Source organism: Fistularia commersonii, chromosome 23 (genome assembly GCF_037954325.1).
Source record: "Fistularia commersonii isolate RoL2024-O1a breed Wild chromosome 23, RoL_Fcom_v1.0, whole genome shotgun sequence".
Taxonomy (NCBI): Eukaryota; Metazoa; Chordata; class Actinopteri; order Syngnathiformes; family Fistulariidae; genus Fistularia; species Fistularia commersonii.
The window spans coordinates 4,420,269-4,707,531 of record NC_141306.1 but is presented as its reverse complement, the minus strand read 5'-3'; the positions used below and the strand labels follow the sequence as shown (position 1 = coordinate 4,707,531).

Genomic DNA, 287,263 nt, shown 5'->3' with positions numbered 1-287,263 from the left:
ATTAGTCCACTTTGGCCGATGTAGATATTTTCACTTGTGATCAATCGTATCGATCAATCGTAGCTTTCTTGTAGCTTATGTAGCCAGAGGGAACATCTTTGTTTTTATCTTGACATCTATTGGTTCTGTATTGGTGTATACTTTTGACAAGACGTAAATGCTGACAATTATCTTATCTTTTGTTGATTTACTTATTTAGTAATCGTCGCAAAAGTTGCCCCCCAGATCATTTAGTCCTGCCGTTGCTTTCGTTCACATGTCATTTAAAGACATTCACGTCCTCATTCATTCAACATACAGAGCCTTGTGACCATTTTTATCTCGTATAAAGACACACAACCATCCACTCTTTCATTCATAAGTCATATTTCAGGGAAGATTGAAACCATTCACTTGCTCATCTCCATGTCCGGGTGATTTTTGCGTGTCCGATGAACCACTTGCATAGTTTTGGACTGTGGGAGGAAACCTGAAAACCCAACGCTAATTGTACTGTCACTACAAGTAATAAGGAACGATCCCGTGTCGGAGGAAATTATTATTTTATCGTTCTTTCATTACCGTGGCGTTGTACTTGTGTTATCTCCTGACGTTTCTTTCCATTTAATGAGAAACTGTTCATTTCTAACCCCTGGTTCAAGGCCAGGCTGAGGGCAGGGGAGATGTTGCATGGCCTCCGGTAACGTGGACACACACAGAGTAAGTCGCCGCCGGCGTTTTTCTTTTCTTTTTCACCCAAGCGATAATTAATTCCCTGTGTGTGTGTGTGTCCATCTGCAGATATTTGACTTAAACAAAACACTGAAGATGGAGAAAACTGATTTATTTGAAGCTGTAACTTCTGCCGTGGTTCCAGGGTCCAGACAAGATCTCATCATCTCCTCCCACTCCCTGTGACCCAACATCTCCACTAATGAGAAGGGGCAGCTCCTCTCCTCCCCTTTGGACACACTCCGTCTCTTTACACACGCGGTAATTTGTCATAATTTAACAACGCCGCGCTAATTATTCCATTTTGTAAAAGCGTTAAAAATTAAAAAAAAAATAAAAAAAACAGTTGCGTCAAATAGCCTCCTTTAAATCGAAACCGGTGAAGACGGTCGTCACGCCGTTGTATTTTTGGAGACGCTGTCACCATAATCCTCTTTTTCCAACCGGATATGGTTAAATGGTTTGATAACTCTTTGGAGGAAACGTGTCAAATGACTACCGGTGTTAATTAGCGTCACAGGAAACCATCCATCCATCCATCCATCCATCTTCGCCCGCTTATCCGGAGTCGAAGCAATGAGGCCTAGACTTCCCTCTCCGCCGATCCCGTTCTTTCGGTCACTACCCACAGCTCGCGACAAGCGTTGAGGGTGGGAACGTAGATCGACCGGTAAATTGAGAGCTTTGCCTTTTTGGCTCAGCTCTCCCTTCACCACGACAGACAGATACAGAGTCGGCGTCGCCCCAGACGCCGCACCGATCCGCCCGTCGATCTCCCGCTCAATCCTTCCCTCGAACGTGAACAAGACCCAGAGATACTGGAACTCCTCCGCTCGGAGCAGGACCTCTTCCCCGACCCGGAGACGGCATTCCAGCCCTTTCCGGTCTTGGATTTGGAGATGCTGATCCTCATCCCGGCCTGATGAAGCCAACAGGAAACCGATGTGTGAATATTTTCCCCTTATGAAATCCTACTGTTGCTTTTACTTTGTTTTGTTTTTTTTGGACTCAGAACACGATAGTTACGATCAAATTCTCAAGGGATGGACCGGAAATATAATTTGTTGTAAAACACAACTTCGGTTGAGATTACAGAACATTAAACGCAAGGGAGTGAAACATTTTATTTGTTACAAGTCATAACTTTTCTTATTCATTATCTTTACAGCGTTGGTCACCCTGGACCAGTCAGTTGCAGGGCAGCAAATAGAGACGTACAACCAGTCACCCTCTCATTCCCAAATCCTGCAAAGACAAAACTTTCAACTCACTCATTCATGCGCCGTATAATCATACAAATACTCACTCACCCATTCACACTTAGCATTCAGCCATTCATTCATTTATTCACCCACCCATCATAGAGACATGCAGCTATTCACCCTCTCATTCCCAAGTCCTGTGGAGACAAAATATTCACTCACTCGTGCGTCATATAGAGACGTGCAACCATTCGCCCGCTCGTTCCCGAATCCCGGGGAGAAAAAAAGATGAATTTATATGCCGTACAGTCATGCAACCATTCATTCATCATATAGGGCAGGGGTGCCCACACTTCTTCACATTTCAAATGACTATGTGAAAATTATCTACCTCCACTAAAAATGCTGAATCTATATTGTTTGTGGATCTTGCACAACTGCATGAACCCTTATGGCACACTACAACTGAGTACTTTTTTAGTAAAAACCTTATTCTGATGACTTGAATGGAGTCAGCAGTATAGTTGAAGTTAACAGTGAGAAAAGTGACTGCTGTCCTGAGCGACGGGATTTTAGTTCCTTCACCTTTCTCCTTCTCAGCCCACTTTTCGGAGGGAAGTTGGTGTCGTAGTTTTTATGAACGGTCCGAAAATGCCGCTCCACATTTCCCTTTTTCGGTGTGGGGATGGCAGACCGGCAGATGAGGCACTTTGAAAATGACATAGTAAAAGAAAAAGTCCACCTCCCATTCTGAATGGAGGTGAAACATTTTAGTCTGTTTACTTGGTCCAGCTCCCCCGCTCATGTTTATATCTATAAGTTTAGAAGACATGAATTGCAGGCTAGCTCGCTAGCTTGCTAGAACGCGCCGTTATGTGCACGTGCGCAGTGACGCCTCTGTCGGAAAAGGTCAGATTTGACAGACAGACTGTCAGTCAAGTGACAAATTTCACAGTGGGGAGGATCGGCTGACGTCTACGTTTTAATGCCATGCGATCTACACACACTACGTTTGCGATCGACCAGTAGATCACGATCGACGGATCGGGCACACCTGATACAGGGACATGCCTCCTCCATACATCGCCAATTAGCTTTCTGCATGATTTTGGACTTTGGGGGGGACAGTTGAGAATTTATTTCATAACAGAGAGGAAATAAAATGGACAGAATACGGATAGTTGACAACAATGAATAAACCCATAGGAAATAATAGGTTTAAATATGTACACATTTTGACTAAATAGTTTATTTTTCTAAACAGGATACAGTGCACTAATGCTTTTGAGAATCAATGCTAATAAATCCTTGGTTAAAATAAAAAAATTAAAAAAAAATCTGTCCTGTTACCACAGCAACCACACCCCTGCATCACCTGTCTTGTCAAAAGGGGAATATGATTCAGATTGGCTCATATTATTAAACACTGTCAACACGGCACATGCTGGTCAGCGGTCATTAAATGTGCTTTTAACTGGATTATGGAAGCAGGGGCCCCTGCGCCAGCAGCGCCACATCAAAAGCGCCTCGACAGGTGACGTGTGTGTGTGTGCGAAAATATCAGCTAAGAAAGCATTCACACACACACACCAGTGTGGCAGGGCTGCCATGCAAGGCGCTAAACTACAGCGTCTTTGCTACAGTGCGCTGGTGGTCGTTGCCAGGACCGCTGAGGTCAAGGAAAAGTCCGCTCAGTGGCGAGACCGAACCCGGACCGTCTTTAAATCGGTAGCAGTGGAAAGGGTGAAGGACAAACTGGGAGCTATCCTGGACAATCCTTCCCGGCCCCCTGCACGGCGAGCCGCGGCTGATGGGCGGCTCATTCGGCCAACGGCTCCTCCCATCCCAGTGCAGAACTGAACACTTTAAACGCTGTCTTGTGTCCAAAGCCATCAGACTGTTTAACAGCACACAAATCTGTCCGGTCGGAGGTGCATCTGTGCCGCTACAACCTCACTACCCATTCATGCGGCCATTTAAACCTTTTTGGTCTCAGCCCATTCGCATCCTGCCTATTTTCATTTATGTCATTGCTATTGTCACGGTGTTCCCATCCCTGATGTTGTCATTTTGGTTGTCTATTTCACCCTAACTGCCCCCCCCCCCATTCTGTTGTCTATTGTTATCCTTGTTGTTGTTGTTGTTGTCCTCGCTGCTGTTTATTTATTTGTTGACATCTTTTGCTATCTTCTAGTTGTCCTTCTGGGACAAAAGAATTTCCCCTTTGGGGATCAATAAAGTTTATCTTAACTTAAACAGGCTACCGGAAGCAAGGGACGCTCTACCGAACCGCCTATTATTACTATACCTATCAGCCCGGATAAGTCAAATTACATAATGTTAGCATTTAACTTCGACATTAAACATAAACAAAAAAAAAGCTTCTATCCGTGCATTGGAATAATTGTGGTATATTCAGTGTGTAGCATCTATGAGAGCCCAACGTCAAACACCAACTGAACAGTATCGTTTCAACAACGGTTAAATACAGAATCAAAGTGTGCTTTCTAACAATTACTAGATTATATTACCGTATTTTCGGCACCATAAGGAAAATACGGTATATATAATAATACAATAAAGCATGAGATGGTGAGGGCCTCTCGCCCAGTTGGCCGCTGGGGTCGCCTCCGACCCCCACCCTGCCATACCGAGCGCAGGATAAGTTGTATGGATAACAAATGACTATTATATCATCAGATTATGTTATCGTTAGCTTTTTCCTAATCCGTGTAGATGAAGATAAATCGCAATTATATATGTAAAGCAGTTTACGTAAATAAATGGAGTTACATGATTGACTTGGAAAATTACAAATGTGTTTTTTTTCATCTCTCCTCTTTGGGGGCGGACGCCGCTGTCACAAATCATATAAAAAAAGAGAGAATAAATAAACAAAAAAAAAAAAAAAAAGACTGCCTCTTTCCTCTCTCATAGCCATGGTTACTGGGCTAATTGGCTAATTAACTTCCAACGGCATTTTTGTTTTGCGAGCAGTCATCTCCAACAGCACACATGTCGCCTTCCAGCCCACACACACACACACACACACACACACTAACACACACGCACGCTGCGAGACGGCTTTACCTCGAGCACATCGCCTGCAAAGCATTTTCACGGCTCTCCATCTCAGCTAGGAGGACTGTGTCATGCGGGAGTGGGATATCGGATAAACATTGCATTTTATAAGAGCTGACAGTCCTCTCTCTCTCTCTCTCTCTCACACACACACACACATACAAACATACACACTTTTTCCTGGTACACAGACTAACAACATTCACACCGCCATCCTCTGGAAGTGATGGTGACGGGGAGCACAGCTGTGAACCAGAGGCCGCCATAAAGGCTTGCAGAGTTCATTACGCACACCAGCAAATTTACAATGATACGTTGGGGTTCGGTCCGAGGCGTCAAGCCGCTGCGCGAAAGATGCCCTCGGGCCGGATGTGAGAATTTATACGTCGCCTTTTCCGGTGGTCAAAAAAAGGGTGTCTTTTTTTTTTTTTTTTCCACCTTCACCTTCATCTTTTGTGAGGGAAATCCAAGAAAATTGCACGAGAAATGAAAATGACTGAACTGCAGGGAGATTATGTTGAAATTGAAGCAAGAAATTACCACCAAAATAGAGATTCAGAAAAAGTCTATTTGTAAGTTTCAGGAAAGATAAAACTTTTATCGGAAATGACTGACATTATCTGCTTTCAGACACAAAATTTCTGAGAAGAATCCAGAATGATGATCCCTATTATTCTCTGGACCGGCCCTTTCTAGGATGGAGCTAAGCTAGATAAAGTCTATTTTGATCCTTACAAGTGTTTGATGACATTACGTGTGGGAGGAGAAATGCGACAAAAGGAAAAAAAAAAAAAAAGAATCGCCCGATTGTAGCACAAGACTGAAAACGGCACGTTTTTTTTGTTTACACGTCTCAGATTGGTGTCAACACAATGATGCTCAACAAATGGCAAATCTGTCACACACAAGAGCCGGGGCTCTCTGGAGTTGTAACTTATTGGCTACATGGATGAAAAGTCTCCATCTGGACGCCGCATCCTGCAGACTGTTGTGTTTTCCGGAAAACATTTGGTCAAAGAGTGTGTGTGTGTGTGTGTGTGTGTGTGTGGTGGGGGGCGGGGGGGAGGCTGCAAGCAACATAGAGTTTATAGTATAAAACAAATAGTCTGTTGTGAGATTGTTTCATAAGCTTAACAGCTTTTACCGTGTGTGTGCATGGGTGTGCATGGGTGTGCACAAGCATGCGCACGTGATGAATATCCCTCAGAGTATGAATACAGTCTGCGTGTAAATGCAAGGCAGCATGCATATATATATGTATACATGCACATATATATTTGTAAGATGCCTCCCCTAGGGCGTGTTTGTTCGTGCGATAAGAGATAGAAAGTGGATGACAAAGCCATCGCAGGAACCAGGGCAGAGAGAGAGAGTGTGTGTGTGTGTGTGTGAGAAAGACATGAAAGGGAAGAGGGGTGAGCGGGGAGTGCACAGATAATGGACGGACAAAAAGAAAAATAAGTAGGACGGGGGGGATTTAAATTGCAGATAGCGAAGATTACTGTGACAGAGACGGTTTGACGAAGCAGGAAACAGAAGAGGAGGCAGAGAGAATAAGGCCGATTCCACATCGAAGTTCCAGCCTAAATATGGTTCGCGATACAAATATCTTGTTTGCATACATGAAGCGCCCTATTAGGGTTTCATCCGATATGACAGCTCTGATAATCCGTGAAGTCTGTTCCACTCGTTTCAAACACAAGTGTGAGACAAGTCAGCTACAATGGCCCCTTTTTTCTCCGTAGGAACTTTCCAGTAACTAAACCGTTTACGGTGCATTTAGAAAGCAGAGGAACCGGAGGACCCATAGGAACTCAGGCCCATTACCAGATTCTTCTTGCGACAAAATGCACGGATAGATCCGAGCGCTCCTGGATATCCGGGGCGGCACGTGAATATTTTGGCCTAAACAAGTCTGAGGTTAGCTAACGACAGGGTTCTTCGCAGTGCGGGGAGAAGATAGAAACACTTCAATCCATCTGATAGTCTACGTTTAACCCTCATATTATGTTAAGGGTCAATTTGACCCATTGGGTCAAAGGGTGAAATGGGTCAAATTGACCCTTAACAGAATATGAGGGTTAATAGTCTTTATTCTATGCTCTCCATGTTGTCCTTGTCTAATTCTTCTTCTTCCCCGTGCACTTAGGGTGCACGTCGCAGATGCTTGCCATCCTGTCCTTCGCTGCCTGCGCCAATGCAAAACTAAAAAGTTCCCCCTGGTGGAAGGGAGTTCCTGGATCCGAATCTGGGATGGACGGTCCTCAGAACTGTTGAAGTGAACCTTGAATTTATTTGCAAAGACTTTCCAATGGAAAAGAAGATTAAAAATGGATTATATTTACATTGCTTAACTTACTCTAGTATTTGAGAAACGTGAGTATAAGCCAGGTAAGAGCCAATACCCCGTCGGATGGAGGGTTTTGACAATGAGCCGCGATTCGACGATTCCACGTCACGAGCTTTTCCGTGGCCCGAAAAACCTTTCAAGTCAGAAATCCTCAAAACTGAAAGACGTCATTCTCCGTTCCGATCGCACCTTTTTTTCAAAGTGAAAGTTTATATGGCGAGGGATCTGAAGAGCAGATCATAGATTCAGGGATCATCCATCGAGGTGCAAGAAGCCTCGGGGGGATAAAACCAAGCTTTGAACAGTTTTGAACAGTTGGTCGCAGTCTCGTCTGCAAGGAGTTGCAGGGTCGACATTTTTATCTCCATTTAAAACAACTTCAGAAATCCGTTAGCGGGGAATCAAGTCCCATTGGCAAGTGTATTCCGTGTGAAATTAGCAGCCGCAAACAGCAACCGAGAATTAGTTCTGTTAATATTGATCGGTTTAAAGGAGTTCGTTGCTGCTCGATGAGTGTCTGCATTTTCTTAACCTCCAAGCTTCCTGCAACACCGGAAGTACATAAGCACTTTGAAAAACAGGGACATCTTTTAAGACCAGTTTCTGTCGGATAAGAATCAATGGAGAAACGGTGGAATGGGTGATTTCAAGTATCTTGGTATTCATCTATCAGAAGACCTTTGGCGCATCTCCACAGTCTTGCGGACTATAATTATTCTAATTCTGCACGCTGGGTAAAATCCAGATGAGTAAGAAGGTCCATAAACCTTCGCCTGCATGAAGGTTTCGCTCATTTATATGCAGGTTAAATCACCACATTTCACAGAGTTGTCATAATTGATGTTCTCAAGTTCTAATAAACACGGTTAAATATTTTGATATCAGTTGAGAAATTTCCAAATGCTGAACACGGAAAAAATAAAAAAAAGGAGAGAGAGAGAGATAGAGAGATAGAGAGATAGATAGATAGATAGATAGATAGATAGATAGATAGATAGATAGATAGATAGATAGATAGATAGATAGATAGATAGATAGATAGATAGATAGATAGATAGATAGATAGATAGATAGATAGATAGATAGATAGATAGATAGATAGATAGATAGATAGATAGATAGATAGATAGATAGATAGATAGATAGATAGATAGATAGATAGATAGATAGATAGATAGATAGATAGATAGATAGATAGATAGATAGATAGATAGATGTTAATCTCTATTTCTTGGCCCTTCTAAGCAGAGAATTAGAAAATATAGTTTGGTGGGGAAATCTCAATATATGGGGGGCAAAAAGGCAACATTTGCTGAAGAATTTGACGTTTGGGCCATATAGACTGATAAAAGAAGCTGGGTAACAGCTTTTGCCGGCGAGCGATGTGATATTCGATATTTCAAAGCTCGCGAAGGAGAGGATTCAGAGTCAAATATGTTAAGGCAGATTTGCACTGAACCTTTGGAGGACTTTTTTTTTTATTTTGCTTTGAGACACAGGACCACAAATACTTTGTTGAGGGGAGCAAAATGGGAGACATGTGTTTAACAGCCTCTGTGAAGCTCCGGTATAGAGGGGAGGCAATACAACTAACGTGGGAGACGGCTGAGATGGTCAAAGACAAGGACGATTAGACCTGAAACAAAAACCCTATTTTTTCGCAATTATCCAGGAGATTAGGGGCCACAAAATCTCCTTTAGTCGACGGCGGCCGCTGACGGGGAGTGTCATTACACCACGACCTGGATTACCACCCTTTCAATTGTTGAGGGGTCTGGGGATAAATGAAGCCGTCGCCTCAGGAAAGCGGCATCTTACTGCAACTTCAAACCGGATGTTTTGGGCAATGGATTCTCCCTCAGAGTACGACAGGGAGCAGACTTTGGGCCTTTCAAGTGACATTGGGAAGTTCAGTTTTCACGTCGGAGGGTTACGTAAAGAGCCGAGCTGGACGGCCGCCTTGTCCCGGTGAGATCGCTACAGAGAGAGTTGGTTACCCGGGACGATTAACACATTTGGCCGCAGACGGTGAAGGAGAGTGTTCTGGACCCACGCGCAAAACCAAAGGCGAAGGAGATGTGAGTTCCCAGCCCACTGGGAGGAAAATAAAAGTATACTCTAGCTGACTGGGGCATGGACAAAGAGGGTTGGGGAGCCAGCCTGCCCCACTTGTGTCCTATATCCTACCTTTTCAATTCAGAACACTAGTCCACGTGGAAAGCTTGCGGCTTACTTCCCGAAGTACGACATGAACCCGTTCCCAAATGTAGCTCCTTACCAGGCCACGTTGGCAGGGCGGATTCCTCGACTCGACCGACCTCGAACCCCTCGGACGCCTTTTGTTTCCCCCGAGCCCCGGCAGGCGGGCCGGGAAACGTTTGCCAGCCTCTGAACCAATATGCGAGCGTTCCTTCCCCGGGGAGGAAGTGAATTGACAAGAAAACAGAATGATACAAACAAGGTTAATGCTGCCTCTAATGAAGTGAAACACAAATGAAGAAACTGCTGCACGGTGAGTTTCCATCCTTTGGGCTCACATGTCTCTTTGCACATCTCCAGCTACTTTTAACTCCTTCTAATGATGCATATGCATGACTACCAAGAGCACATATCGCCACTGAGCTCCCGCGGCTCACAAAATGAGTTTTAAATCAGCCCGGGTGTGTTTGGACATGCCAGGCTTTGCATAAAATCCAGGTTCTGAAATATCTTTTTTTTTTTGTTCCCTGACTCCAGATAAGCAGAACTGTTATCTTCTTCATTTGGCGGCAGAGATACCCTCTTCGGGTCTCCGGTTGTGTTTCAAGTACACCGCCGGGCACGGTCATCAAACATATCAAGGGTATCGGCGTTGCACCTCGAGCACCTCCTCACTTTGTATTATCCATATCTGGCTTGGAAATAAAGCACCGCCTGTTCAGTGCGTCTGTCTAATGGTCAGTGGGTGTAAAGCAGGAAACCCTCCCCATCACAGTTGGACCTCCCCTGATGGAAGCTGCGAGCGAGGTCTCGGTTGACAGTAAGGACAGAAAATTTCAAAGAACCATTCCAAGAGTTCATCTCAAGCTTAAATTCAGTTCTGGGAACTATCCTCCTCCAGGGGAACCTTTTCGTTTTGCAATGTGAACCTTAAGCGCCACTCTCAAAAACAAACCATCGCGGAGAGAAGAAAAGGAAGACGACACAGACTTCATTGGGAGCGAAATTGCCACAGCGTTGATGTTCTGCATAATAACCGTGGACCGTCAGATGGGTTAAAGTGTTTTCGTTCTCTCCCTGCACGGGGAAAAAACCCCATCGTTGGCTAACTCCGCATTTTATCTTGCTGGAAATGTTTATGTTCTGCCGCGAGTCCTGGAAAGCCCTCTGGCCAGAGAAGGACAGAAGATCTCAGATCTCTTCGTCGGTCAATTTCTTGCCGCTGCCGTGCATTTTGTCTCAAGACGAAAAAAGGCCGACCAGTGATCGCGACGGTTTAAAAAAAAAAAAAACGGCACTCCGAGTTTCACAGAAAGTATCTGGTAACGGCCATGACTTATGAGTTCCGCTAATCGCAAACGTCACATCTGGTCTAGAAAAGACCCTGCCTCGGAGGAGGAGCTAAAATGGATCTAGGAACTACAGTTGAAGGCACAAAGAAATGGCCTAGTTTCCTGAAAACGTCTTGGTACAGCAAATAGTTCCTACAATGAGAAAGCAGCTAGCATCATCAGTCCACGTCAGTCTCAACCACCAAGTATGTTTTTTTTTTTTCATTTTTGCCTTTTTCCTTTTAATATTTGGTCATTTTGAATTTCTGATGTTCGCCAACGCGATATAGCTTGTCCTTTTGGATTGCGCAAACAAAATACACGTCACCCACAGCGGAATTGTTTTGTTGTTGGTCCTTTAATGGTCTTTTGTTGCCTTTAAAATGTAAAAGCACAGTAAGATTTCCATGCGAGTCAATCACAGCCCCCGCTGTGAAACAGCGGACGAGCCTGCGATTTGTCACAAGTTGGGCGGTCGGGGACCGACAGAGGTGTTCAAACCCCGAATCCTCTCTTCTCACCTCCTCATCGTCGGCAGATTACACCTGTGTTTTTTTTCATTATTATTATAATTTTCTCGGACAGGATTTTTTTTTTCATGCTATTTAATTCAAAGAAACAAAGAGAATCAATGCCCGTGTGTGATGAACCTCCCGCTCTGCGCCGTCCATCCGCCCAATCACAAGCTACCTATTATCAGTCAGACTACAGGGTTTTGGACCGACAACATTCTGCCGAGTCTGGAGTCTTGAAGATTACCTCTCTTTCACTCCCATTTTTTTTTCCCCGGCTTCCCTCGTTCTCTGCCAGTTTTCTCCGCAGTGTAAATGTCTGTCTGCTCTTTAGCCTGGCTAAGCTGCAGGGAGCTAAAACATGGCTTCAGCTGATGATATTTGGCCGCGTTTGTTTGAGGTTTGTTTATTTGCGGGTGTGTGTATGTGTGTGTTGCCTCTAGTGAGGCAGAATCTGGCACAGAGCAACCAGCCACCTCAGCAGGACAAAGGAGAAGATGAAAAACTCGGAGGAGAAAGAGGAAGATGAGCGGCGGGGGGGGATGAAGGGCGACATGGAGGGGCTGACGATAAGTGCCGGCGTAGAGAACAAGCGGCGGTGGTGGGAAGGGGAAAAAAAAATAAATGGTTCTGTGTCTTTTCAGGAAATTGCTTTTTATTTTAGCTCCATTTAAGCCAATCCAAGCCCCATTGAGATTTCTAAAAAAAAAAACAAAAAAAATCTGACAAAAAGAACGTTTTTGCGAGAATTCCAGTGATTGATATGATCGTAGTTAATTTTTGGAAACGTGTAGCGAATTCTCTGCCCAAGGTGTATCGCACAAAAATGCATTTTGACCCGATTTACGAGATCTTGAATCATGTCGCTACCAGAGCTTGCAAGTAAAAGGCCACACGGATGAGCAAAGTTTAACCATGATGATCTTCAAACAGAATGCAGCTCTTAGTAGGACTTTGGCATTTGTTATGAAATGAGAAAAAAACTAAATTGCAACAAAGCTCCAGAGAACGGGGGCGCTAGCATACGTCACTGCCGTCATTAAAAAAAACAATGTATGAGAGTGCAAAGACTAGACATCCCCCTCCCTTTTTTTTTTGATATTTAATTTATTTTATTTCCCGAATTAGCACCTTGCTCCTTTCCTCTCACTCACTGTTTGTAAGTATGTCGTACCACATTTCGCCACAGGATGGCGTGAAACTAACTGTGATTAGTTTGCCGAGACCCGGTCACAGCGTTAGCTCAGTGCTGTGTCGACGGCAAAAAGGTCGGACGCCAGTAATGTGGCTAATGTCTGTGTTACAGGAAAAGATTTATAACGACACGTAAATAGGTATAAACGAGCGAAAGAGTCCCGGTGAAGTAACTTGTACGGTTGAGGTCGACAGTAGCTTGGGTGGTGCTAATAGCATGCGATCGCTAGCCGCTAGCTAACTGTAGCCTCGCGGCGGGACTACTGTGTATTGGAGCCGAGTGTCGGTTTGGAATGTGTGTAAATGTACGTGTACAGAGGAGAAATGGGAGCAATTGCTATACTGGTTTTGTAAATAAGAATAACTGTGATTAGTTTGCCGAGACCCGGTCACAGCATTAGCTCAGTGCTGTGTCGGCGGCAAAGAGGTTGGACGCCAGTAATGTGGCTAATGTCTGTGTTACAGCCGACAATAAAACCCACAAAACCGACACACTGAATCACCATCATTCACGTGTGCAACAAATGCCTTATTTCCCCTTGTATGTTCTCCCGAGTCCTTGGGTTCTCGCATTTTTCAGATTTTAAGCTGTCGTGGCTTGATATACTGCTAGGCACCCACTAATATTCATTTTATGAATATTCAACCCATTATTGTATCATGTGAGATAGAATCATGTAACTGTCAGCGCTACTGTAATATTGGGAAGGCTGTTGTCGCCGAGTGTCGGCTCCCGGAGGACTGTTGGGTTTCTGTCAATCATTTTAAAGAGCGCGGTCCGGATACAGCTCGACACGGAAAGTATCACCCGATAACCGCGCTGCGATTTGACGACGCGGAAATAAAATCCGACTTGACTTATTTCCGAAGATTTCCTTCGCTTTGAGTTTACGAGGCTTCAAAAAAAAAACAAAAAAAAAAAAAAAACTGACAGACGCGAGAGCTCGGCGAGGTGAAGAGATGTTAAAATAGAAGATCGGGAAACAAAATGGACACGCTAATTCTGTTTTCGGACGATGTATCAATACGTGGGCTGAGCTCAGGAGCGGCCACAGGCACGACGCCCTCACTTCATTGGCTGTGACAGCGAGGCCGGCTCGTGGGGCGCCATGACTCACGCTTGTGAGGTGTTTCGAACGCAGCTTCCTCTCTTCTACCCGTATGCCCTGGAAAACAGCCCATGACATCAGAGCGAACGTCTGAGCCGACCGGATGACTAACGCGACGGCGCTGCCAAACAGGCTAACTGACCCCGCGGTCCCCGGGGCCACCACGGCAGGTCGTCAACGTCGGCGTGTTCTTCTGATCCTCGCGCATCAGGCCCCGGAAAAATCTCTGTCGGCGGCAAATGGCTGAATCTGACCAAATATTGTGCGAGGGAAGTGTTTTGGATCTTAAGTAGGGCAACAGTCACTTCGGGGTGTCAGATTAGTGCCCTTCTGTCTGCTGTGGTGAGACGGGAGGGGGAGGATGAAGGGGTAACGTCTTAAGTTGAAACGTTTCTTTGATGCGGGGAAGGTCACCAGAAGGCTGGGTTGGGCTCGTGCACGGTTGGCGCTTGAAGTTCTGGAATACTTTAAATCTCGCTCGAAATTTTCGGCGGATGTGTTATGTTTCGCAGCCGACGGCGTCCGCGGGAAACGTGCGGGAATGTGGTACCTACACCTTCCCGTGCAAATTTGGCGTCCGTGGTTTGGCTCGGCCTTAGCCCTACGACTCATTCTCCGACTTGATTCTCATTGGTTCCTGTCAAGTTTTCAATAAAAGCCTCTATCCGACCCATTCTGTGCAACGATGTCATCATGGTGTGTGTTCCATGAATAAACACACCGGTTCCGTACCCGGCGAGGAGACGCGAAAGACCTGACGGCTGATTTTCCATAATGAACAGAGTCCAAATGAGATTACTGAACCCAATCCTCGGCTTCCTCGTTATTACTCATTGTTTGCAATTTGTTCCTCTACTCTTCATAATTCCTGCTCCGCTCAGGACTGAATGCAGACTCCAACCCGTTGTCTTTTCTCCTCCACCGCATTTCCGCAGCTCTTTATAATGTCATTTTCTCGCCATCGGAACAATTTTGAAGCGACCGTTCTCTGTAGCTTGACAAATTGTTGACACCAGCCTGAACGGAATATTTTACAACCGGTGGTCTTTAGCTTAATCTCGCCCTCAACAATGAAATCAACTCAAATAAAGCTAATATTGAGATTTCTAACCGAACGATTGGTTACTTGTGAATGTCAAGTGCTGCGATGGATTTTTTTCAAGGTTATAAAGAACCAGTTGGAGAGCACAACCCAACTCTACCAAGACATCCCATTAATTTTGGATTAAAAATGACCGATTTCTTAGATGCACTAACTTTTGCAGCCACCCTGGTTGATTCAAGTCAACTGACACGACCGGGTTCCGATTTATTGCTTTGAAAAAGGTCATGTAAGGATTCTCGGCGCTGTCTGTGAGGGATGTCTGATTTGTTGACTTTCCGCGATGTTCCTGGCAGTTCCTCCTGTGTCTGCTGAGCCTTACAGCCAAAGAAAACGCTCAAAACCTAATTGTGACGTTGATATTCACAAGGAGGCAAAGAGCAATCGGGCACTCGACATTCTCGGATTCATAAATCATAAACAAAATAGGTGCTTTAAGTTGCTAAAGCTCTGCCTGGTTTCTTCTTCTTCCTCCCCCTGTTTCAGGCGAACATTTTCCTTTTCTCGTCGACGTGCAGTGTTTTTTCCTCCGTGTGACTTTGACACAGCATTCAAAGACGCCGTCCTTCTGGGCTCCATGTCCCAAAAAAAAAAAAAAAAAGGAAGCCGTGACGCTCACAAGGTCGGCTATGGTCGTGGTAGAGGGCATCTCAAGGGCAACCGTGAGATCGCAGCCGTCCGACGTCTAACAAGAGCTCTTCGGCGCATTAGTGAGAAGTCTGACAAAATGTTGAACAACTGACCGTTGGATTTCAAAAACAATCAGTCCATCGCAAAACCGTGCAACACACTGCTAGCGACCAGATTTGGAAGGGGTGATGCTTAGTTAGGCTAAGCAGTGTGTGTGAATGTGTGTGTACGTTTGTGTATGTCAAAAAAAAGAAAAAAACTCACTAACCCAAGCTTACTGTTCTGTATATTTCCTGTGCATCTTGTATTTGCAAGTGTTATTTGCAGTCCTTATGCCCTCTATTGTAAGTCGCTTTGGATAAAAGCGTCTGCCAAATGTAATGTAATGTAATGATGCCTGTGCAAAAGAGACGTCGGACACATATTTGCCATAAATTAGGTTCGACGGTAAAATCCTGAATGTCAGGATGGTAGAACCATGCATTTTGAACAAGCTTCACTGTCTCCAGCCCATGGGGATTGAGTCAAAAAGAACTATCACTCAAAATCAGTCATTGTTTGTTTGACTGCAACCCATTTCAATTAAAATGAGTTTTGAGGGCTTTAGTGAAACGTCGAACTGCAACATCAAGAGAGGGGTTTGTTTTTCATGTTTGTCACTCAGTGGCGATAAGGTTGGACCCAGCGCCGCGTCGCAGCAGAGGCAATTTGAGCAGTTGCCTCGAGGACAAAATGCCAGGAGGCCAGCGCGAGGGGCGTGTTCACGCCTTTCCCATTTTAAATCAAAAAATTTCCATTAAAAAAGACGGCCCGCGTCCGAGCTCGACCGAACCGTTGATTGGAAACGCCGCCGTGTTGTTTTACTTCCGTCAATCAGAGAAGATTCTTTGGGTATTGAAGTCATAATGATCTCAAAACGTGAAATCCAATAAGTACCGAATGGGACCTTGATATCTATTCATTTTCTCCTCCCTTCGGTCTATTCTTTCTGCCTTTCATTTGATGTGATTCGATGTGTATTACAGACTGTTGTCAGTCCTCCTGTGTTTAATTTCTTGTTCATTTCCTCCCTGCTGGCATTATTCAGCCAAGCATTTCTGTTCTTTATTTTCTCACGCTGCCTTTGTGCCCATTTTCTTTCTGTGTGAAGGGTTGGTGGGGGGGTTCAGCGACAGATGGCATGTATGAATGCAGAATATATCCCTCATTGTACAAAATCCTGACAACATGTCCTTAAAGACACAATTAGTAACCAAATATAACAAGCTGCTGCTGCTCATTTCAAATCAATATTTACTGACCACAGAAAATAAGGAGCCACTAAGTTTAGCGCCAGATGAGATTGAGGCAAAATCTCATTTGAAGCAACAAGAGTAGCCTGTAAAGGAAAGAAGAAACCTCAGGAGTTCATAAATTAAACTTTAATAATAAGAGTGCCAAAGTTTACCAACGTAAGCAAGAAGTTATCTACGATCATCTTCAATTTCTATGAATTAATTATCCTGCGCTTAGGGTTACAGGCCTGCAGGAGCCAATCACAAGGCCACATACGGAGAGACGTTCAACCATTCTCTTATTTTAGGGTCTCAAATTAACCCGCAGGATGTTTTAGGGACTGTGGGAGGAAACCCACGCTTCCAATTCCACACTCGAAGGAGCCGTGCAGGAATGGAACCGCCCGCAGAACCATCTTGCTATGGAGGTGGAAGTGCAAACCACTGATTAAGAATCTACCGTATTTTCACGACTATAAGGCGCACATAAAAGTCTTAGATTATCTTCAAAATGTGCGGCGCACTGTATAGTGCTGTGCACCCTGTGTGTGTTGTTGTTGTAAGGCGGACGTAGCAGAGGACACCATGAGAACGTTAAAGGGGGAAGTGTCGGGGTGGATTGTATATAAAACCTGCACTCTATAATCAGTTGCGCCTTATGTGTGTGTTAAATAGAGTAATGGCACACATAACTGAGACTGCAGCTTTTAGTACGGTGCGCCTTATGGTCGTGAAAATACAGTACATGAAACTATCTTGAAAAGATCCAAAAATGATCCAAGGTACATAATTAATGAGCAATAAAAGGGTTCTCTCTATCTCTACGGGCCTCGTTCCGTTCGGACTAACCGGTATAGATCCAACCGGGGCTCTGGCAAATATTCAGACCTTCGATTCAGGAGAATGACGACCGAGATCCCGATTTTGGAAAAGGGAAAAGGGGAGAGGTCCTTTTCTGTCAACCGAGAAGGACATCCCAGTTCTCATGTGTTTTGAGGACCCGGGAAAGGAGATGCGTCCCCGCAGCGATTCAGGGGTCATCGTGCGTTTCCAACCGGTGAGTCCCGTCAAACTGTGACCTCTTGCAGCAACCGGGTGGTTTACAGCCGAGTGTGAATCCGTCAGATTAAGATTCAGAACCATTGGACTACCGCCTCGATGTTGAGCGCAAGGTACTGCTCTACATGGACGAGTTAAGATATCACGGGGTCGTGTTCTCAGCCGGGGTTGAGATAGCGACGAAAGTAGACAGGATGATAAGTCAGCAATGGCAATGTTGATTCTCACCTGCTGCGATCCCATGATCAACTGTTGCTTTATAATAATAATAACAACATTATTATATTCTATGTCCCTTTTGCCCGCACAGAACTAGGGAAAAGGGCTTCTGCCTATGCTGCCCCCACTGCATTGAACAGACATCAAAAAGAATGGAAACTCCCTAATTTTATCTCACTAAATGCGTTTAAAACCAGACTGAGAACACAAGAGGTCAACTTGTCAAAATGTAATTGCCTCTTTTAACTGTTTGTGATGTTGTCTGTCTGTCTGTAACTTATTGCTGCCTCTTGGCCAGGACTCCCTTGTAAAAGAGGTTTTTAATCTCAACGGGACTTTTTTTCCTGGTTAAATAAAGGTTAAATTAAAAAAAAAAAAAAATGGCGTGGGCAGAGCGAGAGTGTGTTGGTAACCCGTCTGTTAAAATTCCCCGCCCTATCAGGAGCTCCGGGTTTGCCGCTGAGAGGGGAGGATCGAGCATACAAGTGTAATGAGTGTCCACTGCAGGGAGGCCAGGTTCCAGCCTTAGAGATTGGACAAGAGGCTCAGATATCAACGGACTTGAGTCGGCAAAGGTTTAACGGGCCTCTCGTAGGGACGTATCCTGGACGCCGCCCTTCAGAAGGTGTTCTGGGCACATCCGACAGGCAGGAAGCCTCCTGGTCGGCCCAGAATGCACCGAAGGGGGGTTATATATCTTGTCTAGCCTAGGAGTGCCTTTGGGGTTCCCTGCGAACAGACTACAGATAAGCGGAAAAAAATAGATGAATGGATCTTTTTTTTGTCCCCCCCTCCCCTAGGGGACCAAGAGTACGTCTCAGGTGGGCCAGGCTCTCCTCAGAAACATTTCAAAGTGAAGATTGGTGGGCAGAAGACTTCTGCGTACAAGGGGTGACAGGGGCAATCGAAACATCACTAGTGGCCAGTAATTTACTTTGCAACGGGTATTTGGGCCGCCTATCGATGGGATCTCTTTTCCCAGAGAACACTGAATGGTAGTTTGCTTGTACTTATTCTGAAAAATAAACATTCCTAAAACTTAAAACTCAGTCTATCCACGACAGCCAGCGAAAAATTGTGACTCGGCTGATGAGGCGAGAGAAAATTGACTTTCTCCCGGACACTTTCATCTGACGGCATCTCGTAACGGATAAATTCGAAGTGCAAGAAAAAACGATTGTGCTCGATAATTTGAATTTAAATTACACACTGTAGAAATAGAATTAGATAGAGATCAATGGAGGCATGTGCGCCATTATTAACATCTCCGTGTCAAATAATGATGATCCAGGGTTTTTCTTAGAATCAAGGGTGGGGGGGGTGAGTTTGATCAGCAAGATAGAAACCATTAATAATCACAGCTGGGTATGATTTGAGAATTCTTCATCAATCGGGCTGCGGCGTAATATTCAGACTCAGCAGTTTGCCCCGCCGCATCAATGCATGCGTGAAATATATATATTTTTCTGAAATTGTAATTATTGAAAGTACTGGCTCTGCCAAGATACAGTATCGTCCATTGTTACAATAAAAACCTCATAACAATCACCGCCATTGTGTTCTGATGTGAAAACATCAAAATGCAGACACACAATTCCATCCAAGTTATTGTCTGGCAACTCTGCGAGCCTCTATCCCGCCAACAAACTGTCAGTTTCACTGGATAGTGCATGAGATTCTAACAGCGTTTGCTTCAAAAGCACCTCCGTCGCAGAGACAGAAGCACCGAAGCAGCAGGACGCCGTCACACCGAACCCGACGTAAGTTGGGAATTACTTTGGCGAACCTGTCTCGCCGCTGTCAAGCCGTAATATGATTAAAACAGGAAAACTGTGCGATAAACTGGTCATTTTGTTATAGATGAAGGGCCCGTCCAGACAGGGAGCTGCAATTGATCAAAAAAAGCAACGATATGTCATGGATTGTCGGTACCTGTGACACGCGTATACAGAGACTCTTGCAAGTCTACCTCGACCGCCGATGACACACGCTATCAAATATAAATTATTTCTCCACATGACGCCCCGCCCGCGTATCAAATTGAAATCCGAATTTTGCATCGATTACGAAGGAATAGCTCCGGGAGACGATCGCGGCGGGTCTCGATCCGCCCGTCAGCCGTCCCTTTCCAAGCCTCGTCAAAAAGATGCGGCGTCCAGTCTGGCGAGAAGGAATGATACCGTTTTCCCAAGTGAGAAGGCCATCGCGGTGCTGAAAACGAAATAAAAAAGGCGACGGCAAACTCCAGAGTACTTCAACTTGAAGTACTCTCTGTGTACTTTCTCTTTTAATTTACCCACCCTTGCAGTTTAGAGCAGGGGCCCCCAAACTTTTTCCTGCGAGGGCCAAATAACTTTTCCCTTCTCTAACGGGGGGGCCGGGACACTTTGCAACAAAAGGTGTGACGATCGCAGAGGTGTCTAAATGTAAACATTGATTGTTTTCCAGAAAGCCACACATAACCAAAAATTAACTCTTCCTGGGATCTTGGAAAAAAAAAAAAAAAAAAGAGAATAAATGATGACAATATTTCACAGAAAAAAAGAGGAGCATATACTTTCATCGGCGGTCGAGGTTTGCAGTTCTCTCATATAAAATTGTCTTTGAAAACCAGAAAGCAAGCAGGCTATTAATCCCAACTGATACCAACACCTACCAAGTTAAATACCCTGTATTCTGAATCTATTTTTTTCTATTTTCTAATCTTTTCTCAATTATTCCGTATTATTTGACGGGCTTGTGTCCAAGATTTTTTTTTTTCTGAGGGAGGGGTTTCAGATAAGTCACAAACTGCAGAAGGGTGGAATAAAATGGTATGTTATATGCATGTACAGGTCACGACTACGTGGCCAGAATTAAAAAAAATAAACATAATGCATCTCTGGTTTGTTGAGGGGCCGAGCAAAATGTGGAGGTGGTTCGTATCCGACCCCCGGGCCGTAGTTTGGGAACCACCGGTTTAGAGTCACTTCAAGCAATAATCAGAATAAACTTTATTTATCCCAGAGGGGTAATAGGGGGGCACATGGCTTAGCAGCATTAAATTATGAACATCAAAATAAAGTACAATAAATTACTGCACAGAAAAGGTGCTGCTGATAAGAGACTGCAAGCAGCACTCTGTGTTTATATAATAATATTTATATTATTATACTCAGCGGGGGGGCTGGTATGGCGATGAGGGGTTTGCCGGGAATCGCGGAGCTGGACGCCTCAGGGGACGAAGGTCGCTTCTTTTTTGGGTTTCGCAAGCGAGGCAGCGGAGTTTGCAACCCGAGGACAGTATGATGTGGGATTCTTTTTGGCTGTTTTTCAAATTTGGCCGTCATGGAAGCGGGTAGAGAGGTCTGAAGGGTTGGCCGGTTATTTCGGAGCAGACGGAAGTGGCGCGATTCATGTCGTGTTGGGGGATGGAATGGAACCAGCAGGTGAAGGAGAAGGTCATTACGTTCTCGATGAAGGCGTAATAGAACGTGGTTAGGATGTGCCGCTAACCTCAAATGACTTCCCGAGCAGGTGCTACGAATACTTGATCGCTCGCCATTGATGCTGAAGTGTGCCAAAATATGACCGTCTACACGTGGAGCTGTTAGAAGAAGGCGGCTCGTGCAAACGGGGCCAGTGGAGTCGTAGATATTTGGAGCGGCATCGCCGTTGGTCGACGTTGCATCAAGGTGGTTAGGGTTAGTTGGCGAGGAGTGTTTGACCCCTCTGAACATTAAACACGATTTAAAACTATTTCAATAATTACGGGGATGTCAATGTTTTTGTGCTCATTCTATTATTGAAGAAGAAGGCGAAGAATTTTGCACCGACCTCGCGTAAGTGACTCTACCGTCGCTACAATAGCCTCATTTTCTGCCCACTTTTTGTTCCGTGCACTTTAATGCAAATTTCCGAAGCTCATTTCTGTTTCGATCACCGTCCCGGACAATGGCCCTCGCCTGCCAGATAATCCTTACGACACTTACCTGACACGTCTCTGACATCCCGGTGCGAGGAGTTAAACAGCATAATCAAAACAGAGCAGAGGGGTTACGGCTGTAACAGCAGATAAAGGGAATCAAGAATGAAGAGAGAGAGAGGGTGGGAAGGAAATAGCCTTAAGCGTGGACAAACACACAAGCTAGAGTATATTCCTCAGAGTCTCACCAGCGTGCAGCCATGCAGGCAACACTCTTGGGAGAGATTGATAGCACTTAGATCAGGCAATGAGGGGGTTTTATGGGGCATGGAGAAGAGTTATCACAAAGACGGCATGCAAACACACATATAAAGTCACACTCGTGCCGGAGGTCGGTTCCCTGCGTGCCGATCCTTGAAGGACGGCGTCCCGGTCTTTCCGTCGACGGGTCTCTTTATTCCCGTCCACGCGTGTCGAGTCAGAGGTCGCTCTTCAAGATTACATGTACGCCGACATGGTCGGGAATCACGGCTACTTTGTCCAAATGAATGGCAGGTCAGTCGCTGGAGGATAGCGTCGCCGTGGCGTCGTGACCTTTTTCGTATTGGTTTTAGTGCTGTCAACTGATTTACGGACTTAATCTCGATTCAACTCTGAATTTCAATTGTGTATCAGAGTACATCGATTTGTGTAATGGGAGTCGAGGCGGAGAACCGAAACCTAAAATCTCGCTCGCAAACGTTTTAAGTCTGGAGTGTTTTACAAAGACCACGCAGCAGGGCGCTGGATAAGAGATGAATCACTGCGGTCCGACTGCTAGCGTGCACGTCTGAAGCGAGACTCAAAATGCTCTGACGAGTTAATGGCGGCAGATGTCCTTTTTACATCCCGTCTCCACTTATGCAGAAAATAGCGGGATTGTTAACACTCTGAACGTATTACTGTAAAAAGCCATCACTTATACCCAAACCCACGTTTCTTTCTGCATCCCATTCACATTGTTTGCAGAGCTGCTTTTTTGCGCACCAGGAAAGAGTGAAAGTAATCAACGATTGTCAGAAGCTTAGTTTTACAATTCATTCATTTTCTACAATGCTTGTAGCGTTTTAGTCAGGGAAACACCCGGGTGAAGGTCTGTTTAATGAACAAATTTAATAGCTGTTGTTGGCAACAGCCACGCCACACAAGCCTGCAAACAATTAACTGTTCCCGCCCAATTCCGGGTTAAAAAAAAAAAAAAAAAAAAAAAAACAGAATTCATTGCACTCTAAAACACACCCGCAAAATTCCCAGCAACCTCAAAATCAGACAGAAAATAAGGATCAACATAAACCCCAACATTTGTGACTCGCTACATGCTTATCCTGCCGGGTTCACCCGGAATCAATATTTAGCCAGTCGATCACAGAGCCGCAAACAGAGACCTACAAACATTTACAGGTCATACAACCAGTCACACGTCAGAGCATTTAAGCCTAGAACACTAACGTTAAAACAAGTAACACCATCACTAACATTGGGTTTATTTTACCCAATACAATATCCTGGTGAAAACACAGTTTTCAACAATTTAGAGATGGGCCGATGGGAGGAGGGAAATAAACATACAATTAATAACATCAGTAAGCAGCCTGAAGCTACCCAAGGACCCATAAAACTCAGACAATGGCAACACAATGAAAATCAAGACAAGAATTGTGTGGGTGAAAATCACCCGACGTTAGTGTTCTAGTGTTAAGAGTCTCCGGTGAACCTACTTTCTTCCCCTACCGAGGGAGGAAACCTACATAGGCCTCAAACCAGTGACCTTATTGCTGCAGAGTGGAAGCGCTGACCACTTTGCCAAAGATCGGGGTACCAGCAGACACAGCGGAGCCGTATGGTCACAAGCCAAGAACGCCTTTTCCAAAGTCAAGAACTGTGTGTGTTGAAGAGACATTCAGAGAGTTGCTGCATTTTGCAACTGCCGTTGAGCGAACTGCAAATTTCTTTAGTCAAACAAGATTAAGAATGCGATCGAGAGAAGGTGCGGGTGTCGAGGCCACGTGCTCCCACCGAGCCGTGGATGCATCCGCGGAATAGAGAAACCCGAAGGAAAGCGCGGCCAAAGAAGAACGTGGACTGGGAATGTTAATTCAGAGCTGAAGGAGCAGGTTATTCGTTACCCCTTCGGGATCGACGGAAGATTAAAAAAAAAGAATGTACCTGGGTAAATTCTTGGATGATTCAAGAACATCAGAGTATACGGTGATCCCCCGCTATAACGCGGTTTACTTTTCACGGTTTCGCTACTTCACGGATTTGCATTGTGCATTTGGGTTCTGCATTCCGATTGGCTAAAAAGTCACTCCGCTTCTTCTCTACCTGTGCGTCAATAACGTTGCAGTTTAATATGTACACGTATGTAAAACAGCTTGCCATATTTACATGCAAATTCTCTTGCAATTTTGAGTTTCTCTAAAACCCATAATGTTGACAAAACGCTCTGGACCGACAAAAGCACCTGCGGCAGGACCCAAAAGGCAGCGGAAGATGCTATCTATCGCAGATAAAGTTAAACTTCTGGACATGCTAAGGGAAGGTAAAAGCTATGCGGCTGTAGGTCGGCATTACGGAATTAATCAATCTTCCGTTCGTTCCATGAAGAAGGAAGAAAAAAACATAAGGACGACTGCAGCAATGTATAATAGAGTATTTAATTGCGAATAATTGTAAAAAAAAAAAATAAAGGTTTCTACTTCACGGATTTTGCCTATCACGGGTTCTTTTTGGAACGTAACCCCCGCGAAAAACAAGGGTATACTGTAACGCTTGGTATCGTCAACTCAAAAAGTATCGCAGGCGTTTTAGATCGGTACCAACATCGGAATGCCACAATGTGTGACAAATGAAGACATTAAGTGCTGCCAAACAACTGGAACGGCCAAGTGGAAGACTGTGAAAGGGGACGCGCAGCCAGGAAAGTGAGCCAAAGCTGCCACTGGGAATAAAAAGCAGATCCAATTTCAGCTTTCTGACCAGTTTCTGTCCATTTGTTTGCACTTTTATTAACACCTCGGATCTGTAACAAATTCTGCTATAGTTATCTTTAAAAACGATGCCCACGGACTTTTCGCAATCCACTCCGAAAGCCGTGCAACAATACAACTCCACATTAAATACTAATGATCTGGACTTTTCCAAAAAGGCGACTTGTCTCGCACCATCTTACACACCTTTCCTTTCATTCTGGTTGATACTCTTTTCACTCCTGATACTTTTCTCCACCCGTTCCAACCTGCTTGCAATTATTCACCTCTTCTCCACACTCTTCATTGCTCTGGACTGTTGACCCCAAGTGATCGCCGGTCGCCACATTTGCAGAACGGGCTCGGTGCGTAGGAATCACCCGTCGTGATAAATCCTCATTTTAAGTAGGTCTCCTGGTATTGTCTGGTAATAGCAACTTTCTTTATCTAAGTGGTCATAGGCTCTTCTTCTGTCTCCTCACTGGGCCTTTTCCCTTTTGCAAAGAAACTGTTTTTTACCCGCTTTGCTTCAACGTGACCGAGACGAGCATCTTGACACGCGTCAAAGAGTGAGTCATAGACGGATGTGACGGTTAGAATTCGGTCATTTTTCAAAATAAAACCTCGTTCGGACTCGGATAATAAATAAGAAGGAATAAAGTGATTTATGGCAAGATTTGGACCAGCAGATTTGCGCTGTACAACATTCAGAAAATCAGACCCTACCTGACCCAACAGTCGGCACAGCTATTGGTTCAGGCCATGGTCATCTCCCGCCTGGACTACTGCAATTCCCTCCTAGCTGGACTACCTGCTTGTGCAATAAAACCACTGCAGATGGGACAGAATGCAGCAGCACGGTTGGTATTCACTCAACCCAAAAGGTCTCATGTTACACCTCTGTTCATCCAGTTGCACCGGCTACCAGTAGCTGCCAGGATCAAGCACAAGGCCCTGACCCTGGCATTCAAAACCACCTCAGGAACAGGTCCAGCATATCTGACCTTATGCTCCCGGCAGAGAGCTGCGTTCCTCTAATACAAACCTACTAGTAGTACCTTTTGCTCGCTCTAAGCGATCTCAGGCAAAACTGTTCTCAGTTCTACTACCTCAGTGGTGGAACAAACTCCCAGAAGCAACAAGACTAGCATCATCTCTCTCAACCTTCAAGAAACGGCTAAAAACTGTTCTCTTTCAGGACTTTTTACTGCGCTGATGCCCCAGATCAGGTTAGGCAGCAAGTTAGGCTATGCAGTGTGTGTACGTTTGTGTATGTCTTTGTCAAAAAAAAGAAAAAAAAAAAAAACAAAACTCACTAACCCAAGCTTACTGTTCTGTATATTTCCTGTGCATTGTGTATTTGCAAGTGTATTTGCAGTCCCTATGTCCTCTATTGTAAGTCGCTTTGGATAAAAGCGTCTGCCAAATGCAATGTAATGTAATGTAATGTATTCTTTCCGTGTGGCCCGGTACCGAACGACCCACGGACTGGTACCGGTCCGCGGCGCGTGGGTTGGGGGCGCTGATTTACAGGATACAGTCCAGAACACCGAGTTCCGTGTCATAACAAAACGTCAGACCGCTTTTCTCTTGAAAATGGAGAGAAAATACATTTTCAGCAAGGCCACAAAGATAAGCAGAAGTTTTGCTTTTCAGCCAAAGAGTGGCCTCATTGCATCTCTGTGCAAATGGGATCCGCCGTTAAACAAAATGCATCTTTACTGTAATTTCTGTTGTCTGATTAGAAATGATGCATTGCAACATGCCATTTTTCCCCCCCGCATAAATCTATTTAAATGGAGGTGTATTTACACGGAGCAAGGAGAGGGCAGGAGTGGAAGTGGGAGGCAAACCACTCCATCTCCAATCCGCCGCTGACGCAAAAATACCATTAAAATAAATCTATTTTCTCTCAGTATAAAAATACCCCCAGTTCTGATATTCTCGCTAGCAGTGTAATGACTTCCTTATCTGGTCCCTCTGTAGTCTGGAATTAAAGGAAAGTGAAATATAGACATGCAAAAATATACAACCTCTGGCCATGCACACGCACACACACACACACACACATTTTTAAATACAAGATCAAGCTCGTGCAAACATCAGTGAAAATTCGAACGCACACAGAAATAGAACCTCAAAAAACACACATCAGGCGGTAAATGTGCCCGTCGTACACACACACACACACACACACACACGCACATAAACACCTCTAGCAGCTCCAACAAGCTAAAGCCAGTTAATGAGAAGCTAATTATTTGTGCAGCAGCAGGCTGGTGCCCTGCCATCCCAACCCTAGGCGTTCTCCACCCAACAAACCATGTCCCCAACTTATTAACAAGACTTCCAAAGCTGCTTCCAACCATGTGATTATGTCTGCGCCTCCATCCCGCCTGAATGCACCGTGATTGATCCATCTGGGGTGTGGGAGTTTAAGCTAATAAAAAAAGGTTTATTTAAACATCCTCTGAATCTAAATTGAACCCTTAGTATTAAATGAGCCGTGTTGAGTTGTTTGAATGGCAGCGACCAAAGACAGGAGGAGTTTATTTGTTCCTGCACCGATAAATGCAACAGTGAGTCATTCTGCGATTTAAAAAAAAAAAGAGTTTTGAAAAATGTCACCAAGCAAATTGCTGCTTAGTTGTCTTCACTGACAGTTACATGACTGTTTTTGCCAAATTGAGAAGTTTCAAAATCTTGAGAAAATACTCAAAAAACAGACATACAAGTTTAGGGGTTTTTGGTCGGTTCAGATTCCAGCTGCAAGAGAACCAAGAGAAGGTTGATTACGTTCCTGTACGCACTGTCTGACGCTCAAGGGAGGGGGATTGCCAGAGATACGCAAATATTCACCCTCTCCTTCACAAATTTAGGCACCTCAATGAACCTCCTGCATCTTTTCAGAACTCCACAAGGAGAAGCTCCTTGTAGGGTCTCAAAGTGGGAACCTTACAATGAAGGTGAAACACTAAGAAGTTTGACGCCGGGACAAAACCTTAGAACAATGGATCAGCGTGTGGGTTCGGGGAAATAATTTTAAAACATCCCTCCTCTCATTTTCGACCCTTACCGCTCAAAACAATACAGTATTTAAAAAAAAAAAAGAAAGGCACATCTCACCTTGAGGCCCCTCACCTGATTTTCCAAGGAACCATATCGTGGAGATGACCTCTGACCTTTGCTGTGATGCAGAGATTTATCATTCCGGGGTAGTGCACGTCTGGCAACCTGCAACCTGCCGGGGACTTGTTCCGTTACTCACTGGATCAGTGCACGAGGCTGACGGGATGCCAAAGGACAGACGGGCCGCAGCGTCCAAAAAGTCCTCCGTGCGTGTTAATGGTGCACATTTCAGACGTCCTTGTTCCCAGTTTTGTTTGTACGCCGCACAGTATCACAGAACTACACCGAATAATGAAGTTCAGTTCAATCAAATCAAACAGGGCAGGTGTGAAAAGTACCCAGAGCCCCAAACACACACACACACACACACACACACACACACACACACACACACGCACATACTCACACACACCTGGCTCACGAATCACGAAGCTGATGAGAGACGACCTCATTTCTCAAGGTTCAGCACTCGGAAAATGTTGCGACAGCAGGGAAAATGCAAATCAAAAACTTATCAGATGATTCTTAATTCATTTTCACTTTTATTTTGTTGGGGAAAATAAGAACACAAGATTAGCTTCTTTTGTCTCCTGAGCTCAGAGGGAGCCGAAGATGGATCATCATGGCGGTCCCTCCGCCCCTCGCGGCTGGAGGCCGTCAGCCGGCCCACGAGGTGAGACCAAGAAGTGGATTTGCTCATTCAGTCGCTCAGGTAGGTCAACAACTTTGAGCTGACCGCCTGCGATTGAGCATTTGACTGAATGTTTGCTTCACTTAGAGGTAAAACCAGAGATCTCTTAGCAACGCGGCCGCCTCGTAACGACCAGACGTGCATCGGGTCCCCTCGGGTCACGTGTTAATGCACCGTCGCTTTGCCCGGCTGCTTCGCTGCGTCCCGGTGGAAGCGCTGGCTTCGGAGCTCCTGGTCACCGCTGCCTTCTTTAGCAGAATTTAATCGTTGAAGAAATCGAACAAAGGAAAAAAACAAGTTCTTGTCTCTCTTAGATTCGTCTGGGTCCTGCAACTGAACATTTCTGGTCAACTAGGCCGATCTGATTGCTTCAAGAAATGCCACATAAGGAGTTGTTTGTTGAGTGTTGACAAAAGTAACATGGTCTAAACCGAATAAAATCGAACAGAAATAAAGGGAACACTTTACACAATGTAACAAACTGTCCACTTGGGAAGCAACACTGAGTCATTCTGACTTGTTTAAGGATATTACATCAACATTGGATCAGCCTGTTGTGTCTCCTTCGGGTTAATAAATCTGATTTCCATTGATAATTGTGTGATTCTGTCGTCAGCACATTCAATTGCGTAAAGAACAAATATTATTTAATCAGAATATTTCATTCATTCAGATCTAGGATGTGTTATTTTAGTGTTCCCTTTGTTTTTTCCAGCAGTGTTTTTCAGCTCCTGGTCACTGCCGCCTTCTTTCACTAAAAAGAAGCGTCGAGGAAAATCAAACGGTGCATTTAACATCAGCCTTCCGAACTCAGCGAGCCCGCCAGGCCTTCAGGACCCCCTCCTCCGCGCCGCGAGTCCAAACGGGTCGCGCACGTGCCGTCACGGGTGACAGCGACACAATTACTTGCATTGTCACAAACAACCTGACATTTCACCAGCACAGCTGTTAGCTTCTTGAGCTAAATAGACCTCCGAAAGCCCCAGCGAACACACCCCGACAAGCCGGCGCCGAGGTCTTGGCGTCTCTTCGGCCGCTCCATTTTAACGTTGCCAAAGGACGGGAGATCGGGTTGTATTACGCAACGACAACACCCGCCCCCTCATTTACCCGCTAACTCGGATGACGATGCCGCAGAGCTAATATCGCTCCATGTAAACCCCGCAGATTGAGCACCGGTCCCGCGCCTCGCTGTTTCAGTAAATTAAGCATGCATTACATCACACGTCTCACTCGGGTACCTACCCTTTCTAAGGAGCGAATTAGATGGAGGCAGCAAGTGTGCCAGAGCCTGGTTCGCCGGAGATAACGCCGCCCGGTCTGAACTCTCCCTATGTTGACCCGACGCCAGGCACTTACTCAAAGCGGAGGGATGGCCAAAACCCAAAGTTTTCTTTCTCGCGTCGGTGTCGAGCATTTTCGTCCGACCGTGCCAAGCGGTTCCCCTCGGGAGAGGTGATGGTCGCACTGTTCCCGAACACCCGGAGGAGAAAAACATAATTGTCATCTGAAGGCTTTTTGCTGATGAGATATCGGCGTTAAACACTTCAAAACTCTCGAAGCAGTCGGAATCAGGGTTTTCAAATGCCAGGTGAGCCTCGCTGATTGAACCCAGTTAGCACACTCGCCTCTTTCTACCTTCGCGTCACAAAAATGGTATTTTACTGCCACCTCACTCCCTTTTTACTCAAAGAAAAACATCATACTTACTGAGATTTTGCCTTTTAACCAGGATCTCAAAATCTGGCACTCCATAAACACCTTGGTCCTTGTTGGATTCTTTGCAACCGCACCAAATTCATGAAATTAGTTGATTTTTTTTTTTCCACTGCAAAGCTAAACTCTGTGAATAACTTCTCGTACAGACTGGAGCTCTCAGAAGTCACATCGCAAGCTAGCGGAATTTATCAGTTGAAGAAATCGAACAGAGAAAAACCCAAACGACTGCAACTTAACGTTTCTTACTCGGTGAACAACTGGTCACCTAGACGGATCGGAATGCTTCAGGAAATACCAGATAAGGGGTTGTTTGTCGAGAGTTAAGAAGAGGAGCGCGGCCTGAATCAGGGGCGCCTAATACATTGATCAATCAGTCAATCGCTAGGGCGACACGCAAAACCTGACTTTTAAAATAACTTCCACTGCACAAGTTAAAAACCATTGAACTGCTTTACAGTACAGGGGGTTTGGGTAAATCGCATATAATTAAAAAATAAAATTAAAAAATAGCTGTTAGCCAATCTGAGATGTCCACCCAAATACCGTCCTTCCGTGACAGATGATCAGTTGGAAACATGTTTGAGAGCGTTTTAACAGCAGCTACTGTCCGGAATATGCAACCCTGGCGGATTCATTCCAGTGCAAGACATCATCATAGTGAAATCATGGCCAAATATAAACAGAATTGTATTGTGTCATTCATATTCATGCTGTTATGCAAGGTAAACAATACATATTTGAGATATAAAGTAAACCCGGTATGTAAATGGATTCCGAGCCAAATAAGTGAAGCCGCGCGCCCTAAACCTGGGTCTCACACGTTTTTATTTCGGCCCTCAGGGTGCCTGCAGGGCGCCTGCAAGACCGTCCCGCAAACTTTAAGCGCAGAAACGTAGGGGTGAAACCTCAAGACGTCGGAAGGCTGCTCTCCAAAACGGAAGCTTATATTGGCTCAGGGGGATTTGAGATGGAGCGGATCACACTGGAAGACTGGGTTGTGATCACACCTCCTTCGACAGAAATGGACGCCGTGTGCGAAGACGAAAATGAACAATTCACAGTTGCAAAGCCGGTCTCCGGGAACGGGTACCCGGCTTCGCCGCTTCCTTGTATCAGTAACGCAAGTCTTCCTTTCTCTCACTGCACCAGATAGCAGAGAGATTTCCCATCAACATTTCTTGCCTTCCAGACGGCATTCTGTCCGTGCCTGGCGGGAAACTCGACGGTAACTTTCCGACTTCGACCGACGGGTCACCTTTCGGATCGCGCGACTTTTCCGAGTCGGCTTCCGGCACGGAGAGACGAACCGTTCCTGTCGAAGACAAAGCAGCTGAGTCATTTTGACAGATATTGTTAGCTTTTGTTGAACATTACTGTCACTGGGAACGTTTTCTTCCTCCGGCCTCCTCTGCAGTCCCTTTGTTCTGCACATCATCGTCCTCCTGCTCGCTGTCACTCTTCTCAAACCGCTGACACCGAAGCTGCGTGACATCATTCTCTCACGGCGCCTTGCGCTCGCCTGTCTTCCTCTCTCTGTTTTTTTATTTTCATCTTGTTCTTTTTATCTGCCCCGCCCACATACTCCGCTCTTTCTTTGGTCCGTCAATACGCCGGCTGACGGCCGCTCGGAAGGAAATGGCGTTCCACGCCATAAGCGTGACCCGCGTGATGGTGTTAGAAACCAGAGCTGCGCGCCGCCGTGCTCGATCGGAACGTAGACAGCGCCGCTGCTAGAATGAGATTCAAACGAATAAAATCAAATAAATTAAAAAGCAGCTATGATTTAGAAGAAATAGCTTGCAGGTAGATGGCTGTCATTGACCTCACGGTGCAGCTATAACATGACCGGAGCATAAAAACACTCCAAACATTGAATATGGGAGGATTGTCCAACTAAACAAAAAAAAATGGTTTATAATGACTAGAAAATTTATTCACATCTATACTGCTTATGCTCAAACATGTTCTCTTGGAATGTTGCTCATTCACCCTTTCTTTCACGTCAAATAGACACAAACCGTTCACCCTCTCACCCACAAGTCTTAAAGAGACATGCAACCATTCACTCCTTCATTCCACGTCATATAAACATTCACACGTCTGATGAATATAATGCATGTTTTTGAACTGCGGCAGGAAACCAAAGAGCCTGGAGCAAAACCATGCAAACGCAGGGAGAGTCAACACAGGAAGCCCACCGCCCCGTGTCGCGAAAATTGAATGTAAAACATAATCAAAATGACAAATGAGAATTATGCTGAGTTGTAAAAAAAAAAAAAAAAAAAAAAAAAAAGTTAAAATTGATTTCTGTTGTGCATAAAGAGATTTCTGTGAACTCCCAACCGAGCTCGGACTGCAGCGGTGCGCCCGAGGAAAGCAAGGAGGGGCATTAGTCAGCAAAGTCTTAACTTTCCTAACTTTTATTTCACACCTCCTCCAACCTCGCTCGCACACGCAGACACGAAAAGAAAAACTTTTCAGGAAATGGAACATTTAATATAAAACCAAACTTCAAAACATGAATATTCTTTATCTGCAGGCTTTTCTGGGAAACCATTTCCCTTTTCTGCAGACATGCTTTCGGAATGGTTAGCAGCAGTTGTCTCAAATTCAATCTGTCTTGGAAAGAGTCTGTGAGTGACACCGGAACGAACACTCTCGGTCAAATCGCCGCCATTAGTCTGTTGCTTCAACAGACTCGGGCCGGAGTCATCACCAGAAATACATTCAGAAACAAAGAGGAGGCAGAGTTTCAATTAAAAACCGGCGCGGCACTCGGACACACGCGTCCCTATCTCATCTGTCCCGATGTTTCAAAGAATCCAGGCAGCCCATTTATAGCCGCTTTCCCCATGGGCTGCAGAACTATGAATAATGTCACAAATCCATTTGAGGCAGGAATAACTAGCCGGCAATTCATCAGAAATAAAATTAAAAAAAAAGAAAAGAAAAAAAAAATTCGAATAGCTCATGTGAGAGTAACTTGCCTACAGTCCTGAAAACCCTGAATATTATCAGACATCCCATATTAGTAAGAATAAAATAAATTCAGTCGCGCCAGATTTCCACTAGTATTCAGTTATTTTACCCAAAGCAAACGTTTGTTCGAGTTATTTTTTTTCCCCCCATCTCGTTTTATTCATTTAATTTCACGTTTGAATTATTGTTCTGCTTCTTAACCTCAACTTATCATCTGATCCCCTAATAAAAGACCCTCACACACACACAAACACACACAAACGCATTATAAATCTGTCTTCTATTTTATCATTTTGTTGACAATTGTGTAACAGCAATCTTTTCATGCAGTTTCATGAGATTTATCGGTTCTTTCATGCATTGACTATACTGCGCGTAACTTTCACGTTAAACATTTTCAGCAATTTTACCGACAAATAAATTAGTTCAAATAATCACATATTTTTGTTGTTGTTTTTTTATCAGAATATGAACAAATTAAAAAAATGGTTGAAAAAATTACAAGTACAAAAGTTTAGTTTATTGGGAATTTTAAAAAGAAATCCAATTAAATAATTAAGAAAGTCACCTCAAAACCTCAGATACAACCAACTGCCGGTCGTTCATCATCCCACTCCCAACTGATTGCCATCATCTAAACTATTTGTTACGAGAAAATACTGTAATTCCGCTCATTTATTGGATTTACCCCCTTTTCACCATTTACCCGAAAAAAAAAAAAAAACACCTATAATACACAAATTGCCCCTCATCAGTCTCTTAGAAAATAATGACAGAGCCACTTACATCTACGTTCATAATCACTAATGACACAGTAATTAGCAATATCAGTGGCAGCGGCAGCAGTCCCATCCATCTCCAGTTATTTCACCCCCCCAGTGCAGCAGAGCAGTGCTCAGGAGCAAAGTGACGGGGGCCGATGGGAGGACAAAACTTCTTCAACACTGCCACCAAGTGCTAAACGTTGGGAACGTTATAAACAGAGCATGAATGCATATTTTCTGGAGGTTTTATCACGTCTAAGCTTGAAAGAGCACCAGATGCATCGCCCCTGTTATGTTGTATAATCAGGATGTCAACGGTGTAGCTCCGGACTGATCTTTGGATTTTTTTTTTTCCGATGTTTCTTAAACATGAACGGCAAATCACACTTGAATTAGTAAACAGGACTTTTCTTGAAATTGTGATGACATTAAAAGTATTTAAAAATATTGACTGGAAAAAAAAAGGTTCAGTATGTACAGGACTGTATCAGAAAATTAGGATATTGAGATAAAATTCTTAATCTTCTGTAATGCAATTACAAAAACAAAAATGTCATACATTCTGGATTCATTACAAATCAACTGAAATATTGCAAGCCTTTTATTATTTTAATATTGCTGATTATGGCTTACATCTTAAGAAAACTCAAAAATTTTATCTCAAATATCAGAATATCATTGAAAGTCATTTGTTTTTTTAAAAACAAAACAAAAATGTCATACATTCTGGATTCATTACAAATCAACTGAAATATTGCAAGCCTTTTATTATTTTAATATTGCTGATTATGGCTTACATCTTAAGAAAACTCAGAAATCGTATCTCAAAATATTAGAATATCACAAAAAAGTAATTTTTGTTTTCTTAATTGCATTACAGAAGATAAAGAACTTAATCACAATATTTTAATTTTCTGAGACAGCCCTGTATCTATCTTATACTGCACTCTGGGTCATGAGGCTACATATGACCATTCACACATCACATGTAGACACGCAACCATGCAGACATGGGAAGAACACGCAAACTCCACACAGAAGGGCTTCCTGTCGGAATCTAACCGAGAAGCTTATTACTGAGAAGCCCAAGCCCCCATTCAACTGTGTCATTCTAAAAAACAATTCTAATTGTATATATTATGAGACAATGTTGCATTCACAACCTGACACTAATCACGAGGAAAGGAAGGGGCAGTCAGACACTGTTATTTATGGAATAGATCTGGTTTTAAAGTCATTTTAAGACAAGTAGTCATTCCTTGCCTCCCTGATGTGTGTATTTCTGCTCAATACCACTAGGAGGTGGAGTGAGTCCTTCTGTGTTCTTTAAGATAAAAAGATAGGACTATGAATGTTCTTATGTTCATTAGGATTATAACAGTCTTAAAACTATCCAGGTCAGCATTTTCAATGTGGCTTAAAGTTATTAAATCCCTGAGTAGTTCTGGTTTGAAAACACAAAAGACAAATCAGTTTTAACTGAAGTGGGAAATGTGTCTGGATGCTAAAGAGACGCTTCAGACAAAATAGAAAATTCATTCTTTAAAAGAAAAACTTCATTTGAGGGAATGAGACTTGAGCCTCATCAGCTGCAACTAATCCTGTGGAGTGATTTTATATTATGGTTAATTGCGTGCGCGCTCACACACACACACGCACGCACACCCTTGTGAAAAGCTTGATCCTAAATTTAAGTGAAGAAAATGTTATTTACAGTAAAGACACGTAAAGTGCACATCCAAGAAAGGATCACCCCGTTGATGTTAAGGTAGGCGTTTTTATTTTAAAACCATGTTTGTGGCAATGGAGCCTCCATCAGGAGTAAACAGAGCAAAGTGCATCTCCTACCAGTAACTTACAGCTGAAGTGCTGATCTTTCATCCATTTTCTTCTTGTTTTCCACATCAGACCAACATCTGATAATAGATCATTCCAGAACATTAAAGTCTTTACAATGTGGAGTTTATGTTCTGTCTCCAGCACAGAAAGAAGAAAGAGGTGTGATGGTGGCGGTGGCGTCGGGTTGGGGAGGTTGGGGGAGTGTCGAACAACTAAATGATCCTCACATGTTGGTGCTCATCCTCGTCTGGCTGTTGGCTGGTGTAAGTTCCCCCTGGCTGCCCTCTCTGGGGGGAGACTGGGGAGGGGTGACAGGAGTGCGCTCATGTTATTAATAAAGGGAACACAGTCATACTGCACCTTCCAGGTGTTATCAGAGTATTTGATGATGTGTGTTCGCCGATTCTTTTAACTTATTTCACTGCAGAAAAATCATTCCGTTTGGAGTGAGGCGCTCCATACGAACCTGTATACAGCAGTCCTTTGCCGTATTGCTGTCTCACTGTTTTATACAATATAATAATTGCAGATTTTGAATCCGTGGTATAAAACTGCAAAAACCTGCCAAATAGTGAAAAGGCTGCAATAAATGAAAATTGTATTGTACGTTCCTACCCTACCCTCAGCTACGGTCACGAGCTGTGGGTAGTGACCGGAAAAGAACGTGATCGTGGATACAAGCGGCCGAAATGATTTTTCTCTGCAGGGCTGCCGGGCTCTCCCTTAGAAATAGGGTTAGAAGTTCGGTCACCGGGAGGAGCTCAGAGTTGCTGCTCCTTCGCATAGAGAGGAGTCAGATGAGGTGGCTCAGGCATCTGGTCAAGATGCCTCCTGGGGGGGGGTTTTTGAGGCATTTCCATCTGAGAGGAGGCCATGTCTCTAGGCTGGCCTGGGAACGCCTTGGGATCCCCAAGAAGAGCCAGACCATGTGGCTGAAGAGAGGGAAGTCTGGGCCTCTCTGCTCCGGCTGCTGCCCCCGTGACCCGACTTCGGATAAGCGGCAGAGGATGGATGGAAAATTGTATAAAAAATAAATAAATAAATAAATAAAATTTAAATCTGTTTTTTTCCATTCAAGATAGGTTTTTTGCCAGACCACAGATTTTTGCAGTATAAATGTATTTCTTTTATATTCATTTTTTTTTTTTTATTTCTATGGTAAAATGTGCATTTTCTGCAGTAGCAACACAAGGCACGGTGTTCTGTATCCTGGGCTCTAATTCACTCGGCAACCGTAGCATCATTCTCCACATCTCCTTCGCACAGCATGCATTCCGCAGCTTACCTCGTCCATTTCACATCGATGTGCGAACGCTCGTTTAAGAGTATAGGAAGTGTTTATGAATATGGGGAAAGGTGAATAAGAGAGTGGGGAGGATCGTAAAGCCTTAAAATATATAGAAATAATGAAATAAAAATATGGTCGCTGTTAGGATTTTCGTTTATACCAGCTGATTCTGGAACATAGCCCCCGCAATATATGTATTAATTTGCCACCGAGGTCAGTGAACCTGCGCTACCTTTACATGGATCTGGTTCCGCAGCACAGCAGCTCTGAGGATCATGGCTTTGGCTCGTCTCTGAAATTCTTTGCCCATGTGGAGCGACTTCTCGAAGGTGGTGCTTCTCTGGTCGACATCCCTCGCGTAGAGAATCTGCCGTCAACAAGTCAGAGCGGCACAGTGTTGTCAACACAATGGGAACACAGAGTCTGGCTAGCTTAAGAATCTGGAGGAAACCACCACGTTAGGGTTTGATACAAGACCTGACGACTTGCTAGGGAATACTAAAACTGCAAAAGGATTTTTTTTTTTTTTTTTTTTTAAAAGTCACAAGATGGCTTATGCAACGCAGACTGAACAATCTGGACTGTATGTACACAGATGACAAACAAAACCACCTATAAACCTTTCAAATCAGAAGTGTTTTTGTGGTGCTTCAGCTGGGAGAGGTACACAGCACGGAATGTGTAACACTCTCGGTCTTCACATTGCGTCCTATGCTAATTTTATTGGTAGCCGATCTCGTGAATGAAGCGTTTGGGCTGCAGCGGGTGGTTAACGGCCCTGGAAACCCGATCTCAAATGAAGTACACAAGATCAATTTGTCTCGGCAATCTGGTCCGATGAGGCCGAGCTAAGCGGCGACACGTCGGGGCGGCCGTTTGTCGTGATTGAATGAGCATTGAAAACGGGCCTCTCACCTTGCTGTGGGAGTCAATGCGGGCATTGATGAGCCCCTCCAAGATTAGCTGGGTGAGCTCGTCTTCCAAAGCGGCTACTGTAGTGTTGAAGGCCTGAGCCATCTTTGTCATGTCTGCTGACACGTAGGGACTGAAATACTGAGCAACACACACGCACACACAAGGCACTGAATTCCAGTCATTACACACAACCACATCAAAACCCTAAAACTAGATGAAAAAAAAAAAAAAAATCATACCGAATATTAACCTCAACAAGGACCTGAAAAGTGACAGTTTGCCCCACAAGCCCTCCAGGTCCTGACAGGGTGACAGTTTATGCCAGTAAATGTCTTTCCAATCATCTCCCCCAGTACTTTAGACAGGGGGTTGACTTTCTTTCCCATGGATCCACCCAGATCTATGGCTGGCAGGGACGAGGCCCTGATTTCCTCTGCTCAGGTTTGCATCTAAAGCTGTGAGCACGTAGCATGTCTCTGCTCCATTTCTCGGAATTCACACAGCCCAATTTTGTTGTTCTTGTCAAATCTTGTGTATAAAATACAAGATGCGCACTAAAGAATGTCTAATATGATAAAAACAACCATATATCAGAGAGTTTTTCCAATGGATGAGAGATTTCTGTTTGTATGTTAAAGGTCCATTAATCCCAGATTGTCCAATAACCTCTGAAATCCATATCCGTGAACGGTATAAATGAGTTTATCTTAGCAAAAAGTATTTACTCAATAAATTAGGTCTGCATGTCCATCCCACAGCCAGGTGTGTGAATGCACTGGCTGAGACTGAAATTAAGATTTCACAAACTCCATCACACAATTTGATCATTTGGCCAAATGGAGCCTCTTAAAATAAAGAGAAAGCCCAAATATGCAGACACACTTTAGATACGCTTTCTTGCTGGCGACCAGTTGAGCTGTCCAAGAACCTCAATAGGCAAAGACAAGTTTAGTTTCGTTTAGTTTTCTGGGATGATTTCAAAGGTATGTTTTTCATCATTACTATCATTACTGTTCCAAGAGATGGAAATTAATTTTTCGCTTTCCATCGCTTCCTGATTTTTAATGCCAATTCAAACAATGTAGGATGCAGCACAGTAAAGACACATAATTTGAGGTTCTCTTTGAAACCTGGAAGGTCTTGGAAACACAATCCCAGTACTGAATTCATTCGTCTACTTAGTCAAACATATAACGCATTGTTAAACATTCAGTGCTGATTCAAAGCTAGGTGGCAGTCATACCGTGATAGTTACTGCACTTTACCTGGATGAGAGCTCTGTTCCGAATCTGGCTGTACAATGTTTTGACGTGTGGGGCCAGGTACATGTCCAAAAGCAAGTTATCCTGGATAGTAGCAAACACAATTAGTGGTAGCAGATAAAAGGTTTTTGCAAAGGAACCTGCTCACATTGAGGCCTGCAGCTATTCAGGCATACAGCTATTCCTGGAATGACTTCATCATAACCACGCTGTCCCCCACTTACCTTCATTTCATCCAGCAGCTTGAGACAAGACGCGTACTTGGACTCGTAGAACTTGAAGATGATGTCGCGTATCTGAGGTTCTAACTCCAGAAATAACTTGAAGGAGCTGAAGACGGAGGAAAAAATAAGACCATTGTATGAATCAGTCTGAGGTAATTCAAGTACCATCATTTCCAGATGGTTTTCACTTAAACAACAATGCGGCTTATATATGCATTTGGGGGGGGGGGGGGGGGGCTAACTAGCGTCACGCCGCGAAAACATCTATCCTTGTCACATCCCATTGATGAAATGACCAAGAAAGTCTGATCCTGTTCAACTCCGACACCGAAGAAGACGACTTTGATGGTTTTAGTGCACAGAAGGAAGGCCAAGATAGCGATCGGGTAGCCGGTGCGGCTTATATTGAGGTGCTCTCAATAGTACGGAAATTATGGTAGGTGGTTACATTCAAGACCAGAGCACGTGCAGAATCAAGTGCTGGGACAAGATGCAAAGTGGCCTTTTCTCAAAAATATGTATGTGCCATACATAAGAGCAATGATGTAATTCTAGCCAGAGCTGGTGTCTTTGCTTGCCTTCCCCTACCTGCTGGAGATGACGTTACGTTGGAGCTCCTGTCTGTCAAACGTAGCCAAAGCACACAATCCTCCATAGACTGCTACATTACTGGGAGACAGCAGCTACGCACGCACGCACGCACGCACGCACGCACGCACGCACGCACGCACGCACGCACGCACGCACGCACGCACGCACGCACGCACGCACGCACACACGCACACACGCACACACGCACACACGCACAGGAAAGACAAATCACATCATTAGTACCAGCATAATTTACAGCTATAAAGCCTTGTTTATAACTGTAGATGATTAGTAGAAGAAAGAATTTGAGAAGAAAAACAAAACACTGGACAGTCAATAAAAATGTCCAATTTAAAAACTAAGCAGACCGTGAGTCATTCAGATTCACTTAACGCCTTGCTATGATACATTTAAAGCATGACATTATTTGTCAGTTCTTAATGGCGATGATAATTGCTTAGGCTTCTTTATAATAATATGGCAATATCAATATCACAGGAGAGAGTGGTGATGTAATGACTCCGGGCTGAAAAGTAAGCCGGCATTGCTTGCACTTTCTGTTAATACAATAGGTTAAGGCAATATGTACGAAAATATTGAGGCAATATGTAGGAATACTAAATATACGTGTGTTGGCGATCAGTAAAAATGAGCCAAACTGCTTTCTATTTCTAAGAACAAATGTGTCTTAAGCGGAGCAATAAATCAATAGCATTGTGTATCTTCTTTATGCTCTTTTTTTTCCAGCATTTTAGATCCTGCAGATCTACTTTAAAGATGAGGGAAATAAACGCCATACGTTAGCATGTTCCCACTTTGGTCAGATGTTGTACACTGGCTGAATAGGATGTTTACATGAAGCTGGCTACCCGTGACAGCAACTCACCTCAGGACAGTCACAGTGGTCGAAAGAAGCCTGAAGGAAGCACTTGGCAGCTGGTTTGTATTTTCGAGACGCGAGTTCAGCCAGACCTGATGCATCAACATGGAGAACATTCTCAGATACAGTTCAAGAAAACCGACATATATTAAACACTAAGAAAGCTATTTGCTAGTCTTTTAAAGTGAATTTCCAGTTCACCTGCTGCACACTTTAACTTGGTGAGGACTGCTTGGTTTTGGCTGTCTCGCTCTCCTCTTTGCTGCATGAAGAGAAAAACATCAGCTGAAGTCAACCGTCACCTCGGAAACACTGCTGAGAATTGTTCACATTTCCTCTTTAGCAACATGTTATGAGGGGTTTCTGATTTTAGCTCTCTGAGCCATGAAATCGAGATGGCACGCCAGGAAATGCACGTTTTCTTACAAAATATGACAGATCTGCCAGCCTGGAAACATTTTTTTCATACCAGTTCACATTTTGACTCTAATTTGGTGCTCTTTGTTCCATAAAAGCTGAAATCACACATCAGGAGTAAATTTTCATATGAGCTCTGCATCTTTTAGGAACCTTGGACGCAAGTAAAATAGCGACAAAGTGGCATCTACACTGTGAGGGCGGCGCTCACCTCTGCTATCTCTGGTGTGGACTCTGCCTTGTTGACGTAGCTCAGGACGTGGGACCAGTTTTGGAGGTAAACACTAACCTGCGGACAGAGAGCAGCAGTTACTCAGTGGCATACATCTTTCTGCAGCAAAGCCTCGAACAGTCCTCCTCAAACACCCCACCTTCATGTTTTGCGGCAACATCTCAGTCTGTTACGCATCATCTGTCCTTAACACATTTTCTGTCAGTACAGTGATAGAACATGCAAAAGGGATGGCACTCCATTATCTTGAAAATAAAAATACAAGGAAATTTGGATGTTAAGCTTTGGGACATTGTCTCTGAATTTTAAAAAGAGGGATAAAAAAATTAAATATGTATGTATGTATGTATGTATGTATACACACTAGTTAAACACAGATTATAAGTGCGACATTGCTATTTTTCTATTTTTAGGCAGTTATATTATCTTTTATTATGGAATCACTTTTCTTGCTGAAATGCTGTTTGCAGTCATGTAATCTTTCTTTTTATCATTGCATTTTCTTGATTGAACAGATTTAAATTTAACATGCGGAAAGATAAAATCTTATGGTCTCCATATGGAGGAAGAAGCATCCCTGGCTGTGCAGCTCATGCAGTACCTTGATAACGTTCAGACACATGTTAATGACATGCTTAGCACTAGTGCAGTAGTCTCGGGCTCGAGAGTAGCACTTCAGGGCATTGCTGAGGTCACCACAATCCAGGTAGTGGTCTCCCAGGTCATCATGGCCTCTCCTGAGGGAGGGGACACAAGAATCAGAATTGTAAAAACAATCAACGTCCATGTAATCAATCAAACTGCTAAGTAAACAAAATTAATATATTCTGAACAAATAATAATAATAATAATAATAATACATACGATTTGTATAGCGCTTTTCAAGGTACACAAAGACGCTTTACCATGAACAGTGAAAACAACGGGAAATTCCCGGAGTGATGTGTAAACAGTGGAAAAAAAAATTTGGCCTTTCATACCTGATGCTTTCTTTAATAGAGTTGCCCTTGTAATTCTTAAGATCTGTGTCGAGTTTCTCCAGTTTGAGCAAAGCCTTCTTCCTGGTGGATTCGGCCCAGGCCGAATCCAGGGGAGGAGGGACGACCCCACCCTCCGGGACTGTGTCCGGAACACCCTGCACCTCCCTGCGACAAAAATTTGCAGTTTTCTATTCAGCATGTGAAAGAATAAGGATAATAGTTCTACGATTTCCCACAAAATGTCCCTCTGATTCTGAGGCCCAAACAACATTTGATACCTTGTGAAAAGCTTCTCTTATGTATCCTTTTGAAAATAAGGAATGTCTGGCTTCTGTGCAATAATGGCTTTTTCCAGGGTTGTTGTGCATAAATGAGGACCATGATTTATTTTGCTCAGTGATGACTGCCGCTGACCAACACACGCCCACACTCCTTTTCAGCCTCACTGGAGGTTGTCATGGTGCATGGACGTTACCGTCGTCGATGTCCTTTGCACTTGTCATTGTGTTACGGTATTTTTTGTCAGATTCTGTACATTTTTGTTCTTAAATATAACAACCCCACATGGCAAAATGGTGGGGTCTGGACTGCCATGTACAAAACTGTAAATGATTAATACATATCCTATAAACAGCAATGTATTGATGAAGCTTCTACTTATTACACTGCCCAGGAGTCAACTTTCAGATCCTCCCAATGTCTCTAACATTATCATGAGAGACGGTAGTAGTTAAGACATATAAAATCAATAAAGTTATAGAGGACATTTTTTCAAAACCCTTAACATCGAGGCAATTGAAAGACTGCTTTAAAAGTCAACTACAGAGTGACTTTAGATTAGTGAATTTAATGTCCCTGGATAAGCAGTTGGACAATGAACAGATGGATGATGAAAAAATGAATTCAATGCCTTGCAAGAGTTAAGAAAGATGTTTGCCGCGCCTTTTAACCAGAACGTAAATAATGTCAGACGGGATAAATACCGCGTGGCCTCGGTGAGTTTGCGGTGGATCTCCTCATAAGTGTCGACATTAAAAGTCCTCTGGACGAAGGTGAGCGCCATCTTCAGGGCTTCCACCCGAAGCTGAGGGCAATGCTCTGCGATAAACTGGAGTCTCTCAATGCGCATCAGTCCACTGTAACTGGTAGCATATTGTTCCAAGTCCTACATACAAGCAGAGAGGGTCAACACACAAGAGATGTCAAAAAAAATATCTACTATCAAATCAGCAATCCCATTAGAAATGACTAACAAAGCATTTGGGGTTAATATTTTGATAAGATGTATAGAATGAGGTATGTTCTGACATTAAAACTTTGTTCGGTATTTTCCATCTTCCTAAAGCAAAAGTTCAACAACTGGTTTTATATAAAAGCACTTTATATGTTGAATACTTGGAATAAGGCTGCAAATATTACCTTCCTAATCAACTGACCTCTTTTTCTTCTCAATTTAATTATTTAACATTTTTGTCTTTCAAATGTTAAATCAATTATGAGAAATGGCATTTCAGTTTCCATGAGCCAAGTGACCTTTACAAATTACTTGTTTTATTAACCTCCTGCACAGATCCATTTCACCCACTGTCATGTGACTCTAGTTTTCAGGTCATCCGGGTCAAATTAAATCTTTTACTTGTCTCCTTTTAATGCAGACCAGTTAAACTCAGGGAAAGAGCAGGTCATTTGAGCAAAACTAAGAAACTTATTGCACACTCTTGTATTCAGGAGGGGTCCTGGTGTAATTCACTTGATATTGCCATATACTTTTCAGCTATGCCTTACAGACTGCCATAAAGTAGAATTGTAAAAGGATGTAACCTGGCTGACACTGCAACTCCAGTCAAGTAAATTAAGTATCAATTATAATGGAAACGTTACTAAAACAAAAAGCAGCACACAAAGCATTCTGCAAAAGGGACTTCACTTGTGCACCACCAACAACGGATAAAGTGTTCAATACCAGTGTTGGGTTCTCCACGATATAGTTGGTGTCGGGGGCATTCTGCTGGTCCTCCTGGGGGTCTGCATCAATCTGCATTGGCTCCACAGACCCCTAAGAAAAAATGCACAAACCGTTTCAAGGAATGAGTGGAACAATCTAACCGACAACTATCTTTCACTGTATGCTCTGTGGAGGGGCAACAATACATGGGATTAAACATTTTTTAGTATTCTTCAAAATTTTGGATTTTCAAAGGTGACCTCCTCCATGGCATTTTCCAACAACTTCCCCATGACAACCAGTTAAACATGTTTTGCAAGTAAGCAAAAAGTTAACTAAAAACAAAATAAACACATGAAAAAAAATCCTAATAATCTACATGCAGCTGTAGACATTTTGTGTCTTGTAAAACAAAGCAAGGATTTCGAGAGAAGATTCCAAATATTATCTAAATTAACCTTTCACCTCTTTATTTTACCCCCTCAAGATGGCAGTGGAAGACAGCAGCCTGTCGCAGCAGCTCCTATTTCCCCTATCTCCTTACTTCTGGACTTATTTACCTATTCACTCCTCTTTCACGGGTGAGACTACATAAAACGTCGCTCCACTGCACTGCGTTGCTTGCCACAGTGTTCCCCCTACAAAAACTAAGAAAAATGATATAATATACCAGGAGGAACGTCTTTTTTTCAAGCTGCTGTGAAAAAAGAATTACCCCTAGGAGGATCAATAAAGTTTATATTATAACCCAAACTGGTCTGAGACACTGGATATTATAAATTCTGTTAAAGAAGAGTCCAAAAATAAGCAAAGGCTAAACAATATCCAGTCATCTTTTAGGTGACCTAAAAATCAGGCTGCAATCTGCAAATCCTGCACATACCTTATTATCAAATAGCAAAATGAATGGTTTGTTTTATCTTTCTTCAATGAAGGACAGAATACTTCAACACTGGGTTATACAGGTTGGTAATGGTCACAATTTTCCAAGTTATCCTAGAACACGAAGGTTTGCAAAATAAACAGACGTGAAAGTCGGATTATAACAGGGTATTCTGTTCATACACGATACAACAAATGTCGTTCCTTACAGCTGAGAGGAATGCATGGGAATGTCTGCTCAAAGCTGAGAAATGTTTGAGTTTTGTAAGGAGTTACTAGATATAAATTAGCGAAAAATGACAGACAATCAGTGTAAAATCTGCACTACGCTAGATGTTTCCCAAATCATCACTTTTAACAACAAACTATCCGTAACTGACAGGTAAACACAGGAAGTTCCTTGACACTGCTAATCGTAGTTAGCTTAGGGCCACACACACACTCACACACACACACACACACACACACACAAACACAAACACACACAAGTCTAAAAGACTAGTTGTTTTGGTCGAAGGTTTTAATCTCGACTTTACAAACGTCGAAGCTCTAGCGTAATTCGATATCATGGAAGTTCACTTGTACACTAGCATCCAAACGCGATGCTATCGGCGATGCTCATGTTGTTAGCCGGCGGAGGCCTTACCCCAAGTGTTAGCCGTCTGTCCCAAACTCAGCTGAAAATGATTAAAATCCACTCGTTTTCTCTCGAATACACTACAATTGAGGATATGTTATGAAATTTCGATGTAAATTACTATACAGTTAGCTAACCGGTGCACCGAGCGGTTATCAACAGTCGGGTAATTTGTTATCAACCCCTTCGTTTGCTCACCAGACGTTACACCAGTTAAGGTTAGCTACACTTGAAGGTGTAAAATCTAAACTCGGTTTGATCCCAAAGCGGCAAATGTTTTGGAAATTTCTTTATCGATATTTTAGCATAACGAGCTCATTCAAGACGTAGCAGTGAATGGTGGTCTTTAACTATGAATAAAGTCAAGCATGGTTTTTGTTGCTTGACCTGACCATCGCTAGCTGCGCGCCGCGTCACTGCACCGGTTCATCCGCAAACTCCGCCTGTCAGAAATGACAGAATAAGGCAATTGAAGACTCACCTGAAAGTTAAAGACTTGTACGGGCAAGGGCATCTTATTTTTCCCTTCACGTTGTGAACTGTCGGGGGCGGTTTGTCATGAGTTTATGTGCGGCGCCCAAATGCAACTCAGCAGCCGTGCAAGTGAAGTTGGAGCCGCCTTCTTCTTCGCTGCTTCCTAGCTTACGTCCTTCTTTCGTCATTAGCGCCACCTAGCGGCGAATCTCTGCTAGTGCTCAGTGATGACTAAAAATATTAAATACTTAGGTTTAAATTATTATTGGTATTACTTACCCTCTGGTATTGTGCAAACCTTTTCCTCATTATAAATTGTTTTCTTGCTCACTTTAATTACGTTTGTAAGTTTCTATGTTTTTATTTTTTTGAGGGGGGGGCTTGGTCAACATATAATTAGATTTTTTTTTATCCAGCAACTTTATTTGCTCCAAGTTTCATGAAATATAAAATACATCTTTTTATATTCCCTCAATGTGAAACCAACATTTTTACCGAAAATATTGGTGGTTTTTTTGCCTAATATCAATAAAATTAGTTTGACCCCATATTTGTTTTAGTCTTTTTTTTTTTTTTTTTTTTTGTTCAGGTGATTTTGCTTTATTTGTTTCTTTGTTTTTATTTTAATTGATTCAATATCTAGCATCCTATCTGTATCCCAGCCACTGCAACTTTCATGGTTTATATTTCATGGTTTGTCACACATTCTGATAGATTTCATCCACGGGAAGGCAAAAGTGCAAAGTTTTAGAGGTTGAAGCTGAAACAAGTTGAACTATAAAAGTGCATTCTTTTAATTTTCGCCACTATAAATATATGACAGAGCATATGTTTTTTCAAAAGAAAGTGCCAATTTATTTTTGAAGGTAATTGGGAAACAAATGTAGGCAACATTGAACCAAATTCCAGTGTTTCATGCATGAACAGATCAAAACTTTAACATCTTGGATTTTGTCTCTCAAACATTTTTATTTTTGCAATTGGAACTGTGAGCTTTAAATAAAAACAAGAGACACAAGTTTTGTTGGATTATTACACGTTACATAGAAACATCAGCAACATATAATTTTATGAAACTTTGTCTTGATTTTGATTTTTTTTAAAATTCAAGATCATAATCTGTCCTTGCATGAGACCCCGTTTAAACTGACAGATAAATCTATTTCATCCTGTGGCTGCCGACCTGGCACTTCACTGACCTGCGTCACAAAATCCCCATCATTATAGCTATTAATAGCAAAGAAGCTATCAATGGTTCATTCAATCTGCAGGACGCCCAGCCGCAACACATCCCAGACAACAAGTATGCAATACTTTCACTTCCGATAGCGTCATTGAATTAATTTTGAAACTCCAGCATGTAAGTTTTTATTTTTTCAGTTGTTGCTGACAGGGGGGCACCAGGGACTGATGCAACAATCATCCACCGGGTCACTATTTTTTTTATATCTTTTAGCTTGAGAAGCTTTTTCTGGAAAGATTATGGGGACAAAAACAGAAACATAATTGTATATAAACGCTGGTATCCTTGATTTGGACAGTCACTTCCTGAGAGCTTGGTGGTTACCATGGCAACTCATCACACCTCCCCAAGTGCATACAAGTTCACACCGCAGGAAAGCAATGTTAATATATGTGGCATTTGCATTGCAATAAAGATGAAATTCAAAAAATTTCCCACTTGCTTCCAGCGATTATCTTGTTCCAAAAACATTCTTATTAACAAATAAAGTGACTGGCTGGTCACCTCATTGCGCAAAACAAAGCAATATTTCAAGAGAATAAAAATAGCTAAAATTGCTATATGATTATCATATAAATCAAAGCAGAAATTACCATGTCATACAAGAATTTGATTTTTAATAAAACCAGAATTTCAGCTTAAGGTCATACCCATGCTTGGATCACTGCAGCAGATATCACAGGATACTGGCTTAAAATGATCAAGTCTGTCTGTCTATCTGTGGTCTCGTTCAAAATGATATTGTTTGTACAAACACGGCATAAACGATAGAGACTGTAGCCCTGCTCCTGCGGCCAGAGCCGTCATGCACCTTCGGCCCAGACAAGGGCAGATGATCTCATATGTCGCGGTCTAAGACTAGCGTTTTAACATGAGGTCAACTTTAACCCCTGTGTGCATCATTGTCTCTCTATGTGACATGTGAATGACAGAGTGAATGGTGATCCATCCTCCACGATCCAAAGTGCAGGATAAGCAGTATAGTTAATGGATGAACTAATGCCCTTTTTTATACATCCCACTTACAAAGAAGAAACCATCTAACTATCTCATGATGAGACATTTCTCATATGTGTATTTTATTTTGGTATCTGAAATTAGTTGGTGGATATCATTGAGGAATCAAAGTAGCACAGATCATTGCAGGTTCTGGGCTGAAACAAATTGGTGGCGGATGTTATGAGACGTAAAATACAGTATATGTGTGTAAATCTGTTATGTTTAAACATATACACACACACAAATACATATATGTGTTTGTGTGTGTATATATTTATATACAAATGCGTGTATGTATATGGATATATGTATATATAATTTATTTTATTTTTTTACCAATTTGTCACTTTTATTGTTTTTATTGTTATTGTTTCTCTTAAATGTATATGTCTGGATAGTGTGTGAGTGTCGCGTAAGGCTCCTGAAATAGAAATATTCTATCATTACTACTATATTTACACACACATATGTGTATTTTTTTAATCACATAACGTCCGCATTGCCAAATAGTCAATATGATATTGCATCGAAGATGAAGAAACATGAGAAAGATGTCACATTTGTTTTTTTTTTCTTTAAATTAGCCATTCACATTTCAATTTGACATTACAAAAGAACACAAATACACAAACAAACGCATGCAGGCATAGGCTAACACACACACATACATCGTCGCAGGCTTACAACCTTATATTACAACCCTGATGATGATGGTGATGATGGTGGTGATGATGATGATGATGATGATGATGATGATGATGCCCACGTACGGCGTGACGCGGCCGTGGTTGCAGCTGCAACTGCAGAACGCGGGCAAGCGGACGGACGCGCGGAGGGTGCAGCTCTGCGTGATCCTGGCATTTTGGACACGGATGTGTTTCCACGCACCGTGGAGTGACGAGGAGGGGAAAAAAAGGGGAAATTACAAAATTTGACTCCCATTATTTATGCTCTGCTGACACCGGCTTACGGGACTGCGGTAAATATATATATTTTTATTTTTTTTATTTTTTTATTTTTTTATTTTAAATTTTCAAAGCCGCTAGGACGGAAAGTTTCATTCCCTGGAGGGAGTTCGCGGATTGGAGCCGGTGGTTAATCCGGCCGGAGCCGCGGTGCACCTGCCCGCCGGCGGCCGCCCGCTGACCGAGCCACCGCCGCGGTGTTATGATCCGCCACGGGGGGAGCGACCGAGCAGCGCGGACACCCGGCTACCCCTTCCATCCATGGACGAGCGGCCGAGCGGCGGCGGCGGCGGCGGCGGCGGAGGAGGAGGAGGAGGAGAAGCCCCGGAGCCGGAGCGGGAGAAGCGGTACGCCGAGCTGTTCGAGCAGCTGGACCTGAACAAGGACGGCAGGGTGGACATCAACGAGCTCCGGAGCGGGCTTGCGGCCCGGGGGCTGCACCGCGGGGAGGCCGAGGAGGTGAGCCGCCGGCGGGGTAGTAACGGGGCGGTGGAACCGGAGCGGAGGAACCGGCTCGGCTTCTTCTCTAATCCGCTCTGTTGGCACAACATAACAGGCGTGCAGCGGTTAAACGGATCAGACCGCTTTAACTGGCCGTCTCATACCACCTTTCTACCGGGGGGTCATCGGATGATCCTTAACATGAAGTAGCCCTGGAGATAGAATATAAAAAAAAAGTGTATATAAATTCCCTTCAGTCTTTTTTTTTTGCTGCAGGGATTTTACCACTTGCGAGGTTTTTAATATATTTTATTCCCTGCAGATAGTCATGAGTCACCCATTTATCATTATAAAAACAGGTGAAATAAGGTAGATAGAAAAAATCTAGATTTTACATAGAGGTTAAAAAAAATCACAAAAAAATAGAAAAAAAAAATACTTTGATATTTGGTGCAATTTTCTTAAAAAAAAAAGGCCCAAAATAGCTCAAATTCAAAACACTTTTCTAACACAGAAGTAGATTTCCACAGTAGTTCAGATGATGAGAATTAGGTTGAAATCAGACTCGGATGAATGCAATTTTTATGTTTTTGTGTGAGTTTAAAGTGTCTCAACTTAGTACCATCACACCTTGCGGTTTTCAAAGCACTTTACACGCTCTGGAACCGATGGCACTAGCCAGGTCCTCGGGAGCAGCTTTGAGGGTTCAATATCTTGTCCAAGGACACTTCGGCGTGCACACAGGAGAGGACAGGAATCAAACCCACAACCTTCCACGCCCCGCTCTACCAACTGTGTTGGTGCAACATTTAAACATTTCAACCACTTAGCAGGCCTGAAAAGAGTGAAACTCTCTGGTGTGCTCCAGTCCCTGGGGTGAGACTGTCCTTGGTCCCTGTGTTGAATCAGCCAATTATAGTGTGACCCGGTTAAAACACCTTGCCGAGGTAACTTGTCCCACTTTGAGGTGGAATCGGACCCACCAAGGATGAATATTTCAGCATCTGTAACTCAAACCGTCTCGGATCTCGGACAAAACCTGATGCTACCGCTTTATTTTTCTGCATAGCATCGAAAACTGACCTTAATTGAATGCAGCATAAACCGCACAAATGCTATACTTGTATTTATATAGAGAAACACATAAAGACATTGTAAAGGTTGATTATTGCCAAATTACTAATAGTATTCTTGAAATCTGATCATTCTGTTTAGCCTAGTAGAGATTAAAAAATGAACTCCGAATCAGAATTCATTGAATTATTACAATTTTATATAATCATTATAATTAGAAAATAATTATTACGTAAATATTATTAATCTTAAAAATAAAACAAATACAAAATTGAAAAAAAAAAATTAGCAGAGAGGGAGCAATGTTTGGATGTAGAGAGTAAAAACGTGTATCACAATTTTTAATATTTCTAAAATAAAGATACAACATTGCAGCCGGATAACATCCGATATACCTGCTCAACATTAACGTTCATATATGTAATGATTGACATCCCCATAATCTAACAAGACAGTATCTTAGTTTAGTATTGAGTACCATGTGTATAAAACAAAATAATACTCTTTGCAGTGAAATTAATAAATGCCAAACTTTGCAAGTTTTTTTTTAAATTATAAATTTGTGGACGTGAACCGTGAAAGAGTCGATAGAGGAAATGAATGTCTCTCTTCTCTCCCTTTTCGTCCGAATCAAGAAAGCAGCAGGTAAGACGTGGTTCTTACATCTCACAGGGAGCACAAGCCTGACTCTCCATAATCCCCCATCTGTGTGTGCGCGCGTGTGTGTGTGTGTGTGTGCGTGTGTGTGTGCGTGTGTGTCTGTTGCACCCTCTACACCCACGACCTGCCCCATAATTTGTCAGCTATCGCTCCTTTTGCACAGACATTCTGCATCAGTGCTGTGACAACACTCCACATTGCAGCTTTAGCATAGATGTGTAATAACTGTGTAATATTCCTGCTGCTAACACTCTGTGTAAAAGGAGCTTTTGTTACTAACACGTCCTCTTTATACTTCATCACCACTGGTGTAGTTTTGGACTCATCAAACAGAAGAGTCAGCCACAACCTCAGCATGTCACACCACAGATGGATAAATACAAATGTTGTTTTTGCTTTTTTAGTTTTTAGTTTTTAGTTTTGTTTGTGACTTTGGATTGTTTCTGCTCGCTCAGGCTGGAAATTCTCACAAGCCCCGTGACACGCCATCCTTCAGCTCGCGTGTTATTTCAACAAACCCTGATCACAAAAATCGGAGCCTGTCAACAGGCTTTAGTGGAGAAACTTTGCAGCGCCACGTCAGAAAACAGACCAAAAACAAACCAAAAATACCAGAACACTATAATCTCACACCAAAATGCAGACATTATAAACAATAATTTACAAAGCTCAAGTAAAAAGATACACACACACTGGAAAAGTCTATTAGTATCGCCTCTTCTGAGATTATCTGAGCAGGTGGAAATATCTGCATAATTTCCATCCCAGACAATTAGACCGTCTTTTTTAACATCATAACCAACACTACATTGTTAGCTTCCATGAATACTATATGCCAATATCTTTTAATACAATATTTGTGCCGTGCTAGTATTTACTGTATTATACAGTAGATTTGTCTTCCTAAATGTACTCCTGGTAACGTCGACCCTCTGTTGTATCTTCACCCACGTCTCCTCTGCACCGACAGATCGTGCTGGAGAGCGATGTCAACCATGACGGTCTGCTGGACTTCCAGGAGTTCTCCCAGTATCTGCGGGCTCACGAGGAGAGACTGTGGACCATGTTCCGCAGCCTGGACCGCAACAAAGATGGTATGGATGCCGCATACACTCACACACACACAGACGCACATGCTCTCCTGGTTTTTAATAATACAGTGATATGCAAGTGGAAGGAATTTTGCCCTTTGGGGAAAAAAAAAAAGTTTCTAAAAAGTCAACAGGAGGCACAGTGAAACTTTTTACTTCAGGAAAAAGAAGGGCTGCTCTCATTGGTCAATCAGCACTGGTCTGGTGTGTTGAGATGATTGACAGATGTCACCACAGCCAATCACCGTCCTCCATCTAACCTTCATCCGTCATATAAACTAACTTCCTGTTCCTTCTCACTCAATCCATAAAACTCCTCTACGGACTCTAAGTATTTAATTTAAAAATGCCTAAAATGAAGTTGGATTTAAAGTGAAATGAGTCGTATGGCTCTGAGTTGAACTCTCTTACTCATCTTCTGAGAGATATTTCATCATTCGATGTTTTGGTGGAGCGCCATCCAATGCTAGACAGGCCTTCTAGAGGTCAACCCCCGGCTCTTATTTGATGTCTCATAATCCTTGAGTGAATAAGTATGATCACGAGAAATAAACTGTACAAGGAATCGCCATGTATGCAGGAAATGAAATGTATATATTTAATAAATCAAATCTAATAATTTTAAGAATACATAGAATCAGTTTCCATGTTCATTTATAGCACTTGTTCTTTTTTGAAATACTTCTAATCCAGTGGATTTTTTCAACCCCCCCTGCTCATATGTTGCCATTATTAACGGATTTGTATACAATCAAATTGCTGTTCAGGGTGTTTCATTTCTCAGAGTTGGGATGCGTGCAGCTCCTTTCACCTCAGTTTTTCTCCCGTGAGCCTGATTGAGCAGGAGAATGATTTCAGCTGGTGTGCAATGCATACCTGCGGATCATGATGCTTCATCAGGTTGAGCTTAACAGGAGCTCCCTGCCGCCCAGTCAGTGTTTTTTAAGGGGTTTTATTTACAAAACGGATCATTGGAGGTCTGTGCAGTCTGGGGGTGCGGAAGTGGTGTGACTGGAACTTGGAGGCCTGGTTGGAGATGGGTGGCTTGCATGTACAGATGTGGAAGGAGCAAATTCTGGACTCTGGAATGAAAATGGATCTTACTCTGGGATGAAGATCCTCCTGGAAGGGATGAACGGCATGGTGGAGAAGATGGCCTGCCAGGAAGGGATGAAGGAATCCAGGAGAGCAGTACCCGCTCAAGACAACCTGATGAGGCCTGATGATCTGCAGGTGTGCATTGCACCCCAGCTGAAATCTTTCTCGTGCTCAATCACTGGAGAGACTGGGGTGAACACTCAATACTCAGAGCTAATTTTCATGAGCTTGTGGCAATGCGTTGATTTTCAGGTATTTATCCTGATTTTTTTTTTTTTTTTTTTTTGCAATTTTCAAATAATTTCTAAGCTAGCATAATAGTTCTGAACCTCAAGTCACGTTTTAATGACTAGCGCCTGCACCTTGTCGGCTGTTTGCCTTTAAATGTGTATTTTCGTTGTCTTCATCACTCTGGTGCTCGACTGCAGCCATATGGATAATCTGATCCAACCCACAGGTGTACATTTACATTGATCAGGCAACTCTGAAGGCATCTTCCTGCTGAGCAAACCATTAAGCTACTCTGCTACTTTTTGAGGAACTAGCTACACTCCCTTTTTTGGGAAATAGACACCTGCCTAATGCTCTTAATAAAAGAGGCCGGTCAGTAAAGTGGATTTATGTTACTTTCCTACAGCGCCATATCAAGTGTGTGGACAATTGTTTCACAAGCACATTCTGCTCAAATGTTTTCAATGGGCAAAAGTGATTTGTGGTTAAGGAACATTGGAACACGGCTTGTGCTGTTTTGTAGGTCGAATCGACGTGGGAGAAATCCAACATTTGTTGCATCAGCTTGGAATCCGCGTTACCATGGAGCAAGCCTCCCGAATCCTGAAGAGGTACAGAGTGCTGCAAAGCCTTAGCTTGAGTCCAAAGTAGACCCAAAACAAATGTTCATTTGCGTCCTCACTTTGACGAAAGGTGCTTTTATAAATCCCTTCATTATCCATTCTGCTTAGCCTGGGGTGGTGGGGGTTCACCCCGGACCAGGTTGCCAGTCGGCCACATAAAGTAACAAACAACCATTCGCCATCATGTACACTTCTGGATAAATTGGTCTCCAATGAAGCTACAGGATTTTTTTTTGGGTGGGGGCTGTTTAAAGTAATCTGGAGGAAACCCCTGCAGACATGGCGAAACCATGCAAAGTCCAGACGGAAAGGCCTAGTGTTGGAATTGAGTTATAGACCTTCTTGCTGCAAGGTGTTCTCATTTTAATCAAATCTGGTGCTTCAGGAAGGAAACAGTGGTAAGGATTTCTACCTTGACACTCAATTTAAGGTTTTGGCTTTGCAGGACCGACTCGCACAATTGCCCAGGGGTAGAAAAAGGCAATGATTAAAGAAGGGGGAAAAAAAATCCATTGAATATTTAACTTTTTGGTGCATCGTAGCTACAATCTCTTCCCTGCAGCGCTTTTTTTTTTTTTTTTTTTTTTTTTTTTTGTCAGTCTGGGCTGCTGATGCATACCTGTAGTTCTTCCACCCAGTCCAACCTTCAATGATTGCATTAAAACTCCTTGGTCGAGCAGGTTGCACTCAACTGTGTTCTTTCAAAATGCAAACCTGTGGATTTGACCTGTCATACAAACACAAAACAAACCCTCCCAACTGCTCTTACATAAGTCCCACCGAGCTTTCTTTTAAAACAAAAACAATGCTTCTGTCAGATGTGATCAGGTGCGGCGAAGTCACACAAAAACGTTTTGTTCGTGCCTCACGTGAGGATTTAAACCACTCAACAGTGAAGAAAATGCTTTTGTCGCTTGAGGGTGCGGAACAAAGCGGGCTAAGAGGGAAGTTCAGGGCTGCACAGTCCGAGAACGGCTTTTCATAACTTGAGCCCCTCCAACGTCACAGTTGCAGCTGCCTCCGTCCAACAGGACGCCGGTTTGTCGCAGAAAAGAATACATCCATTTATTTGTCAGAGCGGCATATCAGAGCCAGTGTATTGGAGGGGGGGGGGGCACAGGGGTTATTGGCGGGGAAATATTTAAGAGATTAAAGTGGTAAAGGCATGAGAAAAAAGGGATTGTGCGACAGTTAGCGCTCACACACACACACACACATGCGTAGCACGAAGGTTAGATTCCGACAGTGGGGGCCTTACTGTGTGGATTCTCTGTTCTCGTGACGTGGGTTTCCTCTGGGCTCCTCCTACAGTCTAAAAACATGCAGGAAGTCTATTTATGACCCTAAATTGGCCAGACCTGTGAATTCGAGTGTATGCCTCTGTATGCAGTCCTGTGACCAGTCCAAGAAGAACCCCCTCAACAGCTGGGAGAGGCGCTAACCCTTTATGACACTAAATGCAGGATATACATATGAAAGAAAGCATCTTTTTAATCTATAAATGACTATCCTATGCAGAATGATAGTCCTTGATTTTGCTGATAAATGCTGTTGATTTGTGTGAGATCCAAGCATTTCTATCCAGGGACACGGACGTTACTATATTCCCACAAAAATATCCAAATAAATGGTAAAAGGTGGTAAGCTGACAAAACCGAGTGGCCGAACCATTCCATCCGTGCTGTCGGCTTGTCTCCCCCAGTATGGACAGAGATGGGACGATGACCATTGACTGGAAGGAATGGCGGGATCACTTCCAGTTCAACCCGTTCCACAATATGGAAGAGATTGTCCACTATTGGAAACACTCACATGTGAGTCATAAAAGCAATCAGACACGGAGCGCTCAAAACAGAAAACACTCTATCTTTTACAAAGATGGTACAACGTCTGCTCCAATGTTCTTAAGTCTCATTATTCCAGAGTTTTGGGCTAAAATGTGACAACCAAAATAAAATGAGGGTAATTTCCATTAATGTTCATAATGGGAAAATAAAATTTGGGATTCTTTTGAGAAAAATCTATACAAAGTTAACGTGATATTTTTTTTTCCCAAGTTTTAATATCGCTACATAAACAAATCAAGAGAGAACCGGTTTGATTCTGTTTTTTTTCAAATGACTCCTTTTCAACTTCCGTTGCAAGATGTTTGACATCGGGGAACACCTGACAGTGCCAGATGAGTTCTCCGAACGCGAGAAGCGCTCAGGTCTGGTCTGGCGGCAGCTGGTGGCGGGGGCGATGGCGGGGGCCGTGTCCCGAACGGGGACCGCTCCTCTGGACCGCCTTAAAGTTTTCCTGCAGGTGGGATATTTCACTTTCACCTTTAAAAATGAATGATTAAACGAACACGGCGGTACACGGGGATCCGTTTGAGGTCACCTGCGGTTACAAGATGTTTGTGCAACTTCGCAAACATCTCACTGTGCAAGCGTCTGCGTGCACACACCCAAGCAGAGTGAGACAAGGTTAGCGTTATGGTGTGGCCACTGGCTGGGTGAGGGGGACTAATCTTAGTCCAACACATGCTGTAATGGTCAGCATGGCTGCTGAAGTCCTGGTCAGAGGCGGCGGTGGGGAGGGTGACATTCCTTACACTTGGCCATTCAGGAGTAGAAAATGGCAAGTAGATCTAGTTGCAGAACCTCACACATCTCAACTCTGGCCCCTGTTAATGCCATCATCTGGTTTTGTCATATATGTCAGAGGTCAATAGGCTTGCTGTGTATAGGGGGGAAAAATACACATCAGAATTGGCTTTAAATGAATCCCAGATAGATACATTACTTTGCCTTTTCTGGATTTGTGAATGAACAACTTTATCCGTGCCAGATTAGCTCAAATGTTTACAGTGTGGGAGTGTTTTGCCGCACAGTAATTTGTCACTGCCCTCAAGTGGTCATGTTAGTGCGCAGGAGTTGAAGAGGTAAAAGTTTGCTGTAGCGCAGAGGAAAGCACCTGAACCTTTAACTTTTAGGCAGAGCAAACCAGATACTCCTTTGCAACATGAGGGTGAAAATGAAATGCTAACGTTTTTTTTTTTGTTTATTCATTTATTTTTTTTAAAGTCCATCGTATTTATTTATAGATTGGTCATTAAATTGTTGCTGATGCTGCAAAGTGACTTAAAGAGGCTCGCTGTCACTGTAAGGTATCATTAATGCAAGCTGAAGCCTATTTCTGTGTTTGATGTTTTGGCGTGTTTGGAGGAAAGCGTGTGAATGACCCTGCTGTGTCCTCGTGTCAAGGTGCACGGCTCGACGTCTCGGGGGACGAATCTGTGGTACGGCGTGAGGGGGATGGTCCAGGAGGGAGGTGTCTCCTCGCTTTGGAGGGGAAACGGGATCAATGTCCTCAAGATCGCACCTGAATCTGCCATCAAGTTCATGGCTTATGAGCAGGTGGACTAAACTTGATCTCTTCCTGCTTGGACAGATGATTTCAGAGGGTAGAACCATGAAATCAGCAGAAACCAGCCTTCATTGTTACATGTTAATAAAAAAATTTAGCTTGATGTATGGTACATCTTCATTTTTCAAATATTTTATTTAAATCTGAAATATTTTTTAAGAGCCATGAACAAGGAAATAAATGCGTAATCCATTAACTAATATGTATAGAATTGTATATGTGTGTATAAATAAAAGAAATTTTTGTTTTTTCTGTTTTGTGATGATTTAGGTCATTACATTTGCTTATGTAATTCTCTATGGAAGCCATAAGTGTATGCCTAAAAATCAATGTCTTAAAGGTACAAATTAATTTCCATTGAAAGTTCGTTTTGCCGGTGTGATTATTAAAGGGATGGTTTTTGACTAAATTAAAATAAAAAAATGCAAACTTAAAATTGGCAGTGAATAATCTGCCCTCCCACCCAGCTATTCAAAAAATGCATAGTTGAACAAGGAGTAAAGTGACCAAGGCATTATTTTTAACTGGCTATTTTAAATAGCGAAGCCTGTTCTCTACCACTTTAATTACATTTTATTGGAGATAAAAAAAATTCAAATTCAATTGCCGCAAATGCTATTGTTCCGCGTGCATGTGACGGTTCTGGATTCCTCTCGACCTGCAGATAAAGTGGCTGATCAAAGGGAGCAAAGAAGGGGGCAGTTTGAGAGTTCAGGAGAGGTTCATCGCCGGCTCCCTGGCAGGAGCTACAGCCCAGACCATCATCTACCCCATGGAGGTCAGTGATTCTCATTCTCCACCAAACTGTCATTGACCTCCTTTTAAAGATTCAACTAAAGGAAAAAAAATAATTTCAATGCAAGTTGGGTGACGTACTTGATGCTCCAAAGGTCTTGTTTGTCAGTCATCCTGTGCCACTGGGTGCTTTTCATGGATCCAACTGTTTATTTGGCTGCCCTATTCTTGTTGTGAAGGTGCTGAAGACCCGCCTGACTTTACGGAAGACAGGACAGTATTCTGGGATGGCTGACTGCGCCCGGCAGATCCTGCAAACAGAGGGCGTTCTGGCTTTTTACAGGGGCTACCTGCCAAACACGCTGGGCATCATCCCCTACGCTGGGATCGACTTGGCTGTGTATGAGGTGCGTGACGGAACGCGAAGGACAATCAGTCGCACAATGTGCAAAATGTATCTGTGAATTTAATATCTTAATTTATAATATATGGCGCCCACAGACGTGTTTGCTCGTGCCACAGTTGCATGCTGGCCGAATGCACTGCGGGTAACAATGTAAGAATTTAATTGTACAGGGAAATACATTTCCACACTGTACATATGACAATAAACACTTTGAATCTTTGAATATATATATATATATATATATATATATATATATATACACACACACACACACACACACACACACACACACACACACACACACACACACACACACACACACACATATATATATATATATGTATATGTATATATATATATATGTGTAGGAAACACCCGGGTGATGGTAAAACGCCTGTTTAATGAGCAATACCTGTTACTGCCCACAGCCATGTAACACAAGCGATACAACTAACTGTGCCTGCTCATTCCAGGTAAAAAAAAAAAAAATCACACCCACATCATTCCCAGCAACCCCAAAATCACACAGAAAATAAGCATCAACCTAAACCGCAACATTAGTGAATCGCTGCAATATATGCAGGATTCATGTGTTTTCTACCACTATCCTCATCTGCTGGTCAGGCTTAGACTGAACTAGCCCTATAATAAACAACCTATAAATAAACAACTTACTTTTGCTACTGATGTGTTGGTGGTTAATGATTGGTAATCGGACACAATTAGCATATGATGGCCATGTGCGAGTGTTTTCGTTAGGCAATGTGCGGCATTTGTTTGTGATCGATATATTTTACCACCCAAAAAACAGATGTTTATAACTTTGGGTGTTTCCCAGGATGTCAGGCTATAACATCTGCTTACATTTGTGTAGTTGCAATTAGCTACTATTAACCATCATCAGCCTGATGTAGCTGTCTAATACAATATTGTAGCACATATTAACATCATTTTGCCCTTAATTAACAGCAACTGGCCCATTTAACACAACCATTAGCATCTGCAACCCACTCATTGGCCCCCAGTGGCTATCGGAACAGGAGTGTCACATTATTTGGCTGCTCTGATGCGTAACAACTTTTAAATACAGAAATGACAAACAATTACCATTACTCAGTTGCTATTTGGCAGCAGCAAATGTTACCGTTTACCACACAATTTGCATTAATTTTCACAATCTTTGCAAAGGGGAAACAAAGGCCAAATCGAAAAATACCACAATTTCCCTTCTAAGTATAATTTCATAATTTTTCCCCACTTCTCCAATTAGACTCTGAAGAACGCCTGGCTCCAGAGGTACCGCATTGATTCTGCAGACCCAGGGGTTCTGGTGCTGCTGGGCTGTGGTACCATCTCCAGCACATGTGGCCAGCTGGCATCCTACCCCCTCGCTCTCATCCGGACACGCATGCAGGCACAAGGTGAGACGGAATCACCGGGCGCTCAACGTTTAATCAAATAATGTCAAAACATTACGTTTAAAATCAACATAACAGAGTTGACTTGTAAGGATTCCGTCTCCTTATTCAAGCTATAACTTGACAAGAAAAATATTTGTCAAAACACAAGTTCGTCTTAGAATCAGGCAAGTGAAAAATAGAGATCTGGTCATAACAAGAAGAAGAAAAAAAAAGGAAATTAAATTTATCATTTACCTGAAGAGACAGGAGACTGAGAGCCATTCTTTCAAACTCAGGGTATTTTACCCAATGCTGGCATCACAAAAATAAATCAAACCAATTAGTTGTTGTCTGAAAATGTATCCAAGAAAAGATGGAAGGATGCAGTTTCAAGGGAAATTATCTGCGTGTTCAGTGGGTCAATTTCGGGTAAGATTTTAATTTTTAATCTGATTTCACTGTTCCAGTATGTCAATTCATTTTTTAGAAATAACAATAATGCTAACTCAACCAAAGTCTTACTGAGAAAAAAATACATTTTAGATCATAGCGATCATTCACTTTTTCTGTTGCAAAAAAACGTCGAATATTGATTCAAGGGACGGAAAAAACCCTCAAAAGTAGACTTTGCAAAGGGCTTTAAATTACACAAAAATGTAGTTGTCTGCCAGATGCACACCTCAGACATTTACCGCAGCGCCAAACTGACTCAATAGCAAATGTAATTGCATTCAACATAAATAAATTCGCCCTGGTTGGAAATGATTGTTAAGCCAGTTTGTGCTTTACGTCTGTCCATGCGTCGGCATGGATATCATCAACCTTCACTCCTCCTCTTGCAGCCGTCTCTGAGGGCAAACCCAAGCTCACCATGGTGGGTCAGTTCAAATACATCCTGACGGAGGAAGGAGTGCCAGGCCTGTACCGCGGCATCACACCCAACTTTCTTAAGGTCATTCCTGCCGTCAGCATCTCCTACGTGGTGTACGAACACATGAAGAAAGTCCTGGGAGTCGGCTTCTAGGCCGGACAAAAAAATGACCGGACAAAAAGAAAGGTGACTTGCGGGGGAACGACAGATCCTTCAGCCTCTGAGGAAGATGAAGGGAAGAGGAAGGGAAAGGGATGTTCGGAATTGTTTACCGCATTACCCCATGGATGTCGGCCCGAATGCTTTAGCGTTAGTTAGTTCGTAATGCGCCGGGGGAATTTAGAGAATCGGATGAGGTAGTTTTTGCACAAAAAAGGAAATAATGTGATTGTCCTCTTGACTCGGAGCACAGTCAGATGAAGCGGGCTGGCTTTGGGTCAAACACCCGTCTCGAAACATACTGTTTTCTTTATCTAAGACGAAAAAAGGGTTTCATCAAGGGTTTTTTTTTTTCTTTTTAATTTCTTAAACAGTAGGATCGGAAAATTATCGCAAAAGGGTTTTATCAAAACTGACCAAGCACTTTGTAAACTCTAATCAAGGGCTCAGTTAGGAGCCAGCTTTTAAAGAATAACATGTAATTCTTGATCTGATATTTTTGCTTTAAAAAGTGTGCGTAACGCAACACCGCTGTAGGTTTCAGCTGTCCCCTGCGGTCATGAACATTCGAGTTTCCTCAGCACGACAGCTGGACTTAGTCTGCGAGGGCGGGTGAGCAGTCCAGACGCTCAGGGGTGAAGGTCGGGGTAGAGCCGAAAGGAGTTAGTACCTCTGTTTGGGTCCCGGATCCCTCCCACAGAGGTTTTGTCCTGCCTGTCGGAAGGGTCTCCGGTTGCTCAGAACCCTCCGGAGGAATCAAGCAGCACGCATAGCAATGAATCTGTGTCAGCCTTTCGGATAAGCAGAAGGAAGAAAGGAATGAATGAACGAATGAATGAACGAGTGTATGGTTGCAGCTAACACCAAGCTCTCATTACAACTCGGGGTGTATTTTTGGGAGGAGAGATGATTTTCCATACCTAAACAGGAGTAGTTCGCTCCACGAAAAATATTTTTGCTATCTAAATTAAGAAGATAGTTTTCCAGTGATTTTAAATGCATCAAGTTTTTATAAATGTTCCTGAAAATCCGTGGTTCGGCGATTCATAATGGAAATGTTGCCGAATCACCGGGAGGACGTTTTCATCGAACTATCCGATCTGTGCTTCCTTCCAGCCAGAGGAGGTTCAACATAATGTTCGCTCTTGTGCAAAGTTGAGTGTCACTTAAAAATATCTGTATCTTTGGTCGATTTCGTCAAACAAACCAAACTTGTAAGCCCTTTCGCGATTGCTATTAACGTAGCTGTGAAGGACTTAGAGCAGCATCTGGCTGACGGGCATCGTCCGGTTGCATTCTGTTGATTTAACCTTGTTTGAACAGTTGTTTAAACAGTAACTTTGACAGGACCATCCATTTATCTATCTATCTACATGTTTATCTGCTTATATGTTAATATACTGTACATACACAGATCAACATATACAGTGGGGAGAATTGAAAACAAAAATCCGGACCAACACATTGTATGATATTTAAGTGATTGCTTTTTATTGCATGACACACGTATTTGATACGTCAGAAAACAGATCTTTATTTGGCACGGAGACCTTTTTGGCAATTACAGAAATCAGGCGTTTCCTGTAGTTCTTAACCAGGTTTGCACACACACCGCTGCAGGGATTTTGGCCCACCCTCCTCCATACAGATCTTCTCCAGATCCTTCAGGTTTTGGGGCAGTTGCTCAGCAATATGGACGTCCAGCTCCCCCCAAAGAGCCCTTTGCAGAAAAGCATCCCCAAAGAATGATGTTTCCATTGCCAAGCTTTACAGTTGGGATGGTGTTCCTGGGGTTGTATTCATCCTCCCTCCTCCACGAGTGGAGTTTCGACCAAAAAGCTCTATTTTTGTTTCATCAAACCACATGACCATCTTCCATTCCTGCTCTGGATCATCCAGATCGGTTTGGGCATTTTACGGCCCACTAGCCACATCAAGCCCGTTTCTCTTTTTTATCTGGCCCACCAAACTATTTTCATTCAATATTTTAATCAATATTGAATTTAGAAACTCCCAATTTTTTGCCTTTTGTTTTATTTGGTTGGGATGATTACATATGAAATAATGTCGGCATTTATAAGAATAAGAATAAGAATAAGAATAAGAGCAACTTTATTTATCCCGAAGGGAATCGTTGTGCCAGAGTTTCAAGTAAAACATAACAATAATAAATAATAGTAGGAAATTGTATAAACAGTAGAAAAAGGGGGAGGGGGGGAGGGAGATGAGAAATACAAACAAAACTATAAAGTGTCAAAGTCAAGGCTATAAAGTGCTTTAAGGTCTAAAGTTGAAATAAAATGCCAAAATATTTAAATTGCAATTTTCATTTTGTTCAATTTACTTGATACCTTGTTGGCCCGCGCATAAAAATTTAATAAGAAACATGGCCCGCCAGCCAAAATAATTGCCCACCCCTGATCAAGATGGTCATTGGCAAACTTCAGACGGGCCTGGACATACGCTGGTTTGAGCAGGATTTTAATCCTTGACGGCGTCATGTGTAATTAATTGTTTTCTTTGAGACTGAGGTCCTAGCTGTTCCCTCACCTTCCTCATGGTCACCGATGCCCCGCGAGGTGAGATCCTGCATGAAGCCCCAGACCAAGGGATATTGATATTGAACGTCTTCCATTTTCTAATAATTCACCTGCCTTCTCCACAAGCTACTTGCCTATTGTCCTGTAGCATTTCTTACAGGTTGTTAGGTGATCAGATACTTGTCATGCAATAAAATGCAAATTACATACAATGTGTTTTTTTTCAGGATTTGTGTTTTAGATTTTATCTATGATAAGAACAACAGCTCTCAACACATGCCTTGGAAGTGGGAAAAGCTGAAAAATCAGCATAGTATCAAATACTTGTTCTCCCCATTGTGTAGATAGATATTTTTCATTCTATTCTATTTTTTTAATTTAACTTAATTTGTATTCACTTCCTTGTTGGCGTATTCATTTTAACAGTTAAAGCAGTTATAGATGAAAGAACACTTTTTTTTTTCTTTTCATGTCAGTCCAAACATATGTAACGAGGAATGAGACAAAACATGTATTTCGGTGTTTCCTCCTGATTTTTCTAACTCGATGAATTGCACATAAAATGATGGCTTCTTACTCTGCAGATGAATTGTTACCTCTTTACACATCTGAACAAACTGTGATCCATCCAGGGAATGTGACTTTTTACTTCTCTCAAGGTGAAGATGCGCTGTTGCTTTTTGTCTATGCTGTGATCAAACATGTTTCGGAGTGTGACGGCACGCTGCTCGGATGTTTGTAAGGATGGAGTTATGATGTCAGGTGCAGAAGGATGGGTCTGTTCTGGGCTTGGTAGAAATAATGACAAGCCATAGCTGCTACTGCATTTATGAAGCCTTTCAAATATTACCAGACTTTTTTTTTTTTTTTTTTTTTTTTTGCAAACTACCGTTCAGCCAAACATTTGAGCGTTTGAGAGTGAATCAAAACACATTGTTAGAACATACGAGTAGGATGTTCCCATAAAGTGTCATGCAGAAAGTTCTGATGTTTGCTTCTGACCAGTGGTAATGTTTAATTCTGCAAACGTTCTCTGAAGGAGATGCAAGAGATTTACTGTTACAAAAAAGAAAAAGGACCGTCCTGGTTGGGAAAGTGGGCATCAGAGCCATCTAGGATGGCTCAAGACACAGATGTGAAGATAAACTAAAAGAAAACATTAAGAAGAATATCTGTATTTATAATTTTTTTTTTGCTATTTTTTAATCATCAATAATAGATTGCTATTATTCCTCAGCAAATTCAATGGGAAATTTCTCAAGGTTTTATTTTTATTACCTACTGAGTGAATTACCAAGAAAGAAAACATACTGTAGAAGAAAAAAAGGTAATGGTTCAATTTTGCATGCGCTGACTCAATTCTATTTATCTCTTTACTGATTTTTCAGGTTAAACAAGAAGATTGGTTCTCAATTCTGTTTCTGAAGGTGTACAATTTTGACGTTTTGTAAAACCGTCGCTCTGAAAGTTGCAGATCCAGTTGTAATGGTAGATGAAAACCAGAGACGACCTTCTTCGTTTACCTGCGTTTCCATTCTCCCACAGCCTTGAAACTAGAACCAGTCTGTATATGATGCATTGTTTGCATACGGATTATCTAAAAAATGTTCTGAACATTTGAATATTTTTATGAATTTAAAGTATTTATACCTATTTTCAATACTGTTTGTGTTGACCGATGCTGCAGCCAAAATCTTAAGCCAAAACCGGAAATAGCAGAATATTCCCAGTAAAAGAGGACAACAATGCATGGTTTAAATTTTATTTTCCATAAGAACTGATTTAATTTTATTTTTTCATAAGAACTGATTCAAGAGCAGTTCTGATGTAGCTGCATGTAAAGAAGAAGAATGTCTTTGGAAAATATATTTACTGTCAAAATAATCTCGCTTATGAATGAAGAGTTCTGTACTCCCATGCAAGCACACTTGAAACAAAGAATGCTTGTCAGCCAATGGGGCCTTTCAAGTGCAACATATTTTTAAAGCATGAATGCATGTTTCTAAGCATTAGTGGACATGTTTCTAGTCAGGTTGTGTGTCTGAGAACCATGCTATTTTTCAAGTAAAACCCATTTTAGACAATTAAGGACAGAGCGGCTTAAGTTTGCTAAGGCAGATATATGACAGCAGAATGTGCACTTTAGATGCCACATCGATGAAGTTACTGGTTCAGTGGTGAAAGACGTTCTGATGCAAAATCTGATTTTGAATGATATGAAAATCTGTTTTGAATGATCCGCTTGCTGTCAATTTTGAAAGCTGCGTCAAGTTACCGTTCATCACTCAGGGATCGGAAACTAGCTTGTAAACCCTGACATGCTAATGGTGATTTGTTGAAAACATAAAATAAAATATCTGTTCAAACACTAGGATTTGATCTCATCATTTTTACATGTATATAGATCATAGTAATTATGATAACATAGGTAGACTAGTGAATGCTTCGCTGTGACATCGTAGTACCACTATGAACTATCTGACAATATGATGTTCCTACAAAATGGTTGTACACGTCACAGTATCCCCAGGTAACCCTGCTTGGCCATGATGTCGCAAAAAAAGTCGACACCAAAGCCTGTGACTCTGTTTATTCATTCATTCATGAATGACATGGCACATACATTTAAACTCACAAGATAGAAAATTATTGACGATCGTAAAATTGCCTATGAAAGGCTTTTCCATAAAATCGTCAGTCATGATCAGTATTTGTCAAGAAATAATCAGTTTGGTTTATAAAAGACACTCTTGCCTATATTAATAATTGTGCTATTCTCGAGTTGACAAAGGGGGAAGCAGTGATGTCATAGCAACTTCATCAGCTTGGCTCTGCTGCCATCCGTGAAGCAGCATCTGTGATGTTTGCACGACTCAACATGATGCCCTCTGGCCGCAGAGCTGCAGATGATGTTCCTCATGATAGATAATCATTTGTTAAAAATCACAACACCTCGAGCTAAAAAAGAATCACATACTGATGAGATAAAGCTTGCTTTCCTTGTCAATAGAATGTATGCGGGATGGTTTTCTTTCCTTAAAAATGTCATATTAAAATATGAATTAACATATTTTTTCAAACACTGGCGGTTGGTGTACTTCGAATTATGACTTTTGTATGTATGTCTATGTCTCTTCATTAAGTCATTAATAAATAACAATAAAAATCAGTGGTTAATTGCCAAATTGAACAGAAACTGAGGTCCCAGATAGAAAGTGTAGGGAGGAAAGACAAAATGAAAAAAAAAAAAAAAAAAAAAAAAACACAACAGAAGACCGAATAAATGCGTTTTCCCAATGCCTTCACATTTACACAGATTTTTGTTTTGACTTATTTGTGTATGATTGTAATTCCTTTTTTATTAATTTATACTCACAATGTGCTATTTTAGGAAGGAACTTCATATTCAAATTTAGTGACAGAAAGTAAGCAAGGGGGTGAATATTGAGCATTTATCTCACCAACTGAGCTGGTTGGAAGTGAGCACGTCTTATAATTATGCGTGAGTGATTGGAAAATGAATGGAAAAAAAATAAATAAATGAAGAAATCAATTATTGATTTCATGGACAAATACGGGACTGCTGATCTGGCCCTCCGTCCCTGCACACCATGTGACCCAGTCGAGTGACGTCAGCGTTGCCAGCGTGGAACGCTCGCGCCGCACCAGGAAGTAAAGTGTGCGGCTGTGTTTACTGGGTGTCGGAGAGACGAGCAGTTGTCAAACTTGTCCTCCCGGCCCCTCTTTCTACCGAAAACAGAGAAACGGCGAACCCCGCAGCGGGAAGCCTCCCTTCCCCACCCCCCAACTGCGTGTCCTCCAGCGGCAGACACGGTGTCACTGTCAGCTGAGTGGAGACGGTAAGACGAGGGTGCTGTGTGTTTGTGAATGTGTGTTTGCGTGGGTCGCTAGCTAACGTTAGCCGCCGGTGTGACAGCTCTCAGTCAGGCGCCGCTCGGTGAGAAAACAACTCGCTGTGTTCCGTATTTCCACTCCTAACACCGATCCTGCGGCGTCGTTTGCCGCATCGATAAGCGCCGGTTGAAATGCACCTGCTGACACCGCGGTTCGGTTTCGACCCGTCGGACGAGAAACGGTCAAATGAACCGTCACTAGCTTGACAGCAGCGGCGCACCTGTTCCAGCCACATCCGACACGGATATGGCAGGTGACTGGAAGATGAACCGAGTCATAGCGGACAATCTGACTATATTGGTCTATTGTGTTGATAATTAAATGAAAATTCATCAAATCAATTTATCCGATGCATGTGAGGTCCTTGTGTTACGGCGTCAGTGAATGTCAAAATTCGGTGTTGTTCTTTGTCATTGATGTGCAACTACATAGAGAAGTACTTAAGGTTTTGGATCCCTTTCTCTTCAGTGAAATGTAATTTAACGGTTGTGTATAATTTAGTTTTATGGGAAGATTATTTCCAGTTGATGGATGTTCAAGATTTTTAAAAGCCACTTACATTCCACTTGAGTTGTTGGTTCTTCCTCAATGGGCAAAGTCTAGCGCAGCATCTTGTGTGTGTGTGTTTTAAGTATTTCACCACAATGAACCAGGATGTGATTTCCTGAAATCATAGCTGCAGCCTTGTCATCCTCAGATTCAACACCTAACATTATAATCTTCATATCAATTCTTTACATGACACTGCCTATATTTGGGTGACTGTGGCTCAGTTGGCAGAGCAGGGCGTCCCTCCAGTCAGAAGGTTGCCAGTCAGAATCCCGGCTCTGCATGTCAAAGCGGCCTTGGGCAGGACACTGAACCCCCAGTTGCTCCCGATGGTCTGTTCAGTGCCTTGCATGGCAGCTCTGTCCCAATTGGTGTGTGAGTGAGTGAGTGAGTGTGTGAATGGGTAATGATATCTGATGTTAAGCACTTTGAAACTCAGAGGTGTGAAAGCACTGAATAAGTGAAGACCATTTACCGTATATTCACACTGCTGATCACCTTTGAACCGTGTAATAGGTGTCGGTTAAGATATTGGCAATCAGCCCAACAACTTTAAATGAGCTCTTTCAAAAATAAAAGGTTTATTTGAGGTTTTAGGTCCTGGATGAGTTAACGCGATGTAGCCATTATCTGGACTTCAAATTAAAAGGCTACATTTTTTTTCTAAATGCTATCATAGGTCCTAAAGACAAACATTTTCTCTCCTGATAAAAAATGTCACAATGCTCACTGTCTGTGTTTTTTATTGGGGGGGACGGGACGGGTTGTGTGGCTTATCCACCAGCTCCTCTCTGAATAAGTGGCTCCAGTTTATCCATGGACAACAAATGACAGATAAGGTAGCCTTGCCAGGGGTCTGCTTCAAAGTGCGAACTTTAAAAACCATTTGCAAAATACCAGTAAATATGGCTTGTTGTGGTTTGCATTGAAATTGTGTGTGTGTGCGTGTGTGTGTGTGCGCGCGCGCGCGCGCGTGTGTGTGTGTGTGTGTGTGTGTGTGTGTGTGTGTTCTATGGAGAGACAGATAGCTAGAATGGCCAATGTTAATTAAATTATTATATCAAGCTACTTCAATACATTTGTTAGATACTTAAAGTGGAAAAAAGTGACAAACAAAGTAGTTCAGCAGGTTCAAAATCCTGTTCTGCCTTAAATACAGCTATTATGTGTAATATGTATTTATGTAGTAGCTGTTCAAAGAAAGTCACACCCATATCTGTGCTGTTCAGCAGGGGTGGGATTACAATCTGTTGCGTCTCAATTCTTCCCTGAAGGAGAATATGTGATACAAAATATGTCGACCATCCAGTGCATTGGAACCATAAAACAACCTTAAAGAAAGGATAATAATAATGACTTTCTATGATATGTTCTAGAAGGGCTTGGCAATATATTTGTATTCATTGAATATCTTGGATATTGCTCGATAATAATAAACCAAGGTAAATAGTTTTCTCAGTAAATCGCAAGACACAATTCAAAATTTTGAAAAATGGGCGTATTGACATTTTTGACATTCACATGTATATTTACACGATGCACCAGATAATTACATAATATCTAACGATACAGGACAGATAGGCCTGGTGTGGGTGTTGGTTATGCGGTAAATGAACTCGCCAAATATCTTGTTCTTGTTTTTTTTGGTTGCTCTGTGATCCTTCCAACTGTTAGCTCTGTTAACAGAAACACACCTGAATGTGAAGGAAGGATTTTTGTTTCACTCTAAACACTCTAAACATTCGCTTGGATTGCGTGACAAGTAATTACTATTCGTGAATTAGAATATGCATTAGTGACAGAAGTTAGCAGCAACTAATTGAGGAGAACCTCATTGGTCTTGTTAAATGTTTTCAATGTTTAACAAGAAATAAGGGAAAAAAAGTGGTGTGTGTGTGTGTTTGTGTGTGTGTGTGTGTGTCAGACAATGATAGATGTCCTTCACACTTCCTCATCCTATCGCACTGCAGGAGGTAGTGCTGATAGTCAGTCCTTGCTTTATTAGAGGGTATTTCTTTAATGCTCTGGTCCTGGTTGGAAAATAAAAGTATTCCTGCCCTGCTGCATTTTGTGTACGTTAAGGGATGGGAAACAGCTGCTATGTGTGTTTTTACCACCGAGGCACTGATCAAACACAAGTTAATTTGGAAATGGCCTCATGCTCCCGCCCCGTACAGGACGAACACTGCAAGCGTTATTCAAGCCTGATGAATGACAGCAGTGCACTTCACAGTGTCGTGATGTCAACAGCATTATTTGTCCTCCTCAGCTCTCATCCCTTCTCTTCCCACCGCAACTCAGTCTCTCCCCTCTAGATGATCTTTCTCTTGATCCTAGGGTTGTAGAAACCTCACAGGCTTGTTATTATAAGACAACTGTCCATTATTTCTAGATACATATCGTAGTTTTGTCTAATCCAGCATTTGGTTTCTCGTGTGTAAAATTGAACGTCTGCTTTAGTTAGTTGTGTGCGTGTGCATGTGTGTGTGTGTGTGTTGCAATATCAAATATAATGAAAATTGCTTATACTTTTATTCCCGCTGTTATATGCACAGACTTTGTACTTTCTCTAATATACTGTTTAATTCTTTTCCAGCACACAGACGGCATACAACAAACACACACATACACACACACACACAGACACAAACACACAAACACAAGACTTTGGAGATGGTGGACTCCACGATGGCTGAAGTAGGCAAGAATCTCAGTGAAGCCATGAGGATCTTGGGAGACGGACAGAGGTGTGATTCCTTATCCTTTCTCTCTCTGCGATCACAAGCACTCCTATATTTTAGAATTTGAACTTTGACTTCCACACAGTCACCCAGGTAACATGTACTGGGGAAAATCATGGGACCTCATATTAAGCAATTGTCATTCCCATACACTATAATAATAGCACACTAATATTATACAGTATATGGAGATGCTAAGTGCTTTTGAACATAATCAGCTGTTTCTAATCCACTTAAAATATGATTTGCACAATTATTATTGGAAATAAAAATGGACAACCCCAAAAAGGAAAATAAGAAGGTCCTTTAATGTTGTTCAAATTATGACATTCAGTTGCAGAGGTATTTCACAACCATAATATATATATATATATATATAGTTTGTGTTGTGCAGCGACCCCACTGTTCTGACCTTTTTGTGTGTTTGTATATATATGTATATGTATATACATATATATATATATATATATATAGTTATAAAGATGAGTGTGAAAACAAGTGCAACACCTACAGCTCTTCCCATTCACTATGTGTATGTTCTATGTCTTCTGTCGTCAACTTGTAAAGCGTCTTTGTGTACCTTGAAAAGTGCTATACAAATCTTATGTATTATTATTATTATTGTTATTTAAGTACTTTATTGCAAGGCTCAGCCCATATCAATGTAAAACTTTTAATCTGTCCATTTTTTATGTATTTTGTTGTTTTCAGTTAAAAATACTTAAGGCCCTGTTTATAAAATCACAACATCCCACTAATCGGACGGTTCTCTATTGCGCTGATAATAAGAATAACCAATGAATAATATATGTGTTTTTTTTATTGTTTGTAGAGTCAAAATGTCAACAGAGCTGGATATAAATACAGAGAAACGCCGCTTCAGCAGAACCTGCATCCCTGGACCCCTGCAAGGAGAGTAAGTGTCAAGCCAGCAACACACACACACACAAAATACACACTACAATAGGTGATGTATTTATTTCCACAACACCTTCTGATATATTCAGTATTAGCTCATTCGTTTTCATCAGACTGTCTGATTTTCTCACAAAGTGTAACACAAATACTTTGAATGGTGTTGAAAATATTACCAGACAGACAATCATTGTCACTATGATCATAGCTATTTAAATGTTGCTGTTTCTTATGTTGTAGTGTGATTTTTTTTTTTTTCTTTTAAAAATACTTTGTTTCCTGATTAATGTCTTCCAGTGTTTAGGCTATGTTCAATTCTCCCACAATTTCATATTCCTGCAAAGTTCATTTTTTTCAATTGCCACTTTGTGAAAACTGACTATGTAACACAAATGCATCTCTTACAGTGGTCAAAATGTCGCAGACATCCTTCACCTCGTTCACAGCCTCATACACGAAGAGGATGATGAGGAAGACAGGCCGAGTCCACGGTAAATTAAAGTTGTGCTGGCTCTTTTTTCATCTTTTCAACGGGCTGAAGCCACACCTTGAATCTTTTTATTGTGATACACGCCATTCAGCTATAAGGAATCACATTTTATTCAATCTGGTTCTCTATAGTTATCATACTTTAGTCACCTTATTTCAACCTATGGACAATCTGTGTTTTTCTGTCCATGTATATTTCTATTGATAGGATAAATACATGTTTTATTTGAACGGCAGCCAAGAAATTGAGACACAGTGTAAAGTATTATCTATGATTATGTGGTAAAAATCCTCCCCTAGATTAGTGGCTCGTCCTCAAGAGATGACCGTAAATATACAAATTATGCAAATAGCGTAACTTTAAAATTACACCAGCTGGACAGGCTCTTTCTTTCTGTGCCGTTCCAGCTCTAGGGAACAACGTCAGCAGTGTATTCTAGTGTTTGTTGTTTATTGATTTCTTCTGTATTGCATGCACAGACCAAGGTAATCTCCAAAGGGACACTGGTGTGAATGTCTGCAGGCATGGAGAAACAGACACTTTTCAGCAGCATATAAAATATTATGAGTAAAGTGGAGTCCTCAGCTAACCTAAACTAAAGATAAAATGTGAAAAGTCGGTGTTTAAAGCATCCACCTCCGTGATGAGTGGGAGAATATGTGGCTCATAAGAAAAACTTCGGACTTTGTTCAGCTGAAGATGCCAAAAATGACCTGAATACAGCAACTTCAATTCAAAAAGTCCTTATTTTTGCCGTAAGCGTGGCTTGGAAAAGTGTTTGCAGGGGTTGGTTTGATGAGTACCCTGTTATATCTATGTTATTAGGCACACAGACAAAACACTGTGGTATTTCTAATCCATCTTCAATCGGCACTTGTCCGTTGTGTTCCCTAAAAGCAAATTATAGCGATCGAAATATGATGGGGTGTTTCTTTGTGTGAGAGACAGAAGTTGTTTTAAAAACAGTAATCTCGATTTTGTGTAATGCTAAAGATGTGACCAAGCTGCTTTTTTTTTGTCCAGTAGGATGCAGAATGTTGGCGAGCAGGGTCACATGGCTTTGCTGGGTCACAGTCTTGCAGCCTTCATCTCCGCGCTGGACCGGGAGCGACTGAGAAGGCTGACCACTCGCATCTTGTCGGACACCACGTTGTGGCTCTGCAGGCTCTTCAGGTGATCATGTGACCATAAGCCCGCCGGACTGCCGTCATTGTCGTCCCCACCGTCACCGGTGTGTCATTGAAACTGTGCCTGCACAGTAAAAGGAGCTCATGAGCTCAATTTCACAGCTGCATTAGACATGGCAGCTCAGTGGGTCCAAGGAATAGTGAAGTTAAGAGGATTGCAGCTGTACTGCGGTCAGTAAATCCTACCATAGTGTCTGGAGAAGAGTCCTGACCCGAGAACCCCAGCAGCCCGTTTACATCTTAAGGGCAAGGGACAGTAACGTCCGTATCTGACCTTAAGGAATCCCATCCAGATACCAATTCAGGTGATCCAACCAGTCCCAAGGTGTTTGGTAGATTCAGGGCTCCGGACTCAGTACCTGAATCTCCTCGCTCCAACCTGGATGACTGAAAACCTTCACACACCTTCCACATTCAGAAAAAAAAAAACAATAACCAGATCAGATATTTGATTTTCAAATATATTACACCAATTCCATTTGTTAATTCCCTGGAAAAGTTATGTGAGCACACTGGGGAAATACATTGCATTATAGCACTACATAATCAAACAAGGGTAGTTAAATCTAAAGTCACATCTCTTGAGTTTGTCTAGCCGCGTCTTCAGCCGTCTGTTGTGGTGCGTTCAGGTACGAGAACGGGTCTGCTTACTTCCACGAAGACGACAGAGAGGGCCTTGTAAAAGTGTGCCGCCTGGTAATTAACACCCGGTATGAAGAGTATGCCTCTGAGGGCTACGCGGTCTTCAACTCCAAACAGCCGGTCATCTACCAGAGCGCTTCCTGCAGGCCAGGTTTAGGACAGCATCTTTGCAGTCAGGTGGGTACATTTGTAGTTTTCTGTTAAATTTTGGAAAATGATTAAGTGGAAATTGTTTGAATTGTGGTGTTAAAAATTCATTCTTTTAAGTCACAACTGAAATTTTACATTCATATGCATTGAAAGATGTTTTTGTTTTTGCATGCTTTGAACAAATGCCTCCACTGACGTGGACGGGTCTTATTACGCATACCAATTTATCAAGCCATGCGCAATCGAAGCCCTTCTGAATGTCACTGTCTGTGTCTGCAGCTCGGCTTGCCACTGTCCAGTCTGTGCACAGTTCCTTGCAACACCATATTTGGATCCCAACATCAGATGGTAGGCGAGCGCACATTACATTTACAACTTTTGTGTTGTTAAATGCATTTTAATTCAAAAGTATTGTTCTTTCCATCAGGATGTCGCTCTGCTTGAGAAGCTTATTAAAGAAGATGTCGAAACAGGAAAGCTTCCTTTGCTGTTGGTTGCCAACGCAGGTAGAGAAGAAGTCTCTTGCCGCTCATTAGTGTTTGTCCGCCTGTACTCGGACTGTGGTCATCTGTGGAATAGAAGATGCGATTTGATGTTGTTTGAGATCATTGTGTAAAGCTGTACATGACTCTAGAAACTCATTTCTCCGTAGGCACCCCTGGAGCCGGCCACACAGACAAGTTAGCACGTCTCAAGGACCTTTGTGAGCAATACGACATGTGGCTCCACGTGGAGGGGTGAGTCCTCTCCCAAACTACTTGCTCCAAAAGCGCCTCCATTTTCAAACTGGAAAAATTTTATTTGTTCACACTCAGAGCAAATTGAATGTCCATCTCGTCAGTTCGCCACAGCTTTGACAGCAGGATTGTTTTTATCGTTTTAGGACAAACTGCACTTTATTACATTTTCCAATCCAATTTTTCAGCAACCCTCACATTGCACATAATAATCGGGCAGAGTTGACGTTTAATCTCCGGACATGAGCTTCTGGATGCTGAAACCAGCTTGTCTCATAACACTTTATACTGTGTCCAGTGGTTCATTTCTATAAAGTGTGATCACAGTTCAATAGAAAAAAATACCATTATACTATACTACTATGATGAATCAATCCTTATTCATTATGTATTAATGTTCGGACTCTTTTTCTTAGTAAATAAACCAAATTGAATTTCAGTGCAAAATATTTTTTCCACTGTTTCATATTTTTTATTTAATTTTCACTTCCATTTTGCAGGTTTTGTCTAATTTTTAGGTCATTCTTTTCTGAATTTTATTTTTATTTTTTTTCTGATTTCACACTTCTTACTAAATTTGAGATCACATCACGTCATTTGAGGCTTTTAATCCAGTCCAATGAACCTTAGGGTCGACAACGGCTCATTTAGGCTAAACAGAGAAACCTGCTGCACCAGCTTTTTAACAGTGCATCCTCAAACCAGTTTTATGGAACAACTAAAATGAGAATGATGTTTTTTTTTCTGGATAGAAATGACAATTGACATTTTTTTTTAAGTTATAAGATCTCAATAGTGATTTTATAACTCATTCTGCAGAGTCAATCTTGCAACGCTGGTGCTGGGCCAGGTCACCTCCACTGTGATGGTAATTACATGTTTGCTGATCTATTTTATGCAATAGTGGCTGATAAACAGGATACACAAGGCAGAAATGATGCAAAGCCAGGTTTAGTTATTTTGAGAAAAGTGGTCACCGCTTTACATAGAGCCAACTTGGGGTCAAGTTAAACTATACAGTTGCAATGATTCTGCACCTAATTAGACTGCTGAACAGGCATAAAAAAAAGTGTAAATACTCATAAGATTAAACAAGGGAGTTTTCCAAGACAGTGCATTGGTAAGCAAGCCTGCCTCACAGGATCAAGGTTCCTGTTTTGAAAGGTGAGGGTCTTTCTGCATAGAGTTTGCATTTTCTCTTTGGGTTTTTTCTGGGATTGGCAACATCCTGATAAAAGGATTCAAGTTGTGTATGTTTATAAATTGTAAAATCATTAGCTTTACGAAACCATTAGAAATTGTGACAGGATGCATGTTGGTTCTGTATGGCAATTGTGTCATTGTATGCTTATTTGTCCGCCCTCCAGGCAGCTACCAGAAGTGACAGCATGACTCTGACTCCAGGTTTATGGCTGGGGTTGCCTACTGTCACCGCAGTCACCCTCTACAGACACGAGGACCCGGCTCTGGTAGGCTCACGTGCAACCTCACTATCCTTTCTTTTTTTACTGGGGCAGTGTCATTTATTTGTCTAAATTTAGGATTGTATTACTGTGACACAAATGCAGGTAAAAGTATAAGTAAAAGACGCTGATAGCTTTTAGTTTGTTATGTCAGAGAATTGTCACTCATATAAAAATTTTTTTTTTTTCTTTGTTTCAGTCCCTCGCAGCAGGACTGACCTCCAGTCAGCCCGTGGAGAAGCTGCGAGCGCTGCCTCTTTGGCTCTCCCTGCAGAACCTCGGCCACAATGGCATTGTCCAGAAGATCAGACATGCAACCACTTTGGTGAGCCACTATGAATCAGAAATGATTGAATGCAGCAGTTCCTGATTGCAATAGGACTAAGTGTTCCAATGTATTCGTAACATAATGAATCATTTTTTATTAGAATTATAGAAATGAAACAATCTTGGCTTTGCCAAATGAACAGGCATTTAATATTTATCTCCCACTTCCAGAGCCAGCAGTTGCTGCACCAGTTAAAGACTCTGACTGGCATCAAAACGTCGGTAAGTGTCTTGGCAATATGTTTTAGCCTAAATAACCTGATGTCTGTAACAAACAACCAACAGGCCATCAAATGAACCATAGACAATAAATACAAGACATTAAATGCAACCATTACAAAAAAATGGAAAGGGTTTTTTTGGGGGTGTCATATATTAAAATACCTTAATAACAATGTGATTTGAAACCGGTTATGTCATCATGAGTGGGATGCAAAAGTTAGATGCAGGGGGAACTTGTCCTTAGTGCAAAGATAGTCTGGGTGTCATCATTTCAGCGAGATGTGAGAAAATTATTGAAATTGTATTCATCAAAGACCTACTGGATTGAACTTGGAAAGATTTTCTCCTTCAGCAGATTCTGAATGAAAAGTGTCAAGGAATCAATAGTTACTTTATGACAAAGTGGCAAATGTTACAAGCCTTTTTGTGGGCAAAAAGCCATTTAAAACTTTATTGTTACAAAAGTAAGCATAATATGAAGTGACCTGAAGTGCTTTTAGTTTACCTGGGCCAAGATTCCTGTGAGATGGTCAAATAAAAAAAAGGTACATAAAATCATTTTTAGACAAATTGAATGCCACATGTCCAAACACATGGGTCTGTCTTACCAGGGGTCTAATATTGTTTTGCAATTCCCAGTTACTACTTAGAAGATGCATTTTAAAGGAATAACTATGGAAGAAAAGGTCTGGGTACGAGTACAAGATTTACAGCAGTCTTTTCCCTTAACCATTATACTGTAGAACCTCTGAAAAACCAGGACCAATTCCTATTGCACACTTGTTTCCAGGAATATTTGGACAATATTCTGAAAAATATGAAGAATAACGGTTGGAGTTAAGTGAGAAGGGGGAAGAAACAAGGGTTCAGTTAAGATACTGTAGGTGCAGGAAGATGCTGTAGATCTTTGTGCTGACGACCAAAGGATAAGTTTTGCCAATCAGTCCAAATTCAGCCACAGAGTCAGGTTTTTTGTTTGAATTCCAGATTTGAATCGTCCCTGTTCACATCAAATGCAAACTTTGATGGAAGTGGAATGTACTTATTAACTACAGCGTCTTGTTAGTGGTTGTGGAGTCAATGAGCAAACTTCACGTTTTTAATATGCAAGCAAATGTGTGACATTGGTACCACAGAAACACAATCACTCTGTCACCCTTTTCCTCAGCACTTATTTCAACAGAGAAAAACTGGTACATGATGACTTGATAGGCATTTTTAAACGTCTCCAGACTCTGTTTGTTTGTTTGAGCATGTTGCAAAGACAAGGTGCATCAAACACACCTGAGCTGATACCGCGAATGGGAAAAGTAGCGTGGAGCTCTTTCAAGTCCTGCAGCTTTTTTTTTTTTTTTTTTTTGTTGATGTCACCTTACTTTCCAAATGTGTTCCCAAGAAATCCCACAATCACAGCTGCGGTAAACCAAATAGAGCTGAGCTGAAGGCATGAAAGGAAATGAGCCCTCGTGAAGAAATGACCTCCTTTTCTGGACGATCTGAGATTCAACCAGGCTGTAATCAGTGAAAAAGCAGATTTCTGGTGGTAATACTTCCGCCTCAGGGAAGCATACTCTGCTTGTTTACTACTTTCCAAACAAAGAAATTCCACTCTTATACGTAATGTGATGGTGATTCATCCACGCTGAGCTTCCTGAAGTATCATTATTCCGTGATACCGTACTGAAGAGCTGAACAAAGGATTGGGAAATAGCATAACGGCACAGTAGTAGTCAATTTCCAACTAACCTGATCAAACACGATAAAGGTCTGGTTCCCGCTCCAGCGAGATTTAATGTGAAGATGCTACCGAGGTTTTGGTACCACTGTCAGACTGCTTTGTGCTCGTGCATGCGTGATTGAATGCCTCGTGTGTGGTTGTGGTTATAGTCAGTGTGGGTTGCCTTGGTTGCAGGGCGTGGTGTCGCCGATTCCGCCCATCTCCGGGGCCTCACTGCGAGACGTTCTGGGCTCTCTCATGCTCTCTATTGTAGGTGGGACCAAGTCTCTCCCTTCCCATCCACCACCTCTCTCCCTTTCACCCCTGACCATCATCCCTCACATCCATCGGCTCGGCGGAACACAGCTCACCAGCGCCCCCCCCCCCCAAACACACACACACTTTTTTTTTTTTTTTGCAACTCTGGTTCCGAAAATGAATTTTCCATCATTTGCCCCACCAGACTTTTCAGAAAGTCCCTCGAAAAGACATTTAAGCTTGGTTCCAATATCACCACCCTCAGAGCAGATGGCAATTTACCGCTAGATACTAAAGAAATAAAGCAAATCTGAAAAGAGGAGGAAGTGCACGCTCATTTTATGAGCTAAGCAAATGTTTTCTCATAAACAACTATAAGTTGCAGAATCAGGCCAAGAAATCTTTTCAAACCAGGACAGCTAATGTACTTTAAGATGGAGGGTAATGGATCCTTTCTCTGCGGCATAGAATGTAAAAGCTGTTTTTCCTCACAGACTTTGGGTTTCTTCTGGAGCAGATATCGTTATTGGCACCACACAAAAGCCTGTGGCAGATGATTTTGTGTTTACTGTTCGAAATTGAAACCCTCGTTCTGAAAATGAGGGATTTTTCACTTCCGGAACCGCGTTGTCGAACCCTATTCCGGCCCGCATCGGCTGGTGATCTGTTCAGCTCCTCCTGATCGATTAGGATGTGGCCCACCCAGGCATTTAGTTGAAGGTACTCCAGGAAATGCCTCTCCGCAGTTGTTCTTTATGCTACTCACTGGGTGATTCTGAAGGGTCATGAATAATTGATGAACGTGCCACGTGTGTCTCTCAGTGTCATTCGGTTTATCACCGTCATCGAAGTTGGTACTCTGGACTCAACGGGAAGTTTGTCACTTGTCTTCTGTCTTGTCAAACTTTAAATACATTTATTTTGATAGATTGCCTCCATAGTCTACAACACATAATACATTAACATTCTCTGGAAGCAACTTAGATAGAGATAGTCAATGACGTTACTGGGAAGTGAGCATATGTACACAAGGCACGTCTGTATTAAAACCGACACACTGTGAGCAGACAGCACTTTTATATTTGCTGTTTTAAACCGTGGTTAAGACAGCAGCAATTGCTGTCTTCATGAACACTTAAAATGTAAAACACAGTGGAACTTATTTTGTTGAAATCTAAAATGAACTGTTGCGTTGCTTTGAATTATTCATGGCCCTCAACACCTCATAAAACATGAGCCTTCATTAGCATCATCCTGGCATGACCCCTCACCTGGAGTAGATCTAAATTCTCTTGGTTTTGAAAGTTCAGAGGAAGCAAAACAAATTACCACAATCAAAAGTTTGCTGAATATAATCTCGGTAAATCGGAATTCAAATTGAATGCAGCATGAACCAGGAAACACCCACTCTCAGTGATGTAGTGCCTGCATCAGGAAACTGTCTGCATGTTTCATGAACCCACTTCTGAAATATTTCTGAAAGGTGATTTAAATATCCACTGCTACGTGTTCCTCATCATGCACTGAAAAGTATTGATAAATCCGTCCTCGGAGCTTTGGGATTTTATATATCACTGAGAGGAAAGGGCACCCATACAGATCAGGTTTATAATTGGATTCAAACCGGGGCTCTGTGTAATGAATCACCACGGACGAAGGATGTAAAAGCTTCCAACAGGCATGGACACGACTCAGTGTTTACATCCCACCCCTTTTACTAATAGCGGTTTTGCATGCCATAGAGCCAATTAGGTGCATGGTGATAACAAATCCCACATGCCTGATCTACAACTTTGTGTGTCCAACAGGTGGAGGATGACCTGAACTCTCCTGTTGTTCTACTCAAGTTTTCAATGGAAACTAATGCAGGTGAGAGCATCAAATAAGGGGTCTGTCAATCAGGAAAACCTGGAACAAGTAACAAGCGTCTGTGGTGCAGCACATTTTCTCATTATCAAAAGGCTCCTGGCTCGTTTCCACAGTTCCCCAAAGGCGGTGTCGAGCAACACACTGAATCATAAGTGTTCCCGATGCTGCACTGTCAAATTGTTAATGTATGTAGGGGAGAGTGGGTGGACGGCAGCGCGCTGTACACATGTTGAGTGGTCAATAGAATTTGCATTTCACGCACAGACCCCCCCCAACCCCCTCCTCCATTGACAGCGGATCAGATCCATGTTGTGCTCTGGAGGCTTAGATGCTGAGGCTCCTAGGTATTTATCCCACACCTCTGGGAATACGGTTGCAACAGGTTGCTGCCGTAACTGAGAGGCGCCCTGTCAGTGAAACCGCAGGAATTGAGCAAAGGTTAAATCGAACCTACTTAAATTTCTAAGTTTAGCGCTCGTTTCTTTTGTGTAATGTTGCCAGCATCAATCGGAGGCCCAACGGAGTGTTACTGTGCTGGAGAGAAGGAGGTACTTGATTCCTTCAACAAATGGGTGAGTATTTTCATCCTCCAACATGAACTATAGTTTGTGTGTTGTGCTTCTGCTAGATTGACCTGTTGCAATAATTATTTTTACACTAAATGACCTGTCTTTTTGTAAGCGCTACATTTGCCTGCAGCTCTATTGAGCTACAACTACTTGCTGACCCTCATATGGCTCCTTTGCCTACAGTCTTAGATGCAATTGTAGTAGAAATGCCAAGAATTTTAATTGTATCATGAAAACATTCTCGTTTCTTTTCAACAATATAATGCACAGGACTTTTGAGCAGGGAATCCTTTTAGTTGCGTATAGACATGCAACCCCTATTATCTTCAAGTTAGTTAATAAACAACAAACTTTACAGATAAACACTCACACACACGTTCCCTGCACTGACCGTGTCAAACATCTGTTATCTATAAATATCAATGTATCTATACATGTTAATCTACATTTATATTCGGTATTCAGATTTAATTTTCATGTAAATTTTTTTGTACTCAGTGAGCTACTTGAGTTTAATTTGAATGAATACGCCATTTGAGTCTCAAAGCCCAGGGCTTTCTGAACCTCCATATTTTTTAGGTGTACAAATATTAAATACTTAAATAAGTTTCAATACAGAAATATCTTTGAGTAAATCAATTAGAAATCTGGGGGGGGGGTTAAAGGATCGGATATGGTGAGCCATGACACGATCGGAATCGTGTTATGATTTAATATATTACCGTGATATGTTGTGTCTGGCAGTACTTTTGGATATCAGCATGGACGCCTTTGTCACGGAGTGAATCAACAATGTTGTTGTCACTGTTCCCAGCTCTAAAGCCTGACTTGCTTGACCTCAAAGCACATCTGTTGGTGTTTATCCCCTCTGTAGTTGGGCGAGCAGCTGGCCCAGCTGGTTCCCGCCAGCGGGGTTGATCTTGTGGAGCTTGAAGATGAGGGCACTTGTATTCGATTCAGTCCTCTCCTGACTGCCGCAGGTACATTTTTTTACAGATATATTGATCTAACTGCTCGCTACCTGACATTGCGCATCATTAAAGGCTGCACTGCGCCGCTGGCACAGGGGAGCAAGTAATCCCTGGTAGTTCATCAAGCCGTATCCGAACTCCATCTTCTATTTCAAACTGAGTGCACAACCATATATTCGACTTTATAGACAGTAATACGGCGCTATGAGGTTAACCTTTATTGAAGAAGAAAAGACATTAAAAAATGGGGGCAAGCCAGTTTATAGAGCATCCACAATGTGTTCAATAACTCAGTAACTAAAGGAAGACCGAATTAAATACAACAAAATCATAGTAAAAGGAGACAAGTCTTTTGAGATCAAATGGCTACAGGCACATTTTTTTGGTCTTACATTCCACAGCATCACACTTTCTCTCATTCACCTAAGCGTAGGATACTTTGAACTTTCTTAAATATTATAGAAATATAAGCAGAGACCTGCCTGTGGAGATTAATGGGCTTAGAACGCACATCAGACAGATCAGGTGCCATTACATACTCAAAACAACAGCTCTACGGTCAGACCGCTGATTCTCTCACCGGATTAGACATTCCCTCTAAGTAGATGAGAGATGACACATGTGGGGTAAAAATGTCTTCAGTCTTGATGACTGATGGGACCCACCTTTCAAAGTGGGGATTAACGTTGTTGAAAGTAGACATGTTGGAATAAGCAGTTTTTCCATTGCCAGAGGACACATTCGGGATAATGAAAATATTTGGCTTCATCACCAGAACATCTGTTGTGACTCTCAGCAACACGCCTGCTATTTCTACTTCCCACTAATTATCAAATCCCTTATATAGTCTCCTGACAAATCCTAACAAATGACAAACATGGTGATTTAGAAAAGGTTGGCTAAATTATGGGCTTTCAGCCTCCTCCTTTGATAGATGAATGTAAGCTCTGAGTCATGACTTTGTCGCAACCATCCAGTGCTGGGGACCCAGCAGCAGGATGTGGAGGACCTGGTAGAGAAGCTCTCCCAGTTGGTGCCCGTGATGAGCTCCACCATGAACCTTAGGCAGGACCTCAAGGAGGAGACCCACCGGCACTCGCCCTTCCTCCGATGCATGGAGGAGCTGACCTGGCCAGGCCTGGGGGTCATCCGGTAAGGCCTGACCCGCTTTGAGGAACTGGGTATCATTTTGAATTAGCTCTACATCAGACAGTTGAAAACACCATGACAACAATGGTTCCATTCAGAATGACACTTCTAAGTTTAATAAGCTGTTTTTTGATTTTAGATACACACGTATAGATTAGAACCTCGCTTGGAAGAAAAATGATCCTGGATTTTGCTTTCTGAAGTGACCGTTATTCGTGTGTGTGTCCAGGTATGAGCCCCAGGCTGAAGGAATGGACGAGACCAAGAGAAACAAGGAGCTGAAAAACATCAACAGCGAGGTGTTGAAGAAGCTCCAGGAACTTGACACGGACATCACCTTCTCCTCTGGTTCGCTCCCCTTTGTGCTTACGAAAAAAAATTCGCCCGGTGTACTTTTTATTTAAATGTTACTTTCCTTTTTTTGGCATTTTCCCCTTTAGGAGAAGGCCCAGATTTGGAGACGGACGAGGGCTGGATCTACATAAGCATGGTAACCGAGGATCTCGACGTTGCAGAGCTGGTGGATACCATCGTGGCCCTGGGGAGGGACATTGAGGAAAATGGAAGGGTAATTTATTTTCATATGTTGTATCATAAAAGAAATAAACATTTTAAAGGATACCTGAATTTAGTTCCGCTTTATTTAAACCTTGGGTTGGATGTTTGGGTAGCTGAAGTGTCCATGCAGAGTGTTGTCCGGGTCATGGGAATATTAGGTTTGCATGTAGTATATTCATTAAACAATGTTATATCTGGCAACCTCTGTGATATTTTTGTCATTATTTAAACCCTTTTTACTGACTGCAATGGTAAGTACAGTCAACTATATAGTACTTTTCTGAACTGCATTGTTTATTCCTGTGTAGCTTCTGGAGAACATGACGGAAGTGGTGAGGAAAGGCATCCTGGAGGCGGAGCAGCAGCTGCTGAAGGCCAATGAGGAGAAACTCATGGAGGAGGTGTGAGGATTGAAGATGAGATTTACTTTTATGATCCCATCTTTGGGAAATTGTTTCACATTCGATTTTGGGGGATTTATACTGACTTTTTTAAATGAATACACGTTAGCTTGCCACACTAGAATTTCAGTTGAGTAATTTCCAGGGGATAGCAGATGGATTGGTATTCAGGTGTTGGTCAATAAGGTTTGACTTTCTCCTTTCAGGGGATGCTGAGACAACTCCCATTGGTCAGCTCTGTGTTAAACTGGTTCTCTCCTGTTGAGAGCTCAATTAAGGGCAGGACCTTCAACCTGGCTGCAGGTATGATGCGTTGCACACGTGTGTTTTAGGAAAATGAATGATTGTTTTCAAGTCCTAGCCAGTCCACCATCCAAATCAAGCACAGCGTGATTCAGGTTTCTAGTCAACCCACCCCCCCCCCAAATTGACCCACGTTGTTTGGCCAGCGTTGCCGAATGCTTGCAAGGCAATAGGTCGATTTAGTGCGGGGCCCGTGCACGCAAACAATGCAACGCTGCAGTGGGCCTGTTGTAGCAGAATCACTGTTGAGAGTGAACGCTGAGGGTTATGAAAGCGGTCAGATGCTTAGAAGTGAGTTTGGATCTGACATGTAACTATAACCTTTCTTCTGTAAATAAGATATATAGTTTTTTTTTTTCCAACAAAGTTATGGTGTCCATTTACCACAGTAGCACACTTGGCTATATTACTCACAGTCAAAGTGGAACTGGAAATTAAACTTGAAACTACTTCATTCTTTTCTGTTGTTGGCTGTGAATAGCAAAACTTCCTCATGACACAATTTTGGTTTTAAGTTTGATCTTGTTTTTCTAGATTAATTTTAATATCAGAGTCAGCAGTGCATGTCTATTCATAGACTGTGGTGGAGGGATTTTTTGCATCCCAGTGATCCTGGGAGCTATATTGTCCGGGGCTTTACGCCCCTGGAAGGGTCACCCAAGGCAAACAGGTCCCATGTGAGGGACCTGACAAAGTGTGGCTTAGAAGACCCTCATGAGGAAGAAACACTGGACTTAGTTCTCCCAAGGGTCACCGGGGCCGCAGTTGGAGCCAGGCCCGGGGGCCATTTTTATTTGCAGCTACAATGATATATCTGCCAACTACTGTTCATGGGTGAATTTATTCTGCAACTAATTCTTCCAAGCCAGTTAACATGATTTAACCACAATTTAAACCGTACTAACTGTTGCACCCGCACTTTGTGAGCTGCACACCAAGCTGCACTCAATGTTTTACTTGCACTGCCAACACCGTTTATATTTATAATAATGTTCACATTACCTATTTGTTGCCAATACAAGTCCAAATGTACTGTGGACAGCAAAGTAATACCGGGGGTACAAGGAAACACATTTCCATACTGTACGTATGACAAACACTTTGAATCTTGACTCTTTCAAGCAAAATCCTCTCCTTAAATACAATTCTCTGGTAGCCTTTGAAAAACCGAGCCTCAGATTTTGGCCCGTAGTCTCTGAGAAACTTGTTTTTGATAGATTTCTTCTAGTGCAAAGCCTGGCTGCTACTTTGCTTTGTCATTTTGGCAGCTGCACCTCAAACTGCAGAAAGCTGCCCTAATCTTTAACTAATCAAGTTTTATATCAAGTGTAGCTTTCTGTTTGTTTTGTTTTTTAGGCCTTATTTTCATGATTCTTGGCATCAAAAGGGCAAACACTGGGCTATCTGTCAACAAGGCTGTTCTTTGGGGATCTGGATAAGCCAGATCTAGACCTAGTGGTTTCTAATGCTATTTATCTAATATTAGCACACATTAGTTATGCGATTATGAAGATTCTTTCCATAATGTCCTGACTAATCATTTTACGTTTACACTTAAATGTCAACCCGTAAAACAGACAGTGGGAAATAGTGACTGTTGGTTCTGGTTGTGTAAGTTGACAGCAGTAACACCAAATGTCGCCCCTGTACTGTAGGCTCTGCATTATAATTTGATAATTATCTCGCAAGTCACCTGTAGGAAAAACTAGATTTTGTATTTTATTGTGGCAAACCCTTTTTTGTGTTCAGGTTCTTTGGATTCCACAGAGATGACGTACTCTACTAAAGTCCAAGCAGGCAGACCCTTCATGCAAGAGTCCCCCTCCTCCTCAAAGAGACCGCCAGGTAAGACTAGAAAGCAAAGTAATCATTCCTCTTGTCTGTGGGATTGACAGACTGATTAAGTTATTTTCTGAAGGATTGACAGGTTGACTGATTAGGTGAATGAGTAACTGACTGAATGAATGAGTAACTAACCGAGTCACTGATTGTGCGGAACTGTAAGTTGTACATATTTTTCTCCTTGACAGTTGTGGAGGTTTGTAGAATATGCTAATTCTTTTCTCAGTCCCCTATATCACTGCAAAGGCACTACTGATACATGTTGTAACCAATAAATGAAATTCAATGTCAAATTTTTGATACAATTTATCTGTCCAGCAATGCACATATTTGTGTATTTGAATTATTATTTTTCTTATGATTACTACACCCCCCTCACTCACACACACATTTTTATCTTCCTCCAGCACTAAAAACTGTATTATTCCGTTTTTCCTTTTTCAAAATAACAGCATTTCCACTTTTATTGTGTAAATTTAAAATATAAAGATAAAAAAATAATAACCCCAAGTAACGAACCACGTAATTAACAGTCGCTAAGAGATGAAGTTAAGCCACCGCACCGGCAGCCTTTATATACGTTTTTGTAAATTGAATCATTTGTTTTGAACGGTTGTATTGGGACAGGTCAGAGGTTATTCCGGCGACCTGGAGTGGGATCAGATTCCTTCAGTGAAACCAGCTCAGTGGGTCAAGCCGAGGAGACCCCGAGCATCCACATCCCGACGCCGCCTTCTGTCCCGGAGGATGACTCCCTCGCCCCAAGTGATGTCGTAACAGAAGACGGGCGCCAGTCTTCTTTGCTTGAGGAGCAGGTGACAGCTGAACCCTCAGAGGAGAAAAATCCCCAAGAACAGGTGGAGGAGGGTGGAAGATAGGGCCGCTCCCTACGCATCCGTCCGTCCTTTAACTGGTACCAGCCTCACAGATGTGTCGAACGTTACGTTGTAAAAATTCATTTCTTTACAGTTATGAAGCCAAAAGAGCTAGATTGAGCTATTTGTCTCTATCATTAGCCTCAGGACAGCGACAGTGTCCCTCGAGATGGTGGAAACTCTCCCCTGAACACGACAGCACTGTGACGCTCAGTTCAGCTCCGCTCATTCTCGGTGTTTGTTGACAAACGCTTTCACTGTGATCATCTAGCACACTTCCATTTCCTCCGTGTGTGGCCGTGGAACAAAGGTGTTCTCCCACCTATTCCGTCATTTCTTTTAGACACTCAGGAGTACGCCGCTTTCATTAAGAATGTGTAGAGGCAGAGTGCCTTGTGTCGTGCCAAACAGTGAGTTCATCATTGTTTTGGTGTAAACTGTGGGATGAAAACAGCTGAAAGTGCCTGTAAGTAGCCGAAAAAAAAATCTCACCACATTGAAGGGATATCAGCTGTTACAAAGCATAAATGATGTTTTTATATTTCATATTTTCCTACTTTACCTAAAAAGTATAACCTCTCCATGCAGATAGAGCTGCACTGCGTGGTGCAGCCATCTTTCGCCACGTTAACGCTCATGCAGCTTTCATACGTTTCCACATTTCTCTCAAAAATTGTATCCTCTCAAATGCTTTTAGTTGTTGAGGCCTAAAACTGTAACATGTTTCATGTTATTGGTTAAAAAAAAAAAAAAAAAGAAACACACTCCCTGCATACATCAGATCCCCCCCCCCTGTTCACAAACATTAGTTGCAATCTACTCCGTCATGTTGGCAGCTTATAAAAAAAAACAGTTTGGTTTTCCCATTGATTGATAGCGCTTCCATCACAGCAGCTGTTTGACTTTCCCAGTGTCGCCTCTCCTCCTCCCCACATGGGTGAGACGCAAAGGCACTTTGTCTCTATACTACACACCCGACTTAAACGACACGTCTGAATTAGCTATGTTGATTTATTACTTCGTGGTATCAGAGGACTTTTGGATGTTCCACCTTCCACGCGTTCGGCTCCTGTTTTAATATCTTATCGAACTCCTCGGGAATTGCACTAGAAACGTTGCACCTTCTCATCTCTTGATTGGCGAGTAATTCAAAGGGATAGAAGTAACACTGTAAACAGAAGATGTCAGCAGCATCACAAAAGCAATGAAGACATTTTTCAGGGTGGAATGTTTATACTTTTGCACTCCGCAGGTGACTTTGGTACAGCAACACACGTATCAGATAGCTGGGAAGGATGCTCGTATTCAAGGGAACGGTTTATGTTTACATCCAGTGTTGATGGTTTCTCCCCGACTTGGCCAAGACTGTGCGCCTCGATGTCCCAAAGTGCATTGCGCAAAGTGAGATTGGAAACCGACAGGCGAATTGTCCATTTCCAGCAGCAATGCACCGGTCACGTTGCAGCTCCTACACTTGAGCCGATGCGCGTGTGGATTCATCCACAGTATTCTCTTCAGCAACAGCTTAAATCATGAGCTTGGTCAGATCAGGATAAGGAAATGAAGAAAACTCAAACGTGTGCGTGAGTAATACTCAAATGATAAGTGGTTGCGATTACTCTGCGACCTGCCCTTAATTTGGGCAGTTTGTTTTCAGATTATGAAATGACCGCCATTGTTAAAAAGCAGGTCAAAATGGTTTTGGAAAGTGTCACGGAGTAACCTTGCCGTGTGTTCTGAGGAAGAAATTGACATTAAATCTGGGAAAATCTGGAGAGTGGAAGTCAGACCCATGATCCAGGAGACTCAATCCAGGCTTGTCACAAGTTATTTATCAGATTAGAATGTATTCTATTTAAAACACTAATATTTTCTCAGATAGAAAATAAACAATAATCGAATTATTAGAATCCATCTGAATGTAGTGAGTGGATAAGTTCCCTCTGCTGCTGTTCCATCTGCTGGTCCAGGTAGTCTTTTCCAGTTTCTCTTTGAGGTTGTGAGGAAATTCAGATCATACAGGTCTTTGGTTCAATAGAAGCAGAATTACTTTATTCAAAAATCAAGTTTCCTACTTATTTGAATTATTATTATTAGTAAGCCACAATTGCAAGCATTTTTCAGTCCCCCGAATAAAACGATCATCAACACTGACCTGAAATGCAAAACAGTTCCCTTTAATATTCCTGAAGAAATGCCGTCCAGCGGAGAATTAAGAAACTGCCCTTCCTATCGATCCAGTCCAGCACCACCCTGCACCAAATATAAAGAATTATTTAAAAAAAAGAAGAGATGAAAAGCCATATTGTGTAAAGTCATTTTTTAGCATTAGAAAAAAAATATTTTCGAACCTGGTGAAGAATTTCCAAGTCACTCTCCAGTTCTAACCACATTCTGTGAACACAAGTGTAAATAATCTCAAAACTAGCCCACCCAGTTTCTCACTGTGTTAATTTATGCTCAAAGAAATCTGTATAGAGGGAATAGAGAATTTAACCTATTTAATTAAAACTAAAATAGCTACTGATAATACCAATCACCTCTTTCACAACTAAAATGACCCATAAAACTGCAACAGCGTGTCGGGGCCACCAAAGGTTGATATGGAGATTTGATAAAGAATCAAGTCACAAGAGGAAATGTGAGGACTCCGCAATGAAAACTGAGAAAATCAATTTATATGCAAAAAGTCATGATATGAAAGAGGTTTAAGTCCTGCTGCCGAAGAAGTCAGTTGATCATTGAACAAGAGCTTAATGAGTCACAGTTGTCTTGGTTTTATCGGGAAAAACGATGAGAGCATCTCGTGAGTAGGTTGTTGTATCACTGAATAATCATCCATTCAGCCCAAATTTTCATTTTTCGACGTATTTTTTTCGTACTTGTAAAGGGGAGAAAATCCCCTTTACAATCCAGATCAGATTATCAGTGCACATCAGAAAACCCAGAAACAGTGGAAAACTTCTGCCAGCCATTGGGGTTGTGAAGCAGAAAGTAGCATTTTTTTTTATTTTATTTTAAAATGGCGCTTTACAATAACAGTTTTATTTTGACAACTGCAACTAAAATGCAAGGGAATTGTTGGATTGTGAATCACAATCATAAATTAGGGATTAGCAATGCATCTTGTGTTAACTTGATAAAAAAAGATACACAGTAAGATACAATACAATTGAACTTCATTGTATAAAAAGAACCCAACTTCATGTCATAAAATGTCCTGTATAGAAATGTTGAGAGAGGAAAAAAAAAATACACATATGTTTATTTTTGTTATTGGTTATTGCACATTGCCATTAGTTAATGAGAAGAATAATCTGTTGCAATTTGTAAAACGCAGCCAATGCAAACCTCTTCATCTAAAAACATGTGCACACATTATGAACAATTAAGTGATATTATACTTGAATATTTTTTTACCTAGACTGACATAAGAGTCATATAAATCTTTTTCTCCCCTGATAAGTCTGATTGTGGTATGTAACTATTTATTACAAAATGCAGTTGTTATTATTTCATGGTAGGACATTTGAATGGGGTTTGTGATACCTAATGAAATGCAAACAGGTGGACAATCTCAGGTGCTGCTCATCCATTGACCCATATTTCAAAACAAGACACAAACACTCCTGTATTTTTTTTTTGGCAGATTCAGTTCCATTTAGCAATTGGTTTCCTTCCTCGTATAAAAAGATTATATTTATTTGACTGTGAAAACATCCTACAGCTGAAAAACCTTGCCTCTGATTATTTCACATCATCTTTCGTTATGAAATCTGATTCTCATTTATTCTCCGTGCTGAATCTCCGTCCGATCAGGTGGCCCTGATCCTCTGTTCTTCAGTAAACTAGCAGCTGCCGAAAGCAAAACCGCCATTATTCAAAACGCAGCAAGAAATGACATTAACTTGAAGAATCTTATGCGAATGTTTTATTTGTCATTAATATGTAAAACATGAAGAGATTTTTTTTTTTTTTTTTGCATTTAATCACTGTGTGATCACTTAAACTTTTCGCTGCCAAAACCGTCCCACTGACCTGGATCCAAGTACTTTTACTTCCCCGTTTTGTAACATTTTCCAAAGTGCCATATCGGACCGCTCCTTCTTGTTTGTTGAACAGATCTTCACTTGCTTCTGCACAGAAGGGACGTTCACCTCGATTTTCCATCTGCTCAGGCTGCTTGAAAGCAAATATGCACTTTATTCATGTTGTTTTCAATGATTTTTATTTGTCTGTAGAATTCCTTCTCGCCACATGAACTAGATGGATTTTAATAAAACTCCTCGGATATCTTCATAGTGGTCTGATTCTCTCTTTCTTAGAGTTTATATCACAATTCTAAGTCAGATTGTCAAACTTTACACAGATTTCAGGGGATTACGGTTGTGCAGAAATAGAAATTAATTTGTGATTGTTGTTTTTATTTTAGCTATTAAGTGTAGAGGAGTGTTACTTACAAACTAAATGTGAAATTACCTTTGAGCAAGGTGAATAATGCAATAATCAGTGGGGATGTGGCGAAGCTTGGGTGGTGGTGATGGTGGAGGTAGTTGTTCTAGGGTCACATAGCAATTGTGAAAATGACCGAACATTAGCCACAGTTTGGAACAGATCCAGATCTAGAGTTTTTTCTTGTTTGCCCTCTATTTGAAATCTTGATCAGCTCTTAAATTTGGTAATCATTTTTGACCGCTGTGAAAGAAAACTGCACATAGATCGGCAAGAAATGAATGACAAGCTTTGATATGAGCAAGAAATTGTGCAAAAATGCACCAAATTGGTCAAATTATATGTGAGAGTGAGATTCAAAGAAGTGTTTGTGGCTTTGAGTACTTGGATCCAGTTGCTAATGGGATATTTACTGTAAAGCGATGCAATGAGTGGATTAAATACATGGGTTTGATTGACTGGTGGAGGAAAGCTCCCTTTCTTAGCACTTATCCTTTGAATAATTACTGATTTTTTTATTAGTTTCATTTGTAAATGATGTTGATGTTATGCAATCACAATACACTGTACCTTGAAATACTTTGTTTCTTTCCAATAGTTGATCGTCATTGAATTTAGTTAAATAAACAAATGCAACCTGCTTTTCATTCTCACAGATGGGACTTGTTTAATGAGCAAACTCTTTGGCCATGTTTTCATCCACGTCATCAAAAATACTGGTCATGTTCACAAAAATTTCGTCTCTGCGGAATAAATTTTAATCCACCCGATCCTGCGGCTCGGATATCATTTAGCCTGTCACGCTTTAGTATGTCTATGTTGCTGTAAAATTATTTTCCCTAGATTCAATACTACAATGTTGCGCTAGGAAGTTTTCTGTTTGTTATTTTTTTTAGTATAAAACAAATTTATAAATCTATGTCCACCATCAGGTGTCTAATGTTATCAGTTGATGACTTATTAAATTGTGAATAGATAACATTATAACTGTGTACCCTCCCCCCATTGTCCAATGTTATTGAGAGTGGAAGTGCCAATGATGGAATGATGCTTTTGCTAAGTAAGTCACTCTATGCAGCACGGCATGACCTTCTCTCGAATGTTTTTCCCCGCACTTCTAGACCTCAATACCTGATCCCTGCACGTTGCCTCACGGAACACACTCCCTCCAAAGCGCTGACTCCACTGTCTCCTTCCTAGCTGAACCTCTAATGTCCCCATAGTGACACCGAATGCTGTGTGAGCAACACAAAATATGGTCACGGAGGGGACCCTGCAGGGTGCAGAATGTGAAAGCCCACAAATCATACCGGGTCCATCTGATAAGCTGCAGAGCTTGAAGTCATGGTTTAAAGCAGCCAAGATCTCTAATTGAAAAACTACATTAATGATATATTAACCTATGAAAGTAATGGATTTGTTGAAGCACAACAATTGATGACTGGTGAAGAAGTAGCTTCAAACCCCCTATTGCTATTAAAATAACAATCAAGGGAGTTCACATGTTTGTTTTTTCTATGGATGAACATCAATTTGTATGTACAAATTCAAAACAAACAACATAGTTCATGTTTTGCTTAAGTTCATGCCTGTTGGTGGTTATCTTGCACGAAAAGCCTGCTTGCTCCGGCTCAACTGAGGCCACTTTAATGCCAGAGGGAAGATTCCAAACCACAATCTATTCAGAGGAGAGAGTGAAAACAATGTCATGTTTTAACTAGCTTTTATATTGTATAATATGATCACACTTTAATTGTGTGTATCGTACAGGGTGATTAGTTCTTAATTGTGTGGCAGTCCTCATATCCTGTCAGGCTTTTTCAATGACTGGTTAATGTGTTAAAGTTACTGATTTATGTCCCATAATATAAGTATGCCTAAATGGAAGACGGTGATCATAATCCGAAATACTTTACTGATCCCGGAGGAAATTGTGTGAAAGATTGTAATATATCTTGGTAGCTTATTTTGAAAGCAGTTTTGGAATGTCACCGTTGATTTAGCCGCCTCATATTCCCACGCCATATGTTTTCCTATTAAGATGTCAATATTTATTGAGCAGACACTCTATCATATGGTCTGTCCAGTTGGACATTTTAAGACAAGGTGAAAGATGTGCAAATTTTGGGAAATACAAAAAGCAAAAGGGTGTTAGTGTTAAAACTTGAGATTAGAGGTTTTGAAAGTGGCATTCTGTGTGCCTGTGTTTACAAATAAGATAGGGCTATATTTTTTTTTTCAAAGACTCTAATGCAATCAAGGCATTTCATTAAACACAGATTTAAATCACCTCAAATAAATCATCTTAAAAGCAGGAACTATCAAATAATCACTGTAGTACTTCAATCACTTTAGAGGATGGACAGAGAAGTCACCTTAATTTTGATGAGCCCAATACACTGCAAGCTCCTTCAGTCAGACATATTAGTTTACTGTCTGGATGTGATTACTGTCCTCAGTAGATTTGTATATCGTGCCAGATTTAATGTTTAAATGACGTCGCTGCTGAGCATAAGTGCACGTACAAAGTACCCGACGTTAACGGATGTCGTTGAACTACAAAGAGTACCAAAGTATTTCTGAACTACAACAAATGTTGGGGCGAATCTGCGGTTGCCGAAAAGGACAGAAACTGTTGACTTAGGGGGAAGGACGCCATCTCATGGGAAATGTAGTTTTATGGCCCAGATGAGACCTAATGGCGTCGTTTTGAGCCCGTTGTTTAAGACTTCATTTCCCAGAGGTCATCACGAGCGGCACGTCGACCGAGGGGACGCATTAGCTCACGCGGACTGTCTCTGGGAGTGCTGAGTCGAATATCCTCTTTAGCGTCTCCGCCGTTAGACACCGGCCGCTATTTTTCAACTGAATCGGACGCTAAACATCGCGACTCAAGTTGGGATTCCCTCCGTCGATCTGAGGGGCGACCGTAACACCGGGTTTTGGGTGGACACTTACGTTGACTAAGAACTGCGTAGCTCAAATCTCACCGTAGTGAAAATCCAAGACCCACGATGGACCCGAGAGACACTGCCCCTGATTCCTGGGAACAAGAGGACGATGTGGAGGCCACAATCGACGGACAGCTTGAACCCGCTTTCACAACCTTGAATGTGAACGCGAAGCCTTTCGTACCCAACGTCAACGCCGCCGAATTTGTCCCGGCTTTTGTCATGAAAGCGCCCTCGGAAAATGTGGATTCTGCTGGTGAGTTGACAGTCACGTTGGGCAGCTACATGGCTAGCTTTGAGCTAGCCTGTTACCGGGCAGGTGCTAGCCCAGACACGCGTTCACGGTACTGCCGTTAGGCGTGTAAATGTAACCCATTTGATGTCCCGTAATGTATTCTACAACGTTTACGCCCATTTGGGGTTACTTCAACATGTACCCACGGTGTGGCTACTTTCTTGTTACTGTCAAACGGTAGAGCCATCACCCCAACCGGCATTAGCTTGCAACCAGCCGGGGTTAGCTAACTTAGCTAGCTCACTGGTTTGAGTGTGTGGCTTCACGGTGGAGGACAGGGCGCCGGCGTCGCTCGATTCTTGAAAGTGGTTTATGCGATTTCTCCGCGCCATCGTTTATTCTGAACACCCTTCCAAAGTGGAGACTGGCGCGGCGTGACTCCCGGCGTGACTGGGTGACCGACCGAGTTCACCTCTTGAATCGAAGTCAAGCTCGTCATTGGAAAGAACTACTGGGAACGGCAGCGTTTGGTGTGACGTGGATTTTGTGACGCATAGCTGGTCAAGTCGGACCAAACTGTCACCGACACGGCGTCAAGGCCAGATGATTAAACAACACAAACGTTTGCAATGCGTCGTGTCTTTCATAAACCAAAGGGTTGGCAGCCACCCAAGCATAGAAAGCGCGTTTTTCGGCGTGAGTCCACCCGATACGGTCAGGTAGGATTCGCGATATATCACGATAGAGACCAACTTTCATTTCCATAGCAATATGTCACGATAACTGCTTACACAAAAGTCACGTGTTAGAGTTCCTATTTTTTTATGCAATGGTTTGAGTTTTAATGAATAATAGAATCACCAGTTTTAACTAATTGAACAGTTTATAGTTACTTGAATTTGCTACGTGGGGGGGCAATACCTTTTTTTATTTTCGTTTTTTTTCTTAGTGATTCTCATTTTCTTTTGCCTTCTACTACCTTTTCAGCTTCAAATTATTATTCGACAGGGAGGCCTCTTGGGTATCTGGTTAACAGCTAAGATAAAGTTTTTGGCTTGTTTGTCCTGCTCACTTCAATTGCAGCAGAATTAAATTGTGATATTGGCGGGCAGACCACTGCTGTCATTAAAAAAACCTGCCCTAAATGTGGCATGACAATTCACACAAAACTACATGATGCCTGTGCACCAATACTCGGAATGCTGCTACATCCCAAAGTACTGCCAGGCTTTTTATAAGAATCTGTATGATGGTAGGTCTGCTTCTTCCCCAGCCTTGACCTTAAAGCCAGAAGGATAATTTTGGTGGACACAAATGAAACACTTTGTTTCTGTTTTTCGCATTTGTGTGATTGAGGCCCTTGAGTCATATTTGTCTTAGTGGTAGTGATATGTGTGCTGTTTATGACAAGTAATCTTACACCTTGCCGTTATCGCTGTTTTTCAGTTGCGGCTGAAAACATATCCACCATGGAGGTGTCAGACAGTGCTGGTATGTAAAGCCCGATTCCCTCTTTGTCATGCCGTAACTGCTTGCCTCATTGTCCTGACATGTGCAGTCCCACACTGTACAGCAAGGATTAACAAAGTCTGTAGTGTCTGTTACATCATGAGCTACTGAGACCCAAAGACAGTTTTATCTGAAGGCTCCACAGTACTTCAGCCGCACTGGTTTCATGCAAGTGCCACACGGTGTCCTTTCAAAGCAAAACTCAAACTGCTAATCCAATAGTTTGATGGAGAACGACCATCAGTTTGTCTCAGTCCCAGGCGCTCATTTGCTGGGAGGCCTTCTTTATCATGTTAACCAGACTCAGTTTTGTGGGACTGAAGACCACAGGAGTTTCTGAGGCTTAGGCTCAACCCACAATTTAAATAATGGGTTGTTCGTTGGGTTTTCATCATCAAATTAGGCTTTTTTTTTATTTTACATGAGTGGCAATTCAATATCCACTATTTTCCAGTTCATGGTTTCCAAAACTTTTTAGATCCACACTTCCCAAATAAAATGTGCTTGAGATATTGGACTTCCTAGCTGATCTTCAAATCATTTCTAGCTGATCTTCAAATCACTTCTTTTAAGTTGTACATTTCTTTTGTTTCAATGTCAGTGTGTATATGTGAGAATTAAAGCAATTTTTTTTTTTATTTCTAATCATTTTTCCATTTCATCATTTCTTGAATTTGCACCCTTGCAACCCCCACCAAAAGAACCACCATTATATCCTATGTCATGTAACTTCTCCCCTTGCATGTTAGGGATAACAGAGAAACTGTCACACCATTAACACCACTGATCTGTTTGCAATACCTTTGGATCTTGTAATTCGAGGGCTTTTGGCTAAATTAACTATAGAGTATCAGGGTGCTTTCAGTTTTACAGTGGCACTAAAGTAAGTTCAAGGAGACATGTCTTCTTTCTTATTTAGAAAATCTGTTTGCTTCACGCATTCTCGAACATGTGGGAGATTGTACACTTTTCATACAGTAGTAAACACAAGTACGTTACAACCTAAATTGAGTAAAAGCTTCCCAACAACTGATTGAAATATCCAGAAAGTAGCTGATGCAACTACTTCCCTCCAAACCTTGTGTATGACCATTTCTCTGGTTTCAAGAATGTTGTCATTCTCCAGTTCTTGTGTGTACTTTTAGACATCCGCAATTATTAACTGATATTGTATTGATTTACTTATTGCTACTTCATTTAAAAAAGCTTGTCAATGACATCAGGATTAGACTTTCCCTGTGACTCAGTCATTCGTCATGTTTTGCGGGCACTCATTATTACATGTCTCAGCCATGACTCAAGACATGTGCATCACACTTAACTGTTAAGTAGGAAGTTCTGTTGTATGTGCAATATAAACAGCTGTTGGCTTGGCCTGGCAAGTCAATCGAGTCGCTGGAACGTAAGCCACGAAGATCTATTAGGTGCCCCGAGTCCAAGTTGAATTTTCTATACCAGGTGTGGGCTAAGGTGTGGTTGCCAGGGCTGGGGAAAGTCATATGTGTGATCTGTGCGTGAAAGAAGTAATGCAATGACTTGTGTGAAATGCATTTACACATGAAGTGGACATGGTCTAGCTTTCTACAATCTGTTGCAGCATGACAGAATGTTTGAAGGAAAATATTCTTGTGAAAAAAAATTGCAAATTCCTAACTTTTGTGAGCATGTCCAAAACATGTGAAAAATAGGTTTCAGCCTTGTTGATGTCTGAAATTGGCAAGTATACTGGATGCACACCCAGCTGCAGCTCTCTCCCTCTGTGGACAGTTATCCTTGGTGTGATCTGCTCCTCACTGTAGTTACTGATAAACCACTGTTTGCAACAACAGCAGGTGTAAATGATAATGGAGCCTCTTTAAGGTCTTCGTGTGTGTGTGTGTGCGTGCGTGCGTGCGTGCATGCGTGCGTGCGCGCGCGCGCCGAACTGACAACACTCCATCCTTAACTGAAGTTGCTAGGGAGGACATTAGAAAGTTTACCCTGACAAGCTGTGTTGACGCACCAGTAGCATTTATCGCTTAAAGGCTCAGAATGAATATATTTGATAAAGATACATGAAGTATCACAAAAACTTTAAAGTAATTAGTTGTGTTGGGGTGCATTCTTATTTTTCTGCAGCTTCAGAAGTGTTACTTTATCTAGCTTGGCAACCAGCTTAAACTGGAGAGTGCAAATTTAAGCTTAACTCCAATGATCTGTGTGCCAAGCCTCCCATGCAACGTGTTTTCCAACAGTTTTGTAAATACCAAGCAGATCAGTCTACTCTCGGACAAAATAGGTTCGGTATGCGGACTATTTTCCACGCAAAGGATGGCTCCAGCCAACTAGAATTATTTGACCTTTGTAGTTCGTTCAATTTAAAGAATAAACAAAAACCTGCGTTTATAGCCTATTGTAGAAATGATCACTGACTGCCAGATGTCCGACACTTTCTAGCGACAATTAGTTCATTGCAGTTTTCTGAGCATCAGCTCTGTGTCGAGCATTTTGTTGTTCTGATTGTTTCTTCCATTGCAGGTGCCATGCACTTTTGGTTGGTTGGTTTTCACTTGCTCTTGATACTATGGTTGTAGGTCTGTTAAGCTGTGGCCAGTGCAGTATTTTGTCTGTGGCCTCAGTACCACGCCCCGCTTACATGAAATAATGTGAAGGGGGGCCGGTAAGTTATTTACCCCTTTGCAAAAATAGCTATTTTCTGTAATTAAAAACACCTCAATGTTGCATATTGAATAGGCTGCTTGTAGAGTCCAGCTGGTTTTGATGTGAGCAGTCCTGCTATGCAATATCAACAAGATCTCACAAGAACATTTTGCAATTATTTTAAAGTTTCACAAGCTGCAAAGAAAGGAGCCATGATTTAATTGATACCGAGTGTGAAGGGAAAATGTCCAATTGGAAGTGTAGCCTATGTTTTTCCAGCTGTAAGTGGGACAGTTTTGCTTCGCTTACCAACAGAAGCCCCTCAAACTTAAAGTTGATGACTAATTCCTGGTCGTATCAAACAGCTGGAGACAGTCATTAGCTGGACAGATGGTGGCGATTTGAGGACTGTTTCTGCTTTCTGTATCACTTCATTAGAGGAAAATGTGAGGGCATTCAGCAAGCTCAGCTCCGGAAAGTTAAGCGACAAGAACTTTTTTGCCTTTTGTCTGTGATGAAAGTGACAGCATTATTCAGTTGTTTGGTCCCGGAAGTTGAAAAAGAATCCGTTTGGTTTTGTCATGTCAAACTAAGTAGCAAAAACACATTTGATTTGTTGTGCCTCGCCTCTTTTAGGCACATGGCTGACGCAGTCTAAACCGGTCGGCATCAGGTGTTTATTTGATTCCCACACCCCCTCTGACTCTATCCACTGTTTGGCTGGATGGCGTGTGTGTGTGTCTACATTTTTATTCAGCTGCCAAAGTCCCTCGCACTTATCTAAAAACTGCCCCTCCATATATTCAACAAAAGAAATGTACAAACCTAGCAATGAGAACAGGCATCCTATAATCTGAATGAAAGTTTTCCAAATCCTCCACATCAATAAAAATGCATGCGGCATGTTCTCCAGAGGACGACGTTAGACAAACCACTTAAAAAGTTTACTGACATATCAGCCCCTATGATGAAGAGAATGAGACATCAGGTTTGAAACGTCAACCTAAACTGAGTTGATGTCATTGAGTCTGCTGACTTTGAGCCTCTGAATGTTGAACAGGGGATGCAAGTGTCTTATTCATTTGTCCTCATCGTTTTATGCTTGTTTTGCAGTATCTTACTGTGAAGCCTCTTTTTGGAGAAGGTGTCTTCTTTCCCAAGAGTGAAGAACTTCCACACTCAAATCGTACATCATTGTTTGTGTGACAAAATCCTCCTGTCTCTGAATGTTTTGAAATTAGACAAACACAAAATCCTTGGACAAACACGTCTTGGCCCATTTTCAGTTCAGATGGAAAAATCATTATTATCCATTAATGAAGCAATTGATCACCTAGTAGTAATTAACTTCTATTCCCTTTAAAATGACCATCAAGCCGTTCTTAGGTGCATGAGCGCCATGTTTTGTCAAATGTTGCCTGTTTTTACTACATAATTTGTTAATAATTGGCTAAATGTTTTAGAGTAAAGCTAGTACCCTACAAAACCTTTTGATTTTGTTTTTCATATCGTGACCTTTTTCCTAATTGATTTGTCACTTCAGACTTAAGCACAATACCTTAGGTGTCATTGTTCTTAAAGGTTTGAAAAAGCTTCCAGTTAGATGCATACTGAACTGGATGTCTGCAGTGCTGGACTGTGTGGGAGTCATAATGTCAGCTCCCTGTTATTATTTCCTATTTAGCCTCATCACTGTCGCGTCTTGTTCTCTGCGGAAGTCTTTTCAAATCATGCTGGGCTGCTACCACGAAGACTGTTTTCTATTGTATGTTAGTGCTCCGTGGATCTTTAAGATATTCAGTTAAATGAAGTCACTTTGTTGCTCACTGAGATTATATTAACAATGTTTGGAGGCCAAACATTTTGGAGGTACCCAAGTGGATATGGCAACTTAAATTCACAGCAAGTTGTCAAATGGTTTTGTGCGTTTTGATGGTAGCAGACTGTAAAATCTAAGTAAACACCACCAGTGTTCATACCAGGTACTAATATGCACCATGACTGTCAACAGAGACACATTTTAGGTAGCAGCAGATTCAGTACGATGCATGTCATAGCCTTCGCCATGTATATAAGTTTGTAGCAGTTTACAGTTGGCAATATCGCCCAAGTGTTACACTTCATCTCTGTAAATGCTTTTCTTTGAATACACACAAGAGGTCGTCACAGTACTGAATCAATGGCTGGAAAAGACACACTCATAATGGCAGAGTACCTCACTCTTCCTCAAATCTTGCTGGGTACCTGATATAAATTCTCAGTCAGACTTTCTTTTTTCGTGAACAGGAAAACCTTCTCAATGTTTGATTCGTGTATTCCGATGGTTTCTGCTGTGTCTTAACCTTGATCTGACATATAGTTTTTAGACTTGAGGACTTGTTGCTTTCAGATTTCATTAGATGTTAGTGGTTGAAAAAGTGCCTTGGTTTCAGTTGAGAATGGTGAGAAGGATGGAGAATACAAGGTGTGGCCAGCTATATGATACTATAATGGCATCACAATACTGGTCATGTACTAGGCTTATAAGTATGATTTCTTAGGGAGTTATAAGATTATGTTTTATGCCCAGTGCTGTCTGACTCCACTAGCTGTGTACCAGCCCTGTTGCTGTCATGCTGCAGCTTCCATGCCAGCAAAATGCTCTGGCCAACAGCCCACATTATCAGCATTGGTAATGGCATTTATGGCATGTACACAGTGCTGCGTGTTTAAAATAAACTCAGAGAATTGATTAACTCAATGTTGAGAAATATCATGTTGTTGCATTCCATGTAAATCCTTGACAAGAGGATTGGCCTGGTCCAATTATTAGCATCAGTTAAAAATACATGGACAAAAATGACTGCCTGCAGATGAATTGCAGATTAATTCACCATGAAAATAAATGTACATTCTGGCACCTCATGATGATACATGTCAATTAATACTTAATTGTCTACACTACGGCTGTGCCCTAAAGAAAACAGAACTCTGACTATACAGCCTTTGGTTAATGGTCTGCGTTCTGAATTAGTCTGAAGCCTCTGTATTACTCTCATTACCTTTTTTCAAATAGCTGGTTGAGGTTTTTTCTGTGGTTTCACATCAATATTGATATTATGCTTGATGTCCCATTGATGACATTGTTTTATAACCATAGGACCAAGGAGTCAAAATCTTTGTGACTCAACAACTAGAACTTAAAATATTACAGAAAAGTATGCTCTAAAAAGTAAAATTAATCTAAATATATGTATGTAGCTACGTCGTTAGGGTTAGATACTCTTGAATTGTCTTTGTAAAACAAGAGAAGCTGTAGCTCATCTTGCATTTCACTTAACCTTGTTTTTGAACCCAAACAAAAGGCAGTTTTGAGAATGTGTATGCCACCGCAGGTCCGGTGGAGAACGGAGACACAGAGATGACCACAGAGGAACCCTGGGACCAGAAAGAAGCTGAGCCCAATGAGGATGAGCCAGGAGGTGGGTCCTGTGGTGATCGGGGACCAGGGGGGGCACCGACACCAGAGGAAGGTGCTCCGGAGATGATGGAGGAGGAGGAGGAAACGCCAGTACCCAAGGGTCCACCAACACAGCCAGATGCCCCCAAGAAGGAACACATCAATGTTGTGTTCATCGGACACGTAGGTCAGTGCAAACGCATGGATACTGTTCAAAAATTCTAAGTTAAACTAGCAGGGCCAACCTCAATAGTTGTCATTTCAAAGGAATCACACATACATGAATTCCAATGTTGTAGTTTCACATGGAGATGTGCACTATAGATGTTTTCACTCCATTGTCCTATCAGTTGCAAATATCGCAAATAGTGATTTGCAAAACACATGCATTTTTCAAGGTGTTTTGAATGGTGGAAAATGCAAATGATTGACAGAGGAGGAAATAAATAGTTTGACTGATATCCCTCTCAAGCTACTGTGGTTTATGTTGTGTGTTATTCCCTGTTGACTCCGTTGTCTGGAGGGCAAATGTGTCTATCATCAGTAAGTGACCTCCTATTGGCCATTTATTATCATTTTTGCCTGTCAAGGCTCAACTTCCTTAGTGTTGTCCTTGCATTTTGCCATCAACAGTCTGATTCTTTTATCAACAGAATAGCATTTGTCAAACTGTTTTGCCTTTAGCAAAGTAGGAATTACACTGTTTAGGGAACCACATCTCTACACTGTGCATGTGACAATAAACGTTTGGAATCTTGAATCTTTTATGTACGTAAAGCTGGAACCAGAGTGATAGACTCAACGGAATTTCGATTTCCATATGAAAAACGTAAATGCAAAAAAATAAAAATAAAGATAATTGTGATATGTATTTTTTTTTATTTGACATTCAAGCATTTGGATTTGTTGGATCATCTGTTGATACAAACAAAAATTATTTGCAAAACAGATGGCATTGAAACCACACTTTGTGCTTCTTCTCCAGATGCTGGCAAATCCACTATCGGTGGACAAATCATGTAAGTAGAAATGGCCTCTCTCACTGGGAGCATCCACTTTGACTGAATCAATCCTCTTATGTTGCGCATCGCTCTCTCTTCAACCACAGGTATCTCACAGGCATGGTGGACAAGAGAACCTTAGAGAAGTATGAAAGAGAAGCCAAGGAGAAGAACCGGGAAACCTGGTGAGTGGATACAAGGAAGTGCCTTTGTACATACTGTATAAAAGCTGATCATATTTGCTTGCAGAAGCTGATCACTGTATTAGATTGTAGGTTTGTTTGATTGTAAGTTTAATTAAGTATATATTGCATATTGTTTGTCAGACCCTGCCTCTTGTGGCTAGCCACAAAGAACTTTGACTTCTGTAGTTTAGCTTTGCTTTGCTTTTGCATCAGGGCAGAAAGAATTTTTAACACTTTGCTAGAGATATCAGCCTAAGTGTGACAATGGAAGTAAACGAAGTTCAAAATAGAGCCCCTTTCAGCAAAAATGTATTTTTCAACAGCTAAAGGAGGAACAAGAAACCCTGGCATTCACGCACAAAGACATGCGTAGATGTTAACAAGTTGTAACGTGTAATATCAAGAAGCGTGCACATTGGCTGTTTTGATCCATGTCACCTGGTGCTCTGTGCTCCTCATTGTCTGTTGCTATAAAGGAGAAATATTCCTATAATAGATAATTCTTATTATGGGTCCCAAGTGAATGATAGAAGAGAAAATAAATAAATGTCTCAGACTCAAACATGACAACCCATTTCTTTCAGTGAGATTAACCCCAGTGTGTCTTTCAGGTATCTGTCTTGGGCCTTGGACACCAATCAAGAGGAGAGGGATAAAGGCAAGACTGTGGAAGTGGGCCGGGCTTACTTTGAGACCGACAAAAAGCACTTTACCATCCTAGATGCTCCGGGCCACAAGAGCTTCGTGCCCAACATGATTGGTGGAGCATCGCAAGCAGATCTGGCTGTTCTGGTGAGTGCAGGAAGACATCCTGTTAAGTTGAGCTGTAAATGATGCTCAGCTGTTCTATTCAAGAGTACATTCCTGCCCCACTATCTTCTCAGGCTCTAAACCTTGGTAATGTTTCTATTCCACTGACTGTTGCTGATATTTAAAAAACAGATACCTAGCTGACTTTGGAAATCCCGATAATGATACCCAATACAACCTGCAATACATCAACACTCTCAATATCAATCCTATCCGGTGACGCTGGACTCAAACTGCACTTTCTTGAGTGTTTTCACTGCGGGAGCATTTGACAGTCTGGACAGTATATGTAAGACTCTGTATCTACATGGTCTCTTTTCAAAAAGGAGGGACATGGCACTGCACATGGGTGTTAACCGTGTTAACAAATTATATAAGAGGCTCCAGGTCCAATTGGAATCAAATCAATTCCAAAAAGATGTTGATAGAGCATGAAGACAGCTGTCTATTAACAAGAACATACCAGCACATATTTAATAAACAGACACAAGGACAGTTGCTGTTTAAATTTGTGACACATCATTGGTCTTTGGATTAATTGCCAAATTTCCCTCCTTCTTTAATATGTTAAGTATAATGTTAATGTTAAGAAAAATGTTTTCCATTCTCTGACAGTACTGCTGTCATCAAGTAGAACAGCAGTTCCTGCTGTTCTTAAAGAGCAAACATTGGTCCAATTTCTGCTTTGTATTTTTTTCATGACTACAAATAATCCAAACAACTCTTCATGGTATGTTTAGTATTTTCAAGGTCAAAGTTTTGTGATTAATCAGCCTATTCAAAAACCCATATAAATTTTCTCCTCCCCAGGTGATCTCTGCCAGGAAAGGAGAATTTGAAACTGGGTTTGAGAAGGGTGGACAGACACGGGAGCATGCCATGTTGGCCAAAACAGCTGGGGTCAAGCACCTGATTGTACTGGTGAATAAAATGGACGATCCTACGGTCAACTGGAGTCTGGAGAGGTGAGCAAAGGCCTGAAGTTAGCAGTGATACTTTTTCTCTTAACAAATAAACTCAATGGTTCTGAAATTCAGGAGACTGAAAGGACTTGAAAATGCTTGATTATTTTCAACATTGAAATTAGAATGAAATCACCAACATCAGCATGAAAGTCAAGGCGACCCCAATACAAAATGAAAGAAATAATATGACAGAATTGTGTGTGTGTGTGTGTGTGTGTGTGTGTGTGTGTGTGTGTGTGTGTGTGTGTGTGTGTGTGTGTGTGTGTGTGTGTGTGTGTGTGTGTGTGTGTGTGTGTGTGTGTGTGTGTGTGTGTGTGTGTGTGTGTGTGTGTGTGTGTGTGTGTGTGTGTGTGTGTGTGAGAGAGACAGTACATGTTGGCCATTGCATGTGAAACAATTCATCCAATGGGTTACATGCTATACTTGTGTCTTTCATTGGTTCTGTTTTGTGAGGGCTAACTATGCTAATTGACTGTTTTTTTTTTTTGTTTGTTTTTTTATATTATCCCTATTGTGTTGATGCTCAGGTATGAAGAGTGTAAGGAGAAATTAGTGCCATTTTTGAAGAAGGTTGGTTTCAACCCGAAGAAAGACATTCATTTCATGCCGTGCTCTGGGCTGACAGGGGCCAACCTGAAGGAGCCCACCGACATGTGCTCGTGGTACACGTAAGTCCTTCAGCACTTTGCAAATCTCCTCTTCCTGTTCATTGTTCTCTTCTAAATACTCTCTCAATCCGGTGTCTTCACAGAGGTTTACCATTCATTCCACATTTGGACAGTTTGCCAAATTTCAACAGATCCAGTGATGGACCTGTCAGATTGCCCATCGTAGACAAATACAAGGTGAGAAACTGGCTTGCATGCAAAACCACAATTCTGTAATTATATTTCTGTTGCTTTTAAAATGTGTTCATTGAAACCATATTGACGAGTGACGCAGGCTGGAATGGGTTCCAGGTGGTGCCACATTTCGTACAAGGGCGTAGAATATAGATGCTGTACTGTTATCCATTGGTGTCTAGATAATTTTCACGACCATTATGAAATAATCTGGCACATCCTCCTGACTTGCTGTGCCAGTCTCTGTATTTAATGCTGCTGCGTTCCTCTTCTTTTTCATGAATTTATTTATTTTTAATACCGTTTTAATAATTTAAAATTAGTATCAGAAACTAATCAATGCTTGAATATATGGAACAGGTCTGATGCTACAAAGCTCTTTAGTTAATGGGTGAATATGTGGGAAACTGAGTTGGTGCAACTATGTTACATCACTATGAATCATCATATTCCCTGTCTTTATATTCTCAGAATTTTAAATTCTGAAATAACTGTTGGAACTTCAAAAGGGGAAGTAAATTTTCATTTTCATTTTTAGGTCATATTCTTGGTCAACTTGACTATCATCTCATGTCACTTAAACCGCATGAGTTCTGTCAGATAAAAATGGTATCACAGCAAACTTTGGTATTAGAAAAATGTGCATGTAATAGATTCAGACCCAATCAATGGCGTGAATAATCCATGTGCAGGCTCTTGGGGACTGAAATGTAATGGCTTTTATTAAGTCATGTAGGAATAATATAAATAAGTATTTGTGTGTATATTTCCAGAGACACTAGGCCGTTTGGAATGAAATTCCCTTCCATGATCACAGATAACTTTATTTTTAATTAATAACCTCATATATGTATATGGAATAAATGTCCGAGATACCATCAGCATCATTAAGTAGCTCATATGACTACCTGATAGATCTAAAGTTAGTGTATCAGGGATAGACTGAGCCCACCCGTCTGTCTGACCTCATTATTTAAAAGTACAACTTAAGATCTATTCACATTATTTTATTTTAATTCTTATTTGTCAATTTCAAAAATGGATGGTAAAGCATAGTAGATACACTACAAGGCCAAAGTAAATCCACACATTTTTTGTCCCTATGGTTTATAGCAGCTTTAAAATGAATTTACGTATTTCAGTGTTCACGTTCGCTATTCATTGACTGCCTCTTTGGATTTTTCTTTGCAATCCATTAACTCGTCTTGTGACTCCCTCAGGACATGGGCACTGTGGTTCTGGGCAAGCTAGAGTCGGGCTCCATCAGTAAAGCACAGCAACTAGTCATGATGCCAAACAGGGTGAGACATGGCACAGTGACTGCCTCTGCGGTTACTAGTGTTTTACAGTGCAGCAATATTCTTTAAGTACCAAGAACAAGCAGACGGGCACATTTTTTAATGTCATTAATTTTTTGATTGATCATCTCCTCCCCCACGCAGCACGTAGTAGAGGTGTTGAGCCTCTTGTCCGACGATGTAGAGACGGACGACGCAGGACCAGGGGAAAATCTCAAGCTGAGGCTGAAGGGCATAGAGGAGGAGGAAATCTTGCCCGGCTTCATCCTGTGTAATGCAGAGAACCTCTGCCATTCGGGGCGCATGTTCGATGCCCAGGTCAGGAAACAGGCCAGGGCCACCTTGTCTCACGCATTCCCTGTGATCGCAATAGAAAATAGAGCTCTCGGCTAGAAAACACATTTCTCTGAAGGTTTAAATTTGATCCGACGAATACCAGGGGCCATAGACCATAATCAAAAAATGATATCACGGCATAAAACAGTTATAGCTATACTTCATTGTTCACGGTTTAAGTAGATAAACCCTACTTGTCTCACCAAAAGTATTTTGTGTGTCCCATTGACATTTTATTGTAGAGAATAATGAGTTATTTCTTGAGACGGCATTTCCTTTTCCTGATATCTGTCTTCCTTTTCTTCACAGATTGTGATCATTGAACACAAATCCATCATCTGTCCAGGTTACAACGCAGTTCTTCACATTCACACCTGCATTGAAGAAGTGCAGATTACGGTAAGGCTTCAGATGTCACCTGTTGGGGGGGGTTTAATAAAATTGAATGGAAACTGAGACAAGAATAGATGGCACTTTGAGAGAGCAGCAGCTCTGTTCGGAAGTGCAGTGAAGTAAGAACTACTTTTTAATTCTGAAGTCACATGTTCTTCTGTTGTCGGTTTCTAATTAACAGTGTAGAAGGAGATTTTTATTTTTCATTTGGCTAAATTATTGTGTTTTGTTTGTATTTTCTCTTTCTAATCGTTTATGTATAGTTCATTTTAGGAAAGCAAATGAGCTTAAGCCATAAATGTTTTACTACTCTACATGGTCGTCGCTTATGCTTTATTTGTCACTTTACAAATACAGAGTAAAAAATCATTTTGCCTCTGCTGGCAGCAGATGGTAGAAATCTTGCCAAGGATCTTAGGACTCTTGGAAAATATGAATTGAATGAGTGGTCAAATTCCCTTTCAATTAAAAAATTAAAGCCATCAAGAGAGGTATATCCTGCAGCGCTTAAATTTCCCACAACTTGGCAGCTGGCATTTAATGAAAACCAACACAAACTAAAACCTGCAAAAATGCAGGCATTATTGTGGAGGTTTTATATTTGAAAATAGCTGAATCGGTTGAAATTTGTATTTTAACTGTTTAAAATCCTCCAGCTATTTTCTCAGGCTGTTATCTTCTTTTAAGAATGATCACAATAGTGGGTTCATTGATGTCTGTTATTTTAACTTAATATATAATTACAAGTGTTTGTCTTTCGTCCCACCTGATATTCTATGACTGGTTTCCCCCTCAGGCCTTAATCTGTCTGGTAGACAAAAAGTCGGGAGAGAAGAGTAAGACACGACCACGATTCGTCAAACAGGACCAGGTCTGCATTGCACGTCTGCGCACAGCGGGGACCATTTGCCTCGAGACCTTTAAAGATTTTCCTCAGATGGGACGGTTTACCTTACGGGATGAAGGTAAAGCTCACGGAATCAAAGATGACCTTCCACATGTTTACTATTATGCGCTCATATCTTAGTTCCCGCACAAAGGCGCCTAGAAAGAGAACACTATGGGTTTTTCTTGATTTTTAAATCTGTCAGCATTACATGTGGCTCACAGTTACTGATAAGAGGTGTATCTGTCTCTGTACAAATATGGATGAAATAAGCAGTTCTATAATGAAATGCAATAGCTGTAGAAGAACATCTTATTGTCAGTCAAACCACCCGGAGCTGCTCCTTAAAACACAGTGAGAACTCCAATTCCTCCTTACGCAGCTGCCTCCAAGCCATTGTGCTCAACAGGGCTCAAAACACCCCGCTCAGTTTCCTTAAGGGATATGGTGGACTCTGTTTGACAGAAAAACATATGCTGGTGCAGGAGGTTTCTACGTCAGGCATGAGCAGTACTTGGAGCATGATGGTGCAGGAATTCAGGCCCCTGTCCAACTTAAAAAAAAAAGAGAGAGAATCAGCCCCTGGATTCTTCCAAAATCCTGCCATTCATAGACCTTTCGTTTTTGATCAGTGTGAGCCAAACTTTGTCAACCAAAAGGAGACGCCTAAAACGACATCAGTATGGGAAAAAATGTGTGTGAACTGATGAGCCAGATACTGTATGCAAGTGGTAGGTTTTGTGATGACTTCACTACATAGAGGGTTTCCCACCAGTTGTATCAAACACAGATGTATGCAGGCATATCCGCACCAACACGCACATTCAATCAAACCACATGCTCGCTGGATAAGAACCCTAGCCAACTACCAACCAGTTTTGCTGATAAATACTTAAGGTGTGTGTGTGTGTGTGTGTGTGTGTGTGTGTGTGTGTGTGTGTGTGTGTGTGTGTGTGTGTGTGTGTGTGTGTGTGTGTGTGTGTGTGTGTGTGTGTGTGTGTGTGTGTGTGTGTGTGTGTGTGTGTGTGTGTGTGTGTGTGTGTGTGTGTGTGTGTGTGTGTGTGTGTGTGTGTGTGTGTGTGTGTGTGTGTGTGTGTGTGTGTGTGTGTGTGTGTGTGTGTTTTGAACAACATCCCATATCCACAACAAAGTCCTGTGTGTTCTGTAAACTGCATTCATTTGGGACCCATGCAAACTGAACCCAAAGGCTTGTACTGGGTCTTTGGTATAAATACACTCCTTATCTGTTAAACTGTGTGTGCTGTTGTTGCTTACCTCGCCAAAATGTCTCCAAAGTGAGGAATGATTTGTGCGCTGATAGCTGAAGCTTTGACGTCAAGCGGTCCCAATCAACTGCCGCTTTGTGTTTTTAGGTAAAACCATCGCCATCGGAAAGGTGCTGAAACTGGTTGCCGAGCGGGACTGAGCGAGATGGAGTTGCCTGAACGTCGTGATCAGAAGGAACGCGTGGAGTCCGGTTAGACCCCGCCCTCACTGGTGTCAGTGGCGACGGCGACCCCCTCTCATGCCCCCCCCTTCTGCGTGCCGAAGATCAGCTTCAGAAACTACTTACGTGATCAAGACAAACCTGTTTTTAAGCAAATGAAAACAAAGATGAAGTCCACACGAGTCAGCTTTCTCATATTGAGAGCTCAGCTATGCCATTTCTGGGTTTGCCCCCCACCCCCTTTCCCCTCTACCCTCAGTCTGGTCTACTTACGATGACATGATTCTTTTTTTTTCCCAGTTTTTTTTTAATTGCTTTCATAAATGACATTGACAAATGGCAGAAGTTATATCTGTAAACAGTTGTGGACCAGGATTTTTGCTTGGAGATAAAAAAAAAAAAAAAAAAAGATTTTCAGAAGTAAATTGAAAAAGAATTAGTTTGAAAGGACTTCAATTGAAACCAAATGTTTATTTTGGGTGTACATGTCTCCCTTTGCTTTGACCCAGTTTTTGGTTTCTCATGTGGCGTTCTGGCAGTGTGCTTGAGCGTGTTCAAATCCTATTAAAGCAAACAACTATGACAATAAAATATGAAATTGGGAAGAACGAAGCGTGTTCATTTAAAGACAGAATTCTGTGGGGAGCTGCGTATTTCACAATTTACCTTATGATCAGTTTTTAAGCACCCGTCAGTTACAATCAACTGAGAAATTGATCATTTGAACTGTATTCAATCTGAGTTATATTTTTTTTTGCATAATTATGGCAGTTTATTCTTTTAATCCTGTTTTATTTTTAAATTGCTTTTACTGTTATGCGTTTTGAACAAACATCATGCCTTGCACCACAAAGAATTGATGGTTGATCAAGGAAACATAAGGTTCAATGGTTCAGTATGACGTGTCACCAAGGTAACTGAGGCTGTAGACCTACAATGAGACATGTCACCGTGGTAACTGATGTGATGGACATGTGGCAGGTTATGTCTCCGTGGTAACTCGTGCTGCAGAGCTATGGTGGGACGTAGTGATGGGATCGAATGCTGTTGGCCTTTCCTGCTCTGAAGCTGGTTGAGATTTAAATAAATGATCAAAATCTGTTCTATTACTTCCCTCTGATCACTTGTCTTGTGGAATAACATCCTATTCTCAGGAGCAACATGTTTGCTGTCCAGGGAGCCCCGCTAGTGCCTCCAACTACAAGCTCTTACCGCAAGTCGAGTGAGTGTGTTCCGTGGACCCGACGGGGGGAGCCCCAGCCTTATTTTTACAGGAGAAGCTGTTTTAAGTGGGCATCTAAAGTTTTTCTATTTGTCATAAAAATAATTTGCATACAGATTGTTTGGAACTGTCATACTACAAGAAAAACATTGTATAGTTTTTAGAATGTTAAGTTGGTTGGGTTTCCTACAGCCTTTCTTTTAGTTATTGATAATCTGCAAATCCTTGTTCTTGAGATTTACTGCAGAACATTTGAGTCTTTTTATATATATATATATATATATATATATATATATATATATATATATATATATATACACACACACACACATATGTGTGTTTATGTGCACATAATCAGATGTGCATAATCGAGTTTGTCCACTAGAGGGAGACCATAGTGATGGACTTTGTAGGACAAATGGAGGCTGCTCTGGGATTATGGACAAAATCCACATTTAAGTGTGTATTCCATAAAACTTGAAATAGTGATTTAAAACTACTCTTGAGAAGTTATTTCATTACTAACTCCTTAAAGCTGAGGTTTTTCTTACATATCCTAGAAGCCAAAAATTTTGATTCAACTGAAGGAAATCAACTGAGTACAGAGACTGAAGTGAATGAATAAAGAATTTTCCCAAAGCAGAAGCCTTTAAAAATAATTGGAAACCAATTTTATGAACATTTTTTTAAAGCTCAAAAGTCCTTGGAAAATATCAATAAAAATAGGTAATAAATTTCAGTTGAATAGTTTGCTTTCTTTAACTAAACTTGGTAATGAAGAAAGTTCGCAACCTGTTGTTGAGTGCAGTTCAATAACTTGATGGCAAGGTGATGTTTCCATTATACTTAAATGTTATTAAGTCAAGCCAGATTTTATTGCTATGGCGCCTGCTCAACACCTTCCAAGGAGATTTACAGAAACCTAATATTCCCCCATGAGTAAACACTTTGTGACACCAGCAAAAAAACAAAACAAAAAAAAAACATTGTAATGGCGTAGAAACCTCAGCCAGATCCCAGCTCAATATGGGTGGCCTTCGACTGGTCAGGGTAGAAAGAGATGCAAATGAGCTCTCACTAATAAGAAATGTACTGATGACAGTTAGATGGTAAGAGCTGACATGTTACAATAATAAATAATATTCATGAAAAAAACAATAGTGGATGCCTGGCAAGACTGCAGCGGTAGATTCGAGCTCCCTGGGATCCTGGGAAACAAGAGCTCAGGGAAAGTTCTGGGTTTTCCATCATGCATTAAGTGCAGACAGTTTAGGAAGAGTAGAGGAGATGAGAGAAGTTCACATAGCTCAACACTATCCCCTTTTGATGATGTAACTTGGGGAAAAAAAAACACATTTAATCATTTGTTTTGATTTGATTTTTTATTGTCATTGTGCAGGCACAGTGAAATCTATGTACAGGATAATATATAGACAAGTTATATACATGGTGCATAGTGCAGTGAGAATTGTATATACAAAAGGGCATGGTATTCGCATTTAACAGCAATCAAAGGACACCAACATGTTATAAGTTGCATATTTTTTGACGGTATTAATCTCTTTATCTCTATTTCAGTGTAAGTATATTGCAGAATTATCCCTTTGGAAATATGATTGTGACATTTTTTCCTTAAACGAAGACTTATAACGACGAGAACCGAAGAAGCCTTTGGGATGAGGACTGAAACACCTTCAAGTGCACAAATACAAGTCCAGTTGCCAAGAACAAGAAGATTTGGACAAGAATTCACCGCGACCTGGATGACCGAGAACCTCCACGGCCATATTTCCAAGCAGCCTTTCCCTCTCTTTCTATCCGCCGTACCTGCCTCCGAGGCCCCGCCCCTCCGGCTGGAAGCCACGCCCCCTCCGGTTCTCACCTGACTCACCTTTCAGCCGCTCCGAAACTCGAGCCGGCGGCGCAGCTCGGGGTCTCGGAGCCCCACCGGACGTCGCCATGGAGACCACACCGGGCCAGCGGGGCCTCGGCCGCTGCGCCTGTTCCTTCTGGCTGGCGGTGGCCTTCGACGTCGCGGGGTTGCTGGTTCTTCTTCTCGGGGTCTTCGTCAACGTCTTCTTCTACGACCTGCTCATTTACGCGGGCGCTATCGTCATCTTCCTCAGCCTGGTCTGGTGGGTGTTCTGGTACTCCGGGAACCTGGAGGTCCCGCCGGAGGAGCTGGAGGACGACGTGGGTCTGCTCAAGAAGGACCGCGGGGTGTTGAGCGGCTTCGGCGGCGCCGTGAGCCGCCTGTCCGGCCGGATCCGGGACTCCTTTCGTAGGAACGGGGGCCGCGCTGTGAGGGCCCAGGAGTCCGGGGGTGCGGGACAGGTGCGCGTTGCCATGGCTACCGGAGCCCCGCACACCGCGGTCTCCACCGTGGCGGGCTGCGAGGTGGAGATGCCGAGCACCGCGACGGAGACCACGGCCACGTAGCGGGAAGGTGAGGCGAAGACGATTGTCGCGGATCAACCATCTCTCAAAATTTAAATGAAATAGAATTATTTTTATTCATCGATGTCATTTTTTTTACAAGAGAAACATTATTATGCGCGGTTACAACAGGCTCTTTTTCTCATATCTGTCGGGCATCACAGGGAAATCAAAAAATGACTGAAAATATTTCTCAATGAAAGCCCTTTATATTTATTGAAATGTTCCCAGTTAGCAGATCGAACAAAAAAAGCATAATCATATTAAAATAGATCCGGATACACTTTCTTCCCACCATTCAACATTTGATGGGGATTAAAAAGATTTAACTCTGACATTGTGTTGGAGTTTCTCTTTTTTGAAACCCAAAATTTCGTCATCTGTTTTTAATTAAACTTTCATGCTTTCTTTAAAATGACGAGTCCATGCCATTCAGAACGGTATGGATTCACCTTCAACAACCTAAAGCAAAAGCGGAATTAATACCATGATAATGCCACACAAATGGAGGAAATTCAGCAAGCAGATCCGTCGCAGTTATTTATTAAAAAGAACTGTTTCAACCTTCGACTGAAACAGTCTTCTTAATAAACTTGCAACACAAAGAGCCACAATGAATGAGGAACCGGAAGTAGAGCTGAGGATTTTACGAAACTTCAACAATTACTTGTATATATTGCTTTAATCCCTTAAAAAAATGATGAATGAGATATAAAATGAATACATTGTTGAGTGAGAGCTTAAAAACCTATCTGAGCATTAACACCATTCATTCACAGGAAAACAAAGCAGAAGTAAACAGCAAAATACATAAATATAGATAATATCCTAATATGGTAAAGCATGCATGTCATCCAGTGGTACAGTCAAATGAAAGCCTTTTTTAACCTCAGTTATCTTAACTTTTTTTTCCTGCTTGATGTGATTTAAATATGAAACTCAGGGCGTGTTTGTGGTCGAGGCCATTGAGCCTCTTATCACTGGGTAATTATTAACTGTCCTGTTCACTATAAGATGAGGACTGTTTAAACAATAGAGAGGTTCACCTGACACTTCCTTGTACCAAACGATGAAATTCCTGGATAAAAGAAACACTGATGCCACATTAAAACAAAACTAATCCCGTCTTGTAATCGTTCATTTTCACCTTCCAGAGCCGGGATGTGAGGAGAGGCAGTCCTGCACTATCTTCAAACTGCAACTTTGTTTACATCTTCAAGCCCTGTTTCATAATCGATCAGAATATGTCAGAAAAGCACTGTATCTTACAAGTTCCTGCAATTTATGCATTTAGCAGAGCAATGGCTTCTGGGAAGAGGCTGACCCTGTGTCTGGTAGCCCGGACGTACAGTGATCTGTGCCTTCTACAAGAGGAGACAATTGTGAAACTAGGATTCCATTCTGTTCCTGTCCTGTTTGGTGTCTGAACCAATCCACATGATCATAGAGGTGCAATGAATTATTTTTAAAAAATCAATCAAGATGCAACAAGTGGTTGGTTGCTATAATCAAGTCAACTCTTATCTGTTCAAAAGACTCATTGTATTTTATTTTATGAACGGACAATACATAACGAAGTAAAACTCTTGCATTTCATTGTTATTTTTGTTCTTAGAACGGCGTCTGTGTCTCTTGATGTTTCTTCTCATTTTGTAAATGAAACGGTGGTACAAAATACTGAAGAGTGTTTAGTTTTTCATTTTTAAGACAGATCAGAGGGCCTCTTGAGATGCTTTCTTGTTAGTTCTCATGTCATTTTTCCTGTGTTCCCTGATAATTCAGCGATCATTTTTTAATTTACAGGTATTCTTTTATCATTGGTCAGTTAATTTCTTACAAACTTTCAGATCATTTCTCCATCATTTTCAGATTATTTGTAATATTCATCCGGATAATGCATGTAAAATACAATCTTTTCATCTGTGCTTACTTGGACTTAACATCTGAATCAATCTTTCTGCCTACGGTACTTTGAAGAACGCTGACTTTATTTGAAATAGAATTTACATGTCAATAAAAAAGTATAAATGTATTTGACTAACTGAACGGAAGAATTTGTAAAGTCCTGAAACCTTCATCATTTGTTATTCCCTACATGCCAGTCTCAGGATTTATGATTTCTGCTTTTCTGAGAATACTCTGTCAGATTACTTATCTGGCTACTTAAAAATGATTGTAGTCCACAAAGTAAAGAAACATGCTACGTCTGGTGGAAGGTTTCTTCTTCCCACGAGGTGATAACAAGCCCGACTGCCTAACCTTTGGAACCAGGTGGTTCTTTGTGCCTTAGACTGTATCAGTGCTCTACTTACACGAAAATGTACCGGACTATCTCAACTTTTTGTCAAGGCATGAAATGTATTTACTGCTCCGCTTGAGATTTTGAGAACCCCAAGATGTAAAGTCTAAAATGTGCCTGCAAGTGTTAATATAATTTTGAGAATAAAGAGTTTGAGAAAAAAGAATAAGTATTTTAAGAATAAAGAATTATTTGTTTGTAGCCGGTGCTTATGGTAAGATATCTTGATTAAGTTAATAATAAAGTTGTTTTTTAATGGAAGTTTCTCATTGAAAAGCACACACGGGTATTCTGGGGAACGTTTTGACCGACGCAATCAACTCCGTCACTTCCGTAAACAGTGGCACTTCCGGTCTGCATCATGAAACTAACGCACGCGTGTATTTTTCTGTCGACGCAGTCGAACTTCTATACTCCAAAAATAATTTATATCCGGCTCGAAAAGCATTAATTATAATAATCGGTGGCACCAGACTATAAAGTCATTACAAATTCACTACTGTTTCATTTGAGATTTTCTTTTTAACGGGAAAGTTCGCGTTGGATAAGCTAGCTTAGCCAAAATAGCGACTCTTTTTCCATGCAAACGGGGAAAAATGGACATACATGGTCGGGATTTCTCGATTACTCCTCCGGTGAAAACTGTCAGGTTCGGTGCCAGTGTCACGGAGACACTAGCGAAACTCAAACAGGTGACCGATTATCTTGTGTTTCTCTTTTGAAAAGGAATTCATGAATGATAACGTTTAAATGCTTGAGTTCGCTGCGCTGCTCGACGCATTGTTTGTACTGTGTCAGTACCGGGCAAACGTTGTACACATGTATCTGAATCAAGAACTGGTGTCACACTTATTTGTTTTTGTATTTGTTTTTATTTTGCCGCTTCATTTCCTGTCTGAAGGGAGACTCAAGTGACTACGAACTCCTGAAACATCAGCTGGCAGACCCGGACATCAAGGTATTCCTCGGTGGTGTCGGTTCTAGTTTTCTAGTCATAGAAAATCAATGGAAAGTCTGAAGTATTCCTCTCACAGCGACCGAACCACAATCCATTGCCTTCTGAAAGAGAAATATATATTCTATATCATACATAATTGCACATCACTTTAATTGAAATATTGGTAACTGTGACTGATCATTTGATAATAGTTCCATTAAGTTCCAATAAGACTTGACATTCCCATAGCATTCCTTTACAGGTTAACCAAGTTCCCTGTAAAAGACCATTATCTTCTTGTTCTGATCGTCAGTTCTCTCTCCATCGACAGGATGCTCAGATTATCAACTGGCTGCAAGAGTTTCGGAGTTGTGTCTCTCAGCTGACAAAAGACCATGAACAGCTCATTTATACTGTCCTGGTGAGTTTAAGTGACATCTGTGTTCAGCTAAATTTATTAATTTCACTTTAGCTCCTATGTAAAGTCATCAAAGCACCTATATACTGTTCCTTACATTACACAACATTATCCCTCCATGATCTGCATGGATTGGGAGAAAGAGAGACATTTTTGACTCTCATGATGAGAAAACAAGTAATCAACAAAAGCCAAAACTTAAACGCTTAATTATAATTTTGTCCGCTGATAGTTCAACGAGCCATCAGTGTGTGTTTATAATGAACTGGAACTGTGTGTGATTTTAGAGGCTTCCCTGGGTGGGTCGCAGCCAGGCGGTGGTAAACGAATACATGGCCTTCCTCAGCAACCTGGTCTCGGCACAGACCGTCTACCTGTGTATCTGCCTCAAAATGGTGGTGTCACTCTTCAGTCCCAGTGGGTTCCTCTCTCAGCCAGCATAGAAAACCAAAAAAACATCAATAGACATCTTCACAATCCTTGCAAAAGTAGTCGTTGAAGGGGCACTGTTTGTGTGTGTTTCCAGACAGAGTGACCATCCACGAAGGAGGAGTCGATATCTCTGACTCAGATGATGAAAATGAGGGTAGGTGTTCTGTCACAGCTGTAAACTTAAGTTTGTAGACATTACACTTGTTCACACGGTGGTAGAAAACCACTCAGTATAAGGTTACCTTAAATCAGAGGCCAAGAGCCTAAATTGACACACTTGGAAACAAATATGAGTTTGATACTTTGGGTCCTATAAGATAAGATAAGATAAGATAAGATAAGATGAACTTTATTTATCCCCAAAGGGGAAATTCCTTTGTCACAGCAGCATAATAGTTATGATGTCAAAAAAAGGAAATAAATATGAATATTAATAGAAAGACAGAAGATAGCAAGAGAAGGAAATCCACAAATGAATAAACAGCAGACAACAACAACATCAGGGATGGCAATGGGCAACATCAAGGAACAGTGAGGGTGAAAAATACACAACTAGAACTAAACAACAATATAAGTAGTGACAAAAATAAATAGCAATGAGTAAAATAAATGAACAAAAATAGGCTGGATGTGTGTGGGCTGGGACAAACAAGGATAAGAGAGACAGCGGAGTTAGGACATGATGTGAACGGGGACGGGTAGTGAGATTGTGGAAGCAGCACAGGTCCACTCAGGCCGGTCAGAGTTCTGTGCTGTCCAGACTGGTGTTGTACAGTCTGATAGCTGTGGGTAAAAAGAAGCATTTTACATATTAAATTAGACGATGTACGCTTTTGATGTGGACCTGTGTTGAGGAGTAACTCAGGCTATCCTCCGTCCTGCCTTCACTGAGCCGTGAATGAACCCCTGATGTCTCTGTCCCTAGATCTCCCAAGAAACTTCAACAGGAGTCACCAGGCGCTGCAGCTCATCAACACATACGTGCCATCGTGAGTACTCTGATCGCGATATGACACCTGTTGACCAATTTTCTTTATGCTGTATCAAACGAAGCCTACAAACAATTTATACTTTGCGCCAACCTGCTCTCTGACACCCCTCTCCTGGTCACTGCTTGATCTTCCTCTGTCTTTGTGTCACGCCGTACATTTGTTATTCCTTTTTCAGGACGAGTCGCTTTCTGATGCCCATCCTGCAAGAGAACTTCCCCTTTGTGCACAAGTCAGCCAGAACGCTGGTGAGACAGTTTACGGACGATAACAACGTCCCGGCTGGATTATGTTTGTGTTTATTGCTGCCAGTATATATTGATAAAACTAAGGTACTGTAATTTCCGGACAATAAGCCGCGACTTTTTTCACGTAAACAACGATGCGGCTAATATATGGACTTTTTTGGGTGGGGGACGCGAACGAGCTTCACGCCGCTAAAACATTTAATCTCGTCACATCGGGCCGATGAAATGACCGGGAAATTCTGAGTCCGTTCAACTCCGACACCAAAGACGACTTTGTTGGTTTTAGTGCGCAGGAGGAAGCCCGAGATAGCGATTGGCTAGCTGGTGTGGCTAATATTGAGGTGCACTTAATAGTCCGGAGATCACGGTAATTGAATAAATATGAAAATAAATGTAGGTAATGTACTGTCACTCTTAGTTCTGGACTGACTGTCTGCTGCGCCCCCTCAGGAGTGTTACGTGCACAACCTGCTGAGAGTGACTATCTACATCCCTGCCATCCGACGGGAAGTGCTGGAGCTCATCGTTGAAAATATGCTTAAATTGGATGTAAGTTTTCAGCTATCAAACGATTGTGTAACAATAGAGCTGATACACTTCATATGAAAGTATGAAAGTGCTAATGTTTACGGTTAGTAAACATAAGCAGACATACACAAACGTACACACACACACACACACACACACACACACACACACACACTGCATAGCCTAAAATAAAATAATGAAATGAAAAATAATGATTTCATAGTAAATCACACTGCCACAAGTCATCTTCACCTTCTCCTTTGGAAGTGTGTGTAAGAGTGTGTTTGTGGGTCACAGGTGAGCGCGTCCCGCTCCGACATCGAGGAGGCAGAGGAGGACGCCGAGCAGAGCCAGAGGGGGGAGGGCTGCACCGAGGAAGGGCTCTTTGACATGGTGACTAGTGATGTTTCAGTCCAGTGCTTTTTTTTTTTTCTTCAAAAAAGTAAAGTGATAAATTAAACAATAATTTGTTTTGATATTAGAATTGATTTTGCGGTGCAGAACATTCAAAATGCCTGGAGTTCCGGGATTCAATATTTTTCCCAACCTGATTCCACATGACGGGATGATGAAGTCTGCACCAAAATTAGACCAAGGGTTGTATTCGGTAATTTGTTTCAAGTTTCAATTTATCATCGAATTATACACATCCTGCGCTCTTGCAAGAAAAGTACAGTAAATTCCAGACCATAGAGTGCAACTATAGGTAGGCAGCACCGACTAATTTTTAAAAGAAAAATGAAACCGTAGGTACATAAATAAGCCGAACTTGTCTACAAGCCACTGGTGTCCCCGTTGAAAAAATGAGATATTAACACAGCAAGATGCGACAGGAAAGATTTTTTTTGAAAACATTTTATTAAATAAATGACGGTAACATCTACAACCACTGGTACATAACGGAAATGTTTTTTTTTTTTAAAACAGATGCCAAACTTCCGTGCACCAGCTCTGCTTCCTTCTTCGACAGCCATACTGATCGCTTTCCACTTGAAAACCCCATCCAATACATTTCTGCGGTTCTTTATCATGATGGATGTGTGCGCAAAATGGCTGATCTGAAGAATTATCGTAAATGCGAGTGGGTTTGCTGAAACAGTTTAATTTGTTCATTGTGATGGTGTTGGCGTAAGGAAGCTACCATAATTAGCCTATCAAAATCTATAAGTTAGCCGCACCGCTGTAAAACCCGCAGTTCTCAAAGCGTGCGATAAAAGTAGCGGCTTATATGCCGGAATTCACGGTGCATATTTACGGCACACATTTGTATTTCTTCAACCGGCGTGCATGTTTGTTTTTCAGGACGAGGATATGTTGGCTGAGAAGCCTCCCAGCGCGACGATGGCCCATCCGGTGGCAGAGAGGCTGGACACCCTGATGGTCGTGCTGATGGCCTATATCAAGGACATCTGTCACGTCGAAGGTAGTCACTTCCGTAGCTTAACCCAAACAGCGCTGTCATTCACGCAGATGTGAACCCGGACAGAGCTTCATGACGCGCCCGTGCCCGTTGTATCCGGCAGGGACCCTTCAGGTGGAAAAGACCAAGGAGTTGTACAGAGACCTGATGAACGTATTTGACAAGCTCATTCTGCCGACACATGATTCCTGTCACGTTCAGTACCTGCTCTTCTACCTCTGCAGCTTCAGACTGGTAGGAAGCACACACACACACACATGCGCACACGCACACGGCAGAATACACATGGTCAGTGAGACAGAGGCCAAGTTTCAATCCATTGTTGCCTTGTTTTTGTGTCCTGCTGTAATACTCCCAAGACAATCCCTTCACATTTACCTTCTTCCCAACTAATGTTTGGGGATAAAACATTACACACTATTAAAACACCTTTTTTTTCCAAAGTCAGTCTCATGTCAGATAAAAAAACAAATCAGAGCTCAGAGTAATTGAACGCAGCATCACCGGTCAGACATTTTCAAACATAATCTAGGAATGAGGTTTTAAAAACCTCTTCTTCTTGTTTTTCTGCGTAGTATAATGTGATCTAGTCTGTCTGGGATTCTTCTACTGCATCTTGTTAAGTAAAGATAATCTCCTGGCTCAGGCTTTGGCGGAAGCCTTCCTGGACCACCTGTGGAAAATCCTGCAGAATCCATCCCAGCCGGCCATCCTGCGGCAGGCGGCGGCCGGATATATGGGCAGCCTCATGGCCCGAGCCAAGTTCCTCCCCCTGCCGTGGGTTTATTATATTTCATTTATTATTATCAAATTATTTTTTTCGTCCCGGCCGGTCCGCGCCAGGCCCGAGTGTAATCCCGGCATTTCCCCTTGCAGCACCGTGCGCATCTGCCTGGACCTGCTGCTCCCCTGGATCCACCGCTACATCGACAGCCAGGACAGCAGCGGCCGGGCGTGCTGCGACATTACCCTGCACGGGCCCTTCTACGCCGCCTGCCAGGCCGTCTTCTACGTGCTCGTCTTCAGACACGCAGCCATCCTGGCCAGGAATCTGAAGCAAGGTACGGGTTGACGGATCCTATTTATCTCTGGACGATTGATATATAAATGGTGAAGCATCTGTGAAGCTTCTGCAGGCCAGTCGTTGAGGATTTCACACAGGATCGTGACGGGCGGTGGCGCGGCGGTGTCTTTTTTCTAATGATTCTCCAACAATAAGAAATGCGTGTGTGTTTTAGGTCTCAAGTACCTGCAGAGTCTGAACCTGGAGCGGGTGGTGATGTGTCAGCTCAACCCTCTCAAAGTCTGCCTCCCGTCAGTCACCAGGATGTTTGCCGCCATCACCAGGTAAAGAAAGACCTCGCCCGTTGCAGTCGGGCACGTCTGAGGGTTTCGTTGTCAACCCGCTGGATCACGATTAAAAGTTGTTATTTTGGAGCGGGAACTTTTCGGGAAATGTGTTTCAGCTCTCGATCTGCTATCAATGAAAGACAGGAGTAAATGTAACACCTGTTTTTAATGTTGTCAGATTGGAAATAATGATTATCACTGAGCACAGATGCTCATGTACTGCATCTCCAAACATCTGCTGGTATTAATACTAACACACACACAGTTATAAGCCCTCACACACGGTGAGACGAGTGACACGGCATCACAGATCAGACCTTTTTAATTTGCAGTTATTAGCAAAGCTCAACAAGCCAATGTTAAATCAAGATTACAGTTATTTGCATTGATAAAGTCAGTAAAGAGCCAAACATAACCACTTTCTTATTTATTTTTTTACAAGACACATTTCCTCGGGTTTTACCAGTAATATTGCGCGTCACGGTAAAAACGTAAAAAGTATTGTATGAAATCTTCCTCTGCACAATGCAGTTTCCCCCTTGACTAAGATGTTTTTATCGCCGGTGCAGCAAATACCAGCTGGTGTTTTGCTACACCATCATAGAGAGGAACAGCCGCCAGCATTTGCCGACCATCCGCAGCTCCACGGGAGGCGAGACCGTGGCCACCAACACTAACCCGCTGGACACCTACTTCCCCTTCGACCCCTATCTGCTCCGGCGGTACACCTCTCATTTCTGCTGCTCTCTGTGTTTGATATAATTCATGGAAACATTTCATTGCAGCCGCTGTCTTGTGTGTGTGTGTGTGTGTGTAGGTCTGGACAGCTGATCGAGCCTTTGTACCAGGTCTGGGAAGAACAGGTCAACGCTGACCCACAGACCGCACCGGTCAAAGCAGTCCCACAGGTGAGCGGACGGGAGGCGGGCAAGCGTTTACACGCCAACGGTCTTTATCCAAGAGCGCCAGTTCTGACATTAATCCTCCCGCCGCAGGAATCCAAGGAGGACGACGACGACTTCTTGTACACGGAGATGCACCTGGCCGACAGCGTCACGGGAATGACACCGGCTTCCTACGATTCCAACATCCGCAGTCCTTGCAGCGTGGGATCCCCGTCCTTCACCTTCCAGACCGCTTTCTAACCCCTTCTCCCCCCCTCTCCCTCTGAGCGGAAGAGGAGGACCAAGTCTTTTCTCGTTCTCCCAGAGATCCTTTGGACTCAGTCACGTGACTTAATTCTTCAACAGAATCAACGTGAGAAAACATCAAATCCATCATGTCGTACATGGTTTTATGTTGGATCTTCAGCTGGAGTCGGAGTTTTATAAACAGTCTTCAAGGCATTACTGTAAGAAACTCCACCTAAATGTTTTGACATATTGTTTATGTTTTAAATTATGTGTGAGAGGCACCGGAAATAATTACAGGCCTTCTGTACTCGACTCAAATCGAAGTTGATAAAGTGTCAGAAGTGAAATTATGGTCTGGTTTTTTTTAGGTTCCTCATTTCTCACCGACTGATCTCTGACGCTTTTGGACGCAGTTTAAACACTTAAAATGACTCAGCGGCACGAGTCGAAATGAAATTCAGTCCAGGTCAGCCGTCAGTTATTCCTTTAATATAAAACAGTAACAGAAAGAATGAGGCCACAACAAAAAATGCAATCTGGTTGAATTACAGAATTTTGTCCCAAATAAACCAAACTAATCTTCCGCGCGTAGCTTCTTCCGTACAAACACAGTTTGTAGTTCACACAGCAGGAGCTTCATCGGTTCCCGGCCGGACGACATCAATGTGGGTCCCCGGAGACGCAACATGCAGTGAGACGACGACACTGAAGCAACGTCCGGATTCTTCCAACGCGTCTCGTCTTTGCCTTCTGCTCATGAATAAGGGAGGTTAGCGAGATGACGGAAAGGAACACTGAGATTTTCTACTTTTTTTCCGCCGGACAGTCCGTGACCTCGGCGGCGAGTTAGAATGAGTTACCACGAAGGAAGACTGTCCTTTACATGCAACATGTGGAGTGGGTCTATGTTTGTTATGGACGGATTAAAGGTCGGGGGGGAGAGATTTACAACTGGCGTCTGAGTCTCGCGGTCATGCAGCTCCTCCGACAGACGCTTCCGGCTGATTTCTTGGTTTGGCAGCTCTTCTCGTACGAGATTCTGTACAGACAAAACATGTCGGGTCACGAGTCCGTCGTCCTCCCGCTGAACCCGTCCTTGCCATCTGTCAGTGTGACCGTGGACTTTCCTCTCTCATCATCCAGACTGCAGTCCATCGGGGTTCAGCCGCTCATCCTGCCACTCACATGTGAGGACTGACGTCTGGGGGAGACGGCGCCTTGGCTGCAGGAAGACGATACAGACACATGCGGAATTAGAGGTCTGGAAAAAGTCAAATCTCATGTTTTATTGAAAAAAAAAAAAATCACTTATTTTTTTCTGGCTTAAGACAATCAAACCTGGACTGACATCTGTAACCCTTGGCTTTTTGTTATTCTACAATTCTCTTTCACTGTTTTTAGCCCTGCACTTTCTTGATGCTAATATAAAGCTTTCAAATATTTCTGGAAAGACAAGTTAGAGGGTGGGGGTCCCGTTAAAAATTTCTAAATGAATGAAAATTGATTTATAATAGTTGCGATGATGGAAACAGCAAGAAATCAAAAAAGCAGCGGAAAATTAATTTACAACATCTCAACATAATGTCGTCAATACCAAGAGGAGAAATTACGTTACTCAGATTAGCAACAACAAGAGCAGATATCGGCATTCATATGCTTCGACCTCTTCTGGGGACATCGGGGTGTTTTTATTTCAACTTTATTTTAATGAACAGGACACAAAAAGGTCAAGAACCTCTATTACTTGGGATATACAGATCTCATCTCAGGATGCGATGTAGGGAGCATGCTCAGCTTTAAATTGTAGGTAAGCAGCGTCACGTCAGAGCGCGTACCTTCATCCTGGCCGGGCGAAGAGACTCCCTGCACCAGCTCTTTGGCCTCGACCGCCAGCTGGAAGGCGGGAGGATCGGGGAGCGGGGATGGGGTGTCTGGGCTGTCTGTGGCCGGGGAGGACCTGCTGCTCCTGATGTCCACAAACACACACATACAGAGTCGGTCCACCAGAACTGTAGCTCAGTGATATTTTCAGCATGTCGTAGGGAATTTTGTAAATGTTACCCTGCATCTCCTCCAAACATGCTGGGTGGAGTCAACACTTTGTGGACGTTCTGCAGAAACACAACAGAGAATTAAAGGTTAAAATAAAGATCTATATACTTGAGCATAGTGGCAATATAAAAAAAAAAACACTAGTTGGGAAGAAATTATCCGAGTCTGATTTAAATTTCATCGTACGCATACAACCGGTACTTTAATATTCGTTTACTTTTATTTATATTTATTTTTCCCAAATATACTTAAAATGTTAGTAGTTTAAATATCTGTATTTAATGATTTTATTGTTCAAAAATTCTTGTGTTTCAATTTTGCATTTGTGATAGCAAACTTTGGTCAATGGCCTTCAAAACACCTGTAAAAGATGAAAAAATGTGACATAATGACAAAGATGTTGAGCGCAGAGCTGCAATGCGCGTTTTGGCCACTAGAGGGCGACAATGACCCTCCTGCCCGCCAGGTAAACACAAAAACCCGACTACCTAAAATGTACAAATCTAGCTAATTTACAATTCCTATTATGTTTTTTATTGTTATTCATTGTGCGCACTTTAAAATGACAACCAAGCTCTTGTATTATATTGTTAATAATAATGAGAAAATGACAAAAAACATTTTTGGGGGGTAAAGTCAACACTTTTCTTTACTGTTTATTTATAAATTTGTTTGCTGACGTCATTATTTATTAATATTTTCAGAAAACATTCCATCCTGCAATTTTTTTTGGCTGATATTTGCTCTCATTTATTCATATTCTTCGGTTGATTTTTATGATTGCCACCTGACAATCATGATAAAAGTCGGCATAAATGTAATGTACATAAACGTTACTGAGGGGATCCGTTGAACGATTGAAAAAGACGCTTTGAAACGAGAGATCCGCTCCTTCCAGCGCGGAGGAAAGATGATCCAACGGGGAAGAATGATGAAGAGCTTTCGGCGCTCCATCCTCTTAGCGACTGAATATATTGTGTCAGAGAGACACAGCTGAGGCAGAGGGGGATTTACCACCTGAGATGAAAAGCCACAGGTAGGGAGGCGGTAATCCTGAGAGCAAATGAATGAGAAGCCCGAGTCTCATCAAAGCGGGAGAAGACAAGCGGCGCCTGCAGATACTCAGCCTGATGGGTTTCAAAGAGGAGCTGAGAGAAGAGACAAGGCTGCTGCAGGACGAGGAGGGGGGGGTTCGAACTTCACACGCTCTCATCTATAATGTCAGCTGTTCCCTCCGAGTCCAAACATACAGTCAGATCGGCTGCTCGCTTTTTTTTTTTTTTTGGCGGTGAATGTGTGTGTTTCTGATGGAAACAACATGAGGGATGTAGGAGACCCCTCTCGCCATCGCAGCAAAAGAAAAATATGATCACACACGGGAATCCAACGACTGAATATACATGGCGAGCTTACACGCTGGGGGGGAGGGGGTCAAGCAGTTGCCAAGGCAACTGGCAGTGGTTGTGTCAAAAGTGAGGAGAGGAAAATGGAAACAAACAACCAACTTACAGTTTATTTGCCCTAACTTTGCTATTCTGACCGAACAACATCAAATTTCATGTTTTACATCATGTCGATCAGACGTTTCTCCAAAACAAATCTAATGCGGGGGGCCGACGATTGTGTCTCCTCAGATAATGTGATTCTGTGCTCATATTGCTGGCTACAAATATTGTTTTATGCTGTTTAAAGCATTAAAAAGTCAAGCTATTCTTGGTCAAAAAAAAAACAACCCAAACTGTCAAACACCATGTGTCGGAATAGAATCGGAACACGCTTGAAGACGCTTACTTTTGTGAGCTCCCCTCCCCGTGTCTGCCTCCTGCTGGCCAGCTGGTTCTTCAGGTCTCGAATCTCAGCCTCCAGCAGTTGGATCACCTCCTCGTAGTCCTGCTCGGCGCCGCTGGCCTGCCGCTGCCCCGCTTCGGCCTCGGCCGCCTGCAGACGGCTCTTCAGACGGGTGTTTTCTTCCACGGTCAAAAAGGCTTTCTGCGAGGTGCGACAGGATTATCTGTGAGGCGCAGGCGGCGCGGCATCGTCCAGAAACCCCTCAGGGTGCGACGACCCGCCGCGGGCACGAGTCCCAAATAATGACCGGCAGACGTATCCAGAACACGGCAGGACTCTCACCTCGGACGTTCTCTGCAGTTCCTCCTCCAGAGTTTTCTTGCTGTGCTCCATGTCCTTCAGCATCACCTGCAGAAACCAGCGGGAAATTAACAACAACAACAACGGCACACCGGACATTGTGCGGTTGACAGGAAGCCGCGGGCTCGGATCTGCACGCGGAGAAAACCTTGCAAACCTTCTGATCGGGGTTCTCAATCCTTTCACGCGCTTAACAACAAACCGAAAGGACCGGAGGCCTGAGAGCGGCACTGTTGCAGTCATACAAGCGATATAATTGACTTGAAAAGTCCTTATCGGTGTGTACGTCTGCAGACGGAAAGCTTCCGTTCCTTGAATTAGAAAAAATAACTTTAACGAATAAATGAACAGTATAAGAACAGAAACCTTATAGGAATAATTGTATCTGAACAATTTATTTCTAATCTTTAATGTAAACAAGGCTCTAAAGTGATATCACACGATGCGTCCTGATGAACCTCTAAACACTGAGATGTGTGGAAATGCATGTTTTACATTTATGATCAGAAACAATAATTTATTGCATGGTACTGGGTTTCAATTTAAAAATTAATCTACATTAATCACAGTTCAATATTTGACATGAGAAAAAATCTGTTTGATCCAATTCATCAAAACACATATGACCTTAAACTTAACAAATATACCATCACCAACTTACAAGACAAAGTTAGCCTACTAACTTGCATGCTAGCTCCAACATGTTTAGCATTGAGGAGCTAACGGAGTGTGGAAGTGCTCCTGTGAGATTTGTTTCTGCATTAAATGCAAAGAATAGCATGCATTCATTTTGTTAATGCACGCTATTTGCACTTTAATTGTTATTTTTCTGATATCAATTAACTCGTCAAAGCTCCACCCCTAATGTCTTTCTGATGAGAAAAAAAGAGCAATACCAATAGTCTGTATTGGATCGGTGCAGCTCTGACTGGCCGGCTGTCCAGATCAGGGGTCCCAGACTCGTAGCCCGCGGGCCAATTGTGGCCCTCAGAACAATATTTTGTGGCCCCCTGCCTTAAAATCAAATCTTTGTGTTTATTGTGGCCCATGCCTTTTTTTCTCACATGCAACTGAGGGTTTTCTACAGTGGGTTTAAAATAAAAACAGGCAAGGAAAAAATGAAAAAGTAACTTTGCAATGTATTTTTTGCTTCACAATTTGAAAACAAAATGATTTTTCTGATGAAAAAACATCTAGTGACATTATTAAAACGATCTAAAACCACAAAAACGATAGCAAAAAAAAAAACGGGCAAAATTAAAAAGATTGATTTAATAACCAGAATAGCCTTGTAAACATTATACCTCCTCTTATATATGCTACCAATCCATTTTCTAATAAATTCTAGTGGCAAATTTTCCCACAGTGACAAGATTTTCTCTTTTAACTCAACAATATTTTAGGTGGTCATTTCATCAATTCTTTTTTAATAGTCATTTTCAATATTAATTCATCATGTAATTTTTAGAGAAACAGTTCATTACATATAAAGATTTTTATAATTTACCCGTTTATCTCCTTTACACTAAAACAAAGGAAAAATTCTAGGTAATGATTTTACTGTTCCGGCCCCTATGACATCAAATTAGGCCATATGTGGTCTAGATGAAATAAGATGTGTGTGTGTGTGTGTGTGTGTGTGTGTGTGTGTGTGTGTGTGTGTGTGTGTGTGTGTGTTTTCACCTTGAGCTGCTTCATCTGTGTCTGCAGCTGTTTCACCTCCGTCTGAAACTGCTCCATCTCCTCGCTGCTGTAGCTGCACTCCGACTCGTATGTCTGCAGAAACACATCCGTTACCCGCTGGTCGGTCAGCGATCTCCGAGCCGGCGGGTGAGAGGGAGCGGACGGACGCTTACGGGCGAGTGGAAGGCCGACGTGTCCATCAGACTGGCTGCTTCATGGTAGGAGAACATGAAGGGACCTGCTCCTAAACCCAGCTCCTCCAGGCTCTCCTGGAAGACACTTCGGACGGCGTCGACGAAGTCTGGGAGCCGAAGAAGCAGCGCAGACGAGAAGCACATAGAAACCACGGGATTCAGGTGAAAGACGCACACAACCACTGTAATTTCAATATAATGTGTTATATATAAAATATCATAATATTTCATAATAGTCTGTCATTGCTGTGGTCACTCTGTTGTCTGCTCTTATCCTTGATGATGTTGTTGTTGTTATTGTTGTTGTTCACTCTGCTGTCTATTTATATCTGGATGTCTTTTGCTATCTTTGAATTCTCTCTATTTATATTATATTCATATTTATTGATAGTATAACTGTTGCTGCTGTGACAAAAGAATTTCCCCAAGTTGCTAGTTATTGTGAAGTTCATGTTTCTTTTTCTTATAACTTGTCACCTCTTGAAATGTCCCGCTTTAGGCCGCTGTCGCGCCGTGACGAATTCCTGTGCACATTGTATATTTGGGGATTTAAGACAGCGGTCGCCAGCCTTTATTGCACCAGGGACCAGTTTTATGCATGAAAATGTTTAGAGGCGCCAGGGTTCAAATAATGAAAATGTTTGTCACTTCCCATTATTTAATCTTAATACAGTGATTGCACTTTATATCGGGCAATAACAATATTAAGTGCGGCAGTAAGGAGAAGGCGGAAATAGTTGTTTGTTAAAATAAGATCCGGAAGGTCTAATGATAAAAAATAACTAAGAAATACAAGAAATTCAGACAAAAATAGTCTAAAGAGGCTGAAAGTTTACATTATATATTTTCAAATGAATAAACCCCACATCTAAATAAGTCTTAAATATTACGTTTAGCGTTACGTTTTGCAGATTCAGCGACAGAAATGAATGAACGCGCGCTCCATGAAACCAGCATCCACGGTACAGTTACAGGTAGCTTGAAGGAGATGCTGCACGCAGGGCCGGCTGCCACGGTAACGCCGTGCGACACCACGCGCCGGCGTCACAACCCGTGATGTGACCCTCGGCACAGATCCGTCACATTCCGACCACGCAAACTTGAAGTACGCGTGCGTGTATGTGTGTGTTTGCGGTTCACCTCCGTACGCCACGGTGCCTTGCGGGTCGGTGGTCAGGCTCTGTCGCAGCTTCTTTCTTTTCTCCTCGGTGACGTCCAGCCCGAGGAAGGTCAGCGCCTGAGAGAGAGAGAGAGAGAGACGGAACATGACAGAAGGAAGGAACGGAAACAGATGCAGAAAGACGTGGATTTTTGCATTGAGACGCAGCAGGAGAGACAGCAGGGCCTTGAGTGGTTTGTCATATTGTGAGATTTAAATGCTCTTTAAACTTTCTCTGTTGCCACAAGTTGTTTCCATACCTGTCACGCCCTGCTGCGTGCACTGCTCGTGCATGCGTAATATCAAAGATAGGCTATTTATTTATTTATTTTAGAAAAACAGGTATCCTCTCATATTTCTTTTCTGACGGTGAAAAAGACATTTTGTAAAATATCGCAGCTTTCGTGTGTGAATGTCATCTCGAAATTCCTTACATTAAAGAAAAGAGCCGTTAAAGTGAATACGATGAGTAGGAAATAGAGCTTTTTGTGTTTTTATTTTCCTATAGCCACCTCTACTACCAGCGTCCACCATTATTTAATCGCAATTATTACATCATGTCAGCTATTAGCCCCAAACTGTGAGCGCTACTGTTATTATTAGTGTGAGATCTATGAGCTTGTCTTTCCCTGCCACCTCCGTCTTTATCACATTTTTGCTTTTCGCTCTTTCTACTCCACCGGTCGAGGCAGAAGGCCGCCCACATCCCGCTGATCTCCAGCCAAGGTTTCGGCGCAGTCGTGCTCGCTCACCGGGCGATGTTGGGTTTCTGCGTATCATTTTAAAGCGGAGCGCCGTATGAGTAAAATCTGACTAACTCGACTGTCAGTCGTCCAGAGGTCGAACCTGGCAGATCTAAACCCACCGGTGGGATTTCGAACAATTTTTCTGCAGATGCGAGAGATCCCGCTCCCTTTGTCCTTGTTTATCCCCGTCTTTCCGGCATTCATTGTCTTTTCGTCCTTTGTGACATTTCCTCTCCAGTTGCTATAAATATCCATAATCTATCTTTCCCTGGCTTTTGAGAAGGAGCCAGCAGATCAAGGCAGGAATGCGCCCCGTATTCAACGTATTAAACTCTCTCTGTCGTTCTAATCCCATTAATGAATTGGTAGATTAGGGTCAACCTCTGGGCCGATCTGGACTGGATGAAAATCACAGATGAATAACAGCACCGGGGGTTGGCGGAGGGGAGGGGGCTGCGGTCAGGAAGCGTCACGGAGGGGGGAAACGGGAGGCTCGGGAGGGGCGGCAGAACCAGGAGAAGGGAAAGAAAATGCTGAGACAGAGTTGTGAAATAGAGTACGAATGAAAAAAAAAAAACTGCCAGAGAGATCAATAATAAGATGCAGAGAGAGAGAGAGGAGGAGCTCGGGGCGAAAGAAGCTGCGACTGTAAAACAAGCCGGCTCAACAGAACGAGATAAAATCCCCTCATAGCGTGTATTTTTGATCAAGAACATGAACAAATGAGCAGAAATAGAAATGCAGTTACACAGCGCGGGGGTGTTTTGTGTGTGTGTGTGTGTGTGTGTGTGTGTGAGTGTGGGAATCAAAACTGTACCACTTGGTTACGCTGCTTCCTCCTCCCGAATCGCTGTTAAAGGCCTGAGAGCAGTCACTGGATAGGAGTCTTGGAATCGACCCACTTTCGTCCGTTTCTATCGGGTTCTATCTAATGACCCTTTCTGCTCTTTAAAATGACTTACAGAAACCAAACATTCCCTCGTGAGCAAACACTTGGTGCCCTTTTGCTGCCTTCTGCCTCGACCGGTCAGTCGGCTACAATCTAGCCCAGGGTTGGCAAACTACGGCCCGCGGGCCACATCCGGCCCGTCGGTCTTTTTAATCCGGCCCGCCGAAGATCGGCAGAGAATTCATTCGTGATGTGAATGATTGGATCAATGAATGTGGGAGCTCAAATAGGAGATTATTTCATTTTCGGAGCTACTTGAGAATTTTCCTGAGCTGAATGACACAGATCGGCTTTGTGATTTCGCCTTTACTGTGGACGTACTGACACATGAATGAGCTGGACGGGAAGCTACAAGGGAAAAACCGGTTTGTGAGGGAGATGCAAGCAAATGCCAGACAATGTTCATGGAAAAGTCAGACGAGTCTGGTGAGTACTGTTAACAAATGCATTTTTAAAATTTTTTCTTATTTTTTATATGTATCGTATCTTGTGCTGGCCCGGCCCGTCTGTCAAACTTTAAAAGTTTGAGCCAAAAAGTTTGCTCACCCCCGATCTAGTTGAACTGATACAATTATATTCATAAATGAAATAAATGGATCGAGCTGTGGATCAACCTCTGGGAAAGGCGCTCTGACGCCCCTTGGTCTCCACGCTGCGACAATTTGGTTGCTATGATACATGGGTGAAGGATGTTCAAAATGGGCTCCGGGGCTGAATAAAATAAACAAAGTCTTTTTCATCGCAGCCGCCTTGACAGACACCCACAGATTGCCAGCGTTTAGAGCGGCCGGGGCTCGGCGCTCGCCGTTTCGGGCGCTCCGAGGTTTTGATTTCGCAGCGGTAATTGTCTGGAGAGCGGGCTGCGACGCCCGCGTCGGTGGGAAGTCGAGAAAGAAACAAACAAACGGGAAAAAAAAATTGTTTTTTCGTGGAGCTATACTGCCGGTACGGATAAATATTCACGATTCAGAAAAGAAACAAAACAGCGGGAAAAATTTCGACCGCGGCAAATCGTCCTCAGCGAGTCAAAGAAACGGTCGGTCCTCGACCCTCATCCCAGCGCCAAGGTGGACTCACCAAGTCTAACTTGTCTGTTTTGAGGCGTATGAAGGGGTCCAGGGTGATCTTGGGTTTGGCCCCCGTCGGCGACCTCTGACCGCTGGAACCTGGAGACACAGCGGAGGCGGACGAAGGGTTCACGTGAAGCAGGAAATACAACGAAACCTATACCGTCACCGGGAGCGGAGGGGTTTTATGTCATCTGCTTTTTAAAAAACAACTTCACGATGGTCCTCGGCATTTTCCTAACTTGACACAACACAAGGTCTACCTCTACTTCCACCCCTGCCTGCGACCAGAAGCCAGAGGCGGTGGAAGCAGGAGCCTCAGTGAGGCTCACCTGGGAAACAACACAAGGGTAATATCAGTGGATAATCTGTAATATTAGAGTAGATGGGCTGACATTCTCTCTGGATTTGTGGAAAGAGGATAGTTAGTGGTGACAGGGGAGATGTGTGTGAGTGTGGGCGAGGGTGGGGTGTGTGTGTGTGTGTGTGTGTGTGTGTGGTGGGGTGGGCAGATTAAAAAGAGTAGAGTGGAAGTGGGGAGGGTGATTATATAGATGGGAATGAGGGGGAACAGTGAGGGATGCAGACAGACGATGCCGAATATTAATGTGATGAGTTCGTCTGTCCCAGATTTGTGAGTCTGCTTGTTATCGCAACATTCCTTTGTGTGTGTGTGTGTGTGTGTGTTTGCGTACCCACCTACCCCTCCTTATCCCACCCAAGGGATTTACCCCCTCCTCCCCCTGAACACTGGTGGGTGACGGACCTGCATTAAACCCTTGTTACTCACAGACACGTGCTTCTATCACACGCTTTATTTTTATTGCATTTAAAAAAAAAAAAGCGTATACGATAAAAACAAAACCAACTTTAAAAATAATGCACATTTCCAGTGTGTTACAGATAAGGAGTCGCACACACTGGACTTTATTAATGAACAAGCCATGATCCTCGTCTCACTAGCTACGTCTTTTAACTTTATGTAATTATACATAATTAAAGAGGCGAAAACTTTCCCGCCAAATTATTTCAAACGCGACGTAGAAAAGTCTGAAGCGGGCGAAAGAGCGTCAGCGGTCATGTTCACTCCACCTCTTAAGTAAACTGGTGACATCTGTTGCAGGACGAGTAACTGGGCCGGCGTAACAGCGTGAAAGGGAGCTAAGTGGTCTGAGCGCCTGAAGCGCGACCTTGGCGAGGTTAATCCCGGCCAATTGGATTGGGACGTTGGGACCCGCAGGTGACCCTCGCCATCAGTGCCACCGCGCTCAGCAGAGCAAAGTGCTTGTCTCAGAAAATTAGAATATTTGTGATAAAGTTCTGTATCTTCTGTAATGCAATTACAAAAACAAAAAATGCCATACATTCTGGTTTTATTACAAATCAAATGAAATATTGCAAGCCTTTCATTATTTTAATATTGCTGATTATGGCTTACATCTTAAGAAAACTCAAAAATTGTATCTCAAATATTAGAATATCATTGAAAGTCATTTGTTTTTTTTAAAAACAAAACAAAAATGTCATACATTCTGGATTCATGACAAATCAAATGAAATATTGCAAGCCTTTCATTATTTTAATATTGCTGATTATGGCTTACATCTTAAGAAAACTCAGAAATCCTATCTCAAAATATTAGAATATCATGAAAAAGCAATTTTTTTTTTTTTAATGTATATTTCAATCGGACTATTTAAAACAGGGGTCCCCAAACTTTTTCCTGCGAGGGCCAAATAACTTTTCCCTTCTCTGACGGGGGGCCGGGACAGTTTGTAACAAAAAGTGTGACGATCGCAGAGGTGTCTGAACGTAAACATTTATCGTTTTCCAGAAAGCCACACATAACAGGAAAAAAAAAAAATCAGAAAATAAATGATAACATTATTAATGAAAAATGTCTTTATCTCATCTCTTGACAGACGAGACAAACAGCCTTTTCTTTGAATTGAACAAAAGAATAATCGTTTGTCCACAACAGGTTAAATACCTTGCATTCTGAATCTATTTTTCTCTTACATAATCTCTTCTCCATTATTCCTTATTATGTGACGGGGGGTGTCCAGGATTTTTTTTTTTTTTTTTTTTTGAGGGAGGGGTTTCAGACTGCAGAACAGAATAGAATGTTAAAAAAATCATAACACATCTCTGGTATTGTTCAGGGTCCAGGCAAAATGCGGAGGCGGGCCGTAGTTTGGGGACCGCCGGTTTAAAATAATTACAAATTCTTTGCACGAAAATAACAAAACTGCGAAACGGATGAAGTTGCCATTTCGCAACCGCAAGTAAAAAAAGGAATCGACGCCGAAAACAATCGATATCACGGAAAAGGGATAAAAATATAAGCGTCGCTCGAAGCCGCATCTTCTCGATACGCAGGTTCTTGATCTGCAGCAACCGATTTGCCGGTCGCCCAACGTTTTTATTTCATGGTCGAGGCAGAAAGCCGCCCACATTGAGCTGGGATCTGTCCTCCATCCAGCCCTGGGTTGGGATTTGGCGCCACATAAGTAAAATCTGATCGGACTATTAATGTCGGGGCAACGGGTGATCTTAATCCGGTCGCTGATGTTGGATTTTCTAAACTCCAAGCCAGCTACTCCTGAGTTTTCTAAAATCTATCACAGCTTGCTTTTCTCTTTATGTTGTTACTCATCGCCCTGGCGTTGATGTCGTGTTTCGTATCGTGGATCGTTCGTTTTTTTGAGGCCGGTACCTGAAATGTGGATGTCCGGGGGGCAGATGTCCGGAGAAGGTGAAGACACTTGGGCCGGTTCCTCTGTGCAGATCTTCACGTAAGAAAATACAAAATATTACATCTTTTGCAAACACTGGTTGAAGCAGGAGGGTATCACGTTGCGACAAACTGCGAAAACAACTTTCCGAGCGACGTCTGAACTCACTGAAAGGAACGATTTGGCCAGTTTAGGCAAGCATTTCATTGATATATAAAACAATTTAAATAAAAAAACATCTAAAAGAAATGATGAGTCTATTAAAAATTTCTCAGCCCTAAATAATGAATACGATATTTGGGGTTGAAAGGTGCTGCTAAAATGAACACCATGTTTTTTTTTACAAATAATATCAACATTTCTTATGAAATCCCAATAAACCTCATGTAAACTGTGCCTCACGCGTTCTCGGCCTTCATAAATAAGTCGATGACGCAACTTCCCACTCGGGAAACCTCCTTATCTGTCTTTAAACTGTCCAAACTGAGTAACATATTGTTATTATTTACTGAGGATTACACTTTACTAAAGCTGCTCATTATTAGGATATTCATAAAACATGCCAATGTCGCCGGCGTTTTCTGCTCCCGTGACCGAAACCCATTCACACCGAGTGGTAAATAAAATGTGCGACGCCGTGCCGCCAACTGACCTCCGGTGACCTGATGTGCACCTTTAAGCGTCCGGAGTTGTAGCTGCTGCCCGCGGCCCGCTGGACGCCGTTGTGGAGCGACGTGCTGCTGGGGAAGAGCCCTTTTCCCGGGATGAAGGCGATCTCCACCACGCCCTCTTGACTGAAGACGTGACACAAAAAAACCCATCGATGAAGAAAATTTGCAAATTTGTGACCGGACTAATGTTAATATTTGCAACCCTCTCCTCGTGCTTGGTCAAGCTGTCCAATACTTATTCGTGTCTCATTGTTTTACAAAGACCGTAGTTCCAGTTGAATTAGTTAATTTCACCCTTTTAGTCAATTGAACTCCAACGGAAGTTTAAAAAAGTACTCATTTCAATGAAATGATTAAGAACTTGTTTTTTTTTTTCCGTTTGTCGAGAAACAGTGCGCTGTCAGACCCCCGCATTCTGCGTTGTCATGTGAAAACCCGGTGGACTTAGTTACAGTTGCTAATGGAGGATTGACATTCCCGGGAAGGACTTAAAACGGGGGGATTGATTGTGATCACTTGTGACAGGTACTAAAGATGTGAGCAGCTGGAAGAAAAAAAACAAACAAACAAACTAACACAACACGTGCCGGCTGGGGTCGTGCGTCGGCTGACATCTTTGTACTGAGCAGCTTTTTGCTGAAAAGATCACCTGAACTTGACTTTATTCAGCATGCTCTTGGCCTCCTCGTGGGTCACGCCTATCAAGGATTCCTTGTTGATGGCAATGAGCTGATCTCCAGGCCGCAAACGACCGTCCTGCAAAAAGAAAAACAAAAAAAAACAAAAGCAAATGAGGTCTCCGGGTCAGTCGGTGCCCTACTGACCTCATTTTCCCCCTTCTTGAATCGCAAGTATGACAAACTTGCGTTAGCACACTCTGACAGTCACCATCGCTGAAAACACCAGGTTTCATGTAGCTTAAGTAACTGGCGGGTGGATTCATCGTGACAACCCAAAAAACAATAGATTTGCAATTAATCCACGATTAAGCCAAGATTGGCGTCAGAAACGATGTATATTTTAGCATCTATACACAGGTTACCTGTTGGCGCTGATTTTAGGGTCTCTCTCAGATAAACTTTTAATTTATGAACCAGAAACTCATTTGAACAACATCTGGTGAATCTGCATTTGGCTATTTTTGTTCCCAGGTAAACAGAGTCCCATTCTGGGAATACACAACCTCAAGAAAGCTTTGCCTCACCATTGTGCATTTCAAGTGTGACAAAACTCCCCAAATTTATGTTTTATATCCTCGTTTTATGCAAACTGGGACTTTCTGAGTAAATGTTTTGCGTGATAATTACAACAATTCTAGAATTGTTGCACTGTTAGCACAGCAAGGACGCTTCAGACGGGGCCTTTCTACATGTGAACGATGTCTGTGGAGGATATCGGAAAAAGAAATCAGAAATAAATAATAACATTATTAATGAATAATGTCTTTGGTTCATGTCTTGACAGATGTGACAAACAGCCTTTTGTTTGAATTGAACAAAAAAATAATCGTATGTCCACTGCAGGTTAAATACACCGCATTCTGAATCTATTCTTCTCTTACTGAATATTTTCGCCATTATTCCGTGTTATTTGACAGGGGTGTGTCCAGGATTATTTTGTTTTGAGGAAGGGGTTTCAGATAAGTCACAGACTGCAGAAGGGTGGAATAGAATGTTACATTCTATGCATGGACAAGTTAGATTACGTGGCCAGAATGAAAAAAAAAAAAAAATCCTAACGCATCTCTGGTATTGTTCAGCGGCCGGGCAAAATGTGGAGGCGGGCCGTAGTTTGGGGACCGCTGGTTTAAAATAATTACAAATTCTTTGCACGAAAATAACAAAACCGTGAAACGGATGAAGTTGCCATTTCGCAACCGCGAGTAATAAAAGGAATCGACGTCGAAAACAATCGATATCACGGTAAAGTGATAAATATATAAACGTCGCTCGAAGCCGCATCTTCTCGATTGGTAGATTATCCAATGTTTTGAAAAGAACCTCGGGGATGTCTTTAAAAAGAAAGACACGGCGGCAGATGATTCCCCACCAACGCAGGGTAAAAGTGAGCAAGAGGGGGATTTCTTTGCCATCCATCGATCTGCCGGCGAGAGCGGATGAAGCGGTGACTCGGCTCCCGCGGCTCCGGTTGAACGTGCAGCTTCCACAGCTGCCAGGAATGCATGGCAGCATAATCCCACTGCTGACTCATCCCCATACAGCAAATCGCACTGCGTGAAATGATGCACGCTTTACTTCCTATATGACATGAGGGATTAAGAGTTGGGATTTGGGAGAAAATGGACAACCTGTTTCTGTAAACAGAGGTTTGAGAAAATGCGTCGGGGGAACGGGGCCGCCGCGAGACGTAAAGCAATTAGTAGAACCTCAAATTGGGTTACTGAAAGATGCAGTCAAACGGCTTCCACCGTTTACTGTCTCTAAATCGATTGCACGTGGTCCTCTTCTCCGATCCCCATCTGTTATTGGGGATTGGAAGCCCAGAGGCCAAAATAAGTATGTATATATACATATATGCTTCTGCAACGCTTCCTCAACCGGGCGGAAACATCCTGGCGCTGAACGAAGGAGGGACGTGAGGAGAGAGATGAGGTGAGACGCGATGTGTTTACGTTGCAGTTTGGCACGTTTTGGACAAATGCGCTTCAAAATTAAAAACATTTTTTTACCCTCAAGCGGAAACAGATCGACGTTGTTCATTCTTCTTCAAAAAAATAATTTCGATAAGATCGAATTTGCCATTTACCATTCAGTACGGAGATTGTTTTGGAGAAGATGTAATGTTGCAGAGTGAGTCCGTTAACGCTGCGGCTCAACATAGGTGGACAATATGGATAAAATAGGTTTGTATAAAACTGAACTGAATAAACCGAAGAAGCCTGGCGGATGAGAAGTCCAGTAGCCACGACGAGATCCAAATAAAACTGACTTTTCGGCGGTGAGGAACTGACCCGATCGCATGTTGAGGAAAAATTATGCAACACTTGAGTTCGAGTACGTGTACATGCGGCTAGAGACTGATTAAAAATCAGAAAATGTTTAATGTAAAACTCCTGTATTGTACTGATTAAAAAAGATGACTCCGATGTAAACCCCTCTTGGTATGTGACGGACATACTTCAGTATGAACCACAGGTTCTGTTATCCATTAGATTTCTTAAGTCTTATATAAACCGAGACGGCCGCGTGGAAAGAAGCATCCAAAACAGAAGATTGTCTGTATTCTAGTCCCTTCATTACCCTCCTTTCTATATCCGTTTTGTTGCCGACACTTGACGGCGAGTGGGCGACCAGTGCGGCGAGGAGGATGGGATTCGAAATGGAATAAAGCTCGATGAGGGGCGGCAAAAAAAAACAAAAAAAAAACACGTGCAAACGGTGTGAGTGGTGGGTGGGATTGCAGGCATTTTGACTGTTGTTTTTGGGTCATGTGTGTGAACCGACCGCCACTAGGTCTGGGAAATACAAGGATTCATCATAAACAGCATTAAATGATGTGTCTTTTTAATCAAAAAGGCTGAATCTGATATTAAATATTATATAAAACAAGCGCTGTCATATCCAGCGTCATCATAGCGTAGCAGTTACATCCAAAAATCACTATGTTGCGTGTATTTAAATCAGGCAATTCTTTGTCTTGGAACTGGAGGCGGTAGGGAGAATCGTTTTCCGTGGATATAAGCGGTCACCGGGATTCAGGGAAATGAAAAGATCTCAAAAAATAGCATCTTGTCACAAAGCACCAACATTGAGGTAGAACTGATCAGAATTGTTACAAAGCGGCCGATCGGAATTATCCTTTAACAGGAGGGGGAGCCAAACACTGTCTGTCTTTACCCAGTGAACGCTGTGCAGCTTCGTCAGCATTCAAAATGCAATAGATGTCCAATACGCTGGTTTTGCACGCACAATATGTATGAGTTTAAATGTATAAATACATTATGTGTGCTCTTGTCAACATATTCTTGTGTTGAATTTCTTCCCGGTTCAGTTCCGAACTAAAAAAAAAGGAAGAAATTCACGTGCGGTTGCCACGACAAGACTTCACCAGATGTCCGAGAACCTCCACAGAAACGTTACGTGCGTGCGACTGCAACAACGATATTTGTAAATATCACACCAACCCTTGTGTTTCTCAAATCGTCACGCAGGTGTTTTATGGTGTCAACCATGAACACCTGAAGCCAATCACTGACTTCTTTAAAGGGCGACGCCCCCATTCAAGATGGCGGCTGATGTGCAGCACGCCGGAGGGGAAGAAATGCTGTTCTCTAGCTGTGTGTTTTGGTTTGTCGAGGCTGAATTTGGCGTGTTTCGTGAACCCGCCGACAGGGTTGGTGTTGAGGTTGCTCTCTGATGTTTCTCCTTTCGTTTCAGGTAGTGCAGATTTTGTTTCCTTTACCTGCACACACACCGAGGTAGTGAATTGATCTCCTTATGACTGTTATTCCCTCTGTTTTTGAACAGCAGCAGCCTCTTTTTCTTTATTTAGCACTGCACCTTTTCCAGACTTCCATTAATAAATGGCTTAAATGCAAAGTCCATCTGGTTTTATGTTTCTCTGTGCTGGTAACTGTACTTAAATTCATATTTGTTATGTTCTATCTTTATGAATGCTAGTCTGTTTATTGTCAGGATACTAAAATATCAAATCTCCTTGACATCATGCATTGAACCACCTTTCTCAATTTTTGCACTTACTAGTTATGTCAACAAGTTATTTGCTAGGTATTTCCACTTAAAAAAAAAAAAATTACAATCACAATATAAACACCTTTTGCGCAAATCAATTTGGAATTTTTTTTTTTTTTTTTTAAAGATTAGCCTTGTATCTGGATATCCACGCACGTGTGGATGGATGTTACCGTCTCATTGTATGTTGAAGACGGCTAGTCAAAAACCAGGCTCAGCAGCTTGTGACCTCAGCATGCATCAGCAGTATTTAACACTAATCTGAGGCCAAAGCTGCAGATGTCTGCATATGCACTCCTTCATTCCCTTCCTTGTCCCTCTAACCTCCACTTTCCTCCCTCTTGAGTGTCTCATCCATCTCTGTCACTCTTGTAAAACCATCACCGCTACTATTTTCCCCTCACGGATTTTTGCGCGCATGGGTTTCTGTCAAATATCAAGATTATCTCAGCCGGGATAGACGTTTATTTATCTGTTGCTCATTATTAGTTTGAATGTGGTTCCGTGTGAGCCGGGGCTGCTCCCGAGCCCGGAGGTGGTCGGGCGGCGCAATGACAGGGTTGTCCCACAAATGCAACCCGATTTAGAAGCAAAAATTGCATCTGTTGTGTAAATAGCGGTCTTAACGTCTTTTTATAGTAGAGTAAAATGAGAATTTTACACCCTTCTGAAGGATGGTTACAACTTTGACTGTTTGCCACAGGTGTTCTATCTTCATGAAAGGGTTCGGAGTCGAACGTAATCTGATCGCTTCTTCGTTCTCGCGTAGTAAACGGGCTGTTTTTTACTATTTTAATCCATTCATCTGCCTTAACATCCACCTGATACTTGCAAAGACATTTTGGAAAAAACTTGGATCAGATTTTCCAAACGCTTTCATGACCTTTGCCCCATAAATCGATGTTCGCAAAACGTCCTCGCTCAGAAACATTTATATCACATTTTGGATTTGATGATACGAGTATGATAAGAATCCAATTCTAGTATTTGGCCGTTCTTACCCGGTGACAGTCGCCTCCTGACAGCACCTCCTGAATGAACACGGCAGGGCCGTCGGGGCGATTCGAGCCGCCGCCGATCGTGATTCCCAGATTGCTGGATCGGCTCACGGAAATGAGCTGAATCACCCCTTCTCCTGGATGACTGAGGGAACGAAAAGCCATATTTAGGTCTTTCAGTTCAAGGAACGATGCCGGTAGACCGAGCGAACAAAGTGCAGGGGATGTCGGTAGATGTTTGTGTCGTTTTCTTGCCATTAGACACGAAACTTTGAGATTTCTACGGGCCGCGATACACTTTTTAATAAGATATCTCACCTTAAGGAGCGCAGCATGGGTCCGCTGCTGTTGTACATGCTCTGAGAGCCTGCTGGACTCAACAACAACGGACTCTGTGAGCGAGACGAAGAGCCAGAGGATGTGCTGTCCAGGTAGCGCCCTCCTGTTGGAATGATCAAAAATGAAAGAGCGAGTTTGCAAGATCTCTCAGTATGTATTTATACAGAAATGTACAGGACAAAAATACTGAAATAAAGATGCTTCTCTTTCTGCTGCTGTAAAAAAAAAAAAAAAAAAGGTGTTTTCTCCAGTCAAACACTTCTTAAGCCTAGGTGTCTTTAAGCCTTATATAATACCTGACATGCTGACCGAACCTGCTCGGGGGGCAGTATAATACCCGCAGGCCTGGGGACACATCTGCCTCTTCCCTGTCCATAAAATCAAAAAGGTAAGTCCCCGTCAAAAAGAGATTTTGAAATTCAGCGGCACACACAGATGACATGTATTCAGGGTACCGGCAAAAGTGCTGCTAATAAGCGCTGCACACCACGCCAGCTTCTGCTGAAAACGACTTTCTACCTGCTCCTTTGTCTAAATCGAAATTCGGCGTCACAGATCCTGTGGAATTGTTTTTCAAAAGACCCGGTTTTGTTTCCTGTTCGCTCTCTCCTCTGACGGGAACAACACGGCAGAAAATCAGAGAGAATAATCCCCGCAATTGGTTAAGATGCGATTAGCCTGCTGTCTTTATGAGCTCTATAATATCTGTTAATATGTCACACCCTTCAATTCAGCCTCATCAGACTTGTTGCTGCCATATCCCAGTGTGTGTCAAGTATTGAGAATAGTTTTGCAGGACTGTGGCTGCCCCCTCCCATTAACATTGCTGTAAAACACCTTGTCAGTTACAGATCCCAGACTAAGAACTCAATGTAGCCATTTTTCTGCGGTTCTGTAGGTATCCTGTATGCTCCCACAGACATCTAGAAAAGTCCTCAGTTGTCTTCAAGTGCTACTCTGGGGCGTCTTCTCACCAAAGCCTTGAACCTACTGGAATCTGTCCCTTGGGACCATCTTGTATATTCTTACTGCTTAACTGGATTCCCCATTACCAGTTAGCACGTTACCTTCTGGCAACGTATAATTAAATGCTACGCACCCTGTCAGCAAGCCCTGACTACTTCCAAAGCCATGTTATTGCAGACCCACTAGCCGGTCACCAGTTCTAAATGAGGAGCCCCTGGTTGTGTCCTCTGTTTCACTCAACAGCAGTACTCTCAGAGGGTGCAGAACATGTATGTTCCAGTCCTCTGCCTGCGTCCGGCCGCAGCTGCTCCTCCTCTTCAAGTGATCGATAACCAACCTGCCCATATGGTCTGGCAGCTTTTGGAGCGTGTGTCCCGCTCAGCCCCTGCTCTTAAGTTCCTCGTCTTTCGGGAGGGTCATCGCATTTAAGAGCACGGCAGGGTTCCCTGCCGCTGGGCACCGGGCCAGTTCCTAATCCGTGACTTCCATAGCTTCATTCACGTCCCCCAACACTTCTGCCGGGTTGTGCCCGTCGCAGAGAAATAGTGCCCATCATCCATTTCTGTTGCCTCCACAGATGCCCGTGCTTTCGATCCCCATCACTGCGTGTATGTAGGATGCATGCCTACGGGATTTGAAACAGGTGCACTGGATTCCATGACGGCCAGCTGCCACCGGGCAGCATTCACCTTGCCACGCAAGTCCGGGTCACACCGCAATACTCGGTCACATCCGGGCTCAACACTACTCTGTCCACCGATGTGTTGCCTCTTTATCCAAAAAGGTCTGTTCTTACAGCATTTAACAGTGATTAACTATACCTCTTAATCTGCACTCAGGGTTACACGGGGTAGCCTACTTTTTAGTCGTCATTGGGCCAAAGGTGAGGTTCATCATGGAGCGGTCGCCAGTCGCTCAACCACCTTGGTTATCCTCCATCGTGCAGAGAATCCGCTTAATCTAAACCCAGTTTCCAGCCAACTCCTCCCCTTGCTCATCTCCTTGGTGAGCTTCATGTACATGCGATGCAGATGTTACGATCTTTCCCCCGCATTCCTTCGCCCAATGACGGCCCAACCGTAACAGTCTCTCATTACTGTTTCGGATGTTGTCATTGTAGAAAGGTTTACTGTGAGACTGATTTTTGCCGTGTCACGTGACTCTTAATCCGCAAACGTCTCGTATCTGTTCCGACTCCCGGGCGTATTGGCACCACCTGAGCACGCCCAGGATGATTCCCGTACAAAACCCGGTTTCAACAAATGCGTACCAGCTGGCTGCCTGCTTTCCTGCCGAAACAGATGTTAGCAATTGTGTAATGGACAAGTGCACTTGTCAGAAGCCATTTTTAGAGCCTGACTTACTCCAGCCAAGCTTTAGGCAAAGTTCTCTGATATACAGAAAGGTATGTTGTCGGTTTTTGCGGTCTTAATGTCATATTTTTGACAGTTTTGACAGAGGGCAGTGCACGGGCGTTGACCTACCCTGCTGTATGGGGGAGTTGCGTGTTGATCCTGTGCTGCCATTGGATCCATATTTCTCGAGTAGCTCAGCAAATTCCTTCCTTTCAAGGCAAAACAAAGCAAAAGAAAAAGTTTGTTAGCCGTTTATAGAGACGCAGAATATTGAAAGTCGAATATTCATTCAATTATTATCTACAGGACTGTCTCAGAAAATTAGGATATTGTGATAAAGTTCTTTATCTTCTGTAATGCAATTAAAAAAACAAAAATTACTTTTTCATGATATTCTAATATTTTGAGACAGGATTTTTCTGTTTTCTTAAGATGTAAGCCATAATCATTAATATTAAAATAATAAAAGGCTTGCAATATTTCAGTTGATTTCTAATGAATCTAGAATGTATGACATTTTTATTTTTGTAATTGCATTACAGAAGATAAAGAACTTTATCACAATATTCTAATTTTCTGAGACAGTCCTGTATACTGCTTATTCTGCAGTCAGGCTTCCTCCATACTAGTTTTCTGACATTATAGCAATCCTGTCACCACTTATTATAAATCAAAATATTCACATAAAAATGAACAGAAACAAAACTACGGTTTACGTTTTTGCTTCAGGAATATAATCTACACAGCAACAATATGATATCCACAGTGGATGAATTAGAATTCGGGCTTCTAAGGAGATTATGATAAGCAGTCACATTGGCTCTAAGGTAAAAAAAAAAAAAAGGGGGCACAGATTGTTCTTTGACAGCGTCAAAATATGACCTAAAACCGCACGTCTCTCATGAGCACCGCTAACCGCTAATTAGGTTAAAGGTGCCACCAGCCAGGCTTATTAATTTCCAAGTAAACTAAGGGGGACATAATTACAACAACAGGGGCATCATTCTGATGCTGTGATATGGAAATGTGCTCAGCCTCCAGTCACCTGTCTGATTTAGGAATGGTTTGCATTCTGTCTTCAACACAATGCTTATCCTGGTGTGTGTGTGTGTGTGTGTGTGTGTGTGTGTGTGTGTGTGTGGGCTTGACACCAGCCAATCACAGGGCTGCATATAGAGTCGCAACCATTCCCTATCACACCCTAACCCTGTCCCATTTTACCATTATGTTAACAACTGTCACTGGAAAATCAACAGCAGGACACTTGGAAAAATCAAACTTGATAAATTATCAGGCGGAATTATACAATAATATATTCGCCTCGTGTTCAAATATGCACCGAGATGCTAAAAACAAGAGGCATGTAATTCAGTACAAGTTTTTTGGAATATGATGCAAAATAATTTCTACTGAAGCGGAAAGGACTCTATCCGACACGCTACATCGACATGCGTGTGAGTGCAGCTGGCAAAATAGAAAGAACTGAAAAGTGACCGTTATGTTCCCTTTAGAAATGTAAAACTTTATCATATCATTTCTTTTAATGATTTCCACTCCCTTTGTGTTGTGGCTGTTGTCGACTGCGAACACGTCTTGTTCTCTGGATTCTCTCGACAAAGAGATCATAATCCCGGTTATCTTGCCAAAGTACAAATCGAATTAAATCGCTTATAATGAGCGCGTGACAAACTGTCTTGGGACTTTCACAATGATCGAAAAAGTGTTTTACCGAAACATTACTGGATTACTTTGAATGGGAAATACGACCAAATGAGGACAAATTGTCCCAGGGATCGGGAACAGCTTCAGTAAGTAGGTTGACTGGGAGTAATGTACATTTCTATTTTGATATCTTCAAGTACTCTTGCAAGCGTGTTGATACGCTAGTTTTGCCTTGTTTCTTTTTTTAAGGATATTAGAGGGAATTTGTTGGAATTCTACCATCCAACCATCCACTCCTTTGCTGTCCTGCAAGGCTGCACAGTAGTTAAAGCACAGATTAACACACAAGGCTCATCTCGTCGGTAGCCCAGCCTTGCGTTAAACACAACCTCTCCTTAAAAAAAAAAAAAAAAACGTGATGCGGGGCTCGAACTCATCACTGACACTGCCGCCGTGCGCAACAATTCGTCACTAAATATGAAATAATCACCTCATAACATCCAATGTGAGGCAAGGAAGTCATATTTTCTGCATAATTTTCCACGAGAACATCTGAACAGTCCTTCACCGAGTCTCTGCTCCCATGTAAATCCGCGCCGCCGCTCGTGGCCCCGTCACAGCGCTATTACCGACGCTAACTCCTCGTTTTTGACACATATCCTCTGGAAAAGGGCTGAGGTGTAAATCCTGCCGGTGTCACAGTCTCTTCAACAGGGGATTACGCGCAAACCCCATATTTCAGGAACCCTCGGTCTTGTGTATTCAAATATGCAAATTTACATTTCTGAGTGTTGGGTTTAGATCGGCGGGGTGCGTCGGAGAGGGAAACGAAGCCGGCCGAGCTTCTGACCTCACAGTTACAGTAAAATCCATCATGCTGCTATTGTATTATATACTATATACTCACTTTTTTATGCCTCCAAATCCACTTCATTTTCTCACTTGCTGCTCTTCTATGGTATTACTTACAGGCAGCTTTTTGCACTAAACTTAACAGAAAACGGTGCTGCTACTCTCAACATTCAAATGACATATAGTTATACATTAAGTTTTTATGCTGTTAAATCCCCATCATCCCAATGTATCTGCGTGCACTTTATACTTTTTTTTTTTTTTTTTTTAAAGCTCATGGTGCACTTTGCTGTCAGTGTGCACTTTATTATTATAATTATTATTTAGTTAATTTCCTGTCACCATGGGTAAGTGAGATTCCTCTGTTTGTGTGGCGCATGTAGTGAAATTGACAATAATGCTGATTTTAACTTTGACTTCAAACACGGGCAATTTAGGGTCTCCAATGAATTAAATGCATTATTTTGGACTGTAGCGGGAAAGCAGAGAACTCATAGGGATCATTTTCAGTTGTTTGCTCTAACATGTTTACATTATTATGCAATGCTGGTTGGTCAAATACTAGCACTTGTCCAAAACCGAAGTGCCTGATAACTGCAAAGTGTTGTTACTATTTTTCTTATTTCAATTAAACAGTCTCTTCCAATCAATTCTACAAGTGCAGAGACAAAATAGTTGCAATGAATATCTCATAACCTCAGTCTAAAGTCTAATAAAACATCAACCAATCACGTTCGTGCAGACTTCATCTGCAAGTACATCAGCAAAGTGCCGGAAGATACAATTAACATTTAATAGATCATCGCTATTCAAATGACTATTAGTAGAAGAGACTTCATTTTAATATGTGTTAAATCACACTGAAGGGGTCAATGCGGTAATAAATAATTAACCCCAAAATCTCTTTCAACACCACTAATTTTTTTTTCGCATTAACGCCAGATTAACCTTCAAAGGCCGTACTAACAGCTAAGCTGCTAAAAATAACCGCTGTCCTAAAATGTTTTCGAACCGCCGATTCTAATGTATTGCTTTTTTTTTTTTTTATGCTGCCAATCATAGATGTGCTAATGAAACCCTGCTTACTTTGCTTCCTCGTCCCTGGCGATCAGAAGGCGCATGTGATTGGTCGCAGAGGCCGCTCTCAAAATATCCACCGCTCTGCAATAATCACAAAATCATAATTTTTTTTAGAGCATTTACAGTGCAGTCATTCGCGTTTACACAAAAACAGTAACAGTTCACCGAATTACCTTTCACTGGTGACGCCCACGAGACTGTCTCCGTTGACCTCCAGGATCTGATCGCCTGGCAACAGGTTTCCTGTCAGAGGCGGAAGGAGGAGATGGCGTCTGTCAAATTTATCCGATTACAATCACTCACATGTTAATATTAAAATCCGACAGAGAAATAATGACTCATTACAGCTGTAATAGATCTCTATTCGCAAATAAATAGATTGATGCAATGATTTTATCAATTAAGTTGTCATAGCAATCAGCAGGCGCATTCTCATATAAGACAGAGATATAAAAAAAATAGCAGAATTGAAATGACAAAGTGTTACCAGTGCTAGAATAAATAAATGAATTGATAAATAAATAACTTGTATGTTTTTAGAGCGTATGTACAGAAACAGACTGTTATTCTATTTACAAAATATATACAAATGCATATGTTTATATGTCTATAAGTATGTGTATGTATCTAGGTGTGTATATAATTTTTGGTCTATATTTTTTGGTTATTGTTTTAAACTCGACAGCTTTTGATGTTTTGGAGAAAGATAATTAAGGTCTCACAAAGAGCGAAACCTGCTCATGTCATTGATCTGAATGCATAAACCAATATGAGTTCTGTTGAGCTTTTCGCTCTGTAGAAACGTCCCACTCTTCTTCCCACGGATCATTTATTGGGACATTTCCAGGACGTTTTACGGAGCAATCCAGCTCCAACGCAAGAGAGGGACTGGATCCAAAAGCCGCTGTTGCTCTCTTAGAAACCGTTGGCGTTGGATCGGTGACTAAGGGCTGCCAGAAGAACAGGTCACTCTGACACTCCATGAAACAGGGAGACGTCATGAGAAACTCTTAAAAACCCGTGCGTGGAAAATGATTATCAGAAACATATCTAGCTGGAATTTTCCATCTTTTCCCTGATGTTTTATTTTAAATCACAAAATACCTGCCGCGTGTGAGTCTCTGTCATGACGTTGTTTTATTCATTTTTCATTTCTCCCGAGAGAAACGCCAAAAATACGCTTCTGTTTCCAGCAGGGACAGCCCGCCGTGGGCAAAGCAAATTAAATATGAAAAAATAAAATAAAAGTTAATTCTTTCTTACTTTTTAGGGGGGTAGTATACTGCTAAATGAACACAGGACAAGTTGCAGAAGTAGTTTCACCAAAAAATGTGAATGTTTGTATTCTCATTGTTCGCAATCCCTGCTAAGAAGGCTTTTTCTTTTCGTCAGGTAAAAAATAACGTATCAATTATTCAGCGAAGAAGAGTCTGTGCCATCACTCAGCCGGTGCACTAAAACACACTTTTAGGGTCAAGGACAAAGGATGCTTCAGAACCTGAGCTCAAATCTCCCAAATCTCCCTCCTGTAAACACATCCGTGAACCTCTGGTTTTTGAACCGAACATACTAAGAAATATGCAGATTTTGACAGGCAATTTGACACGGAATGCTAAGCTCGATTGGGATTTGTTTATTAATTTGTTTGCTCTCTACTGGCACACAGATAGGCATGGGTTTGAGGCTGACTGGCACTCAATGGGAGGCGGGGCTTAACCTGAACCTGTCACCTGTCAATCACAAGACTCAAACATAGAGATATATCGCAATTTACTCCCCGATTCACTCTAAAATTATTTATGCGCGCGTTATCTATGCCGCTTATCCTGCACTCCGGCTTTTTTTATCCAGCCTGTCAAAATATTTTCTTTGAATATTTGTATCAGTGTTTTCAATCCATGTTGAATTTGGAAACTCTTTATTTTTTTTCCTTTTGTTTAATTTAGTATGGGCGATTCCAACCAAAATAATGTCGGTACATTGATGTGATCATGAATGATTTTAAAGTTGAAATAAAATGGCAAAAAATTTAAATATTTAAATTGCAATTTTCATTTGGTTCAATTCACACGATACCTAGTTGAGCCAGAACGTGGAAAACCCGCTGTCGGAATCGAACCGGAGACCCTCTTGCTTTGCTACCCACTAATTTCCTTTAACGTTCAAAATCATATTACAGAAGCAGATTTAGACTATTTGTGGAAAGATGTGGGGGAGGCATTCTCTGCGGTACAAACAGAAGCGGCGGCCGCCACGTCTGCAGGATAACCGGAGTCGGATCAGAGTTTTCTTTTATCATTTGAACGCCATAATGAGGAGAATCAGGCTGAGACGTACAACATTAACTAGCGACCTGCGGTGTCCTCTCTCTGAACCCGCTTCTTCCAGCCGCCGCGGCAGAGCCGAGTCTGCGGGCCGAACAGGCCTCGTTTCCGTCTCTTTGCGGGGAAAAGTGGCGTGGCGTGTCGGTGATTTCATCACCTGGCGACCTCGCGCCGTCAGGTATTCTCAACTCGGCATGATGGTCATGTGACTGCCAGTCACGGATCAACTCGCTATCGACAACCGTTTAAATTACGACCGATGACACACTGTCGTGAAAACATCCTTACCATCGCTAGAGGCAAGGCCACCTGGTAAAATACGTTTTACGTAGACGCCAAACTCCTCCCCGGTGAGCTCCTTCACTCCCCCGATCACTTTAATTCCTGTTGGGAAAAAAAAGAAAAAAGTGTTTCATTGAGTCTCTTTATCATGTTACAAAACTTTTAGCAATTTCTTGTTTTCTCGTTTCTCGGTCTCTGAAGAACTATCACTGTTTGAGTGTAAATAATGTACTCTTCATACATGAATTATTTACAAACATTGAATTGATTTACCGATGACGCGGTGACGATTCAAAAGAAATCAAGAACCGGACATTCAATCGGACTCCAGGCTGCAGATTCGAGCCCAATTATTCAAAATTCAATATCACTTATATACTCAGTATTTGCTTTTTCAAATCGTTTGGACGAGAAAAAGGCAGATTAGCTGATGCATCACTTGTCACTAAACATCATCAGTGCCTAAAAAAACACAATTACAGTTGCGGCATGAATAATATTAAGTCACGCCAGATGGGATGCCGCGTAGAGTTTCCAGGGAATACAGTAGGGAACAAAGGGAAGGTCATTTGTAGGCGCCTGGCATTTTATGGGCTTACGGAAGAAGAACGAGGGTCATTAATTCTCCGGTCCTTTTTGCCCGGAGCATTAACCTTCTTTTCCGATTTTAAATGGAGCTACAGGGCAGATTCCTAATATTTTCATTATTTACTAATTAATTTTTTCCTCGCCTTGACCTTGAATTTTCGTTGTTAGCTGTTTTTGGACAATTCTTGAATTCTTCTCCAATCACATTCATTGATCGATTACCTCTACCTGCAGTCAGTACAAGTTGGATCAATCGCAGGGCCACATGTAGAGACATACGACCATTCATCTTCTCGTTCACACGTCTGGGAGATTCATTTGTCCGCACGGACACGGGAAGAACACGGAGACTCCAGTGACCGTCTTGCTGTGAGGCGAAGGCGTCTTTTCGTGAAAATTCAAGCAAGCTAATGCTAACTTCTGATTAATGGCCAAATGCCGGTGTTTATCAAGTGATGCCTGTATATATTCGGTCACCCTGAATCCAGGATCAAATCCAGAGTTATCTAAAACCTGCACCTCCTTCGGGTACTCGTTTTTCTAACTACGTCTGCAAGTTTCGTTAAACTGAATCCCCAAACCCTTTGACCGGGGCTGGGAGAGTTTTTATCTTCTGTAGAAAGTCACAGGGGTTGGTTTGGAAAGGCGCAGATGTGCCGGGAAACAGAGGACGAGAGAAAAGGGGAAACCCAAGGTGAAAACCTGGCTCCCGTGGCCGTCCCCGAAAGCAGATGGTTTTCAGGCGCAGATTTGCATTTTTAAGAAGGGCCTGCTGACGTCCTGCTTCTCCGTACAATTTAATCACTTTTAAGAAAGTGAAAATGGAAAAGTAGAGCCTTAGACCGGCTTAATCCTGCTCGTGTCAACCGATCTGATTGATAATTATTTCAACTTTGAGCATTTCTGAAATTTCACCCTATTAGGAAAGTCAGGCACCAGTGGTTAAGAGGGGTTAGCAGTGGTTTGCAGGAGTTAGCACTGGTTAGCATTGTTTTGCAGGAGTTAGCACCGCTTAGCAGAGGTTAGCAGTGGTTTGCAGGAGTTAGCAGTGGTTAGCAATGGTTTGCAAGAGTAAGCACTGGTTAGCAATGGTTTGCAAGAGTTAGCACTGGTTAGCGGTGGTTTGCAAGAGTTAGCACCGGTTAGCAGTGGTTTGCAGGAGTTAGCACCGGTTAGCAGTGGTTTGCAGGAGTTAGCAGTGGTTAGCAATGGTTTGCAAGAGTTAGTACTGGCTAGCAGTGGTTTGCAAGAGTTAGCACCGGTTAGCAGGGGTTTGTAGGACTTAGCACTGATTAGCAGTGGTTTGCGAGAGTTAGCACTGATTAGCAGTGGTTAGCAGTGGTTAGCCTCAGAGGAACAAGGTCCCTGGTACAATTCGACCCGTGTCTGCGTGGGTTTCTTCCAGGTTCGCCGGCTGCTTCCCACAGTCCAAAAACAAGAGTTTCATTGGAGACCCAATACTGTCCAAATGTGAGAATGAACGTCTCTATATGATGCGTGGATGACAGGTGAATGATTTTATGTTTCTGTATAAAATGTGAATGTGACTAAATGGTTGAATGTCAATATGAAATGACAATGAGAGTGATTGTTTTTTTGTCTCCATATGATATTTGAATGACAGAGCAAACGTCTGAATTCGGTCTCGCCCGATGACAGCCGGGCCCGTCCATGACCCCCTTCGTGAACGAACGAATGAATGAATGAGGACAAACTGAAAATCTCATCTCAAGTTATATGTGCAGTCAAACTCGCATAAAGTCCCCCATTATTGGTAAATATTAGGGACGGTCATGCCGATGGCTCAAGGGGACGTCAAACCCGGCCTAACGCCGTTCATTGGAGCTTCATTAGACGCTTCCTTCCAGACGTTCTCCGAGCATCTCTTTGAACCTTCTCCAGCTAAGAGCTTTCCCGCAGCCGCGACTACGAGATATAACGCTCGCAAGGCCGACCGGGCGGATCAACCGGCAGGGCGATCACGTGATAAAAAGCAGTTTAAACCCAGAAGTGAAAGAACTGGAGCTGGTTTTCCTACACATTCTTCACACAAGTCAACAAACACACACATCGAAGCCTTACTACTAAAAGTCTCCCTTATTTAATCAACAACACGTGAGGGTTTCTCAGCTTTGGGCTGCTGCGGGCCTTCTACCGCAGAGACAGAAACACCAGCATTAATTGGGTCTGGAGCGAAGGGGGCACATGTTAATTATGGCGTGTTTGAAGAACGGGGGCGAAATCGTTCCACGTCTCAGTTCTCCATCCCGTCCTCTCTTTGGGAACCGGTTCCTTGTTCCTTTTTTTTTTTTTTTCAGCCCCCCCCCAACCCCCCCACCACCACCATCAGATAAGAGTATCACCCTCATGCATAAGAAGCGAGAGCGAAAATTAATAATAAAAAAAAAAAAAAAAAAAAAAAAACGGCCTCTTTTGCCTTTGGTTCAGCCCCGCTTTTTGTTTTTCAAATCATTATTTCCTACTTACGACGCGTCAAGGGCATAGTCGCTTCCCAGGGATTAACCGTTCCGGCTCTTGTAGAGATGGGGAAATATTTGTGACGGAAGTGTAGCATCTGAAGAACGCTTCAAACTACCTGCGGTGATGGAAGCGTCTCCACATTCTTCTAATCTATGTGGACCAAATTCGCGGTGGCGTCCGGCGCTCACGCTGAAAACACGGCGAGGTCATTTCAGCTGCATTAACAAAGAGATTATCTATACCTGTCCTCCGCCTTCACGTCCATCTGAAGATGCTCAATGGACATAAGAGGGGGGGGTCCTTTGGGCTATATGACCTGGGACAGCATGTACACGTGCACGTGTAAAAGTTGGAAGACTCTAAGCTGCTTTGCTCCTCACCTGTGAGCTTTATTTAATACTGAAACTATACAAACACCCCGTGTCCTTAGGCCGAATTCAGTCTTTACACCGTTCTCAGCGGCCCCAACGCTTCCTTCAACTGTTTTTTGACTGGACTGAAAATGGCAATTAATTAACTCAAAATCACTTATTAAATGTAGTAAATGTGGTAAATTTTAGTAAATGATTTATTATTAAAACAACAACAAAATAAAATTTTATTTCATTCTAAATCTAGCATTTTTTTTCTCATGCGTACAATTATTTATGTGTCTTGATCTGAAATAGATTGATAGCGTCTGTGATAGCGCTTTTATATTTTTATTTATTTGAATTGTGTTCCACAGGCATGTGCGCACACACACACACACACACACACACACACTCAAAAGCTTTCCTCTCACTGTCTCAGATCAGCTTTGTTAATATGTAATAGAGGGTGAATGTTATCAATAAGCCGTCTGAGGTCATTGTGTTTTTTTTGGGGGGGAGATTTCAGTCCACTGACTTTGACACCCACACCCTCCACCCCCACACTACTGCCAGTTGGCGGTCACTTTCTTGCCCCCGCCTCGTTCCGTAGACAATATCCGACCACCTCCTGTCGCCAGGTCACAGGTGGCGTCTGGCGCCAAATCCCAGACGCTTCTATATTCAGAGCAGCAGTATCGTCAGCATAAATCTATAAATAATTGCCTCCGAAGTCTCTTGAAAAAAAATTCTGCATGATCTCGGCGAATAACAAACACGCTCGGATTCAAGATGACCCTGAGCTGAAGGGCGACAAAGAGTAGAGATGGTTTTGAATTATCCGTCACCACAGGAGAAGTGTCTAAAAACGTGCAGGAGGTTCATCGGGAACCTAAATTACAACCATAAATTGTTCATAAGTGAATGGTTGTACATTTCTATATAAGAATAGTGTCTGTGTCTCAGAGCTACCATGATTATTGAAACAAAGTGAATGAGCATTTAATCGCATGGTAAAAATATATATCTATTGTTGTTTGGAATGCAGATTATCCCAAAAAAGGGGTATATTCAAAGAAAATGATATATATATATATATATATATCAATAAGCACATGAAAAACATCTTAAATCTGTGTGTCTGCGAGGGTGGAGAAGGGACCATTTTTGAGCGATCCTCTTGCAAAAGAAAATAATTTGATATGCAGAGAAGAAGTGTCTGATACAGTTTAATACTCTGAGCGGGTAATGCAATCTATTCCCTTTATTCAGAGTCTATCTTGCTGTCAAACAAAATACTCATTGGAACGGTGGCGCCGGCAAATCTAGTGAGTCTGTATTACACGAGGAGTCATTAAATTTATATTAGAATAAACAAACGCCGGCACTCCCCGGGATTATTTCACCTCACGCACACCCCGGGCTTTTAAATTATTCCGGGAACATTTCGTTTCGCTCGAGTCGGAAAAAAAAGGGACGGGGTTTTCGGCTGTCGGAGGCCGCGCCGGCGACGGCGCCGGCACCGGCTCCGCCGGCTCGCTGCCGTGGAAGCGAGGTAAGGATAAAAACAACAGCAGCTCCCTGCATTCTTAACCCAGCTGAGTTAAGTGGGTTATGGCTTTAACACATGACCTACTTCGCCTCTCAGGCAAACACTCTGATACTCTGCAAGGATACCTACTCAGCAGAGAAAATCCCTTTAAAAGTAGGACTTACATTATTTCAGCTACGAACAAACCGGCTCCGTTCCAAACAGCAGGGGATGATTGAACAGAGGACTTCACTACATCTATGGAGGAGGTTATGTTTAATGTCATGTGATTGATCATCTATCAAAAGGATTATTTTCTTATGATTAATAATACTTTTGACAACTTCCCGGTAGCGGAGACACACAGATCTTCATTTCACCGCAATTGTAAATAAAACAGTCCGGCTCCGATGGCCGTGAGCGTTCCTCCGGAAAGAGCAAATTAAAGCGTGTGGTGGAAAGAAGGATCTCTTAGATGAATTTGATATTAAGATTTCAAACTGCACGACATGGGTGGGTACTTCCTTTCATCATTTCACGCTGTTTTTTTCTTTTTGTTTTATTTAGCCACCAAAGTGAGTTTGTTTTAGAGTCCAATTTAGGGGAAGATTACTTTTTTATTTCATCATTTGTACGACTTATCCTGCAGTCAGGGTGGAGGGGGGCGGGGCTGGAGCCTATCCCAGCTGTCATTGGTTGAGAAACCTGTCAATCACTTGGCCACATATAGAGACATGCACCCTCTCATTCAGACGTCGCACAGGTAAACAACCATTCACTCACTACTTAAAATCTATAATGTATATTAATGTATATATAATGTATATAAAACCTCAAGGGAGGAGTATTAAAGTGTATTTTTGATCTCAAACAGGACTTCCTATTACACCAATTACGGTACATGGATTGAAGGAAAAAAAGAGATAGAAAATGATGTAACCGTGATATGAATATTCACAAAAAATACACATCTGAAGAGAGAATTTTAAATATATGAGTTAAGAAACTCACCCAAACCGTTCTCGCAGTCGGTGAACTCCATGGAGTGAACAGCTCTGTCGACTCCGTACGGACCCATGAGTGTCCTGGTTTGATGTGAAAGGGAGGAAGAGGAGAAGAAGAAGGAGAAGAAGAAGAAGGAGCGCTTCATCAGTAAACCTTATTTAAAGGGAGATGTTGAATCCAGTATGTACAGTTTTCAAAGCACTTAAAAAAAAAACACCAGTTTATTGATTTATTTTCATTTTTTTAAAGCCTCTAACTCCTCATCTCTTGCTGTGGATCAGGATCACCCTCCGCACTCTTGTGTGAAATTCTATTGATTGAAATATTTTGAAAACACCCTTTTTTGACCTCGCCGCTTGACTTTAAATGTCTGGACTGATGTATCTGCGGAGCTCGAAGGCGCTAAATGTTACGGGCAAAACTAACGTGAGTACCGGAGCAGCCGAAGATGCAGCCGCCCCCGATTTGTCCGAAAAACGACCGAAAAACCACCGGTTTCCAAGACTTGACTGAAATAGGAAGTGATGGTGAGGCCTCCCGGGGAGGAGATCAGGGTAGAGAAATGGGATTTTAAGTTTTTAAACAAAGAGCTTAAGGAGTCTGAACAAAAGGTATCAGTTGCCAAGTAGTTTAAGGGTTCGTTGGCACGTCGCTCTTCTGGAGCGTGAACGAACTCAACTGCTTACACAAAAACAAAAAAAAAAAAAAGGGAACGAAAACAGAAAGACAGGCCTCCTCCAAGCTGGGAGCCATTTGCTTCCAGTCAGAAGAGCTGAACTCGACTGGAAGGCAAGGTTTAGCGGTCATCACTAAATAATCGGTCGATTTCGGTAAGGTATGGAAATACCTTAATATCCATGCAACATTAGTATGTAGCTCCTTCCACCCCCGTCCTCGGTGAGTATGTTGTGCTGTGACAAAAGGATGGGATGTAAACAAACGTTCAGGTTGTTTGTGTCTGTGTGATAGTGAATCTTGAAAAGGGCATTATTTGCTGGCGGGGAATCTGCGGTGCCAAGTTAGACCGAGCGGTCAGGAGGTGCAGCTGCCACCGGAGAGCCGGGGGGGGGGGGGATGCTAAACATCTTCAACCGTGACTTATTGGATGAATTCTTTGTTTTGCTGTCCAGGCTGCATATTGAGGATGATATTACATTACATTACATTACATTGCATTTGGCAGACGCTTTTATCCAAAGCGACTTACAATAGAGGACATAGGGACTGCAAATACACTTGCAAATACACGATGCACAGGAAATATACAGAACAGTAAGCTTGGGTTAGTGAGGTTTTTTTTTTGTTTTTTTTGTGTGTGTACACAAACGTACACACACACACACACACTGCATGATATAAGTTCAATCTCTGTGAACGCAGTGAAAAACTGAAGCTATCCAAGCAGTTGTTAATGGGTTGGGACCTGCTTCGACGCTCTACCTGGGAGGACGGGGCTTCCTCTCGTTTTACAAGCTGTTGCTCGCACATCGGCGAGCATCTTAATTTCAATTTACACTAATATACCGGGATTTTATGAGAGTATTTACACCTTCTAACAATGTGGCGCCGGAATGACGGAGACCAGTGACAGGTAAATGAGACGGGACCGGAGTGGATGAAAAAACATCTTGTCTGGAGCTCAGACACTGAATTTTGTGTAATCTTTGGTAGATGATGTTTGCAGAAATGAATTCGCTCTTATGTAACGGGGCACAAGAGCTACCCACTCTCATTTTGCCAAATTTGACTTGTTCCTAATCTGTCTAGCATTGGATCAAGTAGCAATTAAATCCCCTCAACCTACCCGGACTGTGTGTACGTGCGCGGCTAAATCACATCAAAGTTGTTTTTTCCCTTTCCGCCAATCGGAGGGGTTTTTAAAGAACTCCGAAACGACACGTTTGCAGCTGTCAACCTATATTTTGCTGTCTTCCACCCGCATGACAAGCACAAGCATCAATATTTCAGTTGCAGAGGGTTCATCGGGAGGAACCTGACGCCCACCCCGCTTCTGGAAACAGACGGGGAAACAATGAGGTCAACTGAGGAGTCAATACCGAAAAATTACTACTACCACTGTTGTGAAGTTAGAAGAGTGTAATTACTACAATCCGAACACAAGACAACATGTAAATACGGCTGCTCAAAGCTCAAAACTCCCAAAATTAAAGCTTCCCAGAGACACCAGGTATTCCTGGAGGTGCTAAAGACCTCACACGTGTAAATGTGGAATTTATTTAAACCTACGGAGCCGGCGAGACGCTCGGCCAGCGAATCGAGTAAACATTTTGCACGCGTGACGTCACGCGACGAGACCAGACACAAACAAGCGTTTCCAGACAGTCTTAAGTCACTTAATCTGTTTTTTTTTTCTTGTGTTTTACGATCTTCAAATAGAGCCGGCGCCCGTCCAACAGGACGGCGGGGAGGGGGTGCTTTCTATCCCAACTAACTATCAAAAACATCTGACAGAAAACACGTCTTCATGTCCGCGTCGACTGGTTCCTGCTGGAGGGCGGTTAGAAGCACAATAGAGGTGAGGGTGACGTATTTTCTAATTCCATGTCGTAATATTTATTCTCGCAAAAGCAGGAGGAAATGTTCCCTTTCCAAGCGCAAAAGACCCGCGTCTTCTGGCTCAAGACGCCGAAGAACCCGAAGATGCTCTTCTCTAAGCGTCAAAAGAGGGCGGATTTCTGGTTAAAACCAGGTGTATGACAGCATCAGTTCACTGCTCCCTTCAAGAAATACTTTTTGTATCAGTTTGATTGTTTGGATGAACGAAAAGTGCTTCTTAAAACAGATCGCAGAGGAAATTCCCTTCACCTCTGTTCTCCATTTATGTGATACTTTAACTTATCATGTAAATATCTAACAAGTGTTATGTTGTTGTTTTTTTTTACTGAAAAGACATTTTGAGATAAAAAAAAACAAACAAACAAACTTTTAGCTTCATGAGTAAATTTTCCATCCACCACATTGCGAACTCGGACAAATTTTGGTATAAAACTAGATTTGATGTTTTACACTGGGAGAAGATTATTTGATATTAAAAAAAGAACGTGGAGCAAATAAAAATGTCATATAAAGAGAAATTTAACACCAAGTAAACATTCAGAGAAGACTTTTTTTTTTTAAAACAGAGGGGAAAAAGCTGATTAAAGATACCAAGTTTGTTTTGCAGAGCAATAGTGCGTGTACGTGTGTGAGTGTGTGTAGGGGAACCCCAAGCCAAAACATCAACGCGTGTGTGTGTGTGTGTGTGTGCAGGGATCAGCAGAAGATGATCTCCAGGCTCCACTTGACGGAGGTGTCCATGAGGTCGACGGGGGGGAAACAAAAAAAGGTGTTTGTTGACTTTTTTTTAACGCACGTTCACGCACGAAGACTTATCTGCACCCCCCCTCCCAACACACACACACACACTCACACACATTCAAACACGTATTTTAATCCACAACATGGTTCTCTGATCCACCGGCTCCCGTTGCGCACGGCGACGGACGACGGGTTTACTCTTCATCACGCGAAAGCCACCCACCCCCCTCCAAAAAAAAAAAAAGAAACGCATTCTAGTTTGAAACATAGAAATAATAAGAAAATAATAAAAAATAACCAGTTGCATCTCAACATGCGGTCCGTGAACGCAGCACCGCACCGCGCATCTACGCGTAGCGGAGCGTTTTGCGCGCAGCGGCCGCATCTCCGTGCAGATCGCCGGCTTCCGCGTCCTCCATCCCGGTCCCCTCCTACCTGCTGATGATGACGGCTCCTTTATACATGACGGAAAACGTTGGCATGTTGACACGGAGCTCCTCCAGCCTCGGTGTGTTCGGCGCCTCCCCAGCCGTCCGTCCGTCCGTCCGTCCGTCAGCCGCCCGCCTCCGGCCGCATGCTTCTCCGTCTGCGCGCCGCCCGCCTCTAATTCCAGCCCGGCAGACGGTCCGCTCCAAACATCTCCACCTTCACCCTCACATTTAATCTCTTACGTAACCCAAAGTCGCCGAAAATGACAGAGTGGGTGGGGAAGGGGCGCAGAAAAGGGCTCCACGCACGCTTGACTCCGCACTGACCTCCCGCAACAACCTCCGCCCTCCGGAGCATCAACGCGATTTTGGGTCCACGACACACTAGTTGCGGGATTCACGTCCACCCTTTTTCAAGATTATTCCTCTGTAAAAAAAAAAAAATATATATACCGGATGGAGATGATCGTTGATCCAGGTGGAGCGGGAATGGACGGCCCTTAAAACACGGCGCTGTTTCAGAGCCCCTCCGTGGGAAACTGCAGTTTAATCCTCTGTCGGCGTTCGCTCGAAAAACTCATGTGTTTCAATGCTGGAAGGAAGGGCTGCCCGTGAGTTCCATCATCGGACGACCCTTCAGCTGTTTCCTGTCCGATTTTGTACGTTGCTGCACGAAACTTTTTTGAAAATAACCCTTGTATATGAATGTTGGAAATGTTCATTTCACGTTATTTTGAGCTATTTACACCCCAAAAATGGTATTATGAAACATAATATTATTAAGACAATCCAAACATTCCTTCAAGACATTAGTGAGCTCTTATATGGAAATGACAAATATCACAAAATGAGCAAGACATTTCAAGATCAGGGCCTATCGCGGGTTCATCCTGGTCGCCAGTCGATCCCAGGGCAAAATGCAAAGACATTCACTCACTCATTCACATCATATAGACTAACAACAAGTTCCAGCAGTTTGGAGTCTCCAATAAACCTCCTGCATGTTTTTGGGAGACCCAAAATCGAAGCGAGGACCTTTTCGGCCGCGTGTCCGTATTACACCGTGCACCCGACACGCGTTCCTCCGACAGGAGGTTATCGTTTTGGACGACAAAATCTAAAACAGGCTTCCCAGGATCTTTCTTCCTGTAGGTATCGCCCCACAAGATCTCATCTTCTCAACGTTGGATTGTCAAATACCCGAGCGGATAATCGCTTGCGATTTGCACGTCGGCTGCCGTCCGGAACAATCGATCGAACCGTCACAAATATGAAGGATTTTTTCTAAAATGCAACAATGAACAGGAAGTTTCCCCGAAATGGTCTGAAAGGAGAGGGAGAAAAAAAATAGAAGGGAGGCAGGAACGGACACGGCGAGTATAACGAACACTTCATCCATGAAATTATTTCACTCACTCCGAGCCACAACGTTATCGACATTTAACTCGCTCCGGGATCTATTTCATGTCGGACAACTGAAGCGTTATATGTCGATTTTGTTGAGCGTAAGTTGCCGACGACAACCCGGGAACCGAAAAAAAAAAGGGGGATCCGGATTAGAAACAAAACAGAAAAGGATCGGAAAGTTTCGTCATTCAAAGCAACGATTGTTGAAACGGACCGTAATATTATTTCTCAGCTTAGAATCCGTCACAGGAGCGTCTCGTAACAAATACGGTCATCCAATATGGCTGCCACGCAGCAAAAACCACACCGAGCCGCGGATGTGCGCTAATCCGTCATTTCCGGAGGATTTCCAAACAAACGCACGCCTGCCGTCAAACCGCAGCAACCTCGAATACACAAAGGAATATCCCACGTATCAATCACAAGCCACGCAATTCAACCACCTCGAAGAATAGCATCAACATCCCTCTGCAGCAGGGGGCACCTGGCATCAAGCGCCCGAGAAATATCCGCCCGCGTGACCGCGAAACAGCCGAAAACGTACCTGACGAACCCGAGAGGCACCTTCAACCTCTGGTACATATTTTTGTGGCAGGGCCCGGAAACGGTGCAATTCTCGCCGGTCAACATCGGCTCCGGTTAGTCCCTGACGTGACACACGACGGCTGCTGGGCACGTATGCCGAGTGCCAGGTGAGGAAGAGATGATAAGCTTATGGCAAAAGGATAATACACACAGATCCTTATGGTACGACAAGGGGCTGAGGAAGGGCCTCGCAGCACAAATACAGGTGATTTTACTGTCAACTAACATATTGGCTTACAGTTAGCTTACCATTGCACTTGGATTTATTTACAATTTATGGATATTAGGGATGCCCTTTAATACGCTCATCATATGTACTTCTTATAAAAAATGAATAAAGGGTTCGATGTCGGTCTAAATAATGAAATACAGCGAAGCCTGCATATTTTTTCATTCATTCATGATCGTGCAAACAACCATTCACTTGTCATATTGAGACATAATAATAAGAATCACATTGATAATAATGCATTTTATTTAAGGCGCCTTTCTAGACAATCAAACATACCACACAGACACAAAATATATGCAAAATACAGATTTTAAAAAACAATAAAAGCAACAAAGCGGTAAAAATTTAAAGAAAAAAAAGGACCGTTGGCATCAGATGGAATTGTTTACTTTAAACAGGCATTCAACTATTCGGTCTTTCATTCACACATCGTGGCGGTTTAGGTTCTTCAGCGAACGCCCTGCAGGTTTTCTGGGAACCCCGCACAGATCCAGGAACCTTCCAGCCCGATCAAACCACTGCGCCGCCTGCTGCCCACCGAGGCAAGGAATTCAAGCAAATAACCTTTGGCTTCTTCTTGGAAAACTGTCGAAAACGGTTCTCCCATATATCCATGTTTTTGCTGTCTAAAGTTGTGGAAACACAAGGACGTGAGCGAAACCGTCGCCTTCTGAGCCACATTTATCGGACGGATAATTGAATTCTAATAATAGATGAAATAAAATTCACAAGATTGATTAAAAAGCAATCTCGCGCTTTAGTGAGTGCGAATTAAAACAGGAGATAGTCCAGATCAGCGTTTCCTGAAAGAGCAGCGTGCAAAGACAAGCATTTCAGGTGTAAACATTTCATCACGTAAAACGGCCTCATCACAATAAACGTAGCCGATTGTCGCTTTTCAGCCGGCGACACTTCCAACCTGCGGTTCTGTCGTTACCGGAGCACTCAGCCAGCACATTTGACGCTTTATTATCGGCCTTTTTTTCTATTTTACGCGCCCGGGACCACCGTCCCACCCGTTGCTTCCATCATCCGGCGGATCTAAAAATTTTTGCGATATAACTCCTGAATGACAGCCTGTATCTGCGACTTCTGAGCGTTTTCCCCTCGAGGACGGGTGTAAACTTGATAAGCAATTAACTTGAAACCAATCAGCCTGTCGTTACTACCGCCTTCCTGGAACGGAAGGAGGGAGGGGCGTGTAGTGACAATACGAAGATTAGCGTTGATCTGATTTAATGAGGATGAGGTTCTGCTGACAAAAATGCTGCACTCTCGAGCCTTTTCTCCGTGTTCTTGGCACCGAAGTTGGACGTTCACCATGAACGCTGCTTTTAACATAGTCTATAAATAGATTACACACACACACACACACACACACGCTGTGGTGTTGAGCCCAGGTCCGCTGTGGGTCTATTGTTCTGTGTCACACATACTTTAATTGGAGGTTATTCTTGATTTAATATTCCTCCAGCTGTAATTAGCCGGAGCGGTGCATAATGGCCGAGTGTAATAAAAGCAGTGGGTGATGTTTGAAGATCTTAGGAGGGGAAGCCGTGAACTTTTTGGGATATTTTGGTGAAAGGGGAGAGGTCGTTGTTTTCATCTCAATGCCTGATCAAACCGGGGCGCGTTTATGTGAACGGCTGCTAATAAGCGGGCGCAGAACGGAAATAACAGTGCCATTGGTGTCGCTATGTATATGTATATTTAATATTGTTCTGTCTGGCAAAGAAAGTGAGAAAACGAAGTAGAGCTTAAGCAAAACCGCATAAAAATAGAAAAACAAACCACAATTATGTGCATAGTGTAGCGAGTCACAAATGTTGGGGTTTGTTGATGTTTGTGCTCTGTGTGATTTTGGGGTTGCAGGGAATTCTGTTTTTTTTTTACCTGGAATTGAACGGGAACAGTTGGTTGTATTGCAGGCTTATGTAGCGTGGCTGTGGCCGACAACAGCTATTGCTTATTAAACGGACGTTTTACCATCAACCGCGTGTTTTGCCTGACTAGAACGCTATGAATAATGCGTGACTAAAGGGGGCGTCACGGTGCAAGAAGGTCCTCGGTTCGATTCCCCAGATGTGCCAATGAGAGGGTGAGTGGTTCTATGTATCTACAGGACTGTCTCAGAAAATTAGAATATTGTTATAAAGTTCTTTATCTTCTGTAATGCAATTACAAAAACAAAAATGTCATACATTCTGGATTCATTACAAATCAACTGAAACATTGCAAGCCTTTTATTGTTTCAATATTGCTGATTATGTCTTACATCTTAAGAAAACCCAAAAATCCTGTCTCAAAAATATTAGAATATCATGAAAAAGTAATTTTTGTCTTTTTAATTGCATTACAGAAGATAAAGAACTTCATCACAATATTCTAATTTTCTGAGACAGTCCTGTATATCATTAGACTAATCAAGATAATGAACGGATAAATGAATGAATGAATGACTCGTAAGAGATCACACAAAGGACTTGTTTTCAGTTGCATGGAGTTCTTTCATCATTCTTTCATACTCTTGCATCATATGCATTCTGGAATGTTTTTATCCACATTATAAGTGGATAAAATGTCTAAAATCCCTTCGGTGAAATAAAATAATCAAAGAAAAATACCTCATTATCAAAATTAAAAAAAAAAAAAAACAGGAAAAGATGTTACTATTTTCCTCAATGTAGGACCCCCCCCCCTCCCCACCCCTCCCAGAGGATTATGATCTAAAGTAATAAACGCGGACAAAAGATTTCATAACGTGCCGCAATTTACTGAGGATGCAGGATTTTTCGGGCGGAATCCTGTACTGGAGCAGAGCCCTCCCACAGTGAAGCCTCCCTGGCAACTGTGCACGTGACGACAGCCTGACAGGCATTCCCAGGGGACGGGCAGGAGAGTGTGACTCCACCGCTGTAGTTTCACCCCCCAGCCGCCACGCCATCGCCTCAACCCCGGCGTCAAGAAGCGGGCCTCGTAGTGGGACGCGGGGCGAGCGTGACTCTTGATCATTTTTCTGCTTCTCAAGCTATTAATGAACACCAAAACATTTTGAATCTCGGTCACTCTGTAAAATCACTGGAGGGGCTTTAAAAAAAAAAAACAAACAAAAAAAAAAAAGTCGATATGTGACGGAAAAGACGTCAAAGTCGACGTGGTTTGAAGTTTAGAGAAGACAGAATGTCCTGAAATGAGCTCCCGGAGTCAGAGGAGGTTAAGCCTGTTGTGTATTGTACGTTGCATTGGTTTGCTTTGTTTGCGTGTTTTTTTGACTGGATTTTCACCTCAATGCTTTCAATGACAATTTGATTTGGGGGACTGGTGTGTACTTTGATCAGCTGCTGCATTGCATAACATATGAAATCCCACTTCTTTTTTTTTTTTTTTTTCTAATCTAATACCTAGAGAAGCTTAGCGGTTCTTCAAAGCATCTTTGCAAGATGCTTTTGAAGAATTGAAGGGTGTCTTAGACCCCGACCGAAACGCAGGAGGTACACGGATGTCACAATGCACGCATTGATTGCGATGTCATGGTCGGGCATTTTTTTTTTGTGCCTGTGTGTATTTTTGGGGTGTACCAAAGCCTTAGAATGACCTTTTTTTCTCACAGGAAGCCTGTCAGACTCATAAGGTACTAAATATTCATATTCTCGCTGGGAAAGGAAGGTTGATAAGAGAGAAGTTATTAAGCAGTAACACCCAACAATGAGCCAAAAGTGTGAGACTCCAGCGGAGGCTTGGTAAAAGTTTGCTTTTAAACCTCGTGCAATCTTAACATTGTGTTTACTCCCCTTGTCTTACGGGTCAAAAATGACCCGTAAGACAATCTTTGTACCCTTGTGGTGTACAGCCCACATGGAAACATAAACAAAAAAGAAGTATCACTTTTTCTAATGATGGGGTCTCTTTAGGAAAGTCATAAAATTTCAAGTTGGAAAAAAATGTTGTTTTTTCTACAGCTAAACATGGTAGTGGGTCACTTTTGACCCGCAAGGCAACACAAGGGTTAACTTAAGAGTTACATTTTGTTATTTAGTGCCTTTTAAATCACGGATCCACGGTAATTGATTCAGATATACTTGTAAACTCTAACACTGCAGGGAGGGGGGAATGCACAATGCGTTGTGACACGTGCACGCCACGCAGACGCTACATGAACCGGATTGTACACGTAATGACTTGATGTTGTGATGCTAGCGTGAATTCCTTCTCACTTAGTCGAGGTCAATTTACTTTTGTACATCTTAAACTAGTATTACTGATGTTATTCGCGGCCCTATTTCTATGTGAGCTGTATCAAAACTGTTGATATAAACTGTAAATTTGCCGGATTGAATTACTCATTGTTTACTATAGGAAAGGGAAATTACATTGATAACCCTTGACAGCATGAGTGTCATAATCTGGCCTTTTGGGAAAAACTGAAACGGAGACGACGCGCTAAAAAAGCGCCCTGATGGCCGCGATTAAAATTACAATACACTGTTTTAAACAAACTAAATGACACAAACACACACACACGAACACACACACACCGTTTCTCCTCAAACACACATATTAATTCTCTTCTTCTCCTATTTGGCAGCCATGGCAACGACCATTTGCCTCAGATCTTTAATCACTAAATCTGCACGGTGCGTCGTTATCAGATTATAGGATTATCCAGTTCACGCTGAGAAATCAAACGGGCCCGTACCCAATCGGAGGGACTCGTGCACGCATGCTCTCTGGCCCCTGTCTCGCTCATTCTCTCTCACACACACACTCTCTCTCCTTCACACACAGATATACATAAAGTCAAGTGCGGCAGGAAAAAAAAGAAAAAACAAATAATCGGGTGCATTCGGTTTGGAGATAAGGATAATAGATAAGGATAAAATTCAGCATCGAGAATTCAGATAGAAGTCGTCCGGAGCGCTGAGGCTCGGCGTTTCTGCCCTCCTTCCGGCTGCGAAGACTTGTGTGTTCTCGACTTGGCATGCAATTAAGTGAAACTGTTGCGAGGGCTTGAGCGCCGACTCGTGCGCGTGGAAAAACTTAGCTTCACTGCGGCGCAGCGTGCGGTCACAAACTCAAAAGGCTTCCTGCGCCGCCGTATTTCTTTCGCTTATTAAATAGATCAATCTCGTCATCTCCGTATTTTTGTTGGTAACGCCCCACCAAAGCTCATGATAAAGACAGATTTGACGCAAACCAACAGGCTCCGAATAGCAACCCACAGCTGGTTCACATGCTTTTTTTTTAATCAACAGGCGGAGGGTCAAAACACGTGCGCGCCGGTTCACGATACCCGGAAAAACAACCCCGACTTCGGTGACCGAGGGAATAATGAGGACACTGGATATCGTACAGCTCATTTGACCCACATTGAATCTCACGTCATTTTTACTGGATTTGTTTCAAACAGCTGCTCAATGAAAACATCATCGCTAAGTTGTTTATTCCTCACCGCAGAGACGGTAACCGACTCCTCTGAAAAAAGCATTTTCTCTCTTGGTTTCTTACTCATTCCTTATCATTTTGTGAGTTACTGATTCCTGCAAATATGTCTGCAGGAAGTTTCTCACATAGAGCTCAAATTATTGCAGAAAGCTACATTCATTCATTCATGATCTATACTGCTTATCCTGCACTCAGGGTCGTCTATCCCAACGGTCATTGGGCGGACGGGTCGCCGATCAATCACAAGACATCTGTACATTTCTTCAAAAAAAAATTCAAAAGAAAATACCCTTCTCTAAAAATCATGGCTATCTTACTGCAGGGAATCTCCTGGAATAACAAATAACCGGCTGCTCTCAATGTTAGTCGATCACCAGCATCTCCATTAACCAGGCCGTATGATTCAGATATCCTCGTTTCAGAAGCTAACGTTTTGCTTAGTCGAGATCTCCAGCAAGCGGAAACTCGCACCAGATCCAGATCGGGAGCAACGCCGATGAGGGAAATCATATTTATTCAAACGGAGCTGTGCGGCTCGCAACGCTCAGCAAGCTACTCTGGGATACTCAGTTCAGAGCGTCACTTCTGTTCACTTCAACACCTGCACAAATATTTTGACTCCCACTGGATGGAGATCTGCAAAACATCTCATTCACTTCCCCCTTTTGAAGTCTTTTAACCGTCTCTTTCTTGCAAAAATCAGGTTATCAAAAATTGAGTTTCTTTTTTTTTTTTTTTTTCGCCCGCCCTGCTACTCGGATCATTTTTTATGAAGTCTCTCGACACCAAATGCGTTTTTGTTAGCATCAAACAAGAACACATGAATGAACCAACAAACAGATTCAGGAAGGATAAAAACAGTGCATTAACCGTGTTGAAGAAATCGCTTCTCAATCTGGTCGTCATTAGAAAACAACTTATCTCCGACAAACCGAAACAAGTCGATTGTTTTCCCGGCAGCGTCGATTCTAACGACCGAATTGTGTTGACTCCGGTACATTTTGCATGTCGTACGATCTGGGAATAAAGGTGTTCTAGACAACAAGCAAACAGAACTACTTTTTACCGATGTAGACGTCAAAGAGACGGACGTACAGAGAGAAAACATGCATTTCAGATTGCTGAGTCTTCAATTTAATTTCCAATGAGTACCTCCCTTTTTTTGAACAGCCGCATAAGCAGATCAGCGTTAGGTGAAGTAGAAGCATTGTGAACCCATGCCTGAAATGTGAGGATGATGCCGAAGGCACATCGGTATTTTCGGTTGATACAGACAGACACTCGCTTATAGACCAGGCATGAGCTGGTACAAGTAATACATACAGGACTGTCTCAGAAAATTAGAATATTGTGATAAAGTTCGGTATCTTCTGTAATGCAATTACAAAAACAAAAATGTCATACATTCTGGATTCATTGCAAATCAACTGAAATATTGCAAGCCTTTTAGTGATTTAATATTGCTGATTATGGCTTACATCTTAGGAAAACTCAAAAATCCTATCTCAAAATATTAGAATATCATGAAAAAGTCATTTTTTGTTTTTTTTAATTGTATTACAGAAGATAAAGAACTTTATCACAATATTCTAATTTTCTGTGACAGTCCTGTATATTTCTTTAGATCAGTGTAACATAAACCAAACTAAAAGGCAGGTTTCATTGAATATTTTTTTACAAGGTTTCATATTTCACAATGTAGCCAATCTTCTTACCTGCTTAGAAAAGCAATTCAGAAATGACTTCATGTTTAAGGAATATCATCTCACCTCTGCATTAAAAAAAAAAAAGATAAAATAGTGAGCTATTCCCCCAGCGCTACTGCTATTATTAGAATTAGATTTAGATTGTGTGTCCCAAACTCCTTAAACCCTCCGACCCTAGTTTGGTCCAGACCTGCTCTGCTTGGAAAGGATCTTCAGACAACTGAGATTTGTGATTTGGCGCCATATAAATAAAAATCTGACTTGACTTCTTTCTCATTGAAAGTAAAAAAAAATCAACATTTTCAAAGACGGTGGTGCGTAAGTTTAGTTCAGGATTTAAGCGACAACTTGAAGCTGAATGTTCCTAAATGCTACAGTGCTCTTGTGCCAAATCTGCCACAGGGTTGATGAATAAATCTTCAGATCAAACGCTTTAATACACGACATCCCATCCATTTTTGAAGAAACCTGACAAGTTTGTGCAATTTAGTCTCTTACACAAAGTTTTTAAAGATATTAAGGCTGATTTTACATTTCATTTTGCCGCTCTCAACACGTTCGAAATGTTGTTAGCTCAGTGTTGAGCTCCGCAAGAAAGTCCAACAAGTGCATCCCCACTTTCCTGCTGCAATATTTAGTCAGTTACTGAAAGCTTGTTTAATGTCTTTTCCTTTTCTTTTTTTTTTTTTTTTTTTTGTGGTGTTTCCAAAATAACCACCATGTCTCTTCACAGTAAAGCTGTTTGATCCATTAAGCCGCAATCCTCAAGAAGTGATTCTCGCCCCTAACTGGGAAACAACTTCCGTAAAGCACCGAATTGAGTTTGACAACATTAATTGTCACACTGGTGACTGCTCTCCTCAATGGGCACCTGGGATGATTCACTACTGGACTTAGTGTTCCAAATACTGCTTCTAACCGAGCCCAGAGACACCCGATTAGACCGGATCTGCCAGCATGCAAGAACCAAGCCAAGGATAAAGGGTTTTTATATCTGGGTGTTGTACAGATCACACAGGACTTGACAGATCGTGGATGAACAATTGGGCTGGGTCAAGGACAGACTCCGTGACCCTTGTTGCGTCACATGCAGCAAAGTGTGGGTAAAAGGGTATATCCTCAAGTCAACCTTGGAGTTTTTCAACCGGGACTCCGGCAACAAACAGGCGAGGAAAAGTCTTACGTGGATCCTCGCAGAACCTTCCCGAAACACCCCGAAGAGGCTCCCAAAGAGGGAACGGTCTGATCCTTTTGCTCAGAGACTCCCAATGGTTCCTTCCCAACCGGCAGGAGTAGCCCTCAATGAACATGCCAAGTATGCGGCCTACCAGTCTGGGATCATCTGAGATCAGACAATTATATCCAATCAAGATCCCAGTAGTCCTGCTGATTGGGGTTGACCTGAGATTGGACGGACGGGGCAGGTATTTTAGAAAACCAAAGCAACTATTGCAACGAGCTGTCAGGAACCGACCGAGCGTCCTCGAAGCCATATTTTGTACCCCTTGATCCAAATCCACGAGAGTCGGTTTGTTCGAATCAATCGGGCGTCTTCACGAATTGCCTTGATTCTAAATGATATTGTTTTACCTCTTCCGTCTGCTCTTTTAGACTTATGTAGTTCATCCAGTCGACCACTGGCAAAGCCAGTGGATTACAAGTGCACCGGGGGGTTTGCTATTGCTAGCCTCACTTCCTCATCTGCTGGCATGGCAACCTGACCCTCAATCCTTATTCTCTGCCAAAGTTCTACCAACATATTATAGATAAAGTCTACCGGACGGAGGGACGGAGGCCATAAATCTATCTCTTCTTGAGGCGCTGAGTTGGGCAGAAACTCCATTAGTAGTTCCAGGTGACTTGTGGCTAAATGGCATTTGTTCATCAGGTTTCAGGCAAACTATTGCCCCCTTCTGGAGGGGTGTAACGTGCCACTATAAAAGCGTTTGCAAAATCAAGTGGCATTTCTAATTGGAAGCAAATTCAATTTTACTACCTATTTTATTCGTGACATTCGATAACCATTTCTAATCATCAATCTTTACAAGGTCTTTGGTCCTGAGCTTGGCAACATTATAAAGGTGAGACCGAACAGAGAAACTGATCATTTCTCATCCGGTCTCTCCACACCCCAGTTTTGAAATTTGCTATTTTATTATAATTAACATCACAAAGACATGTGGCCTTATTTGACAGCATGACCATATTTTTGTTAAATTCCTTTTTTCCGTTATCTAAGAAAAAACAAAACAGGTTGCAAACTTTCACCTGAAGATTACCGACTGAATTTCACCGAATCCGTGAAGGAGGCGCCTGGTTTCAGGTTGTCCTTCGGGTGCGTTTGACGTTTGTTCCCCTGCAGCTCATCTCAAAATCACAAAGATCTCTTTTTCTATAACTCTGCCTTCCAGCGTCGCCGAGAACCTCCATCATGAAGCCGTGCTTGCCGGTGCGCTCTTTTGTTGTTTCGTGCACCGCGTCTGAAAAGCTAACCGACATTGATTTTTCTCTGGAGATTTCGAACAGCGCGAGAGATCGATTAGTGCTTTCAAAATTCAAAGAAGGGGACTAACCTTTTTTTGAATAAATCAAAGATTTATAATGATTTTACACATAAAAACAAACTGAATTCCAGGTATCCATTTACCTTAAGACCCTACTTTGTGAGTGCATTTATACATATTTGTTACAGTGTTTAAAAATACTTTTCCAGTTTTCCTTTTCGCTTTACTTCATCATATCTGAATTAATTCAATCTTCAAAAAAAATGACTTGTATTGAAAAATGTAAAATAGATAGATAGATAGATAGATAGATAGATAGATAGATAGATAGATAGATAGATAGATAGATAGATAGATAGATAGATAGATAGATAGATAGATAGATAGATAGATAGATAAAAATATAGAAACATCCTAGACATACTTCATCAGCAAAAGGACTTAATTAGGTCTTACATTCTTTGACAGAATTGAACCGCTGAGCTGTTCTTGGCTAATTCGGACCGCTTGGACAAGTGCTCATGATCTCTCACTCGATTTGGAGAGGAAACTCTCCGGAACAATCACGTGACACCTTTGATGCTCCTAAATAGACGCGGCAGGCCGGTCAGCTGTGCGAGTGAAAACACGTCGATAGGTTAGAGGGGGAGGAGAAACATCAGCGGTGGACAAACTCCCTCGGAGACAAATTCACTCAGCATTTTCCCCCGAAGGAGAGGGAAAAAAAAAAGAAAAATCCAAGCCAATGAAGTCCGTACAAGAAGATCGATCATCACCTGAGGGGAGACGGACGGGGGAATCGATACGGGATGAATTGAAATCCCATTACTTGTCATTGATTTTACCCGACACGGACGAATGGAGCTGATTCTTACTGTGTCTTTTAGGAGTCTGCAGAATGCAAGAAAAAGACAGGCTTAAACCCGGCCGGTTTGGTTCCCATTATATCCCGAATATCTGACATTTTCAGTCGAGTAAATTTTGACTCAAATCAGTTTTTTATTAGTGAATGAAAAGAATCTTCACCATGTCACCATGTACAAGGGAAAGGAGCCATGTCACCACTTTAATATAAAATGACACGTTTTACGATCATTGTCCGAGTCACGCAGTTTGTTCTGTCTTTCATTTCGTCAACAAGGTTTTAGAAACATTATTAATCCGTGTTCAAAGAAACTCCACGGGGTGTAGTTCCGCATACGACCACTAGGGGGCGTTTGCAGAGTTATACGAACCCGACAAGCGGCTTTGCTTGGAGACGTGAAAAATGCAATCCTGTTTTTGGCCCTAAAACACCCGGTATTTTCCAACTCTCCCGTGCCGATGAGCCGAGAGGCACTCAACCGCTGCTGATAAACTTAATCTATTGGAAATGTGAGTGGAAAAACACATTAGCCTATTCTGGTCATTGACAATTACGACCGATGGGCAAGAATGAAGACATGGGTCTAATGTGTCTTTTAAAGTCATGTTCTGGTTGTGAGTCCTACAGTACACTGCTGCGGTACCCCACCACGGGTTGGGAAAGTGCATGTGTGTGTGTGTGTGTGTGTGTGTGTGTGTGTGTGTGTTTGTGTTTGTGGAAGGGGTAACAATATTGACTCATGTGGAGCGGAAACATTATCTGATCAGACACTACAAAAGATGTTGACAAAGTGTTTTTGGATTGGTAGCAAAGCCTTCAGTTGAAATATATAATACATTAAAGTTCATTTAAAATTACAATAATAACACATAATGACTTTAGAATACCAATCAAATTATCTTGAAGGGCCTCTGGTGATTCCCGCTCTTGGTAATCCGGCTGCAAATTACATAATGAGGCTGTCATTGTGGCAGCAGTATTGTGTTGGTGTGGGTGTAAGAGAGGACATTTATCAGGGCTCTTGGCCAAAAAGAAACTCTATAGGTCCAAATATCTGGCAGGGAACAAGCCGAGAACTCGCCGTCCGGCCACCGAAGACCGGAGGTTTCGATTTCCGGCGTAACCGTGCAGCCGAGCTGCGCAGACGGGTCTCCATTGGGTCACGACCGGGACTCAAACCCCAACAGACGACCCGGGGTAAAGTTTACAGATCAACAGTTCTCCTAATCCATTCTGACATTGTGTTTGAGAGGCTGTGCATTTTCAGTTGTGCACAGCTGGCTCAGGCAAAGCCAGGAACGAATTGGACTTTGGAAAATCGGAATATATATTTTATAAAATATATATTCACAAAGCGTCCGGTCTCTCTTTGGGGAGAATCTTATCACTCGTCATGATTTTCTACGGTGACCGCTCTAACCTTGGACATTAACCTTCAACAGACCATGATTCAAATTTCTACTATTTCTCTTTTTTGCCAGACAAATGATAAAAAGCAAAATAATAACAAAAAGACTGGCTGATTGATCAAAGTTGACCGGACTCTTCATTTAGTCAAAACAGCGAATCCAAAACTCTGTCTTGAGAGCCGCCGGCCTTCAACACTGCAAGACGCCACCGATCGTCAATGCGGGCGGACGGGACGGAACACGAAAATACAAACGTCACATCAGATCTGCAAACAAATGTCACAAACCAACATCCCATTCCAAAACACAGCCAGAACAATGGAGTCACATAAAATGACTAAAAGAAGCTAATACCGGCCTCTCGTAGATGATAATTTGCTTAACTTTAAGCGTTTCGCCGCTTTTTTGTTTTCCTGAATTATCATTTTTTTTAAACATCTACACAGTTTAGCCAAAGAAGCTGTTTCCAGGCTCTGTAAAACACCACATGGTAGATCTACATCCCATGATGGCCCCTGATGGCTTTCACCATCAGGGGTTGTCCACTCCGTAATTTTTGTAAAAAATTACAAAAGGAAATTCAATTAATTTCGATTTTACTACAGTTTGCAACAAAAGTTAAGTGACGGTTCACCTGCGGGATTTTATAGCTTGTAAATTGTGCCCTTCTTGAGAAAAAATGTAATTTTAGAACAGCTGTCATGTAAAGGGCTGTTGTGATGATGGTGTATACATATTTTATTTACTGTGTTTTATGACGTAGGACGAACAAGTAGCTCGTGTAAAATGTGTTATATTTTATTGTTTTTGCAAAAAGGAGGCAAGAGTTGAAAATTAGGGGTAGCCATAAGCTCTGTACAGGACTTAAGTTATTTCATTGTCATGAAATTATGTCAAAAGTGTTTTGTCGCCATCCATATTCTATTTTATTCTTTTCTTTTCTACACCATGGTACCGATATGGCTGAGAATTAACTGGATTCTGGCCGAAGGGAGCAAACAGGCCCTTTCATACAAACATGAACTAATAGTTATTCCAAAACTCCTTAAGAAATAATATTACCATAAGTACAAAGCTGAATTACCAGTGGGATTGTATGTATGACATACATATTTTTATTATTTTCTTGATTTCTAAAAATAACCTGAAGCTTCAGCTGATACCTTTTGGGTCAAGGTGAAGATGTTTTTAGAGGTTTGGGGATTTTCATAAGAATCACTATTTCCTGTTTATTTATTTTCGAATCTTATGTTTGTATAATGTTGTTTGATTGTGTTAAAAAAAAAACAAGATAAACTCACTAAACATCGGGTGGATGAAGAATGCAAACAGCTGCAAAATGTGACACCATGTTATTTTGTCAGGGGTCATATGGAGGGATACCGGTTACCTCGGTAACATCGTGTTATTCATAGCTATTGTTTTCCATTTTACTGTAAAGCAGTGGGGCTATTCTTTATTCTGATACGTATTCAATAATGACCTTAAAATAACAAGGGGGGAGGCGGACAGGACGCATCACAACAGCTTGTGCCAAGGAGGTGAGGGATGCTGAGGCCAGGTGACTTAATGAGAGCACGCCGGTTTTGTCTGTCACAGCAAAAAGAAAGGGAACGCCACCGGAGGCCTGAATTCCAAAAGACAGAAGTAAATAACCTGTCAAAAGACATCCAGTCACACCTGACACCACTATCTAGCTTTGAAGTCTTTCACAGCAAAAAAAAAAAAAAAAAAAAAAAAAAATATATATATATATATATATATATATATACATAAAAAAAATGAAAGGACAGGTCAAGGATATCCTTGAAAGCAGTGATATTTGTGTTTTTGTGGCGTTATTTAGTCTTTAGTATCTTATATATCTAGAATAGAATGGATTTTTACAGAGTAAATGTGTCATGAAGGCACAGAAGTCCCCTGGATTTAAGTTACATTTTAGAAATCATCTTCATCACCCTTATGAGTCCGATCATGTCGCCCTATCAGCATTAGATGATTGAAATTATTCTTTGTCATTTTGCATGCCAGGCTGAAGAGAACTGATGGGGTGTTTTCAAGCGGCGGCTGAAGTCGATGTTATTACAGCGGCTCATTATAAGCGGGCACTTACAAATATTACAAAATCCCAAACGAGAACCATAGTATTCAATTTCTTTTTTTTTTTTTTTTTTTGTGGTAAAGTGTTACTTTTTATATTATTTTTTTTAGAGAAAAATCCCAAAAACGAATGCAGCGGCAGGACGTCAGAGATGAGATTCAGGTTCGCTACTGGAACTTCAACTATTTTGATGTTATTATTGTTATGACACATTCCGGTATATAAAAAAAAAAAAGCTTACATCGGCACCCAGAAGGGAATCCACCATCGCAGCACTAAACTCGTATCGCCTCGCTGTTTACATACAGACCAAGTGAGTCAGACGTGTCTGGCACACCGTGCACGGTTCAGACCCGACCCAGCCGCTATCCGAGAGGGGATGAAGATGTGTGCAGAACGGAGATGATTGAAAACAGGGATCCAAATATATGCCTTCTCAGTGGCGAATTATAGCCCAAAGTTTTCTCCACGGCAACAGTAGGTTGTTTTAGCACAGCTGGAAATAATATTATTATTTTGTAAACTCTAATCTATTACTCTGATATTTGGAAGTCACAGGGAAAGCCATGGTGAGATGTAAAAAAAAGAAAAAAAAACACTCTGTCACTGCTATTTCAATTGAAGGCACCGTCACAGGGACGTCACCGTGGCGACAGATGTTTCAAACCGAATGTGCAAAAATCTAGATGACAGTAAAAGGACAAACTATAAAGGTGTATAAAGGTGTGTATTTTCAGTTTATCATTTCAGAGGGTATTTTTCCTACTGGGTTGAAAAAAAAAATCTGACTTGACAATCTATCAGTATGTCTTTTTGACAACGTCTTATAAATATCACTATTGTATTTCATCTGACTTTAAGTGGATTATGTTTTCAGCTACACCGTCATACAAACATTAGAGATTGCCACCACTATTTGCACCACTTTTTGCAACCTTTTAGGAAATGTTCTATGGTTTACTTATTGTTTTACTAATCGTGAGCAGCTCGGGGGATTCAGTGCCTTGCCCAACGACACTTTGGCACGCATCGCACTAACATATGGATAAACTCTGATTTCAACGTTTAGTGATACTGAACCAAAATAATACACCTGCTGTTTTGGAGTCACTCATTTCTTAGCATTGATTTGTCTGAGGAGGTCGAAGGTCAGCGTGCGTCGAACCGATCTTCATTTAACTTCATAGACATTGGCAGAAGCGTCACTGGATAAAGGTGTCTTAACACACCCACCTCTAGTTTCAGCACTGGGAGCCTTTTCAGGCTGGGGACGAATGCTATGAAGTAAAAAAAATACTAAATACACTTTTGAGATTTTTTGGAGTGGTTGGCGGTCAGAAAGAAGGAAAAACCTCTGAAGCATAACCTTTAGATTATAAAAATATTAGACTTCCATTGTCGTATTGTTTTAAACACAATCCACCCCCGATTCGAATGGAAATAAAAGGAAATAAACTATGACGTATCCAAAAATGATTCAAGGCATAAATCTAAAAAAATAATAAATAAATATATCCTTTTTTAATTTATTTATTTTATTCTTTCTTTTTTAATTTACCATTGCGGTTTTTGTAATTGTAAATAAATAAAGAAATATTCAAGGTGTTGTTCCTATTTACTGGTTATTTCCAGGTTCAAACGTAACTCCTTGACTTGCACCTCACAACTCATGCAAAACAAAAACATTCACGATTCAGCGTAAAAGACAACATCGAAACAAAATGACGCTTCCCTGCTTTCCCGATTCGGTCAACCTCGTACTATTTCTCCGCCGCCGCCCATCACCTACCGGGTCTTAATGGTGGGGTTCATCCTCAGAGGGAACAATCCCAGGTCAACGTCTTCGCTGTCGGGATTAAACTCTAGGGCTCCCGAGATGTAAATCAGGAAATAGTCCCAGAGCTCTGGTAACTTCTGAGATGAGAGAATCATGAGGGAATCTTTAGGGTCGGTCGTGTTTAGGTTCAACGGTGTCACCCGGGGAAGGGAGGCGGCAATGTCATCCAGCCTCCCCTCAGCTTGCCTTTAAGCGCTTTCGGTCGACCCGGCCTCAACCGTCCACTCAGCACCTCCATTTAGCTGACTGACTCCTTCCCCCCAGGACCAGGCACAAGCACAAGCACAAACCGGACTCTCCCTCGCTACACTGGTGCACCCCCTTCCTCAAACACACACACACACACACACACACACACACACATAGGCACACACGCACGCACTGCTGTACCATCCACAATCAATCATCTGACAGCAAGGCATGTTTTTTTTTTTTTTTAAAACAACAAATAAATAAAAACAAATATGAAATCCCCTGGACGTGTGGTGTTAAACTGCATATATACAGGACTGTCTCCGAAAATTAGAATATTGTGATAAAGTTCTTTTTCTACTGTAATGCAATTAACAAAACAAAAATTACTTTTTCATGAGATTTTAATATTTTGAGATAGGTTTTTTGAGTTTTCCTAAGATGTAAGCCATAATCAACAATAGTAAAATAATAAAAGGCTTGCAATGTTTCAGTTGATTTGTAATGAATCCAGAATGTATGACATTTTTGTTTTTGTAATTGCATTACAGAAGATAAAGAACTTTATCGCAATATTCTACATTTTCTGAGACAGTCCTGTATTAGTGTGAGAAAATATTTGCCGTGGGATGAAAAATGTGAGAGCGAGAGGCGTGTAAATCCAATTGATGGAGCTGAAGAGGACATTCAAAGAAGTTTTCATGTGCGATTAAATCAGAATTGGAACAAAGTCTACTCTGCTGTCATTTCTATTAAACAGGTGGAGTTTTAAAATAAAAAAAAACAATGAAATAAAAACACTTCAAGAAAAAAAATAATAGAATAAAATAAATTATACATATAATAATGTGAGAGGAGTGATTGACACGTGTAAATGAGTATGTGAAAATTAAAAGGGCTACAAACAAACAAATAAGTATATAGTAAAAATTTAAATCGGAAACTGAGCCGAATCCCCCGTCTACATCTTATATATATGTATATACATTATATATATGTATTAATATATTAATTTTACAAATATTGTCAGTTGAGTTTCTGCTCGTTTCGTTTGCATCCCTTTCATTTTGTCTGTTTTTATCATAATTTTCTCGATTGAAAGAAACAAAAAGTAAGAGACGCATCTTGTTTACATCGGGCGGCGTGTTGACCCGGCGGTTCCGCAGAGGCGCGCAACGTGCGTATGCGTGCATCTGCTTATGTATGTGTGTGTGCCTATATGTGTGTGTGTGTGTGAGACGAACCCACGTACCAGTAAATGAGCGACAGCCCGTCGAACCTCTCGAGTTCTCTCCCACGCTGTTTGAGCAGAGACATAGTATCCTCGCCGCCGTCGTTGCGGGTGTGAAGGAATCCAGTGACCCGGTCGTCCCGGTGCAGACGCGCCCCCTTCCCCCCCGCCGCCTCCCCTTCCACCCTCCCCGTCCCTCCCCTCCCCTCCTCCCGGTAAGATCTCCTGCCCTCTCCCGCCCTCGGCGCCTCCAGGTTCAGGTCCAGATCCGGGTCCGGGTCCAGGTCCCTGCTGGTAACCGGGCGTCTAATCCGCGCGTCATGTGCTTCGCCTCCCCTTCTCACCGTCTGTTTGGGTGGATGTCGACTATGTGTATGTGTGTGTGTGTGTGTGTGTGTGTATGTGTGTGTGTGTGTATGTGTGTGTGTGTTTGCACAGGGGGGACACCCCTCACCTCCACTAACCCCCCCCCCTTTCTGGAAACATCCCACACCGGTTTCCCCGGTGATGGATCAGCTGTCAGGGTGTCAGTGTGATGTCTCCTCCTCCCTCACGCCTGTTTTTGCATCTCCACTTCTTGGAGCTCACAATCAGGGAGGTGTGTGTGTGTGTGTGTGTGTGTGTGGAGTGCGCTTCAGCAAGGTATCAAGAGATAAAGTCAGGCTGAAATGGTTTGGACGTGCACGGAGGATCTGGTGGTCTGGGGCAGACCTAGGCATTTTTTGCCCGTTTCACTTTTTTTTCTCCAAAAGACTACTTTCTTTGAATATTTTAATAAGTATTTTCAATCCACATTGAATTTAGAAACTCCTTTTTTTTTCCATTTTGTTTAATTTTGTATGGATGGTTACATACAAAATAGTGTCATTTATATGATCATTAATGATTTCAAAGTTGAAAAATAAAATGCCCCCAAAAATGTCATATTTAAATTGCAATTTTTCATTTTGTTCAATTCACATGATACCCAGTCGGCCCGCGCTTAAAAATCAAATGAGAAATGTTGCCAAATAATTGGCCACCCCTGGTCCAGAAGAAGACAAGAGAGGAGGTTTATGGATAGAAGGGACAGAGGACAGGAAGTTAGATGGTGGAAAAAGAAGAGAAAAAGAAAGATAGCGCATGTGTGAATGGGTGAATGCAATCACGTTTTTTAATCATGCAATCATTGTAGTAATTTTTGCACAAACGTCCATTTGTGCAGGGCCGCTGGAGGTCAGCTTGGATCAGCGTGACGGGCTCAGAATCAGAATCCCAATACTTTATTGAAATGGGAAATTGCTGAAATTTTTGTTAAAAGCGGCTCCTTCTCACAGAATAAAGAGAAGAGGAATTCAAATTGAACTCTATATAAAAATAAAGAATAGAAATGCAAATAAATAGCGAATAATAAACAATAAAAAAAATAAAAATAAAATAACATGAAAAAAGTGAAGTTCAAAAAGTATGTAAAAATATATGTAACATATATACATGTGTATTTACAAGTGCATGCCTAAGATTACATGTAGTATTTAGAAGTGCAGTTGATGTTGTGCTCTTCTTCCTTTCAGAGTGTGAATCCAAGGTGAAGTAGATCTTCAGTAACAGCAATCTGTTTGTCTTCATCCACCAAAACCCTTCAGACTTTTGACTCAACCTGATTCCCCCACATTTGGGAGTTTATTACTTCTTTCTTGCAGCTACGCGCATTAGTTTCCGTTCCAGCGGAGATAATGCGGCGCCTCCCCGATAGTCTCGCCGGGTAAGACTTCGGGCGAAGACGAGGACGTAAACAAAGGGGCGAGCAGCAGGCGAGGTCGGCTCCTGAGGTGATCGGTGGTGACTTATTTGACCAAAACCGAGATGCTGGAGCTGTTCCAAATCTGAATAACTAAACAAACACAAGGAATAAATCTGTAGACGCTAAGAGAATCCCGAGAGGAAACAGAGATGCAAAACAACATGAGTCAACAAGGGGGCTGCAGCGCTAATACAGACAAACATGGACCGCCAGAAGTGTCAAATTTAAGTCCATAACCCCAAAAGTCCCCAAATTTTGTATTGATGTACACATTCTCTAACTATTTTTTGGTAAGAAATGCTTATAGATAGAGTTTATGGCATTGTGACTTTACATTCATGCATTTGTGTCCAATTCTTAACCTGTCTCACTTACTTGTTTATCTTTGTATCATCATTATCATTATCATTATCATTATCATTATCATTATCATTATCATTATCATTATCATTATCATTATCATTAGTAGTCGTAGTAGTAGTATCAATTATAGCATGATTATTATCATATTGTTATTATTATTAGTAGTAGTAATATATCTGAACAACATCTAAAATTGTTGCATGAATAATGTAAAAAATATCATTACATAATTGATATTCATTTGGGTGACTTTCACCAGAATACATTCTCATCATGTTGTCAATACTAGCAGATATTGCTCAGAAAAATACATGATATTTCGTGCAGGAAACTAATATGCTTTATGAATAAATGGAATTGGTTATCCTATTTTGGCATGCAGTTATTGCTAAAAATGCCCCAAACTATTACGATTGATTGTAGTTAACATTTAGGTGTCATGCAACCTGTTACTGCCACCATCGGCCCAAGTGCTCAAAACAGAGGTGGAAGTACAAAACTGAAAGAAAATGCATGAAATTTTCAAACAACGGCAATTAGGAGAAAATTAAAAATGACAAAACGTGCTTTTTAAACTTGATTGAAAGAGTTTAGGTTATTAGGAGAATATATATTTGACCAGACATCTTCCAGCTCACTTGTGATGCCGTAGATGTTTTTCTGCTCCAAACGATGGGTTTTCAAGGTGACGGAAAAAACATTCAAGGATTAAGAAAAATCCTGCCCACATGGACAGAGTTAATCCCATTGTAGTCTCATGTGTAAGTCCCGAGCATAAAGCATCTAAATATGCACAAATTTTCAGTGCACATCCCCGAGAAGACATATCTCCCGAAAACCAGCCTAAATTTCAAATGGTTTACGCAAACATGCACGGTGTGATTTTTTTTTTTTTTTTTTTTTTTTTTTTAAACTCAGCTACCATCTGCCATTGTTGGAATGTTCAAGAGCGTCAGGTTTGTTTGTGCTGCCTCCTCCTGTTGCGTAACCAAGCGGGCACCCTGAGGGAACCTGTCTGCTGGGTGTCCTCTGAGGACGCAGGCAGGGGCGTGCACGGTTTATCAGAGGGCCGGCGGCGTCTGGTGGGAGCGTGTAAATTAAAACTAGTTGGCCAGTTAGATAAATCAATATAAGCGCATCGCTATTAAATAATAAGAAAGAACATCATCACAACTGTTGATTTCATGAAATAAAAGAGATGCATGGATGTTGCAAATCCACATTATTGTTGATCAATCTGCAACATGTGTATGACAATAAATAATACTAAAAGAATAGTACAAAATGGTGATATACTTGGAAAACGTATCATTGACAATCAAATGGCCACGATAGAAGATACGAATGAATAATATGTGGCGTTTTTGCAGGTCTGGCAAGTTTGTGTGTGTTATGACATTGTGCATTTTTAATGCATTGTCTTGACCCGTTTCTTGGGTGATGCGTTTGTCACCGTGGTGACACCGCCATTGTGTCGCTGAAAATCCTTGGGTGAACCTGAGGTTACCTTTGTAACCTTCTAATCCTGCTTTGTAATACAGATCCAAAAATGGGATTAACTGATCCCAAATATAATAAGGGGCTAGGCCATTTAAGTTCTTAAAAGTTGGCAATGTTATTTGAAAGAAGACAGTGAGGAAACTAATGAATCAATTGCAATAAACACTTTTATTTGTGTTTAAGGAAACTGTCAGGAAGATTAAATAAGAATAATGAAACAAAATGAGATGTTCATAAGAGCTGACATCAGATATTTGCCCCTTTGATAAAAAGACAATATTACACCCTTTACAATGTGATGGTTTTATTGTAAATAAGTAATAAAATATCCGTATATATGTTCATAACTGTGCAATATTTCATAACAGCTACATGTACAATATTTTTTCATACTCTTGTGCACTCCTTATCTTTCACTTGTTATTTAAGAGACTTTATAGTTTATTTGTATTTCTTATTCTCCCTTTTTCTCTTATTTTTTTTTACTGTTTATACAATTTTTCTACTATTATTTATTATTTTTATATTTTTCTTGTAACTCTGGCACAACACTTTCCTTCGGGATAAATAAAATTGTTCTAATTCTAATTCCTTTCAGTACACTAAATTAAAAATGTAAAAACAAATTAAATAAAACTGTTACATTGTAGTAACATTCCCTTCAGTCTTCCTCAGACAAACCTAAGCACTGACTGACGCGCTATTTATCAAACGACTGTCTGGGTGTGTGCGTATGTGTGTGTGTGTGTGTGTGTGTGTGTGTATGTGTGTGTATGTGTGTGTGTGTGTGTGTGCTGTCTCACAGCGATGATTGAAAGTCTTCTCTATTTCTCTCTTATCTTAGACCCTGAGGTTGTGGCCCGTCACAAACACACCCAATATCCATCACCGCTGGAGTCCCTGCAAAATTCCGTCACAGAACATTTTGAATAAAAGCAGCCTTAAGTCATTTTATCTCCATATCGTCAGATTCCACAATTTAGTTCATGTATTGAAATTGCGGAGAAATCCGACGTCCATATTTTTTTAGCCTATTTTCTTTAATTTTCTAATCATGTGATGTGTAACGTAAAGGCTACATTGGACGTGCACGGACGGAATAGGAGCCTCTCGGTGTGGAGGGATACCGGTGACCAGCGTGATACCAATTTTGTCATTTGAGATAAAACCCCAAAAAATATAATGACAGATAAGCAAATATTCCCTTTAAAATAAAGGATGCTTGGATTCTTGTTCTGCTTGGTTGAACAACTTCATTTTCAAGAAAACCAATTACCCCACTGCATAATAGGGGCTTCATCTTAATTACAATTAAGGATAAAGATACAGCATGTATATATTGCTCTATAGGGTCTAATTAAGTGCAAAAAGGAGGAAAATCATCGTTGAAAAAAAAAAAAAAAAACTTCCTCATGTCAGCTCGTTCCCCTCGACGCCTTCGGGCCTCCACTGTCAAGATCCCCGCATGGGGGGCCGAACGCCGCAGCCACTCCCGCATTGCCGTCACCGTCGGGCCGCTATGTTCCAAAAGCAGTCCACATTTAGAAACGGCGGTTACGTCATCTCACCCCGTTGGATTAAAAACACCCAAATGAAATATTCTCTCAGGTTCCCCCGCGTTTACCTCTGAACTCTCACCTCGGGTAAAGTTGTGCGTCCCGACTGGAACATAAACGCACCGGCGTTGTCCCACCATGCCTGTTTTCACATTTATTTAGATAAACCAACAGCCACAAGTGAATGCTTAAAAATATTGCATATGATGACAAATCACAGTATATTATATGTTATCATAAATGCATAATTATGCATGTATTAAAGTGTTTCTCACAGATGGTTTGTGAGTTTCCGGACAGTCCGGTGGAAAAATCGACAAAGCCATGTGAATCTGTGCGCGCTCTCGTCGAGGCAGACAGCTGGTTATATAGCGCTCTCTTTTGGACAATAGTGAACTGTGCACAAAAGCTCCCCCCCCCCCAGGCGTAGTCGGTCCCGGTGCTCCGCTCACAAACCAAACAAGACTTCAAAAAAGAAAAAAAAAATAGGAATTATCTTTTTCAGGCTGAGCAGGTTCACACCTACGGCTTTAACTATGAACTCACATATTTGCACACAACCTGACACCTGACATGCCACATCGAGGTGTGTCCCATTTTTTGGCACACACACACACACACACACACACACACACTGTTAGATATCAGTGATAGCAAAGGAAATGGTTTCCTTCTCTCTTTTTACAATGAGAGTTCTGAGGGTTTTTATAGATAACAAGCTGACACAATTGTCGAAGAACCATTGGTTTTAACGCTCCCTGAGCTCTGAACCTGTTTTTTGTTTTTTTTTGGCAAACATTTGCCTGATCCCCGAGGGGACCCAGAGGAGTCGCGTTTGAGCTCGGCTGATCCGCCATTCGACGGCACGCCCCAAACGCCATCTCTCACAACTTCTCCATCAACGACATTAATTCTGGAGCCCATCCCAGCCGTCACTGTCGTCGGGGGTGTTCGATCACAGGGCCGCCGTTTACTCTCAGTCACACCTCTGGATGATGTAGGGTCAAACTTTAAATTAGACGATTCATCCCAAAATAATGATTTCATCCCCTCTCGCTGTCTTATTTTTTTAATCTATGAAGATCTGGTGTGAGTTACCGAAAAGGGAGTCATCCATCTTGGGTTTGCTTGCGTTCTCTCAAAAACAGAGGGACTGGGAGAGGTTTTTTTCTGGGAGGCTAAAATGACAACACCTAAAAAAAAATCTCTCCAGCCATCATGGCCTGATGGTGAACCGGAGACCTTATTATGAATAGTTTCACAGTGGGTTGTTGTTCGGTTGAAGCGATAATAATTCCTCGGGCTGAAATCAAAGCATGAGATGTTCTGATCCCAACAAGAGAAATGTCAACGTGGTCAGAAAGACCGTGGGGGTTCGCTGATAAACAAGCCGCCCTGAGAAAAGCCGCTTCTCTGAAGGCACAGTACGTCTTCCGGGCGCGGCTGCAAAATCAACAGCTGGTTTTGACGGAACTTGAAAATTAGCCGTCTCGATGCCCCTCCAATTCGAAGGCCGGCAGTTGGATTCTCAGCTCTTCCTTTCTGCATGTCGAAGCGTCCTCCAGGCAAGACGCCGAACGCCAAGACGCTCCCGATGGCCCGGTTAGCGCCCTGTAGATCCAGCTCGGGGGTCGGCAACCAGCGGCTCTTGGCGCCCTCTGACGCGTCTCTTGGAAATAATTAAACAATATTTCATTAAAATGTATTTTTTTTCAGTTTGTTCGTTATTAAAACGTCATTTTACAGCCGAAGATTACGGCGATCTCGTAATGTCTGAATAAAACGTGTTGCTCTTTCTGCACACGCCGGTAAAATGATGACAGCACACAGAGAGAGGATGCAACTTTTGGTTTAAGTTCGTCTTTTTTTTCATAAATACAAGAAGGTCTCAAATAGACATTTAGTATTTTGCTTAAAAGTAAACTTTTTTTCTGAGCTCGAAATGTTTTGTTGCTTGCAGAAATGTAATTTCGTTTTCTCTGCAGTTGTTTATTGGTTCAATGATGTAAAAAAAAAAAAGCAACACATATTTTGTTTATACATAGTATAAAGGCAAAAAAAAAAAAAAAAGATTATTCATTTTAAATTTCAAATTGGTTGTTTGGCTCCTGGTGTTTTCTTTACTGTGGGGAAATGAGTGGTCAAAAATCTTGGTCTCCTAGAACTGGGACCTCCCAGGGTTCTGGCATATGAGGCCTCCAACCGATGCCCATTTGGCTTTCTTGGTTCTCTGGGAATCCAGCTTTTCCCTTTGCACGCCAGCGAGGCAAAACTTTTCATAGATCGGCATGAAGTATTAATATCCCGCCGAGCAAGGGACCCCATTTTGTGCTTATAAATGAGTTAATTATGAGTTAATGCTGATCCTGTGGCACTTCCAGCATCTCTGCAGGTCACACATTCAGAGACCAAAACACAATTTGATGATGCCTGTCTTGGTTCAGGTGATATATGCAGTCTCTATGTGTGTGTGTTTGTGTGTGTTTGTGTGTTGTCCTGTGCCAGATTGGCCTGAGACTGGTACTAGGGTGGATCTGACAGGCTTAGAGATCCAGACGGACAGAGCAGCAGTTTTCCTGTCAGAAGGGCTTTGCTGGGGTTTTGGTGGCTTTAGTTTCCGTGCATGGTGTCACTGTTAACACACACAAACACACACACACACACACACACACACACACACACACACATACCTCATGTTCCTATTACAGTCATGAAAAAAACAGGAGAACCCTTTTTACAGCTGTATGTAAAGTGTGCGATGCATTGTTTGACTTCAATAATTAATGATGTAATGGTATTTTAATAGCTTGATAAGGGAAGCTATTTGGTTTCCGGAAACTTCCACGGCACCTGCAGCAGAAGAAGCTCAAAGTGCAACTATGTACTATGAAAACCAACGGGTGGATCACACAGGAATCTGCAGGTATGTTTGTATTGTGGGTCACATATTTGACAGCGGGGTGGAGTCGCTCGGCTGCAGCCGCATCTCACTCATGCAAAGCAGCAGGAGTTTTTGAATGCGTTTGTGCATGTGTGTGTGTGTGTGTGTGTGTGTGTGTGTGTTGCAGATCCAAAATATTTAATTGAATGTTTGTGCGCGTACGTAGGAAATTGTTTTTCGTGCAGGAAACCTGTTACGCTCATGCCACACACCCTCTCCAAGTATTCTGCTGATTAATTTTAAAACCCCAGTCGACCAAACTGTGACAATCTCCTTTAATTTTTTTATTTCGGGAAACTTTTATTCATCTCATTTTTACTTGACCACATAAGACTGACTCACAGGTGTATCCGTTTGTATTCTCTTCGCTTAGAAAGTTCAGTCAGTAAGTTTGGAGTGTGTGAGCAAATGCTGGTGCGTCTCTGGATGTGGGCCTGTGATTGACAGGTGACAGGTTAAACCCCGCCTCTCAGCCAGAGAGAGCCCTGATTGGCTGCCGTGTCCACAGCTTCCCTGCGTGCAGGTCGAACGTATTAAGGTGTAGTTTGACCTGTTAATTCGCTGTAATTGTCAGCGATGTAAGTTATATAGATCCATTTTCTTTCCTACTGCTCATAAAATGCATGCATTCAAATGTCAGGCGTGTTTAGTATTTTTCAAAATATAACACATTAATGCTGAGTCATGGTTTGGCGGACAGTGGAAATAGAGACTGGTCAGATTTGAATGTGCAATTGGTGCACGTTGACCAATCATAGTACTTTCATCCATAACTCATGATATGGAAAAAAAGAGCGGGTAACAGCATGATGGGAAAACTTGAAGGGGTTTACTTGAGTGAAAAAAGATAAAGAAAATATCCCAAGATATGCTGTTGTTGCCAGACCCATTCTTAAATCCATTCCCTCCTTAATGTCCTTGGATTCATATCAGCTAATATTAATTGGATCTTGATCCAACCACAGATTTTATTCATATTAATTGAGAAACCCTGCAAGACTCAACACTGGGTCCATTGTTGTCAAGACAAAGGCACGAAGACAGACATTCAAATACGATGTGAATAAATTGTGATCTGAGCCCCTGCAGGTTGGACTGGAGAGTTAAACGAAAATCTATATGTCTTGCAATATATAGGGTATAAGGCAGTGCAGAGGGGTTATAGTGTAAATAAAAAAAAAAAAAAAAATGACAGTCAACTCAACTCCTCCTCCAGAAAACAATGTGTCATACTTGTCATTCCGACCTTAAACCCACCTCCAGCAGATGATTAAACTCGCCAGCAGCCAGGCGCACCCTGCCGCCTCGGTCACACCTCTGAGGGGAATGCAACCCGCAAGTGGAACAAAGATGTGTTTTCTCGGCGTCACACCTTCACTCTTTCGCCCGATCGCAGACACCTGCTCACATCCTAATGGTGCCGCTCACCTGATCGTGTCGCCGAGGAAACGAAGGCCTCGGCGCTCATGCTAGTAATCTTTCGTTTCCGCGCAAAGCTGACTTCTCTGTCCTTCTTTGAAATACTGCAGAGTCAAATGAGAGCGGCTGGGGAGGAAAATATACCTCCGGTCTGATTTCTATTTGCAGCCGCTTTGCATGAAACCAAACTTGTGGAATTGATTCATTTAATCTATTTTCATTTGCTTTATATTTTCATATATCAACACCTGCCATTATTGCTTTTAATCCACTCTGTTATCCTTTTAGTGATCATTTTTAATCGTTTCTTTCAGTTTTTACTTCATTCATTTATTATCTGTCCTTCTTCTCGTGCACTGAGCGTACAACCAGTCACTCTGTCATCATGCAGTGGGTTTTTTTTAGGGTCTCCAATGCAATTCCTGTATGTTTTTGGACCTTGGGTGGAAAATCGGGGAACCCGTAGGAAACCCAAGCAGACACGGTTGTTAAAATTGTCCAAACACAAATATAAAATCTCCCGATAATTCCTCACAGTACCACATTCAATCAAGTGTGTTTCTACGGGGAGTGTTTGTGCACTGTGCATCATCTATTTGTAGAATTTAAAAATCTATAAATTTATAAAAATTTATAAAAAAAATTATAAAATTTAATTTTAAAATTTTATAAAAATTAAAAAAAATTATAAAATCTCCTGATAATACCTCACAGTACCATATTCAATCAAGTGTGTTTCTACGGGGAGTGTTTGTGCACTGTGCATCATCTATTTGTAGAATTTTAAAATCTATAAATTTATAAAAATTTATAAAAAAAATTATAAAATTTAATTTTAAAATTTTATAAAAATTAAAAAAAATGATAAAATCTCCTGATAATACCTCACAGTACCATATTCAATCAAGTGTGTTTCTACGGGGAGTGTTTGTGCACTAGAATTTAGTTTGCACATTCAAAAGCTGACTTTATAATTGTAACTATCTTCCCATCGTACTCTTCCTCCTCTCTTCATGTATTTGATAATCCAAACAAGATGAAACTGGAAAAAAAACTGACAAAAAGCAAGAACAGTGTTCTTTCGCAATGAGTCAACCGTGTTCGACCGACTGGAGAGGGAACTGGACTGAAGCTCCGGGGTGGAGAAAGTGACGCTGGAATACAATGAGCCTCATTCTTGAAATATTCTGTTTTCTTACCAGGGAAGTGCCGTTCAAGTTCTCCGAATTTTTCATGCGGTTGTAAGAATCAACACATAATATGAATACTGATGGCAATGTCACATATAGAGACAAACAATTCATATTTCTGGGCAATTTAGGGTCTCCGGTGAACCCCCTGCAGGGTTTTGGATTGTGGGACGGAACTAGAGAAGCACACACACACACACACACACACACACACACACACACACACACACACACAGACACACACACACACAGGGAGAGCATGGACGCCGAAAGGCCCCTCCTATCCCGATCCATCCTGGTGACCATCTCGCCGTGAATGTAAACATTGCGTTTAGATCTCCTTCATTAATGTCCAATTGCGCTTTACATATTTGCATGTTAAGTTTTAAGTGACTTTGCCGCAGAGCCGTTTAAAAGTGACGAATCCCTCGAAAGAATAAATCTGTGCACAAGAACGCTTTGCATGAGTGCGGTTTATAACCCAGAGCAGAAATCATTTTCGTGGCAAAAACATGCACACGGTTTTAAAGATCCTCTACCGTCTCCTGCCATTTAAGACCCAAAAAGTACCATTTCTTTTACTTGTGTCTTCAGAGGCTCGCCGCCTTTTTCAGCTCCCGTCATCCCCCTTCATGCACAGAATGTTGTACGACCAGTTTAACAATCCAGCCAGACATTCCAGTCCTGGCACTGTATGTGCGGCCTGGCAGACGACACCCCGCTGGAATGCTTCACCTGTCATCAGAATATGCCTTTTCCACATCAAGTTTCGCCAAGTGATAAAGAGATAGAAAGATTCTGACCTTAATAACGGGCTGAATCAAACTTGCTGTATTTGTGTGTGTTTATGTGTGTGTGTGTGTGCACATTTTTGCACTGCCTCTCAAGAAAAACCCCATAAATAAATTTTGTAAATTCTACAGTCTTCCCGTAGTCACGGGAACATTATCCACGGCTTAAGGTGTAAAGAGCATCCTTAAGTAAATAAATAACTTTATCGCCCACAAGTTAGAGACCTGTGTAAAAACACCACTGCCTTTAGCAAGAATTAGCAAAAAGTACAGGATAATCAAAATAACATTCAAATTATCAACACAATGGATGATATAATTGTAATTTTTCTGATTGTTATTATCATTATGATGGTGATGATTAAGGGTATTCTTGTTGTTATCATTATTATTATTAAAATTATTTCTGTTTCTGCTGTGGTTAGGGCTCGGGTGAAGGTTATCCCCGGTTTCTCATGAGCTCTGAGGAACAGCTGTGTTTTCTGCTGACAGTACAGTTTCCAGCTGATCCTCGAGGGGGTTCGGAGTAACTTGTTTTACTTTCGAAAAAAAAAAAAAGGAAAACAACCAGGCCTTCCTTACTACATACTAACTAATTTAATAACATAAGGATGGGTGATGTTATTTAAAAAAAACAACGCACTGATAATACACCATGAGTCATTTTCTATTAAACCCAAAAAATCCTATATGTTTATAAATGATCTGTAAACAATACAAAACTATCCAAACAGTAGAATTCCCGTGAATATAATGGGACTACTACTGAAGGGATCAAGTCAAATCTACTCTCATCGGGTGATTTAAAATGTGGCACCAATTCGGAAAAGTCATATTAATATTTGACAAAATGTGGCATTTCGGGTGAGTATATGTTTTTCTTTTGTGAGGCGTTTGTCGGGAGTAAAATTCATTTTGTCAAAGCAAAGCTTGCTTTCTGAGTTCAAGGTTTAAACCCCTTTATCAACACAGTACAAAGGACAGAGCGGCGTTTTCCGCAGCCTTTACTTTTCACGTGTTGTGCTCCGTTTTGGTCCGACACAGATTTTAAACCAATTTTCTTGACTATGAAACATCAGTTATATGTAGAAATCTTTCCCTTTTTTTAAAATCTCAGTCAAGGAATTGTTAATATAGACGCTTCTGTCTTTGGGTGCTGATACGTCATCCATTGATTAAACACTGCAACAAATCTTCATAAATAAACAACATTGCTGCATCTATAAAAATAAATGATGTTTTCAGCCTCGGGTGATATCTTGAGTCTGGGGTTGTGCTGCAGGTAGTGCTCGGCGTGCTGTTAATGTATAAACCAAGGGAATCATCCATCACACTCCACTCGGCGCTCATATCGGGCAGGAATGCAGCGGTGATGGAGCGAGCGAGGGTGAACCTGTTAACTATGAAGGATTTACTACAAAATCATCAACCAGTGTAAATAGAAACTGTAGCTATTCATTCATTATCTGCACATATCGATACGTACAACCACTCTTCTTTTAGTTTAGTTTAGTTTAGTTTAGTTTAGTTTAGTTTAGTTTAGTTTAGTTTGGTACACTGTCATTTCCGGACTAGTGCACCTGAATATAAGCCGCACCGGGTAAAAATAACTAAATAAATATATGTGTACATATATGGGCTGCACCTGTCTATATGCCGAAGGTGTCCACGTTGTAACATGAGATATTTACACAGAAACATTATTTTACTTTTAATTAAATACGTACCGCTAACATCCACAAATATGAACCGGAAATGCTTTTTTCCAAACAGTACCTGTAACACGGCTGATGAAAAAGATGAATGATAAATAATACAAGTCCATCCATTTTCCATCCCTGCTTTGTCCTACTCCAGCTGATCGCTATCTTCGTCAGAATTGAACAACCTCAAAATTTCACTGTCATATAATTTGTCCGATGTGACGAGGGTAAATGTTGCATGCATGAAGCTCAGTAGCACAAAAAAAATCCATAAAATAGCTGCATCATTGTTTAGCAGTGTTCAAAATGTATGCAAAAAGGCTATGTGGTGAAGTGGTGACGTTTGAATAACGACTACTGGTACTTTGGATCTTTGGTTATTGAATTGCAATTTTTTGTAAGTCGCTTTGGATAAAAGCATCTGCTAAATGACTTTAATGCAATGCAAAAAGTAGCGGCTTATAGTCCGGAAATTACGGCAGTTTAGTTTAGTTTAGTTTACTTCCAGCATGTCAACAATCATACACATGTACATGTACATGTGTATGATTGTATGATTGTATGATTGTATGAACGTGCACAGGATGAATGAGAGTGTGTTTGTGAGCGCAACTGTGGGACAACGGATGCAAATTAGCCCATGGCTACAATCCGGAGAGGTGTGTTCATTAACATACACTGTCCCAACCAAATAAATAAATGAAGGTGCAGTGTTTGTGCCGCCACTTCCCACGGGGGGGCTTTTCAGGAATTTGCATGTTGTTCCCGGGTTCTCCAGGTTCCTCCCAACGTCTAAGCATGTGTAGGTTCATCGGAGACCCTAAATTGCCGAGAACCCCGCCTTTTGCCCAATGACAGCTGGGATGGAGCAGGACAAGCAGTAGATAATGAATAAATGTATGAATGAATCAATTGAAAAAGGATGTGAAGAAGCAAACACTTTTTTTTTTACTTCCATCCCATTTCCACATTCTCACTCCACATACAGGAATACTAAAAACAAGAAGAGTATTCCATGTAACTTGAACTTACTTGCGTCCGTGTCCATGTCCACCAGGGCGGAAACACGCAAACGTTTGCTTGTGTGATTTTATGATGGAGCGCTTTTTGGGTTCAGGAAAAAAAAAAACAATTTGGAGAAATGTGGTTTGTGTTGAATAAGACTCCCAGAGAGGATCTCTGCGGATAAATAACTCTGGGGTTTGTGGGGCAGACGTTTCATAGAAAAAGATAAAATGTCTTTTGCATGCTAAAGTAAACAGGGGAACATATTATTGCTTGGGATCACATCCATGCCTGGTGTTTCCTGGTCCTTTTTTTTTTTTTCCACCTGATAAAATACTATTCTTCCAGGGATGAGGGGTCAAGGGTATCAGCTCAGATGATGAATGACAATGATGCTCTCTGGTTTTGATGGCTGGACTGCACGATTGTGTTCCAGTGAACTCTCAACCGAAGAGGGATATATCCTCAATAAAAGAAAGGGAAGATATCCATCATGCTCACAGGGGGCGATGGGACATTTAAGTGTTTTGTTACCGTGACGATTGACCAAATGAAACCCAAAGTCTTGATCGGAGTGTCGGTAACATAGCAGCCGAACGACAGCGCGGCTGCAGTGTCGAGTGCGTGTCGCTGCTGATAATGGGAAGAAGATCAAGCTTGATCCAGGAAGTCGGGTTTGAAGACACAGCAGGAATTGTTGCGTAGCAGAAAAAGGTTCAGAAGCCAGATGTTTCACTAAAGAGCAATTTCCTGGATCAGTTACAGGGGTTTGCCGCTTTAGTAGATGGGCAGCGGGTCTCGATTATGTTTTTTTTTGGGGTTGTTTTTTTTAATATACACATCTTGTCACATCTCACAATACATCTCCTCCGGTTTCTTCTCTGGTCTGCCAATGGAGATGCAGTCCGCCACGGTCCAAGCTTTGCTTCAAACCCTCCTTGAAGAGGTCTTCTGGACAGTAACCACTGGTCCTTCCTCCCTTTCAATTTCAGGACATGATTTATCCATATTTTTGTCATATTACTTTTTTTTTTTTGAGTAGCCCCCTCAACACCCTACCGTCAAATTCATATGTAACTCAATAGCTCAAACCCCACGAATGTTATAAACCCTTGCTCAGAATGTATACACATGCTCAATTATTTTATTTTTTTGATTATATTTGTGCTGTATATACTGTTATTATACATGATGCAGTAACTCTATCCGGATTCCACAAGTGACAGGATGTTATGTCTCGTCTTATCCAATGAAACGATTGACTTCCTGTTGGATATTAATTTGATGATGACATTAGGTATTCATTATAAAACCATTTTTCAAGCAACTGTTTGAAAATTGGTTCTCCCACTGAACTACTTTGTATCTCAATGTTCATTTTCAAAATATATATTTTAGATTATAGTGGACTGATACTCTATGTGCTTCTAAATCTTACTCTAAATATCGTCATGTTTTTCGCTAATTAGCCTTATAAATATAATAAAGTTTATAGTAAACTGCTTCTGAGGTCAAAATCAGTATCGTTTTTGCAACTCATCGATGCATAGAACAAGTCTAACAATTAAATTAGCATATCAATGATTTTTACAAACCAAATCAAACATAATAAACACAATGTACTATAATCATAGTAGGAACACGCTGTGCAAATATGGTCCGATACGACTACTGTCAGCAGGAAGCAGGGATCAGGTTTGGATATAATTTCCTGACCCCAGATGATCTCCGGCAGGGACGCATGTTCCTCGCTGGTTTCTTTCCATTGTGTCATTGAAGTACTAAAACTCTGGCTGCAGGTAAAAAGGTAAAATCGTCCATCATCAACCAAAGAGACTAAAACAACAATGCCAGGCGTGGGAACAGCAAAGGTCTGTTGTCCATACAGGCCGTTTCAAGAGCCCTTACAGCAGCGGTAGGGAACCTATGGCTCGCGAGCCATATATGGCTCTTCTGGTGACGGCATATGGCTCCCAGACAATTTTGGATTGATAAAGTAAAATCAGTTTGTAACTGATTTTAAAATACTTGTGATATTTCTTCATAATACTGTGTCATTTTAATGTGAACAGAAATTAGTTTTGAAGATAAATTTCACCCGTCGGTCGGGTCGGAAACCATTGGCTTCCGAGCATGTCTGGGTCATTGTAAAGGTGAAGAAATTAATTTTATCAGATAGCCAAATAGTTTATCCGCGTAAACCCTCGTAACGGAAAAGATGGCGTAAAGAAAAAAAGACAATGATTACCGTGCATTCCAGGCTACGTGGACAGAGAAATTTGCATTTGGATCTGCGGTATGTCTAATATGGTATGACAAAAAATGAACAAATCCATGCAGTACCAGAGGTTGCATTAAAAGTAAGACATATTTAATTTATTAGATGTTGAAAATACTATATGGCTCTCGATGAAATATATTTAGAAATATTTGGCTTTCATGGCTCTCCCAGTCAAAAAGGTTCCCGACCCCTGCCTTACGGTATCACTGAATAAAAATAGTGGATTCTAACGTCGTAATGATGTTTTGGAAGGTTTCGAGAGAAAGTGGGTTTGACTTTCCTTATTTGTTTGGACAAAGAAAAAAAAAAAACACAGCTGAGTCAGTTTGCAGAGATTAAAAGCAGATTCGGCGTCCGATGCAGGGTTGATGTTTCTCTCTTTTACCGATCTCCAACTCGGGAGATTCTGCCTTTGACCTTGCCCCTTCTTTCAGCCCAGTTCTTTCGAGTCCTCTGTAATCTATGCGCCGCACGGATACGAAACCTTATTGTTCTCGGCTCTTGTTCTCCCACGCCGGCACATCCTGTGACTGCGACTGATTAAGAGCAGAATTTTGGGATGCTGGATGTTCTTTGAATCATCAGAACGCCACACTGAGGCTCACATCCAAAACCATCCCCACATCCTTTTCCCCTTGCCGTTGCTTTTGCTGTTGCCAATCACAGCTCACCGCAAACGTCCAGTAAAACACACACAGCTCGGATAAAAATCGAGCAGGGGATTCACACACTTCCACGTATCTGTTTTTTTGCTTAGTAAAGTTTCCAACCAGAGCTTTTGAATCCAGAACCTCCAAGAAACACAGAAACTATGAAACTTCATTTGGAGCACACACACACACATTCACCAAATGTTTTCTCCCACAGAGACCCTCTACCTCTGTGTTTGAGTTAAAACCAACACAGAGACGCCCCGTCGCCGCCATTGAGCAGAGGAGTTTGTTTAAAAAACAAACAACATATAACTTATATAACTTTTGTTGACTCATAGGAGCGACCTCCAGGAGCTTCTTCATGGCTCATGTGAGATTTAAAAGAGAAGTTACTTCATGCATTTTACTTGATATGGTTGAAGAGCAATTTATAGTGCTTATTATTTTTCATTTATTTTCATGTTAAATATTTCCAGCAGGGTTAGAAAACAGTTGAAATACTTTCCTGAAATTGCTGTTATGATTTTCCCACTCAGTTCCCTCAGAATAAGTTCTTCTACTTCTGATCGGTCAATCCATGAACATGTGGTTAGTAACAAGGAAGTGAAGTTTTTATGAAGCTGTTGAAGCCTGAACGACGTTGAGGTCAAAGTTGCTGCTGATGAAATCCCTCCGTCCACAAATTTTTAGATCTTTCTATCAGATTCATTCATGCAGAAATTGAGTCATTTTTAATGTTTTGGTTGAGCTTTGCAGCTTAAGAAGAAATACTCTTATTGTCACATTCAGCACATCATCAGTGAATTTTGACCACTGCATTTAACCCATCATGGATGAACCATGAGCATGAAGCAGCTTGTGAGCAGTACTGGAGGAACAGTTTTAGGGATTCAGTGTCTTATATATATGATATATATGTATAAATATTAGAGTGGTTGTCCTTGGAACTGAACATTCCTAGTTGGATAACCGCACTCCTCTGAGCCAGTCAAAGTGCTGCTGAGCAAAACTGATCTACCCACTACTCAGGACATACCTGTGATTTGTGATTGACATGCATATATTGTGTACCGAGTCACAAATGTTGCGGTTTATGTTGATGCTTGTTTTCTGTGTGATTTTGAGGTTGCTGGGAATGATGTGAATGTAGTTTGGGGGTGCAAGGAATTCTGTTTTTTTTTTTACCTGGAATTGAGCGGGAACAGTTAGTTCTTTGCAGGCTTGTGTGGTGTGGCTGTGGCCAACAACAGCTATTGCTCAACAGACACTTAGGTGTTTTTCTGACTAAAACACTACAATATCGTTGTCCCCTTGAAATAATCGCCTAAGTCCTTTTTTTACAAAAATGTTTTTTTTTGCCTAAATCATCTCCTCATGATGCTGACCACCTCTGGCAAAATTGCCTACATCCTCAGTTAAACAGACTGTCATTCTACCCCTTTAGTAGAAATTGCCCATGTCAAGAGTGTGTCAAATGGTTCAGTTTTTTGTGTTTCCTGAAAAAAATGACTCAGGCAATTATTTTAAGAAGGTGACGATATATATGCCAGTTTGCCATCTAAACTTCTCTCATCTTTGCGCTTGCACTTCGTGAGTCGCACACCAAGCTGCACTAAATGTTTTTCTTGCACAGCCAACACTGTTCATATTTATAATAATGTTTACATTACCTGTTTATTGTCACTACATATCCAAATACTCTGTAGACAGCAAACTAATAATTTCTTTGTGCAGGGCAAGCACTGAACATATGACAATAAACAGTTTGAATCTTGAATATACATTTATATATATATATATATATATTTATATAAAATTATGTATATGTGACGGGAAATGCTGGCCTTTTGTTTTTTATTTTTGATATTTACATATATATATTTGCAGAAGTGACAGGGGGAAACCCCTGTAAAACCAATCATCCCAACAAAATTAAATGTAGAATCTACAAATTGCATCAATAAATATTATGCATATTTAAAAAAATAATAATAAAAAAAAAAACAAAAAAAAAACATTGAGACACTCGCACGCCCCCACGCACGCAGTCCGACTGGTCCGTCCGGTGCCGCGCCCTGCCGAGTGGGCGTGGCCTAGTTCCGAGGCCGCGCCCTGTTGGGAGGCGTGGCTTCTCTCATAGGCCACGCCCACTCGGCGCGGCCCGACAGGTACGCGGCTCGACAGGTGGAAGAAAAAAAAAAGTTAGAGGAGCTGAATGACAGGAGACCGAACCCTGCTGTGTGGGAGGGGAATCCACGACATTGAAAAGGGAGTGAGGAAGTATTTCACTTGTTCCGGAGGAGAGCGCACACGTACACACACACGCGTCCGAAGATAAGCTGTCCTTCTGGGATTGTTTTCTCGTCGTGCGCCGCTGACAGGTGAACCGTCACCATGCTGAAGAGGAAAAGCAAATCCAGCGATATTTCCCAGCCCAAAACCACGTAAGTAGAAGCGGAACTTCATCTTTTTCAAATCTCCGAACTCTATTTGAATCCTGTTATCTATTTATTGTCGTGGACCCTCTAGCTGTCGACCTGTTATATCTTATTTGCGTGCAAGTGAACGCAGCGCAGGTGTAAACACAACCGCCTCCCTGTCAGGATCTCCCAACCAGCACTTCTGGGCTCCTTTTCTCCCTAATCTAGCCATTTTCTATCATGTACAAGTAAAAAATAATATGTTACATAATTTTACATTGCGCATAACAAACTGCAGTGGGTTTAGAAGTAACCCCCCCCCCCCACCCTCTTTTGGTTGAAGTCACTGCAACTGGACTTGTGGAGGATAAACTGTGACAGGACTGTGCATTGGACTGCGTGCACTGTGCTTGTGCGTGGGTGCGGGGAGGTGTGGTTGACAGGTTGTAGTAACTGGTTCGATAAGTATTTCGCTGTCCTCCTTTTCCGAAGATAACGCGGAAGGAATTCTTTCAGCCTCTCCCATTATCTCAGCTGCATCCACCTCGTCCTCTCCCTTGTTGCATTTGTAGGTTGAAATCAGGCAGGTTTAAAGCAGATATAAAATGCTTTATGAAATGTTTATAAGCTCCCTGAATGTCAGTCCTTGCCGCGGGCCGGAGGGATGGTGGAATGTGTTTGAGGCGGTAGGAATTGTGCTTAATGTCACTCGGCAGGTACGGGCGGCCCCCTTGGTTTGGCCTTTACTGACCTGTGAAAAATGTATCCTGTTCTTTTTCTATCATCCCTCATTGTAGTTATTCAATTTACACGTTCAAAACGTTGTGAAAAAACACCAAAGCGGTTCTTTCTTTTGATTATTCTGTAGCTGATTACATTTCTTTCTTCATTTAATTGGTTTTGAGAGAAAACAAAAAATGCAATCTATGGAAGCGGGCACCTTATCAGAGCGAGCAAGTCCAAGCACGACATCCAGAGACGGGTGATCGGCAAAGCCTCGCTATTTGGATCCTAATTTTAATATCAGCAATAAAAGAAAACGAGTTCGGACTCGTTGCAGAAAGCGTTAAAGGAGAGGTAATGCTTTTTTTTCTCCCCCTCGGGTTGTCGAAACACGGTCACACCCCGAGATGACTTCACCAATCTGGATGAATTTGACCCTTTCTCTGCAGGACCCTCCGTCCCAGAGCACCACAAAACACACACACACACATAGAGTCACGTTTAGAGACAGCAGTTGCATGAATCACCGATAATTAACTAATCATGCAGGGAATCTGGATGGGTTATTTTATCTGCGACCGATTATATAATATAATGAGCACAATGGGACAAAAAGGCAGGGTATGTATTCATCAGTTGGGAATTTCATAAACAAAACAACCTCCTCGGAGTGTGCGAACCACCGCTGTTTCACATTTAAAGGCTCGGATGGAGTTACTGCCACCCGTGCCAGCAGCGGCTTCCATCCAACCGGCGGACGTAGACGCGCTTTTGTTCGTTTTCGATTACACGAGTTTGCAGACATGGTTTGAATCCGGCGAGCTGACAGAACCACCCCTCAGGTGTTTCCCATTCAGACGGGAACGTTGCCACTGCAGAGGAGCCAAGCTGTGCAGCATCTACCCGTCAGAACAAGCTCCAACATTGATTTTTTTTTTTTTTTTTTTCCATTTAAAAAAAATAAATAAATAAAAAAAACTCTAGGGACTCTAAATTGACGCTAACGTTCAGTTGGCATCTTCAGAGTTATGTAACGCGCTGAATGGAGGTTGAAGCACGTGTGTGTGTGTGTGTGTGTGTGTGTGTGTGTGTGTGTGTGTGTGTGTGTGTGTGTGTGTGTGTGTGTGTGTGTGTGTGTGTGTGTGTGTGAAGAGATGGGTGGTGGCTTTTCAACTGACAGACTGTCATTTGTACAAAGCCAAGCATTGTGGTCTTGATCAAGTTATGTCGACTTTGTCATGTCCCAGATCCAAACGTTGACTCTTTTTCTTTTCTTTTCTTTTTTGTTGTTGGCACAACTTTCACAAATCTGACATTAACCTCAAAAAGTATTGATTACCGCACGGCGTATGAATAAGCACACTTCAAGCTCAAATTGCAGTCGAATTCACTTAGTTATAAGTTTCACAGCAGTCAACGGCATGGGAAAAACTAAAGAATAATAATGATAATAATGATAATAATAATAATAATAATATACGTTATAAAGATATTATGTAAAAGTTAAAATAAATAAAAATAAAAATAAAAAAGGATCAAATCCATGACATTTATGTTTGTCAGAGGCTTCTAAAAATAACTGAACTAGTTATCATTTATATATTATTCCTAAAAGGCGAGGCTGAAAAATGTTTATGACTAACCTTTGAGGAGTTGTAGAGGATTCCACACATACTCAGGCTTCACTCGCTCTTAGAGTGATGAGTAACAGGCTTATATGACCCAAGAGTCAGAAACTCACAGGAGATAATGAAGAGTGTGTTGGTGTGTTATCACAAAGACTGCATTAATGGTGCAGCGCCTCCTGTGAAAAAGCGGACAGCTGACGTTTGACTGGCCGAGCAGGTTCCTGCCTCAGACACACCCGATCGCGGCTACCGTAATGCATAGGTGTTTATACAAGAGCGAGACGGCGAAGGCTACGCACGGTATAAACTTTCACCTTTATTCCAATCAAACACATGTGTCGATTTATTTCCGAGGGCTTGTTTGGAACAATGATGGAGAATCGGCGAATACGGCGACTGTTACTGTTGAATATTAAGGGCACTGGGATCGAAGCGTTGCCTGCGGTTTATAAAATCTGTTTGTTTCAGTGTTCCGTCCACAGAGCTGAGCCTTCTGATAGAGAAGCTGCAAAAGAATGCCGACAAAGTGGAGAAGAACATCTACGACGTGGAGCAGAACCTCAACAAGGTGCTAAAAGCGCGGACAATCTTTTTAAAAATCATTTTACCTGACACAATGTCATATACTGAGGGGTTCATCGTTAGCATCGTAAGCGAGGCAAATCGGCTAAAATCACGATATTGGTTATAGAATCAGACCAAATACCGAATAGAATACTGAATTAATCTTATGAATCCTCTGAAACTCCTTTAACTGACTGATATCGATGTGATTCCGCTGCAGGATGTCAATAAAATCAACGAGGGAAAGCAGCCGCTGTATCAAGAAGACACCAACAAGCGAATCCTCAACTCCCTGGAGCTTCTCACCGGCCTGGACGACGACGCGACCAACGCAACGCGTCTCAAGCATCCTCAGGCTCAGATGATCACGCAGGAGTGAGTAACACACCTCCGCCACCAGCGCCGATGGTACATGGAGGAGACACACACTCTTTTAAATTATGTTAAGGGTCAATTTGACCCATTTCACCCATTGACCCAATGGGTCAAATTGACCCTTAACATAATATGAGGGTTAACAGACGGACTGAATGATGCGGTTGTAAAAGCTGCAGAACCCAAAGCGAAGATAAAATTCTCCTCGTCGAGTACCTACTTATTTACTTATTTTTGGTGTGTGTCCAGCATGAAGCAGCTGCGCGATAGAGTCATGAAGCTGAAAGAGGACCATGACAGGATCTACAACCTGTCCCGCATGGAAGGGGTCCCCACCATCAACTGGGGCAACATGATCGATGAGAAACTGGTATGTAGGTTTGTTTTTCGATAAAAACGGTAAAACACACGCAGATGATCCGTGAACACAAACAAAACCTTAAATGATATAAAATAGTAATATCATGGGGTTATTGTTATGAAAGCCAGGATGAGGACGACGGTGCAGTCTTTTTTTATTTTTACATGCCGAGGATCCGCGGGCTGATTCCGGCTTTGTCTCCTTCCCCCCCAGGACAATCTTTCCAACAAGAGCTTCGGGCAGGACCTCCCGTCCGTGGAGAACGAGGTGGAGGAGCATAACATCTTCCACAGCGAGGTGGAGGCTTTGGCTCCTCACATCTCCTCCAGCGGCGACAAGGTTGGAACATCTGGCCGCTTCGGGATGTTTTCTTTCAAGGGTTCAGGGTTCAATTCATTCCATGACGTCATCTGACTTTGGGGATTTTGCTGATTATAACCATGCGCTCTGCAAACTTGATTAATGCCAGAGGTCAGATTGGTTTTGCGAGAAAAGCTTTTCCTCTTATCGGTACATCAAATCCATCAAATGATATCCCATCACAGTCATGGAAGTTAGATGCCTTGCTCAGAGGCGTTTCCAGCACTAAAAAGAAAAAAAACACAGTTGCGCCGACAGAAATCTGCAAAAAGATGTGTAAAGCATATCATCTTCACAGGCTGACACGCTTCACAGATTTTGTTATCATAGTCGGAGCTGATTATATCATATGTCTTGCAAATTTATTTGTCAATTGCAAATTAAGCACAGTTTCATTACATTCCCTGGTTGTGTCCAAGGGTCAGGTTAGGCAAAAACATGAAACGTACAAATGGGTATTAATATGATTTTTTTTTCCTTGAATAGAAATTGATAAATAATCCTGTATGAAATCCCATGCGCAATGTGACATGATGAACACATATATGTGTACGTGTGCACCTACACAGACACACACAAAAACAGCCAATGAGTAATTTAAAAAAAAATGAGACTGTGCTTTTGTTATATAACAAATATGTTTCTATTCAAAGATGACTTTCAAGTAACAATATTGTAATATGTAATATTTCATGATATTAAAGATCAATATATCGCCAAATTCTAATATCAAATCCCCTGACAAAATATTTGGTAGCTCTGATGAATAACTTTACACATTAAGCAACACTTAAAATCAGAAACCAAATGTTCAGCCAAAAACAATATGAATACAAGTTGAATGGATATTTGATTTTTTATATATACATATTTATATATATTTATACGCACACGTGCAAATATACACCCATATCCATAGGATATTACAATACTTGACAAAATTAATTGGCAAAAGTTGCACTGTTATGGAATCGTCAAAGCTAAATTATTGCATATTTTAAGATTCAAACAAATATTTGTTTTTTGCAGGACTATGTCAGCAACCTTCAGATGAAGTACAACAAACTGATGGTAAGAAACTCCAACACATGCAAGAATTGCATTTAATAAAAATAACAATAATAAATTATAACAGGTTCAAACAATTGAAAATGGGATGGTCTTGTTTTTTTTTTTGTTTTTTTTTTTTAAATCATCCCTTTTGTAGACCAACTCCAACGCACGCCAGCGCCACCTGCTGAGCCTGCGTGACTTCATGCAGCGCTGCACAAACGAGCTGTACTGGATGGACCAGCAGGCCGAGGAGAGGATGAATTACGACTGGAGTGACTCCAACCCGGACTACCCTGCCCGCCAGAGGCAGTACGAGGTAACACCCGTGAAACATATCCAACGGGCGTGACGGGGGAAGCAGTTGACAAACTCCTAATTGTCAATGCAGAGCAAAGTACAACAATAATTTAGTCTGTTCGAGAAGAGATAAAGCAAAATTGAAAAGTGTAGCTATGACGGCTGTTGCATAAAGGAGACTTTAGGTTTCATCAATAGGAAAACGGAAAGGGAAAACTAGAAGAAACTGCAAAAACCCTAATATTAAAATGCATTCGTGAGCCTTGATATCTAAACCGGGGCCTTGAAATCTGAGTAGCTCGGACTAAAATAGATTTGAAGCGTTTAGTGTTTTCAAAACAAACACTTTTACCCTGAAGTGTATGGAAAAAATTGTAACTAGCCACAGCTGTCCCGAAAGAAAAATCTATATAGTTTTGTCTGAGATCCACTAATCCCAGTATTGAAATACTTCCATTTGATTGTTTATGTGGATGTCATGTATGGCTGAGCGGAGAAGGTTTAATGAATTTGAGTTTATTTTTTAAGCCTTGAATTCTGCAGAGCTCTATCAGTTCACCCCCTTGAAGACTACGTTTATTGATGAAACGTGCATCAGTGCATACAAAGAGGGCCTCTCATCAGTCTGTAACGTCCAATAATCCTTTCCCCCAACAGAACTTCATCACCAAATTTCTGGAATCCAAGGAGGCCACCGTCACCAAGCTCAATGAAGACGGAGAGAAGCTCATCGCCTCCGAACACCCGGGGAAGAACGTGATCGAGGTACGGCCTCGGTATCTTGAAAAATATGTATTTATGGATGTTAGACACTTTAAACCCTGGACACAGTTTCGATGAACTGATTTTTCACAGTTAATTGAGCTCGTGTAACACGTTACACTACTGAGACCTTGGGGCATATATGGGGCATATATGAGTATTGATGTGTTGGTAATCTTGACGTTTCCAACTGTCTTTGGTTTTTAAATGAGTTTCATGGAGTTTGAGCAAGTAAATAATGACATTAATGCACTGACGTGCAGTCAGTTGAGGCAGGGAAGGCCGGGCCTCACCTGACATCGTGGAAAGAGAAAAATGTAAAATGAAAAAATTAATTAAATGGTTATATTTATTCAGTGATTTGTACTATAAAGTTATTTTCCACTTGACCTCACCATTTTCAGTTGTTTTTTTTTTTTTTCAAAATCGCTGAAAAAAAAATCACATTTAGCGTTCCAATATGAAGAAGAGACTTGCGTTGGCACAGCAACCAGCTGAGCCCACCATGGATTGCACAATGTTTATGCTAACTGTGCTTGCATGCTAAGCACTGAGACCGTATTGGTGTCTCTGCGGATGTCACTATTAAAAATTTCAAACACTTTTAATAAATTAACTAGATTTCCATAGTTTAGCTGGTGTGTATAATGTTTTCCGTCAACAACTGCCACTGCGAAGAGACACTAAGTGAGGCACGTAGTAACAGTGCCTCTTGGAAGGGGGCGCTGGTGATCCCAGGGATCCTTCTTACTACTCGGCTACAAAATAATGTAATTAGCAATATCAAGCTACAGTAAACGTCAGTGCCTCACCAGCCATGAACCTCACGGCATTAATGAAAGATGTCTTGAGCCAATCAATCATCTCTGTTTTTCAGGCTCATATGGAGGCAGTTCATGCCGACTGGAAGGAATATCTGAACCTGCTGATTTGTGAGGAAAACCACCTGAAGCACATGGATGAGTACCACAAGGTTAGTTAACGCACGCATTTCTCAAACGTCTGGACGCACATTAACTACATGATCACAAGCGCCGAACTCAGTAGCAACTCAACGTCACGACAATAATTGCCGTGCAATGTCATGAATACAAAATGCATCAAAGGCGCATCATAACATAAACTACAATTAATAGTCACTCTTATAAAGTTAAAGCCAAATTCAGCTTTACTGTCAATTTCTGCGCATGTACCAGACGTACTGAGGAATCGAGAAGACTTTTCTCACTTTCCCACTGTGAAATGAGACTAGCAAAATAATAATATGTGCACATTAACAGCACATTAACAGTGCATAATAAACAAACAAACAGAATAGAGTATAAAATGCACACGCAGATACTATCTACTGGTACCTGAAATGTATGTAAAAAAAAACTGAAATATATATGTACTTTGAATTTGGATCTAAAGAGAAGCAGCAGAGTTATCTGTACAGTTTAGCGCAAAAAAAAACAGTCATCACTGGTTTAAAGTAACATTCACCAACACCCCTAAATATACTATTTATCTTCAGCCGTCACGGCAGCGGCTGTGTAAATCGGTGTATATTTGTGCGTCTCTAGTTCCAAAAGGAGGCCCGCGACACCCAGGACCTGCTGAAACGTCTGGACACGGAGGTGAACCAGAAGTACAACCCGGAGTTCAAGGACGTGTACCAGATGGAGGGTCTGATCCGAGACCTGGACGTCAGTCTGCTTTTTAACTTCTCCGGCACGCGCTTTCAAGCACACGCAGATAGTAAAGCAAGCCGCTGTTGTGTTTGCAGGACCAGTCCAAGGCCGTGGATCACTTTGATGAGCGGGTCAAGGCCCTTCAGAAGAGGAGCCTGCAAGTTCTGCCCCTGAAGTACCGCAGGGAGACGCCCCAGAAGCTGCTCCCCATCGAGGCTCTGTGCGAGTTCGACACAGAAGAGGTACGGGCGAGGATTCTTGAACAAACCCAAGGGACGAGACAGAACAAATCACCGTGGTTGCACTACCTTTATTAAGATTTTTATTTCACCCGTGTGAACCTTGTGGTCCTTATAAATCAGTTGTCTTCACACACGACCCTGTTTCAGCTCGAGGAGGTTCATCTAATTCTAATTCCCTAACTCTAGGACAAACTTCTGCCATTAAAACAAATGTATTTTTCCTTGCTTTTTGGAAATAACGTTAATTGTGAGTTGTAATGGTTCAACAATGCAGGCACCAAAGTCTGAAAGCCCTGAGGCTTCGTTTACAGACATACATCTCAAGTGTGTGAGGGGATCAGAATTCTGGAAGCCACCTATTGAATTCACATCTCTGTATCCATTGTTGATATTTTCCCCCTTCAATGCATGCATGTTTTTTTATAGTATGAGATCCATTATGATAGAACAGTAAATACAAATACGTGAGAAATGCAAATGAACGTAAATAAAATTGTCACTTGCAGGGGCAGATCTCCCGCGGCGAGCGCTACACTCTTGTCCGGAACAACGGCACAAAGTGGGATGTGAAGAACGCTGCGGGACATAAAGTGTCGGCCCCGGCGATCTGTTTCATGATCCCCCCCACCGACCCCGACTCGGTGGCCATCTCCGATAAGTGAGTGTGAAGATGCGCACGCCGCAGTTAGCGTGGGAATAACTCCTTCTGACGTCTCCAATTGAATGACGGCTAAAGTTGTATTTCGGTTGTGGGATGTTGACCTGATTTGTATTTACAGTCTGGCTCAGCAGCAGAAATCCATCAAGCAGAAGATGGGGAGCAGTAAGGCTGCGTTGCTGAAGCGTTTTGATGAACTGAAGAAGGAAAGCATGGGAACAGGTACCATTTCTAATTTGTAGCTCTCTCACCAGTTTACTCCATTTGTTTTTTTTTCTGCGTTTCGATGTGTTACCGCGTCTGTATTGGGGACATTTTAGCCGACCATTTTAATTTCCTGACTACTCTGTCTGACATGCATCAATGTCTGCATTAAAATTGAATTCAACACACATAACAGTCTAGCAGCCATCAGGTTGTATTATTGGGTAAGGACAAATAAATCCGCTAATGTTACTTTGCATTTGCAAAATGCAAAAATAAGCCTTTGAATGAATATAATCTTAGAGAACACAGCTTTTTGGTGTAAATCGCTCTCCTAGAAGGTGCCGCAGGAAAACCGTCAGATGCAGATAAGATGTCTTCACTCATTGTCATATTGAAAAAGACTCTAATTCGATGAATAATGTAAATTCCTTAACACTGAAAAAGTCAGTTCAGCGTAGCATATCATGCAACGATCCTCTGTTCTATATTGTAAATATGAAGTAGAATGGTTATCACCAGAACATTAAAATCACATCAGTAAACGTCAGTAAGGAGCCTTATCTTACTCGATAAGTGGATACAGATTGAGTTTGCTTTTGCTGACATAATTTGCAGCTTGCAAAGTCCACACTAGTATTTTCATGATTGTGTGACATCAGACAAGCAGGAGCAGCAGTGCCGCCAGCTGATGGCAGGTTTGGACAAGGTTGTCGGCGACCTGGATAAACAGGAAAAGGCCATCTATGCTCGAGTGCGACCTCCACTGGAACAGAACAGGCAACTGCAAGACAGCGCTGACCGCCTGCAGGACTTGAAGGTAAAGTGCTTGAAAGCGCAGAGTTTTATGTTGGGAAAAAAAAAAAAAGAATATATTCACACTTTTGTAACTCGGCAATCCCATGATTTGGCTTCAGGACATCGCCACCACGGTTCGCAAAATCGAACCAGAGAAGTCCTCCACAGTCCAGGAAGCGAAGAACTTCTTGGTCGCGAACCCGACGTCCGCTAGCGCTCCTCAGCTCAGCGGCAAGGTGGATGAAGCCAACAAGAAGTATGACAACATCGACCAGCTTCTTCAGTGCTCTCAGGAGAAGTACGCAGATTCATGCATTACATTACATTACATTACATTACATTACATTACATTGCATTTGGCAGACGCTTTTATCCAAAGCGACTTACAATAGAGGACATAGGGACTGCAAATACACTTGCACTTACACGATGCACAGGAAATATACAGAACAGTAACCTTGGGTAAGTGAGTTTTTTTTTTTTTTTTTTGGGACAGAGACACACAAACGTACACACACACACTGCAGAGCCTAACTTGCTGCCAACCTGATCTGGGGCATCAGCGCAGTAAAAAGTCCTGAAAGAGAAACGTTTTTACCTGTTTCTTGAAGGTACACATCTGTGTACAGGTACACATCGTACACATCTGTGTATTGATTTCTTCGTCCGAAAACACAGTTCAACACAGGGATTAGTGGTATTATTAGAAATTATATTCATTCACATACTATCAAAGATAATGTCATGGATGTTGTTAAAAATGAAACGTTTCGATTGTTTTTTTTTACCATAACATGGCCACAGTTCCTAGTGCATCTTCACAAAGCTAACTGTGAACCCTTACCTTGTTAAAGACTGAAGAACTCCAACCAGCTGGAGGCTTCCATCCAAAATGGAAAGACTTTGCTATCGACCTACGAGAACAGGCTGGCCAGGGAGGAGGTCGCCCCGGCGGACATTTCCTCACTGGAGAAAACTCAGCGTGAGCTGGGAGTAAGATGGCGTTTCTGTCAATAGTTGATCTTAAAAAAAATACACGGATCATTTTCATTATCTAAATGTAACACGTCCGAATTTTGTCCTGTAGAGCACATGATATTCCCTGGAATGAATTATATTTTGGCCTCAAAGAAATAAATAATCTTTCTTTTCCTATATCCCTGCAGGATATCTCATCAGATCTGAGAATCAAGAGGTCAGCATTGACTGAGACGGAGCAAAACCTGCGCTTGGCCAAAAACAGCTGCAACAACATGGCCACCAAATTCCAAGAGCATTGCCCAGACATCGAGAGGCAGGAAGCTGATGTGCAGAAGTTGAACAATCGCTTCAATCTTCTCAATATGCAGACCGACAAGAGGTTAGAGGGCCGAACCCGGGAGTAACTATTCATCATGACGTCCTTTGCGCATGAGGTTTGCGTAATTCTTATTTTTTTCCATGCCGCAGAGCTCAGAGTTTGCAGAGAGCCAAGATGTCGTACAACAATTACCGCAACGACTACGACAACCTGAACAGCTGGCTGTCCCGCGTCCCAAACTACGAGCCTCGCGAAACCGATGACGTGAGACAAGTGCAGACCAAGCTGAAGAATCAGCAGGCGAGTGACGGCCAGGAGAGCTCTTGTCGTCGGGGCTTAAAGAATGTTTTCTCAAAGCTTCTCTCATTCACAGAATTTGCTGTCTGACATCGCGAGGAAGGAGTCCGACCTGAACAACGTCTCCAAAAATGCACAGCTTTACCAGCAGGCTATTAAGGTAGGATATCAGATGAGTTTTGCAAATCATTTGAACGCGAGTTTGGTTGTCCTCTCACTGACGCCTCTTCGCAGGACTACGAGAACGAAACTGAGAAGTTTAGATCTATCCTCGACATGGAGGACGGACTGGTACCTCAGACATACAAGAGGAGCAGACTGGAGTCGCCTGCGCTGACGGTCAAAGCAGAGGTAAGACTTCCAGGATGTGGCACGAAACATTTCTCTCCTAGAAACTTTTTAAGGCCCAAAGTCTAGTTGTTAGCTTAACCCTCATATTATGTCAAGAGTCAATTTGACCCATTGGGTCAATGGGTGAAATAGGTCAAATTGACCCTTAACATCATACGAGGGTTAAAAGCCCGCCAATCCCTGATGTTACTCGCTGCTTCGTCCAATAGGAATCTGCCATCGAGGCGAAGTTTACTGAAGTGAATGCAGTGAACAAACAACGCATGCAGAATCTGGAGTTTGCCCAAAGCCTTCTCAACCAGGTGGGATGTTTTCCATTTTATCTTAACACTTGCATAAACAGCATAGATGACCGTGATAATAATAATGCCAAATGTTGTTCTGAAGCAACCCGAGATACCCTTGATCCAGTCCACCACCTTGAAGTCAGTTCATGCTGCTCCCCCTGGAGAGGAGCCGTGGAGAATCAAGAAGAAGTTGGAAGATGAGATTCAGAGGAGGGAGCAGCTAGAAAAAGAAATCGAGCTCATCCAGACCGACATCTACGTCCTCGAAGGCCAGAAGCCTCAGGACACGATTGTCAAGAAAGAGCTCATCAAAAAGGTCGCCGACCCACAGCTGGATGAAGAGGTGTACAAGGCACAGCAGAAACTCTCGGAGGAGCGCCGCTCTACCCACACCATGGAGAACGACCTGGAGATCCTAAAGTTGAAGCTGCGCGGTCTTGAAACCGAGGCCAGAGAAGGAGCGCAGCAATACACGGTCAAGGAAGTTCTCCGTATAGAAAGAGACAGGGGGCAGGAAGAAGAGCTGCGCAAGCTTCGAGAGGAACTGGATGAGCTGCGAAGAGAGAAGCTGATGAGAGACAACGAGCTTATTCTGATCCAGAAGCAGGTGGTCTGCCTGGCTGAGGAGAAGAACAAGGAACAGGAAATTATCACCGAAGAGGAGGTGATTAAGGTCCAGAATGACCCCCAACTGGAAACGGAGTACAGGGTGTTGCTCGACAGGAAGCAGAAGGAGTCCGACGGCAGGAAGGAGCTGGAGGACGAACTGCAGTTTCTTCAGGACAAACTCAAACGACTGGAGAAGGAGAAATCAATGGCAGAAGAAAAGATCTCCATCAAGGAGGTGCTTAAAGTGGAGAAAGACGTCGGCTTGGAACGGGAGGTAGAAAACCTCAGGAGGCAGTACGAAGACGAGAAGTCCAAACGAAGGTCGTCACAGCGAGAGAAGGTCGACCTTCAGAGGAAAATAACCAGCCTGGAGGAGGAGAAATCCAAGGTTATTGTCCAGGAGAAGATGAGGGAGATTGTCCGTCCTGACCCTAAGGCTGAGAATGAGGTGGCCAATCTCCGGCTTGAGCTTGTGGAGCACCAGAGGCGCTACAGAGATGCAGAGCTCCAGCTCAAATCCCAGCAGGACGAGCTCACCATGTTGAGGAACAGAGGACCCCAAGTGGAGGTCAAGGAAATCATCAAAGAGGTCATCAAATACAAAACGGATCCGCAGACCGAGAGAGAGCTCGAGAGACTTCGCAATGAAATTGTCGACAAAACTCACCTCACGGAGAAATCGGAGATGGAAATTCGTCAACTCAATGGTGAAATTCAAAGATGGAAAGACACCAAACCCCAGGTGCAGACCAAAGAGGTGGTGAATGAAGTGCTGCAGTACAGAGAAGATCCCAAGACCAAGGAGGAGATCGAGACCCTCAAGAGAAAACTGTCCGACGAACAGTCAAAACGCCTCGACTTGGAGAGAGAACGGGCCGATCAGGAAGAGAAGATCCGACTAAGGAGGATCGATCTGTCTCAGATTCGGGAGAAGATAGTTCAGCAAGAAGTGGTGAAGGTTGAAGAGGACGCCGTGCTCCGATCGGAATGCGACGGCTTTTTGCACAGCATCAACAATGAGCAGAGACATAAGGATAGTCTGAAGGCGGAGCTGTTCCAGCTGCAGAGACAGAAGGCCGACCTGGACCTTCAGCTGGAAGAGCTGGAGCGTGAGCGGAGGGCGAGGCGGGACGCCGAACTGGAGATCCAGAGGCTTCGAGTCCGACTCAATGAGCTGGAGCTGCGGGACAAAGAGAACCGTGAAAAGGTCACGGTCAAGCAGAAGGTTGTTCTGCAACAGGATCCCCAACAGGAGAAGGAACACTCCATTCTCAGACTGCAGTTGGCTGAAGAGAAGCACAAGCGCACCCTACTGGAGAAGGAACTGAACGCTCTGCTGCAGCAACAGATCACGCTGGAGAAGATGGATGTGAAGGAGAGAGTCGTCCGCACTGAGAAAGTCCAGGTTGAGAGAGATCCGGAGGCTGAGATTGAGATTGAGAACCTGAAGAGAACTTTGGAGGAAGAGAAAAGGAGAAAATGGGAACTTGACCAAGAGCTGGCCACTCTCACGACCAGACTTTCGGAAATGGAGTTCACAAACACCAAGTCCACGAAGGAACTGGATTACATCCGCGATGAGAGCAACCGTCTGCAGCAGGAAAACCAAAGGCTGCAGAATGAAATCCGTAAAATTCGCTCTGAGATTGACATCACCACCAAGGAGACCCGGCTGATTACGGAGTCTGCGCCGAGCGACGACGGAAAGTCCCTGGAATTGAGGCTCGATTCGCTGCAGAGGGAACTCACAGATCTCAGAGGTGTAACGGCCCTGAAGGACGGGGAGATCGAAACTCTTCAAAAGAAACTGGCCGCGGTGAGAATTAAACGGGAACAGAGAGAGAGCCACCTGCGAAGATCTATCGTGGTCATCGATCCGGATACCGGCAAAGAGATGCGGCCGGAAGAGGCCTACAAGATGGGTCTGATCGAGTGGAAGATGTTCGTCAACCTCCAGAGCCAGGAGTGCGATTGGGAGGAGATCACGGTGAAGGGCCCGAGCGGGGAATCTTCAGTTCTACACGACAGGAAGTCAGGGAAGAAGTTTTCCATCGACGAAGCGTTGCAACGGGGCCACATCACAAATCGTCAGCTTCAGCAGTACATTAACAAAGAAATCACCATCCAGGAGTTTGGTGTGATGGTGTCGGGCAAAAAGTAAACGCAAATATTCCACAGAACCCTTCGCCCTGCAAGATTCCGTGTTTCGTCTCTGGTTCTTACCATTCTCGCATTCTCTGACTTTGGGTAAACTGGCATTTTTTTGTACTTCTTGTCTGAAGTTGTCTGCAACATGTATTTATTTACTTACTCCATCTTACGGTAACGGACGCGACGACATCCACTGATTCAACTTATCGTTACACCACACTTATTTACTTCAACGTGGCATGGAAAACTGTTCTGTTGCTGAACTAAGCTTTCATTTCTTCCAATGGGTAAGAGGGTGACGGGTATGTCATGATTTTGATATCGACATTGAAATTCATTACCTGTTTAACTGTTCCATTTATCGGTGGGATTTTCCAGATATGTGTGCTCTGCAAGACCAAATAAAAGTTATATTGAAGTGAGACCATTCTATTTTGTTTGGCATCTTTTTTGACATACATAGATGTCTTTCACTTACTATTGATTTGAAAAGGGATCATTTGATTTATGGATTTGATTATTTATAATGTTAGAATAAAATTTCAAAACACTTCAACTACAAATGCTACCATTTCAATTCATTCTGCCCAAAGGACTGATTGGCTCCCGAACTATGAACATTGCACTTAAGACTTTGGCAACTAACACAAAGGATCATCCGGATAGTTACGGTATCAAGTTTGGAAATTACGAGGCTTAATTAATTTTACTGGGTTATGACTTTGCCAGCCTACACGACTTTGCAGTTTCAATCCTCGTCCTCCGAGAGCACATAAATTCCTTAAGTAAGACTTCTGATTATATCCATCCATCCATTATGCCATCCATCTTCTCCCGCTTTGGTCGCGGGGCCAGCAGCTGAAGACAATTATCTTAAGAAAATATACATTAATGGTCTTTCAGGATTGTGAAGTATTGTTTCATATATTTGGCACTTAAATTGACCAGGATCAAGCATCCTTTTAGACTAACCGTATTGATAGAGAGACACAAAGCAAATGTAGAGTTTACCGTGTGCGGTGAGTGGTGGAGACTGCGGTAAAGATCACTAGGATTCCGTCGGCCTTTCTGCAGAGCATCTACCACCGCAAGGGAGCAGCCTCCATCCTCAAGTACCCCACCCAGCTCCAGCACCGACTGCTCACACTTCTACTCCCAGGCCATTGTATAGGAGTAATAAATGCAGGACTACATCGATTAAGAATTCTTCCTTCCCCGGTGCCATCGGACTATTAGACGGCGAACAGCAGGTTACAAGCAATCTCGAATGTTTACTTTTTCAGTTAGGATGTGCTTTAATTAGCCCACTCACACTTCATGATCCTTACACAATAGACGCCAACCTGGTTCATTACTCTGTCTGCATATTTTACACTTCTTGATTGGTTATATTGAAATTGTATTTTTGGATAGTGCCCTTATGATGATCAAAAGGGACAGATGGTTTGCACCTGGGAGCGGTTATTGCTAAAAATCTAATTATATTAATTTGGAGGTCTATGACTCCCTCTGGCTTCGCTGGCAGGATCAGGGCATCTCTATTATGTAAATATAAAAGTTGGATTTGTGCAAGCACAATATGGAAGGCCATTTTTGGGAAAGTTTAGGGAGCTTTCTTGGTGCAATGTCAGATTGCTTAGTATTCATAAGACCCTGAATCGCTTGATTATTTCAGCAGATATCTATTACATGAATGTCATCATTCATTGTGAACGGCTCATGTTAGATGTTTTGGAAAGAAGGTCAGAGAAGCCAGACTGAGATGGTTGGGTCATGGACAGAGGAGGGATAGTGAATATATTGATAGACGGGTGCTGGAATTGGAGCTGCCAGGCAGGACGTCTCAAGGAAGACCAAAGAGAAAATTTACGAAATAGTGAGAGAGGATGTGAAGATCGTTGGTGTGAGAGAGGAGGATACAGAGAATAGGGTTAGATGGAGAGAGTTGATTTGCTGTGGCAACCCCTGAAGGAAAAAGCCGAAAGACGAAGAAGACTAATTGAGCTATAACTCTATATAAACTTCCATATGATTTTGGTGGTCCTTTTCCATTAAATCAATGTCACATGTATGATTGTTATTGTGTGTGTCTGTATGTGTGTGCATGTGTATTGATGCAGAAATATCAAAACATTAACTTCTTGCTATTTCTGGTATGACCGCTAGAGAGTGAAGTAAGCCCGTCAAAATCGGATTATATTATATTATATTATATTATATTATATTATATTATATTATATTATATTATATTATACATCTGAAAGGCTGCAGGTCATGATCCGTGTGAATGTGACGGCGTCGGAAGGGCTCGTCGTCACGTGATCAGTGGGTGTGTGTGTCTTTTCCTCTCATTCAGTGCGACGTTTTATTAAAGTTGCAAGATGGCGACGGTACATTTGAGAATCGGGGACTTAGTGTGGTGAGATAACCCCTTTAAATATTTTGAAACACTTACATTACCGATAAGTTCCGTTGAATGATTCTGCGCAGCGTCGTGTCAAGTAGTTCACTTGGCTTGTCGGTTTGTTATTTTGGATAAGCGGGGGGAGTTTATGGGACATTTGGCGTACTCGGTTAGTTGATGTACAACCCAAACAAATAGCTAGCTAAGCTGACTCAGCCGACATCCGTCGTTAGCTAAAGGCGAGCTGTCGTGAAGGTTCAGACCGAAACGGGGTTGATTAATTTTACCACGCAGCCCAGCTTTCGTCAGTTTTCCCTGCGGCTGAATATCTTTATGTCGTTTTGTTAAACTCTTGTCTTTGCAAATGTTGCGAAACAGCTATCGTCAGACGAGCGCTTGCTAGCACCGTAGCTCGATCGTATGCCCAAATATTACGGCTCGCGTTATGCATCTGCTCGATTTGCGTGTGTGGTTACTCCTTACATTAATACAATAATGTACGATTTCCCGAATACTTGAACATAGACAGCTCACTAACAAATCGCCCTTATTTGTTTCAGCCGTAGCAGTCGCTGTCTTGTTTTCATTTGTGTATTATCAGCTTTTGAGAACAACACCGCGCTTACATTAAACGTGGAAGTAGTAGTGTATTAGCTAAGACACGTTAGCTTGCACAGCATACATTAGTCGGTCATGCCTCCGTGCACTTGCAAGTCAAGCATGCATTTAAGTCATTTCATTATGGAACGTTGGAAAGTAAGGCTCTACATTTCCTATTTTATATTGACATTAACATAAGCCTTCTACAGTGCAACAACTTAAGCTTCTTCTATTTGCCTGTTTTTCCTTTTAACTGCTGACAGTGACAGTCCCTAGCTGAAAATTAGTCTCGACCAAACAGTGCTCCACCTAACTTCCCTGGCATGGAAGATAAGATTTTATAATCGAAGAAATATAAGGCATTTGGTTCCACTTATCTGTCTGGTTATAAATTATTTGTTTGTGTTTTGGGAACTTCTTGGGTACCAAAAAATGAAGTTTTGTAAATGGCTGAAAGCTTGAATACACATATTCAAGAGACTGGGATCTTCAGCACTCTGGAAAGTGGGGAAAGTGAAAATCAGTTGACCAACTTTCCGATTATGCAAAACACGGAGGGAGCCACAGTAAGGAAAATGTTCTGGAAAATTGTGTTGTCCTGGATAGCATTGCCCTGTGGAACAGTAAGATAAGTAGCGATTTTATCACTGCCTAATTAATTTCAAATTATTTTGCAAAGTTGTTCAAAGTTCTTCATGACTATCACTTTATTAGTCATTGACTTACAAAACAACGGATAGTTGCCATGATGTCAATACCTATGCATGAAGGGACCTTCAGTCAAAATGTGGTTGCCGTCTCCTGAAATAGCAAGGTGGTTGTTCAGAATATGTGAGAATGCTGTCTCTATAGAAGAAAGGGGAACCCAGAATGAGTGAATATATATGTAGTTCATAAACATAAACTTATGATCAACATGGCTGTCTTCTTGCAGGGGGAAACTTGGGCGTTACCCACCATGGCCAGGAAAGGTGAGATGTCATGACATAGCTCTGGCTGTTTTAACTAACAACAAATTGTTGTATTGACCTGTCAGATTGTGTGTTCCTGTTTCCTTTACGCATGTATTCTCATTTTAGATTGTAAGCCCTCCCAAGGACCTGAAAAAGCCAAGGGGCAAAAAATGCCATTTTGTGAAATTCTTTGGGACTGAAGACCAGTAAGTAAAGACAGTCACTGTATTGTTTTTCCTCTGACTTCACATGTGCAAGAGACATGTATCTGTATTTCTAGTGCCTGGATAAAAGTTGAACAACTGAAGCCGTATCATGCCCACAAAGAAGAGATGATCAAGATTAATAAAGGCAAGCGTTTCCAGCAGGCAGTTGATGCTGTGGAAGACTTCCTAAAGAAAGCAAAAGGCAAAGAACAGGTAAGCCAGCAGTCCTGTCATGCTTTTGGACAAGTACTTTGAGTTTGTGTTTTGAAGCACACAGTGCAGCAAGCTCCGAAAAGTGCAAACAGCCATCTGGCAAACCATTAGCAGATGGTACCAGATCTGGCTGTAGTTTGACACAACCTGGAAGAAAGGTCAAAACAAACTTTTCACTCGGATGAACAGCAGCTCTGCAATTTCAGTCTCAGTGCCATAATGGATGTCATACTAACCTCATTAAAATGAGGTTGGCACGTAGATTTATTCCCCTTTTCCATCTACTCGAAACAAGTTGAGCTGTTCTTTCACATAGAGAAGCACGTGGACACTTCATGTGTGTCCAAAACGTTTTACAGTCAATCTTATCTCATTTACAGCTTATCCTAATACTAATGTATTATGGAATGACATAACACCTGCCATGCTTCCTTTTTGTTGCTTTGAAGTGGGATTGGATGGTTTGAACTCAAAATGACTATAAAATTATTAAAGTCTTTACATTCATTTCAATGATTGTATGGATTGCATTTTTTTGAGGGGGGGGTTGACCTCCTTTGATTCAGTTATTCTTAATTAGGACAAAACGTCCAAACTGTGAACATGGCATCCTTTATTATGCAGAAGCTGCTGGGGTTTAGGCCAGTTTGTTAGCTCAGTGTTAAACCTGCTTTGCTTTGCATTGCTTTGAGAACTCTGACCGTTAGTTGGACATGGATGCACAAGACCGAAATTGATTCAGTGCAAATGTGACACAAGATTTAGTTTCTCAGAGGTTCTTAGTGTTTTTATAAATATTTGATTATTTTTCTAGCTGCACACTGAGAACATAGATCATACACATTCATCCTGATAGAATTTTTACCACCACTGCTTCCAGTTTGATGTGGTGTCTTTGATTGCACTGCAATTAAAGGTCCTATGAGATATGTAGCAGTTGTTTTTTTCGCTGCTGCCATAATGCATAATGATTACCATTCTTAATTTTGGTGACTTTGTTGAAGCCTAATTGTGTCAATCTTAAAAGCTATTTCAATAATTCATCCAAAAAGGTCTTAGTAAGTGTGTCTTAAGTATTTCTAACAACTCAAAACATTTTTTTAAAATCAGGATGACACCCAAGTTGCACGGTCGCAGACTCACCACTGGCCTCATGTACAAAATTTTCCACAGCTTTCATACTGAAAGATAGCGTACACCCAAAACTGGAAAAGTATTTACATCAAGACATTTTCAAATATATGAGTCTGCGTGCACACTTTTACTTAATACTTCCCAACATAAATAAATAGAATTGAGAGAAGCAGCATGAGCCCCTTGGACTACCTTGTCTCCACCCATTAATAACAATGCAAATGAGTATAAATTCATTATGTGCTTTCACCTTACATCCAGATAACGGCAGACACCTTAGAAATGTCAAAAAACAGACAAAATTTCACAAATTAAAACCAATGCACTTGTATTGGGATGGAGGCAAGACAAAATATTTTATTTGGTGTGTTTTTTTTTCTGGTGTTAACAGAAGAAAATTTACGGAGTGTGATTGTACGACTGAGGCTGTAAACACAGCCTGATCAGTACAATGGACCATAGCTGCAATAGCGAAAAGTTGGTCTGATATCAAAGTCAGTGGGCAATGTCTTTAAATTGTGCCAAGCTGCCATTGTTGCGCAATTACACATGACTTCACACAATCATTTATAGAACACACGTAGCAGTCTAGACCTTGTCGATTTTAGAAATGATGTGACTTTTTCCTAATAAATGTCATTGTCTGACACTATTTTGTCTTCTCGGTGAGATTGCATTTCCTTTCATGTGCGTGATGGATGTCTGTGGGCCCCAGAGTCTAGCACTCATTGATGTATGTTAACATCTTCAATGACAAATGGAGAAAATTATCAGTTTACTCTGGGGTTAGGTTGTGATAATCATTTCAAGGCTTAACGTATGTGGGAATGTTTGGTTACATATGGTTTTGTTTTGTTGTTTGGGTGTAAATCGCATGTGCTGAAAATGCATGAAGAAATATTGTTTTCATATCCCCCTTCAGAAAAGTGACATATTTGGTGTCTAAAGGTGAGTTTCAGTACTTTGCAGTTTGGCAATATCAAATATCAGTTTACAAGGCAATTTGCACATTCTCCCAGCAGGTCAAAAATTTGCATTATAGTGCGTGCAAATTCACACAAAGTTGATTTCTTTCTTTTTTTTTTTCATCCCAATGCGTGTGTGGAACATGGGATACAAAACATTTACATTTTTGCCTATGCTATGCGAATACATGAAGCCCCAGGAGCCTTGAAGTACACATTGAATGTTTTGCTGATTTCCACAAAATACTGCTTTTCTAAAGAGGCCCATCTGTTTTATGGTAATCGTGCTCAAAATTTGCCAGCTGTCACACTGCTGACTTCCATGGATCAATTGCAGCACAGTATGGTTTATTTTTCTTCAGAACTCGGATGGGAAAGGAGAATCAAAAGGAAAGAAAACGAACAAGCCGCTGAAAATACTGGAGGAAGATGACGAGGATCTCAGTGCCTTGAAGGATCCGTCAGAAAAGGTCAGTGAGACATGGGTTAGAATCATTCTTCTGTCAAATGTTCATAAAAGGACCTTCATGTGAAGCACACAGTAGTCTAGAGCTACAGCTGAATACAGATTACCGACCGTAAACATTTTTGCAGGACCTGGACTGTCAGAGGTTTCTTTTGAAAATATTCCTCTGAACTACATTTGAAAAGAGTAATATGTTGTGAGTGCAAACCGACTATACAGAGTTCAGTGGCACCTACTTAATCTGGAGTTCACACACTCTCCAGGCCCCAACCCTCAAAATAAAGATACCAGAGAATTGTGACCCTAACTGTCCTTTGAAATGCTAAAAGCACACTAAGATAGGCCTTGACACATTTTAAATCTTACTATTTAAAAAGCTAACCGTTCCCATACTTGTTAAAAGATATCAGCTCCTAATCATTTTTAATTATTCCAGTATTGATTTGAGTTCTTGACTTTTGAAAGGAATGGATCATGTTCATCAAATAAAATTTTAATGATCAGAAATATAAAATTTAGTCATTATTATGACATTAGTTTTTAAAGCCTTTAAGAGAACATTAGCATAGAAGTACTTTTCTCCAAATTTACAAGGTTTCATCGTAACATTAATGTCATACCATTGTGGAAAATTATATTAAAACATATTCAGCTAGAATTAAAAAGAAAAATCACTGTATTATCATCTCAGGGAAACCCTCTATTAAATGGTATATCATGTCAAATTTGAATTTTTGTTGCCGTTTTCTTTATTTTTTACAGAAGGCTATATATACTGGAACCAATAATATGACTGCAGATCAATTTGGGCTTTCCAACTTCTCCTGGTTGTTTAAGTCAGCTGATGCAGCATTTATATTTCAACTGCCACAGCAAGTCCACAAACACACAGGGACAGCCTGTAAAGTTGTTTTTTTCACACCTTTTTAGACCGAGGGAGCAAAGAAACTAGTTCACACTGGCCTGTTCAAACTCACAGGTTACGTAGAGGTTCACCATATCTAGTCTGTCTAACATTAGGGTGATTTTATTAACTTCAAAGACTGCATAGTAACTTAGTTGCTTATATACTAGGGTTTTTAAGTCTGTGGATCAATTCTTTTATTTATGAATGATTTATTAAATTAAATTAACCATACATGTTGCAATTCTAGAGCAATGATTTTGTTTAGTTTCTGTGGTTAACTTACATTTCTGTTGCTGTTTCTGAAATTGCCTTCAAGGACCGCCACTGTTACTTGGAAAATTAGCCTGTCTAATTTTTGATCCAAGAGTTTGTATGCACGCGTTAATCTACCTCTGAGTGAGGGAGGGCTCTGGTGCCTTAATGCTGTGGGTCCGGTGCAGAAACATTTAGGAATCTTTGCCTTATAGGATCAGTTCTGCCATTTCAGTAATGAAATCGTGCAGTACCACAGCTTGGTTTTATTTGTCCACTTTTTATGAACAAGCTCCTCTCCAGTTCAGTTGTGGTAACTGGAATGTTATCTTTCACGCGCTACTCTTGTCTCATCCATATATGCGATGTCCCACTTCACTAGTTAGGGACATCTTCAAATTCACCCCTGGATTTAAAAGGTGAATGTGTGTCTCTCTTCCCCCTTTAAGGACTTAACTGACTCTGACCCCGAGCCGTCCACTCTGGAGAGGCTGGGGGCTGGACCAGTCTCAGGATTCAAATGGGAAAGCAGTGTAGGTGAACGCCCCCCAACCCCCTCCCTCCCACCAAGCCTGCCTTGCCTTGCTATTTCTACCTGAACTTAACCTTTTGGCTTCAGTTTATCTAATTTACCAGCGACTGCTTTCCCTTCTGACCTTTGGTGCTGGCTCTGACTCCTGAACCTGTCTGTTGTCATGTGCTGCTGTGGTTTTCACAAATTCTGCATGTGTAGGCTAAACAAAAGCCTGCAGTTATGGTTCAGTTCATGATTTTCTGGTGCCTGCACAGTCATCTGGTCCTGAGATCGAGGTTAATCGCTGATCTTCATCAAATGTCATCAGTAGGAGGGTTCATATTGTTAGTCTGACTAATCCTAATAGTTTTTATTTTTTAAACACACAAAATGAGGCTGCAGCAGTCAGTCCTGTTGATGATGTTGCATGTTCCTGAGAATATTATTTGTGGTTTAGAGTAGAGCTGCTTGAGGAAGACGATTCACATGGTCTTCACCAATCATAAGCCATGCAGACTCATTTTCTATAACGACAGTGATTCTGCACCTTTTTCATTATGCTCATACTTTTCTTACCACAAGTACTCATACTTTTCTCACTGTGTGAATATCAAAGAGGCGTTATCTTATTTAAAGCAGCAATAACCCAGAAAAAAAGTAGAAATCCACTAAGACACACCAGACAAAATGAATTCAAAAGAAAATCCTACTGGAGATGAGAATGAAACAAGAAATCCAGTGGCCTCTCTGAGCTTGTACCAAGATAAATGTTTGCATTTGTAGTATGGATGGAGAGGAGTGACTTAGAATCTGACTGATGAAGTCTCAGATTAGCTTCAATTGAACAATTTAATGGGATGTAGGAGAATCAGTGATAACTGCAACCACAGTGATGACAAAGCTGCTTCTCTCTCCTTGAATGCATGTGTAAACTGTGGATGTCCCCCCCCAAAGTGTGTGTGTGTGTGCGTGTGTGTGCGTGTGTGTGCGTGTGTGTGCGTGTGTGTGTGTGTGTGTGTGTGTGTGTGTGTTTGGTCAGTCTCAATGAGCTGGCTGAATGCATTTACTGTTTATTCAGAGATTGGGGAAAAATAGCTCATTTGACATTGTCATATCGATTTACTTCACAGTGAAACAGTCTGGGCTCTGCAGTACGCCTCGAGGATTAAGCGTGTTTCTGTCCACTGCCAACCCTGTGGTCTACACCCATAATGGCAAACAGCCTACTTTCATGAAAAGTATTATACTTTCTAGAGGAATAATAATGCCATTGATCCCAAGAAATCGATTTAATTTCATTTTCTATTTGTTGGCCGAAATGTGATATGATGTCTTTTTCAGGAAGATTAGATCCTTGCCATTTCTACTTTCTGGGAAACGAGTAGATAATGATGGGCTTTCCTGTGATTGAATTGACATGAAAGAAAATGCACAGTCACTGGAGTCAAAGCAGCCTATTTCATCCTCACCCATGGCGCAAAATTCTTCTTTCTCTGTCCCTTGTGCATGTTGTACAAATTCATTGTTTTATAGATGCTTGGCTCAAGAACGGGTTCATACAAATATGATCTTTATTTTCTTACCACAAGATCTGTTTGTAATCGTGAGCTTACCGGCCAATTTATGATGTCCTGGGATTTGTAGTTAAAACATGATGGCAAAATACTTAATATCTTTTTAGACTTTACTGCTTAGTCATTTGACATCTAATGGGGTTTCTCTCTGCGAACCATTTGGGCCCACAGGATGTCCACTGGCTTTGCATGTTATTGTCATTCACTTCATACAAGGGTCATTGGGATCCAATTCAGTAATGAATAGGTCATTAATGTAGTAACAGAAATAGGTACTGAGACTTCCATTATTCATTTAGTCTAAAATGCTAAGCTAATGTTTGTGTGGAGCCAGGCGAAGCCAAAAACGTTATGTTCACCGTGATGTCACATGGTGGCTATGATGTAACACAGGGGAAGAAGGATGTATCATATGATTTGTGTTATGACATCATTGTGTTGTTAAATTTAAAACCATGCTGAGAGAAAGATGACTTGTCTCATTGCTTGCATTGCAAATACTCTTGGATTTAGAGACCTCAACAAGTGGTACAGTTAAGAAGGAAATAACATGACTGTCACAGCGTGGTGTGTTTTGTGAGGTAAAGCTTAAACACTTGTCGGCTGGAGGACCTCAGTGCTTCCCCTCATATACGTACAGTGGACTGTGTTTTCTGAATGTATCCAAAGATAGCAGTTTTCCGACCGATGTCTTATTCTTTTGCAGCCTGTGAAGGACGACCCTCATTTCCATCACTTCTTACTGAGCCAGTCTGAGAAGGTAGGAAGACAGAGCTTGTCTGTCCGTCTTATAATAGAAATTAATATCCTCATAGCACACTACAAAGAGTAAGACTTCCGCCTGTTTCAGACAAGACTAAGGTATTTCTTTTCAAAACCTTTAGGAATTCGTTTTTAATAGAAATTGACAGCTGTGGTGATATAAGTTACCTCATGATAAACAAAAATAATGAGAGCAATTTACATAGTAAATCATTATTAATCATTCAAACAAAACTCTTGGGGAGCCGAACTATAGGTACTAAAAATATGGGTAATTACACCCAGTGAGGATAGAGTGGCAACGCACATGTTTTGATCCACACTAAATTGTACCTTGGGATCTGAGTCCATGTACTTTGTTTAAAGTATGACTGAATGAAGTGGCATCATTACCTCTTGACACATTGTTGTACTCTTTATTTACAGCCGGCTTCGTCAATGGAACCCATTAGCAAGCGCCTGAAGATCATAGAGGAGGTAAAGTCACAAGTCAGTGTGGCTGCAACTCACAAGTTAAAAAAAAGTTGGTTCATTATGATATATCGAATCAAAGGGCTTTTGAATCTTGTGGGTGTGTGTGTCTATGTGTGTGTGTGTGTGTGTGTAAATGGATATCTTTTTAGAAATTAAATTTCTCAAACACAAAGCCATTGATACATTTTTTCAGCAACAATGATTTAATAATATTTCAGCAGTGTCCTTTTTTTTTATTTTTTACCAGCTTCGCTAATGTTTTTGTTTTTGCATTTCACTTTATAGGACACGGGCTCAACATCTATTCAGGCAGCAGACAGCACAGCCATCAATGGCAGCATCACACCCACAGATAAAAGGTATGGTTAGTTTTCACTGCATTCTCAATGTATGAAAGCAGTTTGCAGGAAAACTACTCAAGTGGTTGATAAGTGATTCCAGCAATTTATTTTGTTGTCATTTATTGACGCCCCCCCCCAATAAAATTATCCAATTAGAAGTGCAAATGGAAGTTTTTAACTTCATGCCAATGTTTTTAAGCTTTATTTAAGCTATTTAAGTATTTAAGCTTTTAAGCTTTTTTTTTTTTACTGCCCTGTAGGATAGGGTTCCTTGGTCTGGGGCTGATGGGAAGTGGTATTGTTTCCAATCTGTTGAAAATGGGTCATGTTGTCACAGTGTGGAACCGCACAGCAGAAAAGGTAACATATTACAACATACTTTCATTCAAACATTAAGTTAAACATTCTAGTTAAACCCAAACAGATAATGAACTAATGACACCTGATTGATATTGATATCCATCAAAAGAGACAGTAAAACTGATGCTAAAGATTGCTTAACTTTTATTTGCTGCACATGTAGAACAGTTTTTTCTTGATGGAACCACTCCCTTAAATGTTGATGGAAATCAGCATCTGACAGTTATTTTTAGTAACTGAGCCATTATCTCTTGCAAAACACATTGATGTTGTATATTTTTATGTAATCTTGGTCACTTGGAGCTCATAAAAGAAACATTGGTGGCTGTTAGGAACACAAACACATCACAATCAGGCATGCAGCCCCATATTGTTCTGTTATAACATGATCTTTGTGTGTTCCAGTGTGATCTGTTCATTCAGGAGGGCGCCAGGTTGGGCCGCACCCCAGCAGAGGTGGCTTCTATGTGTGACATCACTTTCTCTTGTGTGTCTGACCCAAAGGCAGCCAGGGATGTGAGTACTATCCCTAACAATAAATAACGTCATGATGTGGAGATGCTGTGAATGTTAAAAAGCTGCTGCTGCATTCTCTCATCTGCAGTTGGTTTTAGGACCCAGCGGGGTCCTGCAGGGCATCAGACCAGGCAAGTGCTATGTAGAAATGAGCACTGTTGACCCAGAGACCATCACTGAACTCTCACAAGTATGTGCTTTATTTACAGTACTTCAAACAATGTAAAGAGCCGTTATGTTTCTGTATTGAATTGTCATGTTTGACCACCAGGTGATCACGTCACGAGGTGGCCGTTTCCTGGAAGCTCCAGTGGCTGGAAGCCAACAGCTCTCTAATGATGGGATGCTTGTCATCCTTGCAGCTGGTGACCGAACAGTCTATGAGGACTGCAGCAGCTGTTTTCAGGCCATGGGCAAAACTTCCTTCTTCCTTGGTATGCTATTCTATGCAGGTTTCTTGCACATAGAATCACCGTAGCTTGAGATTTGATAGCATATTTATCCAGCTGTTTCAGAGCAACATGATTATTCTTGTGGAATCAAGTCTGTCTATCTGATGAAAGTCCACTAATTTTGCTCTTCAGCGCTGCTTTAGAGCCAGTATGTTCCTTACCATGTTTTCAGTGGCAGCTCTCTACTGGTCAGTTTATCCCAGTTCTCTGTAAAAACAACACTTGTCCATTGGAGCATGTCAAGTAATGCCATATGGCAAGTTTGGGAGTGCAGACAGCACAACATGATTCTGCCCCTAAAGCAACCATAATAGCATCAGCAGCCAATTGACAAAACAAATCTGGTGGCTTTTTCTAATTGACAAAAAGTAAAACGGAATTTATAAAATCCCTTAAAACTATGACTTTGTTCTAATACACTCTACCCTTTTTCTGGAGCTACTTCCAATACTAACCTGAGCAACCTAGCATCACTCTTTTTTTGTTTTTTATTTTCATGATATGTCCAGTTGGCTTGCAGGATCTTGACTGCTTGTTTCTTGCCCCGTCATTTACCGCCATGTATCACAAAGACACCGTGGGCTTGAATGTTGTTCTGTCGAGTTTCATTTCAAATTGCACGTCTGAATGTGATTCCAGGTGAGGCGGGCAATGCTGCCAGGATGATGTTGATCCTGAACATGGTGCAGGGAAGCTTCATGGCCACAATCGCAGAGGGGCTCACCCTGGCCCAGGCGACAGGCCAGTCCCAGCAAACCTTCCTGGACATTCTGTGCCAGGGCCAGATGGCCAGCACCTTCGTGGACCAGAAATGCCAAAGTCAGATGATTTATCTGATAATTTAGCATACCTGAAAAATTACAGGATTGTCATCAATTCTCTGAAGATTTTCTCTTTTTTTTTTTTTTTTTTTGTGAAATCGTTATTGATGTTTTTTTTCCCCCTTTCTCCTGGTCCAGATATTTTGCAGGGTAACTTTAAGCCAGACTACTATTTGAAACACATTCAGAAGGACCTGAGGCTAGCCATCTCCATGGGAGACATGGCCAACCATCCCACCCCAATGGCGGCAGCTGCCAATGAGGTACCACTCTTTGTTAATTTCAGAATGAGGCATTACCTCTTCTTCTTTCTGTTCTCAGTCTTTAATGCAACCAAAGATGAAAAAAGTCCCCAAAACTATATCATGTTTTTGTTTAATTTCTTACAACAAGAACCGCAAATTGAAGATGCACATGCTCTGATTCAAACGGATACTCATTTCCCGGTAAACAGGATGTAGTACTTCCTGTCAAACAGAAGGAGAACATAATGATGTTGCAAATTAAATTGATAAAAAGCCCAAGTTTGTCATGACTTAAGTCCAGGAAAATACCCCTTTGCCCAAGATTACTTGTCTCAATGGGCATAGTCATTGAGCCAGAATAGTAACGTACCAGTGTTTGATCCAATAAGCAAGATATCTAATGATAGATGAAAAAGCTATTTTAAGCATCTCTACAAAATAAAGACTTGCATGAAATTGTCTTTGGTAACTTGTAGATATCATTTGTTTGTCTCTTCTGTTTCATTTAGAAGGTTCTTAGCCGTTGGTCTAGTCTCTTTCCTCAGGAAATGCATGTAAAGCTGATAAATGCTGATTTGAAACCCATGACGTGATCAAAATTCATACAACTACAAATGCAAGTTAAACATAGAAACTCAAGTGCTAAATGTTTTGGGCGGGGGGCTGTAAATGCATTTTCTGTATTGTAAAACTTGAATTTATTTACGCCTTTTCTCCACTCTTCTTGTTCAGCAACGGCAACTCTAACTAACTGTAAGAGCCGTTTTTATACATGTTGAAGTGCTTAATTTTGAGCCTACAGTTGTGCTCAGAGTGAAGAACTACCTCAAAGCTGGATTTGCTTTGTCTCATAATCACTGCAGTCTTTTGGGACAGCGTGATTTGTTGAAGCCCCTCCTAAGATTGAATATGAGTGCTTTTATCAAAAAACTGATGTCTTAAAATATCCGACCACATTTAAGCTAAGAGCTTTATAAGAGTCTTGATGTAGTCATTTTAAACACAACAAAAATGTGAACCTAAACAATTGTGAATTTTCATTTCAACATTCCTCTATTCTGCTTCAGTATATTGGTGGGATCTTTGACTGTCATGGGACTCAAATTGATGCTGAAAACTTTTCTGGAAATTTATCTCAATGAGCAATTGAACTCTTATACATAGGTATCAATCATTTACATTTGTTGAGGAGTTATTTGCTCTCACGGATGAAAAGATTTGAATAAACCATTGAGTCATTATTCGGACTTCTACTAGTGGTCATTTTGTTTGGATGCTAGAACCCCCTTTACTTCAATAGAAGATGTCAGGGTGTTGAACTTTTGACCTTCCCTTACATTTGACTGTCTGGCCTGTCAGCATGGGTGGCTGTGGGTTCCAAAGAACTGGCCGTTCTCTGAGCAAATAGAGGTTTTCTTCACTGTAACCCTGTTTACTCACCACTCTGAAAACTGAAAGCTGTTTCTCTTATTTCCTGTGAAGGTGTACAAGCGAGCGAAGGCACTGGACCAGTCAGACAATGACATTTCTGCAGTCTACAGGGCCTACATCCACTAGAGCCAGGTGGACCACACAGTCTTTCACCCCCACCCCCCATTATTTCTCCTGCATTTTTTTTTTTTTTTACTTCTAGTTTTATTTAATTTTGCTGCAGCCATGTTACCTGCCCACTACTGATGGGATTGTATTTCATTTATTAGAGGCGACCTTGAGCGTTGCACTAACTTATTACATGTTTAGTGCTGTAAACAAGGTTTTGTTCCTGCTAATGGCCGTTGGCTGGGGAGGCGGCTGGAAACGATGCAGGGTGTCTACTAGAATGTGGGTTACTGTGAAGAGCCGCTCGTCTAGTCCCGACTGATGGATGGATGCATAAACCCTTTTTTCATGTGCAAATGACGAGTTAATTTAATTCAGTGTGGTCTTTGCTTTCTTTTTTTAATATCTAGAATTCCAAGAGGGAAAACCCCACAACATGCCACTGCATTGCCTTAATATAGAATCCCTCAAGTCTTTCAAGAATAGATTATTTATTTATGTTTGTTTCTAGCTTCTCTTGATGCAGTTTTGGTCATGACATGTTTCTGTATTTGACTATAAATTCTTTTATTTTGGTGTTGATGAACTTTCTGAAACAAGGTAAGGACAGAGCAACAGTTGTGTTGAGGCCTTAAAATGCAGTAGTTATTCATATTTCTCATTAAGAGACTTACTTAATTGTTGAGTTTGGAAGAGTTCTCATTCCCATTTTGTTGTTTTTCTTTTAAATATATTATTCTGAAAAAAAAAATGAATCCAGATTTTTTGCATTTTAAATGAATTTGAATATCAATCCAAGTTGTCTTTCTGAAAATTAATTTTAATTTAAACATCGGGGTTCTTTGAAAGCATCACGTGACAGGCAACAATAGTTTAAGTGGAGAATCAAACAAATCCACTGTTCATAGTGAGAAAGGTTTTGAGGAACATACTAGCTGATATCAGTTCAACTGTAATAATGATGGATTAATTTAAACCTAACACACAATTCACTGCCCCAGTAAATTATTAGTTTAAAAATGTTTAGTAAAGGCTGGGACAATGATTCTGATTTAGCTGTTAGATCCAACTGGATAATATTCAGTTGTCAAAAGGGGTATAAATCACAGGATGCACCACAGTGTGATACTACATTAATTGTTGTGACAACATTAGATTTTCCAATATTACAAGGTCTGCCATGACACGATTCAAACTAAATGGGAACTTGTATGAACTATTAAATGCTAATTTAACACACTGTTGCATTTATAACCGCTCTATAAAACAGCATTAGTAGACCCACTTAAAATGGAAAAACACCAATTCAGGAAAATTACAAAAAGAAAATAGAAAAAGTCAGAAAATAAAGATGTAATCACGACAGGGATTTCAAAGTTCAAGTAGAACTCATGTAAATAGTTCACATTAATTATAATTGATTAAATCGATTGAGACTGTATATTACACTCTTAGCTATGACTGAGAGACAACAGATGACGTGACGGTAGTGTAAAGCGTGATCCGTCTGACACAAGCTTGTGCAGATTTAGCATGACCATCTGCAGATGAATGCACGTCATCACCAGAGAGCAATGACTTAATGTCACCGTGTCCATCTTCCAGGTCCTCTTGCAAGGTTCAAGTTATGGGTGAGCCCATTACTTGCCCGCCTGAACCCATGGCGTTTTGTCATCTCAGAAACAATGAAGCACCTGAGGAAGTTTAGAAAACATGACCCATTTGTATTACACTGGCTATTATCTTTTTGATCAGGGATTTCTCTAGGAAGTAACTTTCTGCATGTCAGATTTTGCCGGTTTCATCATATTGGAGCTAAGAGAACTGTGACTGCACAGCCTGGACTTGTCAAACCCAGCTAGAAAGGATCCAGGATTCATATTTCATTCAGCTAACTTACCTCACACGTCCCGACTATCATCCTCTGGTGATTGTGATGGGATCTAAGACAAATAGGTGAAGAATAATTCCAGTATCTTGGGGTCCAAATGCTAAACAGGTCCAAAAATCACCTGAACCATTCAACTATTGAGTGAAAAACAATTAAAACATGGCATCGGCTCATTTCAAGATAAAAGCTGTGTGTTTTTGTCACCGATGAGCTCACTTGTGTCTTTGGCATCTGTCATACTCTGACTCCAGGGGCAGTGTGTGTGTGTGTTCATTTATAAATGATCCCTGACACACCGTGCTGTGCCCTGGCCTGGTTCGTGTCCAGTATGATGGGAGATAATCTGTTGGCAGAAGTCAACCGTATTAATCTGAGTTTAGTTAACGTCAGACACCCATCTCTGCATCAGTCCATTTCATTCCTGGAATCATATGAACCTGTCAGTGACGGACACACTTTTTTTTTAATTTTATTTTTTTTTATATATTTCAGCCATTCAACCTTGCCGGTTCTGGGTCCAGTTTCTCAGTGTTTCAGACAAATTCTTATCACTGCTGCCCCGATGTTCATTTTGTCCCAAAAACAGGAAAAATCTGTCCAGGTTTAAAAATATCCGAATTACCCCTTTTAAGATTGAACTCTTCCAGTCCTTGAACATTTTTATTTCAGCATGAAAACATAGGAATCCCTTTTTCAAGCATGTTTGTTGTCTTGGATGGAGAAGTTAAATTCACAAACAATGATCCAGGGCGATGTGAAAAAAACAAGAAGAACTCCAGCCATCAGAAGATAATAACAAAAAAAAAAAAGAACTGGTTGATATAATTGCTTCCTGGCAGATGAAGAAAAGCCTAAGGTGTTTGACCCTTTTTCTTTTGATTATTTTAATCAGTTTGAACTAAGTGTTTGTCATACACCAAAATTATGTTGCATGTTAAACAAATACCCATTTGAAAGGTTTTCAGTTTTAAGTTCCCATCGCAGTGTAAAGAACTGTTTTTAGAACACAGATGTAAATAGCACATTAGTAAGGTTTCTTTTATATCTACAATATCTGGGATTAATGGTTTTGATTTACAGGGTGACGGAAACATCTTTTGTCCTAATACTGTAGATTGTTGAGTTAAAAGACTAAATGGTTTATTAATATGTGACTTCTATAATCTGGCTTATTATCACCATGGATCCTTTTGAAGGAAGAGGGTGTAACTGTGGATTGGAGGATATTTATGATTTTGTGTACATGTGAAATATCCAGGCTTTTGTGCTGTTAAATAAATCCTTTCCTGACTATTGACCTCAGCCCGTTACTCTCTCAAATGTTTCTATTTCTTGCTGGGAACTTCTCTTTTTGAGATTTTAACATTCCAGTTGTCTTTGCTAACTTTTTCTAAGCTTTCAGGTTTAATATCATGGGATAATTGATCCCGTTAAAAGGTTAGAAATAGAAAAATAAGATAAGGGGATGTCAGGGATGGCATGGAAGATTTTTCCCCCACGCTAACATTATGACTTATATTTGCCCTCAAATTATGGGAAGAATGTTATGACTTCAGTAAAAGGCATTTTGTTTTTAATAGCTTTCAAATGTTTTTATGGATAATGTTGTAACCCAACAGCTCCATGTATATCAGCAGCTCAATTATAAAATTAATTGTAAAGAAAAAAACTGGTCACAAGAAGTGTATTTTTTATGGAAAAAAACTGCCATGGATTTTCAATGTATGCTTCATAAAGTTGCCACTTAATTGACTAGAGTGGACTTGAGTGGATTTGAAGGCTTAATACTGTTTCGGACCTTGGAAACTAAATTATAAAGGACTTGCTTTATTCTAGGCCCGAGCCCAAGACCCCAACACAGACCTGGGCATTTTACGGTCTACGGGCCGCATCTGGCCCGCAAAACTATTTTAAAGTATTTTCAATCAACATTGAATTCAGAAACTCCTTATTTTTTCCTTTTTTTACATTTTGTATGGATGATTACATACAAAATAATGTTGGTACATTTATATGATCATTAATGATAAATTGTAAATATTTAAATTGTGATTTTCATTTTGTTCAATTAACTTGACACCTAGTTGACCCGCGTAGAAAGATTGAATAAGAAATGTTGCCCGCCCCTGCCCTGACAGTTAATCTGTTGAAGAAAATAGAATGGTGTCAGGAATAAGAGCAACTTTATTTATCCCAAAGGAAATTGTTGTGCCAGAGTTACAAAAAAAACATAACGACGATAAATAATAACAATAATAACAATAAATTGTATAAACAGTAAAAAAAAAAAAATTACTGCATAAATGTAACCAAAATCCAAACAACCACTCCATTCTCCAGGTATCCGGCACATATCGTACATAATTTAAATGTGAAAAAGAGATAACCGCCACATTTATCAAAAATCTCCACCTTATGACATGCTGACTGGCCCACTTTAACATCCCATCATGAGAAAAAATCAGCTTAACGTTGGGGCAGCTTCTTTACGTCATCACTCACGTGACTAGACTAACCAATCAGCTGCTCGAAGGATCGACCGACGGCGATGTACCGGATTGATGAGATTTTCCGCTTGTTTGCAAGATGAAGCGTGATTTCCACTCAGTCTAGGTCGGCCTTGGAGGAGCAGGCTGTCCGGGGGAGATCACTCCGCATTCTGGTGAATATTTATATTCCTTGGTGCACCCATGTCATTTATTTTTGCCCTTAAATATGTCCGGCAAGACAATTTGGCTGGGATACACACACATACAAAGGGCCGAAAACAAAGTTTTAAAAGACTCTAAAAGTTGTTTTCTTTTCTCTTTCTGCTCATAGTAAGGACATAATTTAACTTTCTTTCGCGGAAAATAAACAAGTAAACCCGTCCAAATTAGCCGTAGACTCGCTTATGGACCACAGTACTTAGGGATCAAATCTTCTCACTTTTTCTCTGAATCAGTTGTATCTGCCACTATTTAAACAACCGAATAAATAAGCCATTCATTCACAGTGTAAAGATTAAGGTACATTTTATTTGCTCCATTTTGTTTACAATAGGAGCGCTTTGGTTCATTTATACCGCCACAAGTGACTGTCAGCCATGTAGATTTAATTAAGTCTGTCGTTTATTTCTGCTGTAACAATAATTTGTATTTCGGTAAAAACATCCTGCTCGTTGAAACAGGACTATTCGTAAAATGTATTTGAAAGAAAATGTATTTTGATCGGTCTTAATAAGGATCGGTGGGCGGGACCTGTCTAATGGCGAACTTGTGACCAGCAGGGTGTTGCATTCAATGTCTATCGTAAATATCAGATGTTGAGCCATCGATGGGTTCGTTTGAGATTTTAAAGATAAAATTGTCTTATAAAATATTTTTCACAGCGTTATGCTTTTATTTGCATTTACCAGGATATGAAAGGGAGGTGTTTATCGCCTGTTAAAGCATTTCGAAGATGAGAAATAGTTCAAGAAATGTAACATATGACAATATAGCATTTAAAGGAAATATTAAGATCCTTGTATCCACAGTGTTTGCTGTTAGAAACCAATAATTGATTATGTTGAGCTTATCTTGTTTTTTCCGTCTTCAAATGCAAAAATTCCCTCTCAGGTGGTTCGATTTAGCGATGATTGTTATTTTTCCCACCGCACCTGAAGGCATCAGTTCCTATGCTAAGCTAGCAGGTAATGTTAGTTTGACACCTTCATCCCGTGTTTTTAATCCCGAGCCTCGCTTCGCTTCTCTGGACAAAATGCTGAACCCTCAGAGGTCTCTGTCCGAGCTACCCAGGATGTCTGCAGCCAGCCAGGTGGAGAGAGCCGTTCTGGTGAGTTTCCCATCAAAAGCACCACCATTTAATGCTTTAAATTATCATAATATTGTACAAATGATGGACAAAAATGCAAGATACCCGCGGTCGTTGCGGCAGGAAGAGCCCTGCGGATGAGTGACGGCAATGATGTCCATGCACGTAAAGATGCGATCATCCTGTAGGAGCAAGGCTGCAACCGCCCATAGATCTATACATATACTACATATATTAACATTTTAAGGCCGTTAAAACGCGTCCAGTGTCGCGGTGATGTCCACGCCTCGGGACGCCCGCATCTGATGGGAGACAGATGGACACGCCGGTTGCGTGGTCAACATTTATTTATTTGTGTGTGTGTGTGTGTGTGTGTGTGTGATATTTTTTGTGGCTCTGTTATTTCTGGATTTCATCATCACAGTTCAAAAACACATCGCTACCTGCGAACAGGTGACATAGTAACAACATCCATGAGCTCAGCGGACCCCCTAGCGGCCGGAACTGGAACTGCACCCTATAACGCTGTACAAATGGTTAATCTGTATTTCATCACAATGAAACAAACATGTATGCAAAAATAGCACCGAGTTTACCAAAAAATTACTTGTAATTACCCGAAAACGTGTACATGCAAAAGTGCAGCTGAATCCCAGATTGTGCAAAGCTGTACGAGGAGGTTTTCTTGGGAAAAATGTAGTCATATGCAACCAGGAAGGGTGATGACAACATGGGGACAGCGCTAAAGTCACAACAGGGTGATCTAAAGAAGCAAAACATTGTTTTCAACGCTTAGTGCATGATTGTTCAGACTGATAAAAACTGAGGATGAGCAGAATTATGTCAACTATCTTTAGATTTTACACAGTGTTGGCGTCTAACTGTTTCTTGTGCTGAACTGTTGTAATCAGTTACCAGGAATGAGGAACCACAGTGTCAAACAAGTTGTTTGCTCACATTTCTGAATGGAATTGATCTAGTGAATGAAAACAATCTCCAAGATCTCTTAAGCACTTTATAAACGGCGGGAGCTTCGTATGGCAACTCTGGAAAAACTCCATAGTTGGTCTCCTGGTTGAAGATCGTCATTTACTGCCACACCCTATTTACCGCCTGTTATAATCTCGTGTCAATTTTGCCCCAGGAGGAAGAATTCAACTGGCTGCTCAAAGAAGAAGTTCATGCTGTTCTGAAGCAGCTACAGGATGTCCTCAAGGTAAAAGTCAGTGAGCTAACAGACTTCTCCTCTTTTGACTTAGATGCACACAGTTCCTTTGAAAGTTTAACCAATAAACATATGCATATTTTAAGAGCTCAACGGCACATTTGGACTGTTTCACTTCGGGAATAGGATGTATAGGTGGGAAATAATATATCCAAATATATCTGAAATTGCAGAGACACTTTTTTTTTATATTGTTCAATGGTATATTTAGTCTGAGTTTCTGCTAAAGAAGAAGATATCTTCCGGGGTGTGAACAACAAAAGGTCCTCCAAGTGATATTTCCGATGACTCATTTGTGTTTTTCTTTTCAACAAGAATTTCAAGGTCATTAACTGAAGTCACCCGATGCTTTCGAGTGTGTGTGTGTGTGTGTGTGTGTGTGTGTGTGTGTGTGTGTGTGTGTGTGTGTGTGTGTGTGTGTGTGTGTGTGTGTGTGTGTGTGTGTGCGCGCTTATGTGGGGTTTTGTCTTAGTTAAAGAATAAGAAAATGAATGTACTTCGGTCACATGTTTTGAGGAGCTTATCTTTAGACGGCAGCTCACAAAATTGTAAACTGTAAGTGAGGACATGGCATGTTTATCACTGCATGAGGGTTTTCCAGTCCAGAATATTTTTTTCTTTTTATAATAGTTTCATCCAAAATGTACACATTTGAAAAAACAGTTTAGAAAACATAAAGTAAGGCTAGTAAGTAAAACTAAAACCCCAGTCTACTTTTGTAAAGGATCACGTGAATGATACGCTGTCCCATCCAGCAGGAGTGAGAATTGTAAAATGAGAAGATACACTAAAAGCGTGCTTTTTAGAAGCCTGATCACACCCGAGGCTCGCCTCAAGTTCACTTCCGCTGGACGAGTAACAGTTTTCATATTGACTAGATTTTAGACTATTCCATACATAATTTTTGTTTAAAAGAACAAATCCTCACACAGCATTCATCAATGCGAAATTCCATTACCTTTTCTATTATATGTCAGATTTGATTCTGCAAAGGGGAAAGAACAGTTTTTGATTGAAAGTTTATTTGTCGAGCAAACTTGCGAGTTAATCAGATTATTTAGCAACCGATGGAATTCTGTTTCGTACACCAGGAAGCATCCAGACGTTTCTCCATGCCGACACCGGGCCTGGAGAGTCAGCTCAAACAAGAGAACTTCATCCTTGGCAGCTCAACGTAATCCTCCTCCTCCCTGAAGGAGTGTGTGTGTGTGTGTGTCTGTGTGTGTGTGTGTGTTACTACTAATGGTTTGCAACAAATGCCTGTGTAAATGATGGGGTTTTTTTTGCAGCATGGACCAGGTGAAAGGAGTGCTGACTCTGCAGGGAGAAGCTCTGACTCAGGCCGTGAGTGTCTTCAGTCTGGACTGTTGCTTCAGTCTCTTTCGATTTGAAAATTAAAAGATAAAAACAATTTCATCGGATATCATTTTTTTTCTTTTCTTTTTTTTTTAATTCTGTACAGGACATCAATCTGAAGGTTGCAAAAAGCAGCCAAGTCCTGCACTTTCAGTTTCGGGAGGACAAACAGTGGAAACTGCAGCAGGTTTGTGTGTGTGTGTGTGTGTTTGTGTGTGTGTGTGTGTGTGTGTGTGTGTGTGTGTGTGTGTGTGTGTGTGTGTGTGTGTGTGTGTGTGTCTGTAAGGCTCAAGGCTGTTTTCCCAATCAGTAGTCTTATAAGTAGTCTTATTTTTCTTAGTTTGATGCCAAACTATCCCCCAACCCCCCTCTGAAAAAAAAACAAACAAAAAAAAAAAGATTAAAAAAATGAATGTACAGGTCTGTCTCATAAAATTAGAATATTGTGATAAAGTTCTTTATCTTCTGTAATGCAATTACAAAAACAAAAATGTCAAAAAAATCAAAGTTTTCCTTTAAGAACACTCATTGCTTTTTGTCGTTGTTGTATTCTAACCTCCTTTCCCAAAAAGATGATTCTTTCATTTAGAATCACACTCACATTGATTTAAACACAACAATCCAGTGTCTCAATCGTCGTCTTGATCTAGAATTGAAATAACTCTACAACACTGTCTCAGAAAATTAGTATAGTGTGATAAAGCTCTTTATCTTCTGTAATGCAATGACAAAAACAAAAATGTCATACATTCTGGATTCATTACAAATCAACTGAATTATCGCAAGCCTTTTATCATTTTGATATTGCTGATTATGGCTTACATCTTAAGAAAACTCAAAAATCTTATCTCAAAATATTAGAATATCATGAAAAAGTAATTTTTTTTTTAATTGCATTACTGAAGATAAAGAACTTTAGCACAATATTCTAATTTTCTGAGACAGTCCTGTATGTATGTATATAGTTCTGAGATGGCTATTTGGTAGAGTGGTCACTTCTCACTTTCGACTACTTTTACTTCAGATCTTCGGTGACTTAATTGCACTTTTTATAAGTCGCTTTGGATAAAAGCGTCTGCCAAATGACTGTAATGTAAAGTAAAGTAATGCCAAACTCGTATTCAGATCCAAGACGCCAGGAACCATGTGGCTCAGGCTCTGCAGCTACTCAGCAACCATGATGAAAACTACCATTTCAAGACAGGCGCCGAGGTCAACAAGGTCAGTTTTCCCTCAGCTTTGCTGCATTCTGTAAAAAAAAAGAATGTCCGTCAGGGACTCTGACCCCCCAACCTGCCTTCTATCTATGCCGCCGTAGCTCATGGACGCAGTGATGCTCCAGCTGACTCGCGCGCGGAACCGCCTGACCACCCCGGCCTCCATGACGCTGCCTGAGCTGGCCACCAGTGGGCTGATGGTACAAGCTGGTTAAGACAAACACCCACTGACACCGATGTCGGAACTATAACCACATCATTCAGGACACACTGCAAAAGCAAGCGTTTTTGGTGGAGATGGTAAATAGTTCACGGAGTCACAGCGGTGCAGGGATAAGGCCGACGGTGCCCTTTCTGTGTGGAGTTTGCTCGTTCTACCTGTCCTGCTTGCTTTGTTGACAACAACCCCCGGCCAGAGAAGAAAGGATTAGCTCTAAAATGACGGTCTGAGTTAGGTTTTAAATATATGCAAGCTGCAATCATCCCTGACTTTGACCAATAGAAGATCCATTTCTACGTCTGTCCCAACTATTGGATACAAAACATCATGTCAGGAACATGCATTTCCTCACCTGTTCCTCTACACATTAGTGATGAGAGGTGAGGTTCATAGCTGGTGAGGCTCTGACTTTATCACAAACAGATTGACTAACATAGAAACCCTACAGAGTAGCTTATTCACCGTTTGATTGGAAGGAGTTAATGGGGTAGGTTCAAATCTTAGCTTTCTTCACACATACAAACTGTCGCACACAAAAAAGTACATTCAACTTCAGAAAGTTATTTGGTCTAACCTTTACTTTAAAAATGAAGTCCATGCAAGTCCAAATTAGAAAATTGCCTAAGTTTGAGTCATAAGAAGAATCCCTGGAATCACAAGCGCCCCCTACCATGAGGCAGGAGAACTGCGTGCCTCACTTAGTGGCTCTTTGCAGTCGTTTTATGATCGCTCAGTGCAACAAACTAGTAACACACATCCAGTTGTTGACAATAAAACACTGTACATTGGAAATGTAGTTCATATAGCAAAAGATTTTAAACATTTATTAGCGACATATAGAGAAACAGCAAAACGGTCTTAGTGCAGAGCATGCCAGTAGTCAGCCGTTATTGCACAATCTACAGTGTTAGAACAGTAAATATGAAAATCCAGCAATTTTTTTATTTAAAAAATAATCTAAAACTGGTGAAGTTCATGAAAAATACTTTTCTTGGGCAAATCACCAATAACTATAACCATTTAATTTTTCATTTTACATTTTTTTCTTTCCAAGATTGGCAAGTGAGGCACGGCCTCTCCTGCCTCCCCTGATTGCATGTCATTGCTACACATACACACACACAGCCTTCTAACAACACACCACCTCTGTGACATGTGTCCTCAGAAAATGTTCGCCCCTCCGATGCCCGGTGACGTGATGGTGAATTTCTACATCAACTTGAGTAAACTGTGCCTGACGGTCTACCAGCTCCACGTTCTGGCCCCCAACACCACCAAGGTAACAGCACCCGCTGCACGGAGAGACAATGCACACACCGCGTCATGAAGCATGAAGCTTCTTCTTTGGAACACGCGTGTCCAGCGTGGAGCTCCAAGCATGCTGTCACGTGACCGTTTCTGTATTTTTCTCCTTCGTCTTGATAGAATTTCAAGCCGGCAGGTAGTTCAGTGTTGCACAGCCCTGGAGCCATGTTGTAAGTTTTCTTTCTTTTTTTTTCCATTTCCTTCCATATTACCACCGTATTCCTCCGTCTCCCATCGATTTAACCCAACTGACACTTTCTATTTCCCTATATCCCGTTCCAAAACCGTTGAGTTTTTGATCTCTCTCCGACAGTGAACTCAATAACAATCGCTTCGAGGTGAGTCACGTTCACAAGGTGGAGTGTGTGGTGCCGTGGCTCAACGACACGCTGGTGTTTTTCACCATCTCCCTGCAGCTCTGTCAACAACTCAAGGACAAGGTTTGTTTGTCTCTCTCTCACTTGCTCGCTTACTCACTCACTCTCTGCCAGTACCTGTGTCCTTCCACAGGAAATCTGGTTAATATTACATCCCGTCTCTCCGCACAGATCTCTGTCTTCTCCAGTTTCTGGAACTACAGACCTTTCTGATCCCATCTACTGTCTGTCAGACCCAGACAAACCACCAGTGTCAAGGCCATCCTGGGAACGCTCAATATATTTGTCAGCCAGTCATTGCTTTCCAAGTGTTGCGTGATCAGCTATGATCTAAAATTTCCCAACGTCCTCTGATATGTGCATACTCTTGTATGTTTCTCTCCAGGATTGTATGTTTTTTTTTTTTTGTTTTGTTTTTTTTTTACTTTGAAAAAGCATATCAAGTATTTATCCAAATCTTATCCAGACAGTTTTAGCTCATTGAGTTGTGTAGAGGACTCATTTGTGCACTCAGGGTTGGAAAACAAGTAGGAAACGAGTAGTTTTTTTTTTTTTTTCCAAAAATACCTTCATTCCCCCCACAAGGGTTTGAAATAGTTTGCATCGCCCCACAAGGCTTTATTTTCTTACTGTGAAGACTTTTTTTTAATTTTAATGAAGAACATTGCTTTTCATCCTACTCCTCTTATTTTTGTTGTTTTGCAGTTGTAGATGGACTGGGCTCCATTTGTAAAGGGGTGTGGCTAACATCTGCAGTATTTCAAATTTCATTGACTGAATCCAGTCATAATGACATTCAAAGCTTAGATTTAATTTTTTTGCACTTGAGATTTAAAGTAAGTTTTGCATTGATTGTATAGATTTTGCGCGCAATCCCAAGACATTTCAGTGCTGCTGAGTTCACCTCTTAGCAGGAGCGCAACAGCAGCTCTCCCGTTCGCGGCTACTCGAAAGCCAACGTCTCCTCTAAGATTCATTAAGTCGGAAGAAAAAAAAGCTTTGAGCTTCTGGTTTCAGAAGTGGGACACAATGGTAATCTTTTATCAGAGACAGACCGCGAGGCACTCCGCCCAGATCTGAGGAAAACGGCTTAATAGGTTAAAGAATTTCTTTCAGTCGCAGTCACGCAAACTTCTTTTAAGTTAGTGGGTCTCAACCTTTGACTTCCAAAAATCCTTCACTCTGCAGGGATGCATCATATATTTTGTTTCATATCAGATCTCTAGTCTCTGATCCTTATATTTCTTTTTTTGTGTTTACACCCATTAAAACCCATTATTTTTTTAGTGTTAATTTCCCTTTTGTGAACGCCCTACTATAAATAACACGAGTAACCCCAAGTAGTTAGTATTTAAGAATGACAAGAAAAACACTATTTTTTAATTAAAGTTATATATCTATGGCCTGAGCAGTCATTTAGTTGAAATCAATAGCTAAGCTCTAAACTATCTTACAGGAACACGTTCCCTCCCTCAGGCTGTGAAACGCCAATTTTTGAAAACAGGCCGAAGGAGGGTCGTAGATCTAAAAACACAACTCGGTCAAGTCGCACATGATTAGCTGTCAATTCTAAAGGACGAAAAATAAAAATGGACAAATGTTCGGGAATGCAAATGGATATGAAAGGGATCGAACCTGGATAAGTCACAAGTATTCAGAAAGCTTCTCCTCTCAGTTCTTTGCTGGAATAATAACACGCCTGCGAGGGTTAGTCTTTTCTTTTCTGTGACATTTTGTGGAGACTTAGCAAATCACATTCCTTTCTTTGTTGATACACAGATGCCTAAATAAGCTATTTAAAGAATCCTGTCTGCTAAATCCTCTTTATTTATTGACAGTTTTTGCACGTATGTCATTGATTTCCTGTGAACCTGTTGTCTAATCATGATCAAATGTCTTAATTCTTGTAATCGTCAATCTATTTTGAAATATGTTGATCGTATAAAATGTTGCCTAACCGATACTGCGCAATAAAAATGCTAAAAACAACCAGCTGATACTTTACTGCCCTGTCACGCTCAAATGTCTTTAACCGTAGTCATAAAAATTTGATGTTTTTGGAAAAAAATTCAAAAATCACGTGCGATATAATGAAAGTAAAAATCCATTACTTCTCTGAGTGGAAACAGAGAACAACTTCTGTGATACTGACAAATTCAGCTGCAAATTAGTTTTATTAAATTGTGGAAAATGTCCATTGGTCATCTTGAATCCAAAGTCCCCTGTTACTTATTTTGTCCGGGCAACAAACCAATAACTTTGTGTATTTATAAGAGGAAAACAAAAGGTAAATTCTTTGGTTTAAAAAGCTTGAATTTTTGCCCACCCACTGAAGTCTTAAGACGTCACAGTTCATTGGATAGTTGATATTTATAGAGCCTATAGAGCAGAAAAATGCAAAGCCTCCAGTTGTGAGAGCACACATTACACCCTTCATGGTCTCTTTTCTATGGAAAGATCACTTGATAGATGTTTCAGTTTTAAAATACTTTATTATCTGTATGTACACTGTTTACAGATATGATCAAGAGGAAATGTTTATTTCATAGGAGTAAACAGAAGAGCAGGAGTCATTTAAATCTTAAAAACAGACCAGTCAGTGGAATTGTCGTACATTTCCATAACTGAACTATGATTGAATTCACAGGCAAGCAGAGACAGGAGAGTTTGCTGCTTTGGCACGGCAGTAAGTCAGAACAAGGCCCTCATTTTTCTGTTAACCAGCTGTCAAGGATCCAGGGCAAGGTTCTCGATCCCCACCTTGTGTTTGCGAGGCTGCGGGACAGATGTTAAGGAATTACAAGCTATTCATATGCGGAAAGCTTGATATTTATGGAGAGTCGACAGGTACAAAGTCTTACTTTCTCATGATCACAGCAGCAGCAACAGCAGCAGCGGATGAGGACCAGGACGACGAGCAGAAGAATCATACCTGCAACAACACAGTATGTCCAGCATTTTTTGCATTCCAAACTGTCCAAAGCACATTTGAGCTCAATGATAAATCAACATTATAGATTCGTAGCTGTTTTTTTTATAACCAGATACACATAAAAAAAATAATCAGATACAATTATGGGTTTCAATTGTACCATGTGTTCTATAATGGCTGAGTTTGAGGAAAAACACAGTTCAATGTTTAACACCACTGATTGAAACATTAACTCCAGTATAACCATCGAAGGCCATAAGCTCAAACCAAGCAAAAACATTTAATATCTTTCCGAATGACAAATGTAGCCACCTCAATATATGAACGATGAATACATGAAGGAAGTTACTTGAAATAACTCCACTAACATGTTGATGATTCTATCTTGTGCTGCTAGCAGTCTCCGTCTTGTGGCTGCACACGGAATGGTTGCTGTTTATTCCGCTCATTAACAGACGTTTGCAGAAAGTCGAAATTTACCGAATATCATAAGAGAGTGGACCCGGACACTTTTCTGCCTCTAGTGACGTTGTTAACAAAAAAATAAAGGAGGGCTAAGATCTGTTTCCACTGGGATGCGGGCCTCCGCCCAGGCTGATGGTCTGATCTTCATCTGCCTCCAACTGTCAAGAAATTAAATCCTGCCAGAACGCAGTAGTTTCTCAGCTGCGGAGGTAACAGAAGCCAAACTTTACACTTTGTTAATAACTCCATATGTTCTCCTTCCAGCAGGTTAGGGGCTGCAGTGTCATCTTTTTCAGAACTTGAAGCACATTTCAATAATATTTCTATCTTCTGATTCAACCCATTTCTCATAGTGTTTACATTCTTGCTCACAGTCTGATTACAACGACAGCTGACCGGAAAAACATCTGTCAGATCCCGCTTTCAAATCAAACCGCTTGACCTCCAAGGACTTCATGTTCCTAAAGACGAATGTCCTGTCTCATTATTCCACATCTACTTCGAAAGGGTGTCTCTGACCTTTGACCCCCAAATTGGCTATGGTATAGATTGGCCACACTATCTACCACACTGCTACTCACCAATGAAGATGAAGAAGACTGCGAAGGCAGCAATGTCCCAGTCAGACTGGAAGAGATGTTTAGACTGCAATCTGGAGATCACATCATTCACCTGGTCCTCCAACTCTCCCTTCAGGTTTTCAGCATCCATTGCTACCAAGACATGAACACCATTAGACAAGCAGTGCTGTAAAAGTTCATTTCCTCCTTGACATTATAGTATAAATCTCGATCAATTTTCAGATCAGAGGAGAAAGGCATTTGTAAGGTTCTACCCACAGAAACTACCACTGATATTGGAAATCTGTAACATCACGAGGAGGAAATGTCTAATTTTAAGTTTGCTTTACCTGGGTGTGTCTGGAAATACAGGTTATTGACTGAATTCCCCCACAGACAATAACAAGAAGAAAAAATAAAACTTCTTACCAAGTTTGAACCACCTTTAAGATATATTGTGTTTAAAAAATAAATAGACAGCGCCTTATTTCCTGGTTGTCGGTAACAGCAGGTGTCTTGCCTGTAGGAGGGCTCGCTCGCGTCTAAGTTGTTTACTTCCGGGTTTGCTGATTGACTCACCTGAGGGCGCGAGCGCCTGCACTTCCTTGTTCCTCGTTCACGCGCGTACACGAGGCTTTCGATTTATTTCGTATATAATTTTATTTTATTATCTCATAATGCCTTGACAAAGAGGAAACATTAGTAAGAGTAATTATATCATTTCCAAGCTCACAGTCCTGAGAAATAATGATTAAATACACTTTCCAAATTACCAATTCGTCTGAATTGTTATTGTTTTCAATTAGGATTTTGGAGTGTGAAGAGCTAACGCCAAGATGCTAGAAGAGTGATGGGAAAATGGAAAGAGAACTTTGAAGAGCTGATGAATGTGGAAAATGAAAGCGATGCAAGGGTAGAAGAGGTGACTATTGTAGAGCACAAAGTAGCACAGATTAGTAAAAGTGAAGTGAGGAAGACATTGAAGAGGATGAAGAGTGGAAAGGCAGTTGTTTCGTTTGTTTGAGGTTCTGTCTTGATTTTTCAACAGGATCTTAGAGAGTGAGAAGATGCCTGAAGAATGGAGACGAAGTGTGATGGTGCCTACTTTTAAGAATAAAGGGGATGTGCAGAATTGTGGAGAATATAGAGGGATAAAATTGATGAGCCATACAATGAAGTTATGGGAAAGAGTAGTGGAAACTAGACTTAGAACAGAAGTCAGCATTTGTGAACAGCAGTATGGCTTCATGGCTAGAAAGAGTACTACAGATGCAGTATTTGCATTGAGAATGCTAATAGAGAAGTACAGCGAAGACCAGAGGGAGCCACATTGTGTTTTTGAAGACCTACAAAAAGCATATGACAGGGTGCCAAGAGAGGAGCTCTGGTATTGTATGAGGAAGTCTGGAGTGGCAAAGAAGTATGTCAAACTGGTGCAGGACATGTATGCTAGCTGTGAGACACTGGTACGGTGTGCTGTAGGGGTAACAGAGAAGTTCAAGGTGGAGGTGGGACTCCATCAGGGATCAGCTCTGAGCCCCTTCTTGTTTGCAATGGTGATGGACAGGCTGACAGATGAGGTTAGACAGGAATCCCCATGGACCATGATGATTGCGGATGACATTGTGATCTGTAGTGAGAGCAGACAACAGGTAGAGGAAAATCTTGAGAGGTGGAGGTATGCTCTGGAAAGGAGAGGAATGAAAGTTAGTCACAGCAAGACAGAATGTATGTGTGTGAATAAGAGGAATTCGGGTGGAACGGTGAGGCTACAGGGAGTGAAGATCAAGAAGCTGGAGGACTTCAGGTACTTAGGGTCAACAGTCCAGAGCAACGGAGAGTGTGGAAAAGAGGTGAAGAGATGGGTCAAAGCCGGTTGGAATGGGTGGAGAAAAGTGTCAGGGGTACTATGTGATAGAAGACTATCAGCCAGAATGAAAGGAAAGGTGTACAAGACAGTGGTGAGACCAGCAATGATGTATGGACTAGAAACTGTTACAATGACCAAAAGACAGGAGGCAGAACTAGAGGTTGCAGAGATGAAGATGTTGAGATTCTCTTTGGGAGTGACCAGGATGGATAGGATCAGGAATGAGTCTATCAGAGGAACAGCATATGTTAGATGTTTTGGAGAGAAGGTCAGAGAAGCCAGACTGAGATGGTTCGGTCATGTACAGAGGAGGGATAGAGAGTATATTAGTAGACGGATACTGGAATTGGAGCTGCCAGGCAGGAGGTCTAGAGGAAGACCAAAGAGAAGATTTATGGATGTGGTGAGAGAGGATATGAAGGTAGTTGGTGTGAGAGAGGAGGATATAGAGAATAGGGTTAGATGGAGAAAGTTGATTCCATGTGGCGACCCCTGAAGGGAAAAACCGACAGAAGACGATGAAGAAGTATTGTATTCTATTATTATTATTATTATTTTGAGGGAAACCCATTCGTTTCCAAAGTCATTGATTGGCTTAGCAGTTCCTGCTTACTGTTGACAGACAGTTCTTAGAGCCAATCAAACACCGGTAATTCAGTTTCGTCACAATGTTTTGCCTTGCTTACGTGGAAGGAGGAAGTTGCCCTCCCCCGGTCTTCCGGGTTGGAGTTCCAGCTAAAGTTGCTCGGAGGGGAGCGATGATGGCAGAGGATCCGGCTCAGTCTCTCCGGTTCTCGGAGATCAAGGACCCGGCGGTCCTGTTCGAGCGCCACAACACGGAAGAGATCCGCCGCATCGAGCGTAGGGTTCGTGGAGAGATCGAACAGAAGAAGGAGGAGCTGCGGCAGATGGTCGGGGAGCGGTACCGGGACCTGATCGACGCCGCCGACACCATCGGGGAGATGCGACAGTGCTCGGGGAGCGTCGTCCAGTCCGTGCAGGACATGCACCGGTACTGCCTCGGCTTGAAGCACGGCAGGGCCGGCGGGAACGACCGCGACTCGAAGGTGAACGCTCGGTGAAGCCTGGTCAACTGGGAACCTTCTGCTAATCAACTAACAGAACTCCGCTTGAAATTAGTACATGTTAATTTAAACGTATCATTTGAAAACCTGACGGCACATTAGAATATCGATGAAGCTACTTTGTCTCTCAGAATGAAACGCCAATTAAATCGGCGTGGATCTCATTATTCCCAAACCTGCGTGTCAATAGATTGTCTTACACACGACAGACTTGGTTAACGTGAACATTACACGTCAGTCCCTCTGTCGTTGCAACTTGCTCAGCTAATGACAAAACCTTGATGCATTCATGTCAACTAATACGAGGATAATACCCAACAAAATAACTTCTGTTGACAGCTTAAGCTGAAGGAGTTCAGAACATGAAGAAGGTAGAGAATATTTGCTTTAGATGCACATTTTAACAGCAAATAATACCATTAGTTTCTGGAGACCAGTTTCGAAGTAATCCAATGATCAGTGTCTGAGGGCAACTCCCAATTTATAATACATCATGATATTACAGCAACGTTCAACCTGTCCACATCTCTTTGTCAATAAACAAAAATGAACTCCATAAAAAATCTAAAAGTATGAGATGATGAGATTTACTTTAATGATCCCATGCTTTGGAAATTGTTTAGCAGCGTCTGCAGGGAGCCATACAAGGACAGGACAGTGACAAGCTTGCTAAAAATAAAAGTTAAAATAAATAAATCAATACATTTTAAAACGTAAACTCTTAAGTGTTAAAATACAAAGTATAATCTAAAAAATTTAATTAGTCTTTATTTAGCAATATTCAGGAATAAAAAATGAACAATATGGTAATGTGAAGTAGTGCAGTAACTGATTAGAGCAAGTCATTGTATAGGGTTATAGCATGAGGTAGGAAAGATTTCCTGCATTTTTCTGTTTGACAGCAGAGCTATAACAGCCTGCAGGAGAAGCTGCTTCGCTGTCTATCCAGTGTGAGCCGGAGGGGGTGGTGCGTGATGGATGACAGTTTCTTAAGCGTCCTCCTTTCCACCGTGGTCTCAAAGTACAACGTGTTATTTATTCTGTGTCAGAACGAGAGGCTGTGGCAGGACAAGTTCTACACCATGGCATCTCAGATCAAGCTGCTCCTGGAGATCCCAGAACGCATCTGGAGCGCCATGGAGGCGTCGCAGTACCTCCATGCCACCCAGCTCTATCTGCTGTGTTGTCACCTACACAACCTGCTGCAGCTTGAGGCCGCTACCGGGGGCCACTACAGCCCGGTCCTGGCCCGGTTTCCTATCCTCGTCCGGCAGGTTGCCACCACTGGACACTTCAGGTAGCATAACTTTTGCCTGTGTGTTTTGAAAAAAAAAAAAAGATTAAAAACAACAACATTGATTCCTTCTGGTATCCAGGTCTACCATCCTCCTGGACAGCAGGTCTCTGTTACGGGGTCGTGCCGTGTCAGACCAGGCCATCGCCGAAGCTCTGGTGTCCACCATGCTCCTGGAGGACAGCTCGCCCCGCCAGGCCCTGGCAGACTTCCTGTTAGCCCGGAAAGCTTCCATTCATCAGCTGCTCAACCAACCGCAGCACGGTACGTCGCCTTGCTCGTCTTGCTCGGTAAAAGGTTTCCAGGTTTTACTGCGGAGCAGAAATGATTGTTTATGTTTGCGAGGGAAGAGAGGCTGTTGAGTGACACGAGTTTGTGTTTTGTCTAGGCGCTGGAATAAAAGCCCAGGTGTGCAGCCTGGTTGAACTGCTGGTCACCACTCTGTTCCAGGCCTACGCCGTCTTCTATCTTCCCCCAGAGGGAAGCCAGAGGCCAGGGGAGGCAACCCTGAGTTGTGGGATGCTTTTCTCTATCCTGGAGAACGTGACCTCGACGACAGGTAATCCATGACCGCTTTGTCATCAGAGGTGGATCCATTTCATCAGTACATTGACAGTTAGGGATGAGAGAGGTTGCTGAAGAAATTAAAAGAAGGCATCAAACATCTACTTTTTTTTAAACTTATTTGAGCACAAAACATATGCTTGTGTGCTCTTTAGAATACAAATTATTCTCTTGATTTCCTCAAGATGCCTCAGTTCAGCACTTTATTGATCCGTTGAAAGGATCTCAACACTTGAGAATCAGCCACTGCACTGTGCATGTGTTAAATACACACAAATGCACAGGCAGAACTTATACAATGCCTCAATGCAGAGGTGACATACTGGGACTGAGAACAATGTAGAGATTATTCTGATAATGAAGGAATAATGAAATTTGGACGGGAGCGTTTGCACCACTCTGTCTGAAACGATACAGTTCGAATGTTTGTGTCTACACAGCTAAAGGCAAGAGGGTGCTGCAGGAAGATGCGAGCACAGGTAGCTGGTTTAAACACCTGCCCCAGTCCATCACAGAGTTTCAGCCCGCCCTGCGAACCTTGGCGCAGCCAATCCAGAGGGAGCAGCTGAGAGACACCTTGCTGCAGTGGATCGACACGTGAGCTCATAAAATCTCACAGCCTCCCGTCATTTTGTGAATCCCCTCAGAGAGTATTTAAAGTGCATTATCGCTCAGGAAGGTGGGGGGGGATGGGCGGCACTGGGAACCCCACAGACGCACAGTTTGTCTCAGATCATACTGAAAATCCTTTTGACGCACAAGACACGTTTCTAAAAACCTACTGCAATTTCAGGCGAGACGTTGCAAAAAGCGTTTGAAATGTCAAACGGCATCAAACCTTCAAACTCCCACTGTAATCAAACTATTGGTTGAGACACCCTCAAACTGCCTCCTGGAGCCTGAGTCACAAAACAAGCCGAGCAGCTTAGAGAAATACCCTCAGGCGTTGCCATGGAAATGGATGCTGTAGGCCGAACCCAGTCTGGGGCAGGTTACTAATGAAATCATTTTCAGGAGCTTAAGTGCAAGAACTGATTCTACTTTATCAATTATTTTTGCTGAAATTTACGGGCTAGTTTGTTGAATTTAGTCTTTTAGAAAATCAAATATTTTCCCGTAAGAACACTCATTGCTTTGTGTTGTTGTTATATTCTAACCTCCTTTCCCCAAAAAGATGATTCTTTCATGCAGAATCACACTCGCATTGATTTAAACACAACAATCCAGTGTCTCGATCGTCGTCTCGATCTAGAATTGAAATAACTCTACAGGACTGTCTCAGAAAATTTGAATATTGTGATAAAGTTCTTTATCTTCTGTAATGCCATGACAAAAGCAAAAATGCCATACATTCTGGATTCATTACAAATCAACTGAAATATTGCAAGCCTTTTATTATTTTAATATTGCTGATTATGTCTTACATCTTAAGAAAACTCAAAAATCTTATCTCAAAATATTAGAATATCATGAAAAAGTAAATTTTGTTTTTTTTAATTGCATTGCAGAAGATAAAGAACTTTATCACAATACAGTATACCCTTGTTTTTCGCGGGGGTTACGCTCCAAAAAGAACCCGGGATAGGCAAAATCCATGAAGTAGAAACCTTTATTTTTTTTTTGCAATTATTATACAATTAAATACTCTATTATACATTGCTGCTGTCGTCCTTATGTTTTTTTCTTCCTTCTTTATGGAACGAACGGAAGATTCATTAATTCCGTAATGCCGACCGACAGCCGCATAGCTTTTACCTTCCCTTAGCATGTCCAGAAGTTTAACTTTATCTGCGATAGATGCATCTTCCGCTGCCTTTTGGGCCCTTTTGTCTGTCCAGAGCGTTTTGTTAACATTATGGGTTTAAGAGAAACTCGAAAGAGAATTTGCACGTACGTCATGTAAATTTGACAAGCTGTTTTACGTACGTGTACATATTAAACTGCAACGTTATTGACGCACAGGTAGAGAAGAAGCGGAGTGACTTTTTAGCCAATCAGAATGCAGAACACAATGCACGATTGCAAATCCGTGAAGTAGCAAAACCGTGAAAAGTAAACCGCGTTATAGCGAGGGATCGCTGTATTCTAATTTTCCGAGACGGTCCTGCATATAACGAAATAACTTAGAAATGATGAGTGTTTCAGATCTGTCAGTGATTATCATTTCACCTTTGTTTCATCGGCGGCGTCCCCGTAGGTGCAAGGAAGACATCTGCCGCGGTGTCAGCAGCCTCCTGGTTTATGTGAAGAGCCTGAAGGGCCTGGCCGCCATCAGAGACGCCGTGTGGGACCTGCTGTCCACCGACTTCATCAACCAGCACTGGAACGCAGTCTGCCAGCGTCTGCTGGACCGTCCTCTGGCCATTTGGGACGACTTCCTCCAACAGCTCTTCCTCCAGCGCCTGCAGGTGGGTTGTGTCCGAGTTTCAGAAGCGAAACCTCCGCGTTCAAACGCGCTCGCGTCGTAACCGCCTTCTCTCCGCGGCGACAGGCCATCACCAAAGAAGACACCGAGGGTATCTCGGCCACTTCCGAGCAGCTCCTGACATCGGCCGTGAGGGAACTGGAGGGACAGGCGACGCATCCGTCTCCCGGCCGCGGCGCCCAGTTTGAGATAGACGTCGCCTCCTACTTGTGGTCGGAGTCGCCCGGGGACTTGCTGGGCGACGCGGGGTGGGTCAGCATCGGCCAGCGGGGGCAGCAGCAGCAGAGGAGCGGCTTAGCCATGAAGACCCAGGCACTCACGCCTTGCGTCCAGAACTTCTGCTCCTCCATGGATGCCAAGCTGAAGGCTCGGCTGGAAGATCTCCAACACTACCTTCCCACTCAGGTGACAGGTAGGACTCCCTCGGACATCCGTCCCAGCGCGGACCGGGATCCGTTCCGCCGTGTCACAACACACGACGTGTCATTGAGTTTCATTTATATTTAATATTTTCTCATTTTTCACATAAGAATCCCCCCCCCCCTTTTTTTTTATTCAGTGTTCTTCTTTGTTGTTTTTTTTTAACTTCTATAAATAAATATAATCCTGAAGCATCTATGAAACTATACTGCTCAAAAAAATAAAGGGAATACTTGAACAACACAATGTAACTCCAAGGCAATCACACTTCTGTGAAATCATAGCGTCCACTCAGGAAGCAACACAGATTCATTTTGACTTGTTTTAAGGACGTTACATCAAAGTTGGATCAGCCTGGAGTTTGTTTTTACACTTTAATTTTGAGTGTGATTCTTATCCAGACCTCCATGGGTTGATACAATTGATTTCCATTGATCATTTTTGTGTGATTTTGTTGTCAGCACATTCAACTGTGTAAAGAGTAAAGTATTTCATAAGAATGTTTCAGTCATTTAGATCTAGGATGTGTTTTTTAAGTGTTCCCTTTATTTTTTTGAGCAGTGTAGTTATGATGGGTCACTATAATGCCAATTCTTTACACCTTAGATTTTTAAAGAGTCTAAATAATGAAGGATCATTAAAAGCTGTAGGTAGGAAAACTGTCTTTACTATGATTATATTTATTTAGATTTGTCATCAAATTGCATGACATTGGTAACAAATAGCCAACTATATAACTTACTTGATAATTGGGGTCTGTGTGTTGTTATTATGATAATATATATATATAACTTATTTGCCAGTAAGTGTTTGTTTTTGTGATTCATTTGCCACTTTCTAATGCAAAAATGAGGAACTCTCCATTAGAATCACAGAACTTTCAGTATTTTGTCCCACAGCCACTGATGGAGCCTCAATTAAATATTTTTTTATAATAATAATAAATAGAGTACTTTTCATCAATGTGCTGTACAAACAAGAAAATGCAGCCATAGGACACAATGACCTCAAAAACATTCATTCATTGTCTGTTCTGCCTATTTACATATATATTTAGATTTTTTATCTCAAACACATTCAATCATTTTACAAAATTCACATTTTACTTTTTTTTTCACATGTACATTACCTAACATACTCAAACGGAAAAGCCAAAACATACACTGACTTCCTACCCCAGTACCTCACAATTTATTATTTAGAGTTTATATATTTGTACAGTTTCAAAAATGTCGATATTATTTATTATTATTATTATCATTATTGACATTTCCACACCGTATGTCGCATAAAGGCATATTCTTTTCTATTCTAACAACATGTAGCTATTTCATTGCAAAAAAGAAACGCAAACCACACCAACGGACCAACATCGCAATTTTTGTGTCTTTTGATAGTTATATTATAGTCCTGGTTTACAGATCTGCTTTCCATCTTTATATTTATTTGAAATGTGTGCTTTGTATATACAGTCAGGGATGCATGTAAGTAGATTATAATTTAAAAATTATTGACCAATGCATCTAAATATGCTATATATATATATATATATACATATATATATATATATATATATATATGTATATATACACTGCTCAAAAAAATAAAGGGAACACTTAAAAAACACATCCTAGATCTAAATGAATGAAACATTCTTATGAAATACTTTGCTCTTTACACAGTTGAATGTGCTGACAACAAAATCACACAAAAATGATCAATGGAAATCAATTGTATCAACACATGGAGGTCTGGATTAGGAATCACACTCAAAATTAAAGTGTAAAAACAAACTCCAGGCTGATCCAACTTTGATTTAATGTCCTTAAAACAAGTCAAAATGAATCTGTGTTGCTTCCTGAGTGGACACTATGATTTCACAGAAGTGTGATTGACTTGGAGTTACATTGTGTTGTTCAAGTGTTCCCTTTATTTTTTTGAGCAGTATATATATATATACTGTATATATGCTGTATGCTAAATATGAGTAGTGACACCCCTCCCTTCCTTCTCTCCCCATCGGGGTCAGACCCGGTATCAGTTTCAGTCCCGGGACCCCCCGAGGGCTCGCCCTCGTTCAACCGTTACACAGACTCTGCTGCAGTGGAGGAGGCGTTGCGCGACGGCTGCGTAGCCTGCGTTCGCCACATCCTGTCCGCCATCCGCTCGGAGCTGGCCGCCGCGTCGCCGGACCCCGGCCCGGCCCGCCTGGGTTCGGTCCTCTTCATGGCCCGGCTCTGCCAGTCGGTGGGTGAACTCTGTCCCAACCTAAAGCACTGCATCCTGGGAAAACAGAGCGGGGGCGAAACGTTGGCCAAGGGAAACCCGAGACAGGGCAAGAAATTGGGCAAAGGTCGGGTCGCGGAGGTCAGCCCCGCCCAGGCGAAGTGGGACGGCTTAAAGGGAGAACTTCTGGCCTGCAGCATGGAGGCGTACCGCATCTGGAGCTCCGCACTCTCCAAAGTTAGTCTCTTGTCAGACTAATTGCACTTATCTGCTTGACAGACATAGAAATAATGGCGCAAATCGCATTCAACGGTCATGACCATTTTAAGCTTTGTGACGCTGATGTGTCACAGGTGCTGTTGGATGAGTTTGCCGCTTCTCTGCACGCCGAGTCCGCCGGTTCCATCTTAACCACCGCAACCAACTGGGAGGATCTGGAAATCCAAGAAGAGGCCGAATCCGGGAGCAGCGTCACGTCCAAGATCCGTCTCCCCGTCCAGGTCAGACCGTCGCCTCCAACGGGAACATTTCGGTCTCCGCACGCGATCGAAAGTCTGACGGAAGCCCTCGCCGTCTCCGCAGCCGTCCTGGTTCGTCCAGTCGCTTCTGTTCCAGCTGTGCGTGGAGGTGAACAGGGTGGGGGGTCACGCTCTGCCGCGACCCACCCTGCAGGAGCTGCTCCAGGCGTGTCTGCTCCAGGCCCTGCAGCACTTCCAAGCCCTCACCGAGAAGGATCGCAGCAGGGTAACCGACGCCACCTCCAGCACCGCGCTTAGAAAAATATACCGATGTTTGAGAAAGCGGCTGTTTCAGAGCCCTTGAGAAAAGAGCGAGGAAAATATGAGCATCCTCTTAAAAAATGTCTGACTCTCTGTGTCCTCCAGGAAGGCGTCTTCCCCATGACTCAGAACCGAGCCCTGCAGTTACTGTTTGACCTCCGGTACCTAAACGCCACGCTGAGCAGCAAAATGGAGCAGGGGAAGGGCTCACGATCCCATCAGGACCCCAGGTAACAAACCTCACGTCAGCACTTTTTTATTTAAACCTGATTCCTTCAGAACGATCCAGTTTACGCCGCTCATTGTTTTTATTTTTCTGTCTCTTCCAGGGTCACCGAGGTCTGCGATTGGCTGGAGAGCTTCATCGACCCATTCGACCTGGACGTGTTCACACCTCCGATGAACGCCAACCTCAGCCGCCTGTCCCAGAGGACATCGGTAACCGCCGTCGTCCTAACCCTGTTCGGACGGTTAAACCCCCCCCCCCGTTCTGACGCGAACCCCGGGTTTTCAGGTGCTGCTCGGACTGCTGACCGGCTCGGAGAAACAGTTCGCCTCGCGGAGCAGCGGCGCCAACTCCCAGGAGCCGTACAACATCCTCCCGCTGGCCAGCAGTCAAATCAGGTCAGAGACGACCTCGCGTTTCTCCTCCTCCGAGCCGAAATGTTTTTCTCCGCACTGCAGGTCCCTCCGGGGGGAGGGCGGCGGCGCGCTCGGCTCACATTTTTGTCAGGCGCGATAACTTCGATATCGCGGAACCATCTCCGGCACGGTCTCGGCTCCTCGTCTGCTTTTCCAAGGACGTTCAGGGAGGATCCCTCGCGGCGAGGCGTTAAAACACCGACAGACCTTGAGGTCAACGGCGCGAGCCTGATTCCCCGGTGTGACAAGGCAAATGTAGAAGAGGAATATTTGCATAATAGGAAAAGAAAAAAAAAAGGGCCCGTTTAAGTAGACCGACTTACCGTGAATTTATTCGAAATCCCGTCCCGGCTGTTTCTGGCCGCGCTCCCGATCTGAGGGCCAAATGCGAAAAACACCCTGGGCTCCTCTGAGAGTTCACAGAGAAATGTTTTGTAGAAAAGCAACAATGTGCTCTGGTTTCTTTTGTAACGCAAGTGTTTGTTTGAATATAAAGGAGGGAAGTCTGAGGGAAATCTGATCCGAAGTGGTCATTTTGCTGAGTCATGCCAGTTCCGAAAAGCCCGAATGGTGTCTACGTTTGTTGCAAACACCCGAGTGTGTCCAGCGTCGGTCATTTTAAAATAAGATACCTTCATTTTGTCCAGTTTCACCAGACAAAAACAGGCAAAGCGCACCATAAGCGGCGCGGATACGAACGAACGAATGACTGATTCCGCACGGATTTAATGTTTGAATCGCCGAAACAATATGCTAACCCGCCTCCCCACCCGTCGTGCGCCGCAGGTTCGGCCTGCTTCCCCTCAGCATGTCCAACGTGCGGAAATCCAAGTCGACGGCCAAAAGCCCCAGCGCTCCTCAGCCGGTGAGTAAGAACAGCCCGAGCCTTTTCAGCCTGTTTCCGGCCGAACACTCGAGTAAAAATGTACCTGTCAAACCTCTGCCTTCCCAGACCTTTTGATTCGCAAGAGACCCAGGCAAGTTCATGAGTACGGCTTGGTGTGTGTGTGTGTGTGTGTGTGTGTGTGTCGTCAGTAGCCCTACTGTTTCACGTCGTTTTAGTTATTAAATTGACTCGCGCCGGTAAAAGCTAAGCTGTGTTTTCACTAATCTCCGTCTGCTGTGGTTTGGTTGTTGGAGTGTTTTGGGTTCCGACCGTAGAACTCCCTGCCGTCTTCTCCCGCTCCTGATGGCTCTTCAGTCTCGTAGAGTTTTTTGGAAATTATTTTTACCCCTCGTGTCGTGACATCCCGACCCATTTTAGAAAGGTTTTCCCGTAGGAGAGCGCCCGTAGAATCCGTCCGAGGGCGGGCGGGGGTTGAGTTACCGAAAAACCAAGAGCGACACGGTGTTTTCTCCTTCTCCCTCCCCTCCAGCCGGCCCCTCCGTTACCCGCGGCGCTCGCCGACGACGGCTTCCGGCCCGGCAGCCTCTTCAGACAGCTGGCGGATCAGGAAGAAGACACGGCCGCTCCGTCTCTATTTAAACTCAGCTGGCTGCCTGGAATGGCCAAATAACGCTTTACTTCTCACCGCTTTTTATTTGCTTTTGCAGAACCTTTGTAACAAACATGTATAGTAAATATGATTTTGTTATTGGAAAGCCGCCTGGTGTGCGATTGATTTCTGCGCGCTGACCAGCAGACACAGATAACAGGATTAACTATTTTGCTCCGTGGTGATAATCGAGGAATTAAAGTTGTTTGGTTTTTTTTTGGCACGGGATTCTTTTTTAACTATAAAGCAGACCTGGGCATTTTTTGCCCCATTTTGCTTTTTTTTATCCGGCCCGCCAAACTATTTTCTTTGAATATTTTTTCAATATTCACCAATATTGAATATTCAATATTTTTTCAAGTATTTTCAATCAAAATTTGAATTTAGAAATTATTTAAATATTTTGATTTTTTTTTTTCCTTTTGTTTAATTTTGAACGTATGATTACATATAAAATAATGTCGATTTTATACGATCATTAATGATTAATTCATTAATGAACGCCAAAAAATGTAAATATTTAAATTATAATGTTCATTTTTTTTCGATTTACATGATACCTAGTTAGCCTGCGTATAAAAATAATTAAGAAATGTGGCCCGCCAGCCAAAATAATTGCCCAACCCCGCTATAAAGTTCTTTTTGGTGGCAACATACAAATGCAGTGGAAAAAAAATCACATACTGATTTTTTTAATTTTTTTTTTATATATGTCAAATAACTCCGGCTGCACAGTGGTATGAATAATATAACTATAATCCAAACTGTAACCATGCCGGTCCTGTCATTCACTGTCACCTTCGACACATCACGCAAGCTGTAACTATTTGGATCTGTTAGTCCCTCAACTGGATTGTCAATAGAACCCGTAAGCCTGAATTTTAAAACAATTATGAAAAACTTAAATCTGGATTATCTCTGAAAACCTTTCTTTTCAATACAAACCACAAAAAAAAAAACGGATCTGGCGCTGTTGAACGGTTTGAGTGACGTCACAGTCCGAGCAAAATCTCCCAAGTCCTTTGTTGGCATTGATTTCTTTATTATTTGCGTTGTCGTGATGGATTCGAAGGAAGCCCAGGAGAAACTAGACTCGCAGTCAGCTTTTACCTTCTGATATTTACTGCTCCTTTGAGAAAAACCAGGAAAAAATTACCACATTTGATTTATTTATCTTATTTCTATATCAATAAGAAGCAGAGGAGCCTCCTATAATTCATCGATGATCAATGGCTTACATGTGTAAAACTTTTATAATACATTATAATACACAATGAATTTTACATCATGGCAGTATTTTACATTCTACACCTGTTTTCCCTGCATTCTCTGATTATCTTCAAGCTAATTGGTTTTCTACAGGACTGTCTTAGAAAATTGGAATATTGTGATAAAGTTCTTTATCTTTTGTAATGCAATTAAAAAAACAAACATTACTTTTTCATGATGTTCTAATATTTTGAGATAGGTGTTTTCTTAAGATGTAAGCCACAATAAGCAATATTAAAATAACCAAAAGCTTGCAATATTGCAGTTGATTTGTAATGAACCAGAGTGTTTGACATTTTTGTTTTTGTAATTGCATTACAGAAGATAAAGAACTTTATCACAATATTCTCATTTTCTGAGACAGTCTTGTAATTTTAAATTTAAAAAAAAAACATTTTTTATATACACAACTTCCATTGGACATCTTTATGATGCATAAATAATCTGAAATATTAGGGATAATGTGTTTGTTCTGTGATCCAAATTATTTTCAACCTAATTCCACCATGTGGAAAATCTCTGCAAACATGCATACGCGCAAACACACACACACACACACACACACACACACATGCAGCGATGTTCTACTTCTTCCTGTCTATTTTGCTCATCATGGCCTTGACGTCGACGGGAGCGCTGGCGGCGGCGGCTTTAGCCTTCTCTGCCTCCTCCTGCTGCCAGAGGAGGATGGGATGGATGCCGGGGCTTCGGTTCTGAGCGTTTTGCTCCAGCTGTGCTGGACTGGGAGATAAGAAAATATGAATTTATGAAACCGTAGATGGAGTATTTAACCCGCGGCGCAGAGAGGTTATGTGGAAAAACATCGGATATATAACAAACTTATATTTTTCTCCACTTGCGTGGTCTGAAAGCGGGTCAAAGATGCCAGAGAGACAAACCTGAAATTGTGAGGCTCGGGGTTCATCGCCTTCTTCTGGATGTCCTTGTACACCGGAGATTTGAGGTAGCGGAAGAAAGTGTCCTGCGTGTCAAACGAAAGCATCCGTGTTCAACCTCACACTCGCTTTCACCTCAGCGTCGACATCGGCGTCCGTCTCCTAGTAAACCGGATCACCTTTTTCATCAGCAAGAAGACGTGTGTTTGCGCAGCCTCCAGCACGTAGCGATGAGGATGGTCCAGACCTTTCACGGTCAGGCCCATCGTCCTGCCATCGATGTTAATCCAGCGGGGGGCGCCCGGGGCCAAGAAGGTCCTGCAGAAGGACGCCTCATATTACCGTTCCGTATCAAAACGATGAAAAAAAACCTTGAAGCGTCTCACCGATCGGTCTTACTTGAAGATGGACTCGGCTTTTGCTGACATGGAGGACGCGGTTCCCCACTTCAGTTCCTCCGCCGCCTCCCAGAAAGCCAAGTTTTCCCCTGAAAGCAAAAATCACATTAATAAATTTACAGCTGCCTTTTCTTTGAACATGACTGGTCTCCCATGCCGTTCAGTTGATGTATAGAACCCGCTTTAACGCACACACATGCACACACACACACACACTCTCGTACCGCTGAATTCCTTTTTGAGGAAGATCTTGAAGTCATCTCGGCCTCTCAGGTCGCTCAGCAGTTCGAACAAGCTGAAGGACCAGCGTTCGACACGCATCTTGGTGGGAACGTCAACTCTGGGGGAAAAAAAAAACAAACAGGAAACCTTGAATAAATAATTTTCTTCGTTAAAAACCGTTTCACACATAAAGCAGACTGAAGCGCTATCAGACTGTGAGGAGGGACTGCTACCAAGTGGCAGTGCAGTGGCAGGTGAGGCACTGCCCGATGTGCCTCATGATTGCGTAGCACAAGAAACTAGTAACATATATACAGTTTTTGCCCAAAAAAACACTGTACATTGGAAATATACAGTTTATATAGCAAAAGTGTTTAAACATTTTAATAACGACATACAGACAGACAGTAATACGGTCCAGTAGTCAGCCGTCATTGCACAATCTACGTTGAGGCTCAACAGTCCGCGGCCTCACATCACGTCTCTTCTCAGTATTTGAACACTAAATCTAGTCATTTTGAATAAAAAAACAATCTAAAACCGGTGAAGTTAAATGAAAAATACCTTTATAGTGCAAATCACTGATCAATAGAACCATTTAATCCTTTTTTTTTTTCCATTTTTCAATTTTTTCTCTCCAAGACAGGCAAGTGAGGCACAGCCTCTCCTGCCTCCCCTGACTGCATGTCACTGCCAAAGGGGCAGGGGTTTGTGTGTTATGATTGAAAACTCTTGGTAACAATATTAATTCATTAGCGTTTAATTCATTAATTCATTATCCTGCACTCAGGGTCGCGAGGAGGTTGCAGCTCATCCCCGCCGTCAGCGAGCGAAAGCTGGGGATTCTTCCCGCCCTCGGGTATAATTCTATGTCTTTGTGACTTCGCCTCATCAGACTGAAGAGGGACTCACCGTCTCATATTGAGAGTCCAGTAGGAGTCGTTGTCTGTTTGCCACGGATTGCTGGGTAAGCAGGGTGCCAGGAACGGGTCATGGTTCTTGTAGTTGGTGACGTACTTGACCAGTCTGTGGAGACACAGCAGTTCTGAGATCGCGGGAATGCATTTGGTTCAGCAAAGACAGAAACAAAGCGTTGATAATCCGGAAGGTTAGTTGAGACTGTGGTTAGTTCTCTGAACGTTTCGTGTTTTTTTTTCTCCAGCAAACACCTGTAAGTTGTCTCATACATATCGAAAGTTGTTTATTTTTATGCCCTGAAAATACTAATTTGCAATGCCCTCTTTAAAACCAAAATGGTTGACACTCTAATGCTCCATAATAACATAATAATGCTAATGATGATAATAATAATGATAATTACATGGAAAATGATGGTGATGATAATGATAATAAATATAATCATGATAATTGACAAAACCCTTTTTTTCACCTGAAAGATGACATTGTTTCTATGATTCGTATGAATGAGACTCGAGATGAACTTACGCTCCGAGGGACACGCTGGATTTGACCTTTGACCTGATGATGGCTTGTTGATAGAAAATGTTCTAGGATAGTAGAAGAGCACAAAAATGTATTTTACAAACAGTACACACACCCCCATCATACATAAACAATATGATAATTACTGTAAAATTGAGGGGTATGTTTTAATGCTGAAACATACATCACTGTGTGTATCTATATCAGTAAGTAAATTATTCATAGTAATACAAAAAAGGACAAATATTCACCTTGCGTCTGTACTCGTCAAATGTGACTTTCTAAAAGACAAAAAGGAAACATGATATTTTTTCTTGGTTTTTACGTGCAATCGAGAAACTACAGTCACGGCCCAGGCCATCCAGGAAACATGACATTTGAATCGTAAAAGATTACATTTCATTCAATGTAAATCTAATTATTGTTCTATATGCTGACATAATATTTTAATTCATGTGAAAAAAATAGATCGTTGTAGATATTAAATGAAAGAGGAAAAAAACGATATCACGGGAATTAGAATTAAAATGAATTGAAAATTAACATGAATTAAAGGTTTAATCCATTTAAGCAATGTGATGAATTCATTATAATGCAATGTTTAGTGTATCTTGTCATCATTCCATGCAGGGTCTGGATACAGGCTAAACAAAACATCACACAGATCTAACACAAGAAGGGCTATTTATCAAAACAATAACTTCTACTTTGCTTCACTCTCTTCTCCGTGTGTGGATAGAAATCTGTTTGATAAGAGAGAAAACACAAGAGATGAAATCACATCTAAACATTCCTGTGGTTTTTTATTTGGAATTGCAAAAAGGAAAGTGCCAACATTTCTTCCTTGGTCAAAGTTTTTGCCGGGAGGGTTCGAATTTACGACAGTACGAGTTTTTACAAGTAGAAAGAATTCCGGTTTCCAGCTTAAGGTTACCAATCATATGGGTCCAGCAAGATATTTACCCGTGTGTGTGAATGTGTGTGTGTGTGTGTGTGTGTACTGACCTGTTACCTCAACTGAGGGATCAATAAGTCGCTCAGGACCAAAATCCATTGCACTGTGAGTGCGACGCTGGAGACGGAGAAAGGGTCGATCATGTGACTATGCGAGTGGTTAGAGATCCTGATATTGAATATGGACTTCAAATATGTTCATTTAGAGGGCAGGAGGGAGGTCACATCTTATCAATACGTAAAAAGAAAGAAAAAAAAAAACTGACCGGTGGCCTATTCACTATCCAGTAAGCTCTCTCCTGGCAGTCGAACACCACACGGTCCGGCTTCTTCCTTTCTCTTCCAGCCCTGAAACACAAACACACACACACACACACACACATACGCACGTGCAGACATCTATCTTAAGAAACAAAATTCCTGCAAATGATTCAACAATTTCAATATCTCTTCCATTTTAAAGTAATATTAATATTAAATCATTACTGTTGCCGCTGTGACAATGAATTTCCCTTATGGGTATCAATAAAGTACTATCTTATCTTATCTTATCTTATCTTATCTTATCTTATCTTATCTTAGAATTTAAATAAAAATAAAATGAATAGGTTGGGTCACCTTTTCTACTGTTTCTCTATTTCAAACAATTTCAATAAATGACATGCAAACGTGGCCATAAAGAACATTATAACTGAAGCCTGTCCATATTTGAGTGATCAAATATGAATATTAGTTGGCACACCGGCTCCTGAAAGGACGGCTAGATGTTTGATTATCTGGAAGGGATTTCACCTACTTGAACTGCTCAGTGGCCTGCATCACGATAAAGTCCCACTTGTGGTTCAGCCACTTGTGTAGGTGGTTGTAATGTGCCTGTCAATCAGAAAAAAGATAAAGTAAGAAGAATTGGCCACTAACTTTTCGAGTTCAAAAACACACACCTGCTCATAGGGCTCCAGTTGGCCTTTCTTGCGGATGTTCCTCTTCGCCAGGTAAATGGCTGCGGCACAAAAACAGATGTCAACAGCTGAAAAAAATCTCAAAAATGCAAAGATATTGTCATGTCCTCTTGATGCAAGGATGGAAAATATCTATCTTTTCTGCACCTGGGCTCATTACATTTCATGGTTTAAATAATGGCTGATTTTTATTATTATTTTTTTTTACATTAGAACCGACTCGATATTCCAGATTTTTTGAAATAAATACGATGAAATCAAATTTTTTTTTTTTTTTTTTTTTTAACTTAATAGCTTTGTCGAAACGCCCCTGCACCCACCGTAGTCGCTGTCCTCTGCAACCCAGTTCTGCGTGGGCCAGAAGTATGGCGTCTAGACGGCGAAGAGGAGTTTGAAATTAGTGTTAGTGATGTTGGTTCAGAGGTCAAAGGTTATTTAAGAACACCTCGACACCTGATCAAATGCTCCGTGTTCACCTGTCATATATATCTTTCTTTGTTTTTTTTACCTGGAAGCGGTACAGACTGTTGTCGTTGCACATGACCAGCTTCTTGTGGTTCTCCAGGGGGTAAATGTAGCCGTAGGCGACCAACATGGTGCCGAAGGCCTGCGCCTCTGTGAGACAAACAGCAGGAAGCGAGCAACGAGCGGGTCATCGGACTTGAACACACATGTTTAAACGGACGGTCGATGGATCGTACCTTCCGGAGTTATCTTCAGCTTGTTGGCGGTCCATGCAATGATGTCTTTACCTGTGCGGGAAAGGAAGGAAAGAGGTGTAATAGTGCAGAGATTCTGTGAGGTTGGTTTGATCGCAGTATGATGGAGTGCGGCGGGCCTGCCTGGCCTGGCCACCAGAGGCTGGTAGAGTCATTTTTAGGAGCATCTATGCGATCCGAAGCAGAACCGGCAATAAAGCGGGATGAGAGCGAATCAAAATTTCACTTTACAAGAAAAAACTGCTTCTCCTTGACTTGTTCCACACTTCCACTGTAGTTGCCCATTGGTCCATAAAGCTGGCCGTCCATTTTCCTTATTTTCGAAAACATTTTTTTTTATATATTTCGAGGGCAAAAAGTGATTTGCCAATTAGCAAAACAAATAAGGTACAGGAAAAATATGTGTTAAATCAGGGCTTCAGATGTGTTTGGGATGGAAGACTCTTAACATTTGAAGGATGCTGAGAAACTGAAAAGTATTCAACTGACAGCAGGTATTGAATGAAAACGGCACCACGTCTGTCAAAACATCGGCTTCTGATGCTTTGTGAAGGTTTGCGTTCCTCGTCATCACATTCCACGTAGTCCAAGCTGTGGATCTGGATACGCTGACCTTTCCCCCAGCAGTTCTTTGACCAGATTAAAAAGCCACTTTGGCCCCGACCAGATCTCATCCAATTGTGGCCTTCCTTTTTTAGCCCCTGTTATCAGCTTAGGTGGCTCAGGCAGCCTGTCTTCGCTCAAGAGATTTTATTAAAATGCGCAAGCCGTAGCTGCACCTTTGGTATTCGCGTGAAGTGATCGGAAATTACATTTAAAAATCGAGTCATGGGGGCTTTACGAAATAAATGAACTAATAACAAGTGAGCGGGGCTTTTTTGTTAAAAAAATTATAGCTTAAGGCTAGAAATATTTTTCTGAGAACATGCGTGATCTTTGTTTCCTCTTAATACATCTGTCACTGCTGCATGAAGCAGCAAAAACCGGAGCCAATTGATGGAAAGTGTTCTCACCGCAGGGGGTTCATAGAAATAGAATAAAAATTACTTTTTTGTCACATTCAGTTACAACAAAATTTGACCGAAAACAGCAACAGGCATACAACTGCTGCCCGGTACCTTTGTGGAGACCGATGGTCATGACATTAAAGGGCCTAAAATTGGAGCGGATGACCATCTTTCACACTGTTCCTTGAAATATCTTGATAAATTGGCGTCATCCACAACATCCGTGTGTGTCATTCTCACCGGCGATAACATGCGGGATGGTGGTGACGTTGAGTTTCTGCTCCGTGCCTTTCACGCCATTATTAGGGTGCTGCATCTCCACGATGGTGGCCTCCACCTGGGAACAAGCGTTGAGACTCACAGTTGAGTGTCACAAAGAGCAGAGATGTTGCTACGCGCCTCTCCCACACAGTTTTAGAGGGGAAGTGCGCTTTATCCCGAAGACGAGGTTTTTCAACGTTTTGAAGAAGCGAGAGCGAGAGCCAGCCAACATAAACCATTCATGTTTATCTTCAAGCGCAATGCAGACATCGGGGGATCAAATATAGCAAATAAAAAAAAATCAATATAGTCTGACTCCCAACAGTGTATTTATAACTATAACTGAATCAGGGAGATTCAAAATGGCAGGACACCGAGGAAAAATATGATTTGTGGATCGCTAAAAATCAGAGTTAAAGGATGACATAGTGTCATCCCATTGGGCAGCGTGAGTTAACACAAAGATGCACGCACGTAGAAAAGCGACGATAAATACACACGGAGCGCAACTATGCGACGATCCAGCCATTTATCAGCTTTCGAGAGCACTTTTACATTTGTATTCACTTTAAATCCTGACACAACCTTTCAGAGAAACCTTTAGCCCGAGAGGCGAGAGCAGAAGAACAAGCCCCTGCACCCACTTGTACCGAGACCAACCTCTCCTTTGCGCAGTCTGACATCGCACAGGCGGCGTGGATAAATTCTCATTCAGACAAATAGAAACCACTTGATGTGACGGCAGTGATGGCTGAATTATTCTAAAACGGTTATGGCGCTTTTGCAAGATGGGAAATGGACGCAGGACCGAGCATGCATTCTCCACACTCACTCATATGGTATTTGAAAGTTTTCAAGTGGCCACTTGACCGCATATTTCATCTTGATTTATCCGGTTATGATGGAAGCACAAGAAATGAGCTTGTTCTGCCTTGCATGATATTTCTCAATGATCCCCTTCTAATATTTCGTATGATACACAGAGATCGTTTCAATCCGCATCGGATTCGTCTTCGGCTTCCAGATGTTCTTGATGCCCATCGGAAATCCTTTTAAAACCAGATTTGTCTGCTGGGAGAAAACACAGTATTTGGCTTTCAGGAGCCTGAACATATAAGTAAGAAGAATTTTTTTGTCAGTTATATATGACAACAGTAGTCGCAGTGACTTATATATGATATTTTTTTCATTGGATTTGCACTCCAGCGAGCCATCTGGTCATCGCATTCGGACGTTATCGGTGACAAGGATGCAGAAGCTTTCATTCATCGTGCACAGACGCCAGGAAGTAGATTGTTGTGAATTTTGGAGGGTTCTTCTTCTGCTTCGGCGTCTTACTTACACCTACATTGTTGAACTAATTATTTGTTATACAGTCATGTTCAAACATGTTAAATGATGTGAATGGTTAATTCACAGACTTTAAACCTTCCGGCCATTGAATTTTTGCTCATCATATCTTCAGTTTGCGCATTTGGTAGAAACTTGACGCTGTAACGGCATCCGATATTCATATGGTGCATTCCTGTCCACATGCATTTATTCTCTCCATCCAACAACTTGTTCTATATCTGGATGCAGTCATTTTGTAAAAAATCTACAGAGAACTGAATAAACTTCTTCACAAACTTGTAATTAGCTGTGTGAAGGTTTGAGGAAGTGTAACTAGACTTCTGCACACTGGACAAGCTTTCAAGTTTATAATTTCGTTTTTATTATCCCCCCAGAAGGGAAACGGTACTTTTGCGCTAAATATATAACCGATGGATGGAATGGAACATGAGATCACATGCCAGATTTTTGTCACGATATATATAATATCCTCTTTTTACTCCTTTTTAGTTTGTAGTATTTTATAGACTGGAAAAACTTCCAAACACTAACACATAAATCTATTTAAAGGCAATATCATGATGACCAGATCTGGTAAGGTTAGAAAATTAAATACTGTTTTGCAGTTAATTAGCGTGGAGGTGGAGTTAGAAATGATCTATTACAAGCCTCTTCGCTTCTGTTGGCTAAAAAAATTATGTCACTTAAGAGCAATAACACTATTTCAGCATTCTGAAAAATTGAAAAAAAAAAAACTTTAAAGGAGGGGACTCTGACATTTTTTTTACTGCAAATATTTTAGTGCACTTTTAGACAAATAGTCAAATGAAAAATGTATGCATATTCACTTTTCAATTGCCAAAACGGAAAATAAAAACTGTAAGAACGATGTCCACCCACCTTCTTGAGGCAGTGCATACGAGGCCGGACATGTTGTAACCGGTCTGGACGCGCTGTTCTTATTGTCATATCTCTTGACAGATGAAAACCAACTCAGATATAAAAATATAAACGTCCCGCTGCAGAAACTTTGCAAGAACACTTTGCAAAGAGGCTGAGAGTGAAGTGTCTTCACCCGGCAGAAGGAGAGCGCACTCTTCCCGTGGGGGATGGAAGGGGAGGAGGGGGACGTCTGGAAGACAGGATGGGAAGGATTGATTTCTCTACCAATCAGCTGCTGGAAGCCTTTCCTCTCATCCTGAGCACTTACCAGAGAAAAGCCTGTTACCTTCAGTGTCAGAGACGTAGGCCTGTTTTATCCGGCTGTGGGTGGAGGCCTGCACCGGGAAAATCAGCTGGGGATGAATTCTGCGTCCGGATTTGCGTCTCCGGGGAAAATATTGAATTACAGTCAGCAGGCATTCAGCTTGGCCCGGTAAAATCTGTTTTTATTCTATGTTGTTTTCTGTTGGCAAAGTTTGGCCGCGGCAAAATGAGTTGGAGTGCAATATCAACAAGAGCTCAAACAATACAAGTCTGAAGTAACTCAAGTTGCATGACATTTTTTGCAACGGAAATGGACTCAGGTACGCCCCACCAACACTGAGCGCAGAATAGGCGGTATTGCTAATAAATGAATCAAAGTCAGGTTTATTGTCAATTTCTTTGCATGTTCTGGACATACAGAGGACTCGAGAAGATATTTCTCGCAATCCCACGGTGACTATAAATTGACAAAATGATAATAATACAGTGCAAATGAACGGATGAGTACTTTAAAATGCAGTCTGGCTCTCGTAGCTGGACAAAGATTAGCATGGGGGGAAAATAAGGACATTTCGGGCGTCTCGTTTTTTTGCAAGGATTTCAGGTCATGAGGAAAGAGTAGTTGCTGAGGTTGCGAAAGATTCAGAGATGATGACATACATTCATTTCGTTATAGAAGACAAGGGAAAATGATACCGCCGCCCCGGCTTGCCATCGTGATACCGCTCCTCTGGTGAGAAATCAAGTCAAAGTGTTACCCGTCGGTCCAAGTAGGAGCTCTTATCTAAACTTGATTAAAATCGTAACTCGATTAAAATGGAGTGTGAAGACTCACGTTACATGTTTCAGCTTCACACCCCATATTTGTGGAAAACGGTGGAGAATACATTCATATAGCTGTGATATCCTTCCTAATCTGAAATTCCAGTACTTCTTGTCATTAATAAACTTGACTTTTGTTACTAAGCCGCACCTACAGGTTCACATAGCAGTAATGAAAATGAGGAATGCCATGAAATCATAGCATGATAAATCAAAAATTGAAATATTTACTTTTATTGTGGTCAATTCTTCCTCTGGGGATACTTATCCTCGGAGATCAGCGCGACCCGCCCAAGCACTAGCTCACACACTCACACACCCACCAACACACACACATAATTTAGAAGTAAACACAGTCAGCCCATATATGGTGGAGAAGTACGTTTGAGTGATTCAAGAAAGTACAACAGAGGTGACTTTACAGGTGGAGGTGGGAAGGGGGTCAAGGGTTGACCCTGACCCCCTTCCTGGTTGCTATGGTGACGGACAGGGCCGACAGATGAGGCCAGATTGAAGTTGTCATGGATGATGACGTTTGCAGATGACATTGTGATCCATATCAAGTGCAGGAAGAGAAGCTGCAGAGGTAAAGAGTCGGAGTCAATGTGTGTAAACGGAAAGGGAACCAAATGGAGGGCTGAGGATGCAGGGAGGGGAGGTCAGGAGGTCAGGAGCTTCAACATGTAGGAGCAAAACCTCAGAGCAACGGGGAGGAAAATAGGTTAAATGGACAAGGGATTTGTGGATGCAGTTGGTGGGTGTGATTCTGGAAAATCCAGAGAATATGCCTAGAAGAAGAAGAAGAAGAAGAAGAAGAAGAAGAAGAAGAAGAAGAAGAAGAAGCGGCCAACCCGCCAGTGCGCCTCTCAATCGTGAGGCGTTCAAGTGCAGTGAAAAAAAAGTTTTTATCTTTTTCGTTCTCACAAAAAGGGGGACGTCATTTAAACCTTATTCATCGTAGACGGTGGCGTATAGGATGCTTTTTGCGTACTAGGAAATCATGTATTCATCATCACGGGCTCCCTTTAGTGTTTTCGGCGAGATGTAAGTCGAAAAGATGATAATGAGGTCAAGGGTGGGGAAGGAAATTTCGGATGGGGAGGAGCGACGCCAGGGATTCCGACGACAGTGAACGCAGCACCGGATTCGGGGCGAGCTGAACCCACCTTCTGTCCGCATCGATGAAGTTGTTTCAAAGATGGCGGACTTCCTGCCGTCCCGCTCCGTTTTATCTGTTTGTTTCCCGAACTGTCTCCTCACGAGTGGCGAGGCAGAGCAGCTGCGGAAATCTAAAGAAATAGATAAGTGTCTCAGTCGAGATAAGACGTATGTGAAAAGGCTGGTAAAGATTCTACTGCTCGGAGCGGGCGAAAGCGGCAAGTCCACTTTCCTCAAGCAGATGCGCATTATCCACGGGCAGGATTTCGACCAGAAGGCCAAGGAGGAATTTAGAGCCACGATTTATAGCAATGTTATAAAAGGTAAGCAGATCTGTGTTTTGCCTGTTTACGCCGTCCGTGCCTTCGCCCGGCTCCCGGTCGCTTACTTTTTAAGGTGTAAAAGAAAAGAGGGGGAAGTTGGTAGCCATGATGCTAGCCGCAGCTGGCACTTTTCTGTGTTCGACAATGCTAGTCTCGTTAGCTGCTTCAGCCACCAAGAAACGCCCTTGTTATTTGTGTGTAGCCTCGGCTCTTATCCCTTCATTTACCGATTCTCCCCGTTTTTACGGTGCCCTCTTCTTATTATAAGTCACTCCCGACGCACTCGGGTGTCTGACATTGTCTTGCTCACTCCCTCTCACTCCTCACTGCTGCTGCTAGCACCTAAACATGTCACTCCTTGCACGGAGAGAACATGACACCACAAATCCCTGGAATAATGTGGCTGTTTACTGTAAACTTTCTTTCCAGCAAATAAGAACAAGATGGATCAGTCGTTTCCAGTTGGACTCACATCCTGAACTCAGCCGAGCATGTTCAGCTTCACCTGTTAGCTTTTAACCTGTAATTAACCTGCAACCTCTGGAGTCAAGAATAACACGCCTCTGTGATTAGCCTTGCAATAACATAGGTGATGTTGGTGGCAAACTTCTCACCAACACCGTAGATTGTCAAGGCAGGCCGAGCCCCAAACATGCAAACCTCTCCTGCTGATCTATCATACCTCTGCGAGACTTGTTTTTCATTTCAAACGTGTGAGATCTGTCACAGAATGACCATAAACTGAATACAGTAGCTGTCAGAATTGCCATTCCTCATCGTTGTTGAGCTCCTCATTTTGCGCCAGAAAAGTTAGGTATTATGAGTTGTGCTTTATCATACGGAAGTGCAGTCTGCAACACGCTGCTAAGAGGACATGTGCCGCTCCAGCTGTGTCAACACGATGGTCGGCATCGGATTTACAGCAACAGCTGCTTTGCAGCTATTTACTTGTTGTTATTAGAATAAGAACATGATAAATAACATGGTAAATTGTATACTTAACATCTGCTGTCTCAATCTGCAGTCTTTGGACCGAAGACGATCTTTCATTTGTTTTCAAAATAATGCCTTCTCGGACAGCAAAATGGTTGGACTCTAGTGATGACTCAGTCCACGCTGTGTTTAATAAGATGTGTTGACAGTGGCCTGTTGGAACATGATATGTTGGACATTTGGATGGATTTGTTGTCTGTGTTGATATTAGAAGGACTGTGAAAGTGGTTGTGGCAATTATTTTTCACCCACTTTCTCGCTCACATTCTTGGTGTATAATTCATTAAGAGAATAACACATTTTTAATCATTGTTTTTCACATAGTCCCCCCCAAATGGTGTGGACGATCCCTTCTGAAGATTAAGACAAACACTACACTTTTTTCTCTTCTGTTCTCCGTAAGGATGAACAAAACCTGACACTGACTAATGCTCTCCATCCACATATAGTCTATTGAAAAGGTACTCCTGACATCATAATTTTAAAATTTCCTATCACAGTCACTATAAATATACTTTAATCCCAATTCCAGTCACAGGTATTGGTTATTAATTTCACACAGAGACGTAGAGAAATAAGAGAACCCCTCGCACCAAAATAGCAGGGCATCTGTTTGTAAATCTTTTTTCAGGAGACCACTGCAATTTTTCAGTTTTTCTGATTGTGCTAATTATAGGTAAATGTTTAAAATGACCATTTTTGTTTCTTTTTCATATAACCTAATGACAACATAACTCTAAATTCCAAACTGAAAACTTGTCATTTGGAGTAAATATTTGCAGACTTCAAATAATGTAAAAAAAAAAAAAATCATTTAAATCATTTAAATAACACATTACTAAACTTTTAACTTGGGAAGTGCTCAGAAATCAATATTTGGTGGAATAACTTATTTTGCCATAACATCTCTCATTATTCTTGGCTCGCTCTCCATCTGATTTTCATATTGCTGTTGGGTGACTTTATGCCGTTCCTGGCATAACAATTCAAGCAGCTCAGCTTTATTTGATGGCTTGTGACCATCCATCTTACTCTCGATCACATTCCAGAGGTTTTCTATGGAGTTTGGGTCTGGAGGTTGGGCTGACCATGACAAGGTCTTGATCTGGTGGTTCTCAATCGACCGAAGTGTGTGCCACGGAGCATTGTTCTGCAGGAAAAAAAAAAAAGCGTTGGGGAATTTTGTCAGAGCAGAAGGCAGTAAGTTTTCTTCCAGGATAACTTTCATGCATGCCCCCTTGCAAAGACAAATCTTCCCGACTCCATCCTTGCCGAAGCATCCACAGATCATCACCCATCATCCACCAAATTTCACAGACTTTGTTGCTTATAGGCCTCTCCAGGTATCCATTTAACCATTAGACCAACAGGTGTTGGACAAATCTGGAAATTAGACTCATCAGACAAGATGACTTCACTCCAGTCCTCCATTGTCAAATCCTTATGATCTTTTACAAACCTGAGCCTGGCTCTACTGTGCCAGTCATTGATGCAGGGCTTTTTCTAGCTTTACATGACTTAAGCCCTGCCTCAAGGAGCTGTTTTGAACGCCATTTCGCTATTTTCCGTTCTTTTTGTAAGTCACTTGATATCATCCTATGATTCCTGTGTGGCATTCGAGTGAAGTGACGGTCATCCTGGTCAGCAGAGGGTCGTTTTGACCTCTGCCAGGCTGTACTTTTGTTGTTCCCAATGTCTGCTGCTTGAATTGGTTCTTATGAACCACTGTCTTAGATATTTTAAAGATGGACGCAACCTGATGTTCACTATATCGCTCCGCTAGCACAGCCAGAACTGAACCCTTTCCTCACACAAAACTCTTCATTTCGTTCGGCACGGTCATTTTTATTTTTTATTCCAGTTACAGTGTTTTGCGTTCCAGTTGGTCCTATTGCAAGAGGATAGTGAGGGCCACCGCAATGGTTTTTATATTTTTGATTCAAGTAATAACCTCATCAGCACCACATTAGGTAGAAATAGATGTGCTGTGTTTGAATTGAATAGACACTGGGAATGGAACTACTGCCATATATGTAGAGATGCCGATTTCTGATAAGTTTGCTCTGGTCTCTTAATTTTTTTTTCCAGGGCTGTATATAACAAGCATTAAAAGGCTTTTACCAATTCTGCCTCACACTTGGGCGGTTTTAATCAGATTTGTCCAGGACTTTGTCCAGTTGAAGACGTTTCCTCAGATTAATATGATTTACTACCAACATTATCGACATCTTTGTGGCATCTGTAACAGCATCTGAAATGTAGGATGTCTATTTTGGGACATGGCCTCGGGCAAATGTTGTTTCGCTCTTTGTTGGCACCATCATCCATCTACATTTCTTCCAACAGCATCATAGCTGGTGTATTTTCTTTACTTGCGCTGTCATCTGTACTGTGGACTGGTGTACTATATATGCAATAGATTTCATTTTTTCACAGTTTTTTTTGTTAGCTACACATATCTATGTCATGATATTAACCTCATCAGTCAAAAGCAGAGCTGCACAGAACTGCTCGTCCTGCTGGAACAAAGCTGATGTTGAACAGAGGCTGGCTGTAAATCTGACTGTATATACCGATTCCCTTGTCGCGAGCTCAATAATGCCTGCCTGTTGACAGCAATACTGCATGCGGTCTTAATTCAGATCATCTCTGGATCAGAATGCGGGTGAACCAGGGGCACGGCCACCCGAACAATGCAACACAAAATGCAACACCTTGTTCACAAGTTGCATGATCAATTGACTGTGAGTGAAATGTTCCTTTCTGTGGTGTGAAAGTTAATGTGGAGTCAGAATGACATCAGGTATCCGACCCTTGTCTCTATCGGTTGCCTATCATGATCGTTGCAGGGTGTAAGACGGTTGTAAAAAAAATGTTTCTCGTCGTTTTTTCAAACTTACGAGCGGGGGAGGACTCAGATTGCGAATGAGTCTGTGTCATCCACAGACAGGCAACTTACTGTTGTCTTCCACTCTGAATTCATAAAGGGGTTCACCCCGCTATTGTGTCTTAATGCTTAATCTATGATTCATTCAAGTTAGGGATCCAATTATTATTTTTCAATTTGTAGATTAATACAGGGATTTAGCCCATAACATATCAGTTGTTCTGTTTTATTTTTTATTTAGTAATCAAAAAAAAACAAACAACAGAAACAAATCCTCTGTTCATCAGGATATTATTCTGCAGGAGAAATAAGCAAGTTTTTATAGTAATGAAATTGAATTTAGTCTCCTCAAAACAAAATTCTATCCGGTGTGAGAAGAAACAGAAAACATTCATCAATGCATCGTGCATCAATATTTTGCAGGTCCATATAATGAATTTAATAAAACCAAAACACCTCGCATTCTTAAGTCTAACAGTCCAGAGTAGAATTATTGTCAATAATTCTAAGATTCCAGTACATCCGAGGACCACAAATGCACAAACAACATCTCCCCCTCTTGCCTCCAAGCTTATTTCGCAGTCTCACAGGAAAGAAGTAGTTGGTAATATAGGTTTCAGTTTGTCGTTGCTATGTTGAGTTTTCAGTGCTCGCTTGATATTGTCAACTCCTCAAGACACATTCACAGCTCATGCTAATTCCAAGTCATCCTGCTAGGATTCATATCCTTCACAATGCCACGCTACGTTTCTAGCTAGTGTTTAATATTTGAAAGTTGTGACGCCTTATCTTTTTTTAAGAAGAACCCATGCCTCATTTTCTTCTGAACTGTGCTGGAACCCGTCAACGGTCATCATCCAAATCATCGTATTTTGTCATCAGACTGCAGTGTGATGACTTTATTTAGACAGCTGAGTTATCAGCCAGGAGAGTGTGTATACATATGGACACACAACACACATGTCTTGGCTGCATCACCTCAGTAAGAATAGCAGAATGAACGCATACAGGAGGTATAATAAAGGAACTTTGTCCTCTTGTACTCCATCCTGCATGACATCATGCATTTGGTTGGATTGAAAATGACAGATATTCTAAAATGGGCACAAATGTACTTTGCCATGATAGGGTTCATCTGCCCCCAGAATAATGTTTGGAAAACCCTGTAGAGTTTTATGTTATGAAAGATGAGTTTATCATTTCCAGGTAGTTTGGTCTGTTAAAAAATGACTGCTTCATTAAATCAAATCAAATGATTATGATACTCTGATGCTTTGGTTCATCTTGTTAAATATAAATTGTATGATTTAAAAAGACATTCATGATACAGTTGTGGTTGACATGTAGTTTTGCAGAATCCATGTTTTGTTTTGCGCAGGACTTTTCTATAATGTTCGATCTACAGTTATTCGGATGGTAGGCACTGTAAGTTGGTACTTTAATCATAGATTGGATCGTCTGATATCACCGACATTTAATTTTATATACTTTGCCAGATAGCTTACCAGCTATTCCAAAAAAACTAGGCCTCCAAATACTGTAGAATTATTTTTTTGTCTGTATCACACTGCGTTGCAAAGTATTGTATTTCAGGAATTGACTGTAAACCGACAATATACAGCCATGTATAGATAGCTGTAAAATCCTTTCAGAAACCTTTTTAAGCCAGCAAAGAAATCTCACTGGTTTCTTGATACGGCACAAGAGCCGCTATCTGAATGAAGCTGCAGTCGGAGCAATGTGACAGTTAGCCATTATCTTTCAAAGACAGGAGGGCCCTATGTTCGCTTCCATTGTGTGTCCGTGCGTGCTTGTGCGTGCGTGTTTCTGTGTGTGTGTGTGTGTTTCTGCGTGCGTCTGCCAGTGGGTGTGGTGTCGCTGAATATATTCTCTCAGTTTGTACAAATAGGGAAGTGTGATTTCTGAGTCTGGAAAGATTTGCTCAGTGTCAGTTAGGGGGAAATGATGCCGCTCGAGAAGGTTTCAGAAAGCAAATTTGAAACGGCCGTCGGTGTGTTAAGTTCAGTCATTTGGGATTTCTGATGACGTGTACTGACATTCAATTTTATAGATGCACTGGAAAATGAAAAAAAAAAAAAACACGCTTTTGTTGACATCACCGTCAGGTGTGTCTTCTACATAGAAGCTTGAAAACTTAAATTTATGACATGAGAATCGAATGCGGATCACTGCTAACTAGAGTATGATAACAATAATAATGATAATTATGATAATAAAATAAATTACTGAGTTTCTGAACCATAGGGATATAGAATTCAAAGATTATTTTGTTAAGTTTCAGAATTGTTTTTCAATAGAAAACTAAGACTGGCTAACAAGTCACAGAACATTAATGAAGTAGTGTGGTGCATCTTTTCATTTGCTCAGCAACGCGGATGTTAACTTCATTGTGAAAGTTTCTTAGTCACAGCGAATCGGCCAGGAGTATCTTTTCTCTGTAACGTTAACTGCACAGAAGAGAGCACGGAAACCTCAGAGAGATACAGTTTTGACTGTCTAAACTCATGTTTTGTCATTTCCATTAATAGTTAAGCCTGGAGTTCAGAATGATGTAATGAAGATGTGTGTGTGTGAAGTTTCCATCAAAGCCCACGGTGCTCACCGGTAGCGTAACTTGGCTAGATGTAAGCACATTGGTTAAGGAGGGGAATCCATTTACCGCAGGGAATTTACCTGGTGTGAGTCTTTGGCGTGCGTCCCCCCAGTCACAGCGGCACAACTGTTTAGTAGGAAGGGAAACTTACTATGAACATTTTTTTAATGATCTGAGTCACTCTACAGCACGGCAAATTAACACTCTATTAAGAGGAATATGGGAATTTCCTTTAAAATTGTATATTGTCATAAATATTCCGATTATTCTCATGTTAATACCGCGGGGTAAAACACGTTCTGTTTTTCACATATCTCACATTCACTATGATATGAATCCCCAACCCGACTGCGCAAAAGTCCTAGAAAACACACAACATACAGTGTCTTCCTCTCAGAGGATTAAAAAAAAGGCCAAGGTCACAATTGTAATATTTATTTGAAACAACCTTTGTAGGCTTATTTTCAATTTAAACCACTTGCACAAATCAGAGCCCGTAAAAATAGGTTTCTGTGCTCTTTGCTGAGCAAAAGAGGCCATTATTGACTCAGATAGCCACATGACAAAAATCCAGGTTATATTCTGCTGAACTGCAGCTGTTGGATGTGGGAAAAAAATACCTTAAAATAGTAAAAAATTTAGTTTAAGAGTGAACACACGCACACAAGCTCATTCCTACACACACACACACACAGACACACACACACACATACACACACACACGTGTATATATAGTTTTCTGGTGGAATTTATAAACAGAACTGTCATGTCATCTAGTTTTTTGTTTCTTCAAAAAGTAAAACTTTATAACTAGATGCCATATGTGTAGCTCACACTCGGCACTCCTACTTTTGGGTCCTTTTTTAAAAAAAGTTCTAAATAAAATGGAAGTACTCTTGAGATCTGAAGATGATTCATCACCCGTTACTTTTTATCACCTGGTAGTATCATAATTTATACAATGTTTGTGTTCATTTTCCTCTGGAAAGAAGATAGATTTGTTAAATCTAGTTTGCCAGGATTGAATTGTTTGCTGTGTCTGGCTTTGTGCTTTCTGTGTCTATTTGTGACCACAAGACAGAGGGCAAGTTCAAATGTTTCCAGTTGTAGAGACAGGAAAGTGCGTGAAGGTTACATCTGTCTCTGCACAGGAACTGGCAACAAGTGACATCAATCAGCATATACCTAACAGCCCCTACACACACACACACACACACACACACACACACACACACAGACCTGAGTGTTCCCTCCTATTGATTGGAAATCACCTGCTGAGCAGTTTCCTGTTTTTATTTTTATTCTTCAACATGCATCAATACATGATTGATACTTTTGGGGTCCTTTTCTCCTCATTTAAGAATAAGAATAAGAACAACCTTATTTATCCCGAAGGAAATTGTTGTGCCTGAGTTTCAAGTAAAACATAACAATAATAAATAATAGTAGGAAGGTGGGAGAATAAGAAAATACAAATAAAACTACAAAGTGTCAAAGTCAAGGCTATAAAGTGTTTTAAGGTCTTGAAAAGTACAAAATTTGAATATTCCCTTCGGCTGAAGGAAGAGGAATTAATGATTAATGATTTCCTCTGTAAAATAGAGGCCCTGAAATAAACCGCAGTATTGGTTCTTGAAATCTTTTTTTTTTAATTTGGAATTAGATAAGCGATGACTGGCCAGTTTACTAAGATTATGTGCATAAACAGATGGGGGAGTAGACTTTTGCTCGCATTGTTGTCGACCTGGTAACTGCTTATTCTGTGCAATGCTCATGCCTCATGTCTGAAAGGCTCCAGAAATTCCTTGATAAGCTGCTTTGAGTTTCTACCTCTCAGACAGACATTGAGTTCAAATTAGTTCAAACTGTGTACATTCGAGGTCATTTTCATAATTTTTTTTTTTTTTTTTTTTAATGCACGCTGATGTAAAAGTCTCACCTTGAAAGACACCAGAGAATCAACTGACACTGAGAAAGACACTTGTACCATCACAGTTTGACTAAAATCTATATTGGTGTCGAAGTACATGACGATGTGTAAAAAAAAAAAAAAAAATCCTGTTAAGGAGATATGAACACTCACGCGCGCATGTGTCCCTATTCAGGTATTCGAGTATTGGTTGACGCTCGAGAGAAGCTACACATCCCATGGGGCAACTCATCCAACCAGAGGCATGGGGACACCATGATGGCTTTCGACACCCGCTCCATGATGGCCCACGGCCACGGCATGGTGGAACCCAAGATTTTTCAGCACTATCTGCCGTCGATTAGGGCGCTGTGGGCCGACCAGGGCATCCAAAATGCTTACGACCGCCGTCGAGAGTTCCAGCTGGTGAGTGTGTCTTAATATTCTTCCCTCATTTTTTGTGGCATTTCGGCGCCTTGCGTGTCGAAGTAAGCACACCTTCGGCCCGAAAGGAATTGCGTAACACTAAACGGTACAAGCGGCGCCTATTTTGGGGGATGTTGCTCATATAGAATTCTAATTCTGAGATAGCTTGAGCCATATTTCTGATTTTCCTTGTTGAGTAGCCCAGTGTTTTTTGGTGTATACCTCTATTTGCATGTGACTCAGTGATTTGCTACATCGCATGTCTGGACCTTACAGACAAGCATTGACAGTAAACATAAAGCTCTTCCTCACAGTCCATGGATGCAGCTGCTGTGTGAACAGACAGACACAGATGAGCTAATGAAGGGCTGCTTCTCTTTTTGCCTGCGGTCACTCTGCCTTCCCACACCCTTCCTTCCTCCATCGCTCCCTCAATTTTATCCACAAGTTTAGATTGTGTCAGCAGGGTCTTGCTCACAGGAAAACGGGCTGCAACTGTCCTGCTGGGAGCTCCCCTTTGCCAAGCATCTGTTTCCAGAAGCAGAATCAAAAGGCGGTTCACTTTCTGTGCATGAGTCTATTTAATGGAGACGTCGTGAGGGGATTCGGGCCATCTGTCAAATAAAAGTAATCAAAATGCCTGCAGCCCAGGCTGGCGGGATAGTACATTGACTCCTATCAATTAGTTTGGAGATAAGATTCAGAGTTAGGATTAGATAAAACCAACAGAGCTCTGCTCAGTTGCTGTTCATCCACTTTCGGGAAAAAAATGGCAGCGCCGTAAACACAACGCAGTATGTGTTTTAACCCAAGCTAAACAACTTAAGCTCAGTGAAACCAAATATCTACAGTAATACTTAAGGACACTTAGCTAGCCGGACACCAGCTACTATGCTTCCATGCAGTTGATATGTTGTGTCCTAGAACGTGTAAGCCTTCTCTGAAAACGAGGAATAAGGAAAACTCATTAACGAAAGACGTCAGCGTTCTTCAGTACATGAAAATAGGGAAGTCAAAAGCCATGAATCTACAACTAGATGATGCACCAGTGTAAAAAAGTCCGGTACCCACCACATTTATACCGTGTAATTAACATTGTACTGTTTTAAAATATCAATGAAGATGATACATTTCAGGATCTGAGCCACTCAGGAACACACAGTTTCTTCGTCAGTGAACCTGAGGCTTGGCTCGTCCCAAAATGTCATCAGAATTTGATTTAAGAGGATGGTTTGTTTCACGCAAGAGTTCATTTATTATATTTTTGTATTTGTCATACCTTCATTTGTTTTCACTCCAGAGATATTTCTAGTGTCCAGTAAACAGTCCTTTGAATGTAAGAGAATGTAAGAGGCACTTGCTTTGTTTGTAATGTCTTCAGCCACCATGCAAATAACCTCTTTGTGCTTCTAAACTCCGAATAAATTCGTAGGCAGTAAGACATGCATTTGTCCCCAAGCTGAAAAGGTCAGGAACCTCTGCTTCAGTGAATCCCATTACAACACATTGTTATTCTGTAGTTTGATTATTTTTTATTTTATTTTTTCTCCATTTAATTTAGTGAAATTAAACCATTTTAAAGATGGCCAGTGATTTGAACAAGGAAGTGGTATTTTTGGAGTAGCACAAATTTTGTGAAAAATTTGAGCTCATTTGATTATTTGTAATATGCCATTTACATATCAAACCTCCTGATATGTGAACTATAACTTCACACTCAACTTTGGACATGTTTTTTAATTTTACTGCAACCACTGACAGCTCTTTCACATCCTCTGTTTACAGATATATCCTTTTTTTTTTTTTAAGGATTTACCTATATTCTCATTTTTAGAAACGTTCCTCAACCTGCCACTTCACCTATTTCCTGTTTCTTATGACAACATTATATTGTCTATAGAGCACGGTTTCCTCTCTGACAGAGGCCATTCAGTGTCGGGCCGAGTGAACACTCAGTGATGTAATCTGACAAAACCCCGTAGTTCTGTTGGCAAATTCATCCTGGTAGATTACTTTGTAATGTGGGTGGTTCCTTTCCTCTGTTAACTTTTTCAATCAGCACAATGAAAGATAAACATGTTCCCGTTGTATACCAACCAACCCTCGCTTGCATTTAACGTGGTTGTTTTTTGGTCAGCCTGCAAATTATTGTCTATATTAAAGATAATGTCAAATGCAGAGAGAGAGCTCCGGGAGAGCGGACAAACATGTTTTAAACAGGTTAATATGCTGGTGTTAAGAAGATATTCACATCCAGAAGTGCCATAGTGATTTATATACCACACAACAGGATATTTGCCTTTACTGGAGATATGTTTGGAAGATGTGCACATTAAGGGGAATAATGGCATCGAATCACAATCTCTCTCTTTGTTCCTCTCTTTTTGCCTCAGGGGGAGTCAGTCAAGTATTTCCTGGACAATTTGGAAAAGCTTGGACAGTCGGTAAGTCCTGCCCACAAATGCGCCGCCTCGCCAATCAGCAGGCAGAGCTAGTGTGAGAAAGAACGTTGGTGAAAGGAGAAGTGAAACTGCAGCCTCCGTCCACTGGCTTCTCACCACATTAGCAGGAAAAATCACCAGCTCTTGTTCTTGTCACGCAGCTAAATGTTAATAACGCGTGGAAACACCTCACCTTTGTTTTTTTTACCAGGTGAACTGGCGTGCTGGCCTTTATTACCTGTATGAAATGAACTGTCAAAATGCCATTCGTACGCAACATATTGTTTGCTACGAGTTGAAATCAATATTGAGCAGCGTGTGTACGTAAACACGGTTAACATATAGCAGCTAATTCATGCACTCATGTTCGTTTATATGATATTGTATACAGCGCAGTGTGTCGCTGATAACGTTATCACTCCCATGTACCCAAAGGAACACCCAGTCATACGGACACAATTTAGAAATACATCGTTTGGCTGTCTGCTGCTTGATAATAGTCTCGCGTTGTGTAGATTTGGATTTTGATGCTATCGCAGCAAAGTGAGTAAATAAATGGAGCTTACACTGGCCGTATTAACACTGTGGGGAGCAAATATTGAAACAAACCTTCAGTCTCCCTTATTTATTCAGGCCATAAACTGAAACAACATACTTCTTTTCAATATTTAATGAGATCTTGACGGCGTGTGCCCAAATAAAGTCAACTGATTGAACTGTTGATCATTTTTTGTTTACTCAGTCCATCAACCTCACATTCCCCGCTGAGTGCCTTGTATAAGGATTTCCTCAAGATGTTAATGCAATAGTTGCTGTGATTCAGCCTCACAAAGGCTTGCATGCGCCCGTGCACACACACACGCACACACAAACACACACACACACACACACACACACACACACACACACGGCGAACTACAAAAGAATGTTTGTGGATTTCCTTCATATATGTTTGTGTTAGCATGTATGTACACACACATATACACACACACACGCACACACACACACCAGCCTGGTCAGTCGTGAGTCATCCCTTTTGGAATGTCTTGAGCGAAAGAGCACATGCACACACACACACACACTCTTGCCCTTTCTCTGTCTCCCTTCAAAACCAGCTTTCTACATGACATCTTTATGGCAAATAGTTAGCTTGTTTCTTCCCTCTTGTTAGTCCTCACCAACAGCCCCGATCTGTCACTGTCACTCTTGAAGCACCAAATTTGTTTGACTTTTTACTTTGGTATTTCAGGAATGCGCTCTCTCCAAAACAACAGCCCGAGTGTGCGCCATTATTATTTAACTGAAGTGTCTCGCTGCCTTTGTGCAATTTTTTTGCAAGAGATCCCGGACGAGTTTGAAAACTGCTGATATTCGACAAACCCGTGTCTTCATGCGGTTCCCGTATTTACGTTTTTTTTTAGGATTACCTCCCCAGCCAGCAGGACATCCTTCTGGCGAGAAAGCCCACCAAGGGCATCCACGAGTATGACTTTGAGATCAAAAATGTGCCCTTCAAGATGGTGGACGTGGGCGGTCAGCGCTCTGAGAGGCGGCGCTGGTTTGAATGCTTCGATTCGGTCACCTCCATCCTCTTCCTTGTCTCTTCTTCCGAATACGACCAGGTGAGTCGATCCGGAGTATTTTTCTCCTCTGTTTGAAACTCCTGTCCGGAAGCCGAGGTAATTAGTCAGGAAAATCAGTTTTATAATATGATTTGCGTATAAATCATATTTATACGGGATGTCCGTCTGTAGGTGACTGACATGCTAAAGTTCAGGTTTGTTTTGATCACAAGCTAAACATAATCCAGGATTTGTTCACCAGTTTACGAAGGTTCTTTTTTTTTTTTTTTTTTTTTTTCAAAGATTTTTAAGCATCCTTTAACCGTCTCACACCAGACACAAACATCCCAGTCAACATGTCTCCTTCCTCCAGGTGCTGATGGAGGATCGGCAGACAAATAGGCTGAGCGAATCCCTCAACATCTTCGAGACCATCGTCAACAACCGGGTGTTCAGTAACGTCTCCATCATCCTGTTCCTGAACAAGACAGACTTGCTGGAGGAGAAGATCCAGCAGGTGTCCATCAAAGACTACTTCCCCGAGTTCTCGGGTGACCCCTCGAGCCTGGCGGACGTCCAGCGCTTCCTGGTGGAATGCTTTCGAAAGAAGCGGCGCGAGCAGCAGCAGAAGCCGCTCTACCACCACTTCACCACAGCCATTAACACCGAGAACATCCGGCTGGTGTTCCGCGACGTTAAGGACACCATTCTGCACGACAACCTCAAGCAGCTGATGCTTCAATGAGGTGCCCGATCAGGAGGGGGGAGGAGCGATGGGTGGAGTCGGACTCTTCCCCGACCCCGG

General features: G+C 41.9%; 14 protein-coding genes across 22 annotated transcripts in view; 10 read left to right on the top strand and 4 right to left on the bottom strand.

The window, feature by feature from the left end:
• Positions 1 to 35,924: 35,924 nt before the first annotated feature.
• Positions 35,925 to 46,897, bottom strand: gps1 (G protein pathway suppressor 1). 2 transcript variants are annotated; one of them, XM_086170467.1, is made up of 14 exons: positions 46,741 to 46,897; positions 44,759 to 44,851; positions 43,779 to 43,960; positions 42,796 to 42,960; positions 42,417 to 42,552; positions 41,795 to 41,872; positions 41,368 to 41,428; positions 41,173 to 41,258; positions 40,284 to 40,378; positions 39,696 to 39,801; positions 39,475 to 39,555; positions 38,210 to 38,347; positions 37,527 to 37,661; positions 35,925 to 36,304 (listed from the first exon to the last, which is right to left on the bottom strand). In XM_086170467.1, the coding sequence occupies exons 1-14, from the start codon at positions 46,771 to 46,773 to the stop codon at positions 36,230 to 36,232; spliced, it is 1,464 nt and encodes a 487-aa protein (XP_086026593.1). In that variant the 5' UTR covers positions 46,774 to 46,897; the 3' UTR covers positions 35,925 to 36,229. The 2 variants fall into 2 exon arrangements, with proteins under 2 accessions (XP_086026593.1, XP_086026595.1); XM_086170469.1 differs by having other exon boundaries at positions 36,199 to 36,304; positions 37,533 to 37,661.
• A 2,897-nt stretch (positions 46,898 to 49,794) lies between these two features.
• On the top strand, positions 49,795 to 64,340 carry slc25a23b (solute carrier family 25 member 23b). The gene is made up of 10 exons (XM_086170672.1): positions 49,795 to 50,399; positions 53,086 to 53,209; positions 55,059 to 55,146; positions 56,861 to 56,972; positions 57,304 to 57,462; positions 58,407 to 58,559; positions 59,234 to 59,347; positions 59,544 to 59,711; positions 60,981 to 61,131; positions 61,953 to 64,340. Exons 1-10 carry the CDS (start codon positions 50,202 to 50,204, stop codon positions 62,132 to 62,134), a joined length of 1,449 nt encoding a protein of 482 aa, XP_086026798.1. The 5' UTR covers positions 49,795 to 50,201; the 3' UTR covers positions 62,135 to 64,340.
• A 4,007-nt stretch (positions 64,341 to 68,347) lies between these two features.
• Positions 68,348 to 89,203, top strand: pdxdc1 (pyridoxal-dependent decarboxylase domain containing 1). 2 transcript variants are annotated; one of them, XM_086170317.1, is made up of 23 exons: positions 68,348 to 68,540; positions 71,741 to 71,891; positions 72,718 to 72,801; positions 73,208 to 73,291; positions 74,317 to 74,463; positions 75,107 to 75,296; positions 75,549 to 75,617; positions 75,697 to 75,775; positions 75,922 to 76,006; positions 76,826 to 76,874; positions 77,374 to 77,475; positions 77,669 to 77,794; positions 77,968 to 78,018; positions 81,802 to 81,862; positions 82,364 to 82,434; positions 83,306 to 83,411; positions 84,380 to 84,554; positions 84,781 to 84,899; positions 84,992 to 85,119; positions 85,418 to 85,510; positions 85,717 to 85,813; positions 87,563 to 87,658; positions 88,283 to 89,203. In XM_086170317.1, the coding sequence occupies exons 2-23, from the start codon at positions 71,818 to 71,820 to the stop codon at positions 88,531 to 88,533; spliced, it is 2,337 nt and encodes a 778-aa protein (XP_086026443.1). In that variant the 5' UTR covers positions 68,348 to 68,540; positions 71,741 to 71,817; the 3' UTR covers positions 88,534 to 89,203. The 2 variants fall into 2 exon arrangements, with proteins under 2 accessions (XP_086026443.1, XP_086026442.1); XM_086170316.1 differs by having other exon boundaries at positions 74,314 to 74,463.
• Positions 89,204 to 95,733: 6,530 nt separating this feature from the next.
• On the top strand, positions 95,734 to 112,524 carry gspt1l (G1 to S phase transition 1, like). Its single transcript, XM_086170297.1, has 14 exons — positions 95,734 to 96,189; positions 97,615 to 97,659; positions 103,692 to 103,943; positions 104,742 to 104,775; positions 104,865 to 104,942; positions 105,554 to 105,734; positions 106,563 to 106,717; positions 107,245 to 107,385; positions 107,469 to 107,562; positions 108,780 to 108,860; positions 109,002 to 109,175; positions 109,503 to 109,592; positions 110,383 to 110,551; positions 111,846 to 112,524. The coding sequence occupies exons 1-14, from the start codon at positions 95,997 to 95,999 to the stop codon at positions 111,896 to 111,898; spliced, it is 1,740 nt and encodes a 579-aa protein (XP_086026423.1). The 5' UTR covers positions 95,734 to 95,996; the 3' UTR covers positions 111,899 to 112,524.
• A 2,535-nt stretch (positions 112,525 to 115,059) lies between these two features.
• LOC147220720 (uncharacterized) lies at positions 115,060 to 117,173 on the top strand. Its single transcript, XM_086170487.1, has 2 exons — positions 115,060 to 115,587; positions 116,732 to 117,173. Exon 1 carries the CDS (start codon positions 115,101 to 115,103, stop codon positions 115,578 to 115,580), a length of 480 nt encoding a protein of 159 aa, XP_086026613.1. The 5' UTR covers positions 115,060 to 115,100; the 3' UTR covers positions 115,581 to 115,587; positions 116,732 to 117,173.
• A 1,044-nt stretch (positions 117,174 to 118,217) lies between these two features.
• rrn3 (RRN3 homolog, RNA polymerase I transcription factor) lies at positions 118,218 to 125,678 on the top strand. Its single transcript, XM_086170169.1, has 17 exons — positions 118,218 to 118,568; positions 118,778 to 118,834; positions 119,145 to 119,234; positions 119,519 to 119,648; positions 119,758 to 119,817; positions 120,589 to 120,652; positions 120,831 to 120,900; positions 121,351 to 121,449; positions 121,726 to 121,821; positions 122,731 to 122,851; positions 122,952 to 123,082; positions 123,495 to 123,625; positions 123,725 to 123,909; positions 124,087 to 124,195; positions 124,768 to 124,920; positions 125,016 to 125,106; positions 125,194 to 125,678. Exons 1-17 carry the CDS (start codon positions 118,473 to 118,475, stop codon positions 125,341 to 125,343), a joined length of 1,833 nt encoding a protein of 610 aa, XP_086026295.1. The 5' UTR covers positions 118,218 to 118,472; the 3' UTR covers positions 125,344 to 125,678.
• A 120-nt stretch (positions 125,679 to 125,798) lies between these two features.
• On the bottom strand, positions 125,799 to 190,414 carry LOC147220718 (uncharacterized). The gene is made up of 23 exons (XM_086170107.1): positions 190,410 to 190,414; positions 189,148 to 189,388; positions 185,586 to 185,692; positions 182,539 to 182,808; positions 159,267 to 159,340; positions 153,312 to 153,407; positions 150,873 to 150,942; positions 150,706 to 150,780; positions 147,235 to 147,314; positions 144,764 to 144,887; positions 144,449 to 144,590; positions 139,385 to 139,491; positions 138,717 to 138,858; positions 138,046 to 138,118; positions 135,340 to 135,428; positions 132,549 to 132,645; positions 131,388 to 131,515; positions 131,215 to 131,307; positions 129,514 to 129,579; positions 129,175 to 129,372; positions 127,393 to 127,442; positions 127,167 to 127,297; positions 125,799 to 126,553 (listed from the first exon to the last, which is right to left on the bottom strand). The coding sequence occupies exons 1-23, from the start codon at positions 190,412 to 190,414 to the stop codon at positions 126,513 to 126,515; spliced, it is 2,499 nt and encodes an 832-aa protein (XP_086026233.1). The 3' UTR covers positions 125,799 to 126,512.
• An 11,571-nt stretch (positions 190,415 to 201,985) lies between these two features.
• ppl (periplakin) lies at positions 201,986 to 217,238 on the top strand. The gene is made up of 22 exons (XM_086171041.1): positions 201,986 to 202,146; positions 204,942 to 205,041; positions 205,258 to 205,412; positions 205,662 to 205,782; positions 205,987 to 206,112; positions 207,163 to 207,204; positions 207,341 to 207,502; positions 208,141 to 208,248; positions 209,123 to 209,218; positions 209,811 to 209,933; positions 210,014 to 210,160; positions 210,667 to 210,818; positions 210,940 to 211,040; positions 211,685 to 211,842; positions 211,940 to 212,118; positions 212,675 to 212,813; positions 212,987 to 213,180; positions 213,270 to 213,420; positions 213,494 to 213,577; positions 213,652 to 213,768; positions 213,978 to 214,070; positions 214,156 to 217,238. The coding sequence occupies exons 1-22, from the start codon at positions 202,097 to 202,099 to the stop codon at positions 216,823 to 216,825; spliced, it is 5,268 nt and encodes a 1,755-aa protein (XP_086027167.1). The 5' UTR covers positions 201,986 to 202,096; the 3' UTR covers positions 216,826 to 217,238.
• Positions 217,239 to 219,176: 1,938 nt separating this feature from the next.
• On the top strand, positions 219,177 to 235,697 carry glyr1 (glyoxylate reductase 1 homolog (Arabidopsis)). Of its 2 annotated transcripts, XM_086171039.1 has the most exons (16): positions 219,177 to 219,234; positions 220,754 to 220,790; positions 220,899 to 220,978; positions 221,053 to 221,191; positions 223,653 to 223,760; positions 225,365 to 225,448; positions 227,710 to 227,763; positions 228,192 to 228,242; positions 228,525 to 228,598; positions 228,841 to 228,940; positions 229,346 to 229,456; positions 229,545 to 229,646; positions 229,728 to 229,890; positions 230,548 to 230,727; positions 230,868 to 230,992; positions 232,457 to 235,697. In XM_086171039.1, the coding sequence occupies exons 1-16, from the start codon at positions 219,197 to 219,199 to the stop codon at positions 232,529 to 232,531; spliced, it is 1,521 nt and encodes a 506-aa protein (XP_086027165.1). In that variant the 5' UTR covers positions 219,177 to 219,196; the 3' UTR covers positions 232,532 to 235,697. The 2 variants fall into 2 exon arrangements, with proteins under 2 accessions (XP_086027165.1, XP_086027166.1); XM_086171040.1 differs by lacking the exon at positions 225,365 to 225,448.
• A 1,229-nt stretch (positions 235,698 to 236,926) lies between these two features.
• On the top strand, positions 236,927 to 245,888 carry rogdi (rogdi atypical leucine zipper). Of its 4 annotated transcripts, none has more exons than XM_086171037.1 (12): positions 236,927 to 237,066; positions 238,161 to 238,220; positions 239,344 to 239,415; positions 240,516 to 240,598; positions 240,714 to 240,768; positions 240,887 to 240,967; positions 241,906 to 242,001; positions 242,099 to 242,197; positions 243,383 to 243,496; positions 243,643 to 243,692; positions 243,836 to 243,962; positions 244,071 to 245,888. In XM_086171037.1, exons 2-12 carry the CDS (start codon positions 238,185 to 238,187, stop codon positions 244,110 to 244,112), a joined length of 855 nt encoding a protein of 284 aa, XP_086027163.1. In that variant the 5' UTR covers positions 236,927 to 237,066; positions 238,161 to 238,184; the 3' UTR covers positions 244,113 to 245,888. The 4 variants fall into 4 exon arrangements, 3 of the variants coding, with proteins under 3 accessions (XP_086027163.1, XP_086027162.1, XP_086027161.1); XM_086171036.1 differs by having other exon boundaries at positions 236,955 to 237,066; positions 238,122 to 238,220; XM_086171035.1 differs by lacking the exon at positions 236,927 to 237,066 and having other exon boundaries at positions 237,839 to 238,220.
• Positions 245,889 to 246,378: 490 nt separating this feature from the next.
• smim22 (small integral membrane protein 22) lies at positions 246,379 to 248,417 on the bottom strand. The gene is made up of 4 exons (XM_086170787.1): positions 248,286 to 248,417; positions 247,878 to 248,009; positions 246,761 to 246,831; positions 246,379 to 246,674 (listed from the first exon to the last, which is right to left on the bottom strand). Exons 2-4 carry the CDS (start codon positions 248,005 to 248,007, stop codon positions 246,627 to 246,629), a joined length of 249 nt encoding a protein of 82 aa, XP_086026913.1. The 5' UTR covers positions 248,008 to 248,009; positions 248,286 to 248,417; the 3' UTR covers positions 246,379 to 246,626.
• Positions 248,418 to 250,443: 2,026 nt separating this feature from the next.
• Positions 250,444 to 264,393, top strand: cog1 (component of oligomeric golgi complex 1). Of its 3 annotated transcripts, none has more exons than XM_086171033.1 (16): positions 250,444 to 250,793; positions 251,861 to 252,108; positions 252,188 to 252,369; positions 252,494 to 252,664; positions 253,110 to 253,266; positions 254,867 to 255,077; positions 255,161 to 255,506; positions 257,544 to 257,977; positions 258,094 to 258,240; positions 258,323 to 258,484; positions 258,625 to 258,749; positions 258,849 to 258,957; positions 259,034 to 259,143; positions 259,948 to 260,026; positions 260,114 to 260,138; positions 264,233 to 264,393. In XM_086171033.1, exons 1-15 carry the CDS (start codon positions 250,485 to 250,487, stop codon positions 260,120 to 260,122), a joined length of 2,799 nt encoding a protein of 932 aa, XP_086027159.1. In that variant the 5' UTR covers positions 250,444 to 250,484; the 3' UTR covers positions 260,123 to 260,138; positions 264,233 to 264,393. The 3 variants fall into 3 exon arrangements, with proteins under 3 accessions (XP_086027159.1, XP_086027158.1, XP_086027157.1); XM_086171032.1 differs by lacking the exon at positions 264,233 to 264,393 and adding an exon at positions 260,538 to 260,648; XM_086171031.1 differs by lacking the exons at positions 260,114 to 260,138; positions 264,233 to 264,393 and adding an exon at positions 260,538 to 260,763 and having other exon boundaries at positions 250,448 to 250,793.
• rgs9a (regulator of G protein signaling 9a) lies at positions 261,818 to 271,233 on the bottom strand. The gene is made up of 17 exons (XM_086171034.1): positions 271,018 to 271,233; positions 268,765 to 268,861; positions 267,500 to 267,550; positions 267,307 to 267,413; positions 267,119 to 267,170; positions 266,781 to 266,839; positions 266,636 to 266,712; positions 266,106 to 266,187; positions 265,898 to 265,957; positions 265,137 to 265,166; positions 264,889 to 264,950; positions 264,355 to 264,468; positions 263,445 to 263,560; positions 263,222 to 263,309; positions 263,002 to 263,140; positions 262,826 to 262,908; positions 261,818 to 262,667 (listed from the first exon to the last, which is right to left on the bottom strand). Exons 1-17 carry the CDS (start codon positions 271,084 to 271,086, stop codon positions 262,511 to 262,513), a joined length of 1,443 nt encoding a protein of 480 aa, XP_086027160.1. The 5' UTR covers positions 271,087 to 271,233; the 3' UTR covers positions 261,818 to 262,510.
• Positions 271,234 to 273,306: 2,073 nt separating this feature from the next.
• gna13b (guanine nucleotide binding protein (G protein), alpha 13b) overlaps positions 273,307 to 287,263 on the top strand; it is a 20,354-nt gene continuing 6,397 nt past the window's right edge. The window contains exons 1-5 of the mRNA XM_086171030.1: positions 273,307 to 273,626; positions 282,226 to 282,455; positions 284,849 to 284,899; positions 286,318 to 286,518; positions 286,832 to 287,263. The exon at positions 286,832 to 287,263 is cut by the window's right edge and continues 6,397 nt beyond it. Of these exons, the coding sequence (XP_086027156.1) occupies positions 273,344 to 273,626; positions 282,226 to 282,455; positions 284,849 to 284,899; positions 286,318 to 286,518; positions 286,832 to 287,203 (1,137 nt within the window). The 5' untranslated portion in view covers positions 273,307 to 273,343 and the 3' untranslated portion in view covers positions 287,204 to 287,263. The remainder of the gene's footprint in view (positions 273,627 to 282,225; positions 282,456 to 284,848; positions 284,900 to 286,317; positions 286,519 to 286,831) is intronic.

Bases quoted from the DNA above. Each gene is read 5' to 3' on its own strand.
- gspt1l (XM_086170297.1), top strand. From the start codon at position 95,997: ATGGACCCGAGAGACACTGCCCCTGATTCCTGGGAACAAGAGGACGAT. The intron at 105,735-106,562 runs GTGAGTGCAGGA...TCTCCTCCCCAG, and splicing joins AAGCAGATCTGGCTGTTCTG to GTGATCTCTGCCAGGAAAGG. The intron at 109,176-109,502 runs GTCAGGAAACAG...TTTTCTTCACAG, and splicing joins GGCGCATGTTCGATGCCCAG to ATTGTGATCATTGAACACAA.
- slc25a23b (XM_086170672.1), top strand. From the start codon at position 50,202: ATGGACGAGCGGCCGAGCGGCGGCGGCGGCGGCGGCGGCGGAGGAGGA. The intron at 53,210-55,058 runs GTATGGATGCCG...GCTGTTTTGTAG, and splicing joins CCTGGACCGCAACAAAGATG to GTCGAATCGACGTGGGAGAA. The intron at 55,147-56,860 runs GTACAGAGTGCT...TGTCTCCCCCAG, and splicing joins GCCTCCCGAATCCTGAAGAG to TATGGACAGAGATGGGACGA.
- LOC147220720 (XM_086170487.1), top strand. From the start codon at position 115,101: ATGGAGACCACACCGGGCCAGCGGGGCCTCGGCCGCTGCGCCTGTTCC.
- smim22 (XM_086170787.1), bottom strand. From the start codon at position 248,007: ATGGATGCTGAAAACCTGAAGGGAGAGTTGGAGGACCAGGTGAATGAT. The intron at 246,832-247,877 runs GTGAGTAGCAGT...GTGTTGTTGCAG, and splicing joins AGTCTTCTTCATCTTCATTG to GTATGATTCTTCTGCTCGTC. The intron at 246,675-246,760 runs GTAAGACTTTGT...TCTGTCCCGCAG, and splicing joins GCTGCTGTGATCATGAGAAA to CCTCGCAAACACAAGGTGGG.
- rogdi (XM_086171035.1), top strand. From the start codon at position 237,951: ATGTTGAGCTTATCTTGTTTTTTCCGTCTTCAAATGCAAAAATTCCCT. The intron at 238,221-239,343 runs GTGAGTTTCCCA...ATTTTGCCCCAG, and splicing joins AGGTGGAGAGAGCCGTTCTG to GAGGAAGAATTCAACTGGCT. The intron at 242,198-243,382 runs GTACAAGCTGGT...ATGTGTCCTCAG, and splicing joins TGGCCACCAGTGGGCTGATG to AAAATGTTCGCCCCTCCGAT.
- LOC147220718 (XM_086170107.1), bottom strand. The intron at 132,646-135,339 runs GTGAGTCCACCT...TCTCTCTCTCAG, and splicing joins AAACAGACAAGTTAGACTTG to GCGCTGACCTTCCTCGGGCT. The intron at 129,373-129,513 runs GTGAGAGTCCTG...CGCACCTCGCAG, and splicing joins AACTGCAGAGAACGTCCGAG to AAAGCCTTTTTGACCGTGGA.
- rrn3 (XM_086170169.1), top strand. From the start codon at position 118,473: ATGGACATACATGGTCGGGATTTCTCGATTACTCCTCCGGTGAAAACT. The intron at 119,818-120,588 runs GTAGGTGTTCTG...CTCTGTCCCTAG, and splicing joins CTCAGATGATGAAAATGAGG to ATCTCCCAAGAAACTTCAAC. The intron at 123,083-123,494 runs GTAGGAAGCACA...CTCCTGGCTCAG, and splicing joins ACCTCTGCAGCTTCAGACTG to GCTTTGGCGGAAGCCTTCCT.
- pdxdc1 (XM_086170316.1), top strand. From the start codon at position 71,818: ATGGTGGACTCCACGATGGCTGAAGTAGGCAAGAATCTCAGTGAAGCC. The intron at 74,464-75,106 runs GTGATCATGTGA...TGGTGCGTTCAG, and splicing joins TGGCTCTGCAGGCTCTTCAG to GTACGAGAACGGGTCTGCTT. The intron at 87,659-88,282 runs GTAAGACTAGAA...GTATTGGGACAG, and splicing joins CTCCTCAAAGAGACCGCCAG to GTCAGAGGTTATTCCGGCGA.
- ppl (XM_086171041.1), top strand. From the start codon at position 202,097: ATGCTGAAGAGGAAAAGCAAATCCAGCGATATTTCCCAGCCCAAAACC. The intron at 205,783-205,986 runs GTATGTAGGTTT...CTTCCCCCCCAG, and splicing joins ACATGATCGATGAGAAACTG to GACAATCTTTCCAACAAGAG. The intron at 206,113-207,162 runs GTTGGAACATCT...TGTTTTTTGCAG, and splicing joins TCTCCTCCAGCGGCGACAAG to GACTATGTCAGCAACCTTCA.
- cog1 (XM_086171031.1), top strand. From the start codon at position 250,485: ATGATGGCAGAGGATCCGGCTCAGTCTCTCCGGTTCTCGGAGATCAAG. The intron at 255,078-255,160 runs GTGGGTTGTGTC...CCGCGGCGACAG, and splicing joins TCTTCCTCCAGCGCCTGCAG to GCCATCACCAAAGAAGACAC. The intron at 255,507-257,543 runs GTAGGACTCCCT...CATCGGGGTCAG, and splicing joins CCTTCCCACTCAGGTGACAG to ACCCGGTATCAGTTTCAGTC.
- rgs9a (XM_086171034.1), bottom strand. From the start codon at position 271,086: ATGACAATAAGAACAGCGCGTCCAGACCGGTTACAACATGTCCGGCCT. The intron at 266,188-266,635 runs GTAGGTGAAATC...TTTGTGTTTCAG, and splicing joins CAGGCCACTGAGCAGTTCAA to GGCTGGAAGAGAAAGGAAGA. The intron at 264,951-265,136 runs GTGAATATTTGT...CTACTATCCTAG, and splicing joins TTGACGAGTACAGACGCAAG to AACATTTTCTATCAACAAGC.
- glyr1 (XM_086171039.1), top strand. From the start codon at position 219,197: ATGGCGACGGTACATTTGAGAATCGGGGACTTAGTGTG. The intron at 227,764-228,191 runs GTAGGAAGACAG...CTTTATTTACAG, and splicing joins TACTGAGCCAGTCTGAGAAG to CCGGCTTCGTCAATGGAACC. The intron at 230,993-232,456 runs GTACCACTCTTT...TTTCCTGTGAAG, and splicing joins TGGCGGCAGCTGCCAATGAG to GTGTACAAGCGAGCGAAGGC.
- gps1 (XM_086170467.1), bottom strand. From the start codon at position 46,773: ATGCCCTTGCCCGTACAAGTCTTTAACTTTCAG. The intron at 42,553-42,795 runs GTATGAAAGGCC...CCCCTCCCTCAG, and splicing joins TCTATTAAAGAAAGCATCAG to GAGAGGCCATGATGACCTGG. The intron at 37,662-38,209 runs GTGAGAGGCCCG...TGTTGACGGCAG, and splicing joins GCATTGACTCCCACAGCAAG to ATTCTCTACGCGAGGGATGT.